The sequence below is a fragment of the Cyprinus carpio genome, chromosome B1 (genome assembly GCF_018340385.1).
Source record: "Cyprinus carpio isolate SPL01 chromosome B1, ASM1834038v1, whole genome shotgun sequence".
In the NCBI taxonomy this organism is placed as follows: domain Eukaryota; kingdom Metazoa; phylum Chordata; class Actinopteri; order Cypriniformes; family Cyprinidae; genus Cyprinus; species Cyprinus carpio.
This window is the reverse complement of record NC_056597.1, coordinates 3554169-3825920: the sequence shown is the minus strand read 5'-3', so window position 1 is coordinate 3825920 and position 271752 is coordinate 3554169. Positions and strand designations below refer to the sequence as shown.

General features: G+C 36.7%; 12 protein-coding genes, 1 long non-coding RNA gene and 1 pseudogene across 18 annotated transcripts; 9 read left to right on the top strand and 5 right to left on the bottom strand.

The window, feature by feature from the left end:
* Positions 1 to 5017: 5017 nt before the first annotated feature.
* On the top strand, positions 5018 to 18714 carry LOC109096720 (programmed cell death protein 4-like). Its single transcript, XM_019110358.2, has 12 exons — positions 5018 to 5248; positions 5413 to 5486; positions 10577 to 10876; positions 11203 to 11300; positions 12471 to 12584; positions 13345 to 13566; positions 13810 to 13907; positions 14536 to 14650; positions 15217 to 15324; positions 16159 to 16269; positions 17121 to 17260; positions 17411 to 18714. Exons 2-12 carry the CDS (start codon positions 5441 to 5443, stop codon positions 17460 to 17462), a joined length of 1404 nt encoding a protein of 467 aa, XP_018965903.1. The 5' UTR covers positions 5018 to 5248; positions 5413 to 5440; the 3' UTR covers positions 17463 to 18714.
* Positions 18715 to 20027: 1313 nt separating this feature from the next.
* LOC122135839 lies at positions 20028 to 21907 on the top strand. The gene is made up of 3 exons (XR_006153691.1): positions 20028 to 20179; positions 20334 to 20448; positions 21153 to 21907. It is a non-coding gene; the product is annotated as an uncharacterized LOC122135839 (long non-coding RNA).
* Positions 21908 to 22504: 597 nt separating this feature from the next.
* On the top strand, positions 22505 to 30312 carry kcnip4b (potassium voltage-gated channel interacting protein 4b). The gene is made up of 8 exons (XM_042716283.1): positions 22505 to 22769; positions 27040 to 27164; positions 27305 to 27374; positions 27555 to 27625; positions 27832 to 27939; positions 28070 to 28174; positions 29150 to 29212; positions 29300 to 30312. Exons 1-8 carry the CDS (start codon positions 22682 to 22684, stop codon positions 29345 to 29347), a joined length of 678 nt encoding a protein of 225 aa, XP_042572217.1. The 5' UTR covers positions 22505 to 22681; the 3' UTR covers positions 29348 to 30312.
* A 5409-nt stretch (positions 30313 to 35721) lies between these two features.
* On the top strand, positions 35722 to 46352 carry synpo2b (synaptopodin 2b). The gene is made up of 3 exons (XM_042716282.1): positions 35722 to 35871; positions 37576 to 39544; positions 44284 to 46352. The coding sequence occupies exons 2-3, from the start codon at positions 37847 to 37849 to the stop codon at positions 44767 to 44769; spliced, it is 2184 nt and encodes a 727-aa protein (XP_042572216.1). The 5' UTR covers positions 35722 to 35871; positions 37576 to 37846; the 3' UTR covers positions 44770 to 46352.
* A 378-nt stretch (positions 46353 to 46730) lies between these two features.
* myoz2b (myozenin 2b) lies at positions 46731 to 53510 on the top strand. 2 transcript variants are annotated; one of them, XM_019110376.2, is made up of 6 exons: positions 46731 to 46841; positions 47952 to 48064; positions 49073 to 49239; positions 50495 to 50606; positions 51414 to 51597; positions 52329 to 53510. In XM_019110376.2, the coding sequence occupies exons 2-6, from the start codon at positions 47980 to 47982 to the stop codon at positions 52552 to 52554; spliced, it is 774 nt and encodes a 257-aa protein (XP_018965921.1). In that variant the 5' UTR covers positions 46731 to 46841; positions 47952 to 47979; the 3' UTR covers positions 52555 to 53510. The 2 variants fall into 2 exon arrangements, with proteins under 2 accessions (XP_018965921.1, XP_018965930.1); XM_019110385.2 differs by lacking the exon at positions 47952 to 48064.
* A 1717-nt stretch (positions 53511 to 55227) lies between these two features.
* On the top strand, positions 55228 to 100945 carry usp53b (ubiquitin specific peptidase 53b). 3 transcript variants are annotated; one of them, XM_042716279.1, is made up of 18 exons: positions 55228 to 55699; positions 60308 to 61004; positions 61295 to 61387; positions 62239 to 62373; positions 63572 to 63685; positions 63873 to 63955; positions 64260 to 64365; positions 65029 to 65175; positions 67418 to 67567; positions 69866 to 70034; positions 74184 to 74294; positions 74610 to 74735; positions 79394 to 80057; positions 80138 to 80187; positions 89155 to 89221; positions 96746 to 97554; positions 98144 to 98228; positions 100339 to 100945. In XM_042716279.1, exons 2-17 carry the CDS (start codon positions 60828 to 60830, stop codon positions 98218 to 98220), a joined length of 3078 nt encoding a protein of 1025 aa, XP_042572213.1. In that variant the 5' UTR covers positions 55228 to 55699; positions 60308 to 60827; the 3' UTR covers positions 98221 to 98228; positions 100339 to 100945. The 3 variants fall into 3 exon arrangements, with proteins under 3 accessions (XP_042572213.1, XP_042572212.1, XP_042572214.1); XM_042716278.1 differs by having other exon boundaries at positions 55228 to 55703; XM_042716280.1 differs by lacking the exons at positions 55228 to 55699; positions 60308 to 61004; positions 61295 to 61387 and having other exon boundaries at positions 62244 to 62373; positions 63568 to 63685.
* A 156-nt stretch (positions 100946 to 101101) lies between these two features.
* On the bottom strand, positions 101102 to 102854 carry fabp2 (fatty acid binding protein 2, intestinal). The gene is made up of 4 exons (XM_019107043.2): positions 102655 to 102854; positions 102338 to 102510; positions 101444 to 101551; positions 101102 to 101358 (listed from the first exon to the last, which is right to left on the bottom strand). The coding sequence occupies exons 1-4, from the start codon at positions 102719 to 102721 to the stop codon at positions 101308 to 101310; spliced, it is 399 nt and encodes a 132-aa protein (XP_018962588.1). The 5' UTR covers positions 102722 to 102854; the 3' UTR covers positions 101102 to 101307.
* A 2418-nt stretch (positions 102855 to 105272) lies between these two features.
* Positions 105273 to 134680, bottom strand: gucy1b1 (guanylate cyclase 1 soluble subunit beta 1). The gene is made up of 13 exons (XM_042716277.1): positions 134473 to 134680; positions 134011 to 134084; positions 132961 to 133061; positions 132586 to 132704; positions 131848 to 132045; positions 120668 to 120898; positions 120444 to 120560; positions 120113 to 120246; positions 118696 to 118893; positions 112761 to 112998; positions 110655 to 110795; positions 107697 to 107851; positions 105273 to 106500 (listed from the first exon to the last, which is right to left on the bottom strand). Exons 1-13 carry the CDS (start codon positions 134473 to 134475, stop codon positions 106383 to 106385), a joined length of 1827 nt encoding a protein of 608 aa, XP_042572211.1. The 5' UTR covers positions 134476 to 134680; the 3' UTR covers positions 105273 to 106382.
* Positions 134681 to 135670: 990 nt separating this feature from the next.
* On the bottom strand, positions 135671 to 148332 carry gucy1a1 (guanylate cyclase 1 soluble subunit alpha 1). Its single transcript, XM_042716276.1, has 8 exons — positions 147738 to 148332; positions 147353 to 147411; positions 146857 to 146945; positions 146057 to 146772; positions 138781 to 139266; positions 137668 to 137811; positions 136866 to 137020; positions 135671 to 136445 (listed from the first exon to the last, which is right to left on the bottom strand). The coding sequence occupies exons 1-8, from the start codon at positions 147969 to 147971 to the stop codon at positions 136274 to 136276; spliced, it is 2055 nt and encodes a 684-aa protein (XP_042572210.1). The 5' UTR covers positions 147972 to 148332; the 3' UTR covers positions 135671 to 136273.
* A 19150-nt stretch (positions 148333 to 167482) lies between these two features.
* On the top strand, positions 167483 to 190828 carry LOC109091490 (microtubule-associated protein 9-like). 3 transcript variants are annotated; one of them, XM_042716270.1, is made up of 14 exons: positions 167494 to 167649; positions 167741 to 167828; positions 167974 to 168073; positions 168242 to 168832; positions 169066 to 169265; positions 170449 to 170545; positions 170675 to 170730; positions 170953 to 171023; positions 171614 to 171770; positions 172644 to 172733; positions 172819 to 172980; positions 178300 to 178445; positions 178668 to 178803; positions 179205 to 180689. In XM_042716270.1, the coding sequence occupies exons 2-14, from the start codon at positions 167754 to 167756 to the stop codon at positions 179322 to 179324; spliced, it is 2001 nt and encodes a 666-aa protein (XP_042572204.1). In that variant the 5' UTR covers positions 167494 to 167649; positions 167741 to 167753; the 3' UTR covers positions 179325 to 180689. The 3 variants fall into 3 exon arrangements, with proteins under 3 accessions (XP_042572205.1, XP_042572204.1, XP_042572206.1); XM_042716272.1 differs by having other exon boundaries at positions 167595 to 167649; positions 168239 to 168832; positions 179205 to 180692; XM_042716271.1 differs by lacking the exons at positions 178300 to 178445; positions 178668 to 178803; positions 179205 to 180689 and adding an exon at positions 190473 to 190828 and having other exon boundaries at positions 167483 to 167649; positions 168239 to 168832.
* Positions 185241 to 186458, bottom strand: LOC109098491 (neuropeptide Y receptor type 2-like). The gene has a single exon (XM_042716273.1). The coding sequence runs from the start codon at positions 186430 to 186432 to the stop codon at positions 185320 to 185322; it is 1113 nt and encodes a 370-aa protein (XP_042572207.1). The 5' UTR covers positions 186433 to 186458; the 3' UTR covers positions 185241 to 185319.
* A 6613-nt stretch (positions 190829 to 197441) lies between the features above and the next one.
* LOC122135838 (lecithin retinol acyltransferase-like) lies at positions 197442 to 200023 on the bottom strand. Its single transcript, XM_042716275.1, has 2 exons — positions 199495 to 200023; positions 197442 to 198142 (listed from the first exon to the last, which is right to left on the bottom strand). Exons 1-2 carry the CDS (start codon positions 200011 to 200013, stop codon positions 197990 to 197992), a joined length of 672 nt encoding a protein of 223 aa, XP_042572209.1. The 5' UTR covers positions 200014 to 200023; the 3' UTR covers positions 197442 to 197989.
* A 15378-nt stretch (positions 200024 to 215401) lies between these two features.
* LOC109094409 lies at positions 215402 to 221111 on the top strand (annotated as a pseudogene).
* Positions 221112 to 231102: 9991 nt separating this feature from the next.
* LOC109053645 (protocadherin-23-like) lies at positions 231103 to 270919 on the top strand. Its single transcript, XM_042716269.1, is given in 21 exon segments — positions 231103 to 233079; positions 236364 to 236555; positions 236638 to 236869; positions 242363 to 242599; positions 247962 to 248990; positions 249453 to 249640; positions 250032 to 250128; positions 250253 to 250410; positions 251396 to 252236; positions 254766 to 255005; positions 257817 to 257951; positions 260042 to 260099; positions 260101 to 260249; positions 263148 to 264002; positions 264183 to 264296; positions 265009 to 265220; positions 265429 to 265580; positions 265749 to 265879; positions 266027 to 266313; positions 267896 to 268037; positions 268211 to 270919. Coding segments are annotated over 21 exon segments (9816 nt in total). The 5' UTR covers positions 231103 to 231309; the 3' UTR covers positions 270808 to 270919.
* The last annotated feature ends 833 nt before the right edge of the window (positions 270920 to 271752 follow it).

Genomic DNA, 271752 nt, shown 5'->3' with positions numbered 1-271752 from the left:
ACCCCTAAATCGCTCATTGGTCTGACGTACACTTTACAAGCTGCTGATTGGACAGAGGTAGATGTTGGGCGTGTTTTCTTACATCCTCGTTTAGTGAACTGTGTTGGCAGCGATAAAGTTGTCTCTGGAAGACCTCGGAGAAGGGAAATGTTTCTGAGAGTCAGGATTCTGATCGTTTACTGAGCTACAATCACATTAAAACACTAATGCAACTCACTTATTCACGTTTAAAAAGTAAGATGTTAATTAGTTCATATTTATCATTAAATGAAACCATCAAAGTTTGCTGATACTCTAATGTCGTGTAGGGTGCGGTCGACTGTGAAATGGTCATCCTTGTGCACAATTGTTTTTTTTTTTAATTAGCCACTTTCTAGAAGCTTAAATCAAGACTTTAAAATACGTTTTTCTGATTTTGTAAGTAAGAATAATATTTATATTTTGCGTGTATATTTATAGTAAAAAATAATTTACAATAATTTGTTGTTGTTTTGCAATAATAGCTGGAAATGTAACGGCTAGAATGCCATTCCATGACAGCTAGAAATATTTAAAAAAACACTGCATAATGATGGCTATCACAAGTTGTTCTTTGTTGTGTTGTCCTTGCAAGATCTTGGTGTTAACAATTCAGCAGAATTTGCAAAACGTGTTCAAAACCAAATGTTTAAGTTTGCAAGTCACAACACATGTATTTTATAAATTTTCCATTTCTGAATGTTGTTAACATAAGTAAGCAGAACTTTCTAGCTATCTGTCTGCCTGTCTATCTATCTATCTATCTATCTATCTATCTATCTATCTATCTATCTATCTATCTATCTATCTATCTATCTATCTATCTATCTATTTATCCAGTTCATCTTTTGTGATTCTCAGGAGAAAAAAAAAAGTTTAAACATATGATGACAGATTATTCATTATGGTTTAACCGGCCTATTGCTTTTAACATTAAATTCCTTTAGGGAAGACAGAGTATACATGTAAATGTTGAGCTGAGACGTTATCATTATCACAGAGCAGGGAAAAGGTATAGTAAACACATTATTTTTTAGACTGGGAACTGAGCGAGGAGAAAGAAGCCAGAAAGAAACAAGAAGAATGAGATCGAAAGCAGAAATCGCTGACCTCCGCTCACTATAGACAAAAAAAAAAAAAAAAAAAAACACAGCTGTTTCTAATTGGTAACTCGGCACCGACTGCTGACCTACATTCTGTTTGAGATTCTAAACTCAGCAAAGAAGAGAGAGAGAGAGGGGAAAGGACACAGCACAGAAGTGAAGAAAGATGAAGAATGATTTGTGGAGGAGCTGAATAGAAGGTGACTGGAAAATATAAAATTAGAGAATTATTTGTCTGATGTTTTAATGAAAAACTTTCTTTGGAACTCAGTTCAGCTCAAGAGGTCAGTGTTGGATGGTTAGAATGGGTAGTTGTTAGATACTGTACTCCATCAAGTATTACAGCTCCCTGTACATGCTAGTTGAAAACATTTATATGGCCCTGAATGCTGCCCAAATCACCATATGGTTCATCTGGCCTGCATATCTTATCTGTTATCTGAACACATTCTACTCATGTAAATAAAAATCTACCACTGTTACTGATAAACATCTATAGACATTATTAATACAAAGTGGTGTGTGTGTGTGTGTGTGTGCATGTGTGTGTATAATTTACCATTTAAATAATTTATTTCTGTCAAGCAAAATGTTGTTTTGGACCCTGCTGGTTTGAAACAACATGAGGCTAAGTAAATTTTTTGGTGAACTAGACAAGAAGTACTCCTCTTAGCTACATGAGGGAAAATTACCATTTTGGTTTTTCTGAAAATACATAAATCTTTGGCTATGATGTGATGTCTAAGATCATGGCAAAACATCTCAGCTGGGCTGAGGTCACAACTTCTGGCCACTACAGAAGGCATATTTTCTTTTGATGAAGCCATTATGTTGTTAATTTACTCCCATCACATCACCCAAATTATTTTGAGCATCAACTGGTAGACAAGAGGGCCTCCTAGAGAGAGAGAGAGAGAAAAAAACATTATACCCCAAAAAACAAAATCCCCTCACAAGCATATTTTTTTTTTTTTTTTTTTTTGAGGTTTTGATGGTTTTAGTTAGATTTATTTATTTATTTATTTATTTATTTTAGGGTTGTTTTTAGGGGGTAGCATTTTCAAGATTTCTAAGATTCTTTACGGAAATTCAAAAAAAAAAAAAAATATTTGCAGGACCTCAGAGCAGCAGCAGCAGTGAACTTTCTCTCTTTATAGACTGTTAGTCTGACTGATGAACATGAAGGCTTTTAACAATGCGTATGCAAGTAAACAATTCTTATCTTAGTTGTTCTGAGAACTCTTGTATGACACATGGTTCACATAATGCTTCTCATGAATAGCAAACTCAAAATATGCATTGTAAAGTGAAAGAGGCTTTGCCTAACACCTTGAATGTCACCTCACTGACTGAAGCTGACTTTTAATTCCATTTAACTTTTGGAGAAGTCTTTAGCCTGCTTTTACATTGCAAACTTATTCCACAACGAACCGTAAATGTTTACATAATGTACTCAATAAAGACATGAAAACATATGACTGTTTGTGTGGTTTTTAAGCAGATTGTCTGTTGTTGTGACTAAGATTATATCTAATTTTATGACAAATTTCTGCAGAAATCAGGTCAATAAAAAAGTTTCACCCTTAAAATTATCTGGATGCAGATTTTAACAATCTATCAATCATATAACCAGTCTGGGACAGTTATATGATTTATGTTTTATTTTATTTATGTCAGTTATATGACTTATGTTTTATAAGTCTATTATACTTTAATTTACTGTAATTTTGTACTTACTGTATTTTCTTTATGGTACAGCACTTTGTAATGTCTGTTGTTGTTTAAGAAATAAACCTGAATTTGAATCTGATTATAAGGTTTTGCAGTAGCATGGTTTATCTTACAGAAAAAAGTTATATTAACCAAACTATGGCATTATGTTGGTAATACTAGTACTTGCAAAATATTAATTTACTTAATTTAAAAAAAAAATAATAATAATAATTAGAGCCAAAAAATGTAAATAAAAATCAAGGCATAGGCAGAGGAAAGACTTAATACTATCTAGTAAGTGAGAATGAAAAAAAGAGCCTGAGGCCCACAGCCTTTGCGTGCTTGGGAATGTGTTTCTGCAGCCCACAAGTGCAGCTGTGCACATCACCAAATCAAGGGTGGGGGCTACTTAATGGACTCAAAAAATACAGAAGCAAAGTCAGCATATAATCTTGCTGTTGCACCAGTAACTTGGACAACCATCATCTTCTCCTTCTTCCTACATGTTGCCACTGACCAAACTTCTGTGAAGTTTCTTTTATTGAATGCTAAGGAAAATTACACACAGCCTTGTGGAAATGCAGCTTCATGTCTTTCTTTCTTTTTTCTTTTTTTTTTTTTTATAAATAAATACATAATGAAAATGTCTGCTTCAAAACTGGGCCAATTGTTTCTTTATAGTCAGTTGAAAAGAGAGAGGTCTCGTTTGTTGAATTAGGTCTACTTAATTATAATCAGACATTTTAATTCATTGTGGTTTTAAAAATTACAATTAACGCACACACACACACACACACACACACACACACACACACACACACACACACACACACACACACACACACAGTCTGGTTAGCTATCCTTATAGTGACTCTCCATAGGCGTGATGGTTTTTATACTGTACAAACCATATTTTCTATCGACCTACACCAACCCTACCCCTCACAGGAAACTTTCAGCATTTTTACTTTCTCAAAATAATAATAATAATAATAATAATAATAATAATAATAATAATAATAATTCTGTATGATTTATAAACTTACCTAAACATAGGTAAACAAATTTACATCAATCACAATAATCCCAATTATACTCAGTATAAACACACAAACACACACACCCGCACACACACACATACGTACACACACACACACACACACACACACACACACACACACACACACACACACACACACACACACACACACACACACACACACACACACACACACATAATTAAAGTACTTAAACCAGATATGTATCGTGTGAATCATCCGTCTACAGGAATCAGGTGGGCACGTTCAATTGGAAACACTATCAGTATTATGGTGACAGCGACCTCTGGCGTCGGTCTGGGGAATTTAAAGACTCTTATTTGTATTTAGTAGAAAGCTGAATATTACACACAAAATAATAAAACAATAACACAATAGCATAGTTTTGGTAGAGTGAAAGACAGAACACCAACCAAATTATCACTAGACATCTTTGCTTTCAATGAGATATTGTATTAAACAGTATTTACTTGAAACACAAATAACTAGTCGCTTACGAGACAGACAGAGAAAAAAAAAAAAACACAGAAATAAACATAAACACATGATACTGATCAGATAGCAGTCTGTGTGGATGCTTACAAAGAAAAATAGGAAATTATGAGACCGTCGAAAAGAATACCGTTTATTGATGGCCAGAATGAGTCAGAGATATTTTAAATATTACAAACCTAAATTAAATTATGGCATAATATTTTAAGCTATTAAATAAGTAATTGAGTATACCGCACATTGGTAATATGTGGACAATTTCAAAAATTGAAACGTGTTTATCAAAGAAACAAACTCGTCAAACTCCGCCCATTTTGCCTTTGCTATGAGATTGGACGAAATGTTTTACTCCTGCCCCTTCACCCACCACTCCCCGTTCAGGCAGCCAAACTATAAATCCAGTGTTTTTATACAGTCTATGGTTACGGCGAACGCTTCTCTCATGAATATTAAATTGGTGATGCTGACGTTGCTTTGTACGTTTCCTGAAGCGTTTGACAAGTCACGTAGACTAATTAATATTCATGAACCACAAGCGTCTCTCATTCGTCTACTGTCGAACGGTCCACATTCTTACTGGGCGAAGTACAAGCTACTTAATTAATATGCATGAGGCTCACGCAACGCATGTGACGTGCTATGAGCTGTCTCAAGTTGAAAACACTGTCCATGTTATTGCTCCGTCTCTGCAATGTGCGTGCTGTACTGCTAATGCAAAATATATTTTTTTGTAAATCTTTTTGACTTAAATAATTAAACAAGATATTTTTGGCGGACCTTCTCGTTTTCCTCACTCAAGGACTGTTTACATTACCAGTAATCCTACTGCTAGATTTTAAGTGACAATCGAGCCTTCAATTTAAGGTGAGGCGAAGCTCAATGCATTTACGACTAAAGCGTAACGTAAATTGAAACGGTCACATCACTTCTTCAGATCAAATACTATGGTTTTTTTGTTGCTTATGGAAAGCACGTGATTTTGCACGTTTGATATTGATGTGGTTACTACTTGTTTCCGTGATCTGCAGGCTTAGGAGGACGGTAAACAAGCGTATAATGGCGACTGAGATTGAAGCATGGACCACTGGCCCTCAAAACGATGGTACGGACATTAAACCTCTGGTTGTACTAAAAACTGCGCATTAATGCATTTAGCTTGCATTTAGCTTATTAGTGCATATTGTAGTGGGTCTTTTACCATGTCGATTTTGCAGACGACATAGGCGTTAGTTGCCTATGTTCCACCATGTGCTCTGGCAGAAGGCTTGTTTATCGCATATGTGGTAAACTCTTAGAAAAATAAACGGTGCATTACTGCATTAACACCAGGATTTCAGTGGATGTTATTTTGAGAGCATAAAGACAAGCTAACATTTTAATGCAAAACTTTTTTTTCGGAAGTTATTTTAATTTCTCTTTTAGAATTTTACAAATAAAGCGACCAAACATTTCCCCCCGTATATTTAACACAAATTTACTGTCGTTTATAATGTAAACTCTACATTTTAATTCCAAAAGATCGTTAAACGCAAGGAGCTAACGTTAGCATGAACAATTGTGATATTTGCTGCCAGATTGGCTTAAGAACAAACCATTATTAAATGGCAAGTTGTGACACTTCTTTTCTAGCCAAATCTATTTATATTTGATCTTGTAAACAATAAAATCATTAAATGTCTTTGTTAAAAATTTGCTACAATATTTAACACTACGCCCCCTTGCTGAGATACCCGGATGTTTTTCCTTCCACGTGAGTTTGAATACGTGTTTTGTAGATTGCCTTTCAGAAATACATTAAGTGCAGAGGTGCAGATCACAGTTATAGATAATGGAAAAAAGTGTAAGAATATAAAATACAGAAAATCAGAAACACAATTTCCTGTAAGCTACGAACATGCAGATATTACATGACTATTAATGCATATACATAAAAAAGAGATGAATATAAAATAATAAAGGTATTTGAATTCAGATATGTATCTTCTTATTTTGGCTGCGCTGCACAAGGAACTCAAATAGAAATCCATGATAAAGTACTATTATTGAAAGTACTTACCACAGTCTTCCTGTATGACTTGTTTATTGAGCTGGTCTAGTAATTTTACAGTCATGTGACTTGGTTTTTTTGATTGCACACAGAACTTGGCTTCATTTAATTTCTCTTATCTGATAGCTGACTTTAGCATATGAATCATAATGGACCTGCGTGTTTATTTATTCGGTTTTTAATATTTGTGTAATTATATTCAAAAGTATTATGTGTAAACAAAAGAAATTGTTTAAAAATTAAAATGTTAGAAGTTTTGGAAATCTTACAATTTTAACAAAAACAAACAAACAAAACAAAAACCTACAGATTTTAGTATTTTGTCACTTGGTCTATTTAAACTTTTGCATTGTCACTGTTTTGCATTCACATTCTGTTTTGTATTTAAATAAACACAGTAGATTGACACATACTACAAGAGCTCATTTTAATGATTGTGTTTTCAGTCCTTCTCTTTACTGGATTGGATTCAGTTTGATTAGTTTGATGAATAGCAGGCGTACATTACAATGAACAAAAAATAGTAAATAAATATTCTAATATGACACTTTTCATTGGGGTTGATGTATTTACACTTCCCCAAAAAATGTTAATGTAAATTAAGCAAATTTGTTATTTGCATACATTTTGAGATATATTTTGTCTCTATGATTTTGTGATTATTTAGCAGTTTTTTCCCCTGCAATTTTGCAGCAAATAGTAAAAGTAATTTTGTCAGTTGCAATCAGATAGTAGTCACATAAGTGTGAAACAATACCTCTCATAAAACATATGTGTGTATATTTGTTGCATAATTCTAGCAATATATCTTGTCACCACATAGAATACTGGAGGAAAAAAAATAGTTGTCAGACACACTTAAGACATGTACTTTTCATATACAATTTTCAAATTGAATTTGGCCAGGTTTTAATTTTGCATGCAACAAACAAATTAGATATTATTGACCCCATACATATGAATACCTGCCTATTTGCGGATCCCTGTTTTTTCATGTATTCTGTTTTTTCATGGCTTGCAAGACACATTTGCACTACAGACTGGATGTGTTGTTGTAAGGTGGGTCTAGTGTACACCCCCAGAATATGTCAAAAGTGAATATGCCATTAGGGGTGGAACGATACATGTATTCGTACAGAACTGTCATGGTACGGACATCTCTGTTCAGTGCATGAGGCCTTACAATGAATACAGGCAGTACACCCCCAATCCAGAAGGGGGCGCCTGCAGCAATGCAACACTGTTTGATAACTGGCCGCCAGCAGAAGAACAGCAAATGCCGTACTTGAAAACAAAGCCCACTAGACAGTGACCATGTGCTGGCTCTGAATGCGTCTCTCACAGACTGGCAAAGTAGTATACTTTAAAGGCTTGTGCACTCAACTTTGTGTTCGTGTATCCTACCTCTCTCATTCGGCACACATCCAAATATTCCATAATATTTCCATATCTGTGATTTAAAGTATCTGAATGCTAAACTATTATTTATTATGTAAATTATAAGCTTTGTACTTCAGTTCCAACGGTGACACAGAGGCGGGCGTGCTGATGTTTGGTTCACTGTATCTTATTTTAAAGTACCAACTGTGGTTTCAAGTTAGCAATGCTGTAACTGATGTGTTTTGTGTGTGCCGCTGCGATCACTTCAACTGTTTCCTTATACCAGCAGAATCAACTTTAAACACTTATTGTCTTATTAATAATGCATCACTGTATAAAGGTCCGCTTTTATGCTTTTATTTATTTTTACATTCACAGTGAAAACAAAACATTGTGCTTTTGTAAAATAAAGAAAACAAATAGGATGTCGTTTTTTGCTATTTGAGTTTCCTTTCTGTGAACAAATTAAGCCTGTCACAAAAATTAACTGAAACTCAGCATATATAGGCTACGATAGATTATATATATTTAACAATGTAATAATATTTAGTATTTTCACATCTGGGTGGAAATAATTGTAATTTGTATGCTGTCTGTTCAAAAAGAAAAGAAACAGAGCATAGAAGATTTTTTGTTGTTGTACAGAAATCGTATCGAACTGTAACCACTGAACCGAGATACATACCGAACCTTGACATCTGTGTACCGTTCCACCCCTATATGCCATAGTTGACAAAAACAGATAAGACTTTTACTTTTATCACAGCAAATTCTCCTTATTGACAGTTAAACCGCTTGTTAAACACACCCACCACACCTCCTCTTTTCCCACTTAGTACTCAAAACAAAACAATAGGGTTGTTATTGAGACACGCTTTTTTTTTTTTTTTGCTGTAATACAGAGCTCCAGAGGTCTGATCAATATCAAAAAACTTTTAGTGGATATTTCTGCAACATTTCTGTTTTGGCGTGTATTTTGTGTTGCTGTTCCTGGCGCTTATGCAGATTTAAACACTGTAGTAGCTACAGTGTGGTTTCTCGTCTGACTGTAGCTAGTATTTAGGACGAGAGTATTTATTACCATGTAGTTCACTCCTACTCCTACTTTCTCCTGTGAACGTGTCACCCCCACCCCACCCATGCGAACTGTACACTGCTATATGTAGAAATGCTTGGCAAGAGCACCAGCAAGGCACCGAAATAAGCAACGTCAGCTTTTCTGCCTTCTGTGCTACTGCCTTTAGTTATCCTTCTGTAATCTTGTGAAAGCAGAGATAAAATTGTTGGGGTTTACATCCTAACATTATTACAGACCTGTATGCATTGTCATTTTTGAGTCTGTCTCTTTACAACTGAGTAGAGTGTGATTTAATAAATGTATAGCCTATTGTGGGATGAACCTCAGCTTATATTTGTAGCTTGATTGAGACCTTGAACTAAAAGTGGACTCATCACCTTTTATGTTATAAACAGCAGTGCTATTTTAATATTATTTATATTCTATCATAGTTTTAATTCATGTATTTTATTATTATTTTAGGTGATTCTTTTTCAAGGTTTATCTGATGTGAATGTGAAACCTGACCAGGTGTGCTGGAAAAACAAATATTTCTCCGTAATGAAATGTTCTTTTGGAAATGTTCTAATCCTTTATAATACAATTTAAAATGTCAGTATTTGTTTTGTTAATGTTTAGTTAAAGTGGTATGCCTGCTATGTGATGTCTGAAACTTACCTTTTGACATAAAATTGAAATGGTAAATGGTCAATTGAACATTTTTGGTCTTGTATTTTTCATAAGTCTTATTTGTTTATTTGTACTTCTGTTTCTTATTTATTTGTTCTTTTACCATGCACATTTGTTATGTGAAGCAACTTAATAAATGAGGAAATTCACAAGCAATTTGTCATGAACAGGTTTTCTACGAGTCGTAAATCTTAGTAGAAAATCTGAAATTCATAAAATTGTCACTGAGTGTTGCTTTCACTGCAAAAAATTAATATCTTCTTTAGTGTTTCTGTCTTGTTTTCCAATTCAAATATACAAACAAACCATCTTAAATCAAGATACATTTACTTGAGATGCAAAATGAAGGTATGAAGTTACAAAATTAAGTGAGTGTGTGCTTAAAACAAGAACACATATCTGTAAATTGTGTATGTAAATTCAATTTAAAGGGAAAACAAATTAAGTTGATTTTCCTGAGAAAGATAATCAGATTTTTTTTTTTTTAATTAAATTTTACAGTGTTATGAGAAGGTACAATAAAGGTTCTTTCCATATTCAAGTGGTTGGGAGCAGAGTTTCTCTCTTTAACTTGCTTTCATAAAACCTGCAGGACAGGAGGCTTTTCTGTGTGGAGTTTCCATGTTCTGCCTGTGTCTGCGTGGGTTTACGCTGGGTGCTCCGGTTTCCTCCCACAGCCAGCAACATAATTGAAAAATTTAAATTGTCCCAGGATGTGTGTGTAAAGATGAGCATTGTGTATGGACCGACTTGTATATGAATTAACTGGTTCACGCCATGAATATAGCCATAGATGCTGGATTGGTGTTAAGAGAGAAATAAACAAACAAACAAACATAAAACCTGCAGAAACCCTGGTAAATGTAACCGTATTTACGTTACACTTTTGCAAGTTCAAAATGTAAACTACATGAGAAGTACTGTGAAATACAGCGAAGAAAGCAGATGTCTATGGTGTTTAGCTGGTAACGTATGCTTGGCCATTTATCTAAATAGTTGTCCATTCGGTCTTGTTCAGGCGTGTTCTCACTTGAGCAAGGGAAGGGTGAGGAGGATGAGTCTTATGGCAGTGACGATCTGAATGAGTTGGAGGTGAACGGGAACTGGACCCCTCAGGAGAAGGCCCTGCATGAGGCCAGACTGAAAGCTAAGGCTAAGCGGCGCCTGCGCAAGTCGTCATCCCGGGATTCCAACCGGGAATCAATCTCTGATTCGGTTTCAGGAGAGCTTTCTACCGATCCACACAGCCCCAAGGGCAAAAACGCTGTAAATGACAGAAAGTCACGGACTGGAAAAGGTCGGGGACTGCCCAAAAAAGGTAAGATTGTGAAATATGAATTGTTTTTCAAGTGCGTGATATGAATCTTACAATTGCGATATTTATTTTAGCTGCAAAATCGTCCAAAATGTTTTATTGCATAATTCTTTTTTTTTTTTATTTTGATTTACAAATGAAAGTTACTTTTTTCTAATTCGATTGTGTGTTTTATTATAATGGATGCAAACCAAAAAATAAGATAAGCGATATAACAGGCACCACTTATACTGTGTTGACTATCGGATAGATGTTTATTGTTCAAGGTCTCTCTACTTTTTACTCTTGGCTTTCTTCTAGTGTTTTACACTGATTGCTCTTATGTATAGGTGGAGCGGGTGGTAAAGGTGTGTGGGGAGCAGCGGGTATGGTATATGAGGTGGAGGAACCTGATGCTAAGGACCCCAACTATGATGAATCTTCACAAGTAAGTGTATACCTACATTTCAGTTTTACAGGTTACATGAAGAATACTAGTGTAACTCACTTTATGGCAGATGTATTATTTATGGGTTATAAATGGAAAGTGTTACAATATGTGCAATAGTTCATGTATTGTTTAAATCAACAATGTCAGTTAACACATTTAGGACTGGAGATAATAGTTCAGAAGGATAGTTCCTCACCCTCATGGCATTCTTCAGGATTTTGAAGCCTGATTCATACTCTGAGAATGTTTGTAAATGAGAGGATTGTAACATTGCACATCTTTTTTATGCTCAAACAGCAACATTACACAATAAGTGAGAAAGCATAATAGGACCCCTTAAGTGAGGTTCGAGTCCAAAGTGAGTGAACTTGCAAGAAGTTTGAACAAAATGCAGTAAAAATGATTTGAGGCTCCTGTTTTTTATAGAGTTTAATTAGTCCCAGGTGTGGTTAGTGCAAGTGTCATGATTATAGTTTAAATAAAATATCTATAATATAACTAAATTACATTTTATAAAAAAAAAAAAAAAAAACATTACAACAGACAGGATCACCAAGTTTAGCACTTTTAAATGACAATTTATGTTTATTAATAAAATATAAAAAAAAAAAAAAAAAAATATATATATATATATATATATATATATATATATATATATATAAATATATATATATATAAATACACATGGATGTGTATTTAGAACTCATGTTCACAGGTCCCAAATCAAATATAGCGACATGTCAGTAGCATTAAACATCACTGATTCTTGCATCATGACATTGACACAACCACTAATGAGGTGTGATTGGCATGAGTGTAAGTAAATAAGGTAGTGTGAAGTATTTCTTAAAGAGATGTCCATTAGAAAACCCATTTGCCTTTTTGAAATAATTAGTGTTTCTCCTCTTCAGCTGAGTGGGATGTGAGCTAAAAGTAGTTCTGGCAAGCATGCTATTTGAATATTGCAGTGATATTAATTGGTGCACAAATTAAAAAGCAAATGCTTGTAGCATTGTTTTGTTTCCTTGAAAGCTCTGTGAGGCCAGATGCATGATTTAATCAGTGTTATTTTTATTATTTAGTATATACTTCTTTCCTCATTTTTTTTATCCCCTTATGTACAGTAAAGGTGTTTTTTCTAGTGTGAGACTCTAATTTGTATATCAGGGAGACACTATATATGCCACAGTAGTACCAGAGCTGGACGAGAGAGAACTCGAGAAGACCATCAACCCCATTGTGCAGGAATACTTTGAGCATGGAGACACCAAAGAAGTGGAGGTGAGCTGTAGTTCATCACAAAGCCAGATGCCAATTAACAGAACCATTGTTTCAGTGTAATGTAGAGGAGAAAATGTTGGATACAATGTGTGCTTAACATTCCATATCTATGAATTGTTTACTGTTAGCATAGTGGTTCACAAACAGAAAGCTGGAGCATAGTAGGGGGCATTAAAAAAAACATTAAAATAAGCTTAAACAAGTGATTTTCTAAATCAGGTTAATTTCTATTTTCAGTTCACACAGTCTGTTTTCTTCTTATTTGAAGATCCAGGGTTCACACTATCTTGGACAACTAAGATATATGAGGAAGCCTAATTTAAGGTGTGATTTCTAGAGAGGGAAAAGTCATATAAATGTAATAAAATCTTTAAACTCCATGGACAGTGTTTTTTAAAACTACATTTTACAGTTAAGCCAAGCTCTAAAATAATTTATCATGTAGAAATTGTGTTTAAAAGTAACGACTGGAAAAAAAAATCATGAAAGTTAAAAGGGTCAAAAGTAGCGGGTTTCCTGAAGAACATTCAGATATCTTTAAATGTCTGGAATCCTATAATTTTTAAGGGGGCCCTGAAGTTAAAAAGGTTGTGAACCACTATATTTCTGCATCACTCTTACCTCACAATTGGTGGAGTATACAGTATTTTAAATACTCATCAGAATTTTGAATTCACATCCCAGCTATTTTCCACAGTTTTCTATTGTTTATGTCAACTATTGATCTAAACTTATCTCCATTTCCTCCTTTGTCTGGTAGATGCTGCTCAGAGAGCTGAATTTGGGCCATCATAAATATGAGTTCTCCTCTCTGGCTGTGTCTCTTTCTCTGGAAGGCAAGGCCAGCCACAGGGAGCTCACATCTCGTCTCCTCTCCGACTTGTCTGGAAAGGTGCTCTCTGAGAAGGACATGTCACGTGCATTTGACAAAATGCTTAAAGAGCTGCCAGACCTCATCCTGGATACACCGGAGGCCCCACAGGTTGTGTCATACAGTAAACCCAATTATACTGTAAAATCGACAATGTAAAAAATTAAATGAAACAGTTCTGTTTATTCACCCTCATGTTGCTCCAAATATGCATGACTGGGGAACGCAATAGACCACAAAAAGTGTTTTTTAAAGATTAGCCTAGCCTCTCTTTTAAATGGAATGAAAGGGTATATACTATATTTGAATGTGAACTACATTCCCTGTATTACCTGGTTCCTTTCCTTTCCTCAGATGCTTGGTCAATTTATTGCACGAGCCATTGCCGACCACGCTTTACCCATGAGTTTCCTTGACTGTTACAAAGGCAAAGTAGATTGTGACCATGCCAGGTGAGCTTGATGTTGCTTTGACAGTCTTATATTGGCTTATATGCTTGGATATTAACCAGCATTTTTGTGTCCAGTTTCTGATTAGAATTTGTTTAAGTTTGAAGACCAATTTTATTTAAAAAGAGAGAGTCACAATGAAAGTTTTATTCTGGGTCAGAATGGGAATTGCGGTGGGAATTTACCACCTGCCACCAGCCAGTTGTCAAAGTATTGGCAGGTAATTTGGCCTTATCTGTCAGTAGCTATGGTGAACTGTCTCTGATTGGTCATCATTGTTGCAATAATACATGTTTGTAGAAGTAGCATTTCGTCTTTCCTAGAAGTAGCACAGATGGAATAAGTGGAATAATGTTTGCCATTCACTATAGCAGGTTATATCATATTATTTTAACATGTTCAAAATAAAATCAAAAAGTCTGAAAAGAAAAAAAAAAAGCATAGAGGCAGCGAGGGTAATTTCCCACCCTACTTGGGGTTCTAGATTAAATATGCAGTTCCTTTTGTTTGAGATGTGAAATCAGACAAAATGAGCTGCGCATTTTTTTTTCCTGCATTATCTGCTTCTGACTTGCTGCCTTACCCTTTATGCTATTCCCTGCTCATTTGTTCATGCCCTCATGACTATTAGAGCTGCACTGGACAGAGCATCAGTTCTTCTCTCTATGAAAACGAAAATCATGCGGCTTGATAATGTGTGGGGAGTTGGTGGCGGCCAGAGGCCTGTCAAACATCTCATCAAAGAGGTGAGGTATCCTTGTATTATTACTTGTGCTTGTTAATACTGCAAATTATTATTATGTTGTATTATATTATATTATATATTTAACCCTTGATATAAAATTATGACACTTGAATATTTTATATAATCCTATTTGTTGACAGATTATTGAATTAATTAACAGTTAATAATAACGTGTTAAAACAACTCTATCCAGGTCTAAAAAAATATCTATTTTACATGTTGTTGAATTATCATTGAATAAACTATAGAATAGAAAAGTATAAGATAGGAGTATAGAATCCATCAGTCAGTCAATGAATGCATTTTCATGTAAAGGTGTTTATTAATTCATTCACTTGTTTCTCGAAGTACAAACTGTCATAGAGCAAAACATAAATAACCCAAAACAAAACCTAATAATACATAAAATAAAACATAGTTAACTCATTTATATATATACATGTATGTGTGTGTATATATATATACATGCTGCCAAAAATTGGGTTGGTGCAATAGAAACCCTTTCTCACATTTCTGATCCTGCCACTTATTTGCTGCCCATATATTATGTTGCTGTTTGTTTTACAGATGAACCTATTACTAAAGGAGTACTTGGTGTCAGGTGAGCTCTCTGAGGCTGAGCACTGTCTGCGAGATCTAGAAGTGCCACACTTTCATCATGAACTGGTCTATGAGGTATGAAGTTTGAAGTGTGAAGAGCATGTAAAGTAGTTATGTCATGTAGAATTTAAAAAGAATAATGATTTTTAAAGAGAAACAGATTTCACTGTTTCTTTTTATAAAATGGTGTTTTACCATCAAGTCTACTGACTTGGAAATATCAGTATAACAATCATTGCATCTTGGTTTTGCCTAGGGCTGGGCAAAAAAACGAATGTGATTTTCACGCACATCTCGTCAGTAAAGCCGCTCCTGTGATAAGTAGGTAATCTCCTGCATGTGCAACAATTTCCCCTCCGCGCTCTGAGCATTTAATAATCACTCCGCTCCCAGTAAATGTAAATGCCGCTATGGGAGAGCCGTAGTTCACTGACAAGCTACACAAAATTACGTTCAAAATCGCTGGCGATTCATTGCTGATTTTGAACGGGATTTTGTGTAGCTTGTCAGTGAACCCGGAGCAGCATTTACATTTACTGGGAGCGGAGTGATTATTAAAATCGCGGAGGGGAAATTTTTGCCGCTCCACTCCGCTCACATACTCTGATCTGAATGCACGTGCTTGAGATTAACTACTTATCACAGGAGTAGCTTTAATGATGAGATGAGCATTAAAATCGCATTTGATTTTTTGCCCAGCCCTAGTTTTGCCCATTACAACAAATAGTGCAGTAATATGCACTTTCCCTCACACAAGTAATAAGTCTCTTGTTGGACCAGCACATTTTCAACATTTTCTTTGATGATAAAGTGCATTGTCAGGTTGTACAAGGACTTGCTTTTCCTCATTTCCTCTTCCAACTTCCAACTATTTTTCTTGTTTCTCTTATCTGTTTCTGGTTGATGTAGGCTGTGGTTATGGCACTGGAGTCTACAGGTGACACAGCCTTACAGATGATGGTCAAACTTCTCAAGGCATTCTGGCAAACCGGCCTAATCACTCTGGACCAAATGAACAGGGTTTGTACTAATCTAAAAATCTAAGGCAGTGACTTGATTCAGTTAATTGGTTGTTGATTGGATGGAGGCAGATCTGAATGCAATTTTTAAGTCTATTAAAAGAAAGCTGAAGAGTTTAAAAATTCAAGGTCAGAACATTTAAAAAGAAAATGAAACCCATGCATGGATGAATTGTTTACATTTAAATGCATTTAGAAAATATTTGAATTTCCATTTAATGCAGACTTTGATTGTTGTTGTTATTTATTTTTTTATTATTAACTAACAGATGGCTCTGTAGTGTTAGTATAATGGGGGTTACACCCACTGACATCCAAATTTGTATGAAACACAAAAGGTGATAGTGGATGGAGATTTATATCTACTACCTTTTCTAGTCAACACCAGATGACTACAAAGGTAGTTTTTCCGGTCATCACCAGATTTGCATCTGTTAATCTTTGAACCATACTTGTATTCAAAACAGTTTACTTGTAACATCAGCAGAAGTTTCTCAGTGACGATTGTCTATTGACATACAACTTGACTTGGTAATTAAAAGTTTGCAGGTTGGAACCCTACAGAGGACAATCTAAAAGCCATTATTTTTGTGATTGTGAACAAGAAACAAAAGGGCAACCCTGTAGCGAGGAAGTGTTGTTCATTCATTCATTAATTTCCATAATTTTAATGAACTGGTTTTAAAGCTTTCTGTTCATAACAATGGCTTTCAAATCAGTAATTGAATTCAACATAATTCAATACAAAATTTGGCCAGATTAAACATGTAATTGCTTTGACATGGTTGGCAAAATCTTTTGAACAGTGACACTGTTTGTGAGACGATTAATGGGTTTGCATGTTTAACACAGGGCTTCCAGCGTGTATATGACGAGCTGGCAGAGATCAGCCTGGATGTACCTCATGCACACTCCATTATGGAAACCTTTGTGGACCTTTGTTACCAAGATTCAGTGATCACTAAGCAGCTGAGAGATTCCTGTCCAACCAGGTCAGAGACTTGTGTCTTCCCTGTTAACCGGTTTTCCGTCATATGAAAAGACTGAAGAATATAAATTGTACATTTTATTACTGTCAGCTATGTAATGGTAGTTCTTTTCCTGTAAACACTAGCATTATAACATGTTCTTGTGGCCATTAGGGGGCGTAAGCGCTTTGTGAGTGAGGGCGACGGAGGGCTTGTGAAAAGCTAGAAGATTCGGGAGAGCTCCGGCAGGCCCTGATGACGAGCAGGCTGGGATCTCCTGCACTTCCCTGGGAATCTGTCCTCACTGTCTTCATTGCTCATCCTCTGAGTACACAGAAATTTTCAGCCTCAGAAACCATATCATCTTGTAAAAGAGTGACAACTGAGAAATGCTGTTCTCTCCTCTATTACAGGCTTTGTTTCCTTTTGTTTGTGAATTTATTTGCGATTGTATGCAGTGTAAGCGCTGCAGCGAAAGAAAGAAGTGGGGAAATCAGCAGCTTCAGATGGCCATGAAATACAGTTTGGGTTGAGGGATTAATGTTGCTTGTTTCAGCTTAAGTTGTTTTTTTTATTTTTTATTTTTGTTCATAAGTGTTCACTTGTTAGTGCTCACAGTGGTCTCTCAATGTTTTGCTTTTCTTTGCAATGCAATGCATAAAATATGGAGCACGTAAACTAATGTATGAAATAAATTGTGCTACCAAAATGAAGTGTTTAATCAAACTGTTAGGCCAAAATACAATATTTTATGAAGTGATTGGGGTCGCCTCTATTGGTTTTTATTTTATTGCATGTTTATCTTCAAATTTGTCTTATTCCTGCGTAAGGAAACCCACTTTTACAAATTCACAGTTCTGGGACATTGCTTGGTTAATTACATACAGTCTCTTTTTTCAGTTATTCATGATTTGTACCTAATGCATGATAAAAACAATTTTAATTCTAATGAGTTTGTGGCTAATTTTGACATCAAGAATAACCTTTGTATGTTTTAGCTGCCAAAGAATGGAGGAGAGAGCATCATCACCTCTCAGTCAGGCTGATGCCTGTGAGACTACAGTCTCCCATTTTCATAGCAGCTCAAAAGTTTTGTACCCTCTCTGTTTGAAGGTAATGTTCAGAACAATCATTTTAATTTTCAGTTCTTTTGTTTATTTGGACAAGGAAAACTGGTTAAATTGTGTCAGTGCAGAGTCAATTATTTAAAAAAAAATGTACATGTATCATTTTTGAAGTGGTAAACTTTGCAGCAAATTTCCACCAGTTTCAATCAACACTTGTGGTTTCAATTATATGATGGGAAGAAATTGCTAAATTTAACCAAAAGTACTTTTGTACGTGGAATCAGTCTTTGTATCTGTTTGTTGATGGGACACTTTTTCAAAGCAAAAACATTTTGTCAACCAGCATTTCCTGAGTTCCAGCATTAAATACATTTTGACACTAATTTCAATAAAAAATTCATAATGCTCATATTCATGTTTCTTTGTGTGAGTTTATTATTTTTATTTTATTGTATTTGTTTTCCCTCCGGAAATTGATATAGTCATTTTTGAAAGCCAGTTTTTATGAAGAGACATGCCAGCAGGGTGGTGGAGTGCTTACCAGGGGTGAGGGGCACAGTGACTTACGGTAGATGGACAGGATCAAATCCCCTACCCAAAACAACAAACTGCTACATTTGAAACAATGTGGAAGGCAGCCTGAATCTTTTTTTAGGAAGGATTTCCTTTTTTTTTTTTTTTTTTTTGAAACCACAAACTGCAACCTTTGAATGAAAGTGGAAAGACTGCTGATCTTGGGATTTTCAGTTTCAGATGAGTATTTTTTTGAAAAATCAATTCTTAATTAAAAAGTAATGCGTTACATTACTAGTTAACGTAATCTGATTGCATAACTCATGTTACTTATAATGCTGTTACAACACTGTATGTAACTTATGTAGGCTACACACCATTAATTGACCATTCGCAAAGACCCGCCCTCCCTAGTGACTGTTGCCATCCCTGACAAACAGTTCTCACACTATATCATGTGAAAAATACATTGCAGAGCAAAGAGGAAAATGACAACGTGCAGACAGACAAGACAGATCAGGTTACTTCTGGTATGAAACAAGGTCTTAGGACTCACAGCTTTCAAATTTTGTAATTTTAAAAGAAATTAAAACAATACAGTTTTGTTGCTCTTTATGTGTCGTGAGAGATTGCTGTATTGTCTCAGTTCCACCACATGAACCAAGCGTCATATTTACTTAGAGCACGAAATGAACATGAATAAACATCAGAATGTGTTTTAAAACAGACCATTTTCAAATGTAAGTCCACCGAAGGTAATCTACTGTCCTGTATGGTTTGTAGTTAAAGCAGTCATATGATGCGATTTTAAGTTTTTCATTTCAAGTGTTACAAGCTCTTGGTAACATAAAAAAAAAAGGGTCAAAAAAAGACAATTTGTGAACCATTGCCTACAGTAGATTATGGTGCCATATGTCATTGTTTTTTTTTTTCTTTCTTTCTTTCTTTTTTTTTTTGTATAGGATGGCAATTTAGACTGGTTGTTGTTCTGTATCATTTTTCAACATGACTAGTTTTGATTCCAATATGAGAACACAACTTTTTTAAACACTGGCTTTAGGCATCTATCTATCTATCTATCTATCTATCTATCTATCTATCTATCTATCTATCTATCTATCTATCTATCTATCTAGCTGTCTGTCTGTGTCCGTCCGTCCGTCCGTCCATCCATCGATCTCTCTCTCTCTCTCTCTCTCTCTCTCTCTCTCCATTCTTATTTGTTTGGTAGGCATGTATTCACCAACTTTATTTTTAGCCTGTTGTCCATGTTTTTGTCTTTGTCCAGACTTGTGCACATATGCCAAATAATACAATGGGAAGTTTGTGGTTTCCTGCGGTTATCCTGGGGCTCTTATACACTGTAAGCTCTCACATGTATCATCACTACTTTGTACTGTTTAACGTAGAGAATTGTCAAAATCACAAATTTTCTGTCAAAATCACATTTTGTGAAGCTTAGAAGACTTTTTTTCTCTCTCCAAAATTTCTGCTGTGATTCTTAATTTTGCTTTCAGATGGTTGTGCAGATAACTGAAGAAGCGATACAGATGGGCATGTTTCCTGAAGCTGCTGATTACTCGTTCCAGAATTGTCGGAAAGAAATGCTGCAAATGGTCACAAAAAGTGGAGGTCTGCTGCAGACAGAGCTTAATAATAATCCAGATTTTAAAATTATGTGGAAAGGTAATGTAGCATGCAGCAAGACCATTCCATGGGGTACACCGGAGCACATGGCTGCAGTGCAGAGCTATGCAGAAGCTAGTCCTAAATTTCATGAAAGATTCAAGAAGTTTGTTTAGACTAGCATGGGCAGTTCAACTTACTGAGATGAGTTTCCTTTCAAATCTATTTTCTTCCTGCTGACAGATGCCTTGCAACTCATAGGCAAAAACAATTGTCTTACAGTGTACTCTGGTACAGGGAATGAATATAACACCAAGATCAGGGAGAAAGGGAATTTTGAGAGTTGTTTTTCCAACAAACCTGCACTATATTGATGCAATAGAAGCAAGTCTCAGTGATAACAATGGGACTGTTTTCAACATCACTTCTTGTTCTGTGATCCGCTTTGAAGATTATGGATGTATTTCAGAGGAAATTGATCTGCTAACATCACCCACTGAAGTTTTTACAGTTATGGGCATGAAGACTTAATTAGTAATGATCATTTTAAAGAAATCATCTTAACAAATTCTCACTTTCAAAGTTCTTCCAACTGCAGCAGTGAGACAGAGCAGTAAAGATGTGTTTGATTGTATAAAATACTAAACTGTGATAAACTGAGCACATTTAAAATAAATATACTAATCTGAAATTTCTCTTTCTGTTAAAAGCTTGCCTGAAGAATCTAAAGAATCATCTTCAAGTTTCCTGAGTTCCAGTTTACTGAATCTTATGGCTTCCTTACTCATGCTGTATACTACAAACTGACTCTGTAGTATACTCTGTATGTTCACAAAAATGCAAAGTAAAAGTTACTTGAATGTTATATGCATACATTCAGTGTTCTTGACTTATCAGGAAGAATTTATCACTACAATAAATTACTTTGTTTTTATTTTCTTCATTTTCTTTGTTCTCATTTTAATAATCCTTAAGACCACCTAAACCTTAAAAAACCCTAAACTGTAGTGTTCCTTGAGAATTCCCAAGCATTACAAAAACGTCCATACATTCACTTTTACATTTTCATTACGTGTATTGCAGCAGACACGCTCAAGGTATGATATTACATGAAGTACCTCATACCACCAGAGGGCACCATTGCGATAGACCTATAATTTTTTTTTTTTTAATGTAATTTTTGTCATTTCTGTCGTGTTGCAAATTCATATTTATATTAATGGGATACGATTATACTAAAATTAAAGGACATTTCTGTTAAATGTTTCTTTACTTGGTATTGTGTTCTGTCAATGCCTTCAGTTTTACAGTTATCAGACCTGCACTCGATCAGAAAAAAAGCTGTCATTGGGGCAAAGTATTTGTACTCCTCCCCCCCACCCATCCCCCCATTAAACAGAGCTGTTATAGTGATTCTTTACTCAGTTTTATTTTTCTCCCAAGATTCTTATGCCAAGGACCCCCAAATAAGATGATACCTTTGGTAGAAACAAGCTGTTAATCATTGGGATGTCAGTAACAGGGAAGAACGTGACTACAGTAAACTCTCCAGCTGTCGACTCATTTATTCAGTTTGAGAATAAGTTCTGCTGTCTATGGTGAACCAGAACATCACCTCCTGCCCTCTTTCAAAATTCCCTCCTTGGACTAAATTACTTGAGTTACACAATGTCTGATTGTAATTTTATTAAACAACATATTGAAGGTATAGCCATCAATAAAGAATCACACTGTGTTAGAAAAGTAATGTGTTTTTTTTCCTCTATAAACCAATGGTTGGCCTATTATTGACTTTTGTTTTATTTCTTAATTGTATGGTATTGTGTTGTATACAGATTTTTATTTCTCTTATTTGTATAAAAATAACGAAGTAGGCTATTACATATATAGCCTATCACTAAATGATCTGACGTGGAGAGACACCAAAACATTATAGAAAGTCAGAGAACTCCATGATGTATAGAGGTATGTGTGCATGTGTGTGTGTGTGTGTGTGTGTGAGAGAGAGAGAGAGAGAGAGAGAGAGAGAGAGAGAGAGAGAGAGAGAGAGTGGAAACTGATTCGCTCCCAGGTGTTTGTAACGCTGACGCGCATTTACACCTTTCGGAGTCACTGTTCATCCGTGTACCTGACAGGAATCTGAAACCAGCAAAATTCAAACTGACAGAACATTGGAATAAACCCATTGGAATAAACCATAGGACTTGCTTTTGAATCCATTCCTTCTCTGTAATTGAAAATGAGCAGCCGACGGCGGCGATGCAAGCGTCAGCTGATCAAATTTACTCAGCATATTACTCGATTAATCACAGGAACTCTGAACTCAGGTAAAGTCAACCAGTTTGTAACTGGCTCTTTCTGAATATTATTTAGGGTATCGATATGAGACTAAAAAGATAACTTAATTGGCACATTTCATCGTTTGACTGTCGCTTTGTTGTCCTGAAGTTCATTCCATCTTTTATCATGCTCAGCTTTTGTTCATAAACTGTTATTAGCCTACTATTAATATCATAACAGATTGTTTGTTAATGTACAATTAAGTTGAAAAGTCATTAAAGTCAATCATCCTATTTTCACACACAATAGCCTATTCATGACTTATGATCTATAATTACCAATACCAATTTCATTTATTGTGCCATTGTGTAAAAGGTGTTTTTTTTTTCTTTTACTGAGAATATACTCTTATTCAGAATTGGCTCCTTGTTGCCCTAGGGTTTCAATAAAATCACTCCTTGCAATATTCCTGATTTAGCTTGGTAGGCTACTCGCAATGTAATTAAGTAGCAACCAAAAATGTTGATGTTTAAAAAAATTAAACAAAAAAAAACAAAACAAAACAAACATTTTGTAAAAGTCCTAAGACATAACACAAGTTAGTTTTTCACTAATTGTGTTATTTTGCCATAAGCCTACACCAGTCAAACAGACCAAGGGCAGTTTTGACATGGGGAAGTTGTAACAAAGCTAGAACTAAATTTACATTTATGCATTTAGTCGATACTTTTATTCAAAGCGACATTGCACTGAAGGTATATATTATAAATTAGCTTATAAATCAGTTTTTGCATTGCATGGGAGTCAAATGCAAGACCTTGGCAATGCTACATGCATTAATATTTAAGAATAAATGAATTAATGAATAAAAATGGAGATCAATGTAACAATTACAATTGGTTAATCCAGTTGTTTTACTGTTTAAATTTTTCTGAAAAAAAAAAAAATCATTGCATGTAATGCATTTAAAATAGAGATGCACGTTTTTCCTTTTCTTTTTTTTTAAAGATATAATTTATATTACAAGGTATTTCTCTCAAATCAGTGTCCGACTGTGAATACATGTATTATATGTTTTTGTTTTTGTTTTGTTTTTTGGTTTCCCATGCTTATATCTTTAATGTAATTATTCCATACAACAACAATTTATTTTTTTATTTTAAAAAACCATGACATCAGGTAAGAAGTATTCACACTAAAGTAAAGGAAATATAAACCCAATAATCATGTTATACATTTTAAAAAAAAGAAAGAAAAGAAAAAAGAAAAACACCACAACAGCAGCAAAGGATTTTTTTTTCAATGTTCAACTGTCAGTACAACTCGGCTATCTATCTCTTTAAAAAATATTTTTACTATTGGGCAGTGATAAACTTTACAAAAGTCACAATAAAATTAATACCTATAGTATAAGCTAATCAACAGGTGTTGTAACTCCTTCCAGACAGTCTTGTGATTATAAATTCATACACCCCCTTTTTCTTTGACTCTTCAAGGGTGTAATTACACATTTAACGTAAATTCTTAATATTTAACATCTTTTAGTCTTAAAATAATGCAGGCATGTACAACACAATGTAAATCCACCAAAGTTGCATCAGCTAATGTTTCAGTTTACACTGTTCTTACATAAAATGTAATTATTTATCGACACACTGTTTAAGTAGTAAATTAGACTGTGTGGGGTAATACAGTTTGTGTTCACTCATCACTGTCTGTTATTTAGGTGCAATAAAAATAATAATATATATAATTTCTTACCACACCCTATATGGGTTATTATTGAAATTACAGTGCTAATCATTAATGGTCTTAACTTTGTGGATGAGTGTTCTAATTAATTTCATCTTTCCCTTGGCTGCGTTTCATATCCTTGTGGGACTATATATAATTACACACTCCATCATTCCATAGCCAACCATAAGACAGTGATGATCCCTTAATAATGCCATAAATTAAGTATCGCAGACACTGATACCTTTTTCAGGTCATTTTGTCTGCCACATTTCTTCTAGATTTTGGCTTAATTTTTTCTGCATTTGAGAAGGTTTTGTGCTGCTTTTTTATCTGCTGCTTGAACACACATTCCTATTTGAAATTCATGCATGCAGATTACATGTAGTATATGATTAATTTAAAGCATTTGATTGTTTTCCTACTGGTTATTCACTGCCCAGCACCTGCTTTGCCTTAAAAGCATCATAAGAAAAAAAATAACTACAAGCCATTCAGTCTTTTTCCTCTTTCTACTCCAATAACAGGCCAAAGAAGGCATTTATGAAAGTGATACTGTCATGTTGCCACTCAACAGGAAAAGAACAATTACCACATTTCTCATGGCACACTATGTACATAAATGGAAAAATTACATTAAACTAAGCCCTAAAGAAGAGATATCAAAATGGGTCATTTTTTTAATATACTGTATATAAAGATTACTAAAATAGTTCCTTTTTATAGTCTTCTTCTATCAGCCACCATTCCTTTTCAATTTACTCTTTCATCTGAGCCGAAGCTATTTTTTTTTGTTTGTTTGTTTGTTTTGTCTTTGTCATTGATAATGTTGTTTTGACTGTTTGTGTTTGTGTGTGTGTGTTTGTGTAATGATTAATTTGAGGTTTTCTCACAACTGTATTCTTAGTCCTAAAATAGAGTGAAATACCTTATTCTCTCATGTAAATTAAATTTAAAGCCAGTGATTTCACATTCATCATTTCCACATCCTGCGCAGTGTTTAACAGAACACCTTTAGAAGTTTAAATGATTTTCTTTTTGTACAATACATATCTATATAAAATAAAACCAATCTAACCTTTTGAGGGATTCTATTAAAATGAGGAATTCTCGTTAAAAAACTGGTGTACTATTAATGATGAGATGCTCTATTAAAAATCCAGTGCATAATTCGCCAATATGTACACTCAGGCGGTAGCTTTTCAAAAGGTACTAATATATACTTTTGAAGTATTAATATGTATCTTTAAGGTACTAGCATGTACCATTTAGGGGTAAATAGGGTACAGAGATGTACCTTTCAGCTTAAAAAAAACATTAATTTATACTAAGAAAACAAATTTTGTTATAAGGCTATAATAATTTTTAAGGCACATCAGATAAAATTGCTCTTTAAGGTAACAACTGAAGGTTGCCACTTTTTTAAACAGTGTCTTTAACACATATTAAATTAAATATTAAATATTAAAAGTTTCTCTTTGAAGTGATTAAAGATCTAGAACTAGACAAATGCAACTCTAAAATCTGCTCTAGTTATTTGTAGCACCACCTGTGCAGTGAAATGTGACCAGTGAACAGTGGTGGGTGCTGTGACTTGATAGATATGTTCTAGGAGCAGCTTGTAACATCTTGACCAATCTTTAAGTGGGTCATTCTAGTACTCCAATTTTAGCATGGATTAATCTCCTCATACAAAATCAACTGGTTAACAAGAACATTTTGACCTACAAATAGTAAATAGTTCATATATGACTGAATGTTTTAAAGGAGATCAAAGTATGTGATTATAATTGTGAAATATCTTCAATGTTATTTTCTTTCATTGTCTTCTGTATTTCCTCAGATATGGTATATTTCTCATGCATGGACAATTAAATTTTAAAAATAAAAAGTTTTTTTAAGCACAGGGACTGTATCTTGTGAAAACCAGTGCTTCTCTGCAAGCATCAACCTATGCACCATGACGTTCTTCTGGCACAGAGGTATTATGCATGTCCTAAAGGAGACACCGCTCAGTGGCTTTAGTTACCTGACCTGCTAAGACACAGTAGTGAATATTTAATAAAATTCACAGAAACAGGCCTGCAGACCCTTTAAGCTGTTTATGCTGTGAAAACTGACCCATACATAATACCTGCTAAATAGTTTTTTAGGAACAAAAAACAAAGAGTTTTTAAATAACAAAACAAAAATTTAATCAAAATGTCATTACATAGGTGTAAAAGCAATATAAAATACAGCATATATAAATACTTGCATGTTGCTGCAAATATTGACCCCATACCAACAGTTAAACACGTCTCAGATCTTAGACACCAAATCTGTTTTAACCCTATAATGTAGTTTCTCAAATCACGGATAATGATGTGTAAAAGGAAACATTGCCTTGACAAAGCCATCAATACATGTCACTCTCTTTTCATTATTCATCAAAAAGGCAAGTGTTTGTGTAATTAATGTAAGCAAGTGAGGATGCGTCTAAACTCCTGCATGTATCAGAGTAAATAAAAAAATGACAGATTCTTTGATTCTGAAGCTGTTTTGCCCATACAAATGATGGCAGCTGTGTGTTCTGTGTTGTAGATAATGAGGATGAAGAACAAGAGAGCACAACAGTGCGGTATCACCCGGAAAATCTGGAGCAACTGCAGTTGCAGACCCATTTCTCCAGACAAGAGCTGCAGTTACTCTATAGAGGAATCAAGAATGTGAGAGTTCAGTTAAACTCCACCTGCTGGGTGTAAAAATTAAAAATGATGCTGTCATTGTAGGCCTCCTGCTCTCTTTGGAGATATTCCAGTGTCTTAAATATTGCTTTCTTGTCTGGTCCTGTTTTTTTTTTTGCTAGGATTGTCCAAGTGGAGTTGTGAATGAGGACACATTTAAAAACATCTATGCTCTGTTCTTCCCACTGGGAGGTTGGTCCACTTAAATTTGTTCTATATATTAATAAATATGTTTGACCAAACAATAAAATGCCATCTTTGGTAAAGTTCATAATAGGAAACTGCAAATCACATAAAAATTACAGATTATCTTTACTGCACACTGGAGTCTTTTACTTGCACAGATATAATTTATTGCTTTTGTTTTCTTAGATTCATCAAAATATGCTCAGTTTCTTTTCAATGCATTTGATAAAGATAAGAATGGCTCTCTTAGTTTTGAGGTAAGTATTTTGAACTTAATTAGATAGTTTGGATACAATATCCTTATTAATTATGTTTTTTTCCGATGTGAATGTCATCCAAACATTTGCAACAAATGATGATTTTCAAATGTTATATAAAATATAGCAGGAATGTTCAGACAATTTATTATGTCAATTCTTTATCTATTCAATAGTTTTACTGTGCTTTATTTTATTTTTTTCAGGAGTTAGTTTGTGATCTCTCAGTTTTGTTGAGAGGCACTACAGAAGCGAAGTTGAACTGGGCCTTCAATCTATATGACATCAACAAAGATGGTCAGATTACTAAAGAGGTCTGAAAACATTTTAATCTGAAGCTGTCAAGATTATGTCTGAAATACATCTTGAGTTTTGATTCCTTTCAAAAAAACTTTGTTCTGTGAAGTTTTGTATGCAAATACTGTATTTGATCTTTTTTTTCAGGAAATGTTAGATATATTGAAGTCTATTTATGATTTGATGGGGAAATCTATCCATCCACGACTTAAAGAGGAGGCATTATGGCAGCACGTCAGAATTTTCTTTCAAGTAATGCCTTTATGCACTATTATGTTTATGAAAAGTGACTATGCATGCATTTTTGGAAAATATGTAGGACCTACGATTTTGTTTTATATTATGGAAGTTTTCAGGTGGAAATGTCCACAGGGTAGCGCTAGAAGTCCTATTTGAATATGGCACTTAAAGGGATAGTTCACCCCAAAAAAAATCACACTTGTTCAATCACTCACCCTCATGTCTTTCAAACCTGCATGACTGTCTGTTCTATGTGGAACGTGAAAGAAGATATTATGAGTAATGTTCTAACAAAGAACATCGCTTGTAACCAATATTATTTAGTTACCAACATTCTTCAAAACATCTTTTGCAGAGGAAAGAAAGTCATACAAATATAAGGGTGAGCAAATGATGACAGAATTTTTGGGTGAACTATTTTTTTTTTTTTTTCATAAAAAAAATAACACTTAAATTGTGCACAGGTTGTCTTGAAAGCAGTAACCTGGGCATAATAAAAAATGTCACTGTAATGTTAGTTCTACAATTTTGTTAATCATGTAATGTAAAGTGCCATTTAGCCCTACTTTCTATCAAAGACATGGCTTCAAATGCCAGGAAACACACTGAAAGAAAGTACATTCAGCACACTATGAGTTCCTTAAATATTGTAATTTTAGATTCAGATTGTTATTTAAAATTAAGGTTACAGTTTAGAATAAAATAAATAAAATATAAATAAATATAAAATAAATATTTTGGCAGCGGGCATTTCACCTGGAAACAGTAGTGAGATATAGCAACCATTAAATATGTTATTATAAATTATTGACATTTTCAATGAGGTCAGGCTGGTTTTGCAGCAGAAATATTTATTAGAACCTCTCTCAAATCTCTGTCAAAAGTCAGTTTCAATGAGCATTACTAGATTACACCTTGCTCATACATTTAAAAGCAATAATGCATTGTAATTACTGTTTTTCTTCTTCTTCTTCTTCTTCCTCTAAGAAAATGGACATAAACCAGGATGGTGTAGTAACTATTGATGAATTCATTGACTGCTGCCAAAAAGTATGGCTCATTGTATCTTTATCTAAACCTTTATTTCCTAAACTAGATATGCATGATAATGCAACTGTCTGTGCTTTTGTTTTGCAGGATGAAAATATAATGCAGTCTCTTAAGATTTTTGACAATGCTGTCTAGATTTTAGTCAGAAAATCCACCCTAAGCACTTGGACATTTCTTGATATATAATACTCATTGTTATAATGCCAGCTTTTCTGTACTGCTGTTCTTGCTCTTGACAACTCAGGACTGCTCTGGACTACTCGGGACTGCTCCAGATTGTCTTTTGTGAACTGACTGCTGAATGTATACATACTGTGGTAGAAATTTGGGACTCTAGTGTGATGCAAATATAAGTGCAATGTTACTTATAAACACAACATCAGTGTTACTGTATTATAATGTGCTTCTGTGGTTACTGACCTGGCTCATATTTGGCATAGCCTAGCTGTTTCATACTGACTCTTTCACACATTTTCAAAGAAACTTTAACCCTAAACTTTTTAATATTTAATTCAATAGATAAATAATTTATGCTAGACTAGGATGACTCCTCAACGTCAAGCTAGAACCATGTTACTCAAGTGGGCAACGGGTCTTTTCTGTTCTTTCTTTCTTTCTTTCTTTCTTTCTTTCTTTCTTTCTTTCTTTCTTTCTTTCTTTCTTTTCTTCACTTTTCTTTCTTTCTTTCTTTCTTTCTTTCTTTCTTTCTTTCTTTCTTTCTTGGCAGTGGTTAGTCTGTGATATCTCTTGTGGAGAAGACTGAATGAAGTTTATTGAACAAACAAAAGTGACACTATAAAACTAAGGGGAACTAGAAACAAAAATACACTGAAACTTAGTTTAATGATGTAACACATTGCCATATGTGAAATTCCAGTAGTTAGCGAAACTGTATAGGATGTACCGTATGGACAAGGTAACACTATTTATAATAGCATAGTATATCTCTGATAAGTCAATAATTAACATTAAATAATGCTAACTAGTAATGCTATAGGACTTTTAATATATATTTAACTAATTGACAGTTTAAATACAGTTTAAATGTATTTTGTTGTTTGGGATGTCGTGGCCTAGTGGTTAGAGAGTTTGACTCTAGGTTGTGGGTTCAAGCCTCGGACCGGCAATACCACGACAGAGGTGCCCTTGAGCAAGGCAACGAACCCCCAACTGCTCCCTGGGCACCCCAGCATAAATGGCTGCCCACTGCTCCGGGTGTGTGTTCACTGCTGTGTGTGTGCACTTTGGATGGCTTAAATGCAGAGCATGAATTCTGAGTATGGGTCACCATACTTGGCTGTATGTCATGTCACTTTCACTTTCACTTTTTTTATTTATTTATTTTTAATGTCAAGAATATAAAATATACCAGTGGTAAGGGAATTAGGCCTTGACAAATTTTAATATCAATTGGTATGAATATTTATTATCAAAAAGAGTAGAGCCTCTAAGCCAGAGTGCCTCCTCTCTCTCTCTCTCTCTCTCTCTCTCTCTCTCTCTCTCTCAGATAGGCAGGTCTGTAGTTAGTGTCATTGGCTTCGGACATAATAGTAATTTTGTTCATTCTGCTTCTATCAATAGAAATGACACTGTTGAAAGATCTGGAATTGAAAAGGTTTAGGTACAAAACATGCAGTTCTTGGCAAATGATGAGAGGTGGTACCAGTACATGGTGGCATCCAAATGGTGCATTCCAATTATGTTAATATATAAATGAAAATGCAGTCCAAAGTACTTTTATGTGTGACTTTTTAGATATTTGAAAAATGTAACTTGTCTCAGAGGAGTAATAAGATTTTAGTGGTCATTTGCAAAATGTAACACTTAATACAGTTTACTACTGTTTATTGTAAGTGTTATATTCTCTTGTAATAAAATAATAAATGCCAGCTGAGGTATGTATTTTGATTGCTGATGATTTTTAATCTGTCAGAGACAATTTCTTTCTTCAGCTCAGCATTAGTAATTCAAGAATTCAGTGGGGAAAGTCAGACTATAACAATCTTTGACATCCACAGGATGGTTAGTGCATAAAATAATATGAAAGGATTCCAACAAGAGGAAGTAAGTATTCAAATATAATGTAGTATAAAGAAAATGTTCTTATTTTATAGCAGTTGTGTTTTCACTACACACTCTCATCCAGTGGCATGCAGAGAGAAATCGCAGGGGAGAAATCACATTATGAAGGAACAGAAATCATGGTCCAGGGTCACCAAGATCGGACCCCCCAACACTGGACATTACTGCTCTCTTCATTCTAGTGATTCTTTAATTCTGCATTAAAACACATTTGAAAGTTCCTCTGGTTTCTGAGTATTCCATAACTTTACCCAAAGGCATTCCATTAAAATTATGCCATTTCTCACTTATTCTACTATGATTTTCTGTATTATATTGAACAATCTTTTTTCCCACAAGAATTTACAGCCTGTTCACTATCCAATTTATAACCTTACATGACAACAATAACAAAACCCGTGTGCTTTTCAAATCACATTTTAATTTATGTTTTACTGAAGGGGGTCTCAACTCTGGCCCCTTGAGGTCCAAAAATATATCAGAAGGAAATTCATTCATATCCAAAACCTTACAAAATCTCAAAAGCTTACAATAAGTTCTGTCATTACTAGGAAGTTATCATGCTTTTCACTTTGGAATATTGTTCCAAATAATTAGTAATATAATAAGTAATCCCTTCTGAAAGATTTGGTAATACTTGAATAATTACTAGTGGGTTGATCTTCACTTTTGAATTAATTATGCATCTTGCATTATTCATAATAATTATGAAACAGTCCCACTTTATTTTAAGGTCCAGTTCTTGCTATTAGCAAACCATTTACTATGACTTTTGCCTCAATAAACTCCTAATTTGCTGCTTATTAATAGTTAGTAAATTAAGTTTAGGTATTGGGGATGTAGAATATGCTAATGCAGAAGATGTACTTTATAAGTACTAATATAGGCTAGAGTGTATCCTTAAGACTAAGTTAACTTTCTTAAAGACTTTCTTTCTGTCTGAGATTGCACACGAGTAGAGACACATTCCCACTGGCAGCATGCACAAAATTCAGCAACAAAAGATGCAGAAATCCTCTTTAGTCTCCTTAAAATTAATGCAGCTAGTTTAAACATTTGATCAATATTGCAATATAAAAGACAATAAGCAACTGTCTGATGTATTTTGTTTGCCTATTCCTTGTATTTATTTTGTGAAGCGTCCTTGGGTTCTAGAAAGGTGCTATAAAAATTTAGCACATTATTATTATTATTTTTAAAGTAATTCAATCCGTGGAATCAGTCCCCCTGGCATTTTCGATCTATCACAGTTTTAGAATAACACATGAACACTATATCTGAGACTGATGTGACAGAATCACTTACCGACCCTGGATGAGTTTTGGATAGACTATGCAGTTGCCCTCAGGAGTTTGAATTAACTTCTTACTAGGGCCACTCTTGCTTTGCCTGTGAGAACCATGCAATAATTCCCTTATTTCTACACTATTGTTCAAAAGTTTGAACGATCCATTCCGGGACCCATGGGGGATCAGGCAGTTCAGGGCACCATGGCGGAGCAGTCAGATTAGGAAGCCATGGTGGATCAGGCAGTTCGGGAGACCATGGTGGATTAGACAGTTTGGGAGTCCATGGTGGAGTAAGGAGCTCAGGAGGCCATGGCGGAGAAGACAGTTCAGGAGGCCATGGCGGATCAGGGGACTCAGGAGGCCATGGCGGGGCAGCCTCTGAGACCGCGGCCCCAGTCCCCACCCCTACTGCTGGATCCCTATAAGCCCCCCACCTCCGAGGGCCTCTGTGGGCCAAACACAGGAACATGAGCTCTCCGTGGGCTAAACACTGGGACAGGAGCCCTCATTGGAGCGAGCTCTATGGGGGCTGGAGGCGATTCTGGAGCGAACTCTGGGGCTGGGATAAAGGCTGTGAACAGTCTTTGTAGGAGAATTCACCATGAATAGTCTTTATTTACAATCAGGAACACACACGTAGGAACGGGGATCGACGATCTATAAAGCATGTTAGACATGGAAACACACAGGGCTTAAATCATGGGACTAATCAAGGAAACTAATCGGACACACCTGGGCTCAATGGAACTAAACGGGGAACACCTGGAACAAATGAACATAATTAAACATGAAGGAAAACTGGGACATGGAAAGCACATGGGGAACAAAACACAGGACTGACACCCTGTTGAATAAAAGTATTAATTTCTTTCATCTCACTGAGCCCAACTTTTAAACCATAGTGTAAATGCTTCAAAAGTTTTCTTTTCAGATGCAAAAGAGGGAAAACTGAGCTGGTGCTCCACAATGTTTTCCACTTTTTGTTTTTGTTGTTGTATACAGTAGACCTACAGTTAAATATCTTGATTTGATATGTTGAAATAATTAACGATATCTCATTAGCAGTGGCCCTGGTCCTGGGTATAAGATGATATGAATGCATGTGTTGACTCATATCAGACTATCACATATCAAAGCCATTTTGTCCAGCTGAAATATTTACTTGATCAGCAGGTGTGCTGTCAGCCAAAGGTTAAAGGTCAGCCTAATAAAATTCATGCTGAAACAGCTGTCTGTCAAAGATAAGAATGACATCATGTTTTTTTTGTCACATGACATGTACTGTATGCTAACTATTTATGATGTGCCATCCCTGGTTCCTGCAGGCTGTGCTTATTATCTGAATTTAGAGGTTATATACAAGCAACATTCTGTGATCAATATTGCAATATAAAAGACAAATGCAAATGCATTTTATGGACTGTACAGTAAACTACACTGGTCACATGAAGTAAAATGTCATCACATGGTGCAAACACTTGAGTGCTAATAAACGGTATAATTCATATCCTTTTATCTCTGTCCATGTTGTATATGCATACTGAGACATAAATGGCAATGAGACTTTGTAAGGACCATCACAAGGACAAAATATGGCCTACAGAGCACACAATATGGAAAACAGCCACCAAACTGTTGTGTTTGGCTTCCTGGACACAAATGCTAGTTTAACATTTATAAACAAACAGTGAATACCATTCCTTCTAGAGACAGCAGGAGAGCTGATGGCTTTCCAGACAGTACTGCAGACTCCCTATTGAGGAAGAGGAATGAATTCACTCCATTAGACTTACTGTCCCTTCACCAAATCACCAAATATATGTGCGCATCATTTTAGGTGTTCATAGTTTAGACAACACTAAGTCAGTATGTTTTTTTATTAGTTTTTTAGATCTTTTTTTATAATCATACTTGATGTATATTTTAGTGTTTCTGTTGTCTGACAGTAAGATGTGTATCAAGAAGGAAGAATGTGTCAGATATTCCATGAGTGGGCTATATCTGTATAATATATGTACAGTAATAACTGTATAATATATGAATTATACAGTTGCTCAATGGATATATTGTTTAGTCTTTTCTATGCAATTGCAAAAAGAGTCTGAGATCTAAGAAGAGTCTGAGAATACATTTCTCTGCAAGTTTAGTTTCTGAGTTTCACGGCTCTCAATCAGTTTATAATACCACAGAAGCCATTTGATTCACTTGCCTATATTAGGGCTGTGTTAAAACAGGTTGTGCTTATTTGCAGCACAACATTACTTTGAGGTTAAGCAAAGGATTTTGTGCCAAGAAATTCTTTAAATGCTTTTTATATCTTAGTTATTGTTTTCTGTAAATATCCATTCACTGGCCCAATGAAGATGAGCTAATTTTGTAATTAAATGGATGTCATTGGTCATTTATATTGTATATTGCATGTTTTTATCGGTGTATGTCCTGTATGTGTATGTGTTCTCTGTACTACAATGTAAGTTATGGTAACACTTTAGATTAGGGAACACTATTCACTATATTAGAATATACATTACTAGCATATTAGCTGTTTATTAGTACTTACAAAGCACATATTAATGCCATATTCTGCATGACCATATTCTACATCACTTAAATCTACCCAATACCTAAACATAACTACTACAAACATCCACCTTACTATCAGTAAGCAGCAACTGAGGAAAAACTCTTAATAGTCTAATAAGTGTTACCGAAGTTATTTGTGTTCATGGATTATTATTATTTTTTTTTATTTGAATGGCCTTAAGGTCAACTCAGACACATGGACAAGGTCAGACAGCCCCACTGCATCTTTCTATTTTCATTGTAGAGAAACAGAAAATGTTATCAAGCATCAAGAGCCCCACCAAGCACCTCTGGTCACTTAAAGGATTGTTCTATCACTGTGCTTTTACACCAGTCCTAAAACCCTCTCCAGGATGAGAGGAAAACTCCCCATTCCCCCCAAAAAACCAATGGACCCTCCTTAAAGTACCTGTGTCCCTATATCTGATAAAACAAAAAAGTCCAGTGGACTACAGCTCTTAGTACAGGTTCTCACTAGAACCCAGCAAGAACCTGAAGCAGGAACGTTTTAATTTCTTGGAAACTGAAGAAGTGAAAAAAGGCAGAATAAGAGGAGGAGACGAAGGAGAAGGAGGAGAGAGAGGTGTGGGACCTTCTGTGTGTCAAGTGGAATTCAAGTCCAGGGTACTGAGTAGGCAGAGTGGTGGGGCACTGCTTCCTTGACGGAACTGATCAGACTCAGCAGAAACCAAGCAAGACATGCACGTAAGACAAAAACCTTCTCCAAATCTGTCCTTCAGTGGCTGTCTTGTCTATATCTGTCTGTTTTTTCTTTCTTTTTTTCTTTACCTCTTCAGTAATGGTCAGTATTCTACTGTTATCTAATGCTATCTAATAAAAGAAATCTGTAAATTTGAATACATTAAATATTTAATACCTTATATACTTAATCTTATATACCTAAAATGGTGTATTAAAGCAAATAAAAATCTAAAATAAAAAAGTATATTATAGGACACATTTTATTTTAAGATTTCTTCATTTGGCTGGTTAAGGTACTTGCTTGCATGAGCATGTCTTGACAGTTGGAGTGCCTGGACAGAAATAACCAACCAATTCTGAAATAGGGTTTTCTGTTGCTGTACTAGGCAATACATCCTCTAAATATGGTGATATGCTTTATACTTGCACAAATGTCCTTAAAGATTAAAATACCAAGGATTGTTAAGTTTTGCTATTAGGTCAGAATTGCTGGTTTAATATGTAATAAGAAGTAATGGCATCTACAGGTAAAATATAATTATTATTATTATTATTTTTTTTAAATTGCGAATCTTTTGTCAGTATTAGTAATGGTTTGGGAAGGATGAGGCAAGCCATATGCTAAACCAACATTTGAGAGATACTTAAATAAAAGTGTGCCCCTGCAGTATTCCTCAGGCCACAGGCTTGACAGACACCAGCATGTGTCAGTAGAGATTTGTCATACGATCCCTTGGTGATGAGACCTGACTCCGTTAAATAGTGGACACCACCTCTCTCTCTCTCTCTCTCTCTCTCTCTCTCTGTCTTTCACAGTCCTGCCACCCCACCACAGAACACTGACACAGTTTGCACAGATACCCACGTTAGCCAAGGAGTTTTATGACCTCTCACAATGTTTGTTCACCTAAAAAAGCTTTCAGTAAGTCAGGGTGCTTTGGACTAGGCTGGAAAAGCCAAAGTGTAAGCCTTAGAAAATTATTATTATTATTATTATTATTTAGTTTGTTTGTTATGAAGATAGAATGCATGGATTAACTGTAAGTGTGTGCTCATTTTCTTCAGAATAATATGAGGGTTTCCATCATGCTTGTTTATTATTTAAAGCTGCATTTGAATACACTTAAATTTAGGAAATAAACAACTGTATTCTAAAATAGATAAATAGCATTAGATCAGTTGTTTGAGAAAATTGAATTTGGATATAATTCATGCTGTTGGAAATGTTTTGATGTTAATGTATCTGACAAGAGACTAGATTAGTAGAATTAATCTTTAATTAGTCAATTAAAATGGTTAAAGCTTTAATGTTTTTCAGCTAACCCAGCAAACAATATCCTACTGAGGCTTGTGTGATGACGTTTTGATGGTTTTATTAAAATATGCAGAGAAATTTATCATTGTAAACTAAAAGAAAAAAAGTGCTCACTCAATTTTAATCTTGTTATCTAAATGCCACTTCAATAAAAAATGACATAACATCAAAATTGTGTAATAATACTATTAATGCTTAATTTATTTACTATGGTTATTATGAGATGACCTATGGAAAATTCAAGGTGCACCATGATGCCATGTTGCATTATGTTGTTAATGTATGAACCTGGTCAATTTTTTAAATAATTCCTGTATTGAGTTGTGTAATTCCATTCTTCATAACTCTCATGCCATTTTCTGTATTTCCTTGTTCTATTTTTTCTTTCACAGGACTAAGATGGAGTGAGGCACAGTCAGTGAGACAGCTCTAAATTTAAACATAAAAAAGGGCATCAAAAAAGGGTCAGAAGCTTCACACTGGTTAGCTACCGGCACAGCTTCTCAAAGATCGATTTCAGGAAGAGAATGAGATTGTACACTACAAAGTAAGTCAGGACAGATTTCCACTGATTCTGAGAACAATCCTGCTCTTTTAATACCACAGAACTGATTTGAGCTACAACAGAATTTCAAAGTACATACCAAGTCAAACTTGGAAACAATGGAGCATCTTCCACAGACAAAAGGAAAGGGAGTCTTTATGTTTGCCAAGAGGCGTCAAAGGATGGATGAGCTTTCTGCAGAACAAGAGGAAATGAGACGAAAAGGCACACCAGTGGATGCATTTGATGAACCAGAAGGCAAAACTGTTAAACCTCCTCAGCAGGAAAGAAGTATACAAGCCCCACAAGATATCTATATAAGGCAACAACAACAGTATCAAGACCAGTCATTTCAGCAACAGATGTTACCACAATCAGAAAACGGTATGAATGGTCTGGATCCATATCAAGGTTTGGCTGTTTCCAGATCCCTTGTCTCCAACAGAACTGCTAAGCCCTTTCTGGGTGGTCTTAATCAAGGACAAAAAACTTTTTCACCAGTCAGCGGTGTCTCAAGCCCAACATCTAGGAAACCCGAAAACATATTCAAGGTTCCTGTTCCAGTAAACACAACCCCACAGGTTTGGTCCCCCACATCAGACATCATTGCTTCACGTGATGAACGTATTGCTATACCTGCAATTAAAACAGGGATCCTGCCAGAATCTAAAAGGAGAGGAGCAAACAAGACAGACTCAAAAGAGAAGCCTCTGCTTCAGAAGTCCTTAACAGAGTCAGTTCCAGAAGAAGACTTCTTCAGTCTGGGTGCAGAAGCATGCAATTTCATGCAAGCTCCAACAATCAAACAGAAAAACCCTCCACCTGTCCTACCCAAACCTGCCATCAACCCAGCTCACCCTCCTTGGTCTGCAGAGGGTCGTGCCGTGTCTCAGAGTCCCCTTGCAGCATCAAGCTCAGTTCCAGCTATGGGGCACACCCAGGTGCAGGCAGTACCCCAACAAAACCCACCAAAGCAGCCTGCTGGAAAAGCCTGGCCCCCATTGTCATCTCAACCTATACCACAGAAGGCATCACCTGCTTGGGTTCCATCCCACACGCCAGATCTGCATCAACCAGCCTGGACTCCAGAACCACATCAGGCAAAACATACACCAGATTCACTCCGTGCTGGTCCTTCCCAGTCTAAAACATCATGGATTAGATCAAGTGATGGTAACTCTGTTGCTTCCTGCCCACCCCAACACCTGAGCACATACTTTCAGGGATCTAAGGCTCCATCATCATCTCCTAAAGGATACTCATCAGATGCAGGTGCTTCTGAGGGACTGAACCTTAAAGGAAAAGGAGCTGAACTGTTTGCCCGAAGACAGTCCCGTATGGAAAAATTTGTGGTGGACAATGAGACTGTGAGAGCCAACAAAGCCACATCCTCATCGCCAACACTTTCAATGCCAAGCACCTGGAAATACTCTTCTAATGTCCGTGCCCCACCTCCAGTCTCCTACAATCCTATTTTGTCCCCTTTTTATCCCCTTGCAGCAGTTAAACAACCTCCTCCTGCAACTAGTCCAAAGATAAAGTCTAAAGCAAACAAGGAGAAGAAGAATCCACCACCCAAACATCTCAATGTTCTGGATGTTATGAAACATCAGCCATATCAGTTGAATTCCTCGCTTTTCACCTACAACTCCACTCCAGAGGCCAAGGAAGCAGTTCCCCCTACAGAGTCTAAGCAAACTTCTGCTCAAACACCTACCAGTTTCCAGTCCATTGCTTATGAGCCCTCTACAGCATTCTCCCCCTCCCCAAATAGTTTGCAGTCAGTTAAGCAAAATCCATCTAAAGCCACTGGAGAGGTAAGTGTTCCATACCCCTTTGTTCGTCAGTCTACATCAAATGAAGCCACCATTATTCCACATCAGTTACATGGGAAAAAAATAGCCATGCATGATGGCCCTAAAAACAAAGGCATCTCAAACTCCTCCCTGCCTCCTGGTGTCTCTGGGGGCAATGTCTGTGTAGGGTTTTCTTTACCCATGAATAATGAATATGCATCACGGTGTGCATCACTAGTAGCTCCAAGACCAAAGTTTTCGGCCAAAATGTCAAACACTGGAGGCAAGAAATGGAAACCAGTAATTTTGCAACATTAATTTAGTTTTTTTTTTCTTCTTTTTTTCTTTTTTTTAGCATATATATGTTTTGGCAGATTCAAAAAGTGCTGTTTTTGCAGTTTTATTAGTTTGAGTTTTATAGAACCAAGATCCAAGAAAATTTGTTTCCTGAAGTCATAACCCTTTAAATGACTCTTTCTAGATCAATGCACAAAATAAGAATTTCATACATTATAAAACAGTTGTACTATTTAGATCATTTATAGATTAGATGGATTTTTTTTATTAGTTTCAGTTTTACTGTGATATGTTTCCACATTAATGACAGTTAAGTTTATTTTGTTTATTTTTAATTTTTTAGAGAAAAACTGTTAAACATTTTGTCTTGTGTATAGCAACACAACACATTTACCACATTATGCCAAGTGTTCCTGGATGGTAAAAAGGAATGTAAACTTTGTCAGCCATGTTGTCTGGCCAGGCAAAGCACCAATGAAATAATCTGTGTTAAAAGCATTAAATGCAATGTTTCAGGTCAATATACTAGATCTCCCCTTGGATTGAGCCTGCTTTGCAATTTTGTCAAACCTCCAAATCAGATTTAATCACTATCTTAAATTTTTTTTTTTTTTTTTTTTTTGACATTTGAAGTCAATCTAATAATATAATTCAGAATACTTTATTTGTGTTATATATTTTTTAAATTAAATAGTTATGCATTTAGCAGGCACTGCTGTTCAGATACAGTGAACAATGAGTTTACAGAATACTCTTAGCATATTTATATTTACTAATTCAAATATCATTATGAACTGTTACTTCTGTTATTTCCTCTTGTCATTTCAAAACTATTGCACGTCCTGATTCTTCTGTTTAATAAATATTTCCATCAGCCCTGTTTCACTTAATGCTTTCTGTGCTCTCTATTTGCTTTCCAGTACTTTCTCTGCTCTCTAATTGCTTGCCAATTGTTCCATGAGTTCTCTTTCTGGTATTTCCCTCATGTTACTCTGCTTTCTATCTGGTAAAGTCCCACAAAGACCAGTCCATAAAGGAAAAAAGCAATAACAATACACCTTGTATCAAAAAGTATGATACTGGGTCAACAAATACTACATATTAATAACACAAAAAAATCTTCAAACAAACTTAAATGATAAGGTTTTCCATTGGAAAACCATCATTTTGAACAGTATTAACAGGTCTGTATTCTATCAGAATAATTTTGTTCTTCACAGATTGTTGATATACTATGGGTATGGGTATCTTGCAGCGGACTGAGGCTGTGGTTTTCTTAACTCTGCACATAGCTCATTTTAAAAATAGCTCTTGCCTCCACCATGTTTGAAACACACAAACCCTATTAAGACACCACTTCTGCTTAGCCATCTGATCTTACTGGTCTTACACTTCTTAACTAGTCAGGTGCCTCTAACCAGAGGTAAGTGCTGAAATAACCTCACCCCCAACTCAACACCAAACAGACTAAAAAAACACATTTTAATGACATCACTTGAGCGAAATGAGCGTTTTCTATGATTTGACATCAACAGTTTTCTTTCTTTTTTTTCTGTCAAGTTTCCCCACCTTCCCAAACTGAGAGAATATAAACTTTTTTAGTGAAAAATTGTGTAAACTTTTAATACAAAATTATGTAAACTCAATCCTTCTTGGCACTGAGCATACAAGTTAAAGACGAATTGCCACGTCTGTCCTGTTTAACTCCTGGCTGACCTCCTTAAATACTCTGGTCTTTAATGGGGAGTGTTGCTCAATTTGTCTCTACAGAATCCTCCACAGGTGCTAAAGAATGTTAAGACTGGGTGAAATACATGTCCACTGAAGGATTTTCACATTGAAAGAATGCATATCATCATTGTCATGTTGATAAAATGGCCAAGAACTCAGGGAATGAGGAGAGGGTAGCATCTTCTTTTTCAAGTTTATTGTATTACATCACACAGTGGTGTGTTTATTAATGACAGCATTCATATAGCACTCCCTTAGTACTCTTTCATCCCTATATAAGAGTTTTTTCTACCATTGAACTTCACTGTGGGAATCAGACACTTCTCACTGTATGCCTCCTCTAGCAACACCAGAACATTTTGGATGCTTTTGGATCTAAAATGATTGACTTGGTCTCTTGAGACCAGAGTATGAATTCCCAGAAGTGTATTGTTACGTCCTGTGACGTAATTTGGGGTCTGACAGTCAAGAGTTTATGTTATTTTTATTTTTCCCTGTGTTAGGTAAGCTAGATTTAAAATTGAGTAAGATACTGTTTAGTTTATTTTGGCTATGCCCCCTCCTGAAGCCTTTTTGCTTTGTTCCTTTTATTCCTTTATGTAATAAATCAAATTGTAGTGGATCTTTTAGCGGATGGCAGTGTTCCTTATAGGGCTGGGACTGGGATGAGAAAGACATCGTCAGAATAGTCCATCTGCCATCAGTGGTTCAACCGTAAGCCCCAAGGATGCGCTGTTTTCTTTCAAAGCTAAATAAACGTAGAAACAGAGCATCCTTGTGGCGCGGCTGATACCGAAGAGCATACGCAGCATACGGTGATATGGAGAGACACAGAGGAGACTGTTGACAAAGGAATTGTTGAATAAAGTTGTTATTTTTGTTTTCTTCGCTTACAAAAAGTATTCTCGTCACTTCATAATGTTACGGTTGAACCACTGATGGCAGATGGACTATTCCAGGGGTAGGCAAGTTCGGTCCTGGAGAGCCGCAGTCCTTCAGAGTTCAGCTTCAACCCTGAAAAAAACCTCACCTGTCTATAGCCTTAGTAATTCTGAAGACATTGATTAGCTTGTTCAGGTGTGATTGATTAGGGTCAGAGCTGGACTCTGCAGGACTGCGGCTCTCTAGGAACGAAATTTCATACCAACCAACTATTCTGACGATGTCTTTCATACTTTCCTGGACCTTGACAGTGTAACTTACTTGGCAGTCTATGGGACAGTCACAAGCCTCCCGGTTTTCATCCAAAATATCTTAAATTGTGTTCCGAAGACGAACAAAGCTTTTATGGGTTTGGAACAACATGGGAGTAAATGATTAATGACAAAATTTTCATTTTGGGGTGGAGTATCCCTTTAATATTGGTTAAATTGACTACTTTAAAATTTGTAGGGAGGAGGGTGCCATTTTTTTGTTCCTGTTATTACTTTATGTAATAAATCAAATTGTAGTGGATCTTTTAGTGGTTGGCAGTGTTCTTTAGGGCTGGGACAAAGATGAGAGGCTCCATGTGGACTTTCATTTTGTTACGTATTTCTCAATTCCCCTAGATTAATTATAAAATGGGAACGTAACAGTATATTTTGTAAATATGGGCCTTGGAAAAGGTTAAATGAGTTTATTGTGCTTTGGCTACAGTAGGTAGTTCCTGTGGTGACAACAACCATGCATGTCACTTCTGCAGGCTGCATCTTACTCTGTGAGATAAACAGTCACTCTTTTCATAGCTTTTGCTGGCTCTGAGACACTTACATGATATTTCTTATGCTCTTTTTTTTTAGCAAAAAAAAAAAAAAAAAAACACTCATCACTAAATGAAAACTTAAATTGAAAGCCTGATTATTTCAGGGGCCTTGTCACAAGTCCATTGTTTTTGAATGTCTGTGTTACTTTTGCTATATTTTCACACTTAAAACAATGATTTGGTATTCCTATAGTACCATTGTCCTCTTTTGTGCTATGAAATAAGTCTCTTGGCAGTTCTCTCCCATTGTTGTCAGCATTAAGTCCAAGTATGATTCAGTGGGCTATATAACACTTGTCTTTAAAAGTTTTGTTTCAACATATTTACCTGTTGATCAACATTTTTTTAGTTTTATTTTGTAAGTTTCAGGAGGGTGTACTCATTTTTGCAACACAACATTTTACCACTTTGATAAGACAATCTTATTTTCCTGAATTATTATTAATATTATTATTATTTTATTTATTTATTTATTTTTTTGTAATTGATCAAGCAGACTTGTTGGAACATTATATCTCCAAAGAACCCTTAACATGTCTTCTACGTAAAGAATAACTGCTGAATTTGTTAAGTTTTAGAGGGGGTGTACTCATTTATGCTGTGCATTGTGTATACCAGGCAGTCTCTAACTTTCATGTCTTCATAGAATCAGTAAGCTTGAAGAGTGCAACCACTCCAAAAAAATATTTTGACAGTATCTAATTATAACCCAGAATTAATCCTGTGCCAACCAACCCTGACCTCCCCTGAACCAAAATTAGCAATGTCTCTAAATAGCATTTACAGACATAGTCCAGAAGAGGGCAGTCAAAATGCATGTTTCCATTTATTTGTTTGCTGGAAAAAGTATTGTAAGAAATACAGAAGTGACAATTTGTTACAAAAGAATTTGTGACTATTTGCTCATATTTGCAAACTTGTGTATATTTATTTATGTGTGTATATTTACTAAAAAAAAAATTGTGAATGTCTATTTTTCTTTCTCTAGAGATTCAGCAGGAGCCGTTCCTTGTCTTTCCCCCAGAGACTGTCCTCTGTGTCTCCCACTTCCCCTGTGTCCACACCAGGTGTCAATTCAACACGTCATTTACTGAACAGACAATATTCATGGGTGGAACAGCCCAAAAAAACACGCTCCTCTGTGGAGGCAGTTTCTCAAAGCCCCTTTGGTCCTGATGAGTCCAAAATTTCTGCTACTCATAGAAAATCATTACCAGAAACACCAGCAGAATGGAAGCAAAGAGTTTTCTATGAGTCTGTTGGTGGCCCACAGGAGATGGAGCCTGTAATAGCTGTTACATCCCCTACCAACAGCTTTTCTTCAGTGCCAAAAGAACCAATATATGGGCCGCCTTTCCGTCCTGCACAGCCTCTGGTGACCAGCAGCAGGTACAGCAGGGGTAGTTCTCTGCCCAGAAATTTCACACTTCACACAAACTGTCCACAATTGCATAGAGTCAGTTGGAAACTGTAATTAAATATTTTGAGTGATCAAAATAAATCACAATATATATCTCATATTATATGCAATATAAAAAGGGCCATATTGTTATTGTTTGTTTTATTTTCATATCTATAAACATAAACCTCACTTACCAAGTTTTTTTGTCTGTCCATGCTGATTTTTAAAAAGAAGGTTTATGAAATAATTTACCCTTAACATGAAAAACCTTTCATTTTCCACCCCAGTTGCTTTCAAGATCCAAGAGAGCAAAAATAACCCAACATTTTTAAACAATGAATGACAAAAACACCAGATTTGATTAAAAAATATCACTTTACAGAAACTGAGCATTACATTTATAGATATTTTAATGCTGAATGCTGTGTACATACTCAGTAAAATTTGGACTGGATGGGTGTGGAATGAAACTCAAAAAATAAGAATAAAAATATTGTGAAATATTATTACAACTTAAAATAACAGTTTTTCTATTTTAATTCAATTTTAAATATAATTTATTCCTGTGATGCTAAGCTGAATTTTGAATGGCAGTGTAAGTGGCATTATTTTAATATCATTTAATATTATTAAATAACCTAAAGATGTTTAAATGATCTTGCAGCCCTCTTTACTGAGGCACCCTTGTTGAGAACTGCATGGACTAGATTATTTGTGAGCACTTATTATAGTTTATTTATATAGCATTATTATATTCATACACATTATAGCTTTTACAATATGTATGAGCAAAAAAATCAAGGGAAGGCAAATTTTTTGTTTTGTTTTTTCCAGGGGAGTGTTAGATTAGATTAGTTTTTTTTTTTTTTTGTATAAGCTTGTACAATTAATATTTTAAGTTGTGACAAATGCAGTCAGTATGTAACAATGATTAATCTAAACTACTGAAGCAATTTAGTTCACCCATTTAAAATATGGCAGTTAAGATCAAGCCTCCAGAACAACATTTTTTTTTTTTAATTAATCATCAATGATTTTAAATCATGTCAGAAGGGATAGAAATGTGATGTTTATTGTTCTTAATCTTTAATTATGTCTTTATCTCTGATCGTATGTGTGTTCAACTTAAATGCTCATAATTATGTTTCTGGGTGATATTGAGGCATATTAAATGTGTTTAATTGTCAACGTGCAGATTTTTATCATGGATAGACTCACATCATAGTCATAGTTCATAGTAAATCCATTACTGCTTGTAGAACTAATGCTCAGTGTGTGATTTAAAATGCCAAAACAAAATATTTCATTTTATGTGTTGAATTTTCTGTTTTTCTACTGTGTAAGTCAATGTGTGAATCAATAACCTTTTTCCAATACTAACTCTAGAAACAGCACAGAGTATTATTTCTACCTGAATGAACATCTGCAATTCATTTAAATATGCACATTGTTTAAACTCTTTTGTTTTAGAAAGCCTGACAATACTTTTGAAACCACAAACAATTTGGATTCTTATCCTAACATGTATCAAGCAAAAAGAGTTTTATTAAAGCACAATGACCAAAAATGCTGTTAATGTTCTATTTACCAATGTTTACTACTAAACGTTTTGATTCTATCAGATCTTTTTACAGACAATAAAACTGCAAAATAGATTAGGCCTATTTGATTTCCGCTTGGAGCAGACAACTATCTCAGTACTGAGTCCTATATAAGATGATGTGTTATGTAACAATGCAGGAGCAGGATCTTCATACTTCTGGAAGGCCAGCCATAAATGACAATCAAGAAGATCCCATCCTCTGCAGCTGACAGTTACACAGACTAAAAACCTTTGTCACCTTTTACACACATACACAAAAAGTACTCATTCACAGACTTTGTAGACTTTATTCTCATGCATACAGTTCACCTCCCTCCCCCTCCATACCAACTTATACCATTGTGAGAGGTTTGAGTGCTGAACACAGCTAAAATTAGCCTATTGATGTAAGCTGGCGTTCCACTAACACCCGCACACACCCCCACCCCAGTGCAAGTCAAGAACAGAGTGCGAGACAAAGACAAATCAGGCCGGATCGATCTACCTAAAGTAACCTCTTCCTTTGTACAGGTAGAACTCAAGACACACGCAGATCTAACAGGTAAGATGGCCTTCCTTGAGAGACTGTGTGCAGTGTGGACATAATGATAATGGACATGTGTTATAACAGTGTTGGGAGTTGTGGGTTGTGTTTGTGGACAGTTCTGACACTTAAACTGTGGTAACAAAACGTAGATACTCAGAGGTGTATTTTAGACGACTCTCTTAGAAGACTGATATTGGATAAATCTGCACATGATAATGGAATGAACTAAAACAGAAGCACTAACAAATGAACATAAATATGAAAATGATTGTTTAGGAATTTCTTTCTGAATTGTGCAATTTCAGCAATCGCAGCAATATAAAGTATGCATATAGATCCTGATAATATTATGCAACCATTAAAAAACTAGTGTTTTTTTTTTTTTTTTTACACATCAATTTAAGCATTACTAGCAATGTTACCAAAAAAAAGAGAGAATTTTAGAGATTGATCTTTTTGAGCTTTTCAATGAGAGCAGCAAGTAAAAGGATTGAATGGCAAGGCCTTGCAAACTGTGCCAAGAAAGTTTCTTTTGGCTTTGATCAGTCTCAGTAACCCAGTCTACACCCTGGACACAATGTTCCGTCACCAGCTCATGCATAACCATGATTTATATCACTTCATGACATATGACATCTTGCTCTGTATAAAGAGTTGGCTTGTGGTCAGGTAAGTATCCCCTTTACACTTTAAGGACAGTTATGGAAGGGTATTTTCGGTGGTTTAGAAAGCCTAAATATGGCTTTTTACACAACTAAACAATTTTCTTTGGTAACTAATACAAGTCTTAACTGTTAAAATTGTCGGGGTCAGAAACTCCATAGCAATCCTCAACATTTATACACAAAAGTCCTAATTTAGAAGAGAAAAATACTATATAGAGACAGACTTTTATTTCAGTTAAATTCACAATGACAACACATTTTTTCAATGTACTGTATGTAATAAAAACATAGACTATTGTAGTTAAAATAACAGACAAATCCATCTAATTTAAAAAGCTATATCCTTACTGTATAAACTTTTTTTTTCAGACATGTTCTCTTGGGACTTTTCATCACATTATCCTATAAACTGACTTTAGATAGTTCTACTACAGGTATCTGTGTCCTTTATGTATTGCAGCACTACTGGGATTCTCTTTTAAACCAACATGTCACAGTTCAGCACTCTCTCAGTGCGTGAGAGGAAGAAGCAGGCAGCTGCCCTTTGCCATGAGGTCCATGGTGGTGCCAACGGTATAACCTTCTATCAAAACCTGCTCTCAGATCAGCACTGAATGATTACAGAGCACAGCCCGGAACGTAGCTGCCAATCACAGAGAGAAACGCCAACATTTAGAATGTGGTTCAGGGCCACAGCCTCATTCTAGCCATAAATAATCTTGTGTGGATGTTCTGCTGCCAGTAGCAGTGGATTCACTCTGTCATTGTCACAGGCTATTTCTGCAGAGGCTAAAGTTGGGAGGATGGGGTAGGACAGCTGTGCTGGAGCTGAAATGAGAACAGAATAAAGATCATGGAGAACAAGAGAGCTTTTCCTGTTTAAAAAAAAGTCTCCTGAACCTTTCACAGTCCTTTTGTTATATCTTTTTAGATTAAGTACAATTTTATTTAACATTAAAAATTTTATATTGAAACATCAACATTAAACATTAAAGATCACACACAAAATGAACGATTTCTATTTTAAATATCAAGTTATTTTTAGAATTATCTTGGAAATGTTCAGAATAACGTCATCAGCATGGCTGAAAAGCTCCTGCAGCAATAGCATATGACATGCACCTTATATAATTTCCCTTTAATAAAACTTTAATAACCATCATATTTAACCTTTTAATAATGAATTTGCCAGTTTCTATTAAGGTGAGAATCTGTATCTAACATGTGTATCTAACACAGGTATCCATAACCTTTTGTATTTTTTGGTTTCTTGATATCATGACATGTTGTTTGAATAAAGGACACCCACATACAATATGTATTCAAATATGAATCATATGAAGCATCTAAAAGTTCACTTCATAATAACTTTCATATCATTCACTATTAAGTCATTAACAGACATTATTACATGATATATTGTAGTAATGTCTTTATAAATCATTAATTATTGTCTATATAAATTGTCACAAGCCATATAAATTATTATAAAGTGTTATCCAAGGTTTTGAAAAGGGCTCTGTTAAATTATTTTGTAAAAAAAAAACAAAAAAAAAAAACAATTGTGTGATATTAATGCAGGTTTTACTATGGACCTGGGAAAGAAACTTTCCACTCCAAAAGACATCATGCTGGAGGAACTGTCACTCTTGTCAAACCGAGGGTCACGTCTTTTTAAGATGCGACAGCGGAGATCAGACAAATACACGTTTGAAAGCATTCAGAATGAAGCCAATGCCATGTTTAATGTAAGTAGCATCTACACTGGCTTGAACCTATATGCATAACAAAGTCTATTTGCTTATATTGTGCATAACAATCATTATATTGCAGATCAAAAGATGCAAATTAACGTAGTACATTTTGTGGAACTAATAATACCAATAATTTCTAACCTACTTCTGATGTGAGCTCAGATATCTAATTTGATGTTGATCTTGTCACTTAATCACTGACACTGAGCCTAGAAAGACTAAACTGTTCTGTTATATAATTGTGCTTTGCTTGTTAAACTACTATATGTGTGGTTACTTTGCAAAGCAGACATGTGCTCAGCTGAATGAATGGCAGCCACACATGGAAGATAGCAAATGCCACGTGCCCGTGTCCTTCCCAATGTTCCTTCTTTAGGGTCAGGCCTGAAAAAGGACTGACAACCTACTTCATTTATCACTATTCAAGTGGTTGTGTGTGTGTGTGTGTGTGTGTGTGTGTGTGTGTGTGTGTGTGTGTGTGTGTGCTCATTCTCACTACTGTGTACCAAAATGCATTTATACATACGTGATAGCTTGTTAATGTGTTTCAATCAAAGGATTTATAATGTACACTGTAACTATATATAACTGTAAATGTATACATAATTAAATGAATGTACAAGAAACCACCGTATCTCTTAAATTGAACAGATTTAGTAATCTACTACTACTAAAACAACAGTCCAAGGTCAAGGATATTGTGCAGTGAATTATTTTAAAGTAAATAGTTGTAAAATAGTAAATACGTTTTCAATCATAACTTGTGAAAGAAAAGTATAGCAGAGCTGTGGCACAATGGTAGTGAAAGTGCTCTTGATATAATGATTTTGTTGAAGTCCAGGATCTGAGATCTCTTACCATTTTATCTGGAAATAGTGGTGTTGAGATGAAGTGTGAAAATCCTCCATTGAACTTTTTGTTTAATATTTTTTTTAACATGGAGTGATAGAACAGACTACTTTCAACACAAAAGTGCACTTTGGGAGAATCAAGCATTATATGCACGGAGATTAATCTGTGTCAAACGTGGCTCAATTTACCTAAGTGCCCTCTGCCTTATTGGAGAAGCTGCTGTCAATAATATATTGTGTTTTCACAGCACGATTTTAACAGTGGAACAAAGTCACTTTTAGGCTACTTGGTTCACAATCTTAAATTATTATTAAAATTGTAAAGTTTATTTTATGTCTTGCTACACATGCATGATGAGGTGCTATATGTCCAAGTTGAAACTGACATTTCTTTTTAGAATGAAAATCAAGCCAATGCAGAAAACTCAGCAAATAAAGGAGTTGCATCAAAAACACCCCCAAACACACCAGATCCCAGAAATCCAGCAAACCCTCAGGACATTGCACCAGGTATGTCAAAATCAACAATGTTTGTAATGCACAAAAAAAATGGCTTTGAAACTATTTTCACTAAGAAATTGCTATTAAATTTTACAAATAATTACAAATAAACACGAAGTAACACACTGAATTAAACAAACAAACAAACAAAACAAAAACAAAACATGAATTGTGTTTTAGAACTAATTTTATTTCAAAATGGTTTCATTTTAACAGTTTAAATAACATGGTTTATATGAATTATTAATGGATGTCATAATGGCAGAGTCTGGAGGATTGCACTACTCAAGCTTTACTCTTGTTATCCACCCTGACTAGCTTGTAAGATGCGTACAAAGCCTCGTATCATCTGTGAAAGAGTAAGTGCAATAGAATCAGAGAGATTGAAGAGAGAATATGATAGTGACAGCACATGACACCCCACAACTCACCTTCTATTTCTAGCTAAGTGAATCACTCTGAGTGACTTTAAACGGGTTAAAAAGTGCACTGTATGAGTGTCGGTTTTACTCTGTGAATGTTCAATAAATGCATGATGCTTTTACTTAAAACCATATTGCACTACTAAATCCAAGACAAAACTGGATTTTTAATTAGGTTTTTTAGGTTTCATTGTGGTGCAGTTCATTTTGTTACAGTTTTAATATGCCTGATTTGGTTTAGTTCTACTCCTTTCATCTTAATTTAGGTCAGTGCCTGTCAATTTATATGGTGTGTTCTACATAAGATATTCTTTACAGAGGCTACACTATCTCAAGAACTCCAGATCATCAAACTGTAACATGAAACATAGTCAACAAACTGTTGTTTTTGCAGGATATGGAGGTCCACTGACAAACATTCCTCCAGAGAGGTTCAATGCCACAGCTATGCCAAAATCCTACCACTCCCCCTGGGAAGAGGCCATCATCAATGACCCCACACTGGCCGACACACTTAAAGTTCAAATGCCAGTGCCTGAGCCTAAAACAGATCTGCCTGACTACAAAAGCTTTAATAGGTATTGCATTTTTTTTTTTTCATAACGCCAAATCATGCAACATGCATGTGAATACTGCTTCCAACAAAAATGTCATATTTAGTTTAATTTTAATTTTAGAAAAATCAAATACAATGTATTAGGTTATGCTGGTTTCTTTTTAAGTTATCATATTTATCATCAAATATAGATTAAAGATAGTTAGCATAGTTACCATTTTTTTATAGTGCACTGTTGATCTTTTTCACAAAGTGGATATATTCAGTCCTGCAATAATGTATCTGCACAACACAGCACCATCATGAGGAGATAAACAGGAGGTGCAGTCTCAATATCCATATAACTAATTATTCATATGTGAAAAATTTATTAATTCATTAGGAACTTTGATCCCTTAAATTGGCATTGATTTAAAATGGGATCAAATTAAAATGATTTTACTCAAAATGATATATTTCATCACAAAAAAAACCCCAAACAAAACAAAACAACAAAATAATAACAACAAGATTAAAAAAAATCTTGAAAATACAAATACAGTGTTTTAAAGGTTATATTGGTTTATTTTAAATGTATCATATCTATCATTAAAAAAGTTTAATGAGAGTTAACATCATAATATTTTATGACATACTGATAATATACAGTGTGTATAAATATAAATGCAAGAAACTTAAAGAAACTGTCCAAAGTTCCAGCAGTAGAACAGAAACCAATACAGATATGTCAGTAATTAAATCTCTGTTTCTTAGGGTGGCTACACCATTTGGGGGTTTCGAAAAAGCACCACGAGGGATCACCTTTAAGCTTCCAGAGGTGGACTTGAATGTTCCTCGGTACCCCGAGCTCCAGGATCCTACAGCCAAGCGACCCACTTTCAACAGGACTGCCCAGGGATGGATCTCCGATGGCACGCCTCTCATTTTACCCACTGTCTCTGTGGAGCCTTTTGAGATCCCTGAGTCTGACGATCTGTAACACAGATTCAAGCCCTTCTTGTTACCCAATCCCAATGAGCCTGATTGAGGTATAGGGTGTGTGTAGATGTCTAGTTTGTGTGTTAGTATTCCTTGTATTCTTTGAAGTGAATTTTGAACTGCTGTTCTTGGGACAGCAATTTCCACATATCATTTTTTTTTAAGTGATGCCTCAGAACTGAAGATTATTTAACAAAACATGTGAGGCAGCATTTATAATCGTCATCAGAATTAAACTGTTCTGTTGGGTTGAAGTCCACATAGCACATTATACTATATGTGTTATAATGTGTTTAGTTATATCACCTATATCATTACAATGTAACCACAAACTGAAAAAATACAGTGTGGACTATACATCAAAACGCAGAAATTAATTTGTATTTATTGATGAAGACTCTTTGTACAATTTGCAAAACAATACGCATATAAAAATATAAGAATATACATTGTACAATTAGTACATTTATTGATACATCCAGTATGTTACAGTGATTTTCACTAACATTATGCATGATTATACTGTGAAACATTACCAGTTTTCTAAGACTGCGTTAATATATTTAGTACAGCATCAAATTAATTTTAGGTTACTTTTTTTTCTGGTGAAATATTTTGCACTCTAGATTCTATGAAATCTCACAAAGCTTTGTTGTATAACAGTAAAATCAATCATTTTAAAATTGAAATCACAAATTGATCAGGGATAGATCAATGGTGGAAACAGCCATGTAAATATAATGTGCTAAATGCCTGAAATCTAGTTTGTACTGTAATAATAATAATAATAATAATAACAATACTGTTAATATACATTTCTGAACATTTGTTTTGTGAAATGTATTTCTGTCTTTTGGCTGATGTTTATCATTATATTAACAGTGTTAGAACTTTTGCTTGTAGCTTCAAAATATAGTGTACACAAATTGTCCACATAAAATGCATATTTATTTCAAACTTCTGTCATTGGTGATTTATTGAATTTGTATAATTTTGATATATGGCCAATAATGCTAATAATGCTCTGAATGGGGTTTTCACTACATATATCTGCATAATAAATCATCATCATCCAGAACAGTCTCTGGAAGAATCTGTCTCAGTTACCCTGAGGCATAGCACACAGACATATCCTCTGACACTGTCTATATTTACAGGAGTCATAAGTAGCCTTGAATTTGACACTCTCTGTGCTACAGTTACGGTAAACACAAAGACTTCCAGACAGTCAGCAAATGCTTCCTTTGAGCTCTGCAATAAATGTGCATGGAAAAACATTAGCTATTTTACATTAGAATACTTAAAGGCCATTAAATAATAAATAGCATTAACTACCTAACCCATAACCACCCTAAACAACAAACAAAACTAATATTTATTTATTTTAAGGTGATGTAATTACACGTTACCAGTACTTACAATAGTAACTACAGTAAATTATGCACAATGTAACCATATAACCATAAACCGAATCCTAACCCCATCCATAGCCTTAAAGTAAATACATACAGTAGTTAATTAATATTACTCAGCGCTTGCAAATGTATGCATTATTTTGTTGATTTGAAAGCTAATTACCTTTTAAATAATAGCTCCATCTATAAACTTCAGTTCTGGTATTTGCTATTAGTGCACAAACACTAATTACAGTGACTGATACACTATTTTAAAGCTGATGAAATGTTCTTGTGGTCTGTTCAGGCAGTTTGTGCCTGCAGCCTGGTTCCACCTTATTATTCACACAACAATGAGCAGCAAATGCTAATTATAGTCAGAAATATATATCATCATATAAAGGGAGACAGTATATTAAGTATACTGTGCTGTCTTTCAGAAAAAAAATCATATGTTTATAAAGTATACTGAATTTATTTTCAAGGATGTGATTTTAGTTCCTTTCACTCAGATCTGTAAATGTTTACATGGCCATCATGATGCAAAACAAAAGAAGTCGCACAGGTATATTTGTAGCAATAGCCAGCAATACATTGCATGGGTCAAAATTATCGATTTATCTTTTATGCCAAAAATCATTACATTAAGTAAAGATTGTGTTCCATGAAGATATTTTGTAAATTTCCTACTGTAAATATATAAAAAATGATTTTTGATTTGCAATATGCAATGCTAAGAACTTCATTTGGACAACTTTAAAGGGGATTTTCTCAATATTTTGATTTTTTTGGCACCCACAGATACCAGATTTTCAAATAGTTGTATCTTGGCCAAATATTGCCCTATTCTAACAAACCATACATCAATGGAAATCTTATTTATTCAGCTTTCAGATGATGTGATGTTTTTTTTTAATTGACCCTTATGACTGCTTTTGTGGTCAAGGGTCACATATGTAAAAAAAAAAAAAAAAATATATATATTTATATATATATATATATATATATATATATATATATATATATATATGAATCAATAAAAATAATATATTTCAGCAGTCGCTCAAACAAAACAACATGTTTCATCACCTTTGAGTCACATGGTTTGAGCATAGGCTGTTTTGCCCCACTTCCGTGTAGAATTGGTTTATTGTTGCACAAGTATTTGTTCATATCCCAAAGGTCATACTGTTTTAAGTCTTGGAGTGGCCTATCGAATCTCATCTGTCGCACCAAATTTCAGTTATTGTAATATAATAACAATGTTATGACATAATCATGCTAAAACATGATTTTTTTTCTTCTTAATCTGACACGTCAAGCAGTGCAATGGCCAGCCCAGCACTGTACAAGCGCTTGGGTTACAAGCGGGTTATTCCTGCGGAATGACAGTAAATAGTGTAGCGTCGCTACAGTAGCGGTATACGAGGGGCGGAGTCAGCGCGTCTAACTCCACATCCATCAGAATAATCTCCAGCTCAGGACCTGAACGGATAAACCCTCATGCTGATGAGTGTGGAGGAGCAGGAATGCATGAACATGGACACAGCGCTGCGGTGTTATTATGTTTAGGCCTGTAAGAGGATCTTTGACCATATGGATTTACTGCGCTTTATGTCACGCTGAGCAATGAAGGATTCCGACAGCAAGTAACTTGAGCTGGACGTGCATAACGAACTCAGCTTCTTATGTACAGACGTGGATAAATACGCTTCTAAACGAAGGATTTGAGTACCAATATACTGGACACGTGTAGGTAAGCTGTTCTTGTTTATTAATGATTATGTCTCAAAACCTAGCTAGCTGCTTACATGGATAGCATTTCTGGGCATCATAGGCGCGCTCTAATGCCCAAAAAATGCGGCATAGAGCAGGTCACCTGATGCGCATGCGCAGAAACAGGTGTAACGGCATGCTGAGCGCATTTTTGCTTTTGTTTATCATGTCATGTTATGCAGACACTGTTACACGACAACATAACAATGGATTCTGTTTCATAAATACTTAAAACACGAACAAACAGTTTTCAAAGGCTATACGCAAAGTAAGTGACATTTTAATGACAAATGAGCACATATAGCTAGGCACCCAAATCTTTGTGTTAATATTTTTTGACAGTTCTGTCACTGTTATTTAACTGTTCGTTTTAAAAAGGCATAAAAATAACAATACCACAAACAGTTATTGTTCTAGTAAGCACTGTTTTCCGTGATGAACAGCTGCATAGCAATTTAATAATGTATACTTTCTATAGTATTTACACTGGTAAACTCCACAGCATCATATTCTCTAGTGTAATTATTCAAGTGCTTGTGAGAACCACGCAAATTCTTTAGGAACCCCTTCAATGTTTTGTCGTAAATTTAATTTCATACTATTAGAACGTCTGGATTTTTAGTATGAAGAGGCAGGAATTCAGCATCAGTGCTGCAGCTGCCTACAGCCCATCATCTTCATGCGGTAGCCATGGCAATGGTCCAGCATTTACAGTAATATACTGCGACACTGCGGCAACAAGTTCTACATTCATCCTGACCCTGGCCACAGAGGCTCCGGGTAGAGGATGGCCCCTTAGCATTGAACACCAGTCAGAAATCCTTACATAGTCATTAGTCTCAGACATCATGACACAGCTAAACTTCTCAAAAAGCTAGCTGCAATACTAGACTGTAATTATATCAAATAACAACATAAATACCATGTGAACAGACATGTTATTACTATAATTTTTTTTTCGAATAGATGTCAAGCATCTATCATTAATATTTAATGAGTTTCAGAGGTGTTAAAGTACAAGAAGTGCATTCCTATGTCTAGAAATGTGATACTGCAAATGAGAGATGATTACTAAAAACACAAGATTAGAGATAGTTGCTAGATTTTTTTGTAATATTCCAGTTGCATAGAAACAAAAATTATATCTCAATGCAAGCTCATACATTTTCTTTTCACTTAACTGTTGTTTGTTGCCATGTTAATGTTATCATACATTTTATGACAAGGAAAATGCTTGTGGCTTAACATTTTTAAATAGATACATGAGTAATAAAATATTAAAATAAAATAATTTGAATATAAAATATTACAAAACAAATATTTATTTATTAAGTAACATCAGTACATTACAGTACATTGCATCAGTAAAGTAACTTGATTTTAAGATTGGAGATTAAAGAGAGCTATTCTCTCTTTATTCAAAAGAGATATTCTCTTTTGAATTCTAATTCAAATTCATAAGAGATTATATCAGTACAGTAAGTTCAATGTAGCTGATTAATTTGATCTTTGTAGCTGATCAATGTAGCTGATTAATTTGATCTTTAATTCTTTTTTCCATTTCAGTGTCCTCAAAAGTTAATGTTCCATTTAACAGTTTCTCGAAAGAAAACAAATCAGAACTTTTCACATAGGTCATTGAAAAAGTGATTTTGTGTTGCAAATACACCACAAAAGTATTTGTACCTTCTACTTTGAATATGTTGAACAGGATCTATGCGACTTGCTTGTACAACTGTTTGTATATATTGCTCATTTAACATATTTGTTGAGATTTGTTTTAGTTAATCTATACATAAAATCTAATACTTTCATTTAAACTCAGTAGAATGATAGATATGCATTTTTTTAAAAGTGATTTTTACATAAAGAAAACTCATTAACTGGAGTGGTTGCATTGTCCAGTCAGTTCTTTTTGGCATAATAAAAGAAGAATGTTAAATAAGGAATAAGCCATTTTTCACTTGGGCAGTTTTCAGAAACATTTTCATTTTTGATCCATGGATGCAGTAAAAATGGTAAAAAAGATAATGTGTTATGGTTTATCATATATATATACTGTATACAGTGGGTACGGAAAGTATTCAGACCCCCTTAAAGTTTTCACTCTTTGTTATATTGCAGCCATTTGCTAAATCATTTAAGTTAATTTTTTTCCTCATTAATGTACACACAGCACCCCATATTGACAGAAAAACACAGATTTGTTGACATTTTTGCACATTTATTAAAAAAGAAAAACTGAAATATCACATGGTCCTAAGTATTCAGACCCTTTGCTGTGGCACTCATATATTTAACTCAGGTGCCGTCCATTTCTTTTGATCATCCTTGAGATGGTTCTACACCTTCATTTGAGTCCAGCTGTGTTTGATTATACTGATTGGACTTGATTAGAAAAGCCACACACCTGTCTATATAAGACCTTACAGCTCACAGTGCATGTCAGAGCAAATGAGAATCATGAGGTCAAAGGAACTGCCTGAAGAGCTCAGAGACAGAATTGTGGCAAGGCACAGATCTGGCCAAGGTTATAAAAAATTTCTGCTGCACTTAAGGTTCCTAAGAGCACAGTGACCTCCATAATCCTTAAATGGAAGACGTTTGGGACGACCAGAACCCTTAGAGGTAAAGAAGAACCCAAAGATCACTGTGGCTGAGCTCCAGAGACGCAGTCGGGAGATGGGAGAAAGTTGTAGAAAGTCAACCATCACTGCAGCCCTCCACCAGTTGGGGCTTTATGGCAGAGTGGCCCGATGGAAGCCTCTCCTCAGTGCAAGACACATGAAAGCCCACATGGAGTTTGCTAAAAAACAGAGAAATAAGATTCTCTGGTCTGATGAGACCAAGATAGAACTTTTTGGCCTTAATTCTAAGCGGTATGTGTGGAGAAAACCAGGCACTGCTCATCACCTGTCCAATGCAGTCCCAACAGTGAAGCATGGTGGTGGCAGCATCATGCTGTGGGGGTGTTTTTCAGCTGCAGGGACAGGACGACTGGTTGCAATCGAGGGAAAGATGAAATGCGGGCAAGTACAGGGATATCCTGGACGAAAACCTTCTCCAGAGTGCTCAGGACCTCAGACTGGGCCGAAGGTTCACCTTCCAACAAGACAATGACCCTAAGCACAGAGCTAAAATAACGAAGGAGTGGCTTCACAACAACTCCGTGACTGTTCTTGAATGGCCCAGCCAGAGCCCTGACTTAAACCCAATTCAGCATCTCTGGAGAGACCTGAAAATGGCTGTCCACCAACGTTTACCATCCAACCTGACAGAACTGGAGAGGATCTGCAAGGAGGAATGGCAGAGGATCCCCAAATCCAGGTGTGAAAAACTTGTTGCATCTTTCCCAAAAAGACTCATGGCTGTATTAGATCAAAAGGGTGCTTCTACTAAATACTGAGCAAAGAGTCTGAATACTTAGGACCATGTGATATTTCAGTTTTTCTTTTTTAATAAAATGTGCAAAAATGTCAACAATTCTGTGTTTTTCTGTTAATATGGGGTGCTGTGTGTACATTAATGAGGAAAAAAAAATGAACTTAAATGATTTTAGCAAATGGCTACAATATAACAAAGAGTGAAAAATTTAAGGGGCCTGAATACTTTCTGTACCCACTGTTTTTTGGACAATGGATAAAAGTCAACTACACAAAAAAGAGCTCAATTAAACAGACTATAAACAGTCACTAAGTTTGTTTCATGTACTTCTATTAAAGTAGCAGCTTACATTTTTCAGATTTTTTTTTTTTTTTTAGCTGTCATGTTTTTTAGATTGTACTGTCTTAAACATTGCTGACCAAAGACCATTAGAGTAGCTGTTTTGATGTTTTATCTTGCCGTTGTCATTGTGCCTCTCAACACTGAGGTGAATGCCAGAGATAACGTCTAATGAAATGTTTGGTCCTGCCTCGATTTTCTTTCTGAGCTCAACCAGTAAAAAGTCCAGGCAGTCAGCATCTATTTTATGAACTATTGATCTACAGACAGAGTGACTGTATATCCATTTTTCTGGATGTGTCCTGGCTGGGCTTTCTAAATTACCTAAAATGTCTTTGTTTGCCTATTGTTTTCATACTCACTAAAGGTAATGGCCAATAGAGCAGGCATTGTACCAACTGTGGCATTCAAAAAGATGGAATCTTTAGAGAATGATCAAAGCAATGCAAATACATCTACACATAATTTATGAGGACTGAAAACCTGTCACTGTCAATGAGTTTTAAACAGATTTAACAAAAACATGAATGGGATTGCACAATTGAGGTTTTGAATTCAAAACAGAATGCCCAAATTTTATAGTCATTTTATGCCCAATTGAGAATTCAGGTAACTGTGTTGTGGCAAAGAGTTTTAAAAGAACAAACCACCCTCTCATGAAGATTATCTCTAAACCTTGTGTACAGAAGAATATGTAGCTCCTAATTGCAAATAGCATCAGAATTTATGTAATAGTTCTGTGTACAAAATGGCTGTAGTACCTAGATGTAGCTTTCTATTTAACAACATTGATTTTGTCTCTTCATATTGCTCACCTGCTACACCCCCAACCCTTCTCTGTGTGTCTCTCCCTCTCGGTAGGCCTTCCTTTGTCAGCCAGTGTTCTACTTCAGTGCCTGTCCTGAGGAGCCTTTATGAATGTCCCCCTTCAGTGACCTCCATTGACTTTGCTGGAAATGCTGAGGAGAGTAATGGATTTGTTCTTCTTTCTGCATCCATCCTCGTATTGCCAGTGTGCCTGGATGCAGATGAATCCACACATACTGAGGAGACAGAGTGTGATCATTGTTATAGTAACTGCTGGACTGATGAAGCAACTTGCCGCAACTTGTGGCTAAAAGTCACATGTTCACACTTAATAAAGAGCTACTGTTTTGAATGGTTCCTTATATTCAGATGGTGTGCTGTCAAATCCTGCACATCGAAAAAAAAATCCAGTGCAGTGTATTTGGCAATTTTTGTAGGGCACTGTGAAGTTGGTCTTCTCTGTCAGGTACAGGGACTGCTGAGAACTAATGTTGCCTAAAACAGATGTCTCAACCTCAAGTTGCTTCAGTAATTGACTCTGGTTGTTTGCTGGAGAGGGCCAGGCTCCAACCTCATGGCATGGGTCAAACTATTTAAAAAGCCTGGAGGGAACATGGCTGGTACAGGTGCTTGGAGTGGGACGGGGCTGGGCAAGTCTTACCAGCCAGGCAGTATGATCTCTCTCGCTTTGACCAAAGGTCTTCTTAATGAGCCAGGCCAGAACAGCTGCTTCCTCAACAGTGCTGTGCAGGTGAGTGGTAAACATTGAAAACGTGCAGGTGTGGGATTTCACATATAGTGAATGTGAAATATTCTGTGTAATGCTAATGCAAGTCAAAGTTGCAAATACTCACAGATCTTATAAGAAATGGTGGGAACTTGCTAAAAAAATAATGGTTCTTTATTGGCTTCTATGGTACCATGAAGAACTTTTAGCATCCTTGAAACCTACTGCACATATAGTAAATGTATAGTAAATGATTCAACATGCTACACTATGGCAGGCTGAATTTATGCAAACTAAAGAACTGTTTCTTTTAGGTTCTTTGGCAGCTTGACATCTTCAGGAGGAGCCTACGACAGCTCTCTGGCCATTTCTGCTTGGGTGATTCCTGTATTTTCTGTGCTTTAAAGGTACACACATGAAGGTTCAAATGTCTCAAAACCTAGTAAGCTTTATTGTTTGAATTTCCATGCTTATGATATGAAAATTATTTCAAATTGTGAATGGCAAATTTATAGTAAGTTTGCATGCAATATAAAATGTGATCTTTTTCTTTCCTAATGTAATGTATGTCCAAGTGAAACCACTTCTCATAGATTTTGTCCATCTAGAACTGATTAGATGATTGGAGTGTTGTCATTTGCTAATTGCTGTGATCTCATGTGAGTGACACATTGCTAGATTATTGACTAGCCCTTGTATGCACGTCAGATTATAAGGACACATGAATTAAAAAAATAATAAAAATAATTGTCCATTTTGATTTCTTGGTGACTTGATCTTATTTTCAACAAACATTTCAGACAACATAGCAAATGTTCTTTATGGATAAAACTATTACATACTGCTTTATGACAAACTTTATGATTTATTTATTTTTTAATTCAAAATGATGAATATAAGAAATAATATATTCAATTCAGTACTAAAAAGCATAGAATGTAATAGCACTATATATTGAAAATATATAATTTTCACCCAATATTGGTGTGTATTACATATTTATTATTTCTTTTTTTTTTAACGTTTTTTACTTATGGTTATTATACATATATTATCTTAGTTCTTGTAGACAGTAAACAAACTGTGAGTCTGGGCTTACTGGGTTCTGAGACACAGCCAAAGTTAACATGGCACACACATTCATAATCATATATTTTACAACAGAGTTTCTCAAGGAACCTTATGTTGCATTTTTGAATTGTGTATACTGCAGTGCTGAGTTTGTATGTGAGGATTATTGCATTGTTTCTTTTCATAGAGCATCTTCTGTCAGTTCCAGCAGAGTCGAGAGCGGGCTCTGCCATCAGATACCCTGCGTCATGCTCTGGCTGAGACCTTTAAAGATGAGCAGCGCTTCCAGCTGGGCCTTATGGATGATGCAGCAGAGTGTTTTGTATGTTTGACCTCATGTATATGCATATTGTGTATGTAAATGTAGAATTTACATATAAAATCTCTTTATACTTTTTTGTTGATCTGTGGTGCAAAAGAGACTACTGAAGTCTAGACCTTATTTAAGGCTAATGGCAGTGTCTGGTTTCTAAGGCCAGTAAGCTTTTATTAAAACTGGAGTTATATGGCAGTGCTTTAAGTTGAATGCACCTCTGGGAAGTTAAAGTGGAAAGGTTAAAGTGGTTTATACATCATCACTGTGTCAGCTGATCTCATTTGATCAGGGTCCAGATGACGTTCACTTGTGACCATCACAAACAGTTATGTGTGCACTGTGCAGTGGTCCAAGCCAGATTTCATGAGCTCTGCAGTGTCTGGGCACTGCCTAAATGTTTGCATTTTATAGTAAAAGCTGCACAACAGAATCAAATATAGTTCAGCAAAAAATGAAAATGATGTCATTATTTACTCACTATCATATATCATACCTTTATTGACATTCTTCTGTGGGACACAAAATAAGATATTTTAAAAGTTTGAAAGAAAAAAAATATACAGGTCTAGAATAACGTGGGGGTAAGTAAATGATGACAGAATTCACATTTCTGATGAACTATCTATTTAAGGCCTTTGTAGCTTGACACTTGTGTGGTAAAAAATCTTGAAAAGCTAATTAGTTCTAATTAGAATGTATATATATATATATACATATATATATATATATATATATATATATATATATACATATATATATATATATATATATATATATATATACATATATATATATATATATATATATATATATATATATATATATATATATACACATATATTGTCCTTATTACCTATTTCTTATGGTAACAGTGTTGTAAAATATGTTTATTAAATGCACTGTCAATTTGCTCAATTTTATGAGCAATCAAATAAAATTGTTCACTATTTCTTTCTTTGCTTTGAATAATTTTAATCTGTTTGGTGCCATTAATGTGCTTTATTTTAAGTAGCTGTTTTGTGTTGTTTGACCTACTTTGTGATAGGTTGATGTCTCTAATAATAACAATGATCTTTTAAAAATAACATGAAGAAGTTTGAGGCTAGCACTAAGAATAACTGTGTCAATAGAGTCTGATTTATCACTGATCACTGTTTCCTTTTTGTTTTCTTTTTCCATCTGTTTTGTAAACTATGGGAGACAGGAGAACATTTTAGAAAGGATACACCTGCACCTGGTTTCTGATTCAGCCACAGAAATGTGTACTTCCAAATCGTGCATCACCCACCAGAAGTTTGCCATGACTCTCTATGAGCAGGTACTATGATGCTGTTTTCTCTTCTTTTTCCATTTTCACTAAAACTTACTTGAAATAACAGTTTATTCTCAGTGTTTTCTGTGTTAGTCTTTGAGACATCCATTACAAATTACAAATGATTTCTGCATTTTTTGTTGGTATGGTTAGACCTTGCTTCACCCTCACAGAAGTTTCTTTCTCTCTGTAGTTTGTTTGTCGTAGTTGTGGAGCATCATCAGACCCTCTTCCCTTCACTGAGCTTGTGCACTATGTGTCCTCCACGGCCCTATGGTGAGTGAAATAATCTACTGTAAGTGATAATCTACTCTTAAGTAATATTGTGTATGCTTTTATGAATAGTGTCAGTGTGAGAATCCAACTGACCCATTTTAACCATCCGACATGCATTCTTTGGACAGGAGGACAGAAGTGAAATTCTGACAGAGATAGTGTCTGAAAGCTACACAGAAAACAGAACTGTTTACATTGAAGGATTACAGTTTAGTTTTAACAAAGTGGAATAGAGGTTGGCGGAACAGAATGTCTACTACCTAGAAACAAATTATCCTCTTTGTTCTCTTTGCTCTTTTGTCAGTCAACAAGTGGAGCGAATCTTGGAGAAGACAGACAGACTGCGTTCAGACATGTTTGGTGAACTGCTGCAGGCAGCCAACACCATTGGAGATCTCCGCAACTGCCCTGTATATCAGCTTTTCTTTAATTTTAATTTCTTTTAGTTGCATGTAAATCAGATTCTGACATATTTGAGTTTGCTGCCTTATTTTTTTTTAATTGAAAATAGTAATAATGTTGTTTATTACCATTTGACCTGTAAGCTACTTGTCAGGTCTGATAACTTTAGAGCGTAGCTTATAACCTGTGAAACCAAACCAAAGAAGGTCAAATAAAAAAACATACCTTAAATTAATGTTTATAGACATTGTATTAATACTTCTTTATTAATAGTCCTAAATAAGTTCTATGATGAGTTCTATATGTAGCTCTTGCTTCTTCACAGGCTGACAGTTGTCAAATGTAAAATATAATTCAGTAGAGGCTTCTTATATTGTTTATTTTAGATTGCACAGATTGCACAGATAATCTTCAGAAGAGAAATGGATAAAAAAAACATTGTTTATGTAAATCATAACCGCACCCCTAGTGCTCTACCCATTATTTTCATCACATTGTGTTTCAATTTGACTTAATTACTGTAATTAACCTCTGTTCATGCTTTTTTTCTATATGCACTTTCTTCCAGCCTTGATAGGCACTATACAAGAAAACAGTATTATTATTATATGCTGCATCAGTACGCCTTTGTTTGAAATTTTGCTCAGTGTAATTTGATCTGTGCATTGCAGAGTAACTGTGGGCAGAGTATCAAAATCCGCCGTGTGCTGATGAACTGCCCAGAGATCGTCACCATTGGCTTTGTGTGGGATGCTGAACAGTCTGACCTCACTGAAGATGTCATCCGCTCTCTGGGCCCAAACCTCAATCTCTCGGGGGTGAGGGTCAAATCTCTCTGCACTACTCTAGCTGTCTTTATTCATTTTTATTCAGGATCAGTTTTTATTGTTCAGTATCTATTCAATGACTGTGTCATATTCTCCATTGCTTATTAAATCAAAACATTGATTTAACAACATGTAGGGAGACTGGCGTATATACCAGTTCAAAACTAAACATCTATTAATATTTTTACCTCAGTTAAAGGGGACATATGACGTCTCTAAAAAATAACAATTATTTTGTGTATTTGGTGTAACGAAATGTGTTTATGTGGTTTAAGGTTCAAAAACACATTATTTTCCACATACTGTACATTATTGTTTCTCTACTCTATGCCCCACCTTTCTGAAACGTGTCGATTTTTACAAAGCTCATTGTTCTGAAAAGCGAGGTGTGCTCTGATTGGCCAGCTATCCAGTGCATTGTGATTGGCTGAATAGACCGAATCCAGGAGAGGTCCTCTGTGATGTGCACACCCAGGAACTTGGTGCTGCTCACTCTCACCACAGTCGCACCGTTGATGGTCAGAGGAGAATGTTGAGTGTGCACTCTCCTGAAATCAACAACAATCTCCTTCGTCTTCTCCACGTTCAGCGAGAGATTGTTGTCACTGCACCACCCGGCCAGGCGGCTCACCTCGCTCTTGTAGTTTGTAGTTTGTAATTACTGATTATAATGATTATAATGACTGCATCATGCCGCATAAACATAAAACCATGTCTGCATTTGTGATCGGAGAAATGACAAACAACAAGCGCTACTCTACACTGCTCAAAACTCGCGTTGAATCATCAGTGGCAAATTCTTTAAATATGAAAACATACTTACAGATTGTGAGTCAGAACAGTAGGCATTGTAGGTTCAGGAAACAGTCCTCTGTTAAATGCATTGCACACACATGATTATTTGGTTTGAACTGTTCTGGAACAGTGTTGTAAATACAACTTAACCACTGATTTCAAGTTGTGGCATTTTTTGGAAGGCCAGACAAAGTATTTTTGCTTTCGTAACCAAACACAGCATCTCCACGACATGGCAGCGGCAGCAGCAATACTACAGCAAGAATCAAAGTTACACCTTCATTCTTTGCGTAAACATTTAGGCGGCGTTATGCAAATCGTCCCATACAGTGACGTAGAAATGTGGGGCATGTTTAAACAAGGTGTTTTAGGAGGGCTTGGACGAGTCTTTACTTTTATAAAGAATATCTCTTTGGATTTGAGATTTAAGTATTTGCAACTTTAGGGATCTTATCTATTCACAAACAGCTTGTAACAGAGAAAGAGAAAGGAAAAACTTATTTTATTTTTAGCTAGGTTCCAAGGCAACACTTCTCAGTTTCTTTTATTTATAAGTTGATGTACTAAAATAACTCAAACTAAAAAACTAAAACTTAAAATAAAATAAAAAATTATGGACATATTTAAAAATAATAAAATGACAAACAGGTACTACAAAATTACTAAAACTTTAACATTTAAATGAAAACAGAAAATATAAAAATAAAATCTAATAAAAAATATTGACAAACACCACAGTAGTATATCAGTGATACTAAAATAACTTGCTCCACAAGTTTGGGATCCAGCATGTTTTGAAAATGTTTAAAAAGTATGTTAGGGTGACCAAATGTGCCATTTTCCCAGGACATGTCCTGGCAAGGATTTCTATATTGCCTAATATATGCAGTTTTTTTTTTTTTTTTTTTACAAAATTAGTTACTTTTGTTTACATTTTCCAAAACTTTTTCAAAATGTTTTTAAATAAATTGTTAAATTTAACTTGGAATGGAAATTCAATTCAGCTTTGCGACCTCACTGTACATGCATAAATATCAAATGTGAAATTTTAAATGCCACATGGCTGCTTGTAAGTATGTGTTGCTAAAGTCAGCCAGACTCCCCTCTGTTAGACCTCAGTTTCCTCCTCAGCAGTCATATGAGTGCTGCAGGCCGATATCACATAATGTCTAGGTCACTGCACCAGAGGAGACATCATGAACCTTGGCATACAGTACTTTGACAAAACCATCCTGTACATCGGCTTGAACTCCCTGAGGCAGTTTACCTTTTAATTTTGATTTTGAGAGATTACGGTCTGCAGATGGGACTGATATGTTGCAGTAGACTAAATGTGTCACATTGTGAATAACAATGCTTCAGAATATTTCCAGTCTTTCATTATCCTCGCCATGAGTTTTAAATGTCAGTTTGACTGTTCTCTCTATTTATTCTTCAGCTGTTCTATAAAGTCACTGATGAAAATGCCAAGAAGAGAGATCTCCACCTGGTGGGAATGATCTGTTACTCTAGTCGACATTACCTAGCATTCGCTTTTCACAGCAAGTCTTCCAAATGGATCTTTTTTGATGATGCAACCGTGAAAGAGGTATTTAACCAGCTCACACACATTTGTGCACAATCTGTAAGCTTGAAAGAGTTAATTGGTTATTTGACATTTATATCCTTAAATGTGTTGTATCTTAGATAGTAGGTTCGAACACCGTAAGGGTTGATCGATGAGATTCCACCATTTTGTCTTTGATCATTGCAGTTAACTGCAGCTTGAAGCAAGGAGACCTTTCATAATTTTACTGTCACTCACTTTGGTATTTACAGTACCACTTTATAAGGTATTTGGAATATAATGTAATATTAAAAAATATCTCAAAATCTAAAATTATCCGAAAGATTCTTCCAGCACTTTGGCTTCTGGAATCATACAAGACAGGTGGTCTTCTCTATCGAGGACCATGAACTGTTACAACAAATATAAATATGCCTTATAATGATATACATTTATTGTCAGAGTTTTTGGAGTTGGATGACTGTTTTCTAAAGGAGAAGCCAAAGTTCAGAAAGTATAAGAAGAAGATATTTACTTAATATAGTTCCTTTTCAAGGACACTTGAGATACAACTGAGATACAGCAGGAAATGAGTAACAATTGAATAGTACTATAGAGGGACCTGGGAAATGAGTTCCAGATTTTAGTTAGCACAAGCTATACTGAATAATCCCCCCCCACCCCACAGAAGCATGCTAGTATTTAGGTATGTTAAACCATGTTAACTTCATTTTAGTTACTTGATATTACTTAGTACTTAGTGGTTACTTAGTGGTTAACGACACTGCAAGTGCACATACTGTAAATCAAAGTGCAACCATATGGGAATGAAAATAATACATTCACAAGGATACAGTTGTGATTTATTGATGCAGGAATTAATAATTGCTAAGTGGTTTAATAGGGACAATGTCCTAAATGTCCAGGGGTTTTCAACCTTTTAGGACATGCGTTTACGTTCACTTAAAACAACTGACTGTGCTTATAAGGATACTTGTCAAGACAACCATTGATATTCACATGCTGTCTGGGAAGGCTATCTGTTTGTGCACTTCACATGTGTGCGTGCGCATAGAAACGCTTTATCACAGCGCGTGAGTAAGTTACCGCATTGAGATGTCTTGGGCTTAAATGGCTTAAAATTACTTTAGTGTTTTAACTGACAAGACTTAAAATACGTGAGAATAAAAAATGTTCTTAAGGAAGCAGCACCTGCCTAATTGTTAAGATAGTTTTGGGGGCTAAGGTGACAGATGGGGAGCTGAAACCCACCTAAAAAGGGTTTAGAACCGCCCCTGATATAGCGTGCGTAATTATACTGAAACATAAATGTATAACCAGTTTACCTGATTCAGTGTGATGGCTGAGCGTGTTTCTGAGATAACAACATGCCTATCCGTGGTTGGATTTCCGACACAGCTAACCGTAAATCATCTTAAACTGTCAATAAGCGTGACTGATACTCGAGCCAACTCTGCTAACTGTGTCGACTAGCAGTGGGAGTCAGATTGCCTTCTAGTGTATGGCTAAAGATTTGCTAACTCATATTCATAAATCCTCAAGGGAATGTCTCTGAATTAACTGATGCTCGCGCCCCCCTTGACAGGTGCCGGCGCCCCCCTGGCCTATAGTGTCTGTCATACATTTTTATAATACTGTACTAAATTAGTTAGCTTTTTGTCTCTATAAAAGTGGAGTCAAATGTGTTAATAAATCTATTTTTAGTTTAAGTAATAAGACAAACTGAGGTGCAAACAATGAGGTGCAGATTGAATAAAGTAAGCTAAGTGCAGAGCTTAGTTATGTGATGTGATGTGATTTAGGTGCTCTTTCAAGGTAGCTAGCAGACTCATGCAGTACTACTAAGATTATTTTCCAAATTTAAAAGCGGCCCCTTTCCATGGAGGATGGAGTTATTCTCTCTTCAACAGACTATGTCTACATCACAAACTATTCCAATTACAGTATCTTTGAATGCTATTTTACTGTATTCTCTGGACACTGCTTGGATGTCATAGATCACATATCTCTATTCACCATCCTTTGGAATAGGGCCATAACAGATTACAGTCTCTGACATAATCTCACTCACCTCATTAGAATTACTTTTTGGATTTCCTGACTAGTAAAGCCGGATGTTATTAGTGCTAGTGTGAATAATAATTAAATCTATGTTTAAATATGACTGATTTAAGAGTCTCTGGTTTCCACTTTGCATTTGACTATGGTTGCAGATGCACCTTCTAAAAACTTAAAGTTTTTACTGAAAGTAGGTCATCATATGCTCTGAGATAACGCTTGTTCACAGACATATTTTTGTGTGTAATATCTTGTATCTAGATTGGCTCCAAGTGGAAAGATGTGGCATCTAAATGTATCCGGGGTCACTTCCAGCCACTCCTCTTGTTCTACGCCAACCCAGATGGTACCGCAGTGTCCAATGAGGATGCCCCCAGACAGACCACCATGTGGTCCCGTTATAGCTCTCCTCTCAATGGGAAGGGGACAGGTAAAACTGCCTTGCCTAACAGTGTATGAATTAAACCAAAATGTCGACATAGTACATAGTTATTTTAGCTGTGTGGCTTGGGTGTAACCTTTTTAAATATTTAATCTACTTCAGATTTGAATTTGTTGAACCCAGCAGCATGTCATCATAATGGTTTTATTCCAAAATGAATAATAGAAAAATTTTTCTCTCAAATCATTAAGCTGTTGTATACAAGAACAGTATAAGAGATGATATGAAACTACATAATATTTTTTAAATTATTATTATGAATGATCTTTTGTATGGAAATTAGGTACAGACCAACTTTCAATGGGCCCTGAGAGTTATGTAAATTGCGCTTTTATTCATTACTATATTCTATTTGTGATCTTGAGCACAAATCCCAGTTTTGCGGCAAGCATTTGCCAGGTGGATGAGTCGATTTCTGTGTGGGTTTCTGAACTTTACCGAGGACAGGGATTATCACCCACGCGCGCTTTCTCCTCGCTGCCTTTCACTTTATCTCTCTCTCTCTCTCTTTCTGTCTCTCCTAATCCTTTCCCTCTGGCCTCTGCATTGCAATGTTATTCTCATGTCCCCTCTACTGAATTTTCCCTCCATTCTCTCTTCCATTCTTGATTAACTCTTGACTCATGTGCTAAATGGATATTCTCCCCAGGCTGTCATATTCACCTAGTGCTATTGGAATGGGAAAGCATTCTTATTTTTCCATGAATATCTGTAAGTAGTGCTTGTATTTCTTTTCTTTTGTCCTGTAAGCTTTATTGATTTAATACTATTTGTGTCTGTAGCTGACAACAGTGCGATGCAGCACGGAGCAGTGTTATACATGGGTTACTATTGCAGTTGTGCAGCAGCAATTTGTCCACTCGATAATTTCCCTCCTCTGCTGGACCTTTGTGTGTTTTCGTGGTAGTTGCTCAGTCTTTTGTAGACTGTGAAATGTCTTAATGTGTTTCCTGGATTTGTTCCTCTGGTGCATTTGGAAAGATGTTTAATGTGGGATCTGAGCCAGTGTGTTCCTGCAGTCTCTGCTGTGCTCTGTACTTAAGACTGAGCTGTCAACACTTCTGCTGAGCAGAACACAGATGCTTTCTCGGTAGTGATAGACTGCTCACGCTGCCATGATTTTATCAAAGTTGTACGTTTTCACTGGCTTTAAATGATGAGCTTGACAACAACATTACCTTAGAAAGGTTTTGAAAATAATGTTTTTGTCTGTTGTGAAAAGAATGAAATTAAAATTTGTTGTGCTATTTTTTTTGTATGCTTAATATATTTAACAAAGACTTTTAGACAGTTCTATTTAAGAGCAACAAAACAGTTTTTCAGTTGATGTCAACATTTTCCTTGTAAATTGTAAAAAAGTGTCAGAGAAATGCACTTGTTCCTATATGTAGAGCTTTGGTGGATCTGATCCCATTTCACCTTTTCTCTTCATCATTTCCTGACCTCACCGACCCTAGAAATAATAACTGGCAAAAAGCCAAACATGACATAACAAAAAGTAAGCAAGAATTCAAAAAAGTTAAATAAATTATTCATTTTATTGTCATTGTATTATTATAGTAATCATTGTATTATTAGTGTGTTGTGTTCTCAAGGTCATGTTTCATGTTTTGATTAGTTAATATTAGTTTTGTGATTGAAGATATTATGCATCTATTGTTACAAATAAACTGCCTTTTTTTGTCTGCGTTCATTTTTCTGCATTGTTTTGCAGTCAGGTCAAGTTACATAAGTACAGTATTAATGGTCATTCTCCTTTTTTGAAGTTTTAGTTCTTCAAGATAGATTATATTATGATTGATGTCAATTTAAATCCAATGAATTTTCTATTGTTTTGGTTTGATGGTTTTAGTTTAACTGGATTATTATTCCCTATTTGTTTGATTTATTATAAAATTTTTATGTGTGTACAGTGGCAGATCCACTTTGCTCTTCATCTATGGGGAATGCAGTAATCCATGTGCTTGTTTTTTCCCTCTTCAAACATCTGGGGTGGCTCACTGCGTGCCCTGTATAAGCACATAATAAGCAAGTTTGTCCTCTCTCTCCCAGCAGAAGTTTGCAGACACAGCAGAGATGTAATGTAGTTTAGGAGGCTTCTGCTCAAAGCTGTTTGTTAAGTTACAAATTGCACTGCCTTATTTGATTACTTAACTCAGTATGCACTGGATGAGATACAGAATCAATTTATAAAAGTCTTTCTCTGGAAATACATTAAAAGAGGTCGATCTACAGCAGTATGATAGATAAATTATAGTGCATTATGGTAATAATCACATTTTATGTCCCTTGCATCATGTGTTGGATGAAGGTTATTGTTACTTGAAAGATTACACCAGTCAAAAGTCCAGACTTCATTGTGTCATTTCAAACTCAACTTTTTTTACCAGAATTTTTTTTTTTACCACTTTCTTTTCTTTTCTTAACTTCTTTCTTTCTTTCTTTCTTTCTTTCTTTCTTTCTTTCTTTCTTTCTTTCTTTCTTTCTTTCTTTCTTTCTTTCTTCAAAAGGATAAGTTGAACTGAATGTTCTTACTTCTCTTTTTGTAAACTTTGACCTGTTCCTCATGCAAGTATAGTTGTCAGCATATATATTTACACATACGTGATTTCTACGGAAGCAGATTAGTCTCAAATATAATTCACGCAAAAAACACGATTCACACATGCGTAGACAATTTCACATGCATGAAACCTAATTCACATACACAAAAAAAATTCACGTGCGTGAAAAAATATATATATTCACAAAAAGAAAAGCAATTCACATGCGCAAAAAAAAAATTATATATTCATAAAATACATTTCACAAATGCAAAACACAATTCATAGATATACAACTGTGCACAAAAACCTTTGAATGTTTAAAATGTACGAGTGTCTGAATGTACAAATCGTCATTTTCTACGAATCCACTCGTGGGTCTGTCGTACTCTTTAGCCAATCAGATGCGAGCTTACCATTCAACCAATCATATCATAAGCCACTGAGAGTGCATTCAAGGAGCACAATTCTGTGCACCTTTTGCGCAATATGGATTAATTAGAACGGAAATTAAGCCTTTACATCAGTAATCCCAAAGACAGTAAAAGAAATGGACACAGCGACCCAATTGGAACTCAGTTGAGACAAGTGAAGCCCATTTTTAGCGATTTTTAGCACTTCCGTTTCTGACGCGCAGACTCAAACAAAGGAAGCTTCTGCCATTATTGTGACTTCATCTGAACATGTGCAAAACTACTCTCCTTGAATGCACTCTCAGTGGCTTATGATATAATTGTTTGAATGGTAAGCTCGCATCTGATTGGCTAAAGAGTACGACAGACCCACGTGGGAAGAGAGCTCTGCCAGGAAAGTCTCAAAAACAAACACACACAAATCCGAGTGGATTCGTAGTAAATGACGATTTGTACATTCAGACACTCGTACATTTTAAACATTCAAAGGTTTTTGTGCACAGTTGTATATCTACGAATTGTGTTTTGCATTTGTGAAATGTATTTTTTTTTTGTGTGTACATGAATTAGGTTTCATGCATGTGAAATTGTCTACGCATGTGTTAATCACGCACTTGTGAATTTTTTTTTGTGTGTACGTGAATTAGGTTTCATGCATGTGAAATTGTCTACGCATGTGTGAATCGTGTTTTTTGCGTGAATTATATTTGAGACTAATCTGCTTCCATAGATTTCCCCCATTCATTCTCTTTTACTCCCCACTAAACCCATGGCACGCGTCTCTGTTTTAAGTCTATGGGCTGAAGGGAGGCAAGCCTCCACAAGTATTCTACCTGTGGGTGTCGCTGTTGGACAGTGATACTTTATAAAAATGAGTGATTTTTATACTTTTAATGTCATATTTATTAGTAATATTTGCATTGTTTCATTTTTGTAATTTGTAATGATTAATTTCTCATCCAATTTTTTGAGGAGACCATGCCTCTGAGATGCCCTGATATATATATATATATATATATATATATATATATATATATATATATATATATATATATATATATATATACTGTATATATATATATATATATATATACATTAAGAAAAGGTTTTGACTAAAAGTTAGAATATATAAAGTCTAATTCAATGCATTTCAATTCTCTGTCTCTCATTCTATTTGGCAGATACTCAGCTGTCAGGCTCTAAGAAACTGGACAGTGTGAGAGATATGAGTGCTGGTTCCCAACGAACAAATCAGGGATCCCACAAAACAATGCAGTCTTCAGCCAATCGGTGTAAGTCATCATGATTAGTTTACATTTACATCTATGCATTTAGCAAACGCTTTTATCCAAAGCAACTTACAGTGCATTTAGGCTAACACTTTTTACCTAACATGTGTTCTCTGAGAATTGAACCCACAACCTTTTGCACTGCTAACACAATGCTCTACCACTGAGACACAGGAACAGTTAGTTGTTTATGTCCACACAATATTTTATGCTTGCATGAAATGGTTACCTAAAGAAACAAACAATGTTTGGAGAAATTTCATTAGAAACATACTGATATGATGAAAGCCTCAAATTTCTCCCTTTTCAATGTTCCAGTTAAAGTGCTTCCAGAAAGTCCCAGCAGGTTCCGACAGTCTTCCAGAGATTTTTCTCACCGAGGAGGAGGACAGAGAAGAGAGAGTGAAAGAAGCTACCGAAGATCAGACTCTCTCCAACACAAAGGTATGTTAATAAAAGATACATATTTAGATGAAATATTTGAGTTATTAATTCTAAAATGAATCTTGTGCACAGTAGCCTTTGTAGTGTCTGTTTTATTCTTCTATGAAATAAATTCAACAAAATAACAGTTCCAGTGATGATTCATACAGAATATGTGTCATACAATAATTGTACCTTTTTACTAATGTACTTGTAAAATATTTAGACTTTAATCTTATTATAGTGTTAGTATAGGCCATGCTTCAATCATTCATTTTGCCTTGCAGTTTTTGCATTTTGTAATTCATGGAGATTTGTGTGTCACACATGTAATACGGTTTCCACTGGTAATATGCATCAATCATGAGACATCATCCACAGGCCAAAACAGAACTGCTAAACCTTTTCATGAGCACTAGAGCCTTTTTAGCATAAGCCGATTTTAGACTTTTAGTTTGGTACTGTGTTACTGTGTAGTCCTGTGTATTTTTACTACTTCATGTCTGAAATGAACTTTCATATTTGAAACAGTATAAAAATATTTTTAAGATTTCAGATATATATGTTGATGGTGATAATCAATTCAGACATTTGAATTATATCAGATTTTTATATTGCTACATTTTTTAAAGCAAATATTATCCACTATTGACTACACAGAAATCCCAATTAACTATTAAATAAGTAAATGCATGAAACATTTGAAATTTATGAATGTATTGTAATTACAAATAATGAATGATGAATCATTGCATTCAAGAACTTTGTTGGTGAATCTCTTTCATCATAATTCGATGTGGTGAATCTCTTTCGTCACAAAACGCTGATTTTACTTTAGCTTATATACAGCATATACAGCCACTGTTTATTTAGTTGAGAACTGAAGCTTACAGATATAATTCTGGGAGTTTGAAAACATAGAAGCAGTGTGCTGATCATGATTCAGCTTTTCTGTTTTCAGTTGGGGGTGCTTGCTCTGACAGACAGAGCTTCTAAAGGCAATTTACTCACAGTAAAAAAGTTTGAGTACTGGCTAACCTCCAAAATAACAGCAAACCATCTGTCCTATTAAACAGCCTGCCGAAAGCATATGCTGTTCAAAGAGGCTTAAAATTCATGTTAAAATCAGCATAAACTTATTGACACGCTTTGGCTAAATGTGGTGTGTGCAGGAGCATGAAGATGAAGATTAAAGCAAACAGACTTTATTAAAATAAGGAACTGAACTGTAGGTTGTAGCAAATTAGCTCAAAAGCTAAATGTATATTAATAATTATAATGAATTATAATTAATTACAATAGGAAACAAGCAGCTTTGCTGGAAAGCATGCAAAAGAGAGCACAACAAATCATTGAGACATTTACCCACACATCAATACATCTACCTGATTTACAAGGATGGAGAGAGCAAGCCACCTTCAAGTTAATACAAGAGATGGCCCAGAATGATCATCCTCTTCATGATCTTTTTCCACCAACCAGGGGTGAAAAAACTGGTTGGCTTCTAAGGAAGCAAAGTGATTGGACATGATTCAAAGCAAGGACAAAATGTTATGCTAGTTTTACCATTCATTTTGGTGTTAGACTGTTCATTGAATGTAATGTGGATGCTTAGGGTCCTTTTTGCAGTTGCACTTGTACATTTGAAAATGTTTATGTGCGTGTGTGAATAGAAGCATATTTTGTAGGGATGCACCGATAGGATTTTTTGGGGCCGATACCAATACTGATTTTAACAAACACTTATTGGCCAATTCCGATACCGATATGTGTCACTTCCTCTCTTATTTTAAATTTTGACATTAAAATAGATAGTATTTTGATCATGTTTTAAATCAGCAAAGTTCAAAAACACCTGCATTAAATTATACTAGCAGTTTTATTGCTGCATCATCAAATAATTTCTAATGAACATGTATTGGATCCATTTATAACATTCAGCAGGCCTACATAAATACAACAGAACAAAGATAGATATTAAATAAACAGTGCTTTTTAGGTAGGTTTAACAGTTTTCAGGTAAAGAAATAAAGTAAACCGCCGCCGCCATGTCGTAAAGACGCTGTGTCTTTCACTGTGAAAGCGAAACTACTTTGTTTGGCCTTCCAAACAAGGACAATATCCGCTTCGTCAAGCTTAGAGCTGATCCATGCTGGTTGCTAAGGAAATACATCGACTTTGCACTGTGGATCGCCAGATCGGCTTTCACCGTGGATGAAGCAGAGTCCAGCCCGGGGTTGTCACATGTGGTTGTGGCAACCCCCGGCTGCTCCTTCGTAGAATCCGCCGGCCGCGCCATTCTCAAGCCCGCCTGCCTCTGCTCACTCAAGCCCGCCTCCTCAAAACTACTTTCTTTGGCCTTCCAAAAGAGGACACGACTAGAAATCATGTTTATATCACTTTTATAATGGGTTTTATGTTTATGTCTTGTCGCTCCGGCCAGACAGGGCATCACAATATGTTAAGGGATGTAACATTTCCGTCACACACATGAGGTATTTGGCCAATCACAAAGCACTGGATAGCTGGCCAATCAGAGCACACCTCGCTTTTTAGACCGATGAGCTTTGTAAAAATCGATGCGTTTCAGAAGGCGGGGCATAGAGGAGAAACAATAATGTACAGTATGTGTAAGATAATGTGTTTTTTGAACCTTAAACCACATAATCACATTTCTTTACACCAAATACACAAAATAATGTTCTTTTCAGCAGCATCATATGACCCCTTAAAGTTCTGCAGAGGTCACACCTCTCGGAGGTCAAAGATCCAATGGTGACTTGCACTTCTAGAGGGAAAGTTTACGACTCTCTGTCTCTGCACATGGTAATTTGCATATGTAACTGGATTGGATGTTGATGCAAAGACTACTAAAGATTTTTAGAACACTAATATTTTGCATAAGTGTAAACATATAATATACACCTCTCAATTAGATCAAACATGGTAAAGGTAAGGTTACGTGAACGAGTGGTTCTATCATAAGCATGCATAAAACAGTATACAATACAAAAGACAATATACAAGAACAGTAATAATATACACAGTGACCTGAGGATATGTGATAGGAAGGTCAAAGACAGATTTGTCTGTGAATGAGAGTCCATTTATATAGTGTGTTTACACTGTGTGTCTTTCCTATGGGTAAATGAATTGACAGTTGCTCTCCCCGCATTCCTTTGGGCAATAAAACCAGTGTTATCAGCATTGGTTGCCATGGAACCAGAGGCCTGTTCTGCCTTTTTGAAGCGTTAGCCGCATTTTGGGGAAGGGTCCATAGACCCTCATAGTTGGCTTGTTGATTGAGGGGTATTATGGAGTATTTGTTAAATACAACAAAAAATTGATTGGTCCAGATGCTACAAGGTTTCACATAGTTGTTTTTTATTTTTATTTGGCAACACTTTACAGTAAGGTTCAATTTGATAATTAAAGCTGCAAGCAGCGTTGAAAGAGCCCTTGTACCTGGGCTCACCGGAAACAGCGAACGGTGAGCAATATCCATTTAAAGTGGTAAATATAGAAGGAATATGTCAGTCATTTATATGTGCCAAACTACCTGCTGCCAGATGGTGGCGCTATGACTATAACTGAATATTGGCATGAAGATGTTTTCAAACCAGCACTTTTATCAAACATATGAAGTTTGGTGCAGATTCAACATGATATGTTTGAGACATATCCAACATTGTGGGGGAAGTCGTGGCCTAGTGGTTAGAGAGTTTGACTCCTAACCCTAGGGTTGTGGGTTTGAGTCTTGGGCCGGTAATACCACGACTGAGGTGCCCTTGAGCAAGGCACCGAACCCCCAACTGCTCCCCGGGTGCCGCAGCATAAATGGCTGCCCACTGCTCCGGGTGTGTGTGTTGCACTGCTGTGTGTGTGCACTTTGGATGGGTTAAATGCAGAGCACGAATTCTGAGTATGGGTCACCATACTTGGCTGTATGTCACGTCACTTTCACTTTCATGTAGATGTGTTCAGGCCAGGATTCTTATCGAACGTGTGAAGTTTGGGGTTACAACAACTTCCTTTTCCATGGCAAAACATCAAAGGGCATGTCCACCCTTTAATGAAAACTCAAGATCTTAACAATTTAACATTGCAAAAGCCTTTAGATTAGACTGACCAAATATAACGCTGATGTCATTAAATCTCTAGGAGGAGTTTGTTAGAGCATAAGACATGCCACTTCCTGTTGCCAGCAGGTGGTGCTATGATTATAAAAAAATATTGGCCTTTTGATGTGTTCAGAACAGGACTCTTATCAAACATGTGAAGTTTGGGGCAAATCAGACATTGTATGCCTGAATTATAATAACTTCCTATTTCATGGCAAAAACATTGAAGTTTGTCAGACCGCCATGGACACGCCCTTCAACAAAAACTAAAGATCTTTGCAATTTAATGTCACAAAGGCCTTTAGATTACACTGACTAAATTTGGTGTTGATCTATTTAAATCTCTAGGAGGAGTTAGTTTAAATACAACGCCTGAAAATGGCAAAAACTGCACAAAACTTGCAGAGAAAATTCAAAATAACTGACTTCTCTATAACCCCTTTTTTGTCCTTCATTTTGGCTTAGTTTTCCAAATACATTTTGGGCCATTGTATTTTTGTGTATATAATTTTAATTACTTACTAATTAAATAATATTTGTATTATTATTTTTTTTTAGATATGACATATCCTCTATCATCTTCTTCCCCTGAGAATGGCCCAAGGTTTTATTCTGACCAGAGACAGAGAACTCTTCCCTCACGAGTCTCTCGACCTGAGCATTCTTCAGTACATCCTCGTGTATCACCCCACGAGTCCACCCGCTCAAACCAGGGACTGGCCACTGGCTCTACTCGTCACATTGATTCATCATCCCTCTGCCATCGTGGGTCTACAAGTCTCCCAGAGCGTAACAAGTCCAAGCCGTCATGGAGACCAGTGCGAGAGGTTCTGAATGTAGACAGCGTGCTGAGTGAACTAGAGCGGCGTCAGCAGCAGCAGCAGCAGCAGCGTGGGAGCCCTCGATGTGTCCGTCGCTTTGGCCATGAGAGAGGACTGATGAAGGAAAAACAAAAAGGTCTGATGACTATTTATGAAGATGACTCACGTTTGGAGACTGAAAGTCAAAGCTCCCAGGAGTCTCAACGTCAGATGATGGTGACAAGGCCTAAAGATGGAGCAAATGTAGCACAGCGGAGTGATAACTGGATGATTCAGAGGACAGAATCAGGATACGAGAGCAGTGATAGGTTGAGCAGTGGTTCCACCAATCCTGACTCTCCAGGTGTTGAAAACTTCACAGGCAAAGAGCTCAGACTCAGTCAAGATGCACAGCACCTCAGGTAGGAGAAATTAAGTAGTCATAGGTGTGTGATTTATCCTTTGGATTCCTTGTTCTTGATTCATTGGTGTATTTCCTCAGGGATCAAGGTGACTCAAAAACGGAGGCAGTGCGTTCTCCGCTGTACCACAGTGAGTATTAATCATACACCATGCCACATGGTTTCTGGTTTAAACCTGTTTAAACCATGCTGTCAGAATGAGAGCTCAAACAGCTGATAAAAACATTACAATAATCCACATGACTCCAGTCCATCAATTTACATCTTGTTAAGTGATAAACTGCATTTGTGAGAAACACATACTGTACATCCTTAAGGTTTTTTAACTTAAACAGTTGCTTCTGGCTAAAATACCAGTAATGTATAATAATGCATAATCCAGTGAAAAATTCCATCTCCTGTGTCCCTTTCACATCAAAAGCTGCCATCATTTTATTTGATCTGTGCATACTGTATTTCTCTTAAGATTCAGACAAGATTACTTTTTCACTGGAGAAACCAATATTATGGATAGAGGACTTGTATTTTAGCCTGAAGCAAGCACATTTTATTAAAAACATTAAGCTTTTGCTTCATAACAAATTAAATGAATGACTAGACCTGTTTTAACCTTTTTATTCAGAGGACACTCATTAATTAAGTATATAGTAAATAGTAAATAATATTTATAGTAAATTATCTTTATAGTTAATAGTCTTTTTACTTTGTATATGTGACACTGGAGCACAAAACCAGTCATAAGTAGCACAGGTATATTTGTAGCAATAGCCAACAATACATTGTATGGGTCAAAATTATAATTTTTTCTTTTATGCCAAAAATCTAAATCATGTTCCATAAAGATATTTTGTAAATTTCCTACCATACAGTAGGTGGCCAACCAAAATGTGCTTTCTGCCTCCACGAGTGGCGCCACCGCCGAGTCTGCAAAGTGCATTTGCAGCTTTTGACCGCTGAGTGGCGCTTTAACCACAGGTTATCAAACAAGCGCATCAAAGCACATTTTCGCAAATAGCCGTCTTGCCTCACCAATGTGTTACATTTGACGGCTGCAGTGCGGGAAAAATGAAAGAAAAACACTGTAGTTAAAATATTTAATATTCACAGATGAAAGTTTTGTACTTATGAAGTTATGTGCGTTTCTTAGAACGAATTCAAGCAGTATAAATGTCAAGCGCCTGTGCTTAAATTTTCTCTAAGCTACACGGTATTAAACCATATTTTAGATTTGACACATTTAATAGGTGTGCAGTATTTTTTATATAATATGTATTATGTGTTATATTATTGTAAAGAAATGGTGGTTTACTTTGCATCAGAGCATCGGTAGCCTATTTTAGTGAGCTAGCTACATGGATTTAAATTTAAAATTTAAATTTAAAATTTAAATTAAATTGAAATTGAAATTTTAAAAAATTATTTTTATATGCAAAATGTCAATATTCTCCCATATTAGGCCTATATTTTAATTTATATTTTAAAATTCCTTTAATAAAACAACATGCATTTTTGTCACGCACTACTTTGTTATTCGTTACCTGTCCTTTATTTTGACAGATAACTTTTTGGGAAAAAGATATTTGTCTGTATACTGATTAAGAGATTGTTGCGTGTTTTATAAATTATTTCCTTTTTACTTTAGTAAAACGTGAGGCACTGTGTAATTTCGCTCCCATTATTTAGGCCTAATTAAAACAAGAAACGGATAAATTAAACCTGCACAATTTAGCTAAATCACTGAAACTCTGAATGGACGGATTAATAAAACGTCCTCACGTTTAAACTCAAGTTCTCTATTATAATCAACAAAATGCGCACAATGTAAAAAAGAGCTTCATTAATTGACAACTTCGGTGATATTAAAGGGAGCCTTCTTTACTTGCTTTCATATAATTTAAGTAAAGTTAAAAAAAAAAAATTGCAAGAGTGCAAGATTTGCGCGGCACGTGTGATGCTGAGTGCAACGCTGAGTGCAACATGCAGCATTTATTCTTATTTGTCTACATATATTTATCTTATTATTTTGGATAATTGTAAAAATGATTTACTTTGTAATGCACATGCAAAATGTGCATTATTATTCCTATTCAAGTGTTTGTGCAAAAATTATTAATGCGCATGCATGACAGGGACGTGCCCTCTCGATCACTAATTTTTTCCTGATAATGAATTAACTTAAAATTCGGGTGTCTCACATACATGAGAAATATATCTACAGAAAGCTTGAAATGTCTACTTTTAAGTGAACCAATTCAAAACTAAGCATTATGTAATCTGTGAGGGTTGCATTTCTCTTTAAAGGCACGTCCATGTGGAGAGACTCAGCACTGTGAATTTCATCTTGCAGCCAACAAGAAAACATTTGTTTATTAATAAATAATAAAAATGTCTCCTTTTCACAATTATTAGGTTACTTCTGTCTGTGCTTTGTGGCAAACTTAATGCATGGGCTTGAGCATGGAATATATTAAGGCTGGATTATAGATGTAAATTTTATATAAACCTGCGATTAGTTGAATAATGACGAATGAACGACTACAGTAGTAACTAAAAAGTCTTACGTGGGGGCAGACCTATTAAATACCCTCTAGACATCTCTGTTAAAGTTTTTAAAGCATTTTATATGCGTTTGTATACAGGTGCTGGTCATATAATTAGAATATCATCAAAAAGTTTATTTCACTAATTCCATTCAAAAAGTGAAACTTGTATATTATATTCATTCATTACACACAGACTGATATATTTCAAAATGTTTATTTCTTTTAATTTGATGATTATAACTGACAACTAAGGAAAATCCCAAATTCAGTATCTCAGAAAATTAGAATATTACTTAAGACCAATACAAAGAAAGGATTTTTAGAAATCTTGGCCAACTGAAAAGTATGAACATGAAAAGTATGAGCATGTACAGCACTCAATACTTAGTTGGGGCTCCTTTTGCCTGAATTACTACTCGATCAGTCTGTGGCACTGCTCAGGTGTTTTTGAGAGCCCAGGTTGCTCTGATAGTGGCGTTCAGCTCTTCTGGATTCTTGGGTCTGGCATATCACATCTTCCTCTTCACAATACCCCATGGATTTTCTATGGGGTTAAGGTCAGGCGAGTTTGAATGGGTTTTGTTTCACAAACCTCTCCAGGGTGCAGTTATCCCTATTGCTTGTACACATTTTTCTACCACATCTTTTTCTTCCATTTGCCTCTCTACTAATGTGCTTGGACACAGAGCTCTGTGAACAGCCAACCTCTTGTGCAATGACCTTTTGTGTCTTGCCGTCCTTGTGCAAGGTGTCAGTGGTCGTCTTTTGGACAACTGTCAAGTCAGCAGTCTACAGAACTAGACTGAGAGACCATTTAAAGGCCTTTGCAGGTCAAGTGTGTAGCCTACAGAACTAGACTGAGAGACCATTTAAAGGCCTTTGCAGGTGTTTTGAGTTAATTAGTTGATTAGAGTGTGGCACCAGGTTTCTTCAATATTGAACCTTTTCACAATATTCTAAATTTTTGAGATACTGAATTTGGGATTTTCCTTAGTTGTCAGTTATAATAATCAAAATGAAAAGAAATAAACATTTGAAATATATCAGTCTGTTTGTAATGAATGAATATAATATACAAGTTTCACTTTTTGAATGGGATTAGTGAAATAAATCAACTTTTTGATGATATTCTAATTATATGACCAGCACCTGTAAATTCTGCTTTCAAAACGCTCCGTAATGGAGAGATACCTTAACACTGATTTTTCCTCTGAAACACAAAAACGACAATTGAAATAAAATTGATATTTTATGTTTTGAGAATGGCCAACCCTTCTCTGCAGATACAGTTGCTTCTGGTTTGTGCATTGTAAACACAACAAAAACAAACAAAATATAATGTCTCCAAAAACTCTTGTGTTTTTTGTCACGTCTGTAACACACGTGTATTTCCCAAATCTAAAATAACCTATAAAACATGTTCATAGACGGATACTTTACTGATGTCTGGACTCTGTTTGGGATTTAGAAAAAACATAAAGAGATGGTTCAATATATTGGTAATGAATAAGCTACATTCTGTGAGATTTATATTTCACACTCTAAAAAATATTGTTTAGACGAAATGAAATAAAATTAATGCAACAGTTTGCATCATTTTTTTTTGAGTTAAGGCAACTTCCTCTGAAATTAAGTTATAATAACTAATAAACTATGTTGCGCTATACAGTAGTCAACATTTGAAGTGGATCAAAACCTTTCTTCAAAGTTGTCCTACAACCAAAATGACGAGGAATTTGTCCTACTTTGCAAACCTGCTCTGTCCATATGAAAGAGCAAGAGATTAACACCTTTATTTTTCAACCCCCACAATCTAGACAGAACTACCCCCCAAAAAACCACCCCCCTCCAGCTGAACTGAATTCGGTCTGTTTTTTAGCTGCCAGGAACAGTGTTTTGTCATGTTACTGGGTTGAAATGTTGTCTGCACTCACAGCAGCCCTACTCTTTTTATTCATTATTTTCTCGCAACCCATATTATTATTTTCACAAGACCATAATAATAACAAATTATCAATTGATAATGAATCATTATTTTTACGAAATCATTGTTATTTGTGATCGTAGGCATTTGAGGATGTTTAAGACCAAGCGGAATCCTCCGTCATCTGCTCCCGCTTCACAGCGTGCACGACTCGCGCTAACTCCACCCTTCACCCTCCGCAAGTTGTGATTTTACAAAATCAGTTTGAGGCGAATACAACTTATTGATCATGAGCCCAACATTTAGCAAGGCAGGAAAACATTCAGTCTACCTGAAGGAAGACGTATTTCATTGTAAGTTCATGCTGTTAAATAGAGAAAAAAAAAACTAGTGTAGGCTATTCTTAAACTTGGACCTCATTATATTGAAGTACAAAGCCAAACACCAGAAGCAACCTACACTCTCTAAGTGTTCTTTCATTAAAAAGTATGCATTTTGTTTATTCACAAGCTGAATAAACACATGGTTGAAATAATATTTTAGTGCCCATGCCATTTGTAATTTCACAGTATTTTCACCTCCTAAATTACTAACCCAATTCTATCATGGTAAAATTTACTTATTTTTTTAATGACATTATTTATTTATTTATTATTATTATTTTTTTTTAGAATAATTGTAGCCTACATAAGTGGGTGAAGCAAAACAAATATGATAACTTTTTAACTGCAGGCAGATATAGGCCTATATTATTGTACATTACAAATATTTGGATTGTCCCCTATTCTTTCCCTCATTTTCTTAAATAATAAACACTTATTTTCTACAAGAATAAACATTATAACATATTATTAATTCATAGAAATAATTTAAGCAATTAAAACCTTTTTTATAGTAGATTCAACTTGAATCTCAATACTATTAAACTGACTTTAAAATCTCAAGGAGTTTATACGTTAAAATGGTAAAATGTCACAGTGCATGTTAAATAGCCTAAATTAACTTGTAGCTATCTTGTATAGTATCCGAAGACCTTGATTGCATGTTAGCATAAAACTAACAATATAATTAGATTTTTTTTTTTAAATGAACAATTCCTGTATAAAATGGGACAGCTACCTTAATATCAAACATTTTGAAATCGTCCACAGCTAAGCAACGCGGGAGGCAGGTTCAGCGCAGAGCGCACGAAGTGAATGTGCATGCACAAAGTCATTTTCAGATGCAATGAAGAAAAAAAAATAAGTAAATAAAAACTGGATATAAACATACAAGAAACATGTTAATAGTTAACAACATAGCCTAGATTAGGCCCAGACTCTGTTCCTAAGTATATAATGTATATTTGTTAACCCACAGTAGCAAAATACCGATTAATCGCCTATTTTCGTTTGCAAAAAAATAAAGTTTGTGAGAGGAAAAAATATATAAGTCATGTATAAGTTGCATTTTATTACATTCAGAAATAATAACGGCAGGCCTAATAATGTTATAATGTAACAACAGGATATTTTTAGTTACCTTCACTTTACAACAAATCCTTTAAATTGAACAAATTTATCAGAACAGAACAAGAATTAAAAATATATAATTCTAATGGATAAATATAATTGCAGTATATAATAATATAGGCTTAGCTATAAACAAACAAAAAAATAAATTAATAATAATTTAAAGCGAAACATAAGGTAAGGTTGGGCTTACATTTCATTCATTTATTCATCTTTCAGATGATGTATAAATCTCAATTTAAAAAAATGGACCCTTATGACTGCTTTTGTGTTCCAGGGTCACATACAGGTCCTTCTCAAAAAATTAGCATATTGTGAAAAAGTTCATTATTTTCCATAATGTAATGATAAAAATTAAACTTTCATATATTTTAGATTCATTGCACACCAACTGAAATATTTCAGGTCTTTTATTGTTTTAATACTGATGATTTTGGCATACAGCTCAAAAAATCTAAAAAAATTAGCATATCATGAAAAGGTTCTCTAAACGAGCTATTAACCTAATCATCTGAATCAACTAATTAACTCTAAACACCTGCAAAAGATTCCTGAGGCTTTTAAAAACTCCCAGCCTGGTTCATTACTCAAAATCATGCATCACGCAATCATGGGTAAGACTGCCGACCTGACTGCTGTCCAGAAGGCCATCATTGACACCCTCAAGCGAGAGGGTAAGACACAGAAAGAAATTTCTGAACGAATAGGCTGTTCCCAGAGTGCTGTATCAAGGCACCTCAGTGGGAAGTCTGTGGGAAGGAAAAAATGTGGCAAAAAACGCTGCACAACGAGAAGAGGTGACCGGGACCCTGAGGAAGATTGTGGAGAAGGACCGATTCCAGACCTTGGGGGACCTGCGGAAGCAGTGGACTGAGTCTGGAGTAGAAACATCCAGAGCCACCGTGCACAGGCGTGTGCTTTTGAACCAGAAACAGCGGCAGAAGCGCCTGACCTGGGCTACAGAGAAGCAGCACTGGACTGTTGCTCAGTGGTCCAAAGCACTGTGTTTTATGAAGGGCAGGGTCAATGCAGCTAGCTATCAGGAAATTTTGGAGCAATTCATGCTTCCATCTGCTGAAAAGCTTTATGGAGATGAAGATTTCGTTTTTTCAGCACGACCTGGCACCTGCTCACAGTGCCAAAACCACTGGTAAATGGTTTACTGACCATGGTATTACTGTGCTCAATTGGCCTGCCAACTCTCCTGACCTGAACCGCATAGAGAATCTGTGGGATATTGTGAAGAGAAAGTTGAGAGACGCAAGACCCAACACTCTGGATGATCTTAAGGCCGCTATCGAAGCATCCTGGGCCTCCATAACACCTCAGCAGTGCCACAGGCTGATTGCCTCCATGCCACGCCGCATTGAAGCAGTCATTTCTGCAAAAGGATTCCCGACCAAGTATTGAGTGCATAACTGAACATAATTATTTGAAGGTTGACTTTTTTTGTATTAAAAACACTTTTCTTTTATTGGTCGGATGAAATATGCTAGGAATTTTGGGTTTTCATGAGCTGTATGCCAAAATCATCAGTATTAAAACAATAAAAGACCTGAAATATTTCAGTTGGTGTGCAATGAATCTAAAATATATGAAAGTTTAATTTTTATCATTACATTATGGAAAATAATGAACTTTTTCACAATATGCTAATTTTTTGAGAAGGACCTGTATATGTTTTTGTCTTTGTAAAAAAAAAATAGTATTGATTAATATTAAAATTTAATGTTTGGACCAAACCATAAATATAATTTGAGAATACTAATACATTTGAGAAAACTAATAAATTTGCCTATAATTTGAGTATTAAGTTGGTCCAAAGTATAATATTTTTTTGTGTAGTTAATTTACTTTTTTAAGATTTAAAACAGAAGTCATGGCACAGCCAGTAGCCCATATTCTTGAACCATGTTGAGTTTTGGTGCTCATATAGGAGAGGTTGTTTTGAATCTAGTCAATAATTTCTGGGTCCTGTCCTTTCTGCCTTTTTTTCTGTCATAAAAAGTGGTAAAATGCCCAAACAGCTATGTTTTATTTCCTTTGTTTGTAGTTTAGTAATTAGCATTACTAAATTAGCGTAGAAAGAGATGTCACAAAATGCACTCTTAAATTCTATTTCACGAATCAGCATATCACAAAATGCTCATTCTGTAGAGGACTTTTATTTTATTATTTTAACAAAATACAAGAGCATTTCAGGTCTTATTTGGCATTTCATTGTGTAGCATGGTCTGTCTTAGTTTAAGCTACATATGAAACCAAGCTCCATCAAACCCCAAAAGAGAGACAGGCATTTGGAGTTGTTCCAAAAGACTGAATAATCTACAGTTTTGACATGTTTTTGTATACTTTGTGATTTTACGCAGTTGTAATTCTCACTAATTCCATGATAGCACATGGTAGCATGCCAAAAACTGAGAAAATCCCTCTCTCCCCTTCTTCTACTTCACAAGAGACAGAAGGAGCTTAAAATTGAAAACATTTTGCCCCATTAAAGACTGATATATATATGGCATTGGAACACAAAGATGTAGGCAGAAAATAGATAAAAACAAATTCTTTATCATTTTAAATTGCACTGTGGTCGATCAGGCTTGTGTGGCAGTTTGTGTTGCATTTAGCTCCTAGTCCTTCAAATCCACATGTACTTCTTGGTTTCCCAGAAGTCATGGAATTTTAAAGCCCCATTTTAGTAAAGAGAAAAGCACCAGAAGCCAGCAGGACAGCACACATTCAGTAAAAGACAGAAATGCAGGAGCATCGTAAAAGTAAAAAATGCAAAAACATCATTACAATTGTAAAATGTATTCTATAAGCTTACTGAAGCCCAAATCTTTGACTTAGAGCACGTGTTATATCCTGTGGCTTTATCCTCACATGGAGCTCAGCGGGTTGGCAGGAAAGAGATGAATAGTCAGTCTATTTATAAATAAGTGAGTAGGATGTGTCCTAGTGAGTGTGTCTGTGCCCACTGCGATCCAGCTAGGAGGATTTTGGCAGTTCTTTTCCTCTGTCGCTACACACCCATGGCAGAGATGCAAAAATTCACCTTTTAGGCTTTATTGTCTGTTGATTGATGTCTCATGAAATAAATTAATGCACATTTATTCCCTCAGGTAAACATTTGGTTAAAATTCAGGGAAAGAACTCAGAGCATCTCATGAAAGGCAGCCCAAGTTCAAGGTATTTACAGGCTTTGTCTTTACACTGCAAATATGTTGCAATGTACAATTCACATTTACAACAGCATGCCATGGGGACATTTAAATCACAATTTGTATATATATATATATATATATATATATATATATATATATATATATATATATATATATATATATATATATATACATATATAAAGAGAGAGTTAAATACAAGTTTAAAAAATTTGGGAGATTTCCAACTTGTAACTCAGTTTGTAAAAACAAATAATAATGTACATGAGAGTTATGCATTAAGGTCAATTATGTGATGATAATTTTTTTCTAATGTCTATTAATTTATTCATAAATGCATTAAAAATTCAATTTCTACATTTTCTTGAATGCGGACTAATGTTTTTAATTTATGAATTAAAATTCATAGATTTTTTTGAGGGGCACAAAATGTAAAAAAGTGAAGGTGATATAACTGGCCTATCATATTGAAGAAAAAAAGCTAATATAAAAATTAAATATTTTAACAAAACTGTTTCTTTGCTTAAATGTGTTTTAAAAATATTTTGATTTGGCCACTAAATCAAAGTTTTGTGTGTTTGTCTTTTGTTGTGTTCCAAAGTTTAATTTTGGTAAACTCTGATTTGTGAATTTTTATTATGTAAAGAGTTGGATTTGTGTTTTTACATTTTGCATTTATCATAATTTGTTACATTTTGAATTTAAAAAAGATACAGCTTAGCATTACGTCATATCTTTACCACTGAAGTGTCTAAAACAATTTTGCATGCTCAAAAACTAGTGTGACCACCCCATAACAATGAAAAACTTTCCTGAACCATATGAAACATCTCAGTTACATATGTAACCCTCGTTCCCTTAAGGAGGGAACAAGAGACGTCACGTCGGTGACCGATGAATTGGGATCTCGCTTAGAGAGACCAATCTACTTCGGGTGTAAACTAAACAAGCCAATGCACATTGCCATGTGTTTATTGCATCTAGCTGCCACTGATCATAGCGTAAGAATAAAAAGGCAGCAGGTGCAACGCATATTAGGTTTTTGCTGAGGAGCCGAGCCGGTGACCCGGCTGCTCAGTAGTGGTACAGCAGCCATGGCGACAGGACGTGACGTCTCTGTTCCCTCCTTCAGGGAACGAGGGTTACATATATAACTGAGATGTTCCCTTTCAGTCAGTCACTCTCAATGTCACGTCAGTGACCGATGAATTGGGATCCCTACAAAAGTGCCAAGGGTGCTGCCCCTTCCATTGTCCTGCCCCTTTTTGGTGTAGGTCGGGGCTCGCAACTAGAACAACAAGACCAGCTCGCAACAAGACCAGTCACTGTTGTCATAACACTACCTACATAGTGAGATTGGATAACACTGGGAAAACGTACCTGTACCACTTGGAACAGAAACGTTGCAGAAGCCCCATCCTTTCTGAAGGAGGTTTCGTTAGCATTTACACATATGAACATCCATTTAGGTGCATATGGAAGATTAGAGATGATTGAAACCCTTATGCAAATGGCAAGAGTCTGCCGGGAAAACACGGGCTCTGAGGCTATACCGTGGACTTTACACATATGGGATCCACTTAGGTCTCACATATGGAACCCAGCCTTCTACTGGTTCTCAAGGATTCATCGAGTGAAGGCCTGGTGCCAGACGTTCCACCATGTCTGGCTGTTGAGGGGCTGGAGGAGCTCGACAGGGCCTACACTACGGACACTCTAGAGCAGTTTTAGCAAGCTGACACTAAACCGGGGCTTCCCAGTGTCTCTGCTCGTTTGAGGTGAGAACACAGGAGGATTACGGCTCCGCACGAAGGCTATAGAATCTAGCGAACGGATTGGGGGTTGCCCAGCCCACAGCTCTACAAATATCTGTCAGCGAGGTGCCACAAGCCAGTGGCCAGGAGGATGCAACACTTCTAGTAACGTAAGCTCGCAACCTGAGTGGGCAGGGAACACCCAGTGCCTGATAAGCCAGGGTGATGGCATCCTTATCCAGTGGGCCATCCTCTGCTTAGAGACTGCATTCCCTACTGCTGGCCTCCGTAACAGACAAAGAGCTGGTCTGAGGTCCTAAAGCTTTGTGTCTGGTCTACGTAGCATCTCAAGGCTCGGATGGGACAGAGCAAAGCTAGGGCTGGGTCTGCTTCCTCCGGGGTCAGCGCTTGCAGGCTCACCATGTGATCCCTGAAGGGAGTAGTGGGCACATAGCTGGGCCGGGGCCTCAGGATTACCTGGGAGTCAGCTGGCTCAAACTGTAGGCATAAATTGTCGACCAAATATGCGTGCAGGTCCCCTACCCTCTTGATGGAGGCCAATGCAACAGGAGCAGAGTTTTCATTAAAATAAACTTTAACACAACTGACTGTAAAGGCTCAAATGGGCCCTGCTCTAGTGTTTTAAGCACTAGAGACAGGTTCCAAGAGGATATGGAGAGGGGTCAGGGAGGATTTAACCTTCTCGCCCCCCCTAAGGAACCTGATGACCAGGACATGCTTCCCTACTGACTTCCCTTTCACGGGGTCATGGTTAGCAGCAATTGCAGCGACATAGACTTTAAGGGTGGAAGGAGACAGCCTTCGCTCCAACCCTTGCTGCAAAAAGGAAAGCACGACCCTGATCGGGCATCTCCGGGGGTCTTCTTGACAAGAAGAACACCACTCAATGAACAGGTTCCACTTCAAGGCGTGAGCGTGTCTCGTAGACGGTGCTCTCGCCGAAGTGATGGTGTCAACTACCTCTTGGGGTAGGTCACCAAGAACCTCCACCTCCCGTCCTGGGACCAGACATAAGGTTTCCAGAGGTCTGGACGCTTTGCCACAGGGTGCCCCGTCTCTGAGTCAGTAGATTCTTCCTCAGAAGAATCTGCCAAGGAGGGGCTGTTGAGAGGAGCATTAGTTCCGGGAACCAGGTCCGAATGGGCCAATGCGGTGCCACAAGCAGCTCCTCTTCCTCCCTGACCTTGCACAGCATCTGTGCGAGAAGGCTCACTGGGGAAAACACATACTTGCACAGGCCCTGTGGCGTCCGTACTGGGTGTACTGAGTGTTCCCTTGGTCAGGGAGTAGAAAAACTGGCAGTGAGAGGTTTCTGGAGAGGCAAACAGGCCTACCTGAGCGGCTCTGAAATGTCTCCAAATCAGCTGGACCATCTGGTGATGGAGTCTGCATTCTCCCGGGAGCATAGCTCATGACAGTGTGTCAGCCATACAGTTGAGCAGACCCGGAATGTGAATATCACAAAGTGATCTCAGAACCTTCTGACTCAAAAGGAGGAGATGGGGGACGAGTTGCGATATGTGACAGGAGTGTAGACCACCTAGTTGGTTGATGTACGCAACGGTCGCCGTGTTGTCCATTCGGACCAGCACGTGCTTACCTCATAAGCACCCTTTGAGACGGTTCAAGGCAAGGCGCACTGCTAACAACTCTAGGCAGTTGACATGCCAGTGCAGTTTGGGGCCCGTCCACACCCCTGACACTGCATGCCCGTTGTACGTTGTCCCCCAGCCGGTGATGGAGGCATCTGTGTAAACCACAGCATGTTTGGAGACCTTTTCTAGGGGCAATCCGGCCCAGAGTAATGTTAGGTTTGACCACGGGGTGAAGGTTTGGTGACAGCCCAGTGTAACTTGGACCCGGTGAGTGAAGCCAGCCATGAGCCAGTGCTGAAGCGGTCTCATATGATGCAGCCCCAGCAGCATAACTGCCACTGCCATATGCTCCAAAAGCCTCTTAAACAGTTTCATTCAAGGGCTGTCCTGCCCTTGAATGAATTGAAGCAGTTCAGCACCAACTGCACACATTCCTCTGTGAGGCGTGCTGTCTGTTCAACCGAATCCAACTCCAAACCGTGAAAAGAGATCCACCAGATCCCTATGCTCGCACAACTGAACCCGAGTCTGTGCTAGTATAAGCCAATCGTCAAGATAGTTGTGGATGCGAATCCCCTGCTCTCTGAGCGGAACAAGAGCCCGCTCCACTACTTTCGTGAAGACACGGGGAGACAGGGACAGCCCAAGGGGCAGGACCTTGTACTAATATGTACTAGGCTTGCTGCTATAGACAGTGTTGGTGATGATACCAGTGTTAAGCCGCAACACTTGCCCACCGCAGCACCATTTAAAAAAAAAAAAAAATTATTATAAAACTCATTTAGTTAAGTTAGAGGACACTACAATTAAAACTGAATGCGGCTGCTCAATGCAGCACACAAACGACAGTCACGCATCACAGATCAGATTTAATTTATCAAGTGAGGAGAGTGAGTCGAGCTGACTGACAGAAGAGTGAGGTAAAAAAGACAAGACGATGGCGGAAGAGTTTCAAAACGAAAATGTAAAGGGGTCGTTTTAAAAATAATTTGGATTTTGAAAAGCCTGTTTACTTCTGCCATTAATCTAAGTGATATTGGAAGTTTTTTAAATATTCGTTTTTCATTTATTTGGTTCCAAAGTTATTGCTGGATTTTTATTTTATTTAAACTATTTTTTTCTTCTTTATTATTTTACATGATGGTTTATGCCGTCCATGCCTCCAAACATTCTTATTTGTTTTGATAATAAACGTTCTAGATTTCATAATTATTTGTTCTTCATTCTTTACTGATTTTTAATTTTGTAACTGTACCTATTTAAACTTTGTATAAGTTATTTGTTCTTTTATATTAGGCATATAGCTTGGCGTATTTTTATTAGTTTTGTTAATAAAAGTTCTATGTTCTACGTTGTATTTTGTTGTTGCTTGAATTTAATTAAAGCAGTTGATGCCGATTGCCACTTAAAGTGAAAGTAAAATGCGCACAGTGCTTTTACAAGCTATTTAAGCAAATGAAAGTGAGGGAAAGAGGGAAAACTGAAATGAAGATTTATGAAATTTTTTTAAACCGTCACAACCCTAATATGAACATCCCTCGAAAGCAAACCACAGAAATGGTCTGCAGCGCAGAATGGTCGACACATGAAAGTACGCATTCCTTAGGTCGATCGCTACAAACCAATCTCAGGGACGGATGCACCCGAAGATGCGTTTCTACGACAACATCTTGAACGAAAACCATTGAAGGGCCCGGTTCAAGACACACAGGTCCAAGATTGGTCGTACCCAGATACCGTGCAAGCAGGACCAGCGCAACCACCGCAGTACCCGGATTGGTCGCACCCAGATACCATGCAAGCGGGACCAGCGCAACCACCGCAGTACCCGGAGTGGGGCAGTGCGGTGGAATGCAGGGACCCAACTCGGGCGGCTTGTGAAAGGACCGAAAAGGGGTCTGAGTGTGTGGTGCAATGTTTACCTGGTTAAACAGGTTGGCAGAGGGTGCATGAGTAGGGCCTTTGTTGACGCTCTCGAACTGCCCGCTGCTGCCTGCTGGTGATGGAGGAGGATGAGTGTTGTCTCCCAGGGACAGAGAAAACTGCTCTCTCGTCGAGATTTTCCAGACTCTCCACCCAGCCCTCCTCCGGGGGAGGGAGAAGTTCCTTCACCATCCCCCAAAGAGCAGCTTCTTCCCTCTCTGGTTTGCCTGTCCCAGGGCCTCTTGCACTTCCTCTCACCGCCAGGTTTGATGGATGGGGCGCCCTGCCTACACCCAGCAACATGGCACTGTTTGCCGTTGGCAGCTGTGGATGCGGCGTGGGAGTGGGGGCTGATGCAGGGGGCTGCCCCAGTGATGAGCTGGCTGGGGTGCTGCAGCCGGCGGACACTTGGAGGCAGCAAGGTGTGACGAAAATGCCTCAGTCTGCTTCTGTGCAGCCCAAAGCTGCTGGGCCAAGCTCTCACCCGCGTTGCAGAAGAGGCCAGTCTGGGACACAGCGGCATTAAGGAACCAAAATTTGTCTGCGTCCCTCATATCGACCAGACACAGCCAGAGATGACGCTCCTGGACATCGCATGACTCAGAGAACTCATGGTGACCTTCGTAGCTTGGAACGCGAGGTCAGTAGTGGTTCAGAGCTCTTTCAGAACTTCCGGATCGTGACCACCCTCATACAGGTCTTTCAGTGCCTTGGCCTGATAAACCTGCAGTAATGCCGTAGCGTGTAAGGCGGCTTCTCCACAGGCCGTGTAAGCATCGTCGGACAGGCCCTCCACCTCCAATGCAGTGATCGACATTTGGTCATTGGGAGGAGCACCGAAGGATACCACTGATACGATCTTTGAAGAGAACCCAATCCGTTCCTTTGGCGGCTCAACTGGTTGTGAACCGCTAGAGGACCGATAATCCCCTGAGGGTTGGTTAACTGAGGAGTTTGCCACCGCTGTAACCCTCAAACCAACTGTGCTACTCCTGGAAGTAGCCCTAGCCTGGCAGCCGCCAGGACGAGCACTAGATCGCAGCAGAGGCAACGGAGCTCCAAACACATCCAGGAAACAAACCCCGACACTCACATCCTACATCATCATCTTCCTGCAATGGGAACATGACTCATCCGCAAACTCCACCTCAGAGTGTTTAATGCCCAGACACATGAGGCAGCGATTGTGGCTTTCACCCAGCGCCAGTTAATGACTGCATCCAGAAATGCACTGGTGAAACGGCATCTTTAAAAAGATGGAAATGAGGACAGGGGAAATGGCTGTTTGTAGCATGACAGGGGGTAGTGCAGCCTGAAGTGCACAACACACTTGACACAGGAACGACCACCGCTGAAGCGCCGTCTGCCAACACAAGAACTCCCTAGAGTGCGCTGAACTTGTCACACACAAAGCAGTTTGATAGGAGCAGAACGACGTTGTAGCTCAGCTCCGAAGCGAGAAGCTGGTATGCGTTGCACCTACTGCCTTTTTGTGCTCACACTGTGATCAGCGGCAGCTGGATGCAATAATCGCATGCCAATGTGCATTGGCTCGTTTAGTTTACAACAGGGGTGTCAAACTCAATTCAAACCCCTCCAGTAGTATTCAAATTAGCCTGAAGGACTTGATTAATTGGATCATGTGTTGTTAATAAGGGTTGAATCTAAATTCTGCTGGGCTCCGGCCCTCCAGGAATTGAGTTTGACACCCCTGATTTACAAGAAATCTCTCTAAGCGAAATCCCAATTCATCGATCACGGACTTGATGTCTCCGTTCCCTCCTTATTGGAACAAGGGTTACATATGTAGCCGAGACGTTTCATATGATTCAGAAAAGTTTTTCGTTGTTATGGGATGGTCACACTAGTTTTTGAGCATGCAAAATTGTTTTGGACACTTCATTGGTAGAGATATGACGTAATGCTAAGTTGTGTCTTTTTTAAATTGAAAATGTAACAAAAGGGAACCATCATTAATGCAAGAGTGCATTTGTTTTAAACTAGATTTGCAAATAATTTTTCCTTTTATTTATCATGGACAACTATATGTCATTGACTGCTTTACAGCAGAAATCTATAGGACAAGTGAATAACAGTCCATTTTGGTGAACAGGATTTTTTTTATTAGTTTGTCTTTACAATCTAAGGTACAGATGGACAAACTCGATGAGCTGAGATGAAGATGTTAAATGCTGTGAAATAAGGTGACATCTAAATACATGTGTTCATGCTTCACAGAAGGAAGCTGAGATACTCATCCTGTGGTGCCAGGAAAGGGGGCAATGCAGAGAAAGACCCATTGACTGGTGAACTTCAAGCAGAGCAACAGGAAGTTTCCATGCGATGGCACCACAGCCCAGAAAGCCCCTTACTGCACCGCCTGGGCAAGATCAGCTGTTCAGAGTGTAACAGTTCTGATGAACTCACAAACCCTCTTTCAGAACAGGAAGACAGTGCTTATCGTTCCAGCACCAGTGAAGTTGCTCCACACGAATCACCGGGGCCTAATCGCAGTTACCCATTGCAGCCAAGGGAAGAATCAGCCATAGCTCCATCGATGCCAACTTACTCCAAACATGCACAGCGACCCATCGAGATAAAGACTCCACCCTTCCGTCCCAGAATTTTACAGGAGCCATCACAGACAGCTTCCAGAGCCTCCGGTCGTGGCATTCCATCATCGCACACCACCGTAGTACACAGACGGATGGAAGTCAACGGCACATGCCCAAGCTCATCAGATGTGAGTTCAAAATCAGGTTCTGACCAGGAGAGAAGGGAGCAGGTGTCCACTGAGCCTGAAGAAAGATCTTGTGGTTGGGATAAGCCATCTGCTTCAGTGTCTCCAGGATCTGGAGTGACGCTTACTACTTATTTCTCTGTGGATAATTGTATGACAGACACCTACAGACTAAAGTATCACCACCAGAGGCCCTTGGTCCTCTCCATGCCTGAGCCGAGAGGAGCTGTCAAGGACGGGAGAGACACAGGACACTCAAGCCGCATAGAGAGCCAATCTGAGCGTGCCAAAAATAAGCCTGATCCTGGTATGTTAAAGCTCAGCTGATCTGTTCAATCAGTCGTTGATACATTATTATATTGTCACTACCATTCAAAAGTTTGGGTCATTAAGATGTTTTTGAAAAGTTTTTTTTCTCACCAAGACAAATGTATTTGACAAAAATACAGTAAAAAATGTAATTAATATGAAAAAAACAACTTTTTTTAGCTTACAATTTTCAAATATAAAACTAAATTTCAAGCAGCCATTATTCCAGTCTTTTCCAGCCTTTAGTGTCACACGATCCTTCAGAAATCATTCTAATATGCTGATTTGGTGCTCAGGAAACATTTATTAAAATGTTTGTGCTCCATAATACTTTTGCAAAAACTGTAATATATTTTTTCAGGATTCTTTGGTTATAAAAAAGACATTCATTTTGAATGTGTGCATTTTAATGTTACATTTGTAACATTGAAAATGTCTTTACTTTTGTTTAATTTAATATGTTCTTGCTGAATAAGAGTTCATTTTTTTACATCTTTATGATCTCAAACTTTTGAACAGTAATGTATGTATTTAATAACTTACTAACTGTAGTTAGTAGCTTAACTAAATTAAATTATCCTTTCCAGGCAATAGCAACAATAAGCCCACTGCTAAATGGCACCCTGTCACTTCAAAAGGGCTAGATGAACATGGATATTTGTGAAAGTTATGGTAAGTTCTCACTAATCCTTCAGATATGGTTTTATCTGTTGGTTCAAATCCCCCCAAAAAAAAAATATATATTTTTTTTAGCAATGTACTGACTTCAAACACTTTTACTGAATATTGCGTTAGATAACACAAACTAAGAATAAACTGTACATTTAGAGAATGTATGAATTATCAAATGTAATTGTTCATAGTTAGTTCATGATTCTCACTAACTTATGTTAACAAATACTTTTTGTAAAGTTAATTATTTATATCAATGGCTGTGATAATGATCCTCTATTTTACTGCAGTACAATGTTTAAAACCTATATCTATGGTATCAGTCAGAAATTTTCAAAAAGTTTCTCAATATCATTTTATCTGTAATCTAGTTTATTTTTGTCTGAGCCTGACAACTAGGCTCATTGATCAAATATTTTAAACATGCAAGCTACCCTGATAAATGAGAAGGATAATTTGTCATTTTATTGTTCTACAGCTTTCTAGTTACTTTGTATTTATTGCTGTGCCATATAGAGTGTAACATTTCATTAGAATAGAGCTGAGCGAACACAGCAAACATCAGTGCAGATATCAGCCATTTTTCATCTAAATAACACATACCAGAGAATTGTGCTGAGAAAGATCATAAAATAACATAAAGCAGTGAAACTGTTTTCAAGCTTTGGGCAGCCAAACGTTTAGCTGAGCCAAGCAAACTAAGATTGTTACAAGGCAGTGGTGCATGCAATGCTCTATTATTTTGATAAAGAACATGAAACAAGATGGGCTAGTGGTGGCAGGTGAATTTGTTACCATATTTAGCTGGATTGATGGTAGAATTTGTTTGTCCGAAACATACCTTTGTTAAGGAAAAAAGGCAAACTATGAATAATAAACAAACACAATGGGCACTACTATTTTATAAAATTCCTTGAGTGATTTCATTTGGGACTGAATTGGAAACAGCATACTAACATACTTGACTTACTATTTCTGCCATATAAATGTATAGTAAAATAGAAAAAAGTAGTATGCTGCAGGGTTGACATTGTTAAAGCAGCACTATGTAACTTTTGGCACTCTAGTGGTTAATAAACAGAACTGCAGCAACCAGAGCTATTTCTTTAAGTTTATAGCTGCGTCCCAAATGATGCACAGTACACTGTGCACTCATACACTATGTACTTATGCACTATGTACTTAACCATATAGTGTATGAATTATATAAGGTTATTTTGTCATTAATAATCGGAGTCTGATAGCCCCTCCCCCTTCGTTACGTAATTAAAGCTGCAACAGTTGAGTGCATGAAGTGTCCAACATTTCACACCTCGTTTTTTTTTTTTTTTTTCTCGGTTATTTAAGTGCATCATCCGGGTGTTTAAAGTGCACTTTTTCTTTTTGGAATTTTCAGTATGAAAGCACTACTCACACTATTTATACTACAAAACATCATAGAATAGTGCATAAGTACACGATTTGGGCACCTAGTGTCTATGGCGATTCAAGCAGGTTTGTGTTATTCCACAGCGGTGACGACTCGAACAGGCTACGATAGTCCAAATATAAGCACTTATTATAAGTGTACCGTAATGATTCAGGATAAGACAAAACGCGGTTTGTAAGATGAATTCATGATGTACTCGCTCATTATAAACATATTGCAAATTTTGAACACAGAACAAGTTACATAGTGCTGCTAAACCTATTTAAAATCAATTATAAAATCACTAAAATAAAATATAAACATTAGTTGAAAAACTTAAAATGCTGCATTGGCAACTAACTGAAATAATATGAAAAAAGCTAATAAAAAAAAAAACAACAAATAAAAATTACAATCACATAAAATCATTAAGCTTATTCGTAATATTAATAAACACTATAATAGTAAATAATAACACCAAATAATACCAAATTAAACCTGTGCTGCTGAATGACTATTCATAGTTTATTAAATTGTGCTTTGAGATAATAAAGAATGAAGAGTTGTGTTCAGCCTTTTGAATGGTACTTTATGTTTTTTAAAAAACATCCATTCATCCATTAATTTTCCAAACTGCTTACTGTCTGTAGGGTCACATGTATTTAAAAACAATGCAATATAATCAGTCTTCTTTCTTATCAGGTCCTGGTGACCCATTGAGAAGTAATGCAAGAGAATTGCCAAAGAAGTTGAAAAAAAAGGATTGTTTTTGTACTTGTAATTACAATGTATTTGTATTTAAGGGGCAGCATAGGAGGGACTTGTCCTTTTGTACCCTCTTCCTGTAAATTGTGATGTTCGAGTATCTTATAAGAGCCATCCACAGGAGGGCAGTATGCACTTTGGCTTGAATCAGTATTTGCTTGAACAAGGAATGACCATTTTATGCTGAATATCAAATTCATTGATGATCTTTTACTGAATTGAGACAGGTAACAGAGTATACATATATATATATATATATATATATAATATATATATATATATATATATATATAAAAACAAAGAATTGTCAGAGTCTTAAAGAGAAAAATAGTGATTGTGTTATTGACTTTAATTTGATTGCAAATGGACCTTTGTACATACTCCCTAGAGGTTGTTTGTGGAGTGCCTTCCTGCAATTTTTTTCATGCAAAATACTGACATGATTCAAAATAAATTAAAAATGTAAAATTATATCCACTATATATTTTTGGAGATGTCTATGCAGTTATTTTTATTCTTTGTTTAATAAACTTCAGATGTTCAATCACTGATGCAATCTGTTTCTTTGTACTGTAAATAAATGTACTTTCCTTCTAGAAAATCCACAATCATGCTCTACCTGTGCTGACTAAGTGTATTTCTATTTGAAATAAGTTAATTCAACACAAATCATGACAAATAATGCATATAAACTGCTCACTAAAGGATGTAAAAATGGCTTTATTACCACAAATATCAAAACTCACAGTGCAAATGACACATGATTTACATGCTTTGTAAACTTTAGGGGTGCCAATTTTTAAAACCCTTATTTTCAGGTTGAACATCCATGGTTACAACATGTAAAAGTTTCATATCTTCCCTTTAGAATTGTAATTTTGAAATTTTGGAAATGCTGATGTCAGTTTAACTCCTCTTGAAAATCCTCTTGGCCTCGACTCCCTCATAGGTATAGCTCTGTAAGCAAATAAAAAAACTCAAAATGTTAGACAAGTTTTGATCTGAGGCTCTGTCTTCATTCACAGTTAACAACTACTCTCACCTGTACAAGTTCATCACCAATAACCTTCCTGGTTGTTATTAGCACCTTTCCGTTGTCCTTGCGTGTGAAAGTCCCCTTAAGCATATCTCCCTCCATGACCCAGGATCCCTACAATCAGAAGGTCTATGGTCAGACTCACTTTGAACTGAGCAGTGATAGGTCTAGTTCACCAGTAACTTGTTTCTTCAGGAGGCGTGTATAGAGGGTGATATGAAAGTTACATAATCTTTACTCTCACTGAAATATTCAAATTGTGAACTTTGTAGTTTCCACTCCCATTAGGAAAGCACACCAATTAAGCAAATGACCAGCTTGCAACATTCAGTACATGTGACATGTGACACATTTAACACAAGAGTTAATGTATAACATCACAATCCCATGTTATTGTTTGCATTACCATTCAGCACTGATCAACATGCATTTCAACATTTACCCTTGATCATTACACTTTCAGAAATAAAAGGTACAAAAGCTGTCACTCGGGCAGTACCATTTCAAAAGATGTTTGTACCTTATTAACCCCTAAAAGGTGCATAGCAGTACCTCGAAGCTGCATATTAGTATCCAAAGTGTACATATTAGTACTGCCTCAGTGATTTTTTTTTTCTTTTACCTTTTCTTTTTTTTTCCAAAGGAGCTTTTTGGAGCAATGGCATAGAAAAAACACTCTCGGTCTACCAAAGAACCTTTAAGCTTTTAAAGGAACATGTTTTATTTAGTGTGAAGTACGGTTTATATAATCTAAAGAACATTTTTCCTCTATAAATTTTTTTTTTGTGCAGTAAGAGTTTCCATGGATGTTAAGGGGACTTTATGGAATCATAAGGTTCCTGCAAATAAGGAACCTTTAGAGTATATAACAGTGAAAACACCTAAAGTCGTTGTGCTTACTGTGAGCTCAGTGCCGTCTGCCAGAGAATATTCAAAGTTGACGCCCAGAGTAAAGTCAATTTCCAGTGTGCGGAAAGTGCTGACTTCCTTCACATGGAACTTGTCTCCGGTTTGTTCCAGGGTGATCTTCAGGTTGTCATGAGAAGCTAGTTTCCTTTTAACCACGTTGATGCCTGTTGAAAATATGCAGTACACGTGCACCTTATAAATAATGACTGACTGAACCACTGACTGACTGAAATTCAAAGAATCTTGCAGTGTTTGATCTCAGATCCAACAATTCACAGGCAATGCTTCATTTGTCTGTGTCCACTTACCCATTTCTTCCATGAACTTCTCATAGTTCTCATTGCGGTCAACTTTCCAGGTCCCGTTGAAGGTCATGATGACAGACAGTCTGCTGTGATTCTGACGGCGACCTAACTTTACCCTGTGCCTGTCTTTTATACCTGTGTGAGAGACAGCACGCTGTCTTATCTATGTATTATCTTCATGCTGATGTGGCTGAGTAAAGCTCACTGAGTATAAATCTCACCCTCCCTCCAGGCTATACATTACACATCCCAGCATGCCTTGCATCTTCATTAATTGTGCAAAAGAGTGGAGGCTTCAAGTCATTCCATGAGAACAAGCGCTCACTTGTATTGTATGGTCAAATATTCACATGGCAGTAGTGGCTTTGTTCGCACACAAAGTCCTGCTTTTGTTTGAATTGTTTGCTGTTTAAACTGTGTAGGGTGTGTCTGTTCAGTAGTTGTGGTTTATGTAGCAAGAACTGAGGGGTGTATTTAGGCAATGAATTTTAGCAAGCGTATTTCGACATCTATTAAACCTGTTGAGAACTGTGAAAGGCGAAACTCGTCATGTTTGACATGACTCACCATCTTACTGAGAATTATTCACTGTTATTGCTTACAATGATTCAAGTATTGAGTGAAAAGAGCTGTGGCATATTTTCTGATAATGAAAATTGTAACTAATAATTCTACAAGACTTGCCAAATATGAAATCAAAGCACAAACATGTGGTGTGGAAGTTTAATCTGGAGACTCCATGACAAGATAAAGAGATAGAAAGAGATATGATAATCTCTGATAATGGTTTATTTCATCATTACCTCAGTCTTAATCTCTCAACAGGCCAATATAAGAAGACCTTTGAAGACCTTTGGTATCGTCCCATTGTAAGCAAAGATAAGAAAACTCTAAACTAATCTATGATATTTATGGTTTAAAAAAGTTCACATAGTTGTGGTCATATCTTTGCCTTGCAGAGTCTGCAAAATAATGAATTATTTTAACAAAATAACAATGATCTTAATTGATTAAAATTGTTAATAAGACTTAGGTTCTCCAAGGCTGCATTTATTCTCTCAAAATACAGTAAAGCAGTTAATATTTTAAAAGTATAGTAAATATTTAAAGCTGAATTATCAGCGGCCTTTACGCTTATCTTCAGTGTCACATGATCGTTCAGAAATCATTCTTTTATAATTAAACATTTATTATTATTATTACTATCAATGTTAAAAACAGTTGTACTGCTTAATATTATAATGCAAACCATCAAACAAGATGCTTTGATTAACAGAAAGGGGGGAACAGCATTTATTTGAAATATACTTTATACATATATAATATTATAGTATACATATTTTTGTTCATTTTGAATGATTTAATGCATTCTTATTAAATAAAAATATTAACCTCTTTCAAATAAATAAACAAAGAAATAAATCTTACTAACCCCAACATCAGTGTACATGCACAATTGAATTTTTCTGCATAATATGAGATTTTACAAGTCGTGCTATTTTGCAGCCTCTGTGGTTCATAGACTGTAGGTATAATTAACTGCTTTTTTCCTTCATAATTCTATGAAACATGAAAGGTTGTTTATTAATCAGAATGAAGTCATGCTTGGTTACTGTAATTCAATAGTCATGTGATTTGAACTTGAACTCTATCAACTAGGGCATCAATTATCTTCCAATTGACTCTTAGCTTAATTCAAAACTGTTTCTATGATGCTTTAATCTTTTTATTACATAATTAGTAGTGTACTTGGCTTGGTGTTGTATTTTACTACAGATGAGTAGTAACTGCTAGCACAGTTTATGTCCAGAAGGTAATGATCAACTACATAACCTGTAATATACAAATGAAAGTTGATTTCTGTAATATGGGAAGTGGAAATATTGAAAATATTGGGGTTATAGTGACTTCAAAGTCCAAGGTGAACTATAAACTGCAGTAAAGTTTATTTTGTATTAGTTTTCAGATCTAAGCAACAAAGTAGTTACATATTCATACCACAAGAAGGAGACAGTTGCTCTAATATTACATTTGAGACAAATTTGGAGAGTGACTCACATTCATGTGTGAGCAGCAGGCTTATTTCTTTAGTATTTGTTAATGTCTGACTGTAAAAAAGGATTTTTTTTGTCTCTGGTGATGATAATACATTAGTCTGCTCATATTGTTGTAGAGATTTTGCTTAAATTTAAGCAGTCAAAATTATGATCCTAGTAAGCATTTTCACAATTTCCAGAAAATAAACACTTTCAGTATATTTAATCAGTCTGTACACTCCTGACATTTATATTTTTTGTTAATGTTTCTTTTCATAACACACTGTCTATAAAGAGACTGAGTCTGAGGGTCTGTGTCTGACTTTACTAAAAACAATATGATTTTAGATTTGACTTTGCTTATATATTTTTTGACAATATGACTATGCATTAGAAGCAGCAAGACAGACTTATGAATATGTTAAGAGGTATTAAAATGAAATACTCATGAAGGCTATTTTTTTAATGAAATACTCATGAATATTTTTTATTTTGTAAAGGAAAAAACTCTCAATAGCACTGTTATTATTACAGTGCTTTTTTGTTTTATCCTGCAACACAAACACACAAATTGGACTATACAAATCTTTTAAATAATATTTTAATACAAGACTTATATATGCTGCAAACAGAGGTGTACATAAAAGCATGTGACATGATAGGTTTCAGATAAAAAGATCTATCTGTGACATTCCATGAATACAAACTCTCACGCCAATGAAATATATCCACTTTTTAAATAATTAATATCACTTAGAAACTTGTTTAGAGTCTATTCATTGATGCAATAACTACTCACAGTTACACAAGAACATTAGTGTAAATGTATTGTAAATTGTGATCATAAAATAGCTCATATGTACAGGTTTGGCAACTTCTCTGATGCAATGTGAGACTGTAAATATGATTTCAATGTGCAGGCATTTTTATTATTTACAGCATGCACATTATCCTCTGATACATGAAAAATAAATGCAGTCTAGCAAATTTAATTAAACTGAGTGTTTCCAATATAATACATTGGTACAGTAACAAAATGTGCTGTGATTCTGAACACAGCTGGTTTATTTCTTAATTAATGTGTGCAATTATAACAACAACAACAAATGTTAAAGGTATTTCTAAGTTGTAGTGTTCTTAATATTAAATATCAACACTCAGACATACAGGACTTAATACAAAGCGAAAGCAACTTGTTTTGCTCAGTGATGAAAAAAAATTCTGGACTTGGTAGCGATCTAAATACTGTCACATTCTTTACTATAAATAAGCCAAGATGAAAACAAACACTTGATGAGCATTTCTGCACGTTGCATAGTGTATTTGTACCATGTTCAGTTTGATTTATTCTGATGTTCTGTTTCTGTATTAAATCTAATCAAAAGCTGGCACTCGAATAGTATGATTAATATCAAATGGACAGTCATTTCCATATTTCTACGTTAAATGTGTAGAGCTCTGTTTACCTTTAGCTGTAATACCCTTTCCCCCCTATTTTGTCATTATCTGTGAATCAGAGATAACTGGCACTTGAAATGCAGGGGTCACTAAGAACATACTTAATTTGAGAGGGGAAGAATAAAATGATCTTGATGAAGAAAGCAAAGTATGCTCCTATTCATAGATTTCAGAAAGAACACACATTAGCTCAGAACACAATAAAAATTGCACTGCTGCGGCTCTATGGCGCGTCTGTTAGTTCTTGCGTGAGAGAAACCACACTTTCATTGGTTCTTTTTTTCCTTTCATGGTTACAGGTCCCCTGTACTCCAAATGAAACTGCGGATCAGCGTTTTCCACTGACTGCAAACACCTGAAACAAACAACACAATAACAGCATTCAATTCACACAAAAACCTTTGTTTATAATATATTGCTTTATATAATAATTAATCTTGCAAATTCAATTCAGTTGAATTCTATTCTATTCTATTCTATTCTATTCTATTCTATTCTATTCTATTCTATTCTATTCTATTCTATTATTAAAAGTCATGTTGTCATAATTTTAATTAGAAGTTCTGATTTTATATCCTGTCCAGGGGATACAGAAGTAAAAAATATTATGGCTAATTTAATAGTTGACTTTTTTTTCACAGTGTTTATATTTAATGAAATATTCAGTGTACAATTAATATACCTTTTAGAAGGTTATTAAAAACTCTGTAAAAAGTAGTACCCTGTAACAGTGCAGAGCAATTTTTACCTGCTTTAACCCATGAAAAAAATATATATATATTTCTGCAATGTGCACTGTTCCATGGTACAACTTTTTACAGTCTTTTTAATAACCTTCTAAAAGTGTATTAATTGCACTCTGACTATTTCATAAAATATAAACACTGTGAAAATAATCAAAATTGGTGTAGAAACAATTTGCACTCATAAATTCTTAGTGCCAAATTTACTAAACAGGGCAACTTAGCGTTAGAACGCAATTCCATAAAAGCGCCCATGAGAAGGGAAATTTTCCGGGTGATTTACTGACAATGTGCACATTAAACAACATAGACACAGCCAGATCATTTCCATAATGACCAATGCAATCTACCAAGAGCAGTGCAGTTTACCGCCTGCTTTAAGACATGCTGTTTTTGGGTGTTAAATAATGGCGCAAATACCAGTAATTTGATGAGTGCAAACATTAGTAAATCGCATTGCATGATTCAATTTGATACTATCCTCCCATAAATTTTGCGTCTGAAAAGGAACCTCCTACAAGTGCATATTCAATAAGGTCAGGTGCAAAAATAACTGCGTCCATGCCTTTTCAGTGCTAATTCTTCACTGTGTGTCTTTAATAAATCCTGACGGTACTATTTTAACGCCAAATGACGGTTTGCACTGGCACAAGCTGTTAGTAAATCTGGCCCTTAGTATATTTCACAAAACACTTAACACATTGGATATCTGGAATAGCATTTTCTTGTAAAACGTAATCCAATCATTTACAACTTTGAGAAATATTTTTTTACAGTGCAGATTTATGTCATTCAGGTTTGTTTTCACCTGTATGTGTACTCCGACACATTTATCTTTCCTTTCTCTCCTGTGGTCTCTGTACGACTTGTTAGGTTGACTGTGTTTCCAAACAGGCAGTAACGGGGCATTCTTTGACCTATGACTCCTGTGACCACCTCTCCTGTGTGGATTCCAATGGTGATCTGCTCCAAAACATAACAGTTAGGTAGTTTATGTGTCGAAGCCTGAAAATACGCAAACAAATTCACACATAACTTAACATTTGCATTGTCTTTTACAATTTGGACAATTTATAAAGGGAGAAATCATGGTCTTTTTTCTTTTATTGCCTTCATTTGTCTTTCCAGCAATTGCAAAGAACATTCCACCTCTGAGCGAGACACGCTCTGCCATATGTACGTGCCAGAGCTGAGCTAACGGTTCAGAAAAAAGTTAATGTGGGTGTATTTTTAAACACTGAAAGGAAGGATGATCTGACGGTGTCTCCCTTTGCCAGACTGTGCTTACTTTTGTGTGCATGAAAGCGTCCATGCAATTCGCCTAATACAGTCCTCTCTCTAATTTAGATGCTCTTAGTATTCCAGCAGCACATCTTCAACAGTCACACATATAATAACAAACCTGTGTCGTCTGGTTAAACAAAAGACCCCGACTGAGCCTTTTTATTGCAGATGCATATAACACCTTTGAGATGTACAGTATTATTGAGCTATTCTTAGAAAACATAAAACATCCTTAATTAATACACTGGCTAAAATGTATCCCCACAGGAGCATGTTTTATAATTTTTTTTTTTATGAAGGACAGCATGGTGGGTGGGTGCTTGTGTAAGCCCATCAGCCGGGTACACAAAATATGCAAAGTATTTTGTTTAATTTATGCTACGAGGCAGTGCATTAAACAAGTCTAAACATTTAAAATTTATTTATGCATTAAATTCTAAATACACAGTAACCAGTATATACTTGTATATTATATTGTGAGTAAAAAAAAAAAAAAACATTATACAGTTTTTTTCTTTTTCTTTTTGATTTCTGAAGGAACTTTGCTAACGTCTTTTCTGAAACATTGCCAAGGCATATTTTAAAGAAGGCGAAGCTAAATGTGACATTTATTATAGTGGGTTTGTGTGAATATTGTTTTAAGCTAAATTTGTGTATATCTGTTATATGTTCTGTAATTGTTAATACATGATCAATAAAACTGATAATTTGCAGTTTTGTCCTGGATTTTAATTACACTATAATGTTGAATGGCTATTAATCCTCATTTTATCACCATGAATTCATAGAAAGATGCCATTAAACAAATCTTTCAAATATCAAATATTTAAAATGCTGGAGATTAAAAATTTTGGAGATTCACTGTGAAAACATATGAAATTCAAAATTGTACGTTTTTTTTTTTTTTTTCTCCTCAGAATTTTACACAATCATGATTAACTGCAGAATAATACAACATTTTTGTAATCAACTTTTTTTCTTTAATTAAAATAACTTTCTTCTTAGTTTTCGGGTTTTGTTATGTCTTAGCAGTTAAATGAATGTTCATTGCATTTTTTTAGTGGCAAGTGTGTTACTATGATGGTGTACTATGATTAGTATTTGTGTGTATGACACTGTGTGCACCTTCTATATATTAGTATTTACCTCGCAGCTTGTGAAAAAGCTATTTGTGATCATCTTTGTTTAATCATGTGGCTTTTTCTTTAGCCCCTGGGTTTTAAGCTGGTTGTCAGTATATAAAGGTGAAAATATATATATTTTTAGTAATTTACTATTTTTCACATTATTTCAATTTATGACATTCACAATATACAATATATGATTTAGTGAAAATGTTTTATGGTATGTTTTTACAGTGTAGCATCTCTTTCTTTAATTTCAGCACCCAAAATCTGCTAATTTATGTTGTATCTTCCTGTGTACTTGAAAACTTTAATGTTAGTGACATGAAATATTATACATTCATCTAGTCAGAAGCAGATCCTGGGATAGGCATTATATAGGCATAGAATTATAATGTTCTCTAGGGCAGCACTGGGCAAAGCCCCAATACAAAGCTACTACTTCCCTATGATCCCCTACCCATTCCAGTGAAATGACGAAATAGAATGCTGCATGCCATTACTGATGTTCATTTACTGACATTTACTAAAAGAAAAAAAAACAGTAGAGCAAGTTTTGAATCCACTTCCGCTTACACTTAATGCACACCTTCTGAAACCCCCAATAGGCCTATTAAAATAGCTCCAATTATAGCCAAAGCTATATCAGCTGTTTGTTCCTGAGTGAATCAGTTGAGTGAATGATTCAACAAACACAGACAAATGTTTTGATACAAACATTGAAGTTCAGTGCTGTTGGACTAAATAGCAGCAATCTAGTAATGCAAATCTGCCAAAACTGAGAACCAGAACTAACATTACTGACTATATTATGTAGAATTTCATATATTAAACAGTACATAGTATCTCATCATGAGATGCTTTAGCACCCTCAGCACACCAGCCTCTGCAGCCTCTGGTAAAATGCAACTCAAGTATCTGAGAGTAAACCTATGGTAATATTCTTCATATACGATGTATATTAAAACCATTCTATAAAGTTTCAGTCATTTAATTTGATTTGACACGAGCATTCCAATAGTAGTGATAATTAATAAAGCAGCGCTGGAAAAACTGCATCACACATTCTTGTTCGAGTGATATTTCTGTAATGTTCTTCATTACGTATACTTGAACTGGTATTCAATCTTACAATCAGCAGGCTATGATAAGATTTGAGCAAACACTTTTCTAATTTTGTTTCCACATAATTCAGCTATTCTGACAGAGACTGAAAGTGATACTACAGTACGTTATCCTGGAGTTGATAAGATGTTCTGGAACAAAAGACCTTAACAGAACCTAATGTGCTATGCATAAAAATGTGAAAAAAATGTTCTTTTGTTTAAACTTGTAACTGGGTCAAGAAAAGAGATCACCTGCACAGGATCCTTGTCTACTTTCACCTGTCCAGCGATCTCCATCATGTCCAGGGCCAGATGACAGATGGATTTTGCATGGTGGGTGCAGGGCTCCGGAAGACCACTCACAGTCATGTACTTATCACCAACTGTCTCCACCTTTCAGAGAATAGAGAGATGTTTGAGAAACTGATGAGACGGCTAGAAATAGCTAATGTGCCTGTGGTATGATGAACCTCAAAGGACACTTGGATATTTTAAGTTTCCTACCCCAATTTTATATTTAACACAGTAACCTACTTGATGTAATAATATCTGCACAACAGATATAGAGTCTGTTTAAAGTCTATATATATATATATATATATATATATATATATATATATATATATATATATATATATATATAGTATGTGTGTGTACTGTACTTAACATTTTTAATGAACGTATTTATTAAATTAATAAAAAAAAAAAAACATTTATATATATATATATATTTTGTGGCCTTGACTACAAGATAATAACTCGTCCTAGTTTGTGATATGAACATAGCCAAATAAAATAAAAGATGAAAATATCAGGAGAAACTATCCTCCAATTTTAGGACACTTTTGATTCATCTAAGTTTGCTTGACAATGCACACAAATGTTGGCAATTTAACTCCTCATGTTTCATTCTCCAACCACATATCTACACTGTATCACAACAAACTCTAAAGAGAGAATCCAGCCCTTTATGAGACCTTTGGACCACATAGATACGGATGGCTTTAAGTAAATATAGCTTTTTTTGGTGAGCCAGCCTTGAAATTCTACCCGTCTGTTTTGTTTAGTTAGCAAAGCTCCATGAAGTGCATTCTTGTCTGTATGCCTAGGATGTAAATCAAGGACATGTTCTCATGCCCTTGTTTTTAAGAGAGCATTGTACATGGTGTGTAGTTGGAAAAGTACAAACTATGAGGGACAAATAGTTAAGACAAGAAAGATAATTAAATTTAACGCTACAGAAAATACAACACCTTGGCTGGTTGCTCTGGAATTTCAAAAGACTCACATTACACTTTCAATATCTAAACCAAGTGTGTCAAACATATAGCTTGTGGGCCAAATATGGCCTCCAGATGAGTCTAATCCAGCTTGTGAAATGATTTGAAAGAGAAAAAGTTTAATTATTCTGAAAAAAAAAAAAAAAATATGGGTATGATAAATTCATATTCTATTTTTAGCTTAATTAGTTGTGTATATTATAGCTCACATTTGAAAGCAGAAGTAGTAATTATGAGTATCATCTGGTACTCATGCATAAATTTGCATCATCTAAAAACTGGATGCAACTGTTCAGTTGATTTTCCCAGTTATCAGATAAATCAATGTTGTTTGATTAATACTCCCTAATTAATAACTGCATACTGTATGTACATATAATCTAAAAGTTAAGATTGACCAAACTTGCGTACACGAGCTGAGACCAGATATGAGATTTGACCGTAGCCACCGTTCACTTCCATACTGATAAATCCCAAGTTTTGCATTGAAACGACTGTATGCCCAATTTCCTGTTGCACGTTAATTTAATAAATAATGCCCTGTGTTTCCTACAGCAAGATGTAATAAATAAATAAATAAATCAGCCCACATAAAATGACTTAATCTGGCACTTGACCTAAAATAAACTTCACACCCTGCTCTAAAAATAGTAAATCAATTAATTAGCTTTTTTTTTTTTTTTGTCTTTGAACTTTGTAGCTTGAAGGTTTATTACTAAACTTGAAAGTGACACCTTTATTACTTTATGTTTGCTCAAAGTGACATTGAAATTAGATTTTCTGATTTTGCACCTAATGTATAATGCTTTAACTTTACACTGTGGCTAACTTGCCTTCTCACAAGCACATTCACACATATTTTTCAAGAGTTGTCATTTTTGTCAAGATATTTTTAGGCCAGTCACAATCGTACAGAGTTTTTTCTTTGTGTGCTGAATATCTCTGGATGTGGCCAAAAATATCTCTGTTTATGTCTGTGAGCATGGTTATAAAGGTATTTTTTATCTGTCTGTAAATAAACAAAGAACACAGATACAGAAAGATCTGGATTCCAAATTCCAGTTTGAAAGTCACTCACCTTATAAACATAAGGATTCTTCCGAGAATCAGTGAGAATGTCAAATCTAGTGTAGATGTCATTGAGCAGATTGACAATTTTAATGGCTCCCTCTGCTGATGCATGTTTGCTGCAGAATGCATTGAACCCAACAATGCCACTGAAAAGAATTGTCACATTGTCGTATCGTTTAGCAGGCACGGGCCGCTTATGCCGAAGCTCATTGGCTACAGACGGAGGAAGAACCGAATACAGCAACCTGAAACAAAGAGGTATCATCATTATCATGTACACTCTACAACAACATGCATTCATTGTATTTAATGTCATGTAAATTATATAGTTGTAGCAGTTGTAGTAGCCATTCAATGCAATACAGTTGTTTACTTCAGTTTGTTAAGAAAGGTTATTAAAAATTCCTAAATGATTTAATCTAAGACTAAATTAATCCTTTTGTGAAATTCACTTTAATTGACCATGGGATAATGTGTATCACTTCATTCTTTTAGACATTGTACTTTCCCTGAAGGCTGAGTGCTAATTATCCACAGAGCTGTTTGAGTATTGGCTCTCTACATTTAGACATTTCATCCATCTGTTCTGTTCTTATTCTTTACTGCCAATGGGAAAACACAAAGACTAACCTCTGTAATCAAAAGGCATTTTAGAACTCTCAGTTATACAACATGATGAAACATAGGTTTATATATAACACTGTTATATATATGTATATATATATATATATATATATATATAAATATATATATATATAAATATATATATACACATATACATACACATACATATATATACATATATACACATATACATATATATACACATATATACATATATATACATACATATACATACATATACACATACATACATATATACACATACATACATATACATACATATATATATATATATATATATATATATATATATATATATATATATAGTGCTGGCAAACCTGATTTTTATTTATTTATTTATTCATTTATTTTGGTGTAATCTTCAATGTCACATGATTCTGAGATAATTTGTATATTCTGCTTTGGTTGCTAAAGAAAACAGTTATGCTGCTCAATATTTTGTGAAAACCGATACATTTTCAGGATTCTTTGATGGAATATCTAGAAATCTTACTGCATATTTTTTTATTTTATTATGAATTTATTGCATCCCTGTTTTTGAATAAAAGTATTAATTTATTTTTTAAAAATCTTACCGACCCCTAACTTTTGAACAGTAATATATTATTAAGCTTCTGGAAACAAATTTTCTTCATCCCAGACTACCAGTCCACTCTGTAACTTAAATATTTCTGAACACGTCTCTCTCATATACATATGGTACACTGCCATGGTAACTGCCTTAAGCAGTATTTTTTGCCAAAACTCCTAACTGTGTTAAATTATGGATAAAAATTGCTGGGCGTGTGACACATTTCAATGATTTGGTCTGCTCATGGTCTCACAAGAATACAAAACAGGCTCTTTATAAAAACATTTCACATTATTACTCAGACATCATTAATAATAGAAGTTATGCTGGCCCTATATGTAGTCAAAAATAAATAAATAAACAGCATGATTCAGAGTAAATACAACACATGGACAAAAAAAAACAAAAAACAAAAAAAAACAGCTATTTTCTATGAGGTGATACCTACTTACGGAAGAGGATTAGGGCCAAGCAATATAAAAAAAAATATTTTAAAAAAAATCATCTTGTGATTAAATTCATTTTAATACGAGATCAAACTCATTAAATTTTGAGAAAAATGTCGGAATAAAATGTTGAGATTGAACTCATTAAATTTTGAGAATAAAGTCATTATGTTTCAAGATAAAAATTGTTAAATTTTGAGAAAAAATGTCGAGATAAAATGTTGAGAATAAACTCGTTAAATTGCCAGAAAAAAGTTGAGAATAAACACACTCATGTCATTCATTTCATCTCATTGGACAGAGTCAAATAGTGTCTTCAGTGGGGAAAGTTGGAGAGTAATTCGCATGGAAGTAGCGTGTGATGCGATCGACTAGTGTTCAAAACCGTCTTTAACCGAACGTGCTTTTTTTTACCTTTTCTCATGACATCACATCAGAAAAGTGGAAATCATTTGCTTAATGAGTGTTTAATAATAATGTACTAATTAGGTAGGTTAAGTGTTACTACAGTAAATCCATTGTAAATACTGATTTGTGGATTGAAAAGTACTCTAATAGGATTGTTGTCGCAGTGTTTCTCCTGTTTTCCGCGTCAGTGTTGTTGAGAATAGCAGCACTGTTTCATCTGCCTTTAAACGTGTTTAAATCATTGCAGAGTCTGTGGTTTGTATCGGAGAGCTCTGCTCCAAACTCAAATGCTTCTCACAGCGCTGTTTAGTGGTTGCTGCTACCATTATTTATTATACTACTTTTATTATCCTGACCAAATTCGCCCATTTGCCTTTGATCATCATGGCCTCCTAACAATCCCCATACACTGATTAACTTAATCACTCTGTCTCCTCTCCACCAATAAGCTGGTGTGTGGTGGGTGTTCTGGCGCAATATGGCTCCTGTCGCATCATCCAGGTGGATGCAGCAAACTGGTGGTGGTTGAGGAGATTACCCCTTCTATGTAAAGCGCTTTGAGTGCTAATCAGATGCTATTTATACTCATAATTAGTGACAGACACTATTTGCACCTCAGTATTGCTGTACATAAACAGGATGCAATAATAACCGAGTGTAAATGATTTTATTTATTACAATTATTAAATAGGTGCTGCCTTATTAGGACAACAAAGCCTCCCTAATTAATACATTATTATTAAATACTCGTTAAGCAATTGATTTCCACTTTTCCAATGTGATATGTGATGAGAAAAGGTGGAAAAGTGAGTTCGGCTAAAGACGGTAGTCGATCGCATCGCACACTACGTCCCTGCAGATTACTCTCCAACTGCATACGCTATTTGACTCTGTCAAACGAGATGAAATGAATGACACGAGTGTTTATTCTCGAAATTTAATGAGTCATTTTTTTCCTTGAAACACAACTTTTTTCTTGTAATTAAATGAGTTTATTCTCAACATTTTATTTCGAATTTTTTCTCTAAATTTAAATTTTTTTTCTCGTAATTTAATGACTTTATTCTCAACACTTTATCTTATCTTATTTTTTCTCTCGATATTTACGGACATAAATTAATGACTTTATTCTTAACGTTCTGTCTCAACTTTTTTTTTCTCAAAATTTAACAAGTTTTATCTCGAAACATAATGACTTTTCTTGAAATTTAATGAGTTTAATTTCAATATTTTATTTCAAAATTTTTCTAGAAAATTGTACAAGTTTAATCTCGTATTATAATGACTTTAATCTTGAGATGGTTTTATTTTTTTTTTTATTGCTTGGCCCTAATCTTCTTCTGTACCTACTAGCACAGAATTAATCTGCATATAAAAACTGCATCCAAAAATCATATGCATAAACATTAAAGAAAAATGCACAGTCACATCTCAGTGTCCTAAATTGAGCAACTGCCCAAGTTTCAGTGCAGGATGCCTGCTTTTGAAGATAAGGCTGTGCCATTCAGCACATTCAGAATACGGCCCATTTGTTCACCTGTTATCAAGGAGTCACATACATCCAGGTTTCTAAGACATGCATGTGCACCTAACACTACTGAAAAAAACGAGAGTGTAAATTTGAAATTAACTAAAAAAAGAAAAATGCTTAGAAGGACATAACCACAAGTCAGCAACTCACAGTATTGTAATTTAAGACACAAATGAGAAAAGAACCCAGTACATATTCAAATGATTATTAAACCATTCCTGCGAACAGTCATGTCTAAAATTCTGACTAGAATTTGAAAATTGTACACAGGCAGTTGTGGAGCTTTAGCTGGTATATATTGTCTGCGTGGATGAGAGAGATGGTCTCTGGTGATGTTCAAGGTTCTCCACCAGATTTAATAAACAAACACAGAGCTCACAGACCGAGGCAGACTGGCTCCCCACGGAGAGCACAAATACAGCTTCATTTTCCAAGCAGGAAAAGAGAGACGGCCATCTTAAAAAAGCTGTACGCTGGGGAAACCAACTGAAACCAATATCACAGTTTTTTTTTAATTTTTTTTTTATCATTACAGCCTTGTGACAGTCTATGCAGCATTGTATCACCAAACTACAGACTCAGAGCAGAACTATAAGGGTTTGGGTTGCCATCTGGGTTTGGGCCTTAGTCGTGAGACCTAAAATTGACCTTAGTCATATTACTCAGTGTATTGGTCTGGATCTGGATCCTCACACATGGTCTCTGTTAATACTGCAGTCTATTTCCAGCTTGCCTTGTGTAACCACCCATTTAGACAGGAAGAGATGGTCTGATTGACATCTAATGTAATTTACAGATTACTGTACAAAGGTAATGATGACACGCAGAGGAGGAAATGAGCCACTTATTTTATTTCTCTGGAAATTACTGTAAGCTTCACACAGACTCTCAAAGGTGCTCAATCAGTAAAGCAGGAAAGGGAAGAAGCATAAAAAATGTCAGAAATCGAATAATACTATATAATGTTTAAGAATGTTTGGTATTCTCTAGCCCAAGATTTGAAACTTTAAATCTGTCAATAGAATAAAAATCAATTAATCTCATGATATTTTTTGTAATGAACATGATTAATCTATCACAACTGAATTTGCAAAAATCTTCCTCTAACTACATGTACACATTTTCATACAGAACTATAGTGTGGTCATTTGCAATGTATAATTATTGTATTATTGTTCACTTTTAAGATAGGGAAAGGTTTTTTTTTTTTTTTTTTTTTTTGGATGACAAAGATTAATTAAAGAGGCTTTATTATACAAAGATACCTTTGGTTATACATTATTAAGGGTTTTAAATATCTCATTTGTAATCATTGTTTTCACTGCACTCTCCCAGCTGGTTAGGTGCCAAGATAATCAGTATATAAGTTCAAAAATCACAATGATTGGTCTGCACTCTAAAATATTTTATTTTAGTTAAAGCAAGGGATAAATAAGAGGATAATAAAAGTCTGTTTATTATCCCCTGCTTTAACTAAAATAAAATATATCAAGTTGGCTTGCTTTCACAAAAACATTTCATTTAAACTAATGGGTTTGAGATTCCTAATTGTATTTAAATATAATAATAATAATAATAATAATAATAATAAACACCATTGAGTTGGGTTCCACAAAAAAGTGTAACTGGAAAACAGGCTAAGCTAAAATTGGCCAAAATGTAGCCCAAGCCCACTTTTATGGACAGTAAAAACTAAACTCAGATGCAAAAAGTGGAAAGAACTTAATTATTTTTGCTTTGAAGTTTTTCCTGACCTGTCCTGCACTCAGACCTCTTTTTGGGTTGTGGGTCTCTGCTGACAATCGTTTAGGCAACACCTAAAGTGGTTGTTGTACAGTAGGTTTACTGTCATACATCTTGATACATGTCAGACATAAAGCATAGCAGAAGGTGCAGTGGTCTTGTCTGGAACTCAGTGTTTGGTTTTGAGGGACCTAATCTTGGTCAGGATCAGGGTCTTGAGAGATCTAGATTTGGTCTGGGTTCTGGTCTTATGGGGTCTGGTTTTGTCTGGGTTTATGTATGGGTGAGAGTTCCCTCAAAACAATTTAAAAAGAAACCATACATGTTTAAATATTTCTGTGAATAACTGTAACGCTGAATTGGAGTACTGTTTCAATGAAACAGAATATTATTTCAATATATTTCATAACATACATGTAAGATCATTTTTTTTATATTATTCCAAACTTCAACCCTTACAAACACAAACAAAATAAAGTTAACAGTGTCATCCCATTGCTTTTAAATATATGTAGGATTTTCATGGTGATCCAGTGTTCATTCAAATCAGCTAATATTCATTAAATATTTCCACAATGTGGCATGTTGGAGGACTGACCTGTCTGTCTTCTTTTTCTCATCCTCCAGGGCTCGAAGCGTGTGCTGCAGACGGTCAGTCAGGATCTCCAGCTCCTGGGTCAACTTGTACTCCTCACGAAACTGCTCCCCCAGTAATACAAGGTCCCGGGTGGCATCATGAAGAGGAATGTCACTTAGGTACAGACCTCTCCTTGTCAGGTCATCCAGATTCATAACACTGACATATTGACAAAACACTTAATCAGTAAAAAAGTGTCACTTTAAAAAAAAAAAAAGAAGCAATATAACCTTAATATATACCAATATAGCAGTCTCATTAGAAAATATTTTCACGACACAATAAGTTATCTAAGCCTTTGTGTGCATGACATGGGGATTATGATAGTTTCAAAATATTTTCACGACACAATAAGTTATCTAAGCCTTTGTGTGCATGACATGGGGATTATGATAGTTTCTTAAAAAAAAAAAAAAAAAAAAAAACTTTCAATCTAAATCAGCGGGAAGGACACATAGTAGTTGTGTTTTCCAATAAAAGAGTGTCTGAACCAAGTGACCTCTTCATATTATTGTAAGAGGATTCCCCTCATCTCAGACAGACACTAGCAAGAGATAAGGTATTAACACACAAAGTGACTGAAATGAAAAAATCCACTTCTAGTAGGATTTGGCTTATAAGAGGCCTACAGAATAACTGGAATGTAAACATTTATTAGATACTGGCCCAACTCCTGCTGTACATTGCTGACCATTATGTTTAATTTAGGAGGCAATGAACAAAATGTACTGTACTTGTTTTGTAAGTAACAAGTAGTACTGATGTTTAAATGAACTTTTATGCTATTTTACGTTTGTGATGAGTGGGGCGGGGCCGAGAGCCATGGGAACGGAGCGAGGCCGGTGGAGTGATTGGGAAATGAGCGACACCTGCTCCACTCACCGGTCTCGAGTCCCAAATACTAAAATACTATTTTTTACCTAAAACATTAATTTAACCACATGTAACCAAATGAAGCACATTTAAGGTTAACCATGTTCACTAAAATAAATAAATAAATAATTAAATAAATAAATAAAATATAATAATAATCTAACTTGAAAATTGCAGTAACATCTATTTTAAGAATTTTTAATTGAAGTCAAGCTCCAAGCATTGACATTTTTAAAAATATTTTTTTAATAATAATAATAGATATGACAAAATCCACTTGACTACATTAGGTTACAAAAATTTAAATAATTTTAAGGGTCAGAGCAAGTAAAAATATGTAATTATGGTAACAATTACATGTTTCCACTTGTAGTATGTTGTCCATCTTCTCCTCAAGTTCATGTGAAGAGCAGTAGAATGATTTCAAACTGATGCAATTATTTTAAGCTACCAAAATTACCAAATTTGTTTTATTGGTATTATTTCACAGCCTCATCCATCTAACCTTGGTGAGCACAGGAAAAGGATGTTCTCAGTCTCAGGAAGTGAGATCATCTGGCCCTTCAGTCTCAGGCAGCTAATCTCTGTTCCTGTGAGTTCGTCTTCACTCTCCGCAGTCTCTACATTCAATAGGCCCTCCTACATAAAACCATAAACAAGCCTTGTATCATTTAGTTTCAATTTACATATTTTTATAACAAACATGGTTAGCCTTGTATTCGTGTATGAGTGTGTGACGTACTGTAGAACTAACAATCACAATTTGTTTCAGAATCTATTACAGAAATTTACATTTAGTTAATGACAGTATGTAATGTGTTTTGGGGCAGACATACCTTACTCCGCAGCACAAAGACAGTGTTGATGTGAGACAGGATGCCATGGAAACTGAAGTCTATGTGTGGCCGCACCAGCGAGAACACTGAGGACAGGTTACAGACGCCAGGTTGCAGCTGGAAGATGACACAAATAACTTGACATTTTTCTCCATCATACTTTTAATATACTTTCGAAATCTCCCAATTTTACATTTCTAAAATAAATTTTTGAGCAGACAAACCTGTGGCAGAACTCTGAAGATGGCATTGCCACATTGTGTGAGCATGAGGTCCTTGTCAAACATCAGGTGGAAGGGGAAAGCCTTGCAGAAGGTATACGGACTGATCCGTGTCTCTTGAGTCCCATTCTCCTCAAAACCATCCAGGTCTTCATAAAACGCCTCCTCCTCCGAGTCCTTCTCCTCAATCAAGAACTTAATGTGATCACATTCTTCACTCTTCGGCTGAATGACCTGTTACACCCCCACAAATATATATTTAGAGTCTCATGGGTCTTGGGGATTGCATTTCCAAACATTACATGTGGACACCCACAGCGTGAAAGAAAATAAAGAAATGACTAGAAGAAAGGGTGGAAGTAAGAGACAGACCGATACAGGGTTATTATTGGTAACTAAAAAAAAAAAAAAAAAAAAAAAAAACCTTTTCAGTATTGGAAATAAAACAAACATTAACTGAAAAAAAATAAAACATAAAAATCTTAAATGTATTTTGTTTTAACCAGTTGACATGAAATATTTCTCACTTTCATATGAGTTGAAGTACTTAAATACTAAATAAACACAAACTCAATAAAAACTATATAGGTATGGTTAAGGTTATTTATTATTTTATGGATGTTTATTAATTTTATGTATTTATTTATCTATTTATTTTCTAACACATGTGCTGTATGTTCTGTACTGCTGCTTATGTTCATTTTTAAAACAAACTCCAGTAAAAATAAAAACCGAACCAAAACACACATTTTTTACAAAACAAAACAAAATGAAATAAAATAAAAATAATTTTGGAAGGCAATTACAATGTAAGTGAATGAGGTTAATCTGTAAGCATTTGTTAACAATGTGTGGTTTACATGGTTTTATTGTGGTCAAAAAAAGTTATATAAAATTTTACAACTTTGTTTAAAATGACTGAATGATTTAAAAAGTTTTACAGTTCAAATAAGTTTTAACAGAAAAACTTGCGTTTATAAACTTATGAGATAAATATTAAATTATGTTCCATTTTAAATCCTCCAAAAATAGCCCTTTTACTTTCATTATAATACCTGAAAATGAAGGATGTTTATATATATATATATATATATATATATATATATATATATATATATATATATATATAATCAGCATTACGCCACAAATGCTGTTGACTGAGCATAACTTACTGTATTTGCTGCCTATAAGTTTCTATCTTCTGTCACAAAGGGTATCTGAGTTGATGATATCTATTTCCATGCGATGACGCTTGTGTACTTCAGCACTCATTTACTTGAGATACTTTTGATTAGTTTAATTTGTATAATTTTATATTTTGGTTATTTTATAATGCTTATTGTAAATACTAAACTCAACTATATTTTATTAAAACAAAATCTAACCAATATAATACTTTTTTTATAATATATTACTCCATTCCCAACGTGCTTTTGTATGTCACTTCCTGTTTTGTCATCGGCATGAAGAGATGGAACGATGTAATCATCGCAAAGTTAAAAGGTGTTTTTTCTCTATAATCATAAGCCATCCAATCAAGAAACTTGAAGATATAATCCCCTCTCTTAACTCACAAGCAGGCAAAAGTGGTATGTGGATGTATTTTCTGTTTATTTACGAGTTTAATGTGATATGCGTGTTTTCCATGTAACTGAATGTGTGACTGGTGTTTGCTGTATATTTTGTCCTTTTTACTCAGTTCTGCGGTGTTGGTGTCTGAATCGATGAGTGCATTAAAACATCTGTGAAAAAAGGAACCTCAGCCTTCGCATTGTGACTAAGGGCGGCATAGTAAAGTGACGTGACATACAGCCAAGTATGGTGACCCATACTTGGAATTCGTGCTCTGCATTTAACCCATCCAAAGTGCACACACACACTGTGAACACACACCCGGAGCAGTGGGCAGCCATTTATGCTGCGGCGCCAGGGGAGCAGTTGGGGGTTCGGTGCCTTGCTCAAGGGCACCTAAGTCGTGGTATTGCCGGCCCGAGACTCAAACCCACATAAGATTGGATAAGAGAAGTACAAATATTCAAAGATTGCAATTGTATGACTGAAGAAGCCAGTGGGCAAGTAAAGGCTGAACAAGCAAGCACTTTTAAGTTAGTGACTTGGAAGCAGCACAAAGTCTTGTGAACTGTGCTAAAGTTTCAGTTGCACTGGTATTTCCATCATCTTCATTCCAAGATAAAGTTGGACATTTTTCTAATATCGGTTGGCTTATTAAGAAACTATAAGGACTAAATAGACAAAAAAATGTGTTGTATGTATTACTGAGAAAGACTGAAGTTGAAATTTTCTCTGTGTTTAAGATTTTGTACTTTATAATTCGGGATATTAAAATTTCACAAGTTATAGTCATGCTTCTGCTACTTTACAGTTCTCTACAGGACAAGAAGTTGATGATGCAGAGCATGTTATCCCACCACAGCAGGCTGATATATTTGAGCATGTTGAAGTTGCTGCACAAGTACAACAACCTCAGGTGGGCGCAGATACTACACAGTTCCCAGCATGTACTCATGCTTAACGAAAAAGGTAAAACCTTGCAAGACACTAGACTGAACAATCTGAAAAGAAGCTTTGAACAGAAGTATAGAAGATGGAAGTTTCACATCAATGGTTTGAAAAGAGCCATGAAGAACAATGATGATGCAGATTTGATTTTTGAAGTTGTGAGCACCAATAATGCCATTCAGTCTGAGGTCGACCATTTTTTTGGTGAAATAAGAAGCCTGACAAGCCCTGAGCCAGAAATTCAGAGAAAAAATGACACTTGTCTTGCCATTACTAGCACGCAAATGAAAAGGCTCAACACTTTCTCAGTGGAGATCCTGAGGATATACCCTGGCCTGATTCAGATTCAGTATTTGAAGCTACTGTGTCCAGCATCTTCTCGGCAACTTCCATTAAGTCAAAGTCTGTTTCTAAGATGTCCAGTCAGTCTTCCCATGATTCCTTGCAGAAAAGCAAGAAGCAGCGGCTGAAGTAACAGCTACACATGTGGTGTTTAAAATAATGAAGACACAGCATCAATATGAAGAGGAAATCAGGAAACTTGAGGCAGAGGATAAAAGGGTAACAGCTGAGAGAGAAGCTCAAGAAAGGGAGCAGAAAGAATGCAAGAAAAAGGGCCACATTTATCTCAGAAATTAATGTCAGAAAATAAAGTTGGAAGAGAAGAAAAAGGACAATGCAGCACAAGCAAGGCTACAAGTTTATGCTGAAAGCATTGAAGATGATGAGGGAAAAATGCGTTCTGTTCCTCTTCTACAAAAACAAGAATCTCTCTCAACTGAATTTCTCTCAACCAAACCAACTCTCTTTTTCTGCTCAAAGGTTCCCAGTCACTCAAGCTCATGTATCTCAGTCAGATGCATTAGCTGCTTTCAATGAATCCTCTAATGACCTTGTGAAGGCACTTGCTGAAGCTATTACAGCCAATAGGATTCCAATTCCAGAACCTGCTGTTTTCTCAGGAGAACCTATGAAGTATAATGATTGGAAACTGTCCTTTCAGACGTTAATTGATCGCAAGAACTTGCCAGCCCAAGAAAAGATCTTCTTTCTATGAAAGTATGTAAGTGGTCCAGCCAAGATAGCTATTGAAGGACACTTCCTGGTTGGAACAGAAGCACCTTACACGGCTGCCTGGAACATACTTGAAGACAGGTTTGGCCGTCCATTTGTAGTTGGCAAGTCATACCGAGACAAAATACAGTCAAGGCACAAGATTGCTACCAAGGATAGCAAAGTCCTCTGGGAAATTGTAGATTTTTTGAGCAGTGCTGAATCAGCCATGCCTTACGTTCAGGGTTTACAAGCTGTGAATGACTGTGTTGAAAATCAAACGATATCAGCTAAATTGCCAAAGTGGCTGAGTTCACTTTGGAATAGAGCAGTTACTAAATTTCAAGATGAATACAAAAGATTCCCTGATTTCAAATACGTTGTTGAATTTCTCAACAAGGAAGCTAGAATTGCATGGAATCCTATCACTTCACTGCAAGCAATAAAGCCAGTAGAGCAAGAGAGATTCAAGCAACCTGATCAAGATCACTTCAAGTTTCAACAGAATTGCAACTCAAGCACTAAGACATTCACTACTAGTTCCAGTGAAAAGACTAGAATCACATGTCTTTTGTAAGAGACATGGCCACACTCTTCATAAGTGTCACAAGATTATGGAAAGACCAGTTGAAGAAAGACTGCAGTTTGTACAGTCTGAGAAATTGTGCTTTGGCTGTCTTAAGGCTGGTCATAACTCTAAGGGCTGCACCTTTATAGGAGTGTTTGTGAAAAATGTGAAAAGTATCATCCAATGTGCTTAAATCAGGATCGGGTAAATAAAGGCCCAGGACAAAGAGTTAGACTCAATTAAGATCAGTCAAGGGCTAATCAAGACTCTGCAGACAGAACAACTGAATCACAGAGGATACAAGAGTCTATGCCTGTGACTTCAAACAGAGTGGTTCAAGAAAAGAATGGCACTTATACTTCATCCATTGTTCCAGTATATGTTTCAACTACAGCTGAACCAAGGAAGGAGATTTTAGTGTACATCTTGCTTGATACCCAAAGTGACACCAATTTCATTCTAAAGGATCTAGCTGAGACACTTGATACTAAAAAGGATCCAGTCAAACTCAAGATTTGTGCAATAACTTCCAAGACAAAGGATGTGTCCAGTCACAAATTGAATGTACTACAAGTAAGAGGCATCAAGTCTGAAGTGAAAATCCAGCTTCCGACGACCTACACTAGAGACTACTTACCTGTCAATAGATTGCATATACCCACATGTGAAACTGCAAAGAACTGGCCTCAGCTAGAACATCTGGCAGTTGAAATGGCTCCTGCACTTGACTGTGAAGTAGGTTTGTTACTAGGCTATAACTGTCCTCAAACCTTACTCCCCAGAGATGTTCTCAGTGGTAATGACAACCAGCCATTTGCACAAAGATCTGTGTTGGGTTGGAGTATCGTTGGGTACAACCAGTAAAACGGTGATTACGAAGATGAAATCGGTGTGAGTCATAGGATTATCCTAATGCAAGTTCTACCAGCTGGTGAACCATCTCACAAGCTCAAGTCTGAAGTCTGCTTCATACACAGGAACAAGGTTAAGGAGATGATCACTCCAGCAGAGATACTGAAGGTTTTTGAGTCTGACTTTGTTGAAAGGAATAATGAAGGCAATAAGTAAATGCAAGATGGGCACAATCAGATGCCATTGCCATTTAAGGGTGAGAGACCGTACTTGCCAAACAACAAAGCGTGTGCAGAGCATCGAATCAAATCCTTAGAGAAGCATTTAAAGAGGAATGAGCAATACCACAAGGACTACCTGGCTTTCATGAAGGACATAATAGCAAGAGGCGATGCTGAAAAGGTCCCAGAGATGGAGTTAAGCAATCAACCAGCATGGTATATCCCTCACCATGGGATTTACAACCTGCAGAAGCCAGGCAAGATTCGCATCGTCTTTGATTGCGCTGCAAGATTTCAAAATACTTCTCTGAATAAGCATCTACGGACTGAACCTGACCTCACAAATACCCTTGTTGGGGTCTTGTGTCATTTCCGGAAAGGGCAAGTAGCCATCATGTGTGATGTGAAGCGTATGTTCCATCAGTTTTATGTTGCCCCAAAGGATCGGGACTACCTCAGGTTCTTGTGGTGGGAAGAAGGCAACATGGAAGCTCCACCTTCAGTTTTTCGCATGAAGGTCCACTTGTTCAGAGCTGCCTCCTCGCCTGAATGTGCAAACTTCAGGCTCAAGTACCTTGCCTCACAAGGTGAAGGCAAGTTTAATCAAGACACAGTGAAGTTTATACAACATCATTTTTATGTTGATGATGGCTTAGCAAGTGTGGACACTGAAGCAGAGGCAATCCAGCTTGTAAAAGAAGCCAGGGATCTCTGCAATACCGGGAAGGTCCACTTGCACAAATTCATCACCAACAGCAAGAAGGTGACTGCCACAATTCCAAAGGAGGAATGTACTGAAAATCCAACTGACTTTGACTTAGCCCTAGGAGAACCTAAAATAGAAAGGGTGCTCGGAATCCATTGGTGCATAGCTTCAGATGAGTTCCATTTCAGAGTACTAGTAAAGGAAAATCCTTTCACTAGAAGAGGTGTGCTGTCTACAGTTGCTTCCATTTTTGATCCTCTTGGATTTGTCACTCCATTCTAGTTGGAAAAAGTATCATACAAAGGATTTGTCAAGACAAGACAGGCTGGGACGAACCACTTCCTGATGACCTCAAGCCGCATTGGGAAGCTTGGCTGTGAGACCTCCATAACCTGTCTTCGGTAAAGTTACCGCGCTGTTATGTGCCATTAACATACAGGGATGTTTAGCAATATGAGCTACACCATTTTGCAGACACCAGTGTGTTAGGCTATGGAGTATGTTCATACCTCAGATCTGTGACTAAGTCTGAAGAAGTCTACTGCACTCTAGTTATGGGTAAAGCTAGGGTTGCCCCAAAAAAGGTAACAACAATTCCTAGACTGGAACTCTCAGCTGCTGTGGTCTGTCTGATCAAAAGAGAACTAGAATTGGATGGCGTTTGTGAATACTACTGGAACTCATGGGATCAAACTGGTTTACTGGACCAAGTTTCTTATGGCAAAGAGAAATTCCTAAGGAGGACATTACTGTGGGAGAAGTTGATGAGGAAGACCCAGAACTCAAAAGGGTACAGGTTCTCACAACCAAGGCAAAGGAAGAGTGGTCTCTGTCAGATCGCCTGCAAATGTTTTCAGATTGGAAGAGGGCAGTGAAAGCTGTAGCGAGACTCAATCGTTGTGCAAGGAGTGTAAAGGATTTAGTAGAAAGATCCATTGAAGCCACAACACTTGAAGAAAGAAAGGATGCTGAGCAATTCATTATTTGTACAGTCCAAGAAGTGTTCAGAGATAAAATCAAATCTCTAATGCTGTGTTCACACCAAAAGCGAATAGAGCATCAAATTCGCGTCTACCGCGTCTAGTTTGCCGCTTGAACATTTTAAGATCATTCGCTTCATTCGCGCGTGAAATTAACTTCACAACAGACGCGAATTCGCGTCATGGGGGGCTTCTGCCAGCTGAGTTCACGCAGCATTTTCAACCACCATTTTCATTCGGATAATTTTCAAAATATTACTGTTATCGTGTCATGAAATGTAGTTTTAAAAGTATTTCAGGCGAGAATGTAGTTGTTTTAAACTCAAATATGCGGTTTATTTATAAAGACAGCGTCTATAAAATGTGTTTCGCCTATCTCGGAGATGAGCTCCATGCAATCAACGGGAACTCAGTGATCATGTATCCGCCGAGAGCAGCCTCACCTCGGCTAGACCTTCTGACATTTGCCGCTGGCTCTGATGTCTCTTCAGTAGTTCAAGATAAAATATAATTTGTTTGGGGTAAATCTTATCTTTGGCCTTTATTCAATTAATCTATTAATATGTTTTATATACGTATACAGGTCCTTTTTATTCCTGTCTCTATAGAAATATGAACTTTTGTCATATAGCTCCGGGTGACTGCTCACTGACAACATCAGTCGTTCCTCCATGTTGAATGAGTGACTCCTGAGCAGGCTCCTGATTGGTTAATGCGGCGCGAATTGATGCCAAAGTTCAATTTTTTCAACTCGGGCGGCAGACGCGAATTCGCGTCAAACACATAAATGCATAAAAGCACCATACGCGCGTAATGCGCGTATCGCGCCAGACGCTCAATTCGCGTCATTCGCGCAAACTTGACGCGCGAATGAGGCGAATTCGCATCTACCGCGCCGCGCTAAACGCCTCATTTCGTGCCGCGAGACCTCCAGACGCGTGTAAACACGTCTTTACATTGACTTAACATTGAAATCATTCGCGCCAGACGCTCTATTCGCTTATGGTGTGAACGCAGCATAAGAAAAGGGAATGAAGTTAATTCAAATTAGTTCAATAAGGTGCACAAGTTAAGTCCATTTATTGATGATCATGAGATCTTATGGGTGGGAGGAAGACTGACTCAGGCTGAGCTTCACCCTCATGTCAAGCATCCAGCCATTCTTCCTCATCATGTATATTGTCTACTCCTAAAATACTTCTATGAGAAGGTGCAACATCAAGGTCGTGGCATGACTATCAATGAAATCTGCTCCAATGGTATTTGGATTCTGGAATGCAGTAGTAAAGTGTCATCTACAAATGTATTAAGTGTAGGAAGCTAAGAAAATGTATTCAGGAGCATAGGATGGCTGACCTGCCCCCAGAAAGGATGGAAGGTACTCCTCCATTTACTTATAGTGGCATGGACTGCTTCGGACCATTCTATGTTAAAGAGGGAAGGAGAGAGTTGACGAGATATGGACTCTTGTTCACCTGCATGTGTTCACAAGCTGTTCATCTTGAGGTGCTAGATGATCTTAGCACTGATGCTTTTCTTAACGCACTGCAATGTTTCATTGCGTTACGTGGCAATGTAAGTCAGCTGCATAGTGATCAAGGTACCAACTTTATCGTTGCAAAGAGAGAGTTCCTAGATTTGATGAAGGGAATGGACTTAGAGCGTGTGAAAGAGTTAGGCTGTACCTTCGTTATGAACCTGCCTGCTTCCAGTCACATGGGTGGTGTCTGGGAGAGACAGATCCGGACTGTAAGGAGTGTACTGACATCCATTCTAGACCAGTCTGCAGCGAGACTGGACACTTCTTCCTTAAGAACATTCATGTATGAAGTAATGGTGATCGACCATTGACCTCAGAAAACCTCAATGACCCTGTGGGACCAGAAACATTGACGCCGAATCATATACTAACAATGATGTGATAGTCTACTATCATTGCAACCACCACCTGGAGAGTTTGTAAGGGAGGATCTCTATCTTCAGAAGAGATGGAAAAGAGTTTAGTTTCTGACAAATGAGTTTTGGACCAGGTGTAACCAAGGACAAGGAATATTTGTTAAATTTGCAACAGAGAAATAAGTGGAATAAGAGCAGGAGAAACCCTAAGATGAATTATATTGTTCTGCTCCAAGATGACATGGCACCACAAAATCAGTGGAAGCTTGTCAAAGTGATAGAAGTCTTTCCAGGAACTGATGGTAGGGTGAGAAGACTTAAAACTTCTTGTTAGTAATGCAACACTGGGTAGCAAGGGTAGCAAAGGGTCCCTTTGAAGTTCATGATGTGTTACTTGAGTATTCATAATTTCTATTAAGAAACACACATGGTGTGATGGTGGGAGTGTATTTGCTGCCTCAAAGTTTCTATTTTCTGTCACAAAGGGTATCTGAGTTGATGATATCTATTTCCACGTGATGGCGCTTGTGTACTTCAGCAAACATTTACTTAAGATACTTTTGATTGCTTTAATTTGTATAATTTTATATTTTGGTTATTTTATCATGCTAATTGTGATTTCTATATTTAGCTGTTGTTTATTTGAGCAAGATTTAATCTTTTTAAGAGTTTTTTGGTTATTTTTTAATTTATTCCCAACGTGCTTTTGTATGTCACTTCCTGTTTTGTCATCGGCATGAAGAGATGGAACAATGTAATCATCGCAAAGTTAAAAGTTGTTTTTTCTCTATAATCATAAGCCATCCAATCAAGAAACTTGAAGATATAATACCCTCTCTTAGCTCACAAGCAGGCAAAAGTGGTATGTGGATGTATTTTCTGTTTATTTACAAGTTTAATGTCATATGCATTGTTTTCCATGTAACTAAAGTGTGACTGGTGTTTGTTTTATATTTTGTCCTTTTTTACTCAGTTCTACGGTCTTGGTGTTGATGTTGCTGTGTATGTTGGTGTCTATATTGATGAGTTCCTTTCCTTTATGTTCCTAAAGGATGTTCCTTTAAAGAACTCAAATAAAAGTGTCTAATGGTCTCTTGGGATTCCAAACAATATCTTCTGTTAAGTGCTAAGAGTCCAGGTTCAGTGATCTCATTCCTTAGTCGTTGTATAGCATGTAGACTAAGCAAAAAGAAAGTTAGAGCTCTAAGTGTGTTTGAGTGTTTAAAAAAGGAGAATGTTTAGTTTATTTAGGTATGAGTCAAATACAGGAATAACTTTTGTAATTTTTTACGCAGTGAAGACACTCGTTCTCTCTCTGTTTTGTCTTCAGCAATAATCACTGAAAATGGCCCTAAAAGCGGTTTTATTGTAGCCATATCAGCCTGGTCTGAATGCAGAGAGGCTGTTGTTTTTTCTCTCTCAGCTTGAAGTTGAGCCCATTTTACTGACGTCAAGTCACCGTCTCTTTGCCCTGCCGTCACCATGACGACAATGGCTAACATTTTTTTCAACAAGTCAGGTGTTGCATTTCGAGGGTCTGTCGATTGGACTCCCTCATTTCACACTAAGCCCAGATGGACAGAGAGAGAGAGAGAGAGACGGAAAGAGCAGTCTGCCGTCTGGGGGATGATTAGCTCTTATTGGGTGAGGGGGATTTATTTGGAAAATAAGGCAGAGACTGAAGTGCGGTGACAAAGGATAAACCGCAGGGAGTTCATCATAATGTTGTTTATCGATGAGTCTCTCTCAGTGAGAAAGAGAGTAAATCCACCTCTGGTCTACCTCCAGTCATGTTTGAATGATTGCAGAATTTAGCACTTACATTACTGTTTGTTTAAAAATACCATTGTATATATATATATATATATATATATATATATATATATATATATATATACACACACACACACACACACGTTATTACATATAGATTATGATTTTTATGATTTTATCTTTTACAATTATGTTTTTACCATTTAAATGCATGGTTTTCTATTGTAATGTATTTTAAAATGTAATTTATTCCTGTGATGGCAAATCTGAATTTTCAACATTATTCTTTGATGAACAGGAAGTTCAAACAGCATTTATTTGAAATAGGATTTTTTTTCTTTTCTGTCAATTTTGTTCAATTGAATTCATCCTTGCTGAACAAAAGTACTAATTCCTTTCTTTAAAAATCTATCTATCTATCTATCTATCTATCTATCTATCTATCTATCTATCTATCTATCTATCTATCTATTGTTGTGTCATTGTGGATATGACTTTTTTGTGCAATAATTCTCTTCTACCATTTGCAACCAATCTGAATCTGCCAGGCTAAAGACAATTAAAGGAACAAAGCAACAACTATAAGGAAGACAATCAATTCACAGGCACAGCACCTTCATCTCAATCTCAGTTCCATGAATCTGCTGTGCAACTGTCTTGATGATCCCTATGACGATGTCCTGAAGACCTTCTCTCTCAGAGTAATAGTGTAAAATGAGGTTGTTCCCTTTCTCTGCATCCGTGCAGCGGAAGGAGGGTGCGCGCATGCCAGGGTAGATGGTGCCCAGATGGTCATGCAATGCGTCCAAATTCTGAAAGAGAGAACAAGCTGATATTAATGTGCTGATGTAAAGAGCAGATTTTTGCTCAGCTAAACAAAGTCAGTACAATGAAAAGGGGCGAAAATAGGGTAGCTAGTATCTAGATTTTAGAAGCACTAAGCTTCATACTACACAATATTTAGTGAAATCAGTTTCAGTTATGACAAACTTTTCTTTCATTTTTAATTTTACTATGGGCACAGTCGTTAGGAATTTTTCACAAAATAAGGCAAAAAAATTACATTCTTTACAAAAATACATTATATATAATGAAATGACATTAATGATTTATTAATAATATAGCTGATGATGTTATTGTCAATAATCTGCACTAACACAGAACATGCCATTGTCATTGTGTAATCCCACAAAACTGTTATTTACTCTATTATTATTTGTATTTATTTTAAAAATCACCCTCACTAAAAGCACAGTACATGCAGTGTGTGAAATAGAGAACAGTGTTACTTGCATCACTTTCTCAACATTGCTGCTGCTGATTTTTGGGTGATAAAAACAGTAGCCTCTTACTTGTAAGAATTCACGGACATTGGAGCCCAACACTCGAAGGATAGTGTCATAGCCAGATTCCTGACAGAACTCAAAAAACATTTTCCCGAACATTTGCAAGATGCCTCCGGCATCCATTTCTATAATAAGAAACCACATTTAAAGCAACAGGCAATTCAAGAAGATTTTTTACATTTAAACTAAGTAATTTTGTTACATTTCATTGTATAAGTTAATCATTATGATGTTTTGTCACTTCAACCAGTGAACTAATAGAACATTTATAATAGGCCACTTTTGATTTAATAAACCACTTAATAAATAAATCAATTTAGGTTTAAGCAAATGATTACCTCCATCTTTCCAAAACTACAACAATAACAAAAACAACCTTACTTAGTACTTTGCTTGCAGCAGCAACAAGGTCATATGTTTTGGCATCTTCATAGATAATTCTGACCAAAAACTGTCCTTCCACATCAACCTGAGCCTCTCTCCTAAAAGAAAAATATAATATAAAATATTTAAACATCAAGTAATTACTATTACATCATTAACATTAATTATAATGAGAAAATGGTTCATTAGAAGTTTTAGACTCCAAGGTAATTACATGTTTAAATTTTGAGAAAAAATAAAAGGAATATTTAATAAAAGCATGAAGATTGTTAGAGTTAGGTCAAAATGTGATTTGCTTGGACATATTACTAAACTGTGAGCTAAAAAAAAAAAAAAAAAAAATCAGCTTTGACTAAGAATGATGACCAAAGAGAAGTTCAGCCAAAAAGTCACAATAGTATCAACAAGGGAAAACGCTTGTAAAACACAACCTAAAAATAGAAATAGAAACATCGTTGATCATGTCTTGGACAGTGCACTGCGAGATGCTGCTAACCTTGTGATAATACTGAACCTTGCAGAAAAAAAAATGCTGCAATAACTGAGTCCAACTGCTTTAATGCTGCCAAAAAAAAAATCGAGTGAGACTCAAGCTCACAACTTGAGCCTAAACAGGCTCTAAAACATTTGTTTACATTAAGCACAGCTGTGACTTGAAAAGTCTGCTCTTAAAAGTCATGTTAAAGAGATGGAAGAAGTTAAATAAAGCTGAACTGTTTGTGCAAGAGGAAAAGTTTGTATGTACGTGATTTCTCATGCTCTGAATTAAGGAAACAGAGCATATGGTAGTAAAGACTGGCCAATCACAATATACTGAGCTATAGATATCATTAATTGTAAGGCATTGAGAAAAAGTGTTAAGAATAGCATTTGCTGAAATTTTGTCACCTGAATTTATATCTGAGAACATCTATTATATGTACAGTATAGACACATATTTTCAAATAGAATATACAGTGCACATTAATGCAAAAAAATAAATAAATAATTACAGAATATGACTAAAATATTGTCCATGATGTAATAGAGAAGTCCACATGAACTCACTTGATGTCCTCCCACACATCTGGACCATAATTTCTCAGCACCAGAAGTTCTAGTGCATGGTTCACAAAACCGTACTGCCAAAAAAGAGTGAAATATACAGTTATGAAATTCATACATGGTGTAATAATATATTTGTATATACACTACATGCAGTGTAATGCATTATTTGCCTTTCATTGTTTACATATCAGTGTGCCATTTATACAAACATGTTGTAGTGCTTTTTGTGCGTAAGACACGAGCTGTCATGAACATTAGTGTATCTTATCACACAGTGAGGCAATACAGCTACTATAATACAGAAATACATATTTGAGTAACGTTAATGCCATATTCCCATCGCCTTTATACCACCGATGCTACCGTAAGCTGCAGAGCAAATTTTTACGCGAATAAGGATTACAGAATAAAAACAGAAATGTAAAAGAAATGTAAAATCGGATTCATTTTATTGCTACATACCATGTTTGGATTAATTCGCCAGTCCTCTGTTTGTGATAGCTTAAATCACTAAACACCAGCACTGACAACCCGTACAGCTGTTACGAGTGATACCACCATTCCTGAAACGAGCTCATTGTTATTGACAGAGGATGCAGCCAACGAGAGCGCAGAGATGCAAAAAGTACTACACAGCTGGTTCACGCTATTTGCGTTTCGCTAGATCCCGGATTCAGGAATTATTCTACGTTGAAGGATTGGCTCATGAATATTCATTACGCAACATGACGTTTGTCCCTACCTGATTGGCCGCAAGGTAGACGCTAGTAGGTGGGCGCTAATTAACTGGCGAATTAACGATTCCTACTTGGTTAAAGGCCTGGGTCATGAATATTAATTAGGTTACGTTTTGTAAGCTCCGGGAAGGTTACCAAGCAACGCCAACATGACCTTATTAATATTCATCGACCAAGCAAAGGCAATGCTGTCAGGAGATGTTATCTTTGGAGTTGTTTAGAAATATCTTAATATTGTAATCAGTCTAATTAATGAAAAAAATTATCAAATTAAGAAAATGAATTCGTAATTTCCTACCCAATCGATGTTTATTTTTTTATGAAGACGCTTAAATTTTCATAAAGCTTACACTTTGTTCGTAGTCAATTTGGTAACAAGATATTAGCCTAATATTTCTTTAATTTATACATTTCAGATTAATCTCTAATTTGCTATGCTAGTAGGCCATAAATGAAATAATTTAAACCTGAATGTTATTAATAAAACAATTAATAAAACCTGTTGGATTCCTGTTGTAATTATAATTCAACATTTTTTTTTTTATCTGTTACAGCAAGAAATACTAATTTCTTCACTTCTTTTATAATTTTATATTAAATAATAGGCTATCTAGTGATGAATATAGTAGAGCTGAATGAAATTCACCATGGTGTGGTTATTTAGGCACAAACATGTTTATCATAACACTTTTGTAATGTGCTTCTGATACATTATCATATTACTTTTCATGAAGCCTGTTAATCTTAGTAGATTTTAGAAAAACAACAACACACATGACCCCTGTTCTGTTTAACAACATGTTAAAACATCAATAGGACTTGTGTTATATGAAGAACAGTGTTATGTGAAATCTGAACAAAATTTAGAATAATGCAACAGTGTCATCTTTTTGTGGTCTAACTTTCACCCCCTTTTTTCTATGAAAGGATTAGGTTGCATTGAAACATAGACATTAAACAAACCAAACCTTGAGTAAAGCATGTTTATTACAGACCTATTACAATACAAAAAAGTCACAATGTTTACTTTAAGGACGACTGTGATCGGGCTCTGCTAATGTGAACCTTTACTGTGTGCTTTTCTTCCCCTTTACAGTGTGGTGCACTATGATGAAATGTGCTCTATTCAGACTATTGAACTGATACTAATTGCCCCATACACAATAAATGATTTACTCCATTGGTTCTGTAGCATTTAAAGAAATAGTCATTATAAATACAAATGTGGATGACATTCTCTGCTTTTTAGATTTTTGCTATACAGTCAGAAAGTCAAAATAAACTAAATACTTTATTAAAACAGAAAATGTTCTGCCAAACAAAAATCTGAGGCTTTAAACCAACACTACTGTGAACAAAAACTGTGCACAGTGAAACCCTTCTAATGAGTGTTATTTGATAACTTTTTGGCAACATTCAACAGTTGGATGATAAACTACCTCTGGCTCAACTAAAAAGATACACAGAGTGACAGGCAGTATTAACCCACTGTTTCCAGCATTTGTGTCTTAAAGATTTTAAGTTTTTTATCCACTGGGTTGAGTTTCATCTGTAGCACAGCCAGTGGAAGCAGCACTTGTCATTTGATCACAAGCCTGGAGGAAGTAACAAACTCCAGGGATGTCGGCAGGGAAGTTGGGGGGAAGATCCTCTCTTGTCCGGGGGATGAGAGTGAACTCTGGACAATCTTTTAACAATCTGAAATGAGAGAGAAGTAACACATTGTCCTAAAACCCACATGCAGGTACACAGTAAAACTGCTAGTGCTAAATCACCTTGAACAGAGTGGAATATACTTAAAATACTCGTGCTTGTTTGGCTCATCCAGAAATGATTTAATAAGGAAGATCTTCATGTGTTATTCTTTCTTAAACATAAAAAACACAGGTCCATTTGGTGAAATGTTCCTGTTCTTTGTTCATTTAAAATGAATGCAGTTGTTTTGCTCACACCTTATTGTACAATAACTGACTCGTTGCTCTTGATAACATGTAAAAATAAATTTACCCTCACTTAAAATTCAAAACTGTAAAATAATAAAATAAACATTTAGTCAATCACACTTGCCAATAAGTTCCGAATACAGGATACACAAACAGGATAGTTGTCTCTGCTTACCTGTATGTGGTGGGACTGACGTTAATCTTTCTTGGCAGGCTACAGGACTCAAACTTGTTGGCTAATGTGACGTTATTGCCAAAAAGGCAGTAGCGGGGCATTTTAACACCGACGACACCAGCCAAAACCGAGCCAGAGTGGATCCCGATACGCATCTGAGAAAAAAACAAAGCAAAGACTCTTTACATCTTTACAGCTTTACATCTTTCTTCTCAGATATTCTTTTTATGTTCTTTATTGCAAGCCATATGTAATATTATTTCTGAGCATATTTTAGTCTCCTGATGTGTAAAGTTTTCCAAAATTTATTTACCATTTAAACAATGATAATTCAGAAGCTCAAACCGAATCTTTAAACAAACATGAATACCTTTCTCCAAAACGAATGTTTGTTATATAAAATTATCATAGTTTTATATCTAAAGCAGCAGTATTTATGATCTAATTCTAAATCTGATAACTAATTCCACTTCACTATTGCACTGTTAAGAAAAAACTGATCATACCTATTTTTCAGTGTAAAAATGGAAACATTAGATGTGACCTTTCGAAAAATTATTCACCCTTTGTAGTGGGAGTTTTTTTTTGTAAAAAAATATATACGCATATAAATAAATATATAACTTATCAGCCACACATTTGTTTTAAATGGAAAATTTCTTATTTTACTAACCAACAACACTGTTGAAACATTATTTTGTTTCAACTCAGCAGTCTAGCAAAAGTTTGCATGACTAATGAGGAAAGATTTAGAAAATCATAAAAAAAAATAATAATAATAAAAACCTGATGAAACGCTAACCTTGATAACCTCCCCCATGGGAGTCGTGACCTCATCAGACAATTCCATCATCTTTAGAGCCATGAGAGCAATCTGGACAGCATGGGTCGGACTCTCTTTGTGTAAGCCTCCAGCTACACAATATGCATCGCCAATGGTTTCCACTGAACGCACAAATGAGGACATATGAAAGGTTATGAGAGCAGAGTACTAAATATTTCATAATACACCTCTGGGTATGTTCAAGGTTCCTGCCGTAATATTCTGATTTGCCTCTCATTTGACATCCATGTGTTAGCTAAAACCAACTAATAAAACAGTTCTGCATTTGCACAACAATTACAATTAATATTTCATTTAAAGTGAAAAAGTGATGTGATGTGTAGCCAAGTATGGTGTCCCATACTTGGAATATGTGCTCTGCATTTCACCCGTCCAAGTGCACACACACATACTATACTGTATTCGATTGTATTTTTTGCATAATACTAAAAGCTCACCAGTGCATTCCCATCCATGCAACAGTTTATGTTAACTGACTATTTATATAATTCAAAAAAAAAAATCTGCTATTTTGAAACCAGCTATAACAAACTAACTTTACGTTAACAAAATAGTACATCTTGACAGCTTGAGAGACATTAATTCCCTGTTATTGCACATCCAGTTTGGAGATGTTTGAGACACACATCATGAACCAGCTGAGATATGTTGGGAGAAGACAAGAGGGGAATCTATTTTAGGATATAGCTGTCTGTAAGAATGTAAGCAAAGCCAGACACTAAGCTAAACTTTACCTCCACTGTCTTTTACATGAAATTCTTCTCTGCTGCATGTGTATGGGCAATTCTGCTTCAGATTACATTAGCGAACTGCTCAGCAGTTTATGAGCCAGCATGTCAAAAATTAATTATTGTTTGGTTTAAAGATTTCATGTGAATGATCGTTCAAAAATCCCAAGGATTTTTTGCTAGTTTATAGCTGAAATACCTAAAAAGGAAGACTGTACACTGTACTAAAAACACCACTATTCATTCAAGAGGAATTTAACACTTATCAGTAGTGAGTGGCAGTGAAATGTTCTACATAGATTTATTTGTTTGGAGCTAACAGCTATACAGCAATTTCCCCCACCTTATACACATCCAGCTCACCGCAGTGGTGATCAAACCTAGTGTAGAGCTCACTGAGCATGTTCACCACCTGCATGGGCGTACATCGTGAGCAGATCGCAGTGAAGCCCACGATATCGGAGAACAGCATGGTGACATGATCAAACTTTTTTGCCTGCACAGGAAGTCCCTGCCACAAACGCTGAGCGACGTTCCCTGGGAATATTGTGAAGAGCAGCTCTACTGTTCGCCTCTTCTCTTCTTCCAGGGCTTGGTGTGCCTGTTCCAGGGCAGCTTTGGCTTTACCCAGACGTTTTTTTAGTCCATCCTGGGCCTTGGTCTGCTCCCCAACCAAAACAACATCTCGTAGCGCATTGTGGATGGGGATGTCAGAGAGGTAGAGGCCCCGGCCTGTCAACTCCTCCAGCTTATCTACACATGGAGAGCCGAGGAAGAGGAGCGCACTCATTTCTGACATGAAGATCATCTGCCCCTTCAGGTCCATATGCTACAATGAGAGGGTTGGGAGAATGGGAATTAATTCAGTGTAGTTTTGTACTAGTTTGTTATAAATGAGTAATAATATACATGTGTATATTATAATATAGGTTACGTTAATATAGTTTTTGTAATATAATATAATATATTATAATAACAACCTCATGGCAGTTTGTAACTATTTTATGTTTTGGCAAAGTCACTCACATGTTTCATACTATCTGATTTCGCCATATGCATTAAGCACAGCATTAGTTGTTTCCAATTTAGCAGACTTTAAGTATACCTGTTTAGTATACCAACAGTTCAATAGTAGGGGTATTACAGTAAGTACATAATATGTAAAATGTATTTGTAGTATACTAAGCATGAAATAAATGTATTTCAAATACATTTTTAGTATATTTATTTACTTAGGGTATATTCACTAGGGTTATTTCCAGCCAAATCTTTAGTTGGCAATATTTATACTCTTTTTTTTTTTTTCAACCAGCTATATGAAGAGGTGTGAAAATTAAATTAGAACTCAATGTGACTGTATCAAACTAACAACTTTGTTCTTTATAAAAACTTGTTAAAAGGACACTTGTAGCACTAATAAAGGAAAGAACATAAGATCTAAACTCTACATGAACCATATGAATGCATAAACTCATAATAATGTCTCTGTACCAATAATGTATATAGTGTGCACTCTATGTTTCCTAAATGAATCTAGATACTGTATGAGGTTGCTATGCTATTCCTTTTGTGTGAGTGTAAGGGTAGATCCTCATTAATAGAGGCTTTGAGGGGCCTTCCACGTCTTGACATTTGGCCAGCCATGTTCATTTCATCATCTGCGTATGCTACAGGACTTTATTGCATTGCCCTTATTATATTGATCATCTGCAACCCAGAAGAAGCGGAAACTTGCCATTAAAAATTCCCCTCGACCACCCTCCATAAAAACTCATCTCAGATCTCGTACCGAAGATAAACCTATGAGGAAAAATCCTACTAATTACTTTGCACTGATTAGTTGAATCATGCTTGCGCTTTTAATTCGTCTAATCAACATGAAACCCAAGGCAATCTTTGATTCTCTTTCTCTCTCTTTGATGTCGGATTGTGATAAAATGACACATACTGTAGACCTTCAGAAGTTCACTTCATTCAAATACACACCTGCATACGGTAGAACGCGTTGTTCAAAGCTGCAAACTTAAGTGTTTTTTCCTCACTCTGTTTGACTTGTCTTAGCTAAGCAATAAGCTTGATGTTTTAAAATTTCCCAAGTAAGCAGTTTAACACGTTTGTTAGCATCAGCATTTCAATACATAGGACACAAGGAGGCAACCTTGGCTGCAGAGAGGGGAGAAACAAGAAACGGTAAAAACAAAAAAAATACCTTTCCAGGGCTGTCAGCAGAGCTCAGCTCCATGCTGTTTCCGCACCCGTGAGAGCACAAACTGGGTGTTTAGCATGGTTAAAATATCCTGGAAGCTGGCTCGTGATCTCAGGTAAAACAATAGCAAAGTGCTCAGCGAAAAACAGTTCTCCTTAGTCCATCTCCTCAGAGACACGCCTCGAAGCCTCCTCCCTCAAACCATCTCCAATCTGTATCAGGCCTATTTCCCGGATCTAAGAGAATGTGGAAGGGTGCAAGTAGAGAGAGAGTGAGAGGGGAATGTCTCCCAGGATGAGTGTGTCCTCATGGGGTTGGGTGGAGGCTTCCCCGGAGTAAAAACATGTTTTTTAAAGACCCTTTTAAAATACCCAAAAAAAAAGCCCACAATGTTTATTTTAAAGGCCCAAGGATGGGGGGCTCTCCCCAAATGGGGAACCTTTTTTACTGTGTGCTTTTTTCCCCTTTACAGGGGTGCATTGAAAATGTGCCTATTCAGACTATTGAACTGATACTAATTGCCCCATACACAATAAATGATTTACTCCATTGGTTCTGTAGCATTTAAAGAAATAGTCATTATAAAAATACAAATGTGGATGACATTCTCTGCTTTTTAGATTTTTTGTTATACAGTCAGAAGTCAAAATAAATAAATACTTTATTAAAACAGAAAATGTTCTGCCAAACAAAAATCTGAAGCTTTAAACCCAAACACTACGGGCAAAAACTGTGCACAGTGAAACCCTAATGGAGTGTTATTTGATAATTTTTGGCAACATTAAACAGTTGGATGATAAATTTACCTCGGGCTAACTAAAAGATACACAGAGGAAGGCAGAAATTAAACCCCAAATTGTTTCCAGCATTTGGGTCTTAAAGATTTTATGTTTTTTACCCACTGGGTTTTTTCGCCTGTTTGAAAGGGGAAGCAGCACTTGTCATTTGATCACAAGCCTGGGGGGAAGTAACAAACCCGGGGATGTCGGGGGGAAGGTTGGGGGAAGACCCCTTCCTTGCCCGGGGGATGGGGTGAACTCTGGAAAAATTTTTTAACAATCTAAAAAGGGGAAGAGAAGTAAAAAAATTGCCCCAAAAAACCCCACTCAGGTACACATTAAAACTGCTAGTGCTAAATCCCCTTTTGAACAGGGGAATAATCTTAAAATACCGTGCTTGTTTGGCTCATCCAGAAATGATTTAAGGGGGGAAGATCTTATGTGTTATTCTTTCTTAAAATAAAAAACAGGGTCCTTTTTGGTAAAAATGTTTTGTTTTTTTGTTCATTTAAAATGAATCAGTTTTTTGCTCAAAACCTTATTGTCAATAATTTGACTTTTAACTTTTGATAACATGAAAAAATAAATTTCCCCTCACTTAAAAATTCAAAACTGTAAAATAATAAAAATAAACATTTAGCCAATCACCCCTTTGCCAATAATTTCCCGAATACAGAATACAAAAAACAGGATAGGGTTCTGCTTACCTGTATGGGGGGGACGGGATTTAATCTTTTTTTGGCAGGTTAAAAAAATTTTCTAATGTGGCGTTTTTAAAAAAAAGGCAGAAGGGGGGCTTTTTAAAAATTTTTGGCAAAAAGAAACCGAGCCAGGTGGACCCCCGAAAAGATCTGAGAAAAAAAAAACAAAGCAAAAAAACTCTTTACATTTTTACAGCTTTACATCTTTTTTCCGATATTCTTTTTATATTTTTTTATTGAAAAGCCATATGTAAAAAATTTTTTTCTGAGCAAATTTTTATTCCTGATGTAAAAAGGGTTTTCCCCAAAATTTATTTATCTTTTAAAAACAATAATAATTAAAGAAGCTAAAAACCAATCTTTAAACAAACATGAATACCTTTCTCCAAAAAGAATGTTTGGTTATATAAAATTTACCATAGTTTTTATATCAAAAACGCGGTATTTATGATCTAATTCTAAATTTTGATAACTAATTCCACTTCCCCATTCTTGTTAAAAAAAAACTGATCATACCTATTTTCAAAATGAAAAAATAAAACTTTAAAGATGTGCCCTTTTCCCGAAAAATTATTCCCCTTTAGGGGGATTTTTTTTTAAAAAAATATATAAAATAATAAATAAATAGTTTATAAATTAATTTTTTTTTAAATGGAAAATTTTTTTTATTAACCAACAACACTTTTAAAACATTATTTTTTTCCCAACTCAGCGTCAAACAAAAGTTTGAAGGGAACAAAGGGGAAAAATTTAAAAAAAAATCAAAAAAAAAAAAAAATAATAAAAAACCTGATAAAACGAAACCCTTGATAAACCCCCCCCCATGGGGTCGGGGGACCTCACCCGGGAACAATTCCATCATCTTTAGAGCCATGGGGCAATCGGGACAGCATGGGTGGGACTCTTTTTTTGTAATCCTCCAGCTACACAATACGCCGTAAGGTTTTCCACCTTGAACGCACAAATGGGGAAATTTTAATAAAGGTTTGAGAGAAAGAGTATTTAAATTTCATAATACCCCTCTGGGTATGTTCAAGGTTCCTCCGGAATATTCTGTTTTTGCCTCTCATTTGACATCCATGTGTTAGTTTAAAACCCAACTAAAAAAAAGGGTTCTGCATTTGCAAAAAATTACAATTAATATTTCATTTAAAGTAAAAAGGGATGGGGTAGCCAAATGGTTTTCCCCATACTTGGAATATGTGCTCGACACCTTCCGGGCACACACAATACTATATTTAAAACCGATTGTTTTTTTTGCATAATATTTGGGGTTTTCCTACCAGTGCATTCCCATCCATGCAAAAGTTTATGTTAATTTGACTTTTTAAAATTTAAAAAAAAAAAATCTGCTTTTTTAAAAAACCAGCTATAACAAACTAATTTTCGTTAACAAAATAGTACATCTTGACAGCTTGAGAGACATTAAATTCCCTGTTTTGCACACCCTTTTTAAAAGATGTTTGAGACACACATCATGAACCGGGCTGAGATATGTTGGGGGAAACAAGGGGGGAATCTTTTTTAGGATAAACTTCTGTAAGAATGAAAACAAAACCCGGACACTGTTTTAAACCCCACCTCCACTGTTTTTTTACATAAAATTCTTCTCTGCTGCATGTGGGGGGCAATTTTTGGCTGGGATTACTTTGGAAAATCGCCTAGCGTTTATGAGCCAGCATGTAAAAAAATTAAAAAATTTAAATTTTTTTTTGGGTTTTAAAAGTTTTCCCAAGGAAGGGATTTTTTAAAAAACCCTGGGGGTAAGAAAAAGGGAAAGGAGAAATTATTTTTGCAACCCGGAAAAAATATCCCCCATTTTAAAATATACCCTTTTTTTTGTTTTTTTTTGCTTTTTAAACCTTAAAAACCCCCAAAAAAGGGGGAAAAGGGACTGTACACTGTCCCTAAAAAAAAACCACAAATTCATTCAAGAGGAATTCCAAAAATCCTATTGGTGAGTGGCAGGAAATGTTCTACAAAATTTTTATTTTTTTTGGAGCTAACAGCTATCAAAAAATTTCCCCCACCAACACATCCAGCTCCCCCGCGGGTGGGGGACCCAAACCAAATGTAGAGTTTGAGCATGTTCACCACCTGAATGAAGGACATCGTGGGGGCAGATGGGCGAGGGGAAGCCCCCACAATATGGGAGAAAAAAGCATGGTGACATGATCAAATTTTTTTTGCCTGCAAAAGGGAAGTCCCTGCCAAAAGGCTTGGGCCCGCCCCCTTAAATAGTTCTCTCATGAGATCACTTTGAATATAACATCATATCATTCATCTTGCTCAAAGGTATTCAATATGCACTTAGCTTGTACATTGATTTTGAAGTATGAGGTATTCAATATGCACTTAGCTTGTACATTGATTTTGAAGTATGCTCCAGAATATCTCAAGTCGTCCTAACCCTACCACCTTGCTTGAGTTCATAGTTTTATTTATGAAAATAATTGGAAATATGGAAATAATTTCTTTGCTGACTGATGTCCATATGCATTCCAAAGTACTATAATATATTAAAAATACATTTATTTCATTCTAAGTATAGTTTAAATCTATAAACATATTTACTGACATTTCACTCGAGATTTACTGATATGAAAACTATAATTACATTTTATTTGGAGTACTACTACACAATGCACATTTCTTAATATTAAACCTAAAATGTCTTTTAATGTCACTTTGAATAATAATGGTCATTAAATGCAAGACATTTCAAGTGTACCTAAAGTATACTTGCAATAGTTCTACTTCAGCACAATCAAATATACTTATGAATATCTTTAGTTGGACTTCAGCACTACTTCCACACAATTAAAGTGCATTAAGCACAGCATTAGTTGTTTCAATTTAGCAGACTTTAAGTATACCTGTTTAGTATACCAACAGTTCAATAGTAGGGTATTACAGTAAGTACATAATATGTAAATGTATTTGTAGTATACTAAGCATGAAATAAATGTATTTCAAATACATTTTAGTATATTTATTTACTAGGGTATATTCACTAGGGTTATTTCAGCCAAATCTTTTAGTTGGCAATATTTACACTCTTTTTTTTTTTCAACCAGCTTATGAAGAGGTGAAAATTAAATGAACTCAATGTGACTGTATCAAACTAACAACTTTGTTCTTTATAAAAACTTGTTAAGAGGACACTTTAACACTAATAAAGGAAAGAACATAAGACTAAACTCTACATGAACCATATGAATGCATAAACTCATAATAATGTCTCCGTACCAATAATGTATATAGTGTGCACTCTATGTTTCCTAAATGAATCTAGATACTGTATGAGGTTGCTATGCTATTCCTTTTGTGTGAGTGTAAGGGTAGATCTCATTAATAGAGGCTTTGAGGGGCCTTCCACGTCTTGACATTTGCCGCCATGTTCATTTCATCATCTGCGTGGTACAGGACTTTATTGCATTGCCCTTATTATATTGATCATCTGCAACCCAAGAAACGGAAACTTGCCATTAAAAATTCCCCTCGACCACCTCATAAAAACTCATCTCAGATCTGCACGAAGATAAACCTATGAGGAAAAATCCTACTAATTACTTTGCACTGATTAGTTGAATCATGTTGCGCTTTTTAATTGTCTAATCAACATGAAACCCAAGGCAATCTTTGATTCTCTTTCTCTTTGATGTCGGTGTGATAAAATGACACATACTGTAGACCTTCAGAAGTTCACATTTCAAATACACACCTGCATACGAACGTGTTCAAAGCTGCAAACTTAAGTGTTTTTTTTTTCCCTCACTCTGTTTGACTTGTCTTAGCTAAGCAATAAGCTTGATGTTTTAAAATTTCCCAAGTAAGCAGTTTCACACGTTGTTAGCATCAGCATTTCAATACATAGGACACAAGGGCAACCTTATTGCAGAGGGAGAAACGAAACGGTAAAACAAAAAATACCTTTCCAGGGCTGTCAGCAGAGCTCGCTCCATGCTGTTTCACCCGTAGCACAAACTGGGTGTTTAGCATGGTTAAAATATCCTGGAAGCTGGCTCGTATCTCAGGTAAAACAATAGCAAAGTGCTCGTTGAAAACAGTTCTCCTTAGTCCATCTCTGCATCGCCCGAGCCTCCTCCTCAAACCATCTCCAATCTGTATCAGGCTCATTTCCTGATCTAAGAGAATGTGGAAGGGAAAAGTAGAGTAGAGGAGTGAGAGGGGAATGTCTCCAGATGAGTGTGTCCTCATGGGGCTTGGTGTGAGGCTTCTGCCATCTCTCACTACTACTGAGTACAGCAGATGAGGCTGATGATTGGCCTGTAGTGCACCACTGTCTATACCCCCAACATCCATTCTGACTTCCACCCGTGTGCAGTACAGCAAACACGCTGCCGCCTGGATAATACCCGAGAAGAAGAGCTCAGTGGTGGGGAGGGGATTGAAGAAATAGACGGTTAGGAGTCCTGGATCTTTGTCCAGACAGAGGATGGAGGCTTGGTGGATGTAACGCTGAACTTCTGGGGTGGGCGGTGTGCTCTGCTTTAAGAGAACATTGAAGCTGTTTAGAAAATCATGAAGAGCTCCCCCCACCACACGGAGAATATGACCGTCCTCCTCATAACAGTCCCGAAACACCTCCAGACCCAGAGAAATCTTTAGCGTATCCATGGGGATATCTGGGATTTAATCAGTACAAATCATTAAAAAATTTAAGGAATATTAAGATTATATAAATATAAATTTTTAATGCCTCTTCTTACCTGTTTTAAGGGAGAAGTTTCTCATGACATCTGATAATTGTTCAGCATTGTCCAATGTCTGAGACAAATCAGAACTGCATGCTACGGGGCTTTGGACACATATATTAAACCATAGTCAATAAATTAATATGTAGAATGGAATAACGAGAACAACATTAGAACACTTTTGAATTTGAGGTTGAACTAGGAAACAAATACATAGGATTTTCAGGATATACAATATTAATATAATCTAATATAGGCTATTTAATAATTCACACTGACAACATTATAGGCTATATAATTTAATCATTTGTATGTAATGTATAAAAAATGAGGCAAAATGCTGATGCAGTACAATAATTACCCTACATATTGTCATGAGAATCAACACAATAACACAGTAATTCTGTATGGAAATTGTAAATGATCGACAAATTGTCAAAATTTGAAATGTGATAAAAGGATAATATAAATTCTCACGGATGTAAGATGACAATGAAAAATAATATCTTACCAACTCATGTCTAGCTGCTGTTTCATAACTCTGATCAATGCATTTCGTAATTTTTCGAACTAAAAGAAAAAGAAAATACATTAAATATAGCATATCTTGTTTTTTTTTTTATATATATAAAATATATATATATATATATATATATATATATATATATATATATATATATATATATATATATATATATATATATATATATATATTAATTGATAACAGTCGTTTGCGTGTATTGCACATTTTTCTTAATTACAATATTACATTTGCGCGCGTTGCATGTGTACACTGGACATAACGCAGATATAAAACATTTTTTCCAATGCAATGTATAAGAATTTGCTGCAAAATATCATCAGGTGAATTAGACACATCACACATATTGATTTACCTCCGGGCACACAAGCTTTCGGATGCTCTCGCCCAGTGAATGCAGATTAACTTTGCTCCGGCTTATTTTGCGTCTGGGCAGAATGTTTGTGTTTGTGCCCTGCACCTCTCTGGACACTGGCAAAACATTCACCGCACTGCTTTCCTCAAAGTCCGCGGGTTCCTCATTTCCAACGACCATAGAAAACGGGCATTCAGCCGTAATCTTAAGATCCTTCAGTTTAGCGCAAAACATTCTTTGCGTAATAGTCCTCTCCAAACGTGCAGCAGAAATATCTACATGGTGAATATCCGACTGAGACCATTCCTACCCATCCGACTCCAGGATAGAAGCATTTCCACTAGGTGATGGAAAAATATCAGCCCAGAAAATATAATTTCCCCGCACACACACGTCTTACCCAGGACTAAGCTATTTCAAACTTATCAGCAGCTTTTCCGCCTGCATACAATATTCATAGTAAATTACAGGGGCAAATGATAAGCCAAGGATCATTAAGTATGGCCAATCACAGGACCCAGTTCAACCTCCGGCTAGCCAATGGATGCACCGGCAGGCAGAGCTCCTTAAATATGTATTTAGCTCGTCTGGAGGTGCGTGATGTTCTCCTGGAGATGCTGTGTACCCTGCACATCATCCAGTGAACTGGCTGGTGATTTTAGAGGATTTCCGTTCTGCAGCGAGTTGTTGCGGGATGTGTCTTCAACGTGTTTAGTTTAGGACAGCTCAGTGTGTTTGTGTGAATGAGAGTGAGTGAGTGCGCGTGTCCGAGGCGCGCCCCCCCCTCCTCTCTGTTCCCCCGCGAAGCAGCGGATGAGTGTGTGTGAGAGGGAGACGGTGACCGATGCAGGTAGTTAGCTGTGTGCAGCGTATCTCAGTGCAGCCAGCAAAATAAAGCACCTAAATTCTTCGCCAAGACGGCCTCTGTTGTTTTTTTATGCTACCATCGCACTAAGCAGCGTGAAGTTTAGGGAGTTAACCCGGGATGTGTATCCCAACCACGGGAGAAGACGGATCTCCCCTGTGTATCCCAACCACGGTTAGGAAACAGAAACAGGAAAGGTTAACAGAGTGCTTGCTCGATCCTCAGCTTATTATATATGCTTTCGGTGACGTCTAGCAAATATTTAAATGTCGCATAGTCTATAGTCTAACCCTAAAGTTGGATACTTATGCAACATCACGTTTTCTTTAATTCGGGTTCTGAATGATCCGATGCGCAAATAGAAACGCTTTCAACATCTCTGTCACGTATCATATTTGGAGAAAACATTCCGGACACATGCTGAGCTTTGGGCCACCCAAATGTAAAAAAAAAAAAAAAAAAAAAAAAAAATTGCAATGCAACTCATTAAAGGCGCGAAGAGATGTTATATAAGGGTCTCAAGGCTTTGCATTCTTGGGTCTCTTCGCCATGAACAGACAGCCATGACTTCTCAGTCTAATGAGGAGCATCGAGTTCACGAGATCACACTATGATTCCAGTTGAATGAGCCTAATTATTTGGATTAAAAAATGCATTTAACAACTAAAACACCCATATATTTTTATATAAAAATAATAAATAAATTTCAAAATATTTCATACATTTATAAAGGCATTCATTTTTGCTGGGTGACAATGACTTGTTTTCGACGTAGCAGGGGTCTACACTACAAGAGCTGGGGAGATTCTGATGCAAAACAGATCAATAACATGTACACAGTGAAATCACTCAGTATTCAATTATTTTGTTCAGCACTGGTCTTGGTCAGTGACATGTTTCTGAAATAGTTTGTAATAAAAGGGACTCAGAGATCACCCTAACATCATGGATCCCTTGCATTATTGGCATGTTAGAATGTCTAAAATAATTGTATTTAATTTAAATTTTGTTGTTTGTTCACAAGAAATAAATAAAAGTTAGATCTTTGTAATATATCATTGCTTCTGCTAGACAGCTGTGTAATTAAATGGGGAGATGATAGCCTACTTGTGCTAGATTTATTTATTCATTTCTCCTGTGACAAAATAACCGAATCTTGTATGTGGAATAAATAAATAAATAAATAAATAATCTTTTATTTGCACCCGTTTTGGGTTGTTATGAGGCATACAGTCTTCATTCTCTGCTACTCTTCTTATCAGTAGTTGAACACATAATCAAAATAGTACAAACAAGCAAGCAATGGGATCATCAGGATTTTGAATGATGGGATTTAACATTTCTATGGAAATCTGCAGAGCTTTCAATAAAGTTCTGTGGGCTGCATAATCCTTGGACATATGCATAAACAACAGGCTACATTTTTTCTCAAATTACTGATGTTTTCTTAGTCCACTTTGCTCTTAATATTTAGGAATCAACGAAAAATTACTGTATAGTGATATTATGCATCTTATTGCAATATTACACTCTTTTCACATTCACATCAAATTAGGAGGACATCTTCAAATTAAGGAGGAAAAGAAGGCTTGCTAAATTTTTTAAAGGATGCACTACTTTCATGACATTACCTCAGTCTGATAAACACTTTAATTGAAATTAAGACTAAGAAAAGACACCATGTATTGGAGGTTGCAGACAGTGAATCCATCATCAGTTCATGGAACTCAAATAGCTCCATAAGTGCTCACGGATTAACAAACAAGAGGAATCACATGGGCAGCTATACTGCAGAGCAAAGTGATCATTCCTCTGATTTACATTAATGGCTGCCTGATGGTCACAGATGTGTCAACACATTATACCATGCCAGTATTTTTCAGACTTTTTTTTTTTTTTTGGTTTTGGAGTCATGCATATGCTTTCAGTTGTTTTTTTATGTGGTCGTTTATGTTTTCTGTGTACATACTGTATGTATGTGATATTGGCCTTGATCATATCTATGTGATCATCATATAAACACTGGCTACTCATCAGCATTAAAAAAGGAAAAGAGTTTGCCTTAAAGCTGCCAACATGAAACCCAAGCTGCACTGGAAACATGGAGAAAAAGGAAGTGTGACATTTGTTTCCTTCCTAGTTTGTTAGTTTCATCCTCATTTGTCTTCGATAGCGCTTCTTGGTTGCGTGATGTCAAGCTTTCACTCTATTTGTGCCCACATGCTTTAAAAGCCATACAGCACCAGCTATAATCATCTCAGTCTTCTATTCTCTCTCTTTCTCTCTCTGACCATGCATAAACCTGACAAATATTCAGTCTCATGCTAAAATAGCACTCTATTAAGAATTCATTGCTTTTAAACCATTAAAGTTTGGAACAAAACAGTGATTTTTGTTAGCCTGGCAATCCAAACCTCTGTTTACAGATCTGACCCAGTTTTGCACCAAACCGGGTTTGATTTTACTTCTCTTTGCCCTATGATAGCAGTAGTTTAATTATGTCTCATACCAAGAGTTTTATTGTCAAACAAATGTATTATTCATCTTTATTTTCAATAAATGTTAATGTAGCTGCAGCTAAAATGATGAAATGTATGTGATTACAAAGGGCTCTGACACATGAATACAAATATTTTAGCACAGAATATCTCTAAATAAAGTCTCCAATCTTCATGTCTGTTACAAGCATGACTTGTTTAATCGTGCCATCAGTTCGTTAGCATACGTCATGTTTGGTAGAATATGTTTATTTTCCCAGTGGTGCCAGGCATGAATAATTCAAATTCCATGGGTACTGTGAGACATATGCAGAACTGGAATCACTGCTAGATCTGTGCCTGATGTAATAGAGCGATAGAATTGATTTTACGCTTGCAATTCATCAAGTCCAGAATTTTGTGTAAGGCAGCGCGAATTATTCCTCAGAGGTGGCAAAGGGAGCAAACCTACCTGTAACTGGTGAAACAAATAACACTACAGCTGAGATGGTCAGCAGAACAATAATAGCAGGTATGTGTCTTTATGTTATTTGTCCATTCACAAGATAAGCATATAAAATGGAAACATAGTGGGGGCGTATATTTATATGTATATAACTTAACATAACATAATGTATAAAGTATATAATGTGGTTATATTTATAACACCATGGTTCAAAAGTTTGTGGTTGTCTCTTATGCTCACCTGCATTTATTCGATTGAAAATACAGAAAGGGTAATGTGTGAAGATTTATTTCAATTTCAATTTTAAAATTACATTTCATTTGATGATAAGATGTCGTGTCACCTGTGATGGAAAAGCTGAATTTTCCATTCAAACCAGCTGTTACTCCAATCTTCAGTATTATATGATCCACCAGAAATCATTTGACAGACTAAGACTTCAGCTGCTCAACAGTTCATAGTTGTTGTTGTCTTATTCTCCTTTTCATGACTGGTCATACATTTTCAATAGGAGACAGATCTGCTGGCCAGTCAGTCACATCCACATGTGTCTATGGTACGCTGTTGTGGCACATGCAGAATGGGACCAGGAATTATCTTATTTAAATAAACATGGACTTCCTGAGAAAGAAATAATCTTGATGGCAGTATACAATCCCAGTATATGCCTCCATGTCAGTGGTACCTTCACACATATGCAAGTCACCCATGCCGTTTGCACTGATGCACCCAAACCATAACAAACATTTGCTTTTGCCTCTGTAACTGGTTAAAATCTGGATGGTCACTTGTCTTTGGGACTGATAATTTGATGTCCATTTTCCCCAAAAACAAGCTGAAATGTGGACTCATCTGACCACAGCACACATATTCACTGTCTTTTGGACAATCTAAGATGAGCTCAGGCCCAGAAATCTCGCAGGCGTCTCTCCCTAGAATTGATGTATAGATTTCTACTTGTATAAAAGAGATTCAAGTTGCATTTCTTGATACAGTTGCAGACTGTGTTAAGTGACAACAGTTTTCCATAGTACTCCTGAGCCCATGTGGCTATATTTCACATAGCAGCATGACGGTTTCTCATGTAATATTCTCAAAGGTCACACATTTGACTGAATTGTCTTGCCTGTCCCTACACATATACTAAGATTTCTCTGGATACTAAGTATACTAAGATTTCCCTGAATCTTTTCACAATATATGTATGTATATTGTGAAATATCTAAATTATTTGCAATTTTGCATTGAGATGGTTTATTTGTTGTTGTTGTTGTCTGACAATTCTCTCATGATCTTTATTATATTTTATTTATTTATTTATTTATTTATTTATTTGCACAAAGTAATGAGCCATGCCCATCTTTTCTCACAAAGACTAAGATGCCCCTTTTAAAACCAATAACAATACTTTAACCTATTACCAGTGTATCTGCTTATTGTGGACTGTTTCAAAATGGTTTAACTTGGATATTCTGTAATCTTTTCACTTTTATTATGCCTCTGTACCAATTTTTGGAGTGTATTGCAGCCATTAAAATCAAAATGTATTTATATTTACAACATTTAAGCTGGTCAGTGAAAACATTTGAAATCTTTTCTTTGTATTTTTGTCAATTAAATAAAGGTTTTAAAAAAATGACAGATTTTTGATTTAATTGAAAGTCACCAAATGACCTAAAATTTATTGTATTAGGGTTGTAATATTTTGATCTGGTGCTCAAATATTAATTAATTATATTTTCATTATTGTGGAAATATTTTTGTGGAAACCATGATACATTTTTTCCGGACTTTTTAATGAATAAAAAGAAGCTAAATTTATTCAAAATAGAAATCTTTTGTAACATTTACTGTCCCTTTTGATCAATTGAATGCATACTTTCTGAGTAAAAATATTAATAAAAAAAGTAAATAAATAAAAAAAAACTTCCATGCATTATTTACCTCAGTAACCCTCTGGCACAGTCTGCTGCTTCTGAATTTATTCAAAGAGCATCACAGGTGTTCACACAGTCCCTTGAACTTGTTTTCCAACCTACCCATAAATGACACGACACTCTCCCCCTCAATTCCCAGTTCCACCCAGCTGAGGGTCCTTGTAGCCATAAAGGATGTTTGTTCTGACTGATTGTTTTAATCTCATAATCCGAAGTCGTGTGGATTGCTGAGCAGGACTTATGTTGAAAGGGGAGTTTGCCATTAGGAGCCCATAATGACACAGAAAACAATACTGAACATGAAGCGGTCTGAATGGTACTCCAAACCAACACAGCATGCTTTTTCATTCATTTCATCTCTTCGTTCTTGAGAATGAGCCACAAACTGAGCAGTGGATTTCACAGGCAGGCACATAACACAGTGTTTTTGACCTTGGACTAGAAATTGTGTGAAAGCATGGAATGAAATGAATACCCACTGTGGCATAAAATGATATTTAGTGCTCTTCTCTGGGGTGAAATGATTGTAGAAATAAGAGAACAAGATTGTATTTCAAATGTTTAAAAATAATGAGTGTTACATAAGTCGATTACTGTATATTTGTGTGTCAATATTTTGCTCTTTAGCACTAACTACTAGTTAAAGAATCAATCAGAGGTTTGTGTACAGTGGATGAACTTTACTGACAGAGTGCAAAACTGTTATTTACAGACTTCCACTCTTCCACAAGATTAGTCTCTGCAATATCCAGGGAGGGAGCCTAAATCATTATGTAATCCTGTCACGCATTTATGAACGCAATGATGGTTTCGAGCAGCACTGGGAGTCTGTGTATGTGTGTGACTAGAATGTCATAGCTCAATGCCATAGCAACACACCATCCACCAGGAGAAATGTTTAACTGAGTCCAATAACGTGACTGAAATATTCTTTCTCTGAGGAAATATTTCCTCTCTAATTGTCCCCCTTCTTATATGCTGATATGTTCCCTGGAATGAAGAACAATTGCATGGATTGACCACATCTTTAAAAGCCCAAATGTATGCAAGGAACGATGTCACATATCACACACTGACGTTGTAAAATATTGCCATATACCTTTAAAGGATTTTGATCCTGTTTATGGGCCCCTTGCTGCAATCAGTTTTGCAGGAGCTCATTTATTCTTCAGAACAGCAAAACAGCATGATGAGGACTTTAATTAATGTGCTGTAGGCAGACTGGCCCCCTGACAGCTCAGTTTATTATAACACCAATGTGATTACTGTTATTATTTTTAGCACCAGTAGTAGTGGTAAAAGTAGCTCTGTCTAAGCACACATACACACAGAAGAATTCAAGTAATTTTGTTTTTAGTTGTTGTTGTTGTTTTCCACCCATATTGTAGAGGTCTCAAAATACTTGATAATTTCACCAAACCATTTATTGCAATGCCAAGTCAAAGTGGTGAATATGTAAACCTTAAACAAATGACTGTACAGCGCACTGAAAAACAGCTGGTGTAGAAACAAAGTAATTTCACAAATAATTAGAAAGTAATGGCAAGCTACACATTGAATTAAAAGTGGAATTTTAAAATTTTTAAGTAAAAAGACTCATATAGCTTTTTCTTTTTACGAAATTACAATGATCTTTGTTTTATTTACAGCCTCAAAAAAAAAGCATTTTTACAGCGTAGTTGCAAGCCCAGAAGCTAAAGTGAGGGCACTTGGCAGTGAGCACCACAGGAAACATTCCTCTAGGGCATCCTCATTCTGAAACATCACAAACACATTTAAAAGCTTAAATTATAGAGAGAGTTGAGGAAGGGGACCAGAGTGGCTCTTTCTCCATCTTTTGGCCTTTTTAATAAAACCTGAAACAGTAAAAATTAAAAAAATTAAAAAATCAGTTTGATTTTGAGTCCAAGTCTGAGTCCAAAATGGGCCATGCTGGACTCAAGGCTGAGTTTGATTCAAATACGCAGAGTCCAGAACATAAGTTAGATTAAAAAAGAATTGATATTGCAACTGTAAAATCAACCTTTAAATTAATATTTAAAACCTTCACAAACCAATGACAATAAATGATTACCAACATTCATCAAACATATTTTCTTTTAGTGTTTAGCATAAATCAGAATGAGCCAATTGCAAACCTATCTTTTATTTATTTATTTTTTTAATTTATTTTTCTCAGGCCAGCTAAAATAAATGTACACCTCCATTACACGTAAAAGATTCACAAATTAAAATCTTGTATTTTTCTAATAAATTAAGCAAAGTCTAAACAAAGGAATAAACCACATTGTTTCATTTGGCTCCTAATACGGTCATCCTGAGCTTAGCATGGAAGAATGTACTAAGCAGTGAAGAGGAATATCAATATATCAGATGATGCTTACTTTACCACACATTTCCCTCTAACAAATCAGCTACATGTAGGCACCATTTATGAGTTGCAACACATTTCAAACATAAACCAAACATTGTGTAAGCTAATTCCCCCTTTTACAATGGTACAGTGCCGCTGTTACTATGCCATGGCATATTTACACATATAGAAGAAGGATTTATTACAGTTTCGTTTCACCAGGTTACAACCCCACGTCATGTGTTTACAAAAAAAAAAAAAAAAAAAAAAAAAAAAAAAGAAGGCCCACGGCTGCCAGCCTCTGCACTTAAAAGGTAGCCATGATAAACAGTCTTATGTTTCCCCCATTGTTCAGCCCATGACCAGACCTTTTAAGACTGGAGCACTGATGCTGTGTTTACTTGGAGGAGAAGGGCAAAGGGAACCACATGGAGAGTGACAACTACACATCCAAATAGCAACCTGAGATCCAAGGCTGCACATCAGGAGAGAAAAAAACATTATGGTCTGAGTCTATGTGTGGACACAGCTGTCTCTAGAAGCACAGATACGACAAGTGTTTATCCAGCAAACTGTGAGGTGCCATATGGCCGTAAGGAGAGCCACAGAGCAGAAAAATATCTAAGTTTATCAGTTTTGTCTTTTTAGAAAGGAAATTGCATTTGTCAGTTGAATGTTCTTTAGGAGCAAATTTTGTAGTAGCTACATGAGGCACCACAGAACAGAATATTTCTTGTAAATGTTCGTGTCTTCCATTTTTTACTTTTGGAGGTGGCAGACTATTACAAACTGATTTTAAAATTGCAATAATTATCTCTATTCCATAACACAGACACACATCAAAACAAAAATTACATGTAGACTGACAGACAGAGATATAATACTCTGTCTCTTTTCACAGCAAGAGAATCATCTGAAAAAGGCTCGATGTGACACTGGGTGCCTTATAAACAACTTTCATGGAAAATTACAGGAAGTGTAAGAATATCTGCGTCTATACTGTAAGACCCATTCTCACCAAGAACAACAACTAAAACAATGACTATAAAGATAATTAGAATATAAAGTATCCACACCAATGAATGATAAGATTGTTTACTATAAGCATGCACCGAAGTTCTGCCATTTGCCAATATTAAAAGGTCAAGCCAGGTTGATTTCGATTGGCAGTCAATGTTTTAATGTTAATCAACCAGGAAAAAATCTTTAAAAAAAAAGTGATTTCAATGATATTGTTCTTCTTCATCAATATTGTTATAATTGTGGTGGATACTTTGCTATTTGTATGCTATCGCTATCTAATGATTATCAAAACTTTATGGCTTTTCACTCCAATCACTCTGAGTGTAAGATTCAATTCAGGCATTTATTTACTTCTAAACGATGACACATACAGAGCACATCACATACTGTTACCATATGCAATGCACTCTATAAGTATGTGTGTTAATGTGTGAATAAAAGCCAACATAAAATTTGTTCACTGTATAAAGTGATCATGTCTCCTCATAATATTTGGTTTAAACCACTTAATTAAACCTTTCATTTCATTAAAAATATTTCATTTAATATACAAACCCGATTCCAAAAAAGTTGGGACACTGTACAAATTGTGAGTAAAAAAGGAATGGAATAATTTACAAATCTCATAAACGTATATTTTATTCACAATAGAATATAGATAACATATCAAATGTTGAAAGTGAGACATTTTTGAAATGTCATGCCAAATGTTGGCTCATTTTGGATTTCATGAGAGCTACACATTCCAAAAAAGTTGGGACAGGTAGCAATAAGAGGCCGGAAAAGTTAAATGTACATATAAGGAACAGCTGGGTGACCAATTTGCAACTTATTAGGTCAACTGGCAACATGATTGGGTATAAAAAGAGCCTCTCAGAGTGACAATGTCTCGCAGAAGTCAAGATGGCCAGAGGATCACCAATTCCCCCAATGCTACGGCGAAAAATAGTGGAGCAATATCAGAAAGGAGTTTCTCAGAGAAAAATAGCAAAGAGTTTGAAGTTACCATCATCTACAGTGCATAATATCATCCAAAGATTCAGAGAATCTGGAACAATCTCTGTGCGTAAGCGTCAAGGCTGGAAAACCATACTGGATGCCCGTGATCTTCGGGCCCTTAGATGGCACTGCATCACATACAGGAATGCTACTGTAATGGAAATCACAACATGGGCTCAGGAATACTTCCAGAAAACATTGTCGGTGAACACAATCCACCGTGCCATTCGCCGTCACCCGACTAAAACTCTATAGGTCAAAATAGAAGCCATATCTAAACACGATCCAGAAGCGCAGGCGTTTTCTCTGGGCCAAGGCTCATTTAAAATGGACTGTGGCAAAGTGGAAAACTGTTCAGTGGTCAGACGAATCAAAATTTGAAGTTCTTTTTGGAAAACTGGGACACCATGTCATCCGGACTAAAGAGGACAAGGACAACCCAAGTTGTCATCAGCGCTCAGTTCACAAGCCTGCATCTCTGATGGTATGGGGTTGCATGAGTGGGTGTGGCATGGGCAGCTTACACATCTGGAAAGGCACCATCAATGCTGAAAGGTATATCCAAGTTCTAGAACAACATATGCTCCCATCCAGACATCATCTCTTTCAGGGAAGACCTAGCATTTTCCAACATGACAATGCCAGACCACATACTGCATCAATTACAACATCATGGTTGCGTAGAAGAAGGATCCGGGTACTGAAATGACCAGTCTGCATTCCAGATCTTTCATCCATAGAAAACATTTGGTGCATCATAAAGAGGAAGATGCGACAAAGAAGACCTAAGACAGTTGAGCAACTAGAAGCCTAGAATGACAAGAATGGGACAACATTCCTATTCAAGTTGCCTTGAGCTACTTGTCTCCTCAGTCCCCAGACGTTTGCAGACTGTTATAAAAAGAAGTGGTAAACATGGCCTTGTCCCAACTTTTTTGAGATGTGTTTATGCCATGAAATTTAAAATCAACTTATTTTTCCCTTAAAATGATACATTTTCTCAGTTTAAACATTTGATATGTCATCTATGTTGTATTCTGTGTAAACTTCCACATCATTGCATTCTGTTTTTATTCACAATTTGTACAGTGTCCCAACTTTTTTGGAATCGGGTTTGTACCTTAGTTCATGTTTCGAAGATTAACCAAAGTTATATGGGTTTGGAACGACATGAGGTGATTAAATGGTGAATTTTCATTTTTGGCTGAACTATCCCTTTAACTTAGTCAAGTTCTAAAGAGTAAGGTGTGTGTAGTTCAAAAGGTCTAGGTTAAGTCATCTTCCTGGAGCCCAAAAAAAGTGCATAATTTGAATGTCTCCATTCTTTCACATTTCAGGTCTTTAGAGTTTCTAATAATGATAACTTGAATTGTGTGTGTTTGATTAAGGAGACATGCAAATTGTGCATTGCTGGGTACTCCAGGAACATGGTTGAAAACCACTGGTATAAAATAGGGTTCAACCAATGGCAAAGCAATCAAGAGGCATGCAGAATGGTTCTTCTCAACTTTGGTCCTGGGAACCTACTGCTCTGCACATTTTGTATTTCTCTCTTATCTGACACACTCATTTGAGTTCACGCAGCTCTCTTCTAACAAGGTGATGACCTGAATCAAGTTTGTTAAATAAGGCATACAAAATGAGACATACAAAAGTGTGACTGGAGTTAAGAACCACTGCTCTAAAAGCTGTGGACAAATTGGCACTGATATCTACTCTGCATGTAGTAAGGACATTGATATTCTAGTCAGTGTTGTTCGATGAATCCTCAGTCTGCCCAGGCTGGATTCTTGTTATCTCTTTAGGAATTACCATTTATAAATTACAAGACCATTGATCACCACTGATGAATTCAGTACATTTCAAAGCAGGAGAAGGGATGGGGTGCATGTTTTGTAGTAGGTAAAGTGGTTGGAATATCAATATAGTAGCAAAATTTAATTGCCAATGATTGCAAATAATTTCAAATATTTTGAAACAGAGTTTACTAAAGTGGCAATTCCTTTTATGGAGCCTGGAGTTGAAAAATGTTTGTCCTGACAAGCTAATTGCTAATAATCTGCTACAATGTACATTTTAATGATTTCTTTAATACTTTCAGACCTACTCCCTTACATGAATATAAAAATATTCAAATGTGATTAGCTATTTATTTTATATCTCCTTCTAATCTTCTTCTGTCTTTGCTCACACTGACAACCAGGTTCCACTGGGTCATTTTATTAGATGTATTTATATGACACAAACTAGAATTTATAGAAGCTAGAGTTTATATAAAATATTTTGTATTACATGGACTGAAAGACCAGCAGAAAGAGAAAACCTACAGCCTACAACAGCAAAAAAGAAAAAAAGAAACTGAAAAGTATGACACTGACCAAGCAAACAAATATGACCAACAATATGATAAATCACAAATTTATTATATTGTCAACAAATGACATTTTATTATTTATGTAAAGCATGTTTTCTTACTCTTACAACATTTAGGAAATGAGATAAGCACACATTCAAAATTTGCAACCCTATGTTAAAGCAGACTACAAATAAAACACCGGAAATCCAAATGGTTTTAACAGTTCGTTTATCGCTGACATACTGAATTCCATTTTATTGCATCTTATTTCCTTCTTTCTCCATCTCCAGGACCAGTATTATTTATAGCTTTATATTTCATTGACAAAAACCATTCAGGCTTTGTTGGTGCTCCAAGGCATCTTCCAGCAACCTGATCTTTCCCCATCATCCCCCTTTTTCTGTTTGACATAAACCAGCAAGCAGCTTACAACTCACAACTCAAACAAACCACACAGGCATTATAAAAATTGCTTCCTCTTAATAAGGAACCTCTACATTTGTTGTAGAACCAGCTGGTGCATTTAAAACTTCCGAGTTTTAACTTTAAAAGTAACTTCATAAAACCTGCTGGTTACACTGACATAAACAGTTTTTTTTTTTTTTTTTTAAACCTGACAACTAGTACATAAATCTATTGCTGAATTGTAAATATTTATGGCTGGTATTTGGCTGGTTCTGGTTCGCTCTGCTATTGCTTGATTATTTTTCAAAAGTTTCCCTGAAAGAACAAGGCTATACCTATAACAAACAGTACAAAGATACAAAGGAATTATTGGAGGACAGGTTGAAGCTGGTGTAAGATTCAGATATTGCATAACCACAGTGATTTTTTTTATATTTTTACTTTTTATCTTTGTGTAACAGCTGATGGGCACAGCTGCCAGAGTAAGTAGATGGCGTAAGTGGGTTTCCTCTACGGTGCCTTAGGCCACTGATGCTCCTCTGTATATGCACTTTACCTTCCATATAAAAATGATTACAGAACAGCAATACACAGTCATTCTCTATGCACTTTAGTAAAAATAAGAGGAAAGACTGAAGGAATATTTCAGGTTCAATATAAAAGTTAAGTTGAATCAGAAGATTTTGTAGCATACTGCATACCACACACTCTCATATGTACCTTATTTAAGAGCATAAATGTGCAGTTTAGAATTTTAAAAAAAGCACAGTGTATTCATTATTCTGTTTAAATAAAGTTGTAGTTGATTATATTATTTTATGTTTAGTTTATGGCATACAAGACATTATCATAGCAACAAAGTTTTAAAATACTATATCTTCATACAAAAATGTTGATAAGCATTTTATTCAAACATAAATCATTTTAGTTAGCATATTGTTTCAGTCCGGTTCAGTTCAACTTTTTTTTTGTCAGACCTAAGGTCCAATAGCAGACACACACAGACTATATTGAAACAAACAAACAATACATAAATAAATAAATATTGACATTTAAGCATTGGCCCGATTCCCTTCCATTAAGCATCTCACTGTAACTAATATTCCTATTATTTAGGTACTTATTGGAAAAAATTTTTTGTGATAATCAACAACATGTCGTAATTGTTGTCGATTCAAGCTTAACTTGTATTAAACCTGAAATATGAGACTATTTTTCCAAAACTGTGACATTGCTAAGTGATTTGACTAGTATTATTTTACTTGGCCCTTTGATAAATTTCACTATATAAATTCCAAATGAATATTTATATATGATTCTACTCTGTAGTTGTCTTGGCCGTATGAAATGTTCTAATGAGACACAGTAATAATGTTAATGATGTATTAATGAAGTCATACAATTTATATATGAAGTAATACAAACACATTCAAAGTTCTGTCATGAAACTCTAGATGGCTCAGTCTGACATAATGACACATGGCCCAGCTGACTGGTTTCTTTTTGTATCCACCTTCCCCAGCTCCACCTGTATAGACCTGCTATAGGATGATTTCATGTATGTTATATGTGGGGGTTATTTCATATACTGTATGTTATATGTGCAGCAGCTTCAGTATTCTTACATGCTCACAGCAGTATGTGGATGTATTGGCAGTATCGAGTCTACTTGCTCTGCCACAGACACCAGTGTAGCAGATTTATCCAGCTAAAACCAAACACATTAACATTGCCATGTACAGTATATAACCGTGCTAAACTCTCTGAGAGTTGTCATGACAAATACTGTTTATGGAAGTGATATAAACATCTGCTGTCCAAACACAGCTGATGAGAGTGGTGTGAATAATCACAGACAATTCTTCTCAAAAAAAAAAAAAAAAAAAAAAAATACAAGTTCGAAGGAAAGGAACAGGAAAGAAAAAAGAAGAATGTGATAGAGAAATAGATAGTGTTATTCAGAGGTCACGATCTTATTAAGAAGACATTTGTGGTGCTTGCAGGTTGTTAAAAAAGATACAAGAAGAGAAACATGGACTGGAAAACATGGCTGGAAAGATCATATTGCTTTTTGTGAGACAAACATACATGTGCATCTCAATAAATTAGAACGTCGTGGAAAAGTTCAGTTATTTCAGTAATTCAACTCAAATTGTGAAACTTGCGTATTAAATAAATTCAATGCACACAGACTGAAGTAGTTTAAGTTTTGGTTCTTTTAATTGTGATGATTTTGGTTCACATTTAACAAAAACCCACCAATTCACTATGTCAACAAATTAGAATACTTCATAAGACCAACAAAAAAAAAAAACCTTTTTTTGTGAATTGTTGGCCTTCTGGAAAGTATGTTCATTTACTGGGCTACTTTTGCTTTAATTACTGCCTCAATTCGACGTGGCATGGAGGTGATCAGTTTGTGGCACTGCTGAGGTGGTATGGAAACCCAGGTTTCTTTGACATTGGCCTTCAGCTCATCTGCATTTTTTGCTCACTTGTTTCTCATTTTCCTCTTGACAATACCCCATAGATTCTCTTTGGGATTCAGGTCTGGTGAGTTTGCTGTCCAGTCAAGCACACCAACATGGTCATTTAACCAACTTTTGGTGCTTTTGGCAGTGCAGGTGCCAAATCCTGCTGGGAAATGAAATCAGCATCTTCAAAAAGCTGGTCAGCAGAAGGACACATGAAGTGCTCAAAAGTTTCTTGATAAACGGGTGCAGTGACTTTGGTTTTCAAAAAACACAATGGACCAACACCAGCAGATGACATTGCACCCCAAATCATCACAGACTGTGGAAACTTAACACTGGACTTCAGGAAACTTGGGCTATGAGTTTCTCCACTCTTCCTCCAGACTCTAGGACCTTGGTTTCCAAATGAAATACAAAACTTGCTCTCATACTGCAATGGGTTTGTGAGTTGATAAAAAGCTAATGATTCATTAAACTATAAAAATGCACAAAAAAATCAAATGAATAAATAATAATAATAATAATACAAAAAAAAAATGCTTGAAGACTTCATGTCAGTGTGACCATTAACCAACATCAAAAAATGTGTTATTAAACTGTTTGAAATATTAACTCCCTCAGAAATATTTCAAGTAAATATTTTATTTGAAGGGGTTTAGTGGACAAAAACATTTAGAAATCCCTGCATTAGATGAACAAATATTAATAAACATGAAAACAACAATGACATTACATGCCCAAAGGCTGCAGGTTTGAAATATTTATGTCCATACTTCCAGAATCAACAATTACTTAAGGTATCTGGATGATGACACAGTGTTCCACTGCTGTACATCATAAGTGTTTAGTAACTTGCATAATTATTTGTTTTATACATGGTCTAATTGCTTGAGAGGTGCTTTTCCCCACAAATTCAGCAGCATGGTTTGCAAATGTATTCACGCAACATTTATGAATATAATCAAAGCTAAAGAGTATGACACACAGTAGGATTTTTAGAATCTGATTATGCAATCCAGAATACATGTAGGCCTAAACAACTACTACTTAGCACTGCTGACTGACATTAACAATTGCAAGAAAAGAGTTTTCTTAAAATGCTTTTTCATTATCGTAATTTCTGCTGTATTTCAGTGATTAAAAGAACACTGAAATGTAACGAAACAATTATCACTCTGTTGTCACCTCTTTTCCATTGTCCATGACCATCAGTTAGCTCACAGATGCAGATGTTTATACCCAGTGCAGGAATATTTTACGATGTCTACCTCCCCCTGGTGGGTATATATCGTATTATATTTCCAGTTGTATTCAGCAATTGGTCCAGACATGACAAGGAGGCACCCAGCCAGACACAAGCACAAACCAGAAAATTGTGCAACAGATAAAATCTGCTTTCAGAATCTGCAAAATGTGCCCTGCCCTAAGCTATTTTACATAATAGGAGTTTACATAAAGTCCACAGGATAAAATAATGGCTAGATTTACGCAATGATCCAGTTCCAACGTTTACATAGGCCTATTGATTCTTAAAGGGCAGGATAGGTGATTGAGTTCTAAAACATTTTTTTGTTATGCTGGTTGAAAGCCTCTTCACATCCCGATAGCAATCACCAAGTTACTGTAAGTGGTCTAAATGTATTTATATTGTCTGGATGGAAGGTGTAGGGCTGTAAAATGTTCGTTTAGTCATATCCCTCGACCATCAGTCCGAGGGCTAGGATAGGCTGTTTTACCACCTGTCAACGTATGTATTTGCATACCTCCACGCAACATTCACACAGATATGACACATCGTTCCATCATGCTACTGCAGACCAAGCGAGAAAGGAAGGCGTTATTATTGTAATATTAAGTGCTTTTTACTGTAATGTTTTCTCACCGGTGACTGAGACAAAAGGTAATCTGTCTGCATTGCATTCAATCCTCTACCATTGCTGTCTCTCATCATGCCACTGGTTAGCCTCTGAAGGTTAACCTCTTTTATATGGATTATACGATTCCTTATTATTATCTTTTACACAATAGAATAATTTTTCAATAATCCACTACTGATGAGCACACTAACTTTTATTTGAATTACCACTCAATAGGTTAGTTTACTATGTATTATTTTGGAAGGCATTTCATTAAAATGCACACAAAAAAATACAAACACCATTTTTTTTTTTTTTATCTGATCCTCTTTTTTCAAAGTTAAATAAATATTTTAATAATTAAGGGTCACATTTGCATGTTCATGGTTCTCTGAGACATGCTATGGTCACATAATGACATGCAGGTAAACAAATAAAAAATTTTTTTTTTTTCAGTAAGTGTTTTATTTTGATTCATTTTAAAATTGTTTTTATTTAACATTTTTATGATTTAAAATCATTATTAGCTTTTCAATAAACTCATAAACCCCCTGCACTTCCTTCTGAAACCCAGCTTGGGAAACCTTGATGTAATATAATGTTTAATGCACTTCATGTTGTTGATAACTCTTCTTCACTCTGCTGACCCACGACTGCACACCGTCACACAACTCCAACCTCTTCATTAAGTTTGCGGATGACACGACTGTGGTGGGTCTCATTAGCAACAGAGATGAGACAAACTACAGGAGCGAGGTGAGCCGCCTGGCCCGGTGGTGCAGTGACAACAATCTCTCTCTGAACGTGGAGAAGACGAAGGAGATTGTTGTTGACTTCAGGAGAGCGCACACTCAGCATGTTCCTCTGACCATCAGGGTGCGACTGTGGAGAGAGTGAACAGCACCAAGTTCCTGGGTGTGCACATCACAGAGGACCTCTCCTGGACCGACAACAACCGCAGCACTGGCCAAGAAATCACAACAGCGTCTCTACTTCCTCCGAAAACTGAGGAGAGCCAGAGCCCCACCCCCATCATGTACACCTTCTACAGAGGCACCATCGAGAGCATTCTGACCAGATGCATCACTGTGTGGTATGGCGCCTGTAACGCATCCTGCTGGAAGACTCTGCAACGCATAGTGAGAGCAGCTGAGAAGATCATTGGTGTCTCTCTCCCCTCCCTCCAGGACATTTATGGAACCCGTCTCACTCAAAAAGCCCTCTGCATTGCAGGTGATCCCACTCACCCGTCACACAGCTTCTTCAGTCTGCTGCCCATCAGGGAGGAGACTGCGAAGTCTCCAGGCCAGGACCAGCAGACTGAAGGACAGCTTCATCCATCAGGCTGTCAGGAAGCTGAACTCGCTCCCGAACTTGCCCCCCCCCCGTCCCCTCTGCCTCAGGCACCACTGAACTATGAACCCCCCCCCCCCCAGGTCCCACATCCCAGGTCCTTCCACCCCCCCTCCCTCTAACATACGATGTCATGCACCAGTCACTTCGTGCACCAGTGGTCTGCTCACTACCTCATTCACTCATTCACCATGGAACTGACATCATTCTACCACCTCATCAGTCAGTTTAATAAAATAACTGCTCTTGAGCCCTTTGTCACTTTGTCACTTTTAATCAGACTGAATAAGCAATTTTTTTATGCACTAAAAATCTTTTTATCTGCACTGTTTGTTCACTGGTTTGCACTCTATCTGCCATGTGCCTTGCGCTGCTTTTATTTAACCTTATTTTTATTTTATTTTTTCTATTATGTCTTTTTTACATTCCCTTATTGTATAGTTTTATCTTATATTTTATATTTGATCTAGATTTTTAGGCTCTACTGTTAGTGTTATCTGTATTTCGATTCTCTGTATGTATGTACTGTACATGTGGAAGAATTGACAATAAAGCAGACTTGACTTGACTTGACTTGATAACAACAAATGGAATATATTTTCTTACTCTTTGTATTTTTTATATCAGTATGGTACAAGATTATTCTATTTAAATGAATGTGGAAAAACAAGATCGGTCGAAAGTAATTTAAAAGTATTCTTATTATGTTACCTAAAATGTGTAATGTAATGGATTATGTTACTAACTACAATTTTTGTCATGTAATTTAGAATCAGAAACGGATTACAATTTGTAAGTAACTCTTTTTGTTGTTACTAATGTTTGTCTGCAGTTCTGCCCACTGTTCTTAACAAATATCCTCCAGGTCCTGCACTCCAGCATCTTCTACATTTTTGACCTCTATATCCAAGAGATATAATTTAGGGATCCATTTTTTTACACTTCGGGCAAATTATGGACTTATACACAACTATAACAAAAGATGCAAACATTCATTGATGCTCAAAAAGCATGGACTAAGATGACTTTTGTTCTCTGTTTTCATATGAAGTTTCGGTAACTCACAGAGACTGAGATAAGCTGTGTGTGATCCGAAAGGTTCTACATCTGTCTTTAACTGGAGCTGTTCCGTTTTTAAGATATAAATAAACTGGTAAAGCTTAGGGCATTCGATGTAAAAAGCGCGTGCCATAGTAAGCTACAGCAAGCAACGTCACCACGGCAAGCCATCGTCATAGTAGGATTCGTACGTTCTTATCTGGTAGTTGCTTTGGTAACTTGCGTAAACAAATGGCGTCCAAGATGATCTGAACAACGCTTGCTACAGCTTGTTTGTTTTGAAGCTACGGTAGGTATTAATCGTCTAAACGTTTGATGGGCAAATTATATATATAAAACGAGCAGGTTTGTTTGTATAATACATTATTGTATTTTAACAGTCTGTTAGATGAGATGGATGACGAGCCTTTTTCTACAACGCTTGCATATACGAAAAGCCCTAAAGCATCCAGAAGAACAACTTTTCAGGTAACTTATTAGTGTCAAACCATTAGTATGCTTCAGTGTAGTGTAGTGAGCTGCCTATCTATTCTAGACAGTTGTGGCGCGTTTCGAATTGAACGTTTGTAACCGCAAAAATACTCTGTGACACGTGCATGTTGCTGAATTTCAGGATGAGCTAAAGAAAGCTGTGTCTGCTAGAGGCAACAGGCATAGTTACTCTGATGACTTTGACGATGACGATGGTAAAGATGATGATGATGCCGATGACGGTAGGTTTTACAATGCCATGCTTATCTAAAATATGTCCACTGTATTTGTATACTACCGGTATACTCAGAGCTACAGACCTTACCTTGAATCAGTACGTTTATTTTCTTAACAATGTTTGTAATTCAGTTTTTCTTATTGTTCTTTACCTTTATATTTGAATTCAGCAGACATACTTAATCTCCTTAAGATACAAAAACAGAAGAAAGAGAGATTTAAAGCTGCAAAGACAAAAGGCAAAATCAAAAATTTCAAGCTTTCAGATGATGAAGAGGAAAATGCCAAACCCAAGAAAGTGTCTTTTATGAAAACAAAAAGGACCAGCTCGCCTGTGCACTTTGATCAGCTGAACACCACAGGAAGTGCAGATGACCAACCTAGTTCTTTCCATTCCACCCAGTCCAGGAATACTTCTCAAAGTCCAAGCAATTCTTACACTCCAGAGAATAACCAACAGTCAGATTCCCCCTTTTCCTCTCTATCTGACAAGTTTCAACCAGAATCCACTTCACTCCAGAAGGATGAACAGTCAAAATCAGTAACAAAGTTCAGGAAGAGCCTGTCGGAATCTCCACTGCCACTAAACTCTGAGAATAGCCAATGGGAATCTTCCATCCCATTTACATCAGATGGCTCACAGTGGGACAGTCCATTGCCATTGCCTTCAGAAAAAAATGAGGATAACCAAATGATTGGTGAAGATGGTGAACTACCCGTTCCTCAACCCAGGGAGAGAAGTGTTAAACCAAAACTCTCTACAGGTCAGTGCAGCCTTTGTGTGTGTACAATTGTTTAAGATCTGTGATCTTTGCAAGACCAGTAACCAATAATACTACTACTACTTGCTTTGTATTTACATCTTGAATTTTAATTTTAATGGTTGCCTCCAAGTGACCATGTTCTGATTTAAATGATTCTCTTGAATTTTATTCTGTTTATAAAATCAGTTTAAGAAGTGTCAGAAACTAAAAAACACTTTCTTTAATGTAAACAGGTTGTCTTGCTCAAGACATGTCACCCAGACCCAAACCCAGGCAGAGGGCAGCAAATATGTGTGCCATTGGTCAGTTAGAAGAGGAAACACAAGCAGAGACCACTGCTTGCAGCAGAACAGCCACATCTTCTATGTCTATAGACCTCTCCAATACATTCTCTACTGAGAAGAGTCAAATCTCTACAAATGATAGCGTTCTGGTGAGAATGCCTTAATAGTAAGACAAAAAGTGTCAGCAGAAAACCAATTTAAACACAGTAAATGCTAAAATCCAAGCTTAGAGATGTTACTTTTAATTACAAGTATGAATTTAGTGGAGCCATATGTACAGTATATAAATATAAATATAAATATATATATATATATATATATATATATATATAATATATTATATATTTATATATATATGTGCTCCTGTAGCTCAGGTGGTAGAGCATTGCGTTGCCAAGCGCAAGGTTGGGGGTTCGATAGGTAAAAATTGGGAACACGTGATGGGTAAAAATTGATAGCCTGAATGCACTGTAAGTCGCTTCGGATAAAAGCGTCTGCTAAATGCATAAATTTAATTTAATATATATATATATATATATATATATATATATATATATATATAATTTTTTTTTTAATTCTTTATTTATTTATTTAAAAAAAAAAATTTTTTTTTTTTTGGGCAGCATTTGGTACCAATTCTTTCATGAAGAACATTTAACATCCATGGAAACTTTACACAAAACTTTACACAAAAAGTGTTTTGTAGCGTAAAAGGGTTCTTCAAGTTATTAAAATTTATATTTTAAGAATTGATCACTAAAAAGTTTTTTGGGAAATATAAAGGCATTTATTTAGGCATTGCCGAAAATACCCTTTTGTTTTTAAAGGGATACTCCACCCCAAAATGAAAATGTTTGTCATTAATCACTTACCCCCATGTCGTTCCAAACCTGTAAAAGCTCCGTTCGTCTTCGGAACACAATTTTGGATTGTGATTAATTCTTCGCTTACAAAAAGCGTTCCCGTCGCTTCATGTAACCCAGATTGCACGTCTGATGGCAGATGGAGTATTCTGACGACGACTTTCATACCAATTACGGACCTTGACACTTTTATTTATTTGGCAGTCTACGGGACAGTCTCAAGCCTCCAGGTTTTCATCTAAAATATCTTAAACTGTGTTCTGAAGACGAACAGAGCTTTTACGGGTTTGGAACGACATCAGTCTAAGTGAACAACTACAAAATCATCCTTACACTTTCAATTATACCAATAAGAGTTTAGAATCTGTTGTTATTGTCTAGTGGTAGATACTGTCTCGCAAACAGAAACAAACTGATCAGTTCTAAATCCAGGAGATGTTTTGAAAGACTCTTGTTTTGTTTACTACAGAGTCCAGATGAAGACCAGGCCATGTCAGAAAAGTCCAAGATACAGTCTTGTTCAACAGCAGAGCAAATGTCTGAGGTTCCAGCCACTGTAGGCAGTGGTATGTGCGGAAATTAATTTAGACTGTTTCAATGTTCCGCAATTCTGTAGTAATGAGATTACATTTTGGTATAGGTCACCTGTTACCTGACATAGTTATTAATCATTTTAAATGTCTTTTTCATTCTAGCTGCTTCAGAAGAGAGCAAAGAGAGAAATTACTCAACATCTTTTGAAGAAAAGCATGTAAGTAAGATTAAAAGTGAAAGATCTTGTTCTTATCAATTAATCTAAAAGATTGTTTTCTAAAAAAAAAAAAAGAGGAATCCAGTGTCAGCATTACTCAACTTCTGAAACATGTTACTAAAGGAAGCTGTACCCTACAAATTAAGGTCAATTAGGTGCCATGTCAAATTTAAATGCTAATGTAATTCTTAATTAAATCTGTCTTCATACTTTCCCAATCAGGTGAGTTCCCAGGGTGATCTTGACCACACGTCAGCTACACTAAGCCGAATGTCTAGAAAATCAACAGACAGGTTAGTGAATTTGTTTAATACCTCATGCTGTATATGTGCATGTGGTGGACTTCTGAAGGAGGCAAAGTCTCCTCTCTTTTTTTAAAGTGTAAAATCATGTTCCATTTGATGTTTACCCCACATTTGGATGAGGATGTTACAGCATACTTAAAGGAATAGTTCACAAAGAAAAATGTCATTGTTTACTCATCCGCATGTTGTTCCAAACCCAAACTTTCGTTCATCTTCAAAACACAATTGAAGATATTTGTAATGAAATCTGAGAGAGTTCTGAGCTTTTTTTAAAGGCAGTCTAAAATCCAAATGAATTTAGTGAGAAGTTTCAATTTTGGAAGAACATTACATTAACATACTTTTATTCAAACTGGGTCATGTTAACTATTTTCTCAAGTTAAGCTTTTTCTATCTTGCCTTATATAATAATAGTTTTTACTTGGTCACTGGTATGCCTTTTCATGATTTTAATCATATCTGTCATTTTATTTACGTTGTAATGAGTAAAACATCACTTAGCGCACAGTTAACTTAAAAGTGTTACTCAAATGCATCAAACATTGAAAACTCAAAGAACAATATCTTCTGGACATTAGACCTTCAAGCTCTCGGTCATCCAGTTCCAGAAAATCCAAGTGCTCCTATACAGCAGAGTCTAAATACCTGGGAACATTGAAGGTTTTGGATCAGAGGACACAGGAGACCCAAGAGGTTCCAGATGCAGCAGATTCATTAAGAGCTGCTGTGTACCAGGTTAGACTAATCATTTACTGTAATCATAATATTTAATTAATTAAATCATATTAAGTTAAAGGGTTACTCCACCCCAAAATGAAAATTTTGTCATTAATCACTTACCCCCATGTCGTTCCAAACCTTTAAAAGTTTGTTCGTCTTCGGAACACAATTTAAGATATTTTGGATGAAAACCGGGAGGCTTGTGACTGTCCCATTGACTGCCAAGTAAATTACACTATGTCAAGGTCCAGAAAAGTATGAAAGATATCGTCAGAATAATCGGTGTCTCTCCGCATCACTGTAGTGGCATTTTGGAGAATATCCGCTGAACGCAAACTTTGTATGCCATTCTGTGTCAGTCGCGACACAAAGATACGTTTTATACGTGTATTTACACTTTGATTTGAACATAAACAGTGCATCTGTGCAGCGCGGCTGACACAGAAGAGCGTACGCTGCTTGTGATCAGCGGATATTCTCCAAAATGCCACTACGGTGATGCGGAGAGACACATAGGAGACGAATTGTTGAATAAAGTTGTTATTTTCACAGTTTCATGTTTTTTTCACATACAAAAAGTATCCTCGTTGCTTCATAACGTTACATTGAACCACTGATGGCAGGTGGACTATTCTGATGATGTCTTTCATACTTTCCTGGACATTGACAAAGTAATTTACTTGACAGTCTATGGGACAGTCACAAGCTTCTCAATTTTCATCTAAAATATCTTAAATTGTGTTCCGAAGACGAACATTGCTTTTACGGGTTTGTAACGACATGGGGGTAAATGATTAATGACAAAATGGGTGGTGTATCCCTAATAATTAAGTTATGTCAAAAGACCGACCTATGATTTATTAAAAAATCTTTTTAATGTACTTCAAGGAATGGCTAAAAAAGAAAGAAGAAACTTTAAAAATTAAAAGGAAGGCAAAAAAGCAGGAAGAGAAATTAAAAGAGGAGAAGATACAAGAGGTAAGATAAAACAAATGCTTAATTTAATTCTTTAGTAACCACAATCCTGGAATGATATATTAAATATTTATAATTTCTCCTCTAGGAAAAGCTTGCTAAAATTGCAGATGCAAAGGCCTCTTATGATGCCTGGAAAGGGAAAAAAAGTGAAGTCATCAAAAAGAAAGTAAAAGAAAACCAGGAGGCAATCAAGCAACAACAATTGGAAATGGATAAAAAGCAAGAGAAAAAGGAAACAGCAAAACAGGTCAGTATTTTTCATTGGTAATAATTAAAATTTGGTTTATTAGGAAGAAAAAAGGAAACAGCATGTTTCGTTGTTTATTAGAACTTTTTTTCATATTAGAATTACAGTAAAAATTTTACTATATTAAAAATATTAGGAAGTTGTTACTATGATAAAATTTTTTTATATATATATATATATATATGTGTGTGTGTGTGTGTGTGTGTGTGTGTGTGTGTGTGTGTGTGTGTGTGTGTTTTTTTTTATCCGCTGCACATGAGGTCCACAACACTAGAACAGATTATTTTATGTTTGCAAATGTGGTGTGCTGTACTGGATAATAAACTGTGCTGCAGCCTTGTGAACCCTTTACTAAAAGTCTTGTGAAACAGAAACTTGTGGAGATATTCAGTTTTTCACTTCTATTTGAACGTTGGGGCAGAATCCCATCGGAATGGAGAAGTCACTTCGGTGACCTTCGAATTGGGATCTCGCTTAAAGAGACCAATCCACTTCGAATGTAAATGAAATGAGCCAATACACATTGCCATTTGTTGATTGCATCCAGCTGCCGCTGATCGCAGTGCGAGTATAACTAGGCAGCAGGTGCAACCCATACTCAGCTTTTCGCTTCGGAGCCGATTGATCACATCGTTTCGCTCCCGACTACTCTACTGAGAGAAGAAGACTGAACGAGTTCAGTGCACTCTTTGGAGCTCTTGGTGCTGGCGACGCCTCAGCGGGTTCCCGTGTCAAGTGGGTTTCACACATCAAGCTGCACTAACCCCTTTTTGTGTTGCAGGCTGCCATCTCCCCTGTATGCTTCAGCACGCTAAAAGAGCTTTTACCCTAAAAGAGCATTCACGGGTGCATCTTTTTAAAGATGACATTGCATCTTGCTATAGACAACATATCACCCGTGCGTTTCTGGATGCGGTCATTACCTGGTGCCAGGTGATGGTCAGGATCACTGCCTTGCATGCCTGGGCATTAAGCACGTTGAGGTAGCGTTCATGAATGAGTCATGTTCTCATTGTGGGAAGATGATCATCTCGGAGTTGCAGGCTAGGCTCCGCTACCTCGAAAGGGGCAGAGCACTGTTGCCTCTGCCTCGATCTGGCTCTTGTCCTGGTTGCAGCCAGGTGAGCGCTATTTCAGGTGGTGGCACGGTTGGTCTTAGGGTTACAGTGGTGGCAAACCCTCCAGGGAACCAACCCTCGAGGGACCATTGCTCCTCTTGCACTGCGCAATCAGTTGAGCTGCCAATGGAACGTGCTGGGCCCTCTATGAGCATACCAGCAGTATCCTTTGGCGCTCCTCCCAACGACCGGATGTCGATTGCTGCATTGGAGGGTGAGCCGGAGCTTTCTGGAAAGGTAGATTCAGCTATTCAGTAGATTTGTGCTGCTGCTCTCCGGGCGGAGGCAATGCCTGAGTTGGATGCGGAAATTATGGCAATGCTTTCCCAGGCCGCCGAGAGGTTAGGGCTCGAGTGGAGAACTCCACTGTGTCCCAAGCCCTCGAGGTTGGATGACTGGTTTCTTGGGGTAGCTTGAGCTGGTTCTCAGCGCCCTGCCACAGTGCCTTTCTTCCCGGAGGTGCATGGGGAGGTGCAAATCGTGCCTCGTCTGGTTTGTCCAGCGATGCTTATGCGGCCCGTGGAGAAGCTGCCTCCGCCTTACAGACAGACAGACAGGCCTCTTCGGCGACACAGTTGAGAACATGGCCCAGCAGTTCTCGGCTACACAGGAGCAGACTGAGGCAATCTGACAGGTCCTGCCCCGGCTGCCTCCCGTCCACCGGCCTGCTCATTACAGAGGGTGGCACCCTGCTTCCGCCCCCACTCCCGCGCCACATCCGCAGCAGCCTCCAGCCAAGCAGCACCGTAGAACTGGGTGTAGGCAGTCTGCCCCGCCTGTCCAGGCCCCCATCCAGAGCAAGAGGCCTAGGGTTGGGCAGCCCAGAGAGAGAGGGAACTGCTCTTCGGGAGATGGTAAATGCACCTCTCCCTCCCCCGGAGGAGGGCCAGGTGGAGAATCTTTTTTTCCAAAAATCTCGACAAGAGAGCAGTATTCTCTGTCTCTGGGTCCCAAGAGGGCATGGAGAGTCGTGGACAGAACAACTCCGTACCACACTCATCCTCCTCTCTCGCCAGCAGGCAGCAGCGGGTGATTCAAGAGTGTCATCAAAGGCCCTACTCACGCACCCTCTGCCAAACGGTAGAACCGCATACTCAGACCCCTCTTTAGCCCGCTCACAAGCTGGGTCCCTGCATTCCACCTTGCTGCCCCACCGTGGGTATGTCCCGCTTGTACGGTGTTTGGGTGCCTGGTAGCGCTACCCAGCCCAACTCGCTGGCTCCTGTGGACCATCTGACTCACAAAGAAGTGCATCTTCAGGTGCATCCATCCCCGAGATTGGTTTGCAGCAGTAGACCTGAAGAAGCGTACTTTCATGTTTTCATGATCCTTCCGCACCCACAGACCATTGCTGCTTTTTGCGTTCGAAGGAAGAGCATATCAGTACAAGGTCCTGCAAACTCTCTCCGATGCAGAGGATCTCTTTTTTCTCAGAATTGAGTTCGAACAGACAGTATGCCTCACGCAGGAACGTGTTCAGTTGGTGTTGAACTAACCTGAATATGTTCAGACCAGGATGGTGGTCCCACTGAAACAGTTTCAGAGGCTCCTGGGGCACATGGCAGCTGCAGCAGCAGTCACGCCACTGGGGCTGCTTCATATGAGACTGCTTTAACACTGGCTCCATGGCCAAGTCCCGAGGTGGGCATGGCAACGTGGCACTCACCGGGTCCAAGTCACACCGGCCTGCCACTAAACCTTCACCCCAGTTTGAACTGGCTCGTTTAGTTTACACTCAAAGTGGATTGGTCTCTCTAAGCGAGATCCCAGTTCGTCGGTCACCGATGAGACTTCTCCATTCCATCCTTCAGGGAATGAGGGTTACATATGTAATCGAGACATTTTTCTGTTATGTATAGCTTAGGAGGAAACAGTATCTGTCCTGAAATACTGTGATATAAGTTGACATGTCTTGTAGTGTGACACTTGCTAATGCTTTATTATTTATAACCATCATGCATGCAGGATTCATGACTCCACTGATTGTTAACTGAGAAACTGGAATATTTGTGCTTTGAAATTATTGAAATTATCTAAACCAAAATCCTAAACTAAATTAAAACCTGTGACCATACCCTAGTAAAAAAGTAATATGTTTAAAATACATTTATTTCATACTAAGTATAGTTTAAATATATTAACATATTTACTGACATATCACTCAAGACTTACTGATATAAAAAATGTAATTAAACTTTTTTGAAGTACTACTTGTGCACAATGCCTACTTCTTAATATTTAGTCTAAAATTTGTTTTAATGTCACTATTGTTGAAGAATGCATGATCTTTGAATAATATTGGCCTTAATGCAAGATATTTGAAGTGTACCTGTTGTATACTTGCAGTACAATCAAATATACTTCAGTATACCTTTGGTTGGACCTCAGCACAACTTCCACACAATTAAAGTGCATTAAGTACAACATTTGTTGTTCCAGTTTAGCAGACTAAGTACATAAATATGTAAATGTACAGGTCCTTCTCAAAAAATTAGCATATTGTGAAAAAGTTCATTATTTTCCATAATGTAATGATAAAAATTAAACTTTCATATATTTTAGATTCATTGCACACCAACTGAAATATTTCAGGTCTTTTATTGTTTTAATACTGATGATTTTGGCATACAGCTCATGAAAACCCAAAATTCCTATCTCAAAAAATTAGCATATTTCATCTGACCAATAAAAGAAAAGTATTTTTAATACAAAAAAAAAGTCAACCTTCAAATAATTATGTTCAGTTTATGCACTCAATACTTGGTCGGGAATCCTTTTGCAGAAATGACTGCTTCAATGCGGCGTGGCATGGAGGCAATCAGCCTGTGGCACGGCTGAGGTGTTATGGAGGCCCAGGATGCTTCGATAGCGGCCTTAAGCTCATCCAGAGTGTTGGGTCTTGCGTCTCCCAACTTTCATTTCACAATATCCCACAGATTCTCTATGGGGTTCAGGTCAGGAGAGTTGGCAGGACAATTGGAGCACAGTAATACCATGGTCAGTAAACCATTTACCAGTGGTTTTGGCACTGTGAGCAGGTGCCAGGTCGTGCTGAAAAAATTAAATCTTCATCTCCATAAAGCTTTTCAGCACATGGAAAGCATGAAGTGCTCCAAAATCTCCTGATAGCTAGCTGCATTGACCCTTGCCCTTGATAAAACACAGTGGACCAACACCAGCAGCTGACATGGCACCCCAGACCATCACTGACTGTGGGTACTTGACACTGGACTTCAGGCATTTTGGGCATTTCCTTCTCCCAGTCTTCCTCCAGACTCTGGCACCTTGATTTCAGAATGACATGCAAAATTTTTCATCCGAAAAAAAAGTACTTTGGACCACTGAGCAACAGTCCAGTGCTGCTTCTCTGTAGCCCAGGTCAGGCACTTCTGCCGCTGTTTCTGGTTCAAAAGCACACGCCTGTGCACGGTGGCTCTGGATGTTTCTACTCCAGACTCAGTCCACTGCTTCCGCAGGTCCCCCAAGGTCTGGAATCGGTCCTTCTCCACAATCTTCCTCAGGGTCCGGTCACCTCCTTCTCGTTGTGCAGCGTTTTTTGCCACACTTTTTTCCTTCCCACAGACTTCCCACTGAGGTGCCTTGATACAGCACTCTGGGAACAGCCTATTCGTTCAGAAATTTCTTTCTATGTCTTACCCTCTCGCTTGAGGGTGTTAATGATGGCCTTCTGGACAGCAGTCAGGTCGGCAGTCTTACCCATGATTGCGGTTTTTGAGTAATGAACCAGGCTGGGGAGTTTTTTAAAAGCCTCAGGAATCTTTTGCAGGTGTTTAGAGTTAATTAGTTGATTCAGATGATTAGGTTAATAGCTCGTTTAGAGAACCTTTTCATGATATGCTAATTTTTTGAGATAGGAATTTTTGGTTTTTTCATGAGCTGTATGCCAAAATCATCAGTATTAAAACAATAAAAGACCTGAAATATTTCAGTTGGTGTGCAATGAATCTAAAATATATGAAAGTTTAATTTTTATCATTACATTATGGAAAATAATGAACTTTTTCACAATATGCTAATTTTTTGAGAAGGACCTGTATTTGTAGTATACTTAGCATAAGTGTATTTCAAATACATTTTTGTATATTTATTTTTTTACTAGGGTAGATACAATACTGCTTAATGCAATCTTGGTGCCATCTTTCACATAAATATATCACACTCTAAACATTCCGAAAATCAGGTTTTTGAGAAGTGGAAAGAGGAGCATGACAGTATCCTTAAAGACAGAGTAAGGCAAAAGAAACAAACTGAGAGAAGACAGAAACTACAGCAGGTCAAAGAGAAAGAAGAGCGGAAGATGGACTCCATCTCTGCATTCGCTGAATGGTAAGAAAGATACATTTTAAATTATATACATAACACTGATTTATTCATTGTTGTTGTTGTTGTTAATTAGCATGTTTACTCATGCTCAAGTCACTCAAGTCATTATGTATTGTTTAAAATGTAAATGTGCTGTCTTTGTAAAGCCTCAGGTTACAGACTGACATTAATAACTGTGCTGTTGTGCAGAACTTGACTTTCCGTTAATTGCTTTACATATTACAGGAGTGACCAAAAGAAGGATGTTATTGAAGAAAAGATAAGGGCAGAACGCAGGAAGGAGAAGATAAAGGAAGTGGAGGAGAAATATGAAAAGGAGGAAAAAGAAAAAATGGCCTTGGAGATGTATGAGAAATGGCTGGTATGTTACAGCAAATTCCTGCTCAAGTTAATGAATAGACAACATACCTTGAAGTTAACATGCTATTTCTCAATCAAAAGTATCAATCTGCTCTGAAAAAAGTTTTAGAAAATAATACATATCCATGACATTGCTGTTTATGCTTATTAAGAAGTTGTTCTTCTTAAGCTAAAAGATCAAACTAACTAAATCACCTGTCAAACATCATTTGCCAATTAATTATTGTCATTATACAGATTATTATTATTATAACAGATGTTTTGACACTGAGACATACATGTTTTAATCTGTATTTTAAAATACATTAGCTGTCAATGAACATAATTTGAACAAAATCTTTTGATTGTTTTCCTTTGTTTGATTGATGTTGATTTTATATTGTCCTGATCTTTTTATTACAGAAAAGAAAAGAGTTTCAACAAAAAAGAGAGAGAAAAGAAAAGAGGATACAGGCTATTCTTCAGGATGAGCCCCCTCCACCCTGGAGTCCACCTAATAAAACTATCCCATTTGGAAAATGAGAGTTATTTAATTTTTGTTATAAACTTGTTTTTTGATATTTGATAAAACTACATTTCAGAAAGACTCAAACCATAAATAAATCAAAATTCCTTTAAGCCTATAAAGCCTATACTGTATCATATTTGATATTCAAATTTCATATTTAAAATGTAAAACATTTTTTAAATCAAAATTAAATTATCAACATGATAAAAACCTTTACTGAAAAGCATGTTGTACACAATATTGTATGTGCCTTCTGTCATCTGATTGATAATTGTTATTTTTAAAGCCAGTTGAAGGCTTTTTACTATAATTCTGAAAACGTCCCCCTTTAGCAGTATTCATAAGGTAAACATAAGAATAACTATTATAGTAATATTTCAGTATGAACACTTACTGGAATGAAGTAACTTGGTTTTATTTGTTTGTCCATACATCTTTTTTTTTTTTTTAAATGATGTTTTTAAATTTATCAAATATGATAGAACAGGCTTTTGAAGGCTTTTATTTGTAAAGCTCTCAATCATTGTATTGCATTGCATTATAAGTTTTGCCCCCACAATAAAATTGACAGGGCTTTAGTGATAAAACCTACAAAACATTCAAATACCCTCTTACTTAGACATTTTTACTGGGAAATATAGAGTGGTAACTGATATTAATATGCATTTTATATAAGCAAATAGCTGTTGTTATAATTTGTTAATAATGTTCTGATTTACATTATAGTATACCAACATTTCATCTTACTTTTGGGCCATATATACAGTATCAGCAACTGCACAAAATTGCATATTTTTCCTCAGTTTGGACATTTGAATAAAATTGAGGTGTTTTTTCTCCTCAACTATGAGTTCCATACTCACTGATCTCATACTGTATGAGCCATCAAAAAAGATTCCATAAAAAAAAGTAATTAGTATAAGACTTTTCTGAATATTATTTCATACAGTAAATCACAGGCTTCAGAGGATTAATGTAATGCAGTAACACTACATGATATTTTCATTAAGATGTCTTTAAATTATTAAATTATAAAAGCAATTTTAAGATATTTGTATAAATATCACAAAGTTGGTCATAAACATGGTAACTGAAGTTAAATCAGTGCTGTCTATAGCATTGCATTATATGTTTAACAAATCCTTTGTTTAAAATAAATGAGTTGAATTATTTTTGTAATAATGTGCTCAGTTGCTTTTTATTAACTTTTATGGAATTTGTTTACTTGACAAAATATTCACAGTTTGGACCTTTTATTGTTTGTTCTGATGATAATCTTGGGTTATTTTTACCTATAAAACATATCTTGTTCATCATCAGTGTCTTGTATTACTTGTCCAACTCCAGTTTTTTCTATCAGCGCTGACCCATTCCATTGAGACGGGATCTCCTCTCTTAGGTGAACGGGACAATATGGCACCCTCGGCCTGATCTATGGGCACTATACCTCTGGCCGCTCGACGGGCAGCCTTCGAGCCTCACATAAGCCAGAACCCACACTGCAAATCTCCACTACCAACTTAAGGCTGCATTTACACTGCAGGTCTTGATGCCCAAATCTGATTTTCTGACTATATCCGATTTTTTTGACAAGCTGCTTACATCATCTTTTAAAAGTGACCCGTATCCGATTTTTGCATTTACACTATACACTGCTGAAACTACCAAATGTAGACGTTCTGACTCAGAAAAGGAAGTAAAACAGCCACGAAAATACAATGGATGCAGATGCAAATAAAATTATACAGTGTTTTGCTTTCCCATAATATATTGAAAAGTCAACAAAAAAAAAAATCAGCAAAAACATTGGTCTCGTACGGCGGAGGAAAAAAAAGCGCTTAAAACCGTGCCTCCCCATATCTCGTGAAATGTCTTCAAAAAACACGGATTTATTTCTGTAACAACCCTGCATTTTTGCCTGCACTGTCTCTTCGCCCCAAAGACTTAAAAGACATGAAACCTCCGCATTGCTCCACTGTGTGTATCCTTCGTCCTCTATCGCGCCTATAATAAGTCATGTGATCTCAGTTGGTGGCGTCCACCTGAGTTGACGTCACTTTTTTAATGACGTACGACTCGCATTTACTGGGGAATATCCGATTTGTCTGCTTACATGGCACACGCAAATGCACGTATCCGATTCATTATCCGATTTATTACCACATATGAATGAGGCCTGAATCCGATCTGAGAAAATCGGAATCCATGCGGTTTTTTCCTGCTTACACGTTCACCGGTCATATCCGATCTGTGCCACATGAGAGGAAAAAATCGGAATTGGGTCACTTGAACCATGCAGTGTAAATGGGGACACTCCCCATCCACTCTCAAAGTCTATGTGGCGGCTATAGTGGCCTCCCATGCCCCTATTGCGGGACAATCGGTGGGCAGAACCAGCGCAGCCCCTAAAGGGCCCTCCTTTTGAGCTGCTACAGTCTACCAACATTAGGTCACTCTCCATTAGCCCTGCCTGCCTGGAATTTGGGCCTAATGACTCTAAGGTCGTCCTGAAACCAAGGCATGGTTATGTACCAAAGGTGCTCTCCACTCCGTTCAGAGCACAGGTCATTACGCTCTCTGTGCTTCTTCCCTCTGAAGAGGACAGAGAGTTATCTCTGTTCTGCCCTGTCAGGGCTCTGAGAATTTACATATCGCTCAAGCTCTCTGGCATTAGTTCACCTGTCAGCTCTCGCCCCCCGGGTGCTGAAGTTGTAGAAGTACTCTGGAACGATTAACCAGGCCGGGTGTGACCTCAAGAAGCTTAGCCTTGGGTTGTTGTTAACTTCTTTATGGGCATTGTTGCTTATGGAAGTTATGATACTTATAGTCGTTCCTCTATCATAACACGGCGTGATTGTACTGTGTTCCCATAGCGTCTTAGCAGACGCAGTACGATGGTAGTATCCATCGTACCCAATGCAAAATTTGTTGATTTCAGGTAAGTCATAAATCCAGGATGAAACATAGCTGCTTTCTGTCCAGGGAAGAGGATACTGAGGCAAAAAAAAAAAAACATCAGCACAGTAAAATCACTCAAGCCAAAGTATCTCTGTTTCTTGCCCCCAAGTTCCTCCCACCCCCATAATACCCAGCATATGGCATAACAGTTCAAACTTGTGTGTACTTTGGTTTTACTTTCCTGCTGACAATGTTTCTGCCTGTGAAAGATGGTCCTTCTGGTGTTTGCCTGCCACAGTAATGTACTTGTCTGTTTTCTTAAAGGGGTCCTATTATGCTTTTTCACTTTTTCAAATTTAGTTAGTCTGCAATGTTGCTGTTTGAGCATAAAAAAGATCTTCAAAGCTAAAAGTCCACTTCAAAAGGAGATATTTATCAAAAACTACAACGAATGACTCGTTTGGACTACAATGCATATTTTCAGGGATTTGTGATATCACAAATACCGCCGTATGGGATGAGACCTTGTTGAGCTGCACTAGAGAAGGCAACGAGTGTTATTACTATGTTGGAGACGCGCTAGCTTTCCCAAGGCAGATGAACTTAGAGTGGTTACAATCATCCGGGTTTAAATCACGCTCAAATTGATTTGATTTTAATGCAATATTTACACTGAAGTTTGCAGGCGGCCATGGTAAGGGGCATGACATTTCCTGATCAGGCGCCAATGTGGTGACAATCACATCACACACTGGCCCAGCCAACCAATCACAGCACATTTCAGAAGGCGGGCCTTCTGCTTTGATACAGCATTTGATACAGGAACTATTCAAGCCGTTCATGCCAGACTGAGAAGAGAGGTGTTGTAATAATCTAAAATATGTGAAAAATAATGTTTTTTTGAACAACCTAGTATGAGAGCCTGTTCCAGCACTCCCCCAATTCAAAATCAAGACTTTGTAAAAGAGGATAATAGGCGCCTTTATATTAAATTTATGCACATAGCAGAGACAATGTTTGTATGTTTCAGCTATTTTCTGATTGTCATCCTGCACGCCAAGTCACTGGTTGACACGGTTTCTGAATGTATCTACGGTGACGAAAGGGGCACATCCACCATACATTCAGAAACGGTGTCAACGGTTGTAATGTATCCACCTTATTGGTCCAGCGGGAAGCATGTGATGCGAAGCCTCATCACTCAATCACTCAAAATACGATTACGCGAAGAAGGAACTATTGCCAACTTTAAACTTTAATAAAAATTAAGGATCCAGGATTACACATGGAGAACTTTAAATTTTTTGCTCAAAACCAATAGATCTTTTTATTGGAATGAAAATAATTTAGTGCCCCATGTATGGGAAAGGGGATTAAACGAAAAACGGCTTCACCTTATGGCCTAAATCAGCAATGAATGACTATGAGATGGCACCATTGGTAATGCACATCTTTAAGGCTGAATGCCATCTGCTTGAAATAAAATCCCTAATGCAGCAAGATGTCCATAGATAAATCATTTTGTGCAGAGACAGGAATTCAATATTGAATTATAGATATAAAAGTAGTGGCTTTTGGGACATTCAAAGACAGACAGGACAGTAATTGGCAGAATCAATACTCTGAGACCCTCTTATTCTATTTTTATGTTGTCCCCTTGTGCTCAGTAATTATTGATTGATCTGCTCCTGTCAGTAGATTGATCTTTTATGGGCCAGTGGCATTAGAATTAGGATGTTGGTCTTGATGGAATAAATTTCATTTGAAAACCATATTTCTTTATTGTTTTATAGTCTGTAGGCTTGTCTGGTGGGCAAAAATTCACAATCCCTTTCTATATTACAATAAAAGGCTGACTAATAATGCAATAATTTGATTATCTTATAATTCTAAATAATAGAAAGTGTCATTGTATGACCAGTAATATGAAACATGAATATCCATAACAAACAAGTAGAGACAACGGCCCACCAGACAGTGTTGTTGCTGTTTATGAGAATATTTTTTTTAAGAGTATTCTGTTTCAAAAAGAAAACACTTCACTATTGGAATCAAAATAGTTCTGTGTTTTTTATATAGCTTGTGAGAGCTCTTATTTTGAACAATGTGAAGTATTAGAGGCCAAGTAACCTAATTACCTTTGAGACATGGGGTGTCTGAAACAGAAAGCAGCTGGCTTGCTGTCCAATTAAATTGTTGACACACACACACACAGAGGATTTTTGTATAAACCTTTTATACTTTTGCTAAACTTGTTTCAGACCAGCCTTAAAGGCACCAATATATTAAATTCAAGTGAGTTTTAGAAAATAAATACTACAGACTACAGTGCTTTTTTTCCCAGACAGAAGTTAAATCAGTTGGGAAAAAAAACAAGCACACAAAAATGCCCTTTTTTCTACTGCATTATTAGATATAATTTTTATTTTTTTGGTGGTCTGTTGAATTCATTGTTATTTTAGTATAACTGAGATACTATACATGTTTTAAACATTTAGAATTCGATTTTATTTTTGTATTTTCCATTTTCCATTTTTATTTCAATTTTAGTTTTAGCAAATTTGTTGAGTATTTTTGTCATTTTATTTGCTTTTTATATGCCTATGTACTGTATTATTTGTAATTTATTGTACTTTTATTATTGTAGCATTTATTTTTTTCAGTTTTAATTTGAGTTATTTTAGTACATTATATTAAATCAAAATGCTTTGTTTTATTTCAAGGAATGAAAATGTTTGAATCACATGCACAAGATGAGTGATTTATATACCTTTTTAATGAACCATTTTCCATAAAATAACATTTACTTTCACAGGAAACAAACACTGGAATATATTCAACATGAGATCTCTCACTGACTCTTTTTACAGATCATATAAAACCAAATACATATTAGATTATAATAATTAAAAAAAAAAAAAAAACACAATACAATATTCCAAACTAATTGTTAAGTCACAAAGTCACCACAAGTGTGTCACAAATTAGTCACAAATTGTGTCAAATCAGACAATTTGAGTTTTTCAGTCTTTAGATTTACATACAATCCTTCTTTACAGTTGACTTTTGTTTTTTTATTTTTGTTCACATTTTGTAAAAAGTAAACAGCCTTCACAGCAGCGTGTTTTCTTGTGTGAAGGCCACACTGATTGTACCTTGCTTATTGTGTGTACATTTCTCCCTTACTGTCTCACTGCTACAAACCCTCCTCATTCCATCGTTTAACCATAAACACTTGAACACAGCCATAAAAGATCTTCTATAGTTCCTGTTCATCCAGCCATAGAGGATGGGATTGGAAAACGTGGAGCACATGGCAACAATATGGAAAGCTGTATAGAGCAATTTGAAGTCTTTCATTTCCAATATACTACTATCAATATCCACAGCAAGCTGAAAAGCGTGAAAGGGTAGCCAGCTAACGGTGAAGACGACAACTACAGCCACCAGCATTTTTGTCGTTTTTTGTCGCCGTTGATGACGGTCGCTACGACCACCGCCAGGGCTGACATGATTTCTTAGCTTGTTCCAGATCCGAGTGTATGCAAATGAAATGATTGACAATGGCAGGCCGTACTGTAGAAAAAACATGGCGATGCTGTAGATGGTCCCATCTGCACTACTTCCAGGCCACTTCTCGGCGCAACCTTGAATAGTCTGGTCAGGCGTCAAATCAAAGGTCACGTATTCACGAAAGATAGCTAGAGGACTAGCAAGGATTGCGCTTGCCACCCATGTGATCACAATGACAACTATGCACATGTCTTTGGACATCTTGGTCTTCATGTGGTAGACAATGCTGCGGTATCTGTCCAGAGCTATAACGTTGAGTGTGATGGTCGAAACGTGGACCGCTAAGCCTTGTGCGTATGGCAACAGGTAGCACATCACCTGTCCGAATTTCCACTCGCCATAGAGTGTGTACATCAAGGTAAAAGGCAAACACAACGTGTTGACCAATAAATCTGCTACAGCCAAGTTGACAATGAAATAGTTAGTCACCGTGTGTAAATTTCTAAACTTATACACAACATATATGACCAAGGAGTTCCCGGTCACGCCAAAGACGATGATGGTGCTGTAAGCCAAAATCAAGATCACTTGAACACCCACCAGTTTTGTACTGTCTTCCAGACCGTCTAGTAAGACACCCTCAATCTGGTTAGAAGAGTTTGCAGACTGAATTTCGTCTTCAGATATGTTCATTTCAGTTCTTATATCCATATTTAGCACTTAAGTCACTTACTCTGGGGGGATAAAAAAGAGATAAGAGTAAAGTGAAAATGAAAAAATAATTAGAAATATATACTGCATTCAAAACAGAAAATTAATTATTATTAATTAATAATTAATTAAATAATGCAGAAATTATGAAATGCTGTATACCCTATTATGTCATCAGTGATTAAAAAATGTTCAAGAATGATAAATTATAGAGGTTCAGATTAGGATCTTATTTTCATGCAGCATAATGCCATGCACTGTCGATTTAATGCATGTTATGTTTTACTATTTGATGAATATATGAACATGTTCATTCATATTTTATATTAATAAATGTTTGAGTGTACAATTATTATGCATAGTATATGATTATTTGCATATGCACGTTTGCACGTATTGTCACTATAACGTGCGGTCAATAAATTATAGCTATAGATAGAAACTGCATAATTTTGTAAAAGAAAAAATAAAGAAAGAAAAGAACAACTTTGGATTGATCAGAGGAAAGAAAGAAAGAAAGAAAGAAAATGAATTTAGGAAGAAAATCCTTTTTTTGAAAAGAGTAATGTAAGTCCTTAAAGTGTCTTACCTTCTTTAAGTTGTCAAATTTCATGCAATATAAGCTCACGTACGTATCTTGCAAAAGAGAAAAATAGACCGAATCCATACGAAATTTATCACGCATAACTCAACGACAGTCGTGGAGAAGTGTCAATAACACGAGTCGGAATGAATTCGATGCTCTGAAGGAAAAGCTTCCCTGAGCGTCTGCTGGGAGTCTAGAGGCTTTCTCTGCGTGATCTTTACGTGCGCAAATCCAGCAGTGCTCGCGAGATTGTTGATTGACATCGGACTTCATAATGAGCCGCAGTTTGCTTTCTAATTAATAAAAAGTTTAATGCTAACAGATCAGCAGTTTGTGAATATGTAATTATGTTAATTTATATTTCATATTAAAATAGTCCTATCAAGTTCTTGACATTCAAATTAAAAAATACGTTTCTAGCCTATATAATTTATGCTAATAATGTTTATTAATGTTAATTAAAGTTTTTACAAAGTGTTAACAAGTGTTTCAAGGTAATTTACTCATTTATCACTTTCCTTATCTGATGTCTGAAACAAATTACAGCTGATTTACTCATAAATAATTTAATGTGTTTACATTGCTCAATTCTTTCACATTGTCAATTTGCATATGATATGGGTACACAGAGGTTTACTGATCTACTGATCCACATCAGGTAGACATGGGCATATGATGTCAACAATCCGGAATCTCCCCATTTTGTTGCCAGACCTTCAATTTGAATACAGTGAACACAATTTATGCACTACCCCTAGCAATAGTCCTTCGTGTTTTGCTGCTGTACTTCAAAAGATCGGATCTTGTCTGCTTTCAAGTGATAGTGGCATCACCACACCTGTCTTAGTATTTTAGAATTATTCTCTCATATAACACTAGGTCCGTTTCATCTGATGGAATACAGCAATAATTCAACTTAAATATTCACAAACTGCCAGAGCATTATATTCTCAACCATGCAGAACTGCACTGAGACTATAAATGCGAATCATTCTTGTCTTGCTCAATCTTGTAATTAAATATCACAGAATTAAGTGATTCTGAGTGATTTATAGCATTTTCCAATTCCTGTCCACCATTGCGTCAGTTTCTAAATTTGAATTTGATTGTATAATGGATTTTTTTCACAAGGTTTTTCATTAACACTTTGAGGAAGGTGCCCTGTGGTTTTAAATTAATTTTGCCTTGCTTCATTAAGGATATTGATTAAAGATAAAGTCAACATGGTCTGCTGGTTGCAACCCAGAGCAAATTACTTGTGGTTTAAGAATAATTTAGTTTTTTCACTCTCTTTGCTATAATGTGCACCAATCAATTGTTCACAATAAGACCAAAAGCATGAATTAAAAAAGGTGATCATTTACAAAGAAAAAGCCATCCTTTACTCACCCTCATGTTGTTCCAAACCCACATGACAAATGTAGATATTTTTATGACAAACTTAATTGGTTTAATTCTAAGCAAAATGATGTTTAATTGAATGTGCTAATTCCTGATTCTTTGTAATGTTTTCTTTTTCTTTTTTTTTTTCCTGAGTGAAAAATGTTTCAACAGCAAATGCTTTATATGTTTATAAAATGCCCTTTACAGTTATAAAATACCTTATAACTCTTTTCAGAAATGTGAAATAAATAAAATTTTGGTGGCATCCATGAAAAATAAACAGCTGAAAATAAAAAATAAAAGAAACATAATTTGAAAGAGCAAAATATGTGCTTTTTATGTTACCATTGTGGATAATGAAAGAATATGTGTAATTTTCCTTGAGAGAAATGTTGGGGGGAAATCATAGTGATTTATATTCTTGGCACAACATTACCAAACTACAGCATGTTATTAGTAACTGGAGGGACAAATTTCTAAACAAATGTCTCCTTCAGGAGCATATGAAAACCCTATTTGACCTGTGGAATGTTTTCTTCCATTTTCTTTTTATAGGTTATTGAATCAATAATTGCAGTTTGATTGCCATGACATTTAGAAATTAAACACATTTGGGTAGAAAAAATAATTATAAAAAATGATCTATAGGCCTACAATATTATACCTAAACCCTCCTAAATCTCAGTGCAATAGCTTTTTAATTGAACTGAGCTGGCAGCTTTAGTCACTTACTGGTTGTGTGATTAATTGGTATAGATTTGCATTCACTTCCGCAGGGATACTGAGGTAAATGTCCAGCCAGACAAATAGGCATAAATAGAAGCAGCAGCACAACAACACTACAGAGAACACAATGACAGAAATAACCAGCTCCCTGAAGCGCTGTCAACTGTTTTACTTTACAGTAAATATATAACACAAGATTATACATATGTATTATTGTCAAATTGAGAATGAAAATGATAATTTCTTAAATTATTTATTATTCATTTTATTTATTATTAAGATGTTGTCCAAATTTGTTCTAACTTGGAGGTCTTTTCATTTTGCAGTTTTAAAGTGTTAAGAGTGATGCATGTTGAAGATTTAGTTCTATCAAAGCAGCTGCTTATCTGCAATGTAACATACAGTTTGTTTTCTTTCAGTATGACATTCATGGCCTCACACATTAAGATATTTGCAAGGTTTCACTCAAATGTAAAAACAAAGAAAGCTAATTTATTGGCTCTTTTAAAAATGTATGCTCAACTTCCCTTCATACTCAACTTAAACAACTTGCTTGTTGCAAGTGACGCATCTTCTCAATTTAAATGTGAAATAGTACCTGTCTGCTCAATCTAAAAAATAACAAGCCTGAATAGTTACTAAAAGTGGATGCAGTAAGAATGTTCCCTAAGTAATTACCCCCTGTGTTGAACTGGATCCAGACTCTGTAGGACACTAGCTAATGTAAATGTTGTCTGCAGCATCTTTCCATTAACTATTCATCATCATTATCCCCTATACTGTTCTCTTTCACATTATTGCACTTAGGACTGTCCAAATATTACTCACTGTTTCATTGTAATCCAGTTGCTGAATATAATTAGTATGGACTGTCCTTAAAGTACTGTCCTTAACTTTGCATATTATCTTGCATAATTTATTTATTTATTTATTTATTTTTAGAAATTAGATAAATAATTAATACACATATTTCAATTCATCAAACATGAATATATATAATTTACTGAATAAGTAAAGAAAGAAAGAAGGGCTATCATGTTTATTCTGTCTTTTAAGGTTTCCATGCTGTCAGTGCATGTTGGAATTGTGGAAACACTTTAAGATGTCCTGGATATTTGTTTTCTTTTTTTTCCCTTTTGTCATGTAGTATGAAATTTCCTCACTCTCTCTCTCTCTTACTTTTTTATTTCACTTATTCCGGGGTAAAATTAACATTTATAGTTTGCATAACATATACATATTCTAGACACAGATACCAAAACATTTTGTAGCCATGTAGTGAAAGACAGTCTGTCAACATTTGATGAAATGGTAAATACTTTGATGCTTTTGTGGCTGTTTCTAGATCATCATTAAAGGACAAATACCACCCGGAGTGTCTTCAAGATGGCATCCAGATGGTAAAGGGAATGACGAGAATGGGAAGGGTGGTGAGAGGTGTCAAAGCGCCTAGATACAACATGATGAAGATCCCGATTATAGCTGACAGGAAGGCCATCTTTCTGCTTAAGAGAGTTGTCCTTACAGTTTTACAGAACTGAAAAAGATAGGAGAGGCATTGTTTAGCATGGAATCAAATGTTTATCTGTTATATATTAATAACTTTTGCTGTAGTCTGCACGAACTGATGATTCTGTAACTGTTTAAGGAAATATATTACCGCTGTCCGCTAGATGGTGCTGCTACTGTTGTTAGATGACTGTTGCAAACTGCACAATAAAAGTATTTTTGAACGTCACATTTTTCAGACTTTACTCAGATTACCGAGTATAACAATAGTATTGCATTGTAATGTAGTAGCATGATGCTCATCAAATTTAATAGGAAATAGCTATGCTCATTTTAAATAATTTTATTAAATACTGTTGTGAAAATATATATTTTTAAAAATATTTTTCAAAAAGATTAAATTCGTTAGCAATGGTTAATGCATTATTTATCACTAACTAACAATCATTTTAATTTTCAGTTTGTCATTAATAGATTTTTAATGTTAGTGTTAGAAATGTACAGTTTTTATTAATACTTCATGTTCATTCATTCATAATACTTTAAACTGTTAATTTATATTTGAAAAATGAAACAAAAACTGTTTTCGTATATGTAAAAATTAATATTAAACTATAGATTACTGCAATATTGTCAGTGTTAGTTCACGATACCTAATTCAGACCTAACTACTGTAATTCATCATATATATATATATATATATATATATATATATATGTATATATATATATATATATATATATGTATATATATATAGGTCAGTATATATATGTATATATATATATATATGTATATATATATATATATATATATATATATATAGGTGCTGGTCATATAATTAGAATATCATCAAATTTATCATTATTTATTTATTTATTTCACTAATTCCATTCAAAAAGTGAAACTTGTATATTATATTCATTAATTACACACAGACTGATATATTTCAAATGTTTATTTCTTTTAATTTTGATGATTATAACTGACAACTAAGGAAAATCCCAAATTCAGTATCTCAGAAAATTAGAATATTGTGAAAAGGTTCAATATTGAGGACACCTGGTGCCACACTCTAATCAGCTAATTAACTCAAAACACCTGCTAAGGCCTTTAAATGGTCTCTCTGTCTAGTTCTGTAGGCTACACAATCATGGGGAAGACTGCTGACTTGACAGTTGTCCAAAAGACGAACATTGACACCTTGCACAAGGAGGGCAAAAAGGTCATTGCAAAAGAGGCTGGCTGTTCACAGAGCTCTGTGCCCATGCACATTAATTGAGAGGCAAAGGGAAGGAAAAGATGTGGTAGAAAAAAAGTGTACAAGCAATAGGTATAACCGCACCCTGGAGAGGATTGTGAAACAAAACCCATTCAAAAATGTGGGGGAGATTCACAAAGAGTGGACCGCAGCTGGAGTCAGTGCTTCAAGAACCACTACGCACAGACGTATGCAAGACATGGCTTTCATGTCATTCCTTGTGTCAAGCCAGTCTTAAACAACAGACAGTGTCAGAAGCATCTTGCCTGGGCTAAAGACAAAAAGGACTGGACTGCTGCTGAGTGGTCCAAAGTTATGTTCTCTGATGAAAGTAAATTTTGCATTTCCTTTGGAAATCAGGGTCCCAGAGTCTGGAGGAAGAGAGGAGAGGCACACAATCCACGTTGTTTGAGGTCCAGTGTAAAGTTTCCACAGTCAGTGATGGTTTGGGGTGCCATGCCATCTGCTGGTGTTGGTCCACTGTGTTTTCTGAGGTCCAAGGTCAACGCAGCCATATACCAGGAAGTTTTAGAGCACTTCATGCTTCCTGCTGCTGACCAACTTTATGGAGATGCAGATTTCATTTTCCAACAGGACTTGGCACCTTCACACAGTGCCAAAGCTACCAGTACCTGGTTTAAGGACCATGGTATCCCTGTTCTTAATTGGCCAGCAAACTCGCCTGACCTTAACCCCATAGAAAATCTATGGGCTATTGCGAAGAGGAAGATGCGATATGCCAGACCCAAGAATGCAGAAGAGCTGAAGGCCACTATCAGAGCAACTTGGGCTCTCATAACACCTGAGCAGTGCCACAGACTGATTGACTCCATGCCACGCCGCATTGCTGCAGTAATTCAGGCAAAAGGAACCTCTAACGAAGTATTGAGTGCTGTACATGCTCATACTTTTCATGTTCATACCTTTCAGTTGGCCAAGACTTCTAAAAATCCTTTCTTTGTATTGGTCTTAAGTAATATTCTAATTTTCTGAGATACTGAATTTGGGATTTTCCTTAGTTGTCAATTTTAATCATCAAAATTAAAAGAGATAAACATTTGAAATATATCAGTCTGTGTTTAATGAATATAATATACAAGCTTTTTGAATGGAATTAGTGAAATGAATCAACTTTTTGATGATATTCTAATTATATGACCAGCACCTGTATATATATATATATATATATATATATATATATATATATATATATATATATATATATATATATATAGTAATGGAGTGAAGAATCACACGACAGCGAGGAGTGCAAAATAAGGCCCTGGAGGGTGGATTTATTACAATAAAACAAACGTTAGTGGTCGGAAGTGGGAAGTGCTGGTGCACTGATCGTGGTGGTGTTCCAGGTGCGGCATGTCCGTGCGTGGGGTGCTGATCGGTCACAAGCTCTCTGTAGAGGAACACAAAGAACAGCGTTAGCATCCAGTCTTCTGGAGTGATCACTCACTTGTGTGTCAGTGGCGGCGGCTTATGTTGATTGTCAGCAGCCGTGACCGATCAGCCGGTGACGAGTTTTCCAGGTGCTCCTCGTGCGTTTCCAGGGCGACGCTGATGAGGCTTTGGCAGTAAGTCCTGCCCTCCGAAGCTCTCCTGGCATCCTCCGGAGCCGTTCAAGGTGGTCCTCCCACCGCTCGGAATGGACGACGACATCGTCCAGGTAGGCGGCCGCGTAGGCTTGATGGGGCGGCAGAAGGATGTCCATCATTCGCTGGAAGGTCGCCGGCGCCCCATGCAAGCTGAACGGTAGGGTCCGGTATTGCCAGTGGCCACTTGGGGTGGAGAAGGCGGTCTCCGCTTGCGGGACCTCTCGGATGCCGAAGAGGATGTAGGGCAGCATTTGGTCCCAATCACGTCTGTCTTCAGTGGCCACACGTCTCAGCATTTGTTTGAGGGTCTGATTAAACCGTTTGACTCCCACTCCCACAGGGGCTGGCAGGCTGGTTGGCAGCAAGAAGGAGGCGGTCAAACCTGGGACAATCCCTCCCCAGGAGCATTGGCACAGGGAGGTCCTTGACGATCCCCACCTCAACCGGCCAAGATCCTGGAGATGCCGAAATGGTGACCCGACGTGCCGCCACTTCTTGGGTGTCCTCTTGGACACACGTGATGGCCAGGTGGGCTCTAGACTCCGGGCAGGGGGACAAGACGGTGGGGTGGACAAGGCTGACCGCACTCCCGGAGTCCAGGACAGCTTCCAACGGGTGGCCATTTATTTTCACCTCGGCTCGTGGGGCCCCCCCGGGTGGGGCGCGGTGGACGATGCAGCCTGCCAGCCCCATCCGCATGGAAGGGCGGGGTGGTTCGGTGGGCATGAGCTCGTCCTGGGGTGTGGGAGCCGCCGGCCTGCTCACTGGTCGTGAGGCGCCCTCCGGCTTGCGTCGCTCCTGGACCACCCTCCTAGGAAATGGCGGCGCTCGCTCCCCAGCCTCTCGTCGTTGGGCCGCATCCGCCAGCTTGACGGCTTCCACCAGCTCGCCGAGAGTAGTGGGGTTCCGCATTACTGCCGCTTGACAGTGGGGACGGGGTAGTGCGCGCAGGAGCCGGTCAATAACCACACGCTCCGCCACCTGGCTAGCGGTGGGATCCCCGGCCAGCAGCCAGTGCTGCACTAGCCGGGAGAGTTCTGCCGCTTGGGCCCGGGCTGGGGACCGTGCGTTGTATTCCCAGTCGAAGAAAACAGTTGTACCGCTGCGATCGGCGACAATCCCACCCAAGACAGGATTTCCCGCTTCAGTTCCTCATAACGCACACTGATCTCGGGTGGGAGGGAGAAGTAGGCGCGCTGCGCTTCGCCAGACAGGAGGGGTGTGAGCAGTCGTGCCCAGCCCAGGCGTTCCCAACGCTCTCGTATGGCGACGTTCTCAAACATCTGCAGGAACATCTCCACGTCATCATCGGTCATTTTGGGTATCAGCCTCACTGCCTGGACACGGGGATCAGGCGGCGGAGCGTGTCGGCCTGCCTGGAGGATGGCGAGCTCGCGTTCCATCTCCCCTTGATGGCTGGCGAGATGTTCAACAATTTGTTGCTGGCAGATGCTGACCTCGGTAAGGTGCTTGAGAAGCTCTTCCATGACGAGGGGAGGAGCGTCCGCCTGCACGGGGAAAGGGAGAAAAGAAAACAGCAATCAGGGAAAAAAAAGGATTCATTTCATCTTTTTAATTTATTTTCAACTTAAAGAAAATTGAGGGTGGCTGTCGGTGATTCTTAACGCTTCTGCCCGCATTCTCCACCAGTGTAACGGGGTGAAGAATCACACGACAGCGAGGAGTGCAAAATAAGGCCCCGGAGGATGGATTTATTACAATAAAACAAACATTAGTGGTCGGAAGTGGGAAGTGCTGGTGCGCTGATCGTGGTGGTGTTCCAGGTGCGTGGGGTGCTGATCGGTCACGAGCTATCTGTAGGGGACCACGAAGAACAGCGTTAGCATACAATCTTCTGGAGTGATCACTCACTTGTGTGTCAGTGGCGGCGGCTTATGTAGCCGTGACCAATCAGCCGGTGACGAGTTTTCCAGGTGCTCCTTGTGCGTTTCCAGGGCAACGCTGATGAGGCTTCGGGACACACGTCACAATATATATGTGTGTCTGTGTGTGTGACAGCAGAAATTCAAAATGGACCAATGAATCATATTCATAGTTTGAGTTGTTTGCCTTCATATAAAAGGCTATGAACTGTAGCTATAGCTCAAACGAGGCTTTTGTGCTCTGAAAATAACCCTGTTCATTCTTTTGCATTTAGCAGTATTTCTTGGCACATAAGGTTAAGATTACTACAAAATGCACAAGATGCCTTTCGTCTTTTCTCAGCTCTATTTATGGGGAATAAACTATGAGGAGAGGAGTTCACTGACATATTCAAATAGGAGATAATCTGTGCTTGTGTAGGAGGAAATTGTGAAATCCTGTTTGGAATTTGGAAACAAAAGTGGACAAGTAAATAAATGCTGTGGTAGGCTTAGAGTGTGACTGTTATGTCCACACATGGAATGGAAGGTGCTTAAATCTACTGTCCATTCTTAATTTACGTTAAAATCTGCTTTGTCATTAAACTAAAATGTTATTTTCAAGCTCACTGATTTCTTGCTCAATACATGTCTCCTCTTAGTCTCATAATCCCAATTCACTGCAAACTCTCGCGATACATAATACTCCAAAAAGCTCCTGGAAATAGATGCATGTAATTGTTTAAATAGACTTTTCTTTAGTGAACACTGGTAGAATGTCTGGGATTAAATGGGCAACACGCCCCTCACCTAAGTAGATTCCAAAATGCAAAAAGAGTCCTGGATACCTCCAAAAGGTCACCATGCTTGTAAAGAGAGATGTCATAGGTTTTCTTCCGTCTGTCATCTTTATGTTCATCCTCCAGTATTGAGGTGATGAAGAAGAAATTAAACAGTTTGAGTGCGATCTTAGCTGAAGGTAGTCTACAGTGATGCGGTTCACTTCACATCTGTTCAAATTATTTGATTTGCTCTAGGAGGAGTGATGTGGTTCATTGAATAAAGCAGCTTTTGTGCATCACGTTGACTATGACAAGGTAATTTCACAAGTTTTATATAAGCCACACTGTGTATAAATAGTTATTTAAATGGCCTGCTGAATAAGTCAGTCTTAATTGCCAGGAGGTGAAAGACTTGGGGCAGTAGCAACATTAATGCTTGTATAATGCTTACTTGTTGAAATAGGAAACAAATCATGAAGAATGTTTGTACCTTTACCAATTGTATCATAAGTATGTCATTTATATACACATAATTTTGGTCAATTTGGCCTGATGGTGGCTTTGCACTTCTAGTATGTAAAATCTTGCAGTTGAAAATCTCAAAACCAGGTTAACTTTTAGTGTGATAACAAATTGAGCATTATGCATCTACAGTAAATGCAATGGGAATAGGGAGAAGAATTGGAGAGGAAAAGGCTGAATTTAATTCGGGACGGCTGCATCAAAAGCTTATTCGAACATGTTTACTCTTCAAGCCAATCTACCTTTTGCTAGTTTTTTTTAATCATTTTATTTTATCTGACCCAACCAAACAATCGTTGGCTATTTGCTGATATAAAATAAATTAATTTATATGGAAAAAAAATAATTAAAAAGGTTCTTTATAGCTTTTTAGAATATTAAATTGTTCTCCACACTAAGACAAAAATAGTTCCTCTATGGCTTTTGTTAACGTTTATTTCTACGGTCTACTCTAAATGAGGAGGGCTCTTAATATTGTCTTGAACAATGGAGGGTCATAAGGTTGTTAAGGCCAAAGTTTAATCAGTCTTATTATTTGGATTTTTATGTAACTGAATTTTAAAAAATCTGAAAGAAAAAAATAGCTCACTAATTATAGTCTTAACCTTTTATGCAGCCGGCCTTGCGCAAATTCCACAAGTTTAGTTACAGGTCAGACAAACTTTATTTTAATGAAAATAGTGTAATAAATCTAATCAACTGTTTACAGCAGTAACCAGAAATAATAATTTTATTTATACATAATGCAAACATTCATCAAATTGTTCTGTCTGCATAATTATTCTTGTTCTGGTTCTCATTCAGAAACTTATGATATTAAATATACATATTAAACTGTACAAATTCATAATCAAGCATTGTCAGAGCTTGATAATAATAATAAAAAAACTACAGGTAGGCCTACTTATACATGTTATGTCTTAAATCACAGTCCATAGTACATTAAAAATTAATCATATCAGTTATAATTCATATCAGTGATCATAAACACTTCTGCTTAATACAAATATAAGGCAACTTTAGTGAACAGTTCATGCAATCTGTAACTTTAAGCTACAACAATATTGGGCTTTATTAATTTTAGGTAGGATATGGTTTAAGATGAAAAATATGCATTGCTGTAAAAGTAGAGTTAACAGCATGTCATGAATTATTTAAATGAAATAACTTATTTTTTAACATAAAAAAATTGCTTAAACATTGTTTGACTACATAATCAGACTTTGGATGTTCCACTGCTGCACTGACGCATTGCATTGTTGTTTACTTGTCCCCTTTAAAACTGAGCTTTGTTGTGTAATGTGATGTAGTGAAAGTCTCTCTCAGCCAGCCATCCACAGGATGAAGGGAATAAGGATTGTGGGCAATGTAGTTGAAGGTGCCAGGCCAAAGCACAGGATGTACATCACTCCTATTCCAGCAGTTAAGGCCACACTTCTCTGGTCCCGAATGATGGTTTTCAGACAGTCACAGAACTGCAAAAGAAAATACATTAAACATATTTTATCATTAAACATAACAGACTTGGTCCAAATAAAATTCAATTGTTTCTTCCCCAACCAAAATATAGTTTTTAAAGAATATAGGCTTATTTATTTGTGATGCGATCTGGGAAAATCGCATCTTTTGTCGCGCTGGAACGTTTTCTGGAAATTCGAAAAATAGTCGAATGTCATTTTGTCAATTTTTTTTTTTTTCATTAAATTATTATTCTATAACATCTTCTCCTTAATTTCTGAAAATATCTTGGCAAAATTAAGTGGTTTAGTGCAGAAAAAAATAGCTATTTAGGCTATTGCAGCAAGCAGACTGTCTTTTTTCTTAAAAAAAGGGCACTCGTTGCGGAGGTGCTTTCTCTTAACACCACAAACACAGTTAACCTTTTAAAATAAACCACGTAACATGTATAATAAAGTTATATCAATGCACATTTCCAGCCAGTCCTGTGTAAACTACGGCACACAAAGTTTTAATTTTTTTATTTATTTGGTTATTTTGTTTATCGTGGGGGAGCGCAAGAAAACAACACAGTCCGAAGTAGCTGTTACTCAAACGATCTTGCTCGTCTCAGTCTGCTCAGTCTTGCTGATGTCAGTGCCCTAAACGAAGTTATATGGACTATTACACATCCAGAGAGGAAGGATCGGATGATGGAGTTACTAAAGAGAAGGAGTCCGATGACAGTCTGTTATATGCACAGGTGCGCGAAACAGTTGCGCTGCGCTCGCTTTTCTAAATGTAAACGATAAGGTACTATTCGTGCTACCTAAACATACAAGAGGTGATCAACATTTATGTCCATTATAAATAAAGGAAAACAGTCCTCTTCAGGGTAACGTTAGTCTGTTTTGTGTAATGATGCACTATAGCGCTCCTGATAAACCCGTGAAGTGAAAGTGAAACCCGTTATTCTCAAAATTCCATCCCTAAAATAGCTATCAGCCAACTTCAGATAGTCACAACTTGTTACGTTCAAGCTATGGTCAAAATAAAAACAGTTTTGGAAAGAGCTTGAACCCAGCTTTTATTATGGTATCAAAACCTAAAAAGGTAAAATTCCATCACATTTATGCATGTTTGCGGCAATATTGACATTTAGATAGCATGGTATTAATCCTACAATAGTTATTATAGTTGTTACAATATACAAAATAGTTGTTACCAATATTAATTCTGTGATATTTTAATAAGTAGAGCATTATATATATACATATATATATATATATATATATATATATATATATATATATATATATATATATATATATATATTTTTATATATATATATTTTTTTTTTTTTTTTTTTTTTTTTTTTGGTCGAACTCACCTTCTCTGTCTGCTGGCTCACAGGTGTCCCGTATCTGCAACGTGTCACGAAATGTTCACAGTTATTCCATAATAAACTGTACGGAATGTCGCCGACCAGTTTCTCTGCTCTCCTCGCGACTTCTTCGCTCACCAGTGGTTGACACTTCATTTTCATATCCATATCATTGACCATAATCTGAGCTCCATACGCGAAATCTTCAACTGAGTCTACACGTATACTCGCGTTTCTGTAAATACAGCCTAATATGAGTCTTTTGTTAGTGACGACTGGTTTGATGAGCTGTTTTTTGTTGGTTAATACTGGCATGATGTCAGGCATCAGGTGCGCCACCCTGTTGTCGCCCAGATAGATGCCGTAATGAATGAAGAGAGTGCGCTGCACTTCCAGAAGATCTCCTCTCCTGAGCACTGGCCATTTTACCGCACGCTCCGGCTCCTCCTGCCATAGACTTTTAAAAATATTAAAGTTTGAGAAAAGAAAGAATTTCTCAAATAGAAGCGTCAGCGAGTCTAGCATTTTTTTTTTTAACTTGTAGACTTCACAGTCGATGGAGAATTTATATATGGCATGTGCTTCAGGACCGAGGAATTCCCCTGCATTTTGATTGGCTGCAGTTACATTCCCACACTAAACCACTTTAATGCTGAATACTTGATTATACTTGATTACACTTTCTATGGTATACTGAAAAACAATGATAAGCATATCATAAGTTTTAAAAGCTTTTATTGGCTATATATATATATCTTATATATAATATATATATATATATATAATATATATATATATATATATATATATATATAGATATATATATTTAAGTCAATATGTACAGTGTTGACCCTTGTTCTTCATAACCTCTGTAATTCGCTCTGGCATGCTGGATATTAGCTTTTGGGCCAAATCCTGACTGATGCATTCCATTCTTGTCTTATTAGTTCACGAATCACAATTTGTGGGCTTCTGCTTGTCCACTCGCCTTTTGAAGACTGACCACAGGTTCTCTATGGGATTGAGATCCAGAGAGTTGCCTGGCCACAGATCCAAAATTTCAATGTAGTGATCTTCGAGCCACTTCTTTATCACTCTTGCTTTGTGACATGATGCTCCATCATGCTGACAAATGCACAGATCATTACCAAATTGCTCATGGATCGTTGGAAGAAGTCCCTCTTGCAGGCCGTTTTGTTCTTTATTCATGGCAGTGTTTTTGGGCAGAATTATGAGAGAGCCCACTCCCTTGGTTAAAAAAAGCAACCCCACAAATGGATGGTCTCAAGATGCTTCACTGTTGGCACAGCACAGCACAGGACCCATGGTACCATTCACCTTTTCTTCTCCGAAAAATCGATTTTCCAAAACAGTTGGAAGGGAGCTTCATCATTGAAAATAACTTTGTACCAGTCTTCTGCTGTCCAGTCCTTGTACTTCCTGCAGAATTTCAGTCTGTCCTTGAAGTTTTTCTTGGAGAGAAGTGGCGTCTTTGCTGCCCTTCTTGACACCAGGCTATTGTCCAAAAGTCTTGGCCTCACTGTGCGTGCAGACGTTTTCACACCAACCTGCTGCCATTCCTGAGCAAGCTCTGCACTGCTGGTGACACGATTCCATAACTGACACCTCAGGAGGAGATGGTCCTGGCACTTGCTTGACACTCTGGGATGTCCTGAAGACCTCTTCACTGCAGTCAAACCTCTCTCCTTGAAGTTCTTGATGATCCGGTAAAATGGTTATTTCAGTTGCAATATTCTTTGTAGCAATTTCCTTGCATGTGAGGCCATTTTCATGCAAAGCGATGATGGCTGCACGTGTTTCTTTAGAGGTAACTGTTGCTAACAAGAACACAATGATTGGAGGTGCTTCTTCCCTCCTTTTATAGCAATCAGTCTGCTCTTACAATCTATTTAGTATGATAGTGATTTCACCTGACTAGTACTAATTCACACTTTCACACATGCTGCTGATATGATTAGTCAATTAATGTTAGCTGGTCATTTTGTGTCAGGAATAAAAAAAAACAGTGTTTTTTTTTTTTTTTTTTTTTTGTGAAAAGTTCATTTTTTTGGACAATTAAGCTTTTAGCAATTATTTAAAATGCATCTGATCACTCTACACAAAAATCTAGAAACAATAAGAATGAAAACCACAACAGTTTAAGCTGCAAACTTTGCAAAAAACAAAATTTAGGTCACTGCCAAAACTTTTGGCCATGACTGTATATACAGAAATGGTTTGATTTTTATATGTAATTTTTGCACTTTAATTATTCACATACAATAACTCTGCAACATAAATAAATGTGCTTATCAGCTCAACTGTGTGATGGTAAATGAACATACTAAATAAACTAAACAGAGAACTAAACATTTTTATGTATCACTGCTTAAAAAGACTTTCAAATCCATATATTTTGTGGCCACTAAATAGTACATACTTTTTCATAGACTACATGTCTGTTTCAAAACATGTGAAGAAGCTTATCCGGAACCATATTCCTCTCTGCTCAAAACATGTTTTGTAGTCCCTTTTGAGCTGATTGTGTAGTCTAGTCTGTGAAATTAGAGGCAGGGGCTGATTATCCTCTAACAATAACACTTGCTGTTCTCATACACATTGATCCTCCCAGGCTTTCTCCTAAGCACCCAAAAGATTTCTGCAAGCGTCAATAGAAGAAGTGGCCTTAATTTGCAGTGGTGTGTAATAACAATTCTTGGTCGTAATCAGGTCATCAGATAATCTTTAAAAATTTTGTACCCAGATCTGTCCAGATCCTCTTTCTGTTCTAATCATTAGGTCCATTTATCCCATCTAGTGCATGAAATCAGAATCACTATTCTTCCTCCACAATATTTGGTTCCAAGTGCTATTTAACTTACATATCGGCTGCTAATCAGGAAAGACAGGAAAAGAAGCCATTTGATGGCATCTTAAACAGAAAAACTATGAGAATTTTTATCCACAACAATTAAAACTGTAGCCTATTCTTTTTACAATGTGAATGTATTTTTTTAAATTCAAGAAACTTCTTTTTTCAAGAAGCATTATTATACTGCATTTACACATTTTGTCCTCTTTATAATATATAGTTTATAATATAAAATCAAGTGATGTGATTAGTTTAGAATCGGTTCTTAAAGGAATAGTTCATAATTAGCTGAAAATGTAACCATCCTCATATTACTTGCTCATAATTGATTCCTTGTTAACATTTCTTGGACGCCTTGTTAAAGGGGTCATATGATGTTGCTTAAAAGAACATTATGTTGTGTATTTGTGTTTATGCAGTTTAAGGTTAAAAAGACACATTATTTTCCACATAATGTACATTATTGTTGCTCCTCTATGCCCCACCTTTCTGAAACATGTCGATTTTTTTACAAAGCTCATCGTTCTGAAAAGCAAGGTGTGCTCTGATTGGCCAGCTATCCAGTGCATTGTGATTGGTTGAATACCTCAAGCATGTGACGGAAATGTTCTGCCCCTCACCATACTGTGATGCTGTGTCCCGGCCAGAGCGACGAGACAAAAACATTAAAACCCATTATATACGAGGCATTTGTTGCATCCAGTGGGGACATAATTACTGATTATAATAACTTATACCGTTTTTTTACGCACTGCATTGCGTATCGTGCTGCGTAAACATAAAACTATGTCTGGAGAAATGACAAACAGGCTGAGTGATTGGCAGCCACCGGCCTAGAGTGAGGAACAGTAGGCGGGCTGAGTGAGCAGTGGCCGGTGGGCTTGAGAACGGTGTGGCCAACAGATTCAATGAAGGAGCGGCTGGCAAGCAAACACATGTGACGACCCCGGGCTGGACTCCGCTTCTTCCACGGTGAAAGCCAATCCAGCAATCCACAGCGCAAAGTTGGTGTATTTCCTCAGCGACGAGCATGGATCAGCTCTAGGCATTACGAAGCGGATATCATCCTCCTTTGGAAGGCCAAACAAAGTAGTTTCACTTTCACAATGAAACACACAGCATCTCCACAATGGCGGCGGTGGCAGCAACAATACTACAGCGAGAATCAAAGTTACGCCTCTTTTCTTTGCGGGAACATTTAGGCGGTGTTATACAAATCTTCCCACATCGTGACGTGGACATGTGGGGGCATGTTAGAACAAGCCGTTTTAGGTAGAAGTGGTTGACTCTTAATTTTTATAAAGAATATCTCTTTGGATTTGAGACTTTAGTCTTTGGAACTTTACAGATCTTCTTTATGCACCTAGAGCTTGTGCATAACACTCCAAAGAGAAAGGAAAAATTGAAATCGCATCATATGACATGTTTGTAAGAAACAAATCCATCAAGACATTTTTACTTCAAACTGTCACTTCTGGCCAAAATACCAGTCCATCATCCATAATAATGCTTCTTCTAGTGTAAAAGTCCCGTATTCCTCTCAGATCAGAATCCACAGAAAAAACTTTATAGAACTGTTTTGGACTGTTTTTGCTTGTAAATGGTGCTTGATCTGTACATATTTCTCTTCTGATTCAGATGAGACAACTTTTTCACTGCAAAGCAATTTTATGGATTTTATTTTAGCCAGCAGAAGTTTGAAGTTAGAAACATTTTCATGATGAATTTGTTTCTTACAAACATGTTTTCATTCGGATGGCACTCATTCACTGCAGAAGATCCATTGGTGAGCAAGTGATATAATGCTACATTTCTCAAAATCTGTTCTGATGAAGAAACAATTTAATGCACGGTTGGGTTGGGTTTGTCCCGTAGCTAATTTTAACACAATGATTACAAAATTTTTATTTAATGGAAAAAAAAACCTTATTAAACAAATTATTATTTTTAAGCCTTTTGTTTTTTCTTCTGGGGCCTGAAATGGGGGAATTTGGGTCAATACTGCTAATTAAACAATATTTTGCTGCATGTGTATTTGTGCTGACACCTTGGCTGATTTAGGACTGTCATGGATAAATAAAGATAACAATAAAACTGCCCGTAGGTGGCAGCAAATCACTGTTTTTAATAAATGATTTATTGAACAATTCAAATCCAACGATTTGTTCAAAACTGCTGATTCAACTAGAAACGAAACAAGCGAATGTACAGTTGAATAACTGGCTCACATGATTTGTTCAAAAACAGATTCATTCAAGGAATGAAACACCAAGTTGCTCTACACTGTTGTATAAAATTATTAGCATAGGCCTATTTATGTGCTAATTTTTTTAGAAGAGTACATTGCTTGTGCAATGAATATAAAATCATACAAACTCATACATGGGTATTTTTTTCTTTCATTTCTTTCATTGCTTTCAATTGCTTGTTTTTTGCCAAGTCGGTGACATACTCCTATCCTCTCTCAGTCCCTCACAGTCACACAGCACAATGACAATATGTCAGGGGAATGTATTTAAATTCTAATCTAGGAAAAATCGTCTTTTTAAAGAACTTCAAAAGTTGCGCTTGGACCATTTTGCACGAAAAATGATGGAAACTTGCTTCAGCTTGTGGCAGTTTGTTACAGTACCGAGTTCTGATTGGTCAATCGCCGTTATTTAGTTCGTGAATTATCATAAGTAGAGCATTTTAACATTTAATCTGCACAATAAATTTTACATAATACACAATATTATTAATCTAAAGAGGATGGTTGTAGTTTCACAGAGGGGATGCTTTTTGTAATTTTTTTCCACCAGGGGCATCCCCCTGCATCCCCCCTCAATTCGAGCCCTGGATGCGGAGATGAGATTAAAGTTACAATCTTTAATTCAGTCAAAAAAAAAAAAAATGAATGGCTGGAGACACAGGTACATGACATTTAGATCCAACAAACACAGACTGGGGCTTAAATACACAGGTAAATGAGGGACTAAGGACAAGACACACCTATACCAAATTACATAATGAATGGGAGACAGAAACTAGGTCACACTGAGCACATGGGACAAGAAAACACAACAAAACGTCCATACTGGTGACACATAGTTAAAGGGGTCATATGATGTGATTTCAAGTTTTCCTTTCTCTTTGGAGTGCTACAAGCCCCTTGGTGCATAAAGAAGATCTGTAAAGTTGCAAAGACTAAAGTCTCAAACCCAAAGAGATATTCTTTATAAAAGTTAAGACTCGTCCACGCCCTCCTAAAATGCCTCGTTCAAACACGCCCCCACGTCTATGTCACGATGTGGAAAGATTTGCATAACTAATGTTCACGCAAAGAAAGAAGGCGTAACTTTTATTCTCGCTGTAGTATTGTTGCTGCCGCCATGTTGTGGAGATGCTGTGTGTTTAGTTGTGAAAGCGAAAAAACTTGCCTTCCAGAAGAGGACACGACTAGAAATCAGTGGTTAAAGGGATACTCCACCCCAAAATGAAAATTTTGTCATTAATCACTTACCCCCATGTTGTTCCAAACCTGTAAAAGCTCCGTTCATCTTTGGCACATAATTTAAGATATTTTGGATGAAAACCGGGAGGCCTGTGAACGTCCCATAGACAGCCAAGTAAATAACAGTGTCAAGGTCCATAAAAGGTATGAAAGTCGTTATTAGAATACTCCATCTGCCATCAGACGTGCAATCTGTGTTAGATGAAATGACGGGAACACTTTTTGTAAGCGAAGAAAACAAAAATAATGACTTTATTCAACAATTCCTTTGTCAACAAAGGACAAGTGATTAGTCGACAGAAGAGACAGACGGCTGCACATGAGTTTTTTGCGTGATACTTGTTTATAGATCTGCTGTTTGAATTATTACTTGCTGCTAAAAAGGAATATTTTGTTTCCTGCCTATTTCTACTTTGCATTTTCTTGGCGTTTGTATTTTTGATTGCATTTACTGGTAATTTTAATAATAATTGTCCTTGGCCTAAGAAGGAGCCTGTGCATTGCATTGAGCCCTTCCGGCATTAAAGTGCGAAGTTTCGATTTGAGGAATTGCCCTGCTATAAGCTATTGAATAAGAAGGCGGCCACAGCTGTTTTCACTTTAGTGTATTAGACTGTGGATTTATCTGATGCCCTCTTTGTGTAAAGACCAACGAGTGTAAAGACCTGCGACTTTACCTGCGCGACTTCACCTAGCAACAAAATTGGCAAGGCACTTAAGTATATTTTTATCTTCCCTATACACACTCTCCTTTTCTGTCCTCTCTTTTCCACCTCTATCATAACATCACACACAGATGACAACGCAATGTTGCTAACCTGCATCCTATCTCTACATCCTCTACTGCACCTCTTTCTTTCTCTGTGGGTCTCTGGAATTGTCAGTCAGCTGTCAACAAAGCAGACTTCATTTCTGCTTTTTCTTTAAACTCCACACTCAGCATCTTGGGCTTGACTGAGACCTTGATTCGTCCAGAAGACTCAGCAACCCCAGCTGCTCTCTCTAACAATTTCTACTAAAAACTACATTTTGCTACCTGTATGCCACCAACCCCTATACCATTTACTTTTAGACGAAACCTACGCTCCCTTTCCCCCTCCCATCTTTCCTCCATAGTATCCTCCTCTCTTCCCTCACCTACCCATTTCTCATCTCTGGATGTGAATGCAGCAACTGATACTTTATTCTCTACTTTAACCTCTTGTCTAGATGACATTTGTCCTCTCTCCTCCAGTCCAGCACGGGCTGCCCCTTCTAACCCCTGGTTATCCGATGTTCTTCGTGAGCATCGGACCAAACTCAGGGCAGCAGAGAGAAAATGCAAATGCAAATCAAAAGATCTGTCAGACCTGAGGATGTATCAGTCTTTGCTTTCATCTTTCTCTGCTGAAGTCCATACTGCCAAATCTTCATACTTCCACAACAAGGTCAAAAGCACCCCAGACACATGTAATCTCTTCAAAACATTTAATTCTCTCCTCTGTCCCCCTCCACCACCTCCCACCACTTCTATAACAGCTAATGATTTCGCCACATTCTTTACAGACAAAACCAGAACAATCAGTAGTCAATGCTCAGCCCAACACACACAGGACCTCAAACCAAACACACCCACTGCTAAAACCCCCATCTTCTCCTTCTGTCCCCTCACTGAGGCAGAAGTATCAAAACTTCTCCTCTCAAGCCACCCTACAACATGCCCTCTGGACCCAATCCCCTCACACCTTCTCCAAGCAATCTCTCCTACACTTTTACCAGCACTCACACACATTATCAACACTTCTCTTTTCACAGGCACCTTCCCCACTGCATTCAAACAGGCTCAAGTAACCCCACTGCTCAAAAAACAGACATTAAACTCTTCACTTACAGATAGCTACAGACCTGTCTCTCTCCTTCCATTCATAGCAAAAACCCTCAAAAGAGTTGTTTTCAACCAGATATCTCAGTTTCTCTCACAGAACAACAAACTGGATGCTAACCAGTCTGGTTTCAGGAGTGGCCATTCAACTGAGACTGCGCTACTGTCAGTCACGAAAGCCCTGCGGATTGCAAAAGCTGATTTCAAATCATCAGTTCTTGTTCTACTGGATCTATCTGGTGCTTTTGACACTGTCAATCATAAGATCCTTCTGTCTGCCCTCTCATCACTGGGCATCACAAGGATTCCACTTCGCTGGTTTGAATCCTATCTCACTGGTAGGTCTTTCAGGGTGGCTTGGGGAGGGGGGGGTATCCAAAGCACATCAACTTGTCACTGGGGTTCCTCAGGGATCAGTTCTTGGACCCCTCCTCTTTTCCATATACACAACATCACTGGGTCACATCATATAGGCACATGGCTTCTCCTACCATTGCTATGCTGATGATACACAGCGCTATCTTTCATTTCAACCAGATGATCCAACAGTAGCTGCACGGATCTCAGGCTGCCTCATGGACATCTCTGCATGGATGAAAGAATATCTCCTACAGCTCAACCTGGCAAAGACTAAGTTTCTTGTCTTACTTTCCACTCCAACTCTACAGTATGATTTCTCCATCCAGCTAGGTTCTTCTACAATTACCCCATCAACTTCAGTCAGAAATTTTGGTGTAACCTTTGATGACCAGCTGACCTTCAAAGACCACATTGCAAAGACGGCTCAATCTTGCAGGTTTGCTTTGCATAACATCAGAAAGATCAGGCCATTTCTAATGGAGCGTGCGGCACAACTTCTTGTCCAGGCCCTTGTCCTTTCTAGGCTGGACTACTGCAATACTCTTCTGGCTGGACTTCCATCAAGCACAGTCAAACCTCTACAAATTATTCAGAATGCAGCAGCATGACCGGTCTTCACCGAGCCCAGAAGAGCCCATGTTACACCTTTCTTTATCTCCTTGCAATGGCTACTGGTTGCGGCTCGCATCATGTTCAAGACATTGATGCTTGTGTGACCGGTTAAATATTATTCATTTGGGTTTATTTGGTGTTATTTTAATGGGTGTATTTCTAAGGCGAAGACGCGCCCACTGCCATGGAGCTGAGCCATGATATTGAGTACACCTGTGCCAAACAAAAAGCCGCTTTGATTCTTCGCCTGTGTTGTGTGGGCAGAAAACTTTCTTCGCTTACAAAAAATGTTCCCGTCACTTCATATAACCCAGATTGCACGTCTGATGGCAAATGGAGTATTCTTACGATGACTTTCATACCTTTTATGGACCTTGACACTGTTATTTACTTGGCAGTCTATGGGACAGTCACAGGCCTCCCGGTTTTCATCCAAAACATCTTAAACTATGTTCCTCAGACGAACGGAGCTTTTACGGGTTTGGAACGACATGCGGGTAAGTGATTAATGACAAAAGTTTTATTTTGGGGTGCATTATGCCTTTAAGTTGTATTTACAACACTGTTCCAGAACCCAACCCAAATATTCAGATGTGTGCAGCACATTTTATGGAGGACTATTTCCTGAACCTGGGACAGACCATAATGCCGGCTGTTCTGACTCACAGTCTGTAAGTACATTTTTCATGTAAAGAATTTACAAATGATGTTTCAAACGCAAGTTGAGCAGTGTAGAGTAGCGCTTGTTGTTTGTCGTTTCTCCGATCACAAATGCAGACATAGTTTTATGTTTACACGGTGCGATGCAACGCAAGACAGTATAAGTCATTTTATCAGTAATTATGTCCCCATTGTATGCAACAAATGACTCTTTTATAATGGGTTTTATTGGTTTTGTCTCGTCGTGCCGGGACACGGCATCACAGTATGGCAAGGGGCGTAACATTGAGGTATTTGGCCAATCACAACGCACTGGATAGCTGGCCAATCAGAGCACACCTTACTTTTCAGAACAATGAGGTTTGTAAAAAACAACGTGTTTCAGAAAGGCAGGGCAAAGAGGAGAAACAATAATGTACATTTATGTGAAAAAATTTTTTTTTTTTTTTTTTTTTTTTTCTTAAACTGCATAAACACATTTCATTACACCAAATACACAAAACAATGGTCAAACATCAGTGGAAAAAAAATTTAGTGCATTGTGATGGAATAAAATAGAGATGCTTTATAAAAAAAATATATACGCATTTGTGTTCATGTTCAATGTCTTCTGTCTAAATTACATGGATTCCTCATTTGTAAAAGGCTTCTGTGTCGCATAATTATTGTGTAATCACTATTGTGGCTTTCAAAGCCATTTATTTTGTGTTGAATATTTTGCAGCTGGGATCAACAGGTCTAAGGTCTGAAGGGCAGATGTGAAATTCTGGTCATTGCAGAACCACACTTGAAGTGACGGCTGCTGAACTTACACTGCCTTCGCTATAATCTTCCCACTTACAAATTCACTATGATCATATTTACAGGATGCCAGATAAGAGTACTCTTGAGAAATGCACTATACTTAACTCTCATGTTTTTGTGCATTCATTGATTATTTTGACATTGCTAGTTCCTTTACTATCCTGTTTACAAACTTTTCAAGAAAATCCTGCAAATTAGCTCAAAAGGAAAATTTATATAAATAATTACAATTATTTATAATTAATTACAATTATTCAATCTAATGAACAGTTGTGTGTTTGTGTGTAATTGGTCCAAATGCTACAACCTTGAGAAAAAAAAAAGGATCAGCTGGGTGCCTTAATGTTGAGAATAGATTAGTAGAGTTCTTCAGTAAATTAAATGGACAGGAGACATAAACCTGAGTAACTGCTTAGCATGACTATGCACATAAACATTTAACATTCCCAATGAGAAGCATTATATATCTATATTTTTAACATTGTAGAGCCTGAAATAATAATTAGAAAACTCAAATTCAAGAAAAACAGCTAGCTCATATAGCATGAAACAGGAGAATATTAGGCTAATAATAGATCAGATAACAGTAGATCAGATTATTTACATAAAATGCATATAAATATCATTATATATCCCAATAATTTATGAATTTATGAAGTTCTTTAGTTTTTAATGTGGGAGGCAAAACATATATTGCAGTGCAATACAATGATGACTGAGAGGAGTACAAACAAATGTTTCTCAAAAGCCTGATGTAAAGTACTTAATGCTCACATTTGAAAATAAATTTTCCCAAAAAAACAAAAACAAAACAAAAACAGGTAAAACTACAGTAAGTTGCTTCAGACTAGCAATTGTTTATCTTGAAATATTTCTAATTATTTATATATATATATATATATATTAATATATATTATATATTATATATATATCTATTATATATATATATATATATATATATATAGATATATATATATATATATATATATATATGTATGTATATAGATATTATATATATATATATATATATATATATATATATATGTATATATATATATATATATATATATATATATATATATATATATATATATATAATATATATATATGTATATATATATATATAGTATATATATATGTATATATAATATATATATATATATATAGGTTTACTTTATAAAAATCAGTTCAAGACATATGTAACAAGATCTGAAAGGGGACATTTTAAAAATTGCTAAAACTAATAATATACTTGGTAAAAAAAAAAAAACGAAAAGAAAAAAGGTTTAAACTATCATTTAGATGACAAATACAGTGGACTGGGTAAAACAGGTATTTTAAAATTTGTGTGCCATATATGATAGTAGAATTTATAGGGATAAAGTCAGATGGATAGCGTTGACACCAGCCATTTTTTTCCAAATGCACTTGCAAACATTTCTGAAGCTGTGTTCAACTAATCCATCCTGTTTCATTTATGTAAAGGCCCCATGTAAACTACTTTATTTGTACACATTAGAATATTATAGTTGTTTGGATCTTGATAGGGTATTGTTGAGCTACTGTTTAGCTCTACACCACAAGGTCTAATAATCCTCACAATACAATATTTGTATACAAGCCAATAAAAACCACAAACATATTAATGAGGAAGGTCTGGTAGTTTTACATACTTCATTGCGGTATATATACAACTGGAGAGATCTCAGTTCAGGCCTTGTACTAAATAACCTCAAAATGACCCAAGACTTTCCATTTCAGTACAGTTTAGATGGCAACGACCTCCCATGATTGCTTCAATGGTGGTGACATTTCTTATCTTTTGTTTGGGAGACTGAAGAGTTGGCAGGCTGCATCTTGGGACTTGAGAAATGGAACTAGCTCTCCATCTGGTTTTTAGAGAGGTTCAGGCAGAGTTCAGAGTTGTTTAAGTTCACAGACGCTGAAGTTGACTCTCAGGTCAGCCATGCCTTATATCTGTTGTCTACCACGTACAATATGGTTTCACACCATAAAATCAGGTCACAGCCTGGTCACATTTGTAATGTTATTGGCAGAGTCAGAGCTTTATGATACACCTAAGCAGAAAATAAACAGTATGAAGAAACCTTGTTGTGGACCTTTGTAGAAATATAAAAGTAAAGAATGTCAATCTCTAGACCCACTGCCCCAGTAAACCAATTTCATCTGCTATTTGTAAATCCACAGTGAAGGAAGCTTTAAGTCCAGGAGCTACTTGGGTCAACTTTGTGGATCAGCTTTCTTATCTTTTTCTTTTTAAGCTTTGTTTTCACAGACTCTGAATCCAGTAGTTTTATTTTTAAGCTGATTGTAAAAAAAAAAAAAAAAAAAAAAAAAATATATATATATATATATATATATATATATATATATATATATATATATATATATATATATATATATATATATATATATATATATATATATATATATATATATATATATATATATGTGTGTATATGTATGTAATGAAGAGCTTTCAGATTGAGATCAGTCTTGTTTCAGATGTCCTGTACTGCTACCCCAGTTAAAGAGGAAAAACAGAGCTGGCCTTTGCTTGACTCACTGAATCTTGTTTATCACTTGTTGTTTATGTAAGGGATAATGTACATCCAGCCGGTTGTTATCTCAGAATAAACCCCGACAGGGTGATTGTGGAGGGGTCTTGTATCAGCCTGAAAGGGTTTATGAGATAACAACCGGCTGGATGTACATTATCCCATTTATTACACGGCTACTTGCCACATAAGTAAATAAATAGACACGAAATATAGATTTGAGTTGAAATATTTGAACGCAAAGTTTCCGTGAAGACACCAGTTGCGAGCAAGCGACAAATTCAAACTAGACGGATATTTAAGGGAAACAGTGCAGTCAAACCACGTATTACACAACATTTCACCACAAAATAATTAAGGCAATAAAAGAATCAAGACAAAAATGTTTTAAAACCTTACCAGTTTGTTAGTTCTCTTATAATCCATTACAGCGTACAAAACAATCGTAGCGAAATGGCAGCAACTGCAAATATATGAAATGAGAGCGAGTCCGCGATACCAGGATGACATAATTAAATAATTGTACGCCATTTTGAGTTGAGTTTTAATATTTTATTAGCTAAACAAATGCAAAGCTTCCACCAAGAAAAAATTGTTCAAGCATGAGTACAGCGCCGACTGGATGAGCCTGTGTTATTAGTTTTTGCTGGTTTTTAACTAGGGATAACACACCACGGAATGTCACGACTGACCAATCAGAATCAAGTATTCCACAGAGCCGTGTAATAATAGCTTTTACCGTTTGTTATCGAGGGATAACATATCTCGGAATGTCGCGACTGACCAATCAGAATCGAGTATTCCACAGAGCCACGTAATAAGAGTTTAATCTTTTTCAATGGCAGCTGGGTGTTTGTCACCAAATCCTTCATGCAGCAATACTTTTGTGAGTAAAATGCATTAAATGCACAGCCCAATAACATTCATTTGCAACATAGTTCTTAAAAAAAAAGTAAGCATATAGGGTTAATTTAGGCTCCAGTCTTCATTAATAAATATGTGTTAATTTCTATCAATAGAACAGGGAACGCTTTCTTTTTAGACTATTAGAAGACCAAAACAGTAGTTTGCATAAATGTTTAGTGTTCAAACTTTGATTTTTTTTTTTTTTTTTTTTTTTTTTTTTTTTTGTTATTTTACATTTTTTAATAGTTTTAGAGAAACTATTAAAAAAACTATGAGAATCCTGTCTGAACACTAAACAGTTTCTGTTTCATTCAGTTCTGCATTGAGACAATGATGCTTATTTTGTTATGAAGCTGAATCATTTCTGCTTAAACCTTCTCCCACCCCTAAATCCAGAACCCAATTTAGCTTAGTGAAACTAATTCATTTTACCCATTTATTTGATTATCAAGTATGAGCATAAGTAATATTTTTAACAGCTGCTGATGTGTGTACTGCTTCTCTGGTAACAAAGATCTGGACCATGTAATACTTTTGATGTGCAACATCCCCTAGTGGTTAAGTTGGTAAAAACATGTTCAAAGTCTATCAACTTTGGTACAGGTGTGGCCCTGAAAACAGACAAATATTGAGCAACAGTATTAATATTCAAAGCAATTAAATATTTACTAGTAATATTCAGTCATCAAATACTCAGAATAAACGAATTTAAAAAATCTGTGTGAAAAACAGCTGCAATACTGCTTAATTAAGTAGTGAATATTTAATGCAAGTAACTTCTTGATCATAAATATTAGGCAAATATGGATGACCAATTTATATCACACTGATCTTTAGTTATTACTAATAAAATTTTGAAAGACATTATTTTTGGCCTCAGGTGGGTCACCACATTCACTGGATCAGTCTTAAGGTTTTTATTTATTTATTTATTTATTTATTTATTTATTTATTTATTTATTTATTTATTTATTTTACATTACCTTTAATATTAAGATTAATATAATGATAATCTTAATATTCAATATATAGCCATTCTTTTCATTTCAGTAAAATGAAGAAAGACATAATTTTTTGCCTCAATGACTCAGGTGTGGGGTTTAAAGTGTCAGCAAAAGTGTGTTTGTCTGTGCTTGTGTGTACATGTCATCTAGAGGTTTATGGAACATTTGATCTCCCAACATTGGATGAGAAAAAAAAAAGTTACAAATCATTAACATATGGATCACATAATCCACAAAAATAGAGTGGATACTGACCAACAGGCTCTGTAGCAATAGAACCATGCTGCTTCATGGTAATAGATCTGTTTTTATTTTTGGTTTGTTTGTTTGTTTATATTGTTTGTATATGATGCTTATGTATAAGTAGAAAACTATTTTCAACAAAGCAGTTTCAACTTGATAATAAAATGCAATCTTAAGGTATTAATATTTGTTTAGTCTCAAACTATTATTTCTTTTAAGCCAACTGTTTCATTGTCCTTTCCTCATTAAACTAAAGTTAAAAAGTTGTGTAAAAATTATGTGACTCTGTCATCAATAATGATCATTTACTGGCTTTGCAATATCAACATCATAAAATAGTGAGTAAATACAGTAGTAGGCTATAGTATGATTGTCTCTGCCCAGTTACGAATGTTCATTAGCATGTTCTCAGCATTAAAATGGACATGTTGACCAATCTCTGTTAATTTACGGTTAGATCTGAGTCACACAGTGAGTAAGAGAGGGCTGGAGGGTGGTAGCTCTTATTTGTATAGTGGACTGTTATCGCCATCTCTGAGCAGGACCTTGATCGGATAAATATCCTGCAGCAGCCAACAGTCACTCACAATTTCAAGGGACCAGACTGACTGCAGGTCCAGTATGGCTTCCTTCATGCATGTGGCTGTTTCCATCCTGCTGCTGTCCACATTAACGTCAGCGGTGAGCAACATAAAAATGTTCTTTTATTGTAATTGCATTTTTTTACTTTTATTTATTTATTTATTTATTTTTACTAATTGTCTCTTCTCCCTTTTATCATCTTAAGCAAATGAGAGGGGACAATTCATTCGCACAAGATATTTGCAACCCGAATGATGGTGATGATGATGTCTGCTCTGGTTAATATATTTGCATGTAAGAAGCTTCATGGTCAGTCACTATTTTAAGAGTAACATTCCATTCTCTCTTCCTCAGGGAATATACTGTTCAACCACATGTGGAGTCGCTGATTACCTACAGAGATTAAAAAGCCTGATATGGACAGAGAGCTGGATCAAATGGAACAGGATTTGGAGGATCTTGCCAACCTTACCAGAGGAGCGCAGGACAAAGTGGTCTACTTGAAAGACTCAGAAACACAAGCACAAAAACAAGCACCAGGTAGTGCAATTTATCATTACTTATGGATTGAAAAATTCTTTAATGCAAAATGTGTACAGAGGTTACAGTGGTCTTGGATGATCTCATACATATTTTATTTTCAAAAATGTTTAAAAAATAATTTTAAAGGATATTTATTTGTTTTACACATCAGTAATTATTAATTCATAAGTAAGATTACAGGAGTCACACCACATGACATTTCATGACCTAAAATTATCTTATATTTTAGGAGACTTATTGACTTTGACACACAGTCATGAGGGTCTGTGGTGGTCTTCTCTAATATATAATTTTCAGGGGGTGTGTGTGGGGGGGGGGGGTGTTTCTGCAACTTGGTCACACCACAAGATCGAAAACCTTTTTCAAATATATATATATATATACAATATCATTGAATGGGCGTATTCAGGCCTTTGTACTGTATGACTGTAAATGTGAAAAAGTAAATGTGAAACTTCACTTGATTTTCATAACCACCATCTTTTTGTAAGACACATACATCAAAAAATCTACAAGCATGCTTGATGATATAATGCGCTTTGAGAAGAGCATTCTCACTCAGGAAGATTAAATATAGTGAGCATTTTTCTTCTTCTTTAAACCACTTAACCAAAAAACTTAAATATTTTAATAAATTAAAAAATGCCATAAAAATATATAAACTTTAGATAAAATTTTAAAAGTATTCTTGTTTTTTATCCCCCCCTCCCCAGTCAACTGCAGTCAATCCTACAGGCTAATGAGAAAAGAATAATCGATTTGAAACAGATGTCTGTCCAGCTGGACCAGATGTGCAAAGAGCCCTGCAAAGACACTGTGGAGATTCAGACAGTCACAGGCAAAGGTAAAACCAGCAAATTTAAACATCTTAATGACAACTGACACACTGAATTTACTGTACATAAGATTTGAGGGCTGAGGTATGTGTACATTTTCCCCAGATTGCCAAGATATTGCAAACAAAGGTGGTAAGGTCAGTGGGCTCTACTATGTGAAACCAGCCAGGGCTCCTGAGGCGTTCCTGGTGTACTGTGAGATAGACAGCTTTGGAGATGGATGGACTGTACTTCAGAGGGTACGTGGCACAACAGACAATGCACAATGACATAATTTCCTTTGATAAAATATAGGGATGTACAATTATATATCTATTTGGGTGCTCTGATTGATCGCGCCTGCCGTGAGAGGTTTGGGTTGACTTGCAGTGGCACCGTCTCAGTCAGTGTCTGGCGTGAGTGAAATAATTATTATAGTAATTTTTTTTTTATTTTTTATATCATGTGCCTACACGGAGGCACCAATAGGCTTGTGATCACCGCGAGATGCATGCCGGTTAGAAAAGTGTCCAAGTTACATCCGCCTTGCTCTGATGTCATGCTGACGTGTGCCAAAAAACTCTCGCGACAGTGACGCGGCTGTGTCGGACTGAGCAATCGAGCGCAGTTGCTCTCCACCGACTGCGCTACTCAAAAGCATGATGGGAAACGACTGACTGACGACACAGCTTCATGCTCATTGGCTGAGAATGTCAACTGATACTTTTTCTCTTTATTCTAAGAATTAGATTTATATTTACATATATATATAGTCAGGAAACTCTAGATGACACAGACTGATGGGTATTAACATAACTGATGATATTCACAGCGTTAAATGACTTGGCACAAGCTGACTGGTTCATGCTGCATACACAGCCAATGAGTTTGTTGCTTTACATTTAAATGGCTGATAAGCACCCCCTTCAGGATTTTGCAGTGCACTTTCAGAGTTCCTCTGAAACCCTCCACCTTCCTTAGCTCCACCTGTATAGATCTGCTATGGGTTATTTTATATGCTATTCATGCAGCAGCAGTATGTCTTGAATACTCACAGCACCGTACCGCCATATGCATTGGCAGTAGCAAGTTCCCATACTTGCTTGCAGCAGCAGCAATAATCTACAACTACAGCAATCACCAACAGCAGCAGAACTGCAGCAGCAGCAGCAGCAGTGTAGCAGATCTATTCCACCAAGACCAAATATAGTAACGTTTAACCATTACCATGCTGAAATCTTCTGAGTTGTCATGATAGAAATGATATATATATATATATATATAGATATATATATATATATATATATATATATATATATATATATATACTGTGTATATATATATAGATGCTTACATTGCCTTTTTAAAAAATTGTCTTCATTTTATTAAATGAATAAATTATTTATTTATTTATTTATTCATTTATTTGTCTTTAGCCAATTATCTGAAAGTAATTAATATGAAAATATTAAAGAATTATCATATCAGCCAAAATTTTGGTATCTGTACGTTACTAAGAAATAAGAAGCCACTTGTGCTGGTTGATGCTAGTTCAGTTTCTGCGCAGAGTAGTGCGAGTAAGACCATTATGTTGGTGCCGTGACCCAGATGGGAGTGAGGTTTAGGGAGGGTGAGTTTAATGTAGTCCAGCTAATAAGAGCTGTTCAGGTAAACTTCACTACCATGCCATCAAGATGCCACTAAAGATTAACTATGATCTTTAACGTCCTTGTTATGCTACTTGTTCAAAAAACGCTCTAAACTGTGTAGAAGCAGTTAGAAAGGTGTGCAGCTTTACTGATCAAAATTCATTGTATGTTTTTCAGAGACGTGATGGCAGTGTTGACTTCAACAAAAAATGGATTCAGTATAAGGAAGGTTTTGGGTACCTCTCACCAGATGACAGAACAGAGTTCTGGCTGGGGAATGAGAAGATATTTCTACTGTCTGTTCAGTCCAGTGTGCCTTATGTACTGAGAATAGAGATGGTCGATTGGGACGGCAACAAAAAGTACTGAGCCATGGAAAACTGATTTTCTTACTCTCACACACATTTCTGCCTAATATTGTACAATTTTAGGTTTTAATTTCACAAGTGGAGTTCACAAATCACCTATTTTTACATTCATTCACTCGGTAGACCAGGAGTGCCCAATCCTTTTCCTTCCTGCAAAGTGCAGCTCCAACCATAATCAACTGCACCTGGACCTGCTAATTATTATCTTCAGGAATACTTGCAGACTAGCAATTACAGAAAGGTTTGTTGGAGCAGGGTTGGCATTGAAAAGAAAGACAGATTTTCAGGAACAGGATATGGCACCCTTGCAAAAGTAACACTGCATGACATTTTCAGTCAGATCAAACATGCTGCTTAATATCAGGGCACACAACAATCAATAGGAGTGTTTGTCTTAAATTTACCTTGTTAATCTTGTTTCTTAGGTATGCTGACTACGCCACTTGGACCAGAAGTTGATTCGTACCGCTTGACCTATTCTTATTACTTTGGTGGAGATGCTGGTGATGCCTTTGATGGTTAAAATGGAAAAATGAAAAATTGCTGGAAATGTATTCATCTTCGGGCCATCCAAAATGTAGATGAGTTTGTTTATTCATTGGAACAGAATTGGAGAAATGTAGCATTACATCATTTGCTCACCAATTGATGCTCTAGGGAATGGGTGCCATCAGAAATGATAGTCCAAACAGCTGATAAAAACAAATCCATCATTAACACATGATTTTAACACAACCTTTGCTAAAATATGGGTCTATCCATAATATTGCTTTCTCAGGTGAAAAAGCTGTCCCATCTGAATCAGGAGAGAAATCAGAAGCACAATCTCATTCTGACGGTACCCATTCACTGCAGAGGATCCAGTGGTGAGCAAGGGATGTAAAGTTAAATTTCTAAAAATCTATTACCATAAAAAAAAAGAAAAACACCTACATCTTGGATGGCCTGAGGGTAAGTACATTCTCAGTACATTTTCATTTTTGCTTGAACTATTCCTTTAATAGCAATTAGTTTTTGTATTACATCTATTATGAGTGCATCAGTAGAGATGTACATTTAGTATGTGTCAGAAATATTGCTGTATTGGGAACTTTATCATCTGTTTCATCATTTTTGCTCAGTAACATCATATTGGGGTAATCTGTCAAGTCAGTCAGTAAATGTAATTATTAGGGAAGATGTGAAATTGTGAATGATTATACAGGTATCTATGCTTTTCTACATATGTTGTTCCAAAGCCATATCTTGCTGTACATTAATTCGCTCAAATTTCAAGTTTCAGAACTTAAGATCAGGACATTTGTGACCATAGATTGACTCTCCTTCCATCCAGCTATCAATCTTCAAAATTGCTTGTTCTATTCAGGGTCACAGCATGGCAGGGATGCTGGAGCCAGTCCTGGCCTTTTGGTCCATAGGTAGGGAAACACCTCCTATTCAGAGAAAAACTTGCCCCTGTATAAAGTTTTAAGGATCCAATTATTAATTTTAACCCTGCAAAGCCTGACATACTCTACCAGTTTAGACACACCTTCTTATTCTTTTATTATTGTTTTCAACCTGTATATTAATACTGAAGATATTAAAATTATGACAGACCAAATATGGAATTATGTAGTCAACAATAATGTGTTAACCCAGAATATGTTTTATATTTTAAATTCTTCAAAGTATCCACCTTTTTCTTTGATGAAAGTTTGCACACTCTTGACATTCTCTCACTCAGTCTCATAAGGAAGTCACCTGGAATGGTTTTCCAACAATCTTGAAGGTGTTCCCTGAGGTGTTGGGTACTTGTTGGCTGCTTTTCCTTCACTCTCTGGTCCAACTCATTCTAGACCATCTTAATTGGATTTAGATCAGGTTATTGTGGAGGCCAGGTCATCTGATGCAGCACTCCATCAATCTCTTTCTAGAACAAATAGCTTTTACATAACCTAGAGAGATATGTTAGGGTCATGTCCTGTTGGAAAACAAATGATGGCCCCACTAAGTGCAAACCAGATGGGATAGCATGTTCCTGCAAAATGCTGTTGCAGCCATGGTGGTTTTATTCAAAGGCCCAAATTAAGCAAACATATGCAATTTAGTACAACTACTGATATTTATGGTCAAAAGATAATATTAGTGGTGCTTAGAAAAGTGCCCTTAATTAAGTTAAATTTAGGGCTGTCAGTCGATTAAAATTTTTAATTTAATTAATTACAGGGTGTTGCAATTAATTAAAATATTTATCAACAGTCACTGAAATGTATGATGACGCACATACATGGGGGCGTGGTTAAATGTTTTAGTCTAGTTATTTTTTCGTAACTAATTAAGTTAATGCATTAAACTGACAGCCCTAGTTAAATGGCATCAGGTGGGAAGATTTACATAACACTGCCCAAATGTTCAGGCAAAGAAAGGAGGCGTAACTTTGATTCTCATTGTAGTATTGTTGCTGCCATCGCTGCAGTTGTCGAGATGCAGTGTGCTTCATTGTGAAAGTGAAACTACTTTGTTTGGTCTTCTAAAAGGGGACGATATCCGCTTCATCATGCCTAGAGCTGATCTGTGCTGGTTGCTGAGGAAATATATCAACTTTGCGCTGGATCGGCTTTTACCGTGGATGAAGCAGAGTCTAGCCAGGAGTCGTCACATGTGGTTACCCGCCGGCCGCACTGTTCTTAAGCCCACTGGCCATCCTCACTCAGCCCGCTGTCTGTTCCTTACTCTAGGCCACCGGCCGTTCCTCACTCTAGAGCGCCTTCCGTTCCTCAGTTCCAACTTTGCAAGGACAGTCTGTCACTTCTGACTCACAGCCTGTAAGTACGCTTTTTATATTTAAAGAATTTCCTGCCGATGCTTCAAACGCAAGTTTTGAGCAGTGTAGAGTAGCGCTTGTTATTTGTCGTTTTTCCATATATGGTTTTATGTTATAATGGATTTTTTTGTTTTTGTCTTGTCGCGCCAGGACACAGGGCATCAAAGTATGTTAAGGGGCGTAACATTTCCTTCACATGCTTGAGGTATTCAGCCAGTCACAACGCACTGGATAGCTGGCTAATCAGCATACACCTCGCTTTTCAGGACGATGAGCTTTGTAAAAATCAGTATTTCATGAATGGCTCAAATAGTTCCTGTATCAAATGAAGGCCTGCCTTCTGAAATACAATATGTGCTCTGATTGGTTAGCTGGGCCAGTGTGTGTTGTGATTGGCAGCACTTGGCGCCTGGTCAGGAAATGTCACGCCCCAGAGTATTTCTCAGGCTAGAGCTCTCTCTCAGGCTAGAGACGCCTCTACGCCATTAAGTGGTTGGTGTTCTCTGCCTGGTGCTTAATCCGTGGCGAGGACCTGTCCGTCTGTGATGTATCGGTGATATTGTCCTTCCTGCAGGAGCAGTTTGAAAAGGGGTGCTCCCCATCCGTGCTCAGGGTCTATGTAGCAGCTATAACAGCTTCTCATGCGCCTATAGCAAGCCAGTCGGTGGGCAGAAACAACTTTGTTGTCTGTTTTATGAGGGGGGCAAGGAGGCTGAATCCACCCTGTCCCCTCACTGTCCCTACGTGGGACCTGCCCACTGTTCTGAGGACCCTGAAGGGTCCTCCATTTGAGCCGGTGCAGTCTGTTGACCATAAGTCCCTGTCATTGAAAACCGCTCTGCTGCTAGCATTAGCATCGGTCAAACAAATGGGAGACTTACACGTGCTCTCTGTGAACCCTACCTGCCTGGAGTTCAGGCCTGGCGGCTCTAAGGTCGTCCTGAAACCGAGGGTCCCCATATACCATATATAACCGATATAACCGATATACCAGGGTCCCCACACTTTGGTTAACTTCAAATTCAAGGACCTTTCAAGGACTTTCCAGGTCCAATAACCCCAAAGTCAAGGACTTAATGTGGGGACACATTTCAAGTGAGAGCAAGGTTACATTGTGTTACCTTGTAAGATACATTGTTACAGTTTTCATGTGTCAAACACAACTATGCAAAAAAATCTTTTTTTTTTGGCCATACATGCAACTTTTTGCATGGATTTTATTGAAACAGGGTTTCCGCAGTTATCATCAAATCTAATTTGATGATTTTAATGCTTTTTAATGCCTTTTATATATTTATAGGTGCTGGTCATATAATTAGAATATCATCAAAAAGTTGATTTATTTCACTATTCCATTCAAAAAGTGAAACTTGTATATTATATTATATTATATTCATTCATTACACACAGACTGATATATTTCAAATGTTTATTTCTTTTAATTTTGATTATAACTGACAACTAAGGAAAATCCCAAATTCTGTATCTTAGAAAATTAGAATATTACTTAAGACCAATACAAAGAAAGGATTTTTAGAAATCTTGGCCAACTGAAAAGTAATGAACATGAAAAGTATGAGCATGTACAGCACTCAATACTTAGTTTGGGCTCCTTTTGCCTGAATTACTGCAGCAATGCGGCGTGGCATGGAGTCGATCAGTCTGTGGCACTGCTCAGGTGTTATGAGAGCCCAGGTTGCTCTGATAGTGGCCTTCAGCTCTTCTGCATTCTTGGGTCTGGCATATCGCATCTTCCTCTTCACAATACCCCATAGATTTTCTATGGGGTTAAGGTCAGGCGAGTTTGCTGGCCAGTTGAAAACAGGGATACCATGGTCCTTAAACCAGGTACTGGTAGCTTTGGCACTGTGTGCAGGTGCCAAGTCCTGTTGGAAAATGAAATCTGCATCTCCATAAAGTTGGTCAGCAGCAGGAAGCATGAAGTGCTCTAAAACTTCCTGGTATACGGCTGCGTTGACCTTGGACCTCAGAAAACACAGTGGACCAACACCAACAGATGACATGGCACACCAAACCCATCACTGACTGTGGAAACTTTACACTGGACCCCAAGCAACATGGATTGTGTGCCTCTCCTCTCTTCCTCCAGACTCTGGGACCCTGATTTTAAAACGAAATGCAAAATTTACTTTCATCAGAGAACATAACTTTGGACCACTCAGCAGCAGTCCAGTCCTTTTTGTCTTTAGCCCAAGCGAGACGCTTCTGATGCTGTCCGTTGTTCAAGAGTAGCTTGACACAAGGAATGCGACAGCTGAAACCCATGTCTTGCATACGTCTGTGCGTAGTGGTTCTTGAAGCACTTACTCCCGCTGCAGTCCACTCTTTGTGAATCTCCCCTACATTTTTGAATGGGTTTTGTTTCACAATCCTCTCCAGGGTGCGGTTATCCCTATTGCTTGTACACTTTTCCTTCCCTTCACCTCTCTATTAATGTGCTTGGACACAGAGCTCTGTGAACATCCAGCCTCTTTTGCAATGACCTTTTGTGTCTTGCCCTCCTTGTGCAAGGTGTCAATGGTCGTCTTTTGGACAACTGTCAAGTCAGCAGTCTTCCCCATGATTGTGTAGCCTAAAGAACTAGACTGAGAGACCATTTAAAGGCCTTTGCAGGTGTTTCGAGTTAATTAGCTGATTAGAGTGTGGCACCAGGTGTCTTCAATATTGAACCTTTTCATAATATTCTAATTTTCTGAGATACTGAATTTGGGATTTTCCCTAGTTGTCAGTTATAATCATCAAAATTCAAAGAAATAAACATTTGAAATATCAGTCTGTGTGTAATGAATGAATATAATATACAAGTTTCACTTTTTGAATGGAATTAGTGAAATAAATCAACTTTTTGATGATATTCTAATTATATGACCAGCACCTGTATGTGTGCATGCCAAATAGAGCCAAATATATCCCTTCTAGCCTTAACCGTGTGTGCGCTGCCCCAAGGCATCAGTCATTTTAATTTTTAACCACAGACATAATGTCAGCAAACAGCACCATTATAAAGTAAATAAAATGTAAATAAAGTACATAAAAAAAAATTGACCCTACATCTCCAAACTCGGTGTCCTTTAGAGTTTAGCTCAAACCCTAATTAAACACACTTACTAGACACACTATAGGTCTGTTAAGGCCAGTTGGAGCTAAACTCTGCAGGGCATTGTGCCCTCCAGGATCTAGTTTGGAGACCCCGTAGAGATACTTTGCACATGCTTTTTGATCATTACAAATAATAATGTAAAATTATTTTTCTTAGAATAGGAGATATGCTGTCTCTCGCATCACATAAATTATCAGTAGTTAAGTATGTGGTCTTGAAGAGGATCCTTTTTTTTCTCTTCTTTGGACTTGGTCTTGACTTGGACTCAAAACTTTTGGACTTGACTTGGACTCGAACCTCTTTGGACTTGGTCTTGACAGTCTCGAATAGCCCTGGTCTTGGACTTTTCTTGGACTCGACAAAGCTCTAAAAGGTAATAATGAATGTGAATGTAAATGTAATGTAATAATTTTGTTCAGATGAGTTTCTTGTACCTGTTATCTTGTTGCAAAAGTATGCTTTGAATCTCAGTGCTGAAGCACTTGTTTTTTAAAAAAATGTAATGTAATGCTGTAGATTATATTTTAGTTCAATGAAAACAAACATTTGACAAAATTTAACAAAATAGGATAAAAAACAGTTTTTTTTAATGAATAGATTTAAATCAAACCATTAAAGTCGTTCCCTTTAAAGTCCCCACAAAAAAAAAAAAAAAAAAAAAAATAAGAAATGGAAACAGAATGTGGCACAGATTGGGAATTGGATTTCATAGGGCTGTAATTTACAACTTAAATTACTTTATAAATTATGTAGTAAGAGATTAAATTAATTCAGGAAATATGATTCTTACAGCATTCCAAAACACAAACTATATGACCTCAGAAGGGCGAGCCATCAGATTAAATGAGATGATTTATTAACAGGAAAAGATCAGGAGGATGACAGTCGAATATTCTACAAAAAATTACAGAGCATGATTAAAGATTTCAGTTGTAAATTTAATCCTAAAAATAAAAACATACTGCCCTTGGATGAATTCAGATATTTTAGAACTAATGAAAAAATGGGATCTTGCTTTAAAAACTGCAAATAGATCAAAGTTAAGTCATGATAGACAACATTTCATTACATTACGGAACAAGGTGGTAAAGACCCTGAGAAAAGCAAAGGCTGATTTTTTCCTGAGAATAATTGAAGAGGCAAGAGTTCATTCTAAAACAATCTGGAATCAGTTGAACTACTTAAAAGGAGACAAAAGAGAGGACAGGTCATCAATTGAATTGATGGTAAATGGGAAGCTGACTAACAATCGAGCTGATGTAGCAGAAGCACTTAATTATTACTTTGTTGACTGGGTAGTCACTATTGCACAATATTTCTCTCCTAAGTATACAGAAGTTTATCCAGGTAATACAGTGGAACAAGCCCTTACTCTCTGTCTCTGAATTAGACATCAGAAGAACAATTACATCTCTTAAACAATCCAGAGCAAAGGGTATATTTGGTATGGATGTGGTAATGCTTAAAGAGCTTAGTGAGTCATTAGTTATCACTAAAATTATTAATCTTTCAGTTTCTCAGGGGATGTTCCCTTGTGTTTGGAAGTCATCTGTTATTGTGCCTATATTCAAAAGTGGCGATCCTCACTCTGCTAGTAACTATAGACCTATTAGTATTTTTCTTATAGTCTCAAAGGTTGCAGAGAAATTGATGGCTGCACAAAACACTAATTATTTGAATAATAGTTCTTGTGCTTTACATCCAATGCAGTTTGGCTTTGGAACACACTATTCAACTGAGATGGCAAATTGCTACTTCACTGAAAAAGTCAAGTCTCTATTAGATAATGGAGGGGTTGTCGGGGCTGTGTTTCTTGACCTCAGAAAGGCCTTTGACACTGTAACCCGCAGAATTCTTACCTCTAAATTAGGTTTTAATTTCTCTCCACATACTTTAAGATGTATTGAATCATATTTGTCAGGTTGCACACAGTATGTTAGTATACAGAATTATAAGTCAGCCCCCCATAGTATATCCACTGGTGTTCCTCAAGGATCTATTCTGGGTCCTTTACTTTTTACATTGATCTTCCATCCGTCTGTCCTAACACTAACATTCAAATGTTTGCGGATAACACTGTTATTTATATACACGGAAGTAGTGTGTCACAAGTTGCAAATGAACTTACAGAATCCCTAGTTCATGTCACAGCTTGGCTAGAACAATGCTGTTTACAGTTAAACATTTCTAAAACAGTGAGTATGTCCTTTACCACAACTAATAGTTGAAGTGTAGTGCCAGATGTTTTTGTATCGGGGAAAGATTACAAGTTGTATCTGATAAGTACCTCTGTGTTCTGATTGATTCCAAACTTTCATTTAAGGCTCAGGTTAAAAAGGTCTGTAACCGTGTCAGATTTAGTCTATCAAATTTTATATTTATTCGTGATTATATGTCGCCTGAGGCTGGTTTGATGTACAGTATGTGCATTCCATGATTATTTCTCCTATTACTTACTGTTTAACTACTTGGTCGCAAGATAGTATTACTACTCTGAAACCACTAGAGTCTTTGTATAAACAATCACTAAAAATTCTTGATAAGAAATAATTTCAGTTTCATCATTGTTTAATATATAAAAAATAAAATTTGCTAAGCTGGGATAACTTGATCAAATATGTACATATTTGTCTACTGTTTAAGACTATACACAGCCTGACCTCACCACTTAAACAGTTTGTGAATATTAGTACAACTGCTCACCGATCTACAAGGGGTGGGGAAAGAGGGGACTTTATTAATCAGAATCAGAATTAGCTTTATTCGCCATGTGTGTGAAAACACACAAGGGATTTGTGGTGTTTATATATATATATATATATATATATATATATATATATATAAGGTGCTCCTGGTACATACATGCATACATGCTTACATACACATCTGACATGAGAACAGAATAAAAATAAATAAATAAAATAGAATAATAATAATAAAATGTGTAAGACTTAGCAATAAATAATGTGTATGAATCTGGAACAGTAGATTGATTTATGTACAGATTTGTGCAATTTTACTCTATATAGAACTGTATAAATAAAGAGATATGCATATGTATTTACATAATACTTGAAAAAGGCAATCATTTAAGATGTAGAATGATTTATGGAAATGAGTTACAGAACACAAGTAATGATTCATATGTTAGCTGTTTAAGCTGGAGATGGCATGGGGGAAAAAATGTTTTTATTCCTACATGTTCTAGTGCGCAGAGATCTGTAGAATCTGTCTGAGGGGAGAAGTGCAAACAGGTTGTGTCCGGGGTGAGAGGGGTCTTTGATGAGGTTACCTGCCCATTTCTTCACTCTGGAGTTGTACAAGTCTTGAAGACTGTGCAGGTGCACACCAATGATCCTTTCTGCTGCCCTAACAGTCCGTTGCAGTCTTCTTAAAACCAGACAGTTATAGAAGAGCACAGAACCGACTCAATAATAGCCGAGTAAAACTGTGTCATCTGTGACTGTGGCAGGTTGAACTTTTTCAACTGACGAAGGAAGTACAACCTCTGCTGTGAATGTCCCACTTCAGGTCCTGAGAGATGGTTGTGCCCAGGAACCTGAATGACTCCACTGCAGCCACAGTGCTGTTCATGATGGTCAGTGGGGGGAGAGCAGAGGGGTTTCTCCTGAAGTCCACGATCATCTCCACAGTTTTGAGCGTGTTCAGCTTCAGGTTGTTGTGACTACCCCAGGCATCCAGCTCTTTAACCTCCAGTCTGTAAGCAGACTCGTCACCGTCCTGAATGAAGACGATGACTGTGGTGTCATCTGCAAACTTCAGGAGCTTGATAGAGGGGCCCTTAGATGTGCAATCATTGGTGTACAGGGAGAAGAGCAGTGGGGAGAGAATGCAGCCCTGAGGAGCTCCAGTGCTGATGGTGCAGGTGCTGGATTTGAGTTTTCCCAGCCTCACTAGCTGCTGCCTGTCTGTCAGGAAGCTGGTGATCCACTGACAGGTGGGTACAGAGAGCTGTGTAAGTTTATTCTGAAGGGTGTCCGGGATGATGGTGTTGAGTACACAAACAAGATCCTTACATAAGTCCCTGGTTTGTCCAGATGTTGGAGGATGTAGTGCAATCCCATATTGATTGCATCATCCACAGACCTGTTTGCTCTGTAAGCAAACTGCAGGGAGTCCAGCAAGTATCCAGTAATGCCCTTTAAGTAGCGCAGCACCAGTCTCTCGAATAAATTCATGACCACAGATGTTAAAGCAACGGGTCTGTAGTCATTAAGTCCTGTGATTTTTGGTTTCTTGGGTACAGGGATGATGGTGGAGCATTTAAAGCAGGAGGGGACTTCACACAGCTCCAGGGATCTGTTGAAGATCAATGTGAAGATGGATGATAGCTGGACAGCACAGGCTTTGAGGCAGGCTGGAGAGACACCATCTGGGCCTTTGGCTTTCTTTATCTCCTGCTTCATGTAGACTTTGCATACATCCTCTTCACAGATCTTGAGTACAAGATTCCTCTCAAAAGATGTCAATTCTGTCAGTCTGTATTTGCAGTCAAAGCTGCAAGGGAATGGAACTTCATTCCATCAACAATTACAATAATAAAAATAAATATTATAATATTAATATTTTTATTTTTTTTCAGTTTCATCTCAAAAAATGGTTACTGCCAACTCAGCACTGTCAACATTATTGTATTCTTGACAATTGACTAGTCCTTGTACTAATTGCGCTTGGCTACATGTATGTTGCCTTCTCCTGTTGCCGTCTCTCTCTCTCTCTCTCTTTCTTTCTCTCTCTCTGTCTCTCTCTCTCTCACTCTCTCTCTCTCTCTCACTCTCCCTTCCTTCATATTTTTACTTTGTTTAGATCATTTTTTTATATTTTGTATTTTAGTAGCGCTTTTTACTGTGTATTTATGTTTCTGTAATTTGTTCTGTATTTTACTTTTTACTTCCTTTTTTCATATGTGTATATGTGTAATGATGCTCTGTCTTTATTTCAGGGTGACTTTTTTAAATTCTGTCAAGGGTCTACAGATGAAAAATAGCCTTTTTGGCTAATTCTGGCACATTTACAGTTACAGTATGTTTATTAATGTGCATTGCCCCGTTAACAAATAAACTTAAACTTATTTCAGAAAAACATATAATATTTGTATACTATATATATATACATGTAAAATCTTGTAAATTCATTGATAACAAAAAGTGTAAACCCTGAAGAGCACTCAGTAGCCTACTTGAAAATAAATGATGTAATTCTGAAATTTAATTATTTTTGAATAAAGATTTTAAAAATAGCTTATTGCTTTATATGGACCATTCCTACAGTACAGCTGTGAAATTTCTACAAAGTTTCTATGTGTCATTAATAGGGACTTGTTAAAGGGATACTCCACCCCAAAATGAAAATTTTGTCATTAATCACTTACCCCCATGTCATTCCAAACCCAAAAAAGCTTTGTTCGTCTTCAGAACACAATTTAAGATATTTTGGATGAAAACCGGGAGGCCTGAGACTGTTTAATAAAGTTATTATTTTTGTTTTCTTCACTTACAAAAAGTGTTCCCGTCACTTCATGTAACCCAGATTCCACGTCTGATGGCAGATGGAGTATTCTGAAGATGACTTTCATACCTTTCATGGACCTTAACACTGTTATTTACTTGGCAGTCTATGGGACAGTCACAGGCCTCCCGGTTTTCATCCAAAATATCTTAAATTGTGTTCCGAAGACGAACGGAGCTTTTAGAGCTTTGGAACGACATGGGGGTAAGTGATTAATGACAAAATTTTCATTTTGGGGTGGAGTATCCCTTTAAATGCATTACTATTTTTCAGATGTCCTGCTCAAGCTTAAAGACACAAATTAATGTAATACTAATGTTATCCACTAAGAGGAGCCACAGGATGATAATTGCTTTTCTCATAAGTCTCATAGTTTTTCTAGTTTTCGAAGTTTAGTTTCAGTATGGTTCATTGGGTTCACATAAACAAGATGTAAAGAAATTAATTTCTACAACAATGGCACACAAATGTCTCCTAAGTTTTAACATAATGAGTTTGCAAAGAGGTGTCCAAAAAACGTGCATATCAAAGTGTCATAGAACCTTACTTTTAATGATATTAAATATACATAGACCTATTTGTTGGTTGCCAGACATGCCTAAATAACTGACATATTTCAGTCTATTTGCCTAATAATGTATTGCATGACGCAACAAGTAATAATATAATATAATATAATATAATATAATAATTAAGCAATTGTAATTGGCAGAAGGTCTTTTCACCTGCTTTAAGATACTTCGCATCACGTGACTCAACAGGCGCTCATGCTGCACTACGTAACAGCTCATACTGACTTTTTTTTTCTCATTTTCCGCATTCACCTTTCATTCAGTAGGCGATGCTGTATTCAACCTACACACACACATACACACACACACAAACACAGCGGAGGGGCGATGGCTGTAAAGCTGTTAAGACAAGGAGCAACATTCGCCTCTGAAGAAACGCGCTTTGGAGAGTGAACTTCAGCCAGAAGCGATTGTGCGAAGACTTGTTTCCTCTTTACCATGAATGCAACGAACTTATACTAATTATTTTCATATGAAAATGGAGATTTACGTACAGACTTTACTTCAGTTTCTCTTATTGACATTATTTTGTGAGGACGGTTGCGCACAGGTGTTCAATCTCAGTCTCTCCATAGAGGAAGGTTTACCTGCAAAAACTATTGTCGGGGATATAAGAGCTGGACTGCCGGCGAAAAGCCAAAGTTCTGGATTTTTTATATCTGAGAGCCGAGACTCCGATGTGTTCAGAGACTTTGAGATCGATGGAGACACCGGGATCATCTCCACCGCCGTGGTGTTGGATCGAGAGCGCACAAATAAGTACGAGTTCGCGGCCGCCACTTTAAAAGGAGAGGTTATTAAAGTAATCATCGAGGTGAAGGATGTGAATGATCATTCTCCTGCATTCCCTGTGAAAACAATACAGTTGAATGTGTCTGAATTGAGCCCTCCAGGAGCCTGTTTTGAGTTGGAAGGAGCTCAGGACCAGGATGAGGGTGATTATGGCATCCAGGGCTACAGAATAACAGACGGAGACATGAGGAAACTTTTTAAAGTCGAGATCCGCAATAGTGGAGGTGGTATCTTCAGTTTTGACCTTATTCTGCAAGCAAGATTAGACAGAGAAATGACAAGCTTCTACAGTTTCACAATTGAGGCATTTGATGGTGGTTTGCCACCCAAAACAGGCCAGTTGCAAGTACATATTACTGTACTTGATGAAAATGACAACCAGCCTGTGTTCAATCAAACAGAGTACCATGCTGTTGTATTGGAAAAGACCCCAATAATGACACCTGTTTGCCAGGTATTTGCGACAGACCCAGATCTTGGCAGCAATGGCTGGGTCACCTATAAGATCAATCGCCGTCAAAGTGACCCAAATGAGTTTTTCGTTATTGATAGTTCATCAGGTATCATTAGTGTCAATAAACTTTTGGACTATGAAAACCAGTCATTTTTTGAGCTTGTTGTGACAGCATGGGATTCTGGGATTCAGCCTGAATCCTCCAGCACATTTGTAAGTATTAAAGTCCTGGATGTCAATGACAACCACCCAAATATTAGCATCCTTTTTCTTAATGAGGCCGGAGCACCTGAAGTATCTGAGGGAGCGAGACCTGGAGACTATGTTGCAAGGATTGCAGTCTCAGATCCAGATTTAGGAGATGTCAAGAAGATTGATGTGCACCTCCAAGGTGGGGATGGGATGTTCTCCCTCAAATCCACTGATGATTTTCTTTATGTTCTCTGTGTGGATGGCCCACTGGACCGAGAGGTAAAGGACGTGTATGAACTCACTGTGACAGCCAGAGATTTCGGTTCTCCTCCTCTGAGCAGCAAAACAACATTTCAGGTTCAGGTCACAGATGTGAATGACAATCCACCTGTTTTTGACCAAAACATCTATGAGGAGAGCATTCCTGAGGATGTGCATGAGGGAACAGCTCTCTTCCGAGTCAAGGCCACAGACAGAGATCTTGGTGGAGATTCTGGAATCATCTACTCTATTATGCAGCCAGAGCAGGAGCAGTTGTTGAATATAAATGCAACATCAGGTCTCATTACCACTGCTGCAGGCCTAGACCATGAGAGAGAGACAGAGCTGAGGTTCTTGGTGGTGGCTACCGATGGTGGTTCCCCCTCTCTGTCCTCTACAGCCACCCTGACCATTCATGTGGTAGATGTCAATGACAATAAACCTATATTCAAACAACAGTTCTATAACGTTACTGTCAAAGAGCACACAACTGTTGGGACATGCATCTTACAGGTAAAAATTATTATTACTCTCCTTTTTATGAATTTGTACCTCAACCAGTTTCAAAATAATATGCCACTTTTACTCTTGTCAAATTCATTTTTTTTTTTTTTTTGTCAAAGTCAAAGCAAAGTCAGTATTACAGTTCACCCAAAAATGAAAATCCTGTTATAACTTACAAATCCTCATGTTGTTCCAAACCTGCATGATTTTCTTTCTTCTGCAAACACAAAAGAAGATATTTTGAACAATTATGGCAAAAAACAGTTACTTGTATTGTAAATTGACAATGAATCGGTCTAGAAACAATTTTCAATCAGAAATTGCTAGCAAATTTCACAGTTAATTACAAATTAATTGCAAGTAAAACACTGAATTAAACATGGCATTTTAAAGTAGTAAGACCGAAATAGAATTGTTTTGTAAAATCTACTATATTAAACTTTGAATCATTTTTGACAACTTGGAAAATTTTTTTTTCTTTTAAACATTCTCAACATGATTAAAAGAAGATAGAAAGTCATACAGGTTAGGAAAGGCATGAGAGGGTTTAAATGATAAAAGAATTTTAAATTGTGGGTGAAATATTCTAGTTGTAAACAGAAGCAAATATAAAAAATGCAGTGCAACATGGCCAAGACAGGTGTGAGGCATGTTTTGTTTTTGGCAAGCGCTTTAACTAACTAACTATCCAGCTATTGTGGATGAAGCCTGTGCATAACAAATAAATCATTGAAGGGATCACAAGGTCAGAAGAAACACTCAATTGCTATCACAACAACATACACACTCACTCTCAAAACAGAGACAGTACTAAGACTTTTTGTTGAGACAAAGACAGCTGTGTTACAAAACAGCGACAACACACTGCTCACTGCTTTGCCTCCTTGTGTGTGAAATTGTCGCCTGGCACAAGTTTACTCGGCGTGACAAATCAGACTGTATTGGGAGTTTCAATATTTCATTGGAAACACTTTAGATAGTTGCTTACTTTTTCTAGTTGCTTATTAGCATACATATTAATAGCATATTGGCTGTTTATTAGTACTTATAAAGAACATATTAATGCATGACCATATTTTAGAATCATTTTCCCTTTTCACTTAGATCAATTAAATTGATCAAAAGTGACATTCAAGACTTAAAGTTACAAAACTTTTTTTTAACATTTATAACAACTTTATTAGGATATTAGATTGATTTTTGAAAAGAGTCATGTGTTCCTGAGAACTGAAGTATGGCTGCCAAAATGTTTTATTTTAAATTATAGTAATATTACTTAGGTATAAAGGTATAAAACAATACCCTGGATGTTTTTGTTATATCAATTAACTTTATAAACTAAATCAAATCAATATTTGGTGTGATCACCCTTTGTCTTACAAACAGTATACTAGGTACACTTGTGCAGTTTTAAGAAAGTTTTCATCTTGGAGAGGTGGCAGCAGTTCTTCTGTGGATTTAAGGCTTTAGTCTCAATTGTTTCTGTCTCTTCATATAATCCCAGACTGACTCTGTGATGTCGAGGGCTCTGGGTGCTGTGCCATCTGTTGTAGGACTCCATGTCCATGAAAAATCTTGCCATATTTTCAGGGGATATATTTTTAGATATCTCTCTTTTTGATCATAGCCGCAATCAGCTCTGCGTGCAAAGAGTGGTGGAAATTTATGATCTCAGACAGTTGCTTTTAGACTTTGAACAGAGGTCTCAGTCTTCCACCCACTACTGGGCTCATAAATGTTAGAATGATATCTTTTTTTTATGACAGAAAGGCTTAGATCATATGGTGCTGCTGAAGATACGACAGATGATAATAAGAATCAGTACCGCCGCTTAACATGAAAATGTGACACATTTAAAAAATTTAACAAAATTAAAAAAGAAACATATTAAACTCAAACTAAAAAAGCAAATCAACATTTAACAATCAAATTGTATCAAAACACACAATAAATAAACCCAGACAAAACAAACAAATTAATTTACACAAAAAAATAAAAAAAATTATTTTTATAAAAATATATGCATGAATGTCCACCCTAACCCCAAGATTAATTAGACAAATGTTTTTGAAAACAACAACTAAATTAAAATTAAATTTAGCAGACGCTTTTATCCAAAGCGACTTACAGTGCATTCAGGCTATCAATTTTTACCTATCATGTGTTTCCGGGGAAGTCGAACCCCCAACCTTGCACTTCGTAACGCAATGCTCTACCAAAAACAAAAACAACATATGTAAATAGATTAATTAGACAAATGTTTTTGAAAACAACAACAACATAGTACTGTACTGTATATTTTTAGATAATTTTGTGTCTTCAGGGGATATTTTAGATATCTTTCCTCATATAAACTCAACTATTTAACGTTTTAGCAACTTGACACCAAATTCATACAATTGATTAATGGTAAACATACTATTTCTATAAAAAGGTATGCATGTCAATAGGGCATATGCATTTGATATGTACAAATGAGATTCACCAAAATTTAAGATCGTTATGAATTGCCATTAGAGTGTTTCTCCAGCTGTTTTAAAAGATGTCTCTTCAATTAGTCTGAAGACCAATTCAATTATCTGACAGATGCAGTCAAACGCAGTCAACCAGTTATAGTACCTCACTTCTCAGACATTCCAAGACCCGACAAATGCAGACGCAACATGTTCAATCAGCTAAGACAAGACCAATGGCAACAGACACCAACACACTGATCCGACAAAACCTGATGAAAAACAGGTTTGCCGTATGTCTGTTGGTATGTCTGCATCTGTTGGTGCAGTGTGAATTGTATTAGGGTCATTTAAACAGTTGAAAATTACTCCGAAAGTACTCACAAGTATGTTTTCCACGCAAAAGGTTTTAGTGGTCTAAAAGAGTAAATCTGGAAACGTTAATCTGAGACACCTTTTGCTGAGCCAACACCATAACAATGTTAATGAAATAATGCTTGCCCGCACAGTCATTTTGGTGCTTCTAATATACAGATGATTGATTACAGGCTCCTAGTTTTGAACAAATGGTGCAGTTCATGTATAAACTGTGTAGAATCGTTTTGGAAGAATTGTGCAGTTCATGTATAAACTGTGTAGAATAGGTTTTTTTTTTTTTTTTTTTTTTTTTTGACATTAAATGTGCAATATGAGAAATCTTTTACCTCAAAAACGTATTGGTATAATGACCACAACATTACATGGGATTCTGAGTAATTCTCATGCTGGATGCCAAGAAAATTGTACCAGCTGCAAGACTAGATAAGATTTACATTATTTATACATTTCCATCTGGTCTAGGTCACTGCCATAGATGCTGATGATGCTGAGTTTGGATCAGTGCAATACTCCCTCTATGATGGCTTCAGCAGCAAGGATGACCACCCTTACTTTCACATCAACTCTGTCACTGGGGAAATCTGTGTGTCTCAAGATATTGATCATGAAGCTGGCCTTGTGACCTTTGACCTGTCAATTAAAGCTGAAGATAAAGTGAGTTTTTTTAATACTGGCATTGTGGAAATTGACATTAAATGGAAAAAGAAACTAGTAATTATGTTTTCTTTCTGAATAGGATGGGCTCAGTTCACAGACATTTGTTCACATCAGTGTGGAGGATGTGAATGATAATGCTCCTGTTTTTAGTCCTGAGAAATACGTCACGAGTGTGAGCATCCATGCCCAACCTGGCACTGAGCTACTCTGCATTTTTGCTTCTGACCGGGATTCTGGGAACAATGGAAAAATTACCTATGAGCTTCTGCCAGGAGATTCTGCCTCTTTATTCACTGTGGACCAGTCAACAGGTAACATGCTGGGACTGAAATCTGTTTTGCCAAAAACACAATGTTCATTTCAGAGAATCTTTTATTCACAATTTAAATAGAAAGCCTTTAAATAATTTAAATAGAAAGATTTAAATAGAAGGAAACGGTTCTGCTGTCATACTGTTATATGCTACTGTATACTGTAGTCCATAGTACAGCATAGATAACTCATATAGTTTGTTTAGACAACATAGTGCGTGCTTTACTTGATGGTCAGGCTTCGAGAGTCTTCTGTAACAGATACAGTAATTGCTTTTGTCACATCTCAGTAGGAGGCCTGTGGATTTACACAGCACCTTTCTAAATCCTGACTAAACATGAGTGCAGATTGTGTGAAGTGGACTCTCATGCAGTGCTGTGGGTCTACAAAAATCTGTGATTATGCTTTATATCATGTACTCTGTGATCTTATAAAATGTTGCAATCGTTGCTAAGTTAACCTCATACAGTGAAAATTTCCAGTTACTGAGTATATCCATAAAATTAAATTTTGGCAAAATGTTTCATTTTTAACCTGGAACTATTATAGTACCAGTATGCCATGATATTTTGAGCAATTCTATAATTTTCAAGTATAGTACATTGAAAATGACATAGATATATAAACATTTACTTTTCGCAGATTTATTTTAAATAACGGTCTATAATACAGTATATAGATGTCTAATATCAAAATCACATTAGTAGTTTAGGAAATACAGATAACTGTTATTATAAAAATGATTTGTATGGTACATGTTACTGTCAGAGTCCTTTACTGTTCGCACACATAGAGCTCCTGCTGAGCCGTGTTGTTTGGTGTGACGCATTACAGTAATCAGATTACTCTTTAATGAAGTTGGAGGGCTGTGATTTATTTTTCCATAATCCCATTACAATCACTGTTCTGCCTTTAATTATTACATATATGTCTCTATCTCTTTAATGCAGCAGTGGCAAAGATGAACAAGCATATGCTTTACTGTATGCCCTAAGTGTGTTTACTCTTAAGTAGTGCTCAGAAGCCTAAGTAAATATTCCTCATTTCAAAATTAAACATTAAATTATAAAACAACAAAAAACATACAAAACTCAAAAAAAACAAAAAACATCAATTCATTTCAAAAATAAAACAACTGGTCAAAATAACAAAAAAGATGCAGTGTTTTCAGACCTCAAATAATGAAGTTCATATTCATTTTTAAACAACACAATGTTTTAACTTGGGAAGAGTTCAGAAATCAGTATATGGTGGAATAACCCTGATTTTCACAGCTTTCTTGTGTCTTGGCATGCTCTCCTCCAGTCTTTCACATTGCTGTTGGTTGGCTTTATGTCACTTCTGGTGCAAAAATTCAAGCAGCTCAGCCTTGTTTGATGGCTTGTGACCACCCGTCTTCCACCTGATCACATTTCCAGAGGTTTTCAATGGGGTTCAGGTTTTGAGATAGGACAGGCCATGACAGGATCTTGCTTTGGTGGTCCCCCATGCACACCTTGAGTGACCTGGCTGTGTGGCATGAAGCATTTTTCTGCTTGAAAAAAAAACACTCCTCAGATTTGGGAAACATTGTCAGAGCAAAAGGAAGCATGTTTCTTGTCTTCCAGGACAACCTTATATGCAGCTTGATTCCTTCACAATAGAAAATAAAGAATCGGGTCCTTCTCGAAGATGAATGTGTCCAATTCCACCCTTGCTGAAGCACCTCCAGCCAGATCATCACTTATCCTCCACCAAATTTCACAGTGGGTGGCTTGTAGGCCTGTCCAGGTCTCTGTCTAACCATTAGATGACCAGACGTTGGGCAAAGCTAAAAATTGGACTCATCAGAGAATAAAACACTGCAAGGATAATCAGCTCTGTCTCCTGTCTCGCTGTAGCACTGTCTTAGGGGTCTTACAGTATGGGCATTGCAAGTTTATTACTTTGGTCACATCTGCCATTCTCATCCCTAATTATTTATTAGAAATAAATTATTTGAAAATTAATTAAATTAAAAAAGTGAACTTCAAAGGGTTAGTTCGCCCAAAAATGAAAATTCTGTCATTAATTACTCACCCTCATGTTGTTCCAAACCCGTAAGAGCTTCGTTCATCTTCAGAACACAAATTAAGATATTTTTGAAGGAATCTGTGAGCTCTCTGACCCTCCCATAGACAGCAAGGGTCCTTACACGATCAACGTCCAGAAACTTCTTAAAGGGGACCTATTATGCCCCTTTTTACAAGATGTAAAATAAGTCTCTGATGCGTATGTGAAGTTTTAGCTCAAAATACCCCACAGATAACTTTTTATAGTTGTTTAAATTGCCACTTTTAGGGTATGAGCCAAAACGCGCCGTTTTTGTGTGTGTCCCTTTAAATGCAAATGAGCTGGTGCTCCCGGCCCTTTTCAGAAGAGGGCGGAGCTCCAAGAGCTCAAGCTTCAGCTATACCGGTGTTAGCCTTTGTAAATAAGCATTTCACTATTACTACAAGCCTGTTATCTAAAAGTCAGTCATCTGATTGTACTGTGCATAATAAATTATCGTTTATGAATTACACAGATGAGGAGCACGGTGCGATAAAAATAAAGAAGATTGGTCTCATTTTGCTTTGGCGTGCTATCCCAAACTTTATAAGTCCCACATATGATTTTGAGCTCGACAGTGGTCGACTTCATGTTGCTTTCATATGCAACTTTTAACAAGCATATTCCGGTATATACTGTCATTCTCGTAGCATGTGAAGGCAGAATCAGTGAAAACAGGCCTAGCTTTAGCAACATTAGCATTACAGAGTGCCAAGAAGCACTTTCAGAAAGGCAATTTGGAAAACAAACGTGTACTTTGTCTAGAGTTGACGTTCGCACACAAAGCATTGGTATCGATATTTAAACATATAATGGACTTTACTGATTTTTTTCCGGGATATTTCCTTCGAAAATGAAATTTAACCACAGTGTCCTCAGCAGCTCAGATGGAGGGAGTCTATGGAGACTCCTGTGTACATTGGTGCAACCCAAAACACAGCACTTGTAACTTTACAAGTGTTTCTTTAGTGCTGACATTGTATATCTTAGAGCCCTGCACGGGCCTCAAATCTAGGCCCGAGCCCGGCCCTGGCCCGAGACGCTCAGGCCCTAGCCCGACCCGTGTCCGACAGCTCATCAGAATTATCAGCCCGAGTCCGACACGAGCCCGTGTTTTTATTTATTTATTTATTTATTTTATTACACAGCGGAAGCCTGCCCTATTTGCAACAATTAAAAAATGGGTCAGTTTTGTGTTATGTTTCTTTTCATTTCTTTATCAAGTTGATTTAGAAAAATGTTTGGAGCATTTTTTTTAAAATGACGATTAACGTTAAACAGCCGAGCCGACAGCGAGTAGCCTAAAACATATTTAATAAATTAAACCTCTCAAATTAACGCTAATACTTTACTTGGCTACAATAAAATCCATATATAAAACACTTCAAGCATATCACACAGACAGTTTAATAAATGTTTATTTATTAAACCACAGTGAGTAAAAAAAAAAAAAAAAAATTGAAATACTGAGGCAGGCTCGCAACAGCGCTCGCAAACGAAATGAGAAATAGCCTACAATCTAAACAAATAAAATTAATTAAAAACAAACTTGCAGGTTATCTTACCTCAAAAAATGCACCACAGAATATGTCCATTCTTTTTCCCATTAGTTTCCAACAGTTAAACTAAAATAAAGTCCAGTCAAATGAAAAGTTAGAACAGTCTCTTACAGAGCATCGTGGAGAAAAAATAATAGCCTCCAGAGTGGAAGGTTTTAACCCAGTCCTCCTCTCTTCTATCACTCTTCCCGCTGCGCTGAAGACACGTTCGCTGCTGCTGCTGACGGGACACTAAACACAGAGCGAGCCAGTCTTGACAGTTAGCAGGGTTTCGTGCTGTTTACATTTACATTACTTTAGAGGCCTATAATAGCTACTACTACAATAAGTGGATATAAGTGAAGTATAATCGTGGGTCGCGCTGACGGAAAAGCGTGACTCCGTGCGTGTGTGAGACTGTCATGTCAGTATGTCAGTTTAATTATAACGGGTTGAATTATCAGATTATGAATGGTATGAGGTTATGAAATGTCTTTCTATGTTTGTTTTTCTATCGTCGACGTCAACTTCTCATTTTTTTATTTAATGTCTAAAAATATAAATAGAAGGATAACCCAAAAAAGGCCAGAGGCCCGGCCCGCATATGAGCTATAACGTGAAAATTGGCCCGAAGCCCGGCCCTAGGGGCATAAATAAGTCGGGGCCCGTCGGGCTCGGGCTGAAATGCAGGGCTTTAGTATATCTCCTGCAGCTAACGTCACAGCAAGAAAATAGTAATGGTGGACTGCTGCTTCTCACTCAGACCTGTGTATGCTAATAGGGCAGAGATCGTCACAAATGGGCGGGACTTTTTCCCTATGGTGACGTGTACATAGGGAGAAATCTGGAACTGCTCATTTGGAGAGACTGATTATAATTTATTGGGATTATAAAAAAAATGACTGGGTTGATTAGTACCATTATAGGCTGGTTGTTGTCACACACTGCAGCCACTCAGCTGCGTTCATACACCTTATAAAAGTGATTTTTTCATAATAGGTTGCCTTTAAATATGCAGTGCACAGTGAATATGACAAAGCAGCAAACACAATATAGCATAGACCTCTTTGAAACATCTCTTTGGATTCACAATTGTGCAAGGTTTGTGACATGTTTATTAATGTTTAAAAGCATTATAGCATCTTAATTAACACTAAACTAATAAAGATTGAGAATGGTAGCTTATGAAACTTATAAACCTGACTGAAACAACTTTTATTTTTGACTTTTATTATGACTATTTTTTTTTTTTGCTCAGATGCATGGTTCTCAGTGCTGCCAAATAATCGCCTCATGTCAGCTTTGACTGAACATCAGTGGAACGCTAATTTTATTTTATTCTATTTCTTGTTTATTTGCATGCAGGTGCTAGGAAATTCTAAAACAAACAAATAAATAAAATACACACACATTAATCTCTTTTGTTTGCATGCCAGTGATTACCCTTCTGTGAACCAGTGGGGGCATGCATGCCTAAGGTTAACCACTCCTGGTTTAAATCAACAGATGATTAGGATTTTAAGTTAGATCAAGGTGACAGAATCTAGCAGGCCCCCCACCATCTGTTAAACGTGGAGCTAGCCACAAACATATCCACCATGTCACCATCAGTGATGGGATGTTTTTCTCCTATTAACTAGTGTTTAGGTTTGTTCTTAAAAGATTTGGAAAGAGACAGAGATAGTGTATAAGTAAAAAAAAAAAAAAATCATGGCCATGTGTTTACCAAGTTTCTGAGTTATCTAGCGGTTAAAGAATTAGCTTTTATTACTGTAATCTAATTAAAGTTAAACCTTCTTTTTTAATTGATCAATCATCTATGCTGCAATAATACAAGTGCAAGTGTCCTCTATGATGTTAATGTAGGTTTTGTGTGTTCCTCAGGTTCCGTCTTCCTGAACGCTTCACTTTCCCAGCTGCGCAGCAGCAGTGTGAAGCTGTCTGTCTCTGCTCAGGACGGAGGAGGCACGTCTGCTGTTTATCCTGCTAACATCACCATGAACATCTTGCAGAGTGACCAGCCTCCTGCCCTCTTCCAAAAAGCCCACTACACCTTTTCTATCTCCGAGGATGCCCCCGTGGGCTCCTCTGTTGGTTTGGTTCAGGCTGTTACCCCTGCCAGTGAGTTTTCCTTGCTTTTTCTGAGAAATGTTATGACTGCCAGTGTTAGGCAGTAACGCATTACTTAGTGATGCGTTACTGTAATTTGATTACTTTTTTAGTTACAGAGTAATTTAATGAGTTAAAATTTTTAAAATAGTAATAAGTGTATAGTTACAAGCCAAGGTCTCTATACGTTACTGCCGCGTTACATTGCTGACAGAATGCAGTGTTTTATAATATATTCTAGAGATTGTAAAAAGGATGTAGCACACGCACTGTCGAGTCAAGTGCATTCAGTGGAGTAGAGACCGCGGCGCGGGACAAGATGGGCGAGTGCTGGTTCGGGCAGGTAGAAGCTTGTGTGTGTGCGGGATGCAGAAGAATAAAATGATTCACAGGACTCCCACAAAATAGAAATATCTAAACATAAATTATATAAAACAAATAAATTGTTATTCATCTATTGCACAAAAGCAACATGAACTAATATAAACGATTAACAGATGCAAGCGTATGCAGACTTTTTATTTAGGCTTAGGCTGCACGTGTTTGCAGCGTTGAGCAATACAGTGCTGAAATTTGCATGCCCACGAATCCTCTCATTATAACACATGAATTGTAGACATTATGAAAGATTCATTATGCATATATTTATTATGTTATAACAGAGATTTGTGAGATTGCGATGAACTGAGATGTCTTTTAGAGATTATAAATGCAGTGCTCTTTGCTGGCATGCTGCCATCAGTGCCATGCACACAGCAGCCGCTTGCTTTAGTTAAAAATAACAGTGTTCCGTGAATGTTGACGCTTTAATAACAAATATTTATCGGGAGCTTGTATGCTGGGATTTCATAAATTGCATGGAGAAAAAAGTAACATAACTAGTAATGTAACTTATTACTAATTACTTTTGAAATAAAGTAATCAGAACAGTAACGTGATTAATTTTAAAAGGAGTAATCAGTAATTTGATCACATTTTCAGAGTAACTTGCCCAACACTGACGACTGCCACACTTTGCCCTATTTGAGACTGGACAGTGTGACACTATGTTCACTTGGTTGAAGAAGAAACCTGTTTGTTAACATTTTACAATAAAATTGTTTTTGGTCATATTAATTAATGGATTAGTTAACAGTAAATAACAATAAACAACACTTTTATACAGTATTATATCTTTGTTGATGTTACCTTGTACATACATACTAATGTATCTCCTAGCATTAGTAAATGTATTAGTTGATATCAACTTATTATGAACAACACATGTATACAGATTACAATAAGATCCAGTCATACCCCTAATAAAGGTTTGTTTTTGTTTTTTTTTACTAAATAACATTAGTAGAGACTAGAGAGCCTACAAACATTTGTAACACATCATGTGAAATAGTCACAGCATTTAAGATGTAGATGAGTTTTTTTCTTCATCGGAACAGAGAAATGTAGCATTACATCACTTGCTCACCAATGGATCCTCTGCAGTGAATGGATGCAGTTAGAGTGAGAGTTAACGTCTTGTGAGGTGAAAAACAGCATTTTTAATTTCCAGTCTGTTTCTTTATTTTTAATATAGAACAATAGAACAGAAAAAAGAGAATATGAAAAAGAAAAAAGAAAAACCCAAGCCTATATACCAGTCAGACCTTTTTTTTGTTTGCTTCTTTTTTTTAAAGGCACATGTACATTCAGTACAATTCTTCAGCAACAGTTTTCTCCACAAAGGTTAGAAAAGGTTGCCAAGTAGTAAAGAATCTCTTATTTGACCCTTTCATAGAGCATCAGAGCTTTTCCAATTGTACGTTATACATAACATCTTTAATTCAGTGTCTATATGTTGGAGGTGAAGAGTCTTTCTATTTTTACAAAATAAACCTCCTGGATAGAAGTGAACAAAAAGCAATAACATCAGACTGGGATATGCTTAGATTATAGTCTTAAGTAACAACTTCAAATATTGCTGTCAGCCCGGCCGCAACAATAATTTTACAAAACATTTTAGAAAAGGTCTCAAAAACACCTGTATTCTAGCAATTTTGGACATGACCAAAACATATGATATAGAGTAGCAGGAGCTTGTTTACATCTGTCACATGTAGGGTCCACATCACTTTTAATCTTTGCCAGTCTGTCCCTAGACCAATGAAGAAGATGTAGAATTTTAAACTGAACAATTGTATGTCTAAGACTAATAGAAGAAGAATGTATTCTCCATATTGCTTCCTGCCAAGCCGCATCTGATATTTGGTCCTCCATTTCTTTTTCCCATTTTTTGTCGTAAAGTTTATAAGGTAGCCAGATTATGTAGATTAATCAGTCCATACTCTTTGCTAATGGACTGTTTTACTCCACACCTATGCTCGAGAATAGAATCAATGAGAGATCGATGAGGACAACAGGGGAAACAGTTTGATTTCGATAATACAAAGCTTCTAAGCTGTAAATACCTATAAAAGTGTGTGTTAGGAATAGCAAATCTCAGGATTATTTGTTTGATGGAGCCAAATGTGTCATCCAAATCCAAATCAAGCAATGACCTAATACCATTTTTAAAAACAGCATTTTAAAATAAGTTTATCATTAGGACGTTTTTGACTTTAAATCGTTTGACTTAAAAAAAAAAAATCTTCTAATTCATATAAATTGCTTTCTCCAGAAAAAAAATCATCTCATCTGAATCAGGAGTGAAATAAACACAGATCAAGCCCCATTTCACAAGTGAAGACAGTCTAAAACAGTACTAAACAAATAAATCAGTGGACAGTGGATTTTGATGTGAGAGTATAACAGGGGGATGGAATTTGTGAATGCTAAAAATTTAAGCTATTAATGTTGAGAAGTTCATTAGTAGATATATAATAGTTAATATTAACAAAGGACAACTAAAGCTGTAAACATACCTTGTCTATTTGTTTCTGTTAACTAATACATTAACTAAAATGTAATGTAATATAATGTAAAACTATTAGGGCCAGATTTACTAACAGCTTGCCCCAGCGCAAATCGTCTTTTGGTGTTAAAATAGTACAGTCAGGATTTACCAAAGACATGCAGTGAAGAATTAGTGCTGAAAAGGTGTGGACACAGTTGTTTTTGCACCTGAACTTATTGAATATGCATTTGTAGGAGTTTCCCTTTCAGATTTTCCCCTCCCATCAGCAATTTATGGAATTGTGCTCTAATGCTAAGTTGCCCTGTTTAGTAAATCTGGCCCTTAATGTTGGGAAATGTGTTAGTATTTGTAGCTACAAGTTAACAAGTTATTATCAAAGATTAACTAATGCTGTATACAGATCTTGTTCATTGTTAATGTCAATGAATTAATTAACTAATGTTAACAAATACAATCTTATTGTAAAGTTTTGTACAGGTAGAGAAAATAGACATAATATTGTACCATGTTTAATTTATTTCAGGAAGTGGGTGTAGATCATTTAATATATATATATATATATATATATATATATATATATATATATATATATATATATATATATATATATATATATATATATTATATTATTTAAAATATATGTTTTTTTTTAATTGTTGTTCCAGAATCAATAATAAATTAAATATGAAATTAAATCAGAAGCCCTGCAACACCAGATCAATTACAGTCAAAGGTGTCAAAATACATCCACCCTTTTTTTTACATCTTGCTTTTCCACTAGTAACCTACTATTTCCAGTCCTTGTTACCCCAGTGACTAATCCAGTTTGTGGGTCAGGGATGAGCTGATCAGAGGGTTAAATATCAGTCTAGTTGGCAGAGTTGTTAGGATAATGAGATTTGCTGTGGTATGTTTCTCCTAGTCTACAATCAATTGTTTTAGTGAACGGTATTTTATGCCCATTAAGGTATTTGGGTTAATCACACATTCTTAACATGTTCAGTGATTCACATCTATTTAGTCTGAGGTCATTTAAGATTTTGATTTTATAATAGTATGCTATTATCAAAGTACATATAGTATATGTGCTTTTGTGGAAATTTTGTGGAAATGCCTAAAAGTCTGGTAACTGTTAGATTATGATTTGGTTTTACAGTAAAAAATGTACTGATTTTAATTATAAAATTAAGCGTAATAAACATACATATTGTATTACTCACTTAAAACATTCCATTTTTGATTTATATGTGATTTGCATTGGTTTTTGGCTTATACACATGCATACACACACACAACTATTTAGAGTGTAGCAGTAGACAGTCAGTTGAGGTTAACGTTTAGATTAGCTGATTAACCCTTTCTTCAAGTCAAATAAAGGTTCAGAAATTCTGAGTTGAAAAGGGGGGCAGGTCCCTTAATCTCTGGGGGCTTTGGTTTTCTCCAGCTGCCCAACTGTCAAACAAAAGGATAATGATAATACCACTTTTAATACATATGTTAGGGGTAAGTGTGTCATTAAGTTATACATTTTTAAGCATGTGACATTGACAAAGATCTATGTTACAGTTAATAGGTGATGTATTAAAAAACATATTAATAAGATTATTTCATACTTGACCTGCAAATTAAATTCATTTAAATGAAACTGTAAAGCAATATTTCACCTGTAAAAATAAAAGTATTTATTTTATTTTTCAAATATGCAAACTGTTATTTTTTTCATGAAACTCTAATATAAGGGAGAATTAATGGAGAATTGTTGAAAATTATTATTTTCAAAAAAAATAAATAAAAAGAGTATGGGTTTAGAACAGGGGTGGCCAACCCTGCTCCTGGCGATCGACTGTCCTACAAAGTTCAGCTCCAACCCTAATCAAACACACCTGAAGCAACTAATTAAGGTCTTCAGGCTCACTTAAAAATTAAAGGCAGGTGTGTTTGATTAGGGTTGAAGCTAAACAATGCAGGACAGTCGATCGCCAGGAGCAGGGTTGGGCACCCCTGGTTTAGAACAACATAAGATTGAGTAAACAATGACATAGTTTTCATTTTTGGGTAAACTATGTCATTAAAGGTAAAAGTACACTGAAAAAAATGGGTAACATTTTAATATAGGGACCAATTCTCACTATTAAATGGTTGCTTATTAGCATGCCTATTATTAACATGTTGGCTGTTTATTGGTACTTATTAAGCATTTATTCTACATGACCATATTCTACATCCCTAATCTACCCAATACCTACACTTAACGACTATCTGGCTGCCTATTAATAAGCAGCAAAAGACGAAGTTAATGGTTTGTTAATAGCGAGAATTGTACCTTAAAATAACATGTGACCAAAAATTGTGTAGGATTTATTTTACTAAGTTTCACTCAGAAATTGCTAGTAAATGTAAAAAATGATTACAAACTTTTTGTGTATCTTATTTTTTCATGTCATATTAATGATATTTTGCTGGTCTTTTTCCTTGTAATTTCAGATTCAGTGGAGCTAGTCTCATTCATCATATCCTCAGGTGACCCTCAGCGGCTTTTCTCAATTGATTCCCAGTCAGGCATCATCACCACTGGCCAGCCACTGGACCATGAGTCCCTGTCTTATGTTATTCTGAATATACAGTTCCACATGGGAACCCTTCCTATTTACAGCAGTGCTCAGGTCAATATCTCCATCACTGATGTCAATGACAACCCTCCTGTGTTCCAGAAGACCTCAGAACACATCACCATATCCCACAACACCCCTCCAGGCACACCAATTTTCATTCCACATGCCCACGATGCTGACAGCGGCCTTAATGGCAGAATTCACTACATGTTACGTCCTGAAAGCCACTTGTTTTCCATTCACCCACGTATTGGGACTCTAATGCTGAATGGCGACCTTTCAGGAGATTCCAGCCAGAGGTACGAGCTCAACGTCATAGCTGAGGATGAGGGTTATCCTTCATTGAGCTCTACGTTACGTCTTGCGATAGAGATGGATTTCTTAGGGTCTGTAGAAGACACACTAGCCTTTGAAACTTTGGTTTATCAAGTGGAAATTGGAGAAAGTGCTCCAAAAGACACTAGAATGATTCAGGTACGTGCTCATGGAGCCAGATCCCAGCATGGAGGGACCCCTGGCAAAGCGCCCCCTATCATTACTTACTCTCTTAAAGCCCTCTCTGGAGTCCCACCATTCAGAATCCACCCAGAGACTGGATGGATGTTTGTATCTCAGAGTCTTGACTACGAAACGGAACCCATCTACAGATTTAGTGTGTGTGCAAAGGCACAAAATGGCAAAACGGAGGCCACAGCAACGGTGGTTGTCACAGTTCAGGATGAGAATGACAATGCACCTGTGTTCAGTAGGGATGTGTACTTCTTCAGTTTGCAGGAGGGACCGTCTCCTCATGGGATGATTGGAACAGTAAAAGCTACAGACAGAGATACACGTAACAATGGAGCATTGTCCTACATCTTGCTGTCTGAGGGAAAATACTTTCGCATCAACCCCAGAACAGGTCAGAATTACTGTACATTTTTTCCATATTATGTTTCATACACTGCTTTGTCAAAAAAGCTGTCTAAAATTAATTAAAAAATATATATATATTTAAAAAAAATCGAGGCATTCATGTTTTTACATTATTTTGTATTTTGAATAAAACTTAAACTAAATTGAAATAAACTGAAATAAAATATTCATAATAAAATAACCTTCTAATCTTTACTTTATGTATATTTTTCTACATTATAAAAAAAATACTACTTTGTAAAAACAGATTATTGGAGAAAATACTATTTCTGTCGTTATACTTCAAAATTCCACGTTAAATTCAATGTTTTACTTGCTATTTCTTTGTAATTATTTGTGAAATTTCCTAGCAGTTAAAAAGAAATGTTTCAAAATAAATCCCACACCAGTTCTGTCTTCTTTCTCTCTCTCTACATTATTTATTTATTTATTTATTTTTTGTCTGTAGGAGAAATCATAAACATGGTGGCTTTGGATCGTGAGGAACAGGCACAGCATGTTTTGAGGGTGATGGCCACAGATCAGGGTCGACCACGTCTCAACACCACCACTACTGTTCACATCCTTGTCACAGACGTCAACGATAACCCCCCACAGTTCACACACCTACCTCCCACTAAAGAGCTAAACGTACAGGTCATAATAATACTTTTTCTAGAAAACACAAGCAATACAAAATATAATTTTAGTTTTTTTTAATTAATTGATCTAAAGTGACAGTAAAGACAGATTGTTACAAAACATTTTAAATAAATTCTGTTCTTGTGAAATTTATATTCAACAAAATTCATTGGATTTAACAATAGATTGTTAACTTAGCATTGATAATAAGAAATGTTACTTGAGCACCAAATCAGCATATTACAATTATTTCTGAAGAACCATGTGACACTGAAGACTGAAGTAAAGCTACCCAAAAAAAACTAAAAAAAAAAAAAAAAAATCCTGCATTGTAAATTTCTTTCAATAATGGCATCTACCAAATGCATATACAGTATGCAAATTGTTTATGTGGCTTTTTGTGCAGGTGTGGGCAGGAATTGGTGTGAATTCAGTTGTAATCACTATGTTTGCAAAAGACCTGGATGCTGGAGAGAATGGAACTGTCAAGTTCACAATGAAAGGTAAGCTGATGAGGAGAGGACAATTTATTTTTAATTCATGGGTCATTTGTGTTTATATCCCCCTGCTCGAAGGAAAAATATTGTGATTAAGTATGAGATGTCTAATCTTTCTTTATATTTTTAGATAATCGGCTGGGCCACTTTAGTATTGATAACCGCAATGGTGATGTGAGGGTGACATCACGGTTCTCCTCAAACCCACAGAAGCGCTACACCCTGAGAGTTGTTGCCACAGACAATGGTCTTTTTCCTCTGGAGGAGAATGCAGTTGTTCACATACAGGTTAGTGGAGCTGGTACTGGCATATAACAACACTGTGTGTATGTGTGTGCGTGCGTGCGTGCGTGCGTGCGTGCGTGCGTGTGTGTGTGTGTGTGTGTGTGTGTGTGTATCAAAGTAGGGCTGAAGACTTGCTTATTGATTTGTCTTTTCTGTGTACAATCTAAAAAAATGTGCAGCCACATTTATCATTTATATGTGAAATCTTGTGTGTGAAATCCAGTCATTTCAATGAGAACTGGCACAATAAGGACTTCCTATGCCAACTAAATTTTGTCAGGTTCAAGTTTTTTGACATTTGTGAACTTTGCAAGGCCGACCAATAATAAGCCTCTTGGTTTAAAAAAAAAAAAAAAAACGGTACTTATAAAATATTTTTAAAAGAAGGCTGTTTGGAAGCTATTTGTTTAGGATTTATATACACAGACATGTAAAAAAAAGAAAACAAGTAGATAAAATAGAAAAAGAACAGAGAAAGCTAGTGTTAGAACGTCAATTAAAGATGGAACAGTGTTTTTAGACGTTTCTTGAAGATGGCTAAGGACTCAGCTGCTAAACATGTAGTAATTTGCATTATTTAAAAGGACAAATAGAGTTAAATAGAGGACAAATAGAGTTATGAAGATTTCAGGAATAAGGTGTCATATAAATCAGGTAAATAATACATGAACAAACCCCTCTGCAAAAACCTTCAGAATATAGATATGTATTGAACTGGAAAGTTTGGTGTATGTCGGTGCTAATTAAGTGGAGATTTATGACTCAGTGCATGAGAAAAATTCATTTTGAGAAAACAGTCTTTAATTATATGTATTTTAATTGACATCTACAGACACATATAGATGAAGTGCAATAAAATAAAAACTTTTATGTTTATTAATCCAAATAATGACCAGTGCATGAAAAAACACATGTAGGCTAATTCACCTGTAGTTTCTTGTAGTAAATGTTTTAAGAATAGTTAAACAAATTTTTTTTTTTATTCCAGGTTTATGCCTTAGACCAACAAAATGGAAACCCAAAGGATTTTCAGAGCCTCGAATACCTCACTGTGCGGGAAGATGTAAAACTGGGAACTGTTGTTGGATCACTTGGGATTTCTAATGCACCAGATATGCAGTTACGATATTCTATTGTCGAGGGTGATGGTAGTTTGCAGTTTGGCATCAAAAGCTCTAGTGGTGAGCTTTATGTGGCCCAACATCTGGACTACGAAGTCACACAGCGCTACTTCCTGGTTGTACGAGCAGAAGCCCCTCCCACGTTCAATGTCACTGCATTTGTGGCGATCAGTGTTGTTGATGTCAATGACCACACCCCCTGGTTTCCTGGTAATGACAACTTTGTTGTGTTCGGTGTTTTTGAGGATGTTACCAATGGAACGGTGGTCTATGTGTTTAATGCACATGATGGTGATGGAAGTCTGCGTAACAGTGAGCTTTATTATTCTTTGACCTATGACCCCGACCCTGCCATAAAGGGGCTGCCTTTACACATCGACCCTCACACTGGAGTTGTCAAAACAAATGGACGGTTGGACCGTGAGCACACCGAGAACATTGTATTTAGAGTGACTGTCAGTGACAATGCAGAAGAGCCTAATGATAGGAAACATACATCAGTCATAGCACAGGCGATTCTGTTGGATATCAACGACAATAGTCCCACATTTGTCTCCACTGAAATGGCTTCTGTCCCAGAGGACACTGAGGTGGGACTTTTGGTTCATCATGTGATGGCCAAAGATGAAGACGAAGGGAGTAACGGGCATGTCATTTACAGTGTAATTTCAGGCAATGAGATGGGCTACTTTCATATGGAAAGCACAGGTAAGTGATTTATTATGGTATGGGTTTAGGGATGTAAATTAATGGAGATCTAGGTCTAGGATAAAATCGCTTATAGTTAAAGACATATAGTTAAAAATGTCCTTGGTCTTATTTGGGATGATTGATCACTACACATTATACAAAATAAAGCTGTCTCTGTTGAAAAACGTGACAAAAAGGCATGCATATATTTAAACATTCCCCTTCGATAGTTTGGGGTCAGTAAGATTTTGTAATAATTTTAAAAGAAGATTCTTATGCTCACCAAGATTAAATAAAAACACTCAGGACAATGCGACACCCCTAGTGGAGTGAGCACGCAGCCTGAGCAGGCAGGGCACACCTTGTGCTTCACAGGCCAAGGTGATGGGATCCACTATCCAGTGCGCCATCCTCTGCTTGGAGACAGCCTTCTCCTTCTACTGTCCTCCGTTACAGACAAAGAGCTGCTCTGAAGCCCTAAAGCTCTGAGTTCTAGCCACGTACTGTCGCAGTGTGCGTACATGGCAAGACGCAAGGCTAGGGCTGGGTCTGCCACCTCCAGGGACAGTGCTTGCAGGGTAGGGAGTGGTGCGGTCATCAATTCCTAATGAGTAGTCTCCTCCATCTCCGTGTTGCCCATCTCGGGGCCTCATGCACTTGCACTTACCGGTGGAAGCAGCAGGTTTCCTCCGGCACATGATGTGTTTAATCGCTTCAGTCTGCTGCCGAGAACTGCTGGGCAATGATCTCCACAGCATCGCCGATAAGGCCGGTCTGTGACATGGGAGCATTCAAGAACTGCACCCTATCGTTGCTCGAAGCATGAGGTCCATTGCAGCACGCAGTTAATTTAGAACCGCCGTGTCATGGCCACTCTTATGCAGGTCTCTCAGGGCTTTGGCCTTATGGACCTGCAGTAACGCCATGGCGTGGAGGGCAGAAGCTGCCTCCCCACAAGCTCTGTGAGCACTGCCTGTTAGACCTGACAAATACTTACAGGCATGTGAGGGGAGACACGGGTCACCCCACAGAGTGGTAGCGGCTGTTGGACATAGTTGCATGGCCACAGACTGCTACTCCGAAGGAATGCCCATGTACCCAAAAGTGGCCAATACCATCGAGGGTGGTGAGGGCAGAGAAGCTACAAGATTTGTTTTGGGCAGTCAAAGGTGCCTTCCATGATCTTGTGAGCTCCTCATGCACCTCCGGGAAGAATGACACCGAGAAACCATTCATCCAGCCTCAAAGGATTGGGACATGTTGGAGGATTCCACATTCTCGGCGGCCCGGGAAAGTATAACCATCATCTCTGGGTCTGACTCGGACAACACTACCACACCCGAAGGGGGCACCGCAGCCGGGTCGACATCCCCGGAGAGAGAGAGAGTGCGCCCTCCAATGCAGCGATCGACATCTGGTTGTCAGAGGGAGCACCAAGGGATAAGGGTGGTGCACTCTGTCTAGCAGAGGGCCCAGCAAATTCCGTTGGAAATTCCACTGGCTGCAGAGTGCTGAGGAACTCCCACTGGGGAAGCCCTCATGGTGATCCTCAAATCACCTCCAACTCCACCACACGCAGTGCTGCCCGGGCACTGGATTTCGGCAGAGGCAGAGGGACCCCGCCACATTTGATGTGACAGAGACTTTTATGCAACTCCGAGATGGTCATGTCCCCACAAAGAGAACATGCACCATCCACGAACGCTTCCTCAGCGTGCTTAACGCCCAGACAGGTGAGGCAGTGATTGTGACCGTCCTGAGGCGCCAGGTAACAACCACATCCAGAAACGTACGGTTGATAAGACATCTTTAAAAAGACACAATCACCCATGTTGCTCTTTTAGAGATTGCTCTTTTAGTGCTGAAGCACACAGGGGAGCTGGCCACCGCACACTCCTGGTGTGGCTGTCTGCACAAAGACAATCTTTTTTTTTTTCTCCTGTGAGACCGTGACCACCGCTGCTGTGCCATAATGCCCGCACTTGTTCTTGCAATCACTCACGGGACAGGAGAGCAGTACTGATGCACCACCGCTCTGCTCCGAAGCGAAAGGAAGAATTAATACAGTGCACCTGCTGCCTCTTATACCAACGCTGTGGGATGTGGAAGCCAGATGCAGAATCTGCATGCCAATGTCCACTGGCTCATGTAGTTACACTTGAAGTGGATTGGTCTCTCTGGCGAGATCCTAATTCGTCGGTCATCACCGAAGTGACATCAAGAGTGACTAACTGAAAGGGAATGACTGTTTTCTATTTTAATCTATTAAAAAAAAAATAATAATTTAAAGCTGAATTTAATTTCAGTCTTGAGTTTCACATTATCCTTTAGAAACCAGTGTTAATATAGGTTGATTTAGTGCTCAAAAACATTTCTTATTATTATTAATGTTTAGCTACTTAAAAAGTTTAGCTACTTAACAGTTCAACTGCTTTAGTTTTTTTTTTGTAGCAATGTAAAAGTCATAGATTAGATAGATAGATAGATAGATAGATAGATAGATAGATAATATTTCTCTCTCTCTCTATCTGTCTCTTTCTCTTGCAGGGCATCTGTACCTGAATTCATCCCTGGATTATGAATCCCAGAATGTCCATATCCTCACTATCCAGGCCAAAGACAGCGGCATCCCTTCTCTGTCGTCTACTCAGATGCTCACAGTGAAGATTTTGGATGTTAATGACAAACCTCCTGTGTTCCAGCAGCACATTTACAATACCACCGTCATGGAGAACAGAGAACCCGGAGAGATCATTATCACAGTCACTGTAGTTGACCTGGATTCAGGTAAGACCTCAAAATCTCATCATGAGACCTTTACAATATTTTAGCTCAACAACATAAGAAATTAAATAAAAAAATATCAGTTGCTATTCAAACAGTTGCACCACAAGATGGCAGTATGGTTACTCACAGTTTTCATCTTGCAGCTGCCATAACCAGACACAGAATTACACAAAGCTTCCAATTTCCTCCATGCTTTTTTAATGGGGTAATTAAAATTGCCATAGTTTCTGCATTATGTCCAGAATTTTCATCATCCTGTCTTACTATTTTCACCTGCATTAAGTTTGTCTTATTTTTCTCTTAATCAATGTATAGCTTTTGAAATAAACACTTTCATGAATATCAGTATACATACACAGTTTGTGAAGTTTGATTTGAAAAGTATTAATCTATAGTTTTCTTTATCTGATAGTATAGTATTGTCATTTAGTGTTTCATGTTACATGTTTCTGTAACAGAAGCAAGTCTCCATGTAGCTTCAAGCGTGCAAAACATTTCAACATGAGTAACTTAAGATAGTGGATTTCTTTCATATTTGTCCATCATGATTACAGTCTGGAAGTCCAAATGGCCTTGGTCATCAGACTTGAAATTTGTTCAGTTAGCAGACTTCTTTTAAAAACATACATCCACCTGAATTATGTTTCGTCGAACTTGATTGCTAACATAAATCAACATAATTTTTTTTTTCTTTCTTGCAAGCCGTGTGTTATTCTGTGCATCTTGTACCTAGTCCAAATATTCACAAATCTACAAGGCCCTTTTAAAAAACCTCAGCCACAATATCAGTGTCTGCCTGTCTCTGCTTTCTGACGTTATTCTAGAACAGCAGTCAGGCCTCCTGCAGGATATTTGAAATTATGTGTGATGATTCACTAATTCAAACCATCTGTGCTAATAAAGGCCGGCTATTTTTTCTCCCAGAATTCACTCCTTTCAGCAGTGTGGCCTATGGTTTTTATTTGATTTTATCTTCCATTGCGTTAAACCTCACAAAACCCCATGAAACCGCTGTGCCAAATGTTCATCAGATGAAGATTGATATTGTAGTAATTGATTCAACTGTCTCTTGCTGTTGCATTAATGCAGTTTGATTTTAGTACACTCATTAAGCTGATATATGACGTTTGTGGCTGCTGAAGTTTCCAGCTTATGTGTTTCTGAGTATTTGAGTTTGTGTGTGTCATCATGCGGGTCAGTGACCTGACACTCATTTTTTCTCCTATTTATTAATTTATTTAAAAATACATTAATGCAATACATTTCTTCTATGAACAGCATATTTTTTGATTTTTAATTAAAATTCACGTTGTTATTGTTTGCCAACACAAATCAAAAAGTGTTAAGGTGATACAACTGATATCCTAAGAAAAAAACCTCATTAAAACAATTAAATTCTTGAAAAGGGAAACATTATTATATATTATGTGACATTATTTCTATTTCTTTTGTGTAACTGTAACAAGCAATTTATGTAAACAGCAACTTGTTTGATACTCTGCAAAAGTGTTCTCATAAGTTCTGCTCATAAGTTTCATAGCCCTTGCAAAATATGCTTAATTTTTTAAATTTTAGCAAAATGAGAGGATCATAAAAAATTAATGTTATTTTTATTTAGTACTGCCCTCAATAAGCTATTTCACATAACAAATGTTTACATATACTCCACAAGACAAAATGACTGAATTTATTCAAATTGCCAATTCAAAAAAATGACATATCCTTGACTCTTAACCGTCTGTTGTTACATGAATGATCCACAAGTGTTTTCATGTTTTGTGATAGTTGTTTGTGAATCCCTTGTTTGTCCCGAGCAGTTAAACTGCCCACTATTCTTCAGAAAAATCATCCAGGTTCTGGACATTCTTTGGTTTTCCAGTATCTTCTGCATATTTGAACCCTTTCCAACAATGCCTGTATGATTTTGAATTCCATTTTCTCACACAAAGGACAATTAAGGGACTCATAAACAACTTTTACAAAATCCGAGCACACCTCGCTTTTCAGAACAATGAGCTTTGTAAAAATCAACGTGTTTCAGAAGGCAGGGCATAGAGAAGAAACTATAATGTACATTATATGGAAAATGTGTTTTTTAACCTTAAACCTTAAATTGAAATACATTTTAAAACCTTCCCAACCCTGATAGTCAGTAGAAACAAAGTTACTTTTACAGTAGTTAGTAGAATGTCTAAAGTGGACTATCAAAATAAAGCGTTACCTAGAAAGGTTTTTCAAAATCATATGAAACCAAAAACTGTTTGTCACTGTCCAAAGTCTGTATATATCTGTAATTGTGTCTGAATGAGTGTCAGTTTGGAAGCACACTGTTTGAGATTATAAATTTGTGTTTTTGTCTGACTTACTGTGTGTGTGTGTGTGTGTGTGTGTGTGTGTGTGTTTTCACACACTTCTGCTCTACATAGACCAAAATTCTCCACCAGTGTGTTGGTTGTGTTCCAGGCCAGCTCTTTTGTCTCATTTTTGCCTACTCACTTTTGTATTTTCTTGGCAATGCTGTTAAACGTAGGATTTTTTTTCTTTAGTGCTGTTTTCAATTCAGAGATCAGATAAAAAGCTCAGAAATGGCACTTTGCCAGACAAGATGGTAAACAGACTCATTCAGCTGTAAAACACTCATCATTTCTGTATTTGTTGGCACCCTCAATATGAAAGTGAATGAAAACACACAAAAAATACAGTGGTACTAATACAATACAATAGTAAGACTCTCTGTCATGATATCATGCAGTCATAATCATAAACTTCCTGTGAAGAGTTGTGTGAAGAGTGTGTGTATATTTCCCACAGAGGCGAATTCTGCTGTTAGCTACAGCTTGTTACCTGGTCCTGGATACGAGCTCTTTACGATAAACTCCCACACTGGTCAGATCAGCACCTCAACTTGGCTAGACAGAGAGATCCAATCCAGTTTTACTCTCAGAGGTGAGATCTACTGTCTGCCTGCATCCTCCCTCCCTCGTATCCCTATATGTACTACTGCAGCTCCCTCATCTCTCCAGAAAAAAGCACCAAAATCATGCACAGACCACTATTTACTTCCTTTAACATGCATGTTTTGAATGGTGCAGTTTTTTGATCTTTTCATTATTTGTTTTCTTTTCATGCTTAAATGATACATTATCCAGTACATTTTATGCTGTATTAATACAGGTCCTTCTCAAAAAATTAGCATATTGTGATAAAAGTTCATTATTTTCCATAATGTAATGATAAAATTAAACTTTCATATATTTTAGATTCATTGCACACCAACTGAAATTATTTCAGGTCTTTTATTGTTTTAATACTGATGATTATGGCATACAGCTCATGAAAAACCCAAAATTCCTATCTCAAAAAAATTAGCATATCATGAAAAGGTTCTCTAAACGAGCTATTAACCTAATCATCTGAATCAAACTAATTAACTCTAAACACCTGCAAAAGATTCCTGAGGCTTTTAAAAAACTCCCAGCCTGGTTCATTACTCAAAACCGCAATCATGGGTAAGACTGCCGACCTGACTGCTGTCCAGAAGGCCATCATTTGACACCCTCAAGCGAGAGGGTAAGACACAGAAAGAAATTTCTGAATGAATAGGCTGTTCCCAGAGTGCTGTATCAAGGCACCTCAGTGGGAAGTCTGTGGGAATGAAAAAGTGTGGCAAAAAACGCTGCACAACGAGAAGAGGTGACCGGACCCTGAGGAAGATTGTGGAGAAGGACCGATTCCAGACCTTGGGGGACCTGCGGAAGCAGTGGACTGAGTCTGGAGTAGAAAACATCCAGAGCCACCGTGCACAGGCGTGTGCTTTTGAACCAGAAACAGCGGCAGAAGCGCCTGACCTGGGCTACAGAGAAGCAGCACTGGACTGTGGCTCAGTGGTCCAAAGTACTTTTTTCGGATGAAAGCAAATTTTGCATGTCATTCGGGAAATCAAGGTGCCAGAGTCTGGAGGAAGACTGGGGAGAAGGAAATGCCAAAATGCCTGAAGTCCAGTGTCAATTACCCACAGTCAGTGATGGTCTGGGGTGCCATGTCAGCTGCTGGTGTTGGTCCACTGTGTTTTATCAAGGGCAGGGTCAATGCAGCTAGCTATCAGGAGATTTTGGAACACTTCATGCTTCCATCTGCTGAAAAGCTTTATGGAGATGAAGATTTCGTTTTTCAGCACGACCTGGCACCTGCTCACAGTGCCAAAACCACTGGTAAATGGTTTACTGACCATGGTATTACTGTGCTCAATTGGCCTGCCAACTCTCCTGACCTGAACCCCATAGAGAATCTGTGGGATATTGTGAAGAGAAAGTTGAGAGACGCAAGACCCAACACTCTGGATGAGCTTAAGGCCGCTATCGAAGCATCCTGGGCCTCCATAACACCTCAGCAGTGCCACAGGCTGATTGCCTCCATGCCACGCCGCATTGAAGCAGTCATTTCTGCAAAAGGATTCCCGACCAAGTAATGAGTGCATAACTGAACATAATTATTTGAAGGTTGACTTTTTTTGTATTAAAAACAATTTTCTTTTATTGGTCGGATGAAATATGCTAATTTTTTTGAGATAGGAATTTTGGGTTTTCATGAGCTGTATGCCAAAATCATCAGTATTAAAACAATAAAAGACCTGAAATATTTCAGTTGGTGTGCAATGAAATCTAAAATATATGAAAGTTTAATTTTTATCATTACATTATGGAAAATAATGAACTTTTTCACAATATGCTAATTTTTTGAGAAGGACCTGTATTGTTTGTAGAATTGTAATTGGTTGGAATAGTGCTATACACATGGGAAATGAATTAATGGTGAATGAAATAATTCATAGTGAATGAAATAAATTTTAGTTCATGTTTATTTTAGGAAAATAAAATGTTTAGTTTCAATTTACATTAATAACCCTTTTAAGCCAATTTGTTTTTCTTTCTTTGGGGACATATTGGCAGTGTTTTCAAAATGTAGTAATTGAATGTTCATTACAAAATCTTAACATAATATGGTTACCTCCTCATGTGTTTTTGGCTGCTTTACAGTTCAGGCAGAGGACAGTGGCACTCCGTCTCTGTCCAGCACTGCCACAGTCCTGTGCTCTCCTGGATGATAATGACAACACTCCAGAATTTTCTCAGCCTGACTTGCACATAGTTATCCCAGAGAACTTGCCACCAGGAGTCATTCACATCCTCCAGGCCTCAGATATTGATAATGGACTAAATGGAACTATTCAGTACTTCATAGAAGGTAAGCAATTTCAGTTGGCCTTATAATTTAACACACACATATATATTTGTGTTTGAAAATAATTATTCAATTAAAAAAAAGTAATTTCATTATAATGGTTTGTTGAACCATTTCTAATGCCTGCTTGATATATTGGGATATAAGAGTCCAAATTTGTATTTGCTACTTAATGTGCAAACAACTTGTACATTTATAAAACACACTGCTGGTCAAAAGTTTAAGGTTGGTAAGATTTTTAAATGTTTTTATAAGTATTCGCTTTTGCTCAACAAGGCTGCATTTTTATAAAAAAAAAAAAAAAAAAAACATAGAAACTACAGAAGAGGATTAGGGCCAAGCAATATATAAAAAATAAAACTATCGAGATTAAAGTCATTATAATATGAGGTTAAACTTGTTAAATTTCAAGAAAACTGTTTAAATAAAATTTTGAGATTAAACTCATTAAATTTTGTGAATAAAGTCATTATGTTTAGAGATAAAACTTGAGAAAAGAAAAGTTCAGAGAGAATGTTGAGAATAAAGTCATTAAATTACGAGAAAAAAAGTAGTTACATTTCTAGAAAAAAGTCAGATAAAATGTTGAGAATAAAGTCATTAAATTATGAGAAAAAACTTGTTACATTTCGAGAAAAAAAAACTTGTTAAATATAAATAACTAACTAACTAAATAAACAAAAAAAAAAACAGCGAATAAATAAACTCAATTAATTATAAGAAAAAAAAATTGTGTTTGGTGACTCCATTTTATTATCTAATCTGACTCCATTTTATTATGACCTCGTATTTAGGTTGAAAGGCAAATTGGTTATTATTCTGACATTTGATTATTCTAACTCTTTTATTTACTTGTTCATTAGGAATATATGTCACTCAGAGTGCCTCACGTCAGCCGTTTTGGGCCCCATGATCACAAACTCGTTAGTCTGAACATTAGCCAGAGGTTATGATTAATACTATTTAAAAGGTCGCCCATGCTTACCCTTCTTTAAATAGTAGTTCTGTTTAGCCCCCCACAGTTGCCAATATACAACTTAGTTAAAGCTCAAACAATAATCAGTGGTTATGCTAGTCATTTATCATTTGTCTAGCCCCCGATAGATATGTAACTATGTACAACTTAACTAAAGCTGAGACAATAATCAGCGGTTATGCTAGTACTATGAAATATGTTAATATTTCAATAGTATTTTTATCTAGCCCCCGATAGTTAAAAAAACTACGTACAACTTGAATAAAACTCAAACAATAATCAGCGGTTATGCTAGTACTATTTGTCTAGCCCTGATAGTTAATATAACTATTGTATGTACAACTTAATTAAAACTGAGACAATAACCAGTGGTTATGACCAGTACTGTGACTAGCCCCTCATATGGCGCTTTTCCACTGCATGGTACGGCACGCTACGGCTCGGTACGGTTCACTTTTGGGGGGTTTTCCACTGGGTACAGTACCTGGTACCTGATACTTTTTTTTAGTACCACCTCGGTTGAGGTTCCAAGTGAACTGTACCGGTACCAAAATGTGACGTGTAAACTCTGCTGATCACGGATTGGCCGGAGACAATCGTCACTACCTGCATCACTGAACTTGTAAAACAAAAACAAAAGAACCGCTAGATTTAAATCAGCACAGCCAGTCAAGGATCGAATGCAACTGTTTTGAACGAGCGCACCTTTTTTTAACCAAAAAGTTTTGTTGTCTGTTGCGGAAGTATAGACGTTACTCTGGTTAATAGTAGATGAGCATATCCAGCGAGAGCTTGATGGGGCGACGCAGAATGAAAATATTTTTTTAGGAGTCGTGGCAGTAGAAGCGGCGCAACTATAACGACATGTGAATCATCCCGCCCACTCTAAAGCGATACTAAACTACAGTGGAAATGCAAACCGTGCTGTGCCATATCATACCGTACTGAGCCGTGCCGAGCCGAGTCGTACCACGCAGTGGAAAAACACCAATAGTTAACGCAACTAAGTACAACTTAACTAAAGTCAAGCAGTTAGTCAGAAATCTAAAATCTCACCTGATGTGCTCCATGCTCCATCTAATCTGAAATCTAGTATGCACTTAACCCTGGACGCAGATTTGCAGAAACATACCCCTTCACTTAATCTACTTGAGAAAATAAGTAAGTCAGAATAAAATCAAATGAAACAATTTATTATTAGTCAGGTAAATATGTATTATGCCAATTACATAGCCAATTCAAAGATATCAAATCAATACAAAACATCAAATTCTCAAAGACGAATCTAAGAGTAAGATGCATACCTGACTTATAGAACAATACATAGTATGAAGTGTATGGACACACTTTATCCTATGGGCTCATTCTGGCTGCAGAATCGCCCTGATCCTCTTGCAACATTTCCTTAAGTACTTCAGACCGAGACAAACATTCCCCGAGATGGAGACAGGAACTAACAATTGGAATTTGCATTTATCATGTAGAGTTATCACCTCTTGAGACAAAAGGCTTTTTGCATGAAAGACACTGGGAAATGGCACACCCTCTACAGTGAGCAAAATATCTCTTAACTCTTAGCACCTGTATTACCTTTTAGTCTACTTCTTGTAAAGTTGAGAATTGTACCAGTCATCCCGAGACAATTCAAATGACTATAAATATCACTTGCATTCATGTGGAACATTATATTTTACTATTGACCATCCTGAGTGAGCTGGGTGAAGGGAAGGATGGGTGAGGGGAAGGAAGGGGATGAGGAGGAACCAGTGCATATGTGAGAGACGTTTTCCTGCATTTTCTCTCAGTGAGATGTGGAAACAGATGTCTGTATGTTAATGCACTGTGTGTGTATTGTCCGTCTCAGAAGATCATAGTGTCCAAGGTTCTATAATACTTACAGTGCTTATGTCTCTTTTTCATCTACTAAGATAAAGAGTGTTTCAGCATTGACGCTGTTACTGGAGCAATCAGTACCACGAGAATGCTGGACAGAGAGGAGCGATCCAACTACTCACTCGTCATCACTGCAGCTGACCATGGGCATCCACCTCTGAGCTCTACTGCACTGCTGCACATCAGCCTCTCAGATGAAAATGATAACAGCCCCTCATTCACTCGGAAAAGCTATCATTCCAGCATTAGCGAGGGGCTCCCTGCAGGTTCAGAGATCCTACATCTGATAGCATGGGATCCCGACGAGGGGCCCAATGGTGTAGTGACGTTCTCCTTGGCGGAGGAAAATTCTGGAAACTTTTATGTTGATGGCTCTACTGGTGTGATAAGGCTCACAAAGCCATTGGACCGTGAAACTCGTTCCCAGCATGTTTTCCGTGCTGTAGCTTCAGACGGCTGCAGCCAGGGTCCACGCAGCTCAGTCGCTACAGTTACAATACAAGTGGAAGATATTAATGACAATCCACCGGCATGCATTAACAAGTCCATGCAGGTGTCAGTGTCTTCCATAACCACACGTCCCAGTCAACCCATCATAACGGTTGCAGCCCAGGATCCAGACCAAGGAGACAATGGGACAGTAGTTTTTAGTTTAGCAGATGAAGATGAGATGTTTTGGGTTGATGAGTCTGGAGCTGTGAGGTTGAAAGCCCCCCTGAGTAATGAGGTGTATGGGACAAAGCTGCTCCAAATACAGGCTGCGGATCTAGGTAGACCTTCCCTCACCTCTAGCTGCCTTGTGCTCATTCAGCTTAACGGTGAAGAGCCACCATTACAGTTTACTGAAGAACTCTATGAAGTCACGATGCCAGAGAACAGCAAGACAGGTATATTTTGAGCTACTTTTTCGCTCACAGATTTGAGAGATTTTTCACCTTCGAGAGGTTTCTCTTGACATTTCAAAGTTGATTTACTTAGTTGTCAAATTAGAGGTCTGTATTTCTGAGAAGGTCAGAATTTGTGGATACTAGACTGACTGTGTTTGTGTATACCACTTCTTATTATAGGTTCTTGGGTGGCAAATGTTGTAGCTCATGACCAGACAGCAGATGAAGGAACGATCAAGTACAGTATTTTTAGTGGCAATGAAAATGAAGCCTTCACGATTAACCCAATTACAGGTGAGAACCATCATATTTCAAAAGTGTTAATTTAAAAAAAAGTCTTCTCTCATTAAAATTATTATTATTTTTTTTATGAACATCATTTTGCATATAATATGCCCACATAGGCTCCTGTCAAAAAAGTATTAAACAATAATAATTGTTAATAATATAATATATTAAAAATTCATTGTTTTTATTATTATTTAGTAATTGTATTTAAAATAATAATAATAATAATAATAATAATAATAAGAGGAATAAGAATAATTATTATTATTATTATTATTATTATTATTAGTGGTATTGTAATGATGATGATATACCAATACATTATAAATAATTTTTATGAATACTAATAAGAGGAATAAGAATAAGAACAAAAATAAAAAAAAAAAAAAATTATTATAAATTTTAAAAATTTTGTATACAATAAAAAAATAAAAAAAAAAATAAAAAAAAAAAAAAAATAAAAAAAAAAATTAATTAAATAATAATAATAATAATATTAATTAATTATAATTAACAAAGAATTAAAAAAATCAGGCATCCTTCATTTTTAGGCATTTCTAACAAATATTTTTAGTATTAAAAAAGTAAATGTAACAAACAGTTGTTGTAGAAGAATAAACAGTATCATGCTTTGTAGTATAACATTTTTTGAAGTAGGAAGTTTGTGATCCAGGGGCATTGTCAAGTTTTTTGTTTTCTGAAATATTCCCCTTGAAAGGTGACATCACAGTTAGGGAGCAGGGACTGATGGACTTTGAGGTACAGCATAAAATTCACCTAGTGGTTTTGGCTGAAAATGGACACCAAACATCCTATGCCAGGGTGGCTATCACTCTACAGGACGTCAATGACAATGCTCCAGTGTTCAAGCAAAGCTACTATAGAACAGCTGTATGGGAGGGACAAATTCATAACACCTATGTCATGCAGGTAATAATCTTTCGCTGTTGTTTCACAGTGCAATGATTGTTATTTTTTATGGAATTACTTTTTATATAAAACTGATTCACACAATAGCACAAAGAGACTTTATATAACTTCAGAATCATATAAGTGGCTACTGTGAATAAAAAATTAATCTGTATGATCATTAGTTAAACCAAAGTGAAATTTTACCATAAATTTTACCATTTTTTAGGTGTTAGCGACAGATTCTGACAGTGGTGTAAATGGGCAGATCAGCTACTTCATTGTGGATGGGAACCACAATAATGCATTTGTGATCGATTCTGTTCGTGGGATTCTTGCCACCAGTGCTGTCTTGGACAGAGAAATTGTCTCATCCTACAAGTATGACACACCTTCTTGGCTTCTTCTTCACTTAATTTTAGATGGAAATGGTCTATAGGAAATTGACTGACCAATCATGGATGCCCTTTGGACATCATCATTTCATTTTCTGGTGGCTCAACAGGCAAGGAAGTTCTATTTTTTAATTTTATTTTTTTTACAATACAGGTTAATTCTTCAGGCTGAGGACATGGGGAGTCCTCCCCTTACAGGCACCTGCACTGTTCGTGTCCAGATTGTAGATGTGAATGACAATAGTCCTACGATTCCATCCATGGAACCAGTGACCATTGCAGAAAGTATGAAACATATCTGTTTTTTTTCTGTATTTGTTCTGGTACAATGCCAACATTCTGACATTCTGATACTTTCTTATTTTATTTAATAAGTTTCAACGTGTTGAAGAACAACATACTGAAATTATTTGTTCCTTTTAATCTGCACAGATCTTCCTGTTGGCTACATTGTCACACAAGTGACTGCGAATGATGTAGACCTTAGCCCTTCTGCAACATACAGATTCATAGAGAAGGATCAGACCAGCAGAAGTTTTGCAATTGACCAGTACTCAGGAGTAATTACCACAACTAAAAGTCTGGACTATGAAGATCAAGCTGTCTATACATTGAGAGTGGAAGCATCAGACTCTGTCCATCAAACGGAGGCTGAAATCTCGATCAAGGTGTTGGATGTCAATGATAACCCTCCAGTCTTCTCTCAGGAGTCATACCAGGTAAAATGTATTAAATTAAACTATTGTAAGGGGCCTTGATTACTTTGTCAATGTTAGCCTCCCTTGCTAGGTTTCTTTTCTCATCACTACTCAGAGCTGAAAGTGAACACATGATGGTGACTGGCAAATTAAATTTTTTACCAATGGAGGCACGAGAGCTCAGCTCTTCCCCGCCCTCCTCCTCCCCTTCGCTATCATTTAGCGGTTGTAATTTCATCAGCAGATTCAGCACATTCACGATAGAAAAGCAACACTTTCCAACTTCAGTAACATGTTATCCCTTACAAAAAAGAAGTTTATTCAAGTGTGCTATTAGTTTACTTCTTTTAAACTAAAAATGGAAAAGTATGCTTTTAGTTTACTTTTTATGTACTTCTCAGACATATACTTAAAATGACATTTAAGTATACTTGACTTGTACTTACAAAAAGTCTAAATATATTTGAACTATACTTGTGCTCTTAGAATCCATTGTGCTCTTAGAATCCATTTGTTGTTGTATGGTAGAGGGTGCTAGTACACATCTTCTGTACAGAATTTCCCAAAAACACAAGTGAAGAAGAAAAAAAAACAACAGATACTAACACGTAATCTAACACAATCATCTGACATGAAACAGCATCAAAACTGTAATGTTATGGAATAAAATGTTGACCGATGAAGAGGTAATAATTACAGTCAACCTTTGGGTGTGGATGAACTCCATTTATGTTTTGATTATCATTCTGAATCTAATTCATAGTCTTTTTTCAGCTTTTTGTTCTAAATGTTATTTCTTCATTTTTTATGAAACTTACCCACATTAAAGTGTTAAAAAAAAAAGAATGCATGAAGCTAGAATAAAATGTTTTTGTTTACAAGCAGATACCCTGTTCTTTGGATGCTTTGTATGTTCAGATATTCATATAACAAAATATATACAAATTAAAAAATAAATAGGGACATAGTAGTATACTTAAAGTATGATGTAAAGTTCACTTAAAGAAAACTTATGAGTATACTTGCAGTATAAAACCACTAAACTAGTAGTTTACTGAGACTATACTTCAAAGTGTAAAAAGTATTTAATTAGTAAACTATCAGTATGCCTATAAGTTCACTTTTAGTATAATTGCAGTACAAACTACAAACATAGAGGTAAACTAGTTGTATACTCAAAGTTTGCTACCATTATACTTAAAGTATACTTAAAATTATACTTTTATATACTAGAAAGTGGGCCAATTTAGTCCTAAGGAGTATTGAAACAGTACACTTACAAGTATACTACTAGAACACTGATATTTGTATATTTACTATATAAAGTAAACTTAAATATACTTGAACTTTACTTAAGTATACTTAATAAAATAAACTTGAAGTATACTACTTTTTGGTAAGGGATGGTATTACAGCTGTGAAATTACAAACAAAAAAATACACATTCTGAGACATGAGAAATGAATTCGTCCTCCTCCCATTTTCACCTCAAAATTTTGGGGAAGCTGTGCCTCCCCCGACGAGCCACCACTGGTATTGTAGGATACTATCATGCACTGTTCATGCTCTTCTTACTTGACCATATTTTGCTACACACATCCAGGTTGTGTTGCCGGAGCGGACATCAGCAAACTCATATGTTGTGTCTGTATCAGCAACTGATAAAGACTCTGGCCAAAATGGAAGAATTTCTTACAGGCTTCTTTCCTCCCCAGCGAGAGGATTCTACATTGATCCTGAAAATGGTAATTTTCTACAAAAATTATTCACTCACAAACTACAGTAATGCAATTTTTTTTAACTCATTAGATTACATAAATAGTAGTATAAATAGTAGTATTTAGTGCATCTTGATATTAAAAATAAAACAATGCTTTGTGTAAAATAAGAATTAATGTGAATTTTATACTGCCTACAGGTTCAGTGTTTACCAACAAGCCTCTGAGCTATGTTGCAAATGGAAACATGTTACGGTTACTGGTGGAGGCACGTGACAGTGGTGACCCAAACCTATTTAGTGTCACTTCTGTGGACATAGAGGTGGTGGACTTTAATGATAATGCCCCATTTTTTACGCAGAACTCATACGAGGTGAGTGTTCCTGAGGATGTATCTGTTGGATGCACTCTCCTCACTCTCTTCGCAGAGGACAAGGACTACTCAAATAAAAACACCCATTTGGAGTATGCAATCGTAGGTGGAAATGATGAGAGGCGGTTCAGCCTTGAAGTTGTTAGCATTCCAGGGAAAGCCCAAAGCCAAACTGTTGGCCAAATAGTGCTCTGTGATACTCTGAACCGAGAGGCCACAGACACTTACTTATTGACTGTGACTGTAACAGACAGGGGAACCCCTCCCCTTAACAGCTCGACTGTGGTATCAGTCAAAGTCCTTGATATTAATGACAATGCACCTGTTTTCAGTAGTCCAGAATACCATGCACAGGTCACTGAGAACAGCCCCTTAGGTACAGCCCTTATCTATGTCTCTGCCTATGATCCTGATCTAGGCGCAAATGGGACCATAACGTACAACATCATCTCAGGTAACAACAGAGGCCTGATCAGAGTGGACCCTGCAACAGGTGTTCTTGAAGTTAATGGTACACTGGACTATGAAGAGGACAGCAAATTTACACTAACAGTCCAAGCATCAGATGGTAACCCAAGTGACAAAAAGATATCTTTTGCCGTTGTTTACATATTGGTGCTGGATGAGAATGACCATTCCCCATTCTTCATGTTCCCCACCCACAACTGCTCTGTGCCTGAAAACCTGCCAGCTTTTACCCATGTGTGCACAGTACATGCTGTTGATGAAGACGCAGGAACCTTCGGAGTACTTACTTATTCCATTTTAACCCCCTGTTTCGTGGATTATGACAGTAGCAACCCAGAGAAGAAAGAATCCTTTGGTGTTGATCCTCTTACTGGAGACATCCATACAAAACAGACGTTTGACTTTGAAGGAGAGAGTGAATTCTGCTTTGTGGTAGAGGCACGTGACAAAGGAGATCAAGTGGCAACCTTGAGAGTACGAATCGAAATTGAAGGCATTGATGAGTTCAGCCCCATCTTCACACAGAATGTGTACCATTTCTCTCTGCCGACCAATGTCAGGGTTGGCCAAAGTATAGGCCAGCTGATGGCTATGGATCATGATGGTGGTCTGGATGGTTTGGTGGAATACTCTTTAGTCAACCCATCCCCATTATTCAGTGTCAACAAAACAACTGGCTACCTATATATCTCAAACTCTGTGTATCAGAAAAGAAGCCCCATCTCAAATGAGACAACAGTGGACCTGACTGTTCTAGCAAGCAGCCCCAAACTAGACTCCAAGACGTCAATCTGCCATGTAGTTGTGAACATATCCAGTTCAGCAAAGGCTCTGACAAGTGTTGATCTCAGTGTCCACACTGCCAGTCTCACTGTGTCATTGATAGTGTTCCTCCTACTTTTAATAAGCTTTATTTACATTGTTCTAAGGTACAGGTTCAAAGAGAAATCCGTAAAGAAAGCAACTTACTTATCTGCTAACCTCAACCATGAGTCTGACTCTTTAGGAACAACACGTGAGAACCTTCACAGCAGTATCAGTGGTATTGACCTCCAAGAATTACAAGAACCAGTAGACATGTGGGGAAGAATGGATATCCCAAACCCTTCAAGAAACTCAAACTCGAAAACCTCGAGTGGAAGAGGATCTACTGAGGAAGAGACTACTGAAGATCAAGAGATCAAAATGATCAACAAGTTTGCATGTTTTAAACAACTCAGCTCTGTCACAACACAACTCTCAGACTCAGGGATCCCTGGGGACTCAGACCAACTCTCCTTCCATTCGGTATATGAAGACCCATCTTCCAGTGCCAATATAGGTATAGTCCAAATAGTGGACATGCCCAGTTCTGAAAGTCTCCATAATTTCAAGGATGAAGGAGGGGGTGAGGGAATGCTCCCTCAGGTGGTCAACATGAAGGAAGTGGAGGAAGTCATGAGAAGGTGCATGTCTATGTCTGATGACCAAGGTTCAGTTGAGGGCTCACTCACCAATCTGATTTCCTCTGAAGAACAGCTACATGGAAGCTACAGTTGGGACTACTTTCTCAACTGGCAGCCACGCTTCCAATCTTTGGCCTCTGTTTTTACAGACATTGGGATGCTTCCAAATGAAGGAATGAGGGCCAGAGATGTGGAGCCAGAGTCTCAGAGCCTTCTACGCCCACCTCCTCTCATCACAGCAGTTGCCCAGCCAGGAATACGTGCTGTCCCTCCCAGAATGCCCTATAGAAGATCACCACTGGTCAGAATGCCCACATACACCAAGACACACACTAGAAACACAGAGTTGACCCACTCAGCAATGACTCCTAGTTTCTCCCCCTCACTGTCAGTACTTACCGTTAGGACACCTAGTACCTCTCCAGTGGTCTCAGAGACAGGTTTGGGATGCTACACAAAAATTGCAACACTGCCAAGAGACATCTTGGATGAAGCAGAGATTCAAGTGTAATCTTATATTTCAAATATTTTTGTTTTTTCAAAACAAATGTAAAAATCTTCACTTTTAGTTACAATGTGCTTTTGTGTTTTAGGGCAATATTTGAATTTTAGTATTTTTGGGAAAAAATGATTTATTGTATGAAAAAAGATGACTGTAAAGACATTTTATTTTTGATAAATAATGCTAATAACCATTTTTTTTTTTTTTTTTTTTTTTTTTTTTTTTTTTTTTGCTGATTCACTTAAATTAGATTGTTCATTTTAATTTTGCCAAATATTTTCAGAATCCTAAACTGTAGGGGCACAAAAACCTCTCTAATGACCCTGGACAACAAAACCAGTCTTAACCCTTTGAGCGGTAAGGGCCCACATATGGGATCTTTATTTCCGTGCCCCTGGGAACACGGTCCCACATATGGGATTTAGAACGTTCGGTGACATCACATAACTGCCAAATTCAAACTGTGCTTTCATGCTTTAGCTGGCGCTGAGCCAGAGAGAGACTTGCACTGCGCTTGCCGTATTATCACAACTATGCAGTGTTCTTAACCACATAATGCATATTTTAGGTTTCAGACATTTAAATACACATAAGTACTAGTAAAACAATACATCTAGAACTTGTAAACTACACACAGATGTTTATGGAAGCTGCAATAACAATCCATTAAAATTGGATGGTGTTTTATTCATATCAGATACACATAGTGTAAGTAACTATAAAGTTCACGCTATTCTTCACCCAGTTCACCGGTTACTTATTACTTGTATTTCGGGAGAAACTGATGAGTTCACGTGCTGTAAATCCAACTGACAGGACTCAAACATGGCGGTGCCCATCTCACATTACAGATCACGATCAAGGTTATTTAGAAAGATTTTTAAATGACAAAACACACTCATTTACACATATTTGTGGATCAGAATATCAGATTGTTCATGACATGGTATGCAA

Bases quoted from the DNA above. Each gene is read 5' to 3' on its own strand.
- gucy1a1 (XM_042716276.1), bottom strand. From the start codon at position 147,971: ATGTTTTGCGCTAAACTGAAGGATCTTAAGATTACGGCTGAATGCCCG. The intron at 139,267-146,056 runs GTATTTTTTGTT...CTCTCATTGTAG, and splicing joins CTGCTGACAGCCCTGGAAAG to CATATGGACCTGAAGGGGCA. The intron at 137,812-138,780 runs GTGGGGGAAATT...TTTGTGCGTTCA, and splicing joins GTGAGCTGGATGTGTATAAG to GTGGAAACCATTGGCGATGC.
- LOC109098491 (XM_042716273.1), bottom strand. From the start codon at position 186,432: ATGGATATAAGAACTGAAATGAACATATCTGAAGACGAAATTCAGTCT.
- LOC109096720 (XM_019110358.2), top strand. From the start codon at position 5,441: ATGGCGACTGAGATTGAAGCATGGACCACTGGCCCTCAAAACGATG. The intron at 14,651-15,216 runs GTGAGGTATCCT...TTTGTTTTACAG, and splicing joins TCAAACATCTCATCAAAGAG to ATGAACCTATTACTAAAGGA. The intron at 17,261-17,410 runs GTCAGAGACTTG...TGTGGCCATTAG, and splicing joins AGAGATTCCTGTCCAACCAG to GGGGCGTAAGCGCTTTGTGA.
- usp53b (XM_042716279.1), top strand. From the start codon at position 60,828: ATGGCATGGGTCAAACTATTTAAAAAGCCTGGAGGGAACATGGCTGGT. The intron at 62,374-63,571 runs GTATGTTTGACC...TATGGGAGACAG, and splicing joins ATGATGCAGCAGAGTGTTTT to GAGAACATTTTAGAAAGGAT. The intron at 97,555-98,143 runs GTATGTTAAAGC...TATCCTTTCCAG, and splicing joins CAAAAATAAGCCTGATCCTG to GCAATAGCAACAATAAGCCC.
- kcnip4b (XM_042716283.1), top strand. From the start codon at position 22,682: ATGAGCAGCCGACGGCGGCGATGCAAGCGTCAGCTGATCAAATTTACT. The intron at 27,626-27,831 runs GTAAGTATTTTG...TATTTTTTTCAG, and splicing joins ATGGCTCTCTTAGTTTTGAG to GAGTTAGTTTGTGATCTCTC. The intron at 28,175-29,149 runs GTAATGCCTTTA...TCTTCCTCTAAG, and splicing joins ACGTCAGAATTTTCTTTCAA to AAAATGGACATAAACCAGGA.
- myoz2b (XM_019110376.2), top strand. From the start codon at position 47,980: ATGTCACAGTTCAGCACTCTCTCAGTGCGTGAGAGGAAGAAGCAGGCA. The intron at 48,065-49,072 runs GTATAACCTTCT...ATATTAATGCAG, and splicing joins GGTCCATGGTGGTGCCAACG to GTTTTACTATGGACCTGGGA. The intron at 49,240-50,494 runs GTAAGTAGCATC...ATTTCTTTTTAG, and splicing joins AAGCCAATGCCATGTTTAAT to AATGAAAATCAAGCCAATGC.
- synpo2b (XM_042716282.1), top strand. From the start codon at position 37,847: ATGGAGCATCTTCCACAGACAAAAGGAAAGGGAGTCTTTATGTTTGCC. The intron at 39,545-44,283 runs GTAAGTGTTCCA...TTCTTTCTCTAG, and splicing joins CATCTAAAGCCACTGGAGAG to AGATTCAGCAGGAGCCGTTC.
- LOC122135838 (XM_042716275.1), bottom strand. From the start codon at position 200,013: ATGCTAGACTCGCTGACGCTTCTATTTGAGAAATTCTTTCTTTTCTCA. The intron at 198,143-199,494 runs GTGAGTTCGACC...TTTCTTTTGCAG, and splicing joins TGAGCCAGCAGACAGAGAAG to TTCTGTGACTGTCTGAAAAC.
- fabp2 (XM_019107043.2), bottom strand. From the start codon at position 102,721: ATGACCTTCAACGGGACCTGGAAAGTTGACCGCAATGAGAACTATGAG. The intron at 102,511-102,654 runs GTAAGTGGACAC...TATTTTCAACAG, and splicing joins GAAGTTCATGGAAGAAATGG to GCATCAACGTGGTTAAAAGG. The intron at 101,359-101,443 runs GTGAGAGTAGTT...ATTTGCTTACAG, and splicing joins TTGGTGATGAACTTGTACAG to AGCTATACCTATGAGGGAGT.
- gucy1b1 (XM_042716277.1), bottom strand. The intron at 110,796-112,760 runs GTGAGTGACTTT...ATTCTCTGAAAG, and splicing joins AGAATCCTTATGTTTATAAG to GTGGAGACAGTTGGTGATAA. The intron at 107,852-110,654 runs GTGATCTCTTTT...GTTTTGGAGCAG, and splicing joins TAGACAAGGATCCTGTGCAG to ATCACCATTGGAATCCACAC.
- LOC109091490 (XM_042716272.1), top strand. From the start codon at position 167,754: ATGGATGACGAGCCTTTTTCTACAACGCTTGCATATACGAAAAGCCCT. The intron at 168,074-168,238 runs GTAGGTTTTACA...ATTTGAATTCAG, and splicing joins TGATGATGATGCCGATGACG to CAGACATACTTAATCTCCTT. The intron at 178,804-179,204 runs GTATGTTACAGC...TTTTTATTACAG, and splicing joins AGATGTATGAGAAATGGCTG to AAAAGAAAAGAGTTTCAACA.